We start from the raw sequence: 204,229 nt of genomic DNA, 5'->3' as shown, positions 1-204,229 counted from the left end.
AACTTCTTGTGTATGTTCGTTATTATAAAAATGAAAAAATTAAAGAAGAATTCTTGTGTTGTAAGCCTCTGCAAACTTCAACTACTGCTGCTGATATTTTTGATTTAATTGATGATTTCTTTAATGAACATTCAATTGAATGGAAGAAATTATGCGGAGTTTGTACTGACGGGGCACCTGCAATGCTCGGCTGTAAGTCTGGCTTCCAATCGTTGGTTAAAAAAGTGACTCCAGAAGTAATTGGGACTCACTGCATGATTCATCGACAAGTATTAGCTACCAAGACGTTACCTGAACCATTGAAAGAAGTGCTTAACCGAGTGATTAAAGCAGTAAATGTCGTTAAATCAAGGCCACTTGCAACACGGCTCTTCAAAGTTTTATGTGAGGATTTGGGATCAACGCATGAAGCACTATTGTTTCACACAGAGGTAAGATGGCTCTCGAAAGGAAAGGCGTTGAAGAGATTTTTTGAATTTAGAGGAGAGCTTCAAATATTTCTCGATTCTCAAAATGCAAGCGAATATGAATCATTGTTGACGGATGAATTTACGTTGTGCAAATTGGCATACCTGGTCGACATTTTTGAGATATTTAATAGTGTTAATACAGGATTACAGGGTAAGGAAAGTACGATAATATCTTTGTCTGAAAACATATCGTCTTTCAAAATGAAATTGGAACTCTGGATCACCAAAATTAACCATAAGAAATTATACATGTTCCCAACACTTGTCCAATTTGTTGAAGAAGCGGCAAATGAAATTAACATCGATGACTTATATAGCTTGATACAAGAGCATTTGGAAATTCTTACTGTTCGATTAAGAAGTTATTTTCCTGATGAATGTTGCAAATCTTTCTCCCTTACAATCAACCCATTCAATGCCAATGTATCTAATATCCCTGAAGCAGCAGAAGAAGAGTTCATCGACTTAAAAAACAATTTTGAAGCTAAATCATGGTTTGGTGAATTGCAACTACAAGAATTTTGGGCAAAAAGTTTCCAAAAATTCCCAGTAATATCAGAAATCGCGATAAGGAATTTATTGCCCTTCCCAACAACTTACTTATGTGAAGCAGCATTCTCCCAACTTCTCATCCTTAAAAACAAATACCGAAATAAATTAAATCTGGAAGACGACTTGAGGTGTGCCATATCGACAACGGAGCCCAGGATAGAATTGCTAGCTAAAAAACTGCAATACCAGCCGTCTCATTAAAGTCAGTTCATAAACATATTTTACATAACGGTGGAAATTTGTGTGTTCGAACAATTTTGAATTGATTTGCAATTAATTAATGTTTGTAGGAGCTTTGGAATTTTTTATGAATAAATAATCTATAATTCAATAATCGCAATATATGGCAGTTTGTTGTACAAAAACCGAATGTATATATAAGATATTTTAAGGGTTGGGGTCGCTTCATGATTGCTTGTTCTAAAATGGGTCGCTATATTTGAAAGGTTGGGAACCACTGATTTAAATAGACACTTTTTAAATTAATTGATCCTGTTATTGTATTCAAATGTGAGATGAATTTAGAATTTTGAGAGACTATTTTGGGGAATTTGGGGATATGGGATTGGAAAGTAGCTGAGAACTGCTCAATTGATCACTAAAGCTGGTTGTAATATGTAGTCCCAATGATACATCAGCAAGGCTGATTGCCAAAGTACAATCCAACAATAATGGGAGGTATCTCAGACTAGCACTAATAGAAGGCTGCAGCAACAAATTGTGTTGTCTGATTTGGGAGTGGTGAGTGGGTGGTATTTGTAGGTGCATATTACTAGTCTTGCTGCTTCTGGGCAGAAGAGCAGAGACCCAATTTTTCATGTTGAGTTCAGAGGAGCAATTTAATTTTCTACCAAGCTTTATTGGCCTTGTGACAGACCCTGACTTAGTTACTTAAGACAAATGGGTGGAAATAAAATCTTGAAACTTGACACCTGTTTCAGAGACATACAGCCATTTCAAACTATTTTTAATTTTGCCTTTCTCCTGAGAACAATTTGAAGTGGAAATGAGTAGTTTGAACATTCACAGTGTTCAAAGCATACGAAGGCTTTAACTTGGTCCTGCGAGAGTACCACATTTTCAGAAACATCGTTTTGTGGATCATGACACCAATCCTGCTGCCTTGGGGGGGGGGATCAATGGAATCTTCTGAGAAGCGAGTTCTCCCAATCTTGTCTATTTATTGCTCAAACAACACGTAAATTAGATTTTTAAAATTTCAATGTAGGGTCTGGCACAAATTAGCTTCCATATATTTTGCGGTACAATAACTGCAAGGTTATTGGGCTGATAAGGCACATTGGGCTCCACTGAGGCATGAAGGGATCAGAGTATATCAATGTTCTTTCTAACAATACTGCTAATAGCAAATCCATAATACAAATCTATCTCTGTGGATGCAAGCCAACTTTGACTCCTCACTCTGCGATTCCTCAATTTGACTAAATCTGTCTTCACTTCTACTCTGGTGGCTTATCCAAACGTGCCAACATCACAAGAGGTGGTTAACTTTGCTGGTGCGATCAAACACTGAGTGGCTTTATCTTAGAGGAGTCTTCTGCTAGCAGCATCTAACTCCTCTGGTGTGGGTGCCTTGCCAGATTGATGATGTCCTCTGCCTGACACTGGTCAGCTGCTTTCTCAGCTGTCACTGCCCTGCGAGATGGTCAAACTTTGTAATGTGTGCACTGACCTTGGGTCTGGGTCTATACTGAACACCGCACCTGCCCCATACTGAAATTATTGATTAACAACTGAATGCATTTTGCTTCAAGAGTCTGGGGTACTGATCACTTGATACTGTCTATTCCGTTACTTATCACCACATAATTTGGGTGTTATTGTACACTGAGACCTTGGAGTGCAAGGTTCGTAGCTCCCTGAAAATGGCAACACCAACAGATAGGGTCTTGGAAGGCAGTCAACATGATTGACTTCAAAGATTGAGATGTTCTTCTTTCGTATGTCAACTACAACAATCAAAAGTGGCAATTGGTGAGGTCAGTCTCTAATTGGGGTTTATCAAGAGGGCATAGGTTTATGGTGTAAACATTATGGAGCAATGTAAAGGAGATCTAAGGGACAAATTTTTCTCACACAGTTTGGTAGTTATATGGAACGAGCTGCCTGGGGAACTGTTGGGTGCAGGATCAGTTACAATGTTCAAAAGGTGTTTGGACAGGTACTTGGATAGGAAGGGAGTGGAAAGATGTTGGCCCAATGAAGGCAAAAGGGATTAGTTTAGATAGGTATCATGGTTGGTGTTGATGCGCTGGGAAGAAGGGCCCATTGTTACATCTGTCCCTAAGTTGCAGTCTGATCTTGGAGAAGTGGCATCGCCACCTGGCCACAGGTATCCTATACAAAGATTCCAGTGAAGCTGACACAAATATTGATACCAGCAAGTAATGAAAAGGAAAGCTGCTGATGCCACAGGTGAGAACTATTGTTTGCTGCGCATCCTTAGATTGATCTTGGATCCTGCCTCCAGGATTGGAGTTATTTGAGCATCTTTTCAGTGGAACAGCCATAGTCCTGCTCCTAGTTGACCTGTGAAGTTAGCACTGAAACAACGATGGATGATTAGTTTTTTTTGTTTAGTTTAGAGATACAGCGTAGAAACAGGCCCTTTGGCCCACCAGCAATTCCCACACACTAACACTATCCTACACACACTAGGGACAATTCACAATTTTACCAAAGCCAATTATTCTGCAAACCTGTACGTCTTTGGAGTGTGGGAGGAAACCGGAGAAAACCCACGTAGGTCACGGGGAGAACGTACAAACTCCGTACAGACAGCACCCTTAGTCAGGATCGAACTTGGGTCTCTGGTGTTGTAATGCAGCAACACTCGCTATGCCACCCTGGATTGTTAATGTTGCCCATTTATTAATTTTCAAATTTACCAGAGAGTGATCCCTTGAATTGATAATGTAAGATTTATGCCACTCCCAATAAAATTCATCAAGTTCCTGTGTTGAGACATTAATAGTCCATTAAATTCATCACAGAAAGTTTAAGCTTCAGTTAAAAATAAGAAATATGCTATTAGTGACATTGGCAGTGAAATTGGTAATGGCTGCAAATTGGTCTCTGAGTTATAAAAGTGAGGAATTTAATGTATTGAGCATCATTCATTCTGGTAGGCAATACTTTTCTGATGCTTTTACAATCTTACACGAAGGATGTTATGATCTGGGAGTGACTACAGAGGATTACCAGAATGCTAGCAGGAGGAGGAAAGAAGACTTTATTGCTTCCATCACAGTGAGGAATGTGAAGGAGCCGCTGTGATGGATGTTTATGTTAAAGTTTATGTGGTTGCGTGTTTTGTTGCTTTTTTGGTATGACTATGGCAAATCAAATTCCTTGTATGATTTACATACTTGTTTTGTTTTCATACTTGCCTAATAAACTCAATTACAATTACAAAATCAATTACAATTGCAATGAAGGGACATCATTTAGGTTTGGAGATATTGGGTTGTTTCCTTTACAGTGTAGGATTTCAGGGAGATTTATTTCAAGGTGTTCATAGAAATGACAGGTATCAATGGAGAATGTAATAGGAAACAATTTGCTCTGGTGAGAAGAATAGTTATGTCCATTAGAGATATTGAGGAGAAGAGGGCAAAAGTGGCTATCTAGATTTTGTCACAGATCAGGCTTGGTGTTGCTGAATGGCAGAACAGGCCTAATAGGCTAATTTGCCACAGCTCTTCAAATGTTCTGGTCAAAGACAATATCTTTGCACTCTGGTTCTTGTGCTATTTCAATGAGAGAGACATATTAAGAAGAGGAATGTGTTAACACAAGAGGCAATGGAAGCCAATTTTGTAGTTGAACATTTCTTCCTAGGAATATCTATGGAAACAAATTTGGGCCAAACTATTTTTAAAATAATAGATGGTGGGAAAAGGGGCCATTTGACTGAAATGAGAACTAACCTGGCTGAGATGAATTGGAATTAAAGAATGGCAGGCAAATCTGTGATTTAATAACGGGTAATACCTTCACAAAGGATGTGATTCAGGTAAGATCTAGCTACAATTTCACGAGGAAGAAAGGTAGAGTAATTAAAACCAGACCTTAAATGACCAAGAAGGGGTAGGGGAGATGGGTTTGGGGGGGGGGGGGGGGGGGATTAAGTGGTGGCAGCAGCAATGTGAAAATAAAAATGGAGTAAAAGAAATATGAACAAATGTCAGGTTGATAACACAACTGAGAATTAGGCTGAATATGAAAAGTTCAGATGGGAAGTGAAAATGGAAATGAGGAACAAAGAAAAAAAATGAGGAAAAAAACTGGCAACAAACATGAAAGTCACAAAAAAAACTTGTGTACAAACAGTCAATGGACTGTAAAAGAGGTGCTCCGATAAGGAATCAAAAAGGAGAACATGGCAATTACTGAATGAGTTGACATTCTGAACAGAATCAAATTTAATTTTGTTTTATTAGAATTGTATTTAAAAGAGGCTGGAAGGGCAAGCAGTCCACAAAGTAGAAGGACAACTTAGTCCAGATGTATGACATCCAAGTTGTTGAGCCAAAAGGAGGTAGGAATTGTGGCGATAATGGTCATAATCTTCCAAACATTTGTAAGTTTGACTGGCATTCCGAAAGATTGGAGAACTGCAATTTTTTTTAAAAAATCCTCAAAAAAGACTGCAAGGATAAATGTAGCAAATACCAGCTATTTATTTTAATCTCAATTGCAAGCTCGCTCGTAGAAATGATTACCAGAGACAAAATTAGTACCATGAATGGTTGAAGGCAAATTATATTTAACTAACATGAAAGTTTAAAAAAAATAAGAAAACAAAGTTAATTAAGGAAATAAAGTTGTCGTGTTAGTGTGAATGATGAAAGGCCATTCGCCTCAAATATTAGCTATTTCTTACTGTGCCATTGGAGCATTTTGTGTTCATTTCTCTCCCAGGGAGCTGATAGAATATAAGAGCAGGCGAAGGCCTGTTCCATTAATGACCAATATTGTGGCTGAACTTCTGCATCGGTCCCCAGCTCGGCCCCTTGTCATTCGATTCCCTGTATCACAATGCGTGGGGGTGCCGCCGAGGACAAAGAGGGACTATTGAGACTACATTGAACACTTTGTAACTTTGTCGGCGCCCTGTACATGGCAACTCATTACATAATTTTTGCGTGGTATACAAACAAAAAAATCACTGTGACATGTCACGTGGTGAGAAAGTTTCATTCATTTATATATCATTTCTTGAGTGAATTCAATCCCTGATCCTTCACTGAATTTCGCGGGAGAGTATTCCAAAGGTTCACGATAAACATTCTTATCGTTTTCTGTACCGATCTGCCCTTGATACTGACACTGTAACTGCTTGTTCTGGACTCTCCCACCAGGGTCAAGTCCTCCTTGCATCCAATCTCCCCTAATGTTTCTCAGTTCCAAACAATATCTAGTGGATATCAAGTGCAGTCTCGCCAAGGCCAGAAACACTTGTAGTAAACGTCTTATCTCCAGTATTTAAATCTTCCTGCAAAAACAGCCAACTTGGTGCCCTTCCTAACTGCTTGCTTTCCCTGTGTTGACTTTCAATGGTTCATGTACAGGGGCTTTCAACGATTAGAATTACTCGATTTATTCATTTTAAAGAACACGCGGCTTTATTGTTTTGTGCGCCGACAATGAAAACGTTTGCACATGATATTGCACCTGTCAAAACGAGGAAGTGGTTTGTGAGCAAGCATAGAAAATGCTTAAGAAGGAACTGCAGATGTTGGTTTAAACCGAAGATAGGCACAAAACGCTGGAGAAGGGTCTCGACCCGAAACGCCACCCATTCCTTCTCTCCAGAGATGATGCCTCCTGTCCCGCTGAGTTACTCCAGCTTTTTGTGTCTATCATAGAAAATGCTTGATCGTTTAAATGGAAATGATCAGAGGGTGCAGCTTCCTAAGGCATTCACACGGGATCGGGCTGGTCTCTCAACCTCCTGAATGCTGTCCCTGTGAATTCACTTTATATTTCTCTCTCTCTCGATTTGCAAGGGAAATAGAGGCTCCTTTAAAAGCTTTGCCTGAGAGGCAGCTTTGCTTCTACCCGCTGGAGTTCTGGCTGCAGTGCAAATATAATTCCTACTGGCTCCAGGTACCATTCCCACAAATTACACGTAGAATCTAGGTTGGAATAGGTAGCGGAGTTTTACAAATATCGCCGTTAATTATCAGAGACAGTCTGTGGTACAGTTTCGGCGGTAAACCTGTTCCACTTAGTATCTCCTCTGTCATTTGCTCTTGCCTTTCGCTCTGTCTGCGTGACTTGTTGCAATTGCCGCAGGCACAGAGCGCAAGATCGGCAGCCGCAAGGCAGTCGCCGTTATACGGCAAATGTGGTCACATCTCCCTATCACGTGTCAATGTCGGGTCTCCAAGAGCGCCCCGGCCAGAGCGGCGTGCCTTCATCTGGTGCATGTGCCTTCATCTGGTGCATGTGCCTTCATCTGGTGGTGCATGTGCCTTCATCTGGTGGTGCATGTGCCTTCATCTGGTGCATGTGCCTTCATCTGGTGGTGCATGTGCCTTCATCTGGTGCATGTGCCTTCATCTGCCTCCCCTCCCCTCTTCCCCTCCCCTCCTCCAAACAGGACGCTGTTGTTTTCCGTTGAATAGACTGATTTAGCATCTGCTTGGCTGACTGCCAGGGGCGGTGGCGAGCTGTCTGTCCCACCCCCCGCCCGATCGCCCCATCCCTGGAGGACATAAGCGACAGCTAGAGAGACTTGCCGGCCGCTGGTTCTGGCGTTCGCTGACCAACTCCGTCCGTCGGCGTCGCCCGCCGCCTGAGGTGTGCTCTCTCCCCCTGCTCCCCTGCCTCTTTCTCCCCCTCTCTGTCTGTCTGTCTGCTTCTCCGCGGTCTGTGAGTCTCTCGGGGTGCTGGTTGGGTTGGGTGCGATGAGACAACGCCTTGTGGGCAAGTAGTATCAATATCTGGTCGTAGTAACAACATCTCTGTCTGCTCCACTTCACGCCTTCGCTTTGTTTTCAATCTTAGTCAACGTTTGCTGAAAGAAAGACGCTGGAACCCGCAGAGACCGGGTGTATCTCGGCAGCCTTGGAGTTTGAAATGACACGGCCTGCGTTTGAAAATGAGTCATCGTCTTATAGGGGGAATCCGCCTCTTGTCTCCCTGGTTTGTAATTGCAAAGCAGTGACACATTTCTCTAACGCATTGTTGCAGGCAGTTGTGATTCTGGAAAGCGAATAATCTTATTGTGGCAGTGAGGTTACAAAGAAAACTGCAATTTGGAGAGGCGGTTTTGATTTGCGTGGAGAGATTCAGGAAAGAGCGAGAGTTCAGCTTGATGGTGCAGTGAATCGAGTAACCATTGCAGTTATGGACTGGTTGTTCCAATTACAGTTCCACGTTCTAATTCCCCCATGGGGAAGTGTGTAATGTGCCACCGTCTTGATTTACTGCAATCCTTTTGATGAATATACTTGTAGTGTTGTTCCAGGATTAGACGTGGCAATGAATGGTGACATATTTCCACAAAATCCAGTAGAATGATAAGTGAACTAATGGTCCCCAAAGTAAATGATATGGTGGTGGGGCAACAAACTATTTTGCATAATGTGATCTGCCCAACGCAAGCTACTTGAGAATTTAAGTAACACTTGCCATTCAACTTTACAATAGATTCTCATCAACTAATGTTCACTGTGTAGATAAGAAAATAACTGCAGATGCCGGTACAAATCGAAGGTATTTATTCACAAAATGCTGGAGTAACTCAGCAGGTCAGGCAGCATCTCAGGAGAGAAGGAATGGGTGATGTTTCGGGACTCGACCCGAAACGTCACCCATTCCTTCTCTCCTGAGATGCTGCCTGACCTCCTGAGTTACTCCAGCATTTTGTGAATAAATACCATCACTGTGTAGATAGATCATTCCATATTAGCGATTGTAAAATTTTGTATGGAATAAGATTAATTGAAAGCAAAATTAAAAAGTCACTACAATTTGAGCTCAATTCTGGTTTTATTTCAACACCATGGGTAGTTTTCTGTATATAATTTGTTTAATATTTAACCTATCAAAATTAATATTAATACTTCATAAAAGTAAATATTAAATAGTTTTTTAAACACTTAACAAGTTCAGAACTTGAACTCTAAAATTATGGAGTTATAGAGTGATGATTGCAATGCTATTTTTGGGATCAGCATCTGATCCTATTAACGTGCATGTGTGATTGGGCTTGGTTATAATGCTATCGTCACTTAAATAACCTACAAAAGTTTTATGTAGGAACGAACTGCAGATATTGGTTTAGGCCGAAGATTGACACAAAATGCAGGAGTTACTCAGTGGAACAGGCAGCATCTTTGGATAAAAGGAGTGGGTGACATTCTGGGTCCCAAAACGTCATCCATTCTTTCTATCCAGAGATGCTGCCTGTTTTGCTGAGTTACTCCAGCATTTTTTGTGCCTACAAAAGTTTTATGTCTGAATGACGGCATTGTAGCAAATGGAGCAAAGTGTAATGAGACTATGAGAAATTATGCAATATTAGAAGGTATAGGCCATTTGGAATTTTGAATGTGTTTCGCTAATTCATCAAGGTAATGGGTAAATGCCCATCTCGACACAATTTTCCTGAACAATTCCCATATCTCTGATTTCCCTCAAGGTTCACTTCCTGTAATATAGCAAACAAGAAGTTCCTCAGTTGGGAAGAAAGTGTTTGCGGGTTAATTTTGTACGCAGTTCTTGCTTCTCTGATTCTGAATTGTGCCTTTTATGAAATGTGGTTTGTTAATTCTGTTTATGAAATCGGAAAGTAGTTATTTTGGGATAAGACTGAGGACATTGTTCATTGGTGGGGAAATGGTGCAAATGAATGTGTGCTCATGGTTTATTATGTTTAATGAAATAAATGTCTAAACAATGTGACTGTTTTACCAAGTTTAGAATGAACAACAATTTTGAGACCATATAATGTCCAGGCTCATATCTAGGCATGATCTTACTATATGTATTGTCGATGAATAATTGGAAGAGTATCATATGGTATTCATTATGACAAGTTATGTATATGTGTTCCTCACATATAATTTTACAGTTCTGGTTTTTTTCCTTCATTTTTTGGGGGATCGGAGTGTGACTGGCAAAGTTGGCATTTATTGCCAAACTCTAATTGCTCTTTACGAAATGTCCATGTTGAATAGAACTATTCTTGAATAGCTGTAGTTCTTCTGATCAACGTACTTCCATAGTGGTGTTAGGCAGGGAGTTCCAGGATTGAGACCAAAGAACAATGATATATTTCTAGAACACCAGAGTGTGTGCTTGATGAGGAATGTTCATCTGTTCTCATGTATCTTTTTTTCTTCTTAGTGGTAGAGGGTGCAAGTTTGGGACGTGCTTTTAGAGTAGCCCAGATTAGAGACTTGGATAGAGAGAACATAATGCAGTAATTCTCTGTCAGTTGTGGAAGACATGATTTGTTAGTGTAGCCAACTGGCTACAAATCAAACAGGCTGCTTTCTCCTGGATGTTGTTAAGCTTCTTGCATGTTGAAGCTGCGCTCATCCGAGCGAGTGGCAAGTGTTCTATCACACCTATGATTGCTACTTTGTAAAACCTGGTGAAAAACCTTTAAATGGTCAGGATGTGAGACACGGTTCTAGAATACAAAGATTGACTTGCTTTTGGTGATGATAATGTTACTGATAATCAGAAGTAGGTGGTTCGATTCTGAGGAGATGGTCATTTTATGTCACTTTTCTGCCATGCCTGAATGTGGTCAATGACTTGTTGCATGGACTGCTTTATTTGCAACGGCATGGTGAATGGAATTGAACATTGCACAATTATCAGTGAACATCCCCATTTCTGACCTGACGTTGGAAGGAAGGTCATTCAAGAAATTGTGGAAGATGATTAGGCCTTAAAGCTGCCCTGAGGAACTCCTACAGTGATGTCCTGTGGCTGAGGGGATTGACCTCTGACAAGCAACTACATTTGACACTAGTCACTGGTTACCCTTTGCCCATTGACCAGCCTTTCAAGGGCACTTTGATGCCAGACAGCCTTACACAGCAGACACAATGAACTGCATATGCTGGTTTACAAAAAAGACACAAAGTACTGGAGTAATGCAAGAGGTCAGGGAGCATCCCTGGAGAACACAGATAGGCAATGTTTTGGATCGAGCCCCTTCTTCAGACTACTACTGACTGCTAAGTTACTCCAACACACTGTCTTTTTCAGTCTAATGCTGCCTTGATGTCAAGGACTGTCACTCTCACCTTGCCTCCTGGATTTTGCTGATTTGTCTATGATTAAGCCAAGACTGTGGTGAGGTCTGGAGCAGAGTGATCCTGGCAACCTCCAAACTGAACACAAAGAGCAGGCTATTGGTGAGCTGGTGTACTTGATGACATGCCAAAATCTTCTGTTTCTTTGATGATTGAGAGTAAGTTGGTTGGACGGCAATTAGCTGGACTAGATTCATCATGATTTTTGTGAACAGGTCACACCTGGGTAGTGTTTTTCCATTGTTGGGTACATGCCAGTGGTCTAACTGTACTGGAACATCTTGACCAATGGTGCAACTCATGCAAGAACATAGCTCTAAAGAACTATAGCTGAGATGATATCTGGACCCATAGCCACTGCTACATGCTGTGTTCTCAGTTGCATATGGATATCACATGGAGTGGATCAAATTGGCAGAAGACTGGCTTGTACGATGGTGGGGATGGCGATTACTGATTAGCATTTATGACAACAAATGTTTTCCATCTAAGTGTTTCATTTTAATTATGCTATTATTTTTTTATTTTTCGGTAGCGGTTTGAATGCCAGACAAAAAGTTGGAAATTGTAATACATTTTCTGAGTTTCAGGACAACAAAAGCTGAAGTATTAATTTGTGGCCCCTCAGCACTACTTTGACGATACTAGTTCAGAGGCATACCTTGCTTGTGCAGCATTAGAGATTGGCAACGAATTCTGGCCAAATCTTTGAAATTAAGTAAATAGTTTTTAAAAAAGTTCATATCTGTTTTTTTGCATTTGAACATCTCCTAACACATTGGCATTAATGCTTTAGGATAATGAATCTTTTATTTAATTATTTGTACTCAAAGATGATTAAACATGATTTATAAACATCCTTGTTTGCTATAATATACAGTTACTTTTGTAGGGACTTGTTATTGGAAATACTTATTGAAAACATGAGACACCATTGCCAAGAGAAACTGTCACGTAATTCACTTGAAATAACACAAAATAAATCCATTACTTTGTTTTTTTGCAAAAAACCCCATAATGAATGCAATTAATGTTGCATACAATTTGATCTTGAAGTAGCTATTTTGGATTACTGTGTTTTCTTAACATATAAAAAAATCATAGTGCATGGATGGGCAGGATGTATCCGCATTAATTTATTCAATTGGATAAATAATAAATGTTAATAAATAAATAAATACCAAATAAATAATGATAAAAATAACAGTTGACAGGGTAAAAAGTGATAACTGCAAAAATGTATTTTTGAATACATTGCAGAGTATCTTAAAAGAATTGGTCTATTCTGTAAATGTTTACAACTTAGCAAGGTTTAAATAATAACACCATATTTTATGTCCTCCATCATATAATTTTCTACAGTGGTAAGATATAGCCAAGGATTATTACCCTACCTATTTAAAATGTATAACAGAAAACCCAACTGCAAGCACTATTTTGAACGAGTGAAATAGAACACTGGCTGGATTAGATTTTTCAGACTGTTGCTTGGAACATGATGAAAATCCAGAATGGAACTAAAATGAATTAAAAATTGAAATCCACTCAAAATAAAAAGATATGGTAAATTCTGCATATTACATCCAAGTAAACATGTTTGAAGAAACATATTTCATGCTTTAAAAATAGAAATACCGTGCTCAATAAAGTGTCACAAAATAAGCTTGCCTGTGGAATAAATGAGGCGGTCATAGCAAGGAGAGAAAATTGGCTAACGGGTGAAAAAATAGAATGCAGTTGAGAATGGTTCTTTGTTAGACTGGGTGTGGGCGAAGTGGGACTGAGGGTGGGATTGGAATTGGAGTATTGCTTTGCTGAAAGCATCTTAATGATAGTGTACAAGGCACAATTTGTAAAAATGTTAGACCACAATGCATGGAGGCAGAATGGACTATGAGGAGGACTATAACATTCTTCAAGGAGATGGATTCAGGGTAGACACAAAATGCTGGAGTAACTCAGTGGGTCAGGCAGCATCTCAGGAGAGAAGGAATGAGTGACGTTTTGGGTCGAGACCCTTCTTCCGACTGATGCTTCAGACTGATTCTGTGTGGTGGAATGAATGTTTGGTGGCAAATGAAATTTACTGCTAAAAAGCATGGAATCAGAAAAGAGCACAGTTCTGAAAGGCACACAAGAACAGATCTTTGGGCAGAAATGTGCCAAAATCACAGGAACCGGCAGGACTGGTTGAGAAAGTTGGTTTTATTTATAGAGTGCAAAAAGCTTTAGAGGGCGCAGAAGAGATTTTCAAAAAATGATTCCAGGAATGAAGCATTTTGTGGATAGATTGCAAAATGTAGGGATTACTCTGTAGAACTGAGGAATTTGAAAGATCTGATAAGGTAGATTGATATTGTTCTCACTGGAATCAGATCAAGGGAATTTAGAAAGATAATTGACAAATGAAGCTAAAGTGATGTATGTAGAAACTTTCTTCATCAGTGAGGGGTTAGCATATAGAATGCAATAGGACAAATTAATTTCCAATGTTCAAGAACAAGCTGAATAAGTATACTAAACAAAAAATGGGAGAAGGGGGACTGTGACACATTAGATTACTCTTACACTGCTACTTTGTAATTCACATCATATACCCTATCTTGTGTGTCTCTACTTCCTTCACTTGCATCCTTTCTCTGCATTTTTGAACTAATTAAATCTATTTTTAATAAGTTATGAAAAACTGATTGTTTTGACACAACAATTTTAAAAGATTTTAAAAGTCAATTGGACAGTTACATGGATAAGAAAGATTAGAGGGATATGGGCCAAACGTGGGAAGGTTAGACTAGTATAGATGGGGCATCTTGGTCAGCATGGGCAGGTTGGTTAGCCTGTTTCTGTGCTGTATGACGCCATGACACATTAATCCTCTTTGTCTCTCTGTCTCCACAGATGCTGCCTGACCAGCTGCGTATTTCCAACATTTAATTTAAATAGTATTGTGAACATCTGAACAATGTAAAGCTGTAGAATTTTCAGAGCAACAATTTTCAGTTTATTTTATTGAAAAGGGTACTTTCATATATCGCTATATTAATAAGTGCTTTATTAGCTCTCACATGCACACTGCTACATTGTTATAGAAATTAGCCTAAGAGGCCTAGTTCTATCTGCTGTGGAGAAAAAAGACTGACAATCACAGATCCTTTCTTGTTTCAAACAGAAGCGTATTTATTCAGTCAATCTTCTGCAGGAGGGAGAGAGGTTCCATCATGTAGGCGGTGCCCCAAAACACTCTATTGTGCAAAACGTGTCATGTTTATACACATTTTTGAGATGAGATGCAACAATTTCAGTAATATACACAAATTTAGTATCTCTTAACCAATTCAAAGCAGGAAGGTGCACGATTAGACCCTCTGATCCTCATTTACCTCAAAGACCCCCTACCTCTGGTCATTATCTTAAATCATTCCTCTAATTCAATCAAACAGTCTTTGATTATTATCCTCGTCCCTTACAAAGATTTTTATTTGCAGCCAAATTTTCACTGGTGATCCTAAATGTTTTGGGATCAAGTTTATGGCACTTTTCTTTCTTTTCTACCTGCAGATGTTGCGAAGCCTCCCTGTCTGGAGACAACAGATCCATCGTGTACATGTCTTTTCTATGCATATCTCCATGTATATTGAATCACTGTCTACTAACAGATGTTTATTTCATAGGTTCACGATTAATACTTCAAAATGTTTGCAAAGGCAACCAGCAGCTTTGTAAAGCAGATTGAAAGCAGCGGTGACTTGATTCCTGTCAGCAGCCTGAATGATTCTGATAAGCTGCAGCTTTTGAGCTTGGTCACCAAGAAGAAGAAGGGATGGTTCTGGCAGAAGCCAAAATATCGCCCTTCTTCATTTACCCTCCAAGAGATATTGACTGGTGATGCACCCATCAAACCTGGTATGGAGCTTGGCTTATCTGCAAGTACTGATGACTAAATCTTTGCAAAATATAAAGCATAGATATAATGGGATCTTTCCATGACTGTGGTCTTTGATATGAACAAAAGAGTTTTAGAATGCGTTCTCTTCTTTTTCCCCCCACAATTAGAGGGAATGTTTTTCAAGAATTTAATCTTTTGAATATGTATTTGACATGAAAGGGCTTTTGGTGGGAGACATGCAAAATGCTGATTTTGATCTTCTCGTGCTGCTCCAGTTTTCCAAATGAGGTATGAGCAGAAACCTGAATGATGGCCATGGTTAAACATAGATATTTGAAGCTATTCAGAAGAATTGACTCCCTTAGAACTGACTCTCATAGTTTTCTTTTTCAATATCACCCAATGGCCATTTTTGAGTCATTACCTTTCGCCCATTTAATATATTTTACTTCTTTACAAAGTCATCAACTGTGACAGATGTTAAAATTTGAAAATTAAGATGCTCATAAAAGTTATCGAATACAGATCAATTCCACCTGCTTCTTAATTTCTCCTGCATTTGAGATCCTTTAGTCTACGTAAGGATATTTAGTTTGGACTAAGCCACATGATTGTCAAAACTAGAAAGGAAGAATTAGTGGGTGAAAACAATACTGACTGGAACCCTGAGAGGTATCTGAGACAGAAAATGAGAGTAATCAGTGTTTATAGAGTCACAGAGTCGTACAGCATGTAACCAAGCCCTTTGGCCCAACTTGCCCATGCAGGCCAAGATGCTCCACCTGAGCTGGTCCTATTTATTTGCAAGTGGACCATATCCCTCTAAAACCTTTCAACGGTGTTATGAATAGTTCTTGCTTTCCACCTAGTGACCAGTAAGTAAGATTTGGATTATTGAAATGTCAGGTAAGCGCAAGAGACCATTCAGAATGTTGGTCCTAATAACCCTGCAAGTTATTTTCTCTCATGTGCTTATCTGTATCTCATTTGAAAGCTCTATTTGATTGTGATTTTACCACCGCAACAGGTCACTGAATTGTTCTCTGTGTATAAATAAATGCAATTGTTCTCACAGCTTCTATTGTTCAACATTTTAAATCTATATTCCTTGGTCTGTGAACCATCGCATATTAGGTACATCTTCCCTCTTATCAATTCTGTGGAAATAACTCTGTGGCACTATGCATCTCCACTAAATTTACTCTCAATCTCTTTTGTTCAAAGGAAAACAAAGGAGCTTCAATCTAATCTTGCACCTGAAATTGCTCATCCATGGAATTGTTCCAGATAAACTTTTCTTCACCTTCATTTGGACCTTCACAAGCTCCCTAAATGTAGATCAGCACACCAGTTGTGGCCTCATCATTGTTTATAACAGCATCAAAAAAAGGTCCTGACCTGAAACATCACCTATCCGTGTTCTCTAGAAATGCTGCCTGACCCATTGAGTTACTCCAGTACTTTGTGTCTTTTTTTTAATAAACCCGCATCTATTCCTCTGTCTCTTCACGCTACCTCGGAAGCCCACCAGCATAATCAACAACCAATCTCACCATGGGCACTCTCTCTTCTGCCCTCTCCCATCAGGCAAGAGGTACAAGAGGTACAGGAGGGCGGCACGGTAGCGCGGCGGTAGAGTTGCTGCTTTACAGGGAATGCAGCGCCGGAGACTCGGGTTCGATCCTGACTACGGGTGCTGCACTGTAAGGAGTTTGTACGTTCTCCCCGTGACCTGCGTTGGTTTTCTCCGAGATCTTCGGTTTCCTCCCACACTCCAAAGACGTACGGGTATGTAGGTTAATTGGCTGGGTAAATGTAAAAATTGTCCCTAGTGGGTGTAGGATAGTGTTAATGTACGGGGATCGCTGGGCGGCACGGACTTGGAGGGCCGAAAAGGCCTGTTTCCGGCTGTATATATATGATATGATGATATGATAAAACGCACACCTCCAGATTCAGGGAACATTTCTTCACAGCTGTTATCAGGCAACTGAATTGTCCTCTCATCGGCTAGAGTGTGGCCACTTCACCTCCCATCTACCTCATTGGAGACCTTTGAACTATCTGTGATTGGACTTTTTCGTACTTTATCTTGCACTAAATAATGTAGCTTTCAACCTTTATCTGTGCACTGCGGGTGGCTTGATTGTAATAATAGTCTTTTCTTTGACTGGAGAGCATGCAAAATCTTTTAACTGTACCTCAGTACATGTGACAATAATAAACTAAACTAAACTAAAAATTCGCTGCCTCAATCTTGTGGACCAGTCCCCTCTTCGTGTCCTGAAATAATAAATAAAGTAGATTTTCTGCATTTAAAAATGTTATGCGATTTCTGATCATGTTGTTATAAACTTAAACATTGGAAAGATATATCAGACCTCGGTAGAACAATTGCCTTAAACACTGTTGATTTGTGATGATTTATCAGATGCCAGTAGAACAATTGCCTTTAGTACTGTTGATTTAAAACAAGCTGGGAATTTGGCCCATGTTGGGAATTGTTAAATGTTCTCATTGTGCTTTCAATCATTGTGCTGAAAAAGTTTTTTGTTTTGCAGCTGTCACTGACTCCGTCTTTCTCAAGTATGAAGGAAGATTTGAAGACAAGAATGAGGCGAGTGCAGAAACTCAACTTGCCCATTTAAGCTTCAGCCTGGAAGGTCAAGATACGGTGGAACTGGAATCTTCATTTGGAAACCTGAAGAAACAGGAATTTGATTTGCAGCACCTTTTGAAAGTAACTGAAAAAAGGTAAAGGTAATAATATTACCCTGGGTCTTGTTTGTGTTTGTATGAAATTGACACAGTGGGAAACAGGGGAGTCAAAGAATTGGCTTAACATTTCACCTGAGATCAGTACCTGTGGTGGTACAATACTCCCTCGGCACTGCACTGCAGTTTCCAATTCCGGAACAAGTCTATAAGCTATAGCCTCTAACCTCATCAGGAGTGCTATCCACAGGTCATAGTTGATTTGGGTAGCACAATTGACAGTCTGGTTAAGCAATAAGCAAGCACGTTCTTGATCAAATCTCCGTCAAAGGCTTTCTGGTGCTATTTTGTCAAATCTCTAAAGATATTTGTCATTGAAACATTCATCCTATCTTCTTGTTTATGTTCCCAGGACTATACATTTGAATCATCCCTTTATCCAACAAGTTTGTGAGAAAAAAAAAGAAATTCTGTGTATAGTAAATGAAAAGGTTATCACATCCCAAAAATGCTCTATTTCCGAACACACCCAGATTGAAGAAAAGTGTGGTGGCACAATGGGACTCAAAACAAAAATATTAAAGGTATGTTGATTAAAGTGTGTTTATTTTTGTTACCTGATCAACTCGGGTATATTGGATGGATTGTGCTTCCATTAGCCAGCAGTGCTGTGATACAGCAAAGGTGCTGTAAATCAAATTCCTGTGAGCGTGCAGCGTAGGTTCACTAGGTTAATTCCCGGAATGGCGGGACTGACGTATGTTGAAAGGCTGGAGCAATTAGGCTTGTATACACTGGAATTTAGAAGGATGAGGGGGGATCTTATTGAAACATATAAGATAATTAGGGGATTGGACACATTAGAGGCAGGAAACATGTTCCCAATGTTGGGGGAGTCCAGAACAAGGGGCCACAGTTTAAGAATAAGAGGTAGGCCATTTAGAACGGAGATGAGGAAGAACTTTTTCAGTCAGAAAGTGGTGAAGGTGTGGAATTCTCTGCCTCGGAAGGCAGTGGAGGCCAGTTTGTTGGATGCTTTCAAGAGAGAGCTGGATAGAGCTCTTAAGGATAGCGGAGTGAGGGGGTATGGGGAGAAGGCAGGAACGGGGTACTGATTGAGAGTGATCAGCCATGATCGCATTGAATGGCGGTGCTGGCTCGAAAGGCTGAATGGCCTACTCTTGCACCTATTGTCTATTGTCTATTGTCTATAAAATAGAATTCTATCGGAATTCCACCTTTATAAGGGAAAAACTGCTAACACCACCCTTGATGTAAGAATAAGCCCTACAATTATTTTGAGGATAATGTTGCTATAAGGTGATTACGTATACATATAGAGGGACATCAGTAAATGACCAGGCCAGCTGGGAGGAAATAGCCTGGCAGGGTTTATATCTGCACTACTATTGGGAGTGCTTGACATCCAATTCCTTTCCATTATTCTTCTGTTAATTGACATGGTATTTATGATTCAGTCGCTTCACCATGCAGCCACTCTTCACGCATGGTGATGTATCCACCCCCACATTCTCAATGATCATCGTGAATTTTGATCTTTGTTGCAAGATTGGCAAGGGTAATCATATGGTGTGGATTTTGTCCTCCCCACTTATTTTCCCGCCGAAGGGAAAATTCAAAAGATCAAGAGTGTTTATCTGTCATGTGCACTGTGTGTGAACCAGAACAACGAAAGTCTTTCTCACTGCAGCTTTACAGGCACATTATGTAAGCAACAACAACAACAACAATATATAATAAATTATCAGTTATTCTATGTAAACCAGACCAGGATAATGGAAAAACAATACATAAAGCAACTATAGTAGCGCAAAGTACGTTGTAGTTCAGTGCTGAGGTAGGTTATTGTTAGGGTTGTGAATGTGATTCGAGACCCAGAACATTGGGAAGAAATTGTTCCTGAACCTACAGGTAACAGTTCTCAGGCTCCTGTATCACCCACCCAATAATAGCAGCGAGAAGAGAGCATGACCGGAGTGGGCTTTGATGATATTAGCAGCCTTCTCCAGCCGGTAGATCCTTTTAATGATGGGGAAGTTAGCACCTGTGATAGACTGGGCCCCCACTTTCTGCAGCTTCTTGTTTTTGAGGCAAATTGCTGAACCAGGCTGTGATACAACCAGTCAGGTGTTCTCCACAGAAAACTTGTCGAAGCTCAATAGAGTATTTGGCGACATGCCAAATCGACTCAAACGTCTGAGGAAGTATAGGTGAGCTTTCTTTGTGATTGCATCAGTGCTGGGCCCAGGACGGATCCTTAGAGATGTAGAAGTCCAGGAACTTGAAGATCCTGGCTCTCTCCACCATCATCTTACCAATGAAGACCAGTGCATGGTCTTTTGCCTTTTTCTTCCGGAAGTCAACAATAAGCCTTTTGGTTTTAATAACATTGAGCTCCCTCTTGTACTCTGACTTGTATTACTTCTTATTCAATGGTATCATTAGCTTAGTTAAAGATGGTGTTGGAGCTGTGTCTGTCTAGACAGTCATGGGTGAGGAGAGAGTGGAGCAGGGAACTGAGCGCTCAACCTGCGGTGTTCCTGTGCTGATGGTCAGCGACGAGGAGGAGTTGTTGCCAATTGGTACTAATAGTGGTCTACTGACGAGGAAATTGATGATCCTTTGCTTACGGAGGAGCGGAGACCCAATTCTGTGAGTTTGACAATGAGTTTGGATGATGGTGCTGAGCTGTCGTCGATGATCCACAACAGGTCGACAACAAATGTGATTTCACTGGCTGTCCCACTGTACTTGACAACTTGGACGACAACAACACATGTTAGGCTAACAAGTGTGTTCTTATTGTGCAAGTCATCTAGTGCAGAGTGGAGAACCAGTGGATCACGTCCACTGTCAATCTGGCAAATGGTAGCAGGTCCTGTTCAGTACTGAGGCAGGACATTATTTGCTTTGCAACCAACCTCTCCAAGTACTATGGACATGACTGCCCATGTATTGTAGTTGTTGAGGCATGTTATGTAGGCCCTTCAGCCCTCTGAGTCCGCACCAACCAGCGATCCCTGCACATTAACATTACCCTGCACTTTACATTTATACCAAGCCAATTAATCTATAAACCTGCACATCTTTGAAGTGCGGGAGGAAACTGAAGATCTTGAAGAAAACCCACGTAGGTCACGGGGAGAATGTACAAACTCCGTACAGACAAGCACCCATAGTCGGGATCGAACCCGGGCTGTTGGTGCTGTAAGCGTAGTAGCTCAACCGCTATGCTGCCATGATTATCTAGTCAAGTCATATTGTACACAAGTACAATCAAGTCATAAACAAACACAACACGTCGCACATAGAGAGAAAAATACCAGAGTGCCCCAAGGTTCACCCCCATAAAGATCTTCTGACATCAGCCCCGGAGACAGTATTGTTGGGGGCCGTGGGGCCTGAGAAGGTACATCACTGTTCTCCATATTGAAGTCAGCATAGAAAGCATTGAGCCAGTCTGGGGGTGATGCATCTTTGTCATTTGAGTTACTCGGTTTCATATTGAAGGAAGATATTGCATCATGCCTTGCGCCAATTGCTGAGCATCGATCTGAGGCTCTAATTTAGGTTGGATGTCTCTCTCTGCATTTACAATTGCCTTCAGGAGTTCCTACCTGGACTACTTGTGCCACTCTAGATCACTTAACTTGACCTCACTGATGCCCCAGTCAAAATCTTCAAACTTGGCAAATATCAAGGACTGAATGTGGCTCCTTTAAGCCATGGAGAGACCTCACCCTGGATCTTTTAGTTGGGGGAAGGGCATTGTAGCAAAAGATGTATAATAATACAATTGCTCCAATTAGGGATCTGTGGTTTCCGGTCATCCAGTGAAAAAAGGCAGCCACATACACATTGGAAGATGATCAGTGACAAAATACTAAAATTTTGAAGCAATTTCATGATTAATGTGCATGAGTAGTATGTTGTAATCCATTGAATAATTTACAATTTGGAATTCTTCCAAGGTAAAATATTAGATTTTGTGGATCTATATTTCGCTGATTGTGAAATATAAACAGAAAATACAGGAAACACTCAGGCTGACAGGCAGCATCTGTGGGAAGAGAGACAGTTAATGTTTCTGGCCTGAGACTCTTTGTCAAAACTGGGAAGCCGAGATTTTTTAAAATGTAAATTGAAGTTTCAGAGAATGGTGTGGGTGTCTCCCACAACCTTCATTAACCAAAGTTATGCATTTTAACTCTCATTCACAATTCTGACGAATGGTCTCTGACCTGAAACATTAACTGTTTCTCTTTCCATAAATGCTGCCTGACACCCCAAGTGCTTCCAGTATGTTTTATTTTGGAATTCAGCACCTGCAGCTATTTTTGTTCTTCATTGTGATCACAGCACATTTTACCTTGTTTTGTTTTGTAGGTTTCAGTTGACGACAATGGTTCTGTTACCAAGGATGCTGATGTTGTGTTGGAGATCCCACCTTGCACTGTTATTGCGTACAGCGTTACAGAGCTTTTGATAAACCAGAACGGACACTTTGGTATGTAGTGGCCATTGAGATTTTAGTTTAAAAATAAAATAGAGGACAGAAAATGCCAGAAATATTCAGCAGCTCAGACACCACTTATGGAGAGTACAAAATTAAAATTTCAGGTCAATGACCATTCAACAAAACAGAAAAAGTGAGAACACAAACATATTTAGTTTTATAGAAGTGAGGAAGTAATGAGAAAAAAGAGAATGTCTGTGAAAGGTGCAATGTGGAGAATCCGAGTTGTTGCACCTCAGAGAGGGTGATGCAGTTGATCATGGTTGATCTGGTGGGAGGTGACATTACTATCGTTTTATTCCCTCTCCTCCTCTTGCTTCTCTGCAGCTTACCAAACGTGTAGTCTCACTTTAGTTGCTCTGATAAAGTGTCACATTCCAGAAATGTTAATTTTGTTTCATCACCCCACAAAGTTGTGTTTCTTCACCATTTATTTCAGAATTATAGTATCTGCACTTTTTTTTTGGTTTTAGAAGGAGATTTCAACTGGTGTTTGAGTTAGCAAACAGTTACTTGTGCTTTTCGATTCGCGATATTAAAAGCCCTTGCTCAAGTGAAATAATAATGGAAGAACTGAAGTCAACCATGTAATTAGACAAAGAGTGGTTAGAGTACTGAATTCTCAATTATAAACTGCTAAAGACAGTTAAATTATTTTAAAGTAATGACTAAATCTTAGAGACAGATTCAGAAAAATATGAGATTTCTTTATTCTTATGAATTTCTTTGCTCCTGAGTTGTGGATCTTTTGGAATTCTCTACCACAGATGCCACTGGAGAAAATCTAAGGCCAAAATGAATAAATAACTAATGTGGACAACAATGGCAATCCTTGAATGAGCAGATACGAGGGACTGCCTGGCCCTCAGCTATTGTCGTCCATGAAGCAAAATTCTATAGTTATATAGAAAGTTCACAAGAACAAGAGAGATGATGCAATCAAAATGTATTCCCCTTAAATCGACAGGTTATTGGATGTTGGAATGTACAATAATAATATTGTGGATGAATTGAAATCCAGTTGGAATTGTATTTATCTGTCTGAGTCATAGTCAGTCATACAGTGTGGAAATAGGTCCTTCAGCCCAACTTGCGCACACCGACCAACATGCCCCATCTACACTAGTCCCACCTGCCTGCGTTTGGCCTATATCCCTCTAAACCTATTGTGTCCATGTAACTGTCAAAATGTTTCTTAAACAATGCGATAGTACCTACCTCAACTACCTCCCCCGAGCTCATTCCATACACCCACTAGCATTTGTGTGAAAAGGTTACCTCTCAGGTTGCTATTAAATCTTTTCCCCCTCTCCTTAAACCTATGTCCTCTGGTTCTTGCTTACTTTATTCTGGACAAAAGACTCTGCGCATTCACCCGATCTATTCCTCTCATGATTTGGTACCCCTTCTGTAAGATCACCCCTCATCCTCCTGCACTCCTAGGAATACAGCTCAACCTCTCCTATAGCTCAGTCCCTCGAGTCCTGGCAACATCCAACATTAGGGACGGCACGGTGGCGCATCGGTAGAGTTGCTGCCTTACAGCGAATGCAGCGCCGGAGACTCGGGTTCGATCCTGACTACGGGTGCCGTCTGTACGGAGTTTGTACGTTCTCCCCGTGACCTGCGTGGGTTTTCTCCGAGATCTTCGGTTTCCTCCCACACTCCAAAGACGTACAGGTTTGTAGGTTAATTGGCTTGGTAAATGTAAAAATTGTCCCTAATGGGTGTAGGATAGTGTTAATGTGCGGGGATTGCTGGGCGGCACGGACCCGGTGGGCCGAAGGGCCTGTTTCTGCACTGTTTCTCTAAATAAAAATAAAATCCTAGTAAATTTTCTCTGAACCCTTTCAAGCTTGACAATATCTTTCCTATAACATGGTGACCAAACAAAATTTGCCTGAATTTAAGCACAGAACTAAAAATAGCAATCTGAGTATCATCATACAAACACAATATCTTAGCTGTTTACAGTTAGGTTGTATTGTTTATATATTATTATATAAACTTGAGCTATTATTTAAAATTGGTCTTTGTAAACTTTATCTAGTATTGCAGCTTTCTGTAACCGTTATCATTTTTTTCAAATTTTGTTTTCATTCCAGAGCTCTGCCTGCTTCCAGAGAAATGTGGAGGTTTTGATAAAGTCCTTCTAGAGAAAAATAAAGGAGGTTGTGCCGGCACTGTATGTTCCCCTTTAAGCTGTGTTGATGGAGCCCATAAATGCCAGCAGTCTGCACTTGAGATGGATGTCCCAAGTGAAACTTCACTCATAATTTTAAAACCAGGTAATTGAGCATCTGTGGTTTGAGATAAATGGGTGGTGCAGTGGTGGAGCTTTCAGTGCCACAGACCTCGGTTTGATCCAGACTATGGGTGCTGTCTGTTCAGAGACCTGGGTTTGCTCCTGACTATGGGTGCTGCCTGACTATGGGTGCTGCATGTTTTCCCTGTGACCACATGGGTTTTAGACAATAGACAATAGGTGCAGGAGGAGGCCATTCAGCCCTTCGAGCCAGCACCGCCATTCAATGTGATCATGGCTAATCATTCTCAATCAGTACCCCGCTCCTGCCTTCTCCCCATACCCCCCTGACTCCTCTATCCTTAAGAGCTCTATCCAGCTCTCTCTTGAATGCATTCAGAGAATTGGCCTCCACTGCCTTCTGAAGCAGAGAATTCCACAGATTCACCACTCTCTGACTGAAAATTTTTTCCTCATCTCAGTTCTAAATGGCCTACCCCTTATTCTTAAACTGTGGCCCCTTGTTCTGGACTCCCCCAACATTGGGAACATGTTTCCTGCCTCTAACGTGTCCAACCCCTTAATAATTTTCTCTGGTTGTTCCGGATTCCTCCCACACTCTAAAGACATACAGGTTTGTACGTTAATTGGCTTTGGTAAAATTGGAAATTGTCTCTAGTGTGTAGGATAGTGTTAGTGTACAGGGATCGCTGGTTGACGCAGACCCAGTAGGGCCGAATGACCTGTTTCCTTGCTTTATCTCTAAAGTCTATAAACCATGAATTGTACACAAACCTTTCTGTCAGTGGCAACATTTAGCAAATTCTTCTTGACCTTAAGATATCAGTAAATCTTTTGTCACTGAGGCCATGATAAACTATGGATACATCGGTGCCTTGCCTCTCTTGATTGTCCATATGGTGCTGGTGTTTTGTCATTTTTGGACAAACTTTACTTTTGTTCTATTTATGAATTGTATTCTTTGTTTGTATCTGTGCTCTCATTGCCTGACTGTCACATCATGTTCTAATTCAATGTTATGTTTGTGCTGTTGGTGTTGAACTATGCACAATCTCAAGTGTTCTTTCTCATTGGGCCTGTCTTTTGATGCTTCCTATTTATTATTTTTACCCTATCCCTCTATTTTTCAGACTTGCCAATTCCCGGTTTCCCTTTATGACACATCACATTTTGATCTTGTATGCCTCAAGTTACATTTATTCTCCTTTGTATAACCAAGCCTTGCATTCCTAGCTTCCAATTTATTCTCACTTTTTGTCAATCTATATTTCATGGGATCTCATTATTTCTTGGGCCTTATCACCTGCTCGTATTTTCCATTACTTTTTGTCAGGTCATCTTTTTGTGCAGTTTCGGGTTAGGACCCTTCTTCAGATTAAAGAACTGACGTTTTGCATAGGATCCTTTTTCAGACTGAAGAAGAGTCCTTACCCAAAACTCAGTCCGTTCACAGATGCTGCCTAACCCACTGAGTTCCTCCAGCAGTTAGTTTTTTGCCTTAATGATTTGCTTCACCTAATTACTTGCTAGCCTTTGCTGCTTCATGTGCAATACCTCTATATTTCATTCATTTTCAATCTCTGCCCATTTTGATTCCTCCTATCAGTGCATGACATCACAGTTGCCCATATTAAATTCACCTGCCAATTTTTTGCCCACTCAACTTATCTATATCTTGGTGCAGAGTTCAAATATCCTTTTTCAACATGCCCTCACACCTCTTCTTAAGTAATGCGCAAATGTGGATGCCTTACACTCGGCCAAATCATCACAAAATAGATTGCAAATAATTGGAGGGCAAGGAGTGACCATTGGGGGAATCCTGACTTAAATCTTTCTAGTCTGAGAGAAGACATATATTCTGACTCTTTCTATATGATATCAATAGCAACATATTTACCCTCACCACTCCATCCAAACTATGAACTCTTCACTTGCGCATTAGCCTTTTATTCAACATTTTATAAAATGTCTTCTGGAGTCCAAATACACATCTACAGGTTCCTGTTAATCAACTTTGCTTAGTGTATCCCTAAACATTCGAGCAATTTTTGTCAGACTTGATTTTTTTTTCATAAACCTCATTTGTCGGGGTTTGATTGCATTAAGATTTTCTGAATGATTAGCTACTTTCTTCATTAATTATAGACCAGATTCTTCTCAATAACAGATATTGTTAACTGGCAGTAGTTTCCTACTCTTTGATTTCCACCCTTCTTGAAAAAATGACATCACATTTGTCATTTTTTAATCTGTTGGTACCTTCAGGAAACTTGGTGACTTTTGGAAAAATAACCAATGGTTCTACATTCTCCGATGCCGCTTCCTGTAAAATCCTTGGATACAAGTCCTCGTGACTTTTCAAACTTGTGTTTTTCCAATCTTATGCCCCTCATAATTGGGATGTTTACAAGTTTTACCCATCTAAACTATTTGAATCCAGCCTATCTTTCCAGTGTGCTTTATCATGAGCCATAACCTGACCGAATGGTGGTGCAAGACTCGACTTAGGAAGGTGCCCCTCCATCTCTGAACGTCTTCCTACTGAGGAAGAGCAGGCACCTAGGCTTTGAACCTTGTGAGGCATCCTGAGGCCCCGCCCCTGGAAAGGCCAATGTTTTTTTGACATCTGCATGTACATCAGTGCTCTGCAACTGTTCTCAGGGCAGAGTCCAGCGGAGGAGTGGGCAGTCTTTCGTGCCAGCCTCTGATCAGCATCTCATAACATAACATAACATAACAACACTTTATTGTCACTCGGCACAACACCGAGCGAAATTTCAGCAGTCACACAAAATACAGCAAAAAGAAAAGAACACAGGACACCCGACCCCAACACAAACATCCATCACAGTGACTCCAAACACCCCCTCACTGTGATGGAGGCAACAAAACTTCCCCTCTCTTCCCCCCGCACCCACGGACAGGCAGCTCGACCCCTACCGAGGCAAACGACACGCACAGCCCCCGCAAGGGGATGGAAGGCCCCCCGGCCGAGCCGCCCCGGGCACCGAAACGTCCCGCGGCCACACCGGGCGATGTTAAGTCCAACGGCCGAGCCGCACCGGGCACTGAAACGTCCCGCGGCCGAACAGCGCTGACGATGTTAAGTCCAGCGGCCAAGCCGCGCCGGGCACTGAAACGTCCCGCGGCCACACCGGGCGATGTTAAGTCCAGCGGCCAAGCCGCACCGGGCATTGAAACGTCCCGCGGCCGAGCCGCACCGGGCACTGAAACGTCCCGCGGCCGCACCGGGCGATGTTAAGTCCAGCGGCCGAGCCGCACCGGGCACTGAAACGTCCCGCGGCCGAGCTGCGCCGGCAATGTTAAGGCCCGCAGCCGAGCCGCACCGGGCACTGAAACGTCCCGCAGCCGAGCTGCGCCGGCAATGTTAAGGCCCGCAGCCGAGCCGCGCCCCGGGGAAGAGACCTAATAAAATAAAGGTTTCCCCCCGCCCCACCCCCCCACCCCACCCCACCCCACACCCCCACCCCACCCCACACCCCCACCACACACCCCCACCACACATACACAGCCAAAAACAGAAACAAAAACCATCCCAACACCGACACAAACAAAAAAAAAGAAAAAAAGACAACAGACTGCCAGAGAGCCGCAGCCGTTAGGCGCAGCCAACTCTGACCTCCACATTTCAATGTGCTGGCATGGAGGTTAGAGACATGATGTAGAATTTTATAGCTCTTTATAGAGCTGCTGCCCTCTTAAATTGTAATGTGCACTGTATTCGACAGCATTTGTGAATGAAGTGCATGTTGTTGCTACACGCTGTCACATAGTTAAATCAGCAATTATATTTTCAATACATTACAGCAATTGAAGAGGCGAATCAACAGTTTCAGCCATTCCTTGAACTTGCAGAGGAAAAGTGTCAGCAACTCTTCAGACTTTACTGTGAATTCTTGTATCACGAAGAAGTGATTTCTTTTCTTGATAATGCTGTAAGTAAATTTTGCTCAAAAGTGTTCTTTTTTATGGTTGTTATTTGATGTAATGCTGAGGTTTGGTAGAGGAGAATGTGCTTCTATATGTGCAGGACAATGCGTAACTGGGCGAATAATAATCTCACCAAATGCTTCTCATTGACTGACACCAATGAAGTGACTCGTCCACAGTGTCCCCAACCCATACCCATCTGCTGTTTTGTTTGAAGTAATATGAATGGTTTCTCTCTATCTTATTTGTTTAGTGCTAGATAAACTGAGAACTGCACAGTTGATTACACCCAAGTGGTGAAATGGGATGAAATGCCTGCCCATTTTCATATCTGGAACTGCATATATAATCTAAATAAAGTATATTAGTCACTTGCAGCAAGCATGATTCTTGTCTTTGAATTTCACCACTACCACCATATATCACACTGTGGCAATCTGAATGATCAAATATTGAGAAACTTTAAGTTACTCACTAGATATCATATCGTATCATATATATACAGCCGGAAACAGGCCTTTTTCGGCCCTCCAAGTCCGTGCCGCCCAGTGATCCCCGTACATTAACACTATCCTACACCCACTAGGGACAATTTTTTTACATTTACCCAGCCAATTAACCTACATACCTGTGCGTCTTTGGAGTGTGGGAGGAAACCGAAGATCTCGGAGAAAACCCACGCAGGTCACGGGGAGAACGTACAAACTCCTTACAGTGCAGCACCCGTAGTCAGGATCGAACCTGAGTCTCCGGCGCTGCATTCGCTGTAAAGCAGCAACTCTACCGCTGCGCTACCGTGCCGCCATTATTATATATTATTCAATATCTTGTATTCCTTCCATTAAGTGTCAAAAAAGATGCTAGACTTTAGGAAAGATAGTACAAATGAACTTCCACCAAGGCAAATATTGATTTTTATTGCATACTAGACCAAGTGGACCTGTTGGGCTCAAACCTCTCCTGCATTAGTGCAGCACCCTCTCCTCTCCTCTCCCACTCCCCCCTCCCTCCCCCTGTTTTCAGACCAAATTATTCACTGCTAGCAAATTGAGCAGTGATGAACAAGCTCAAGGATAGCTCCAGCTGACTGCTCCTCAACAGTTACTGAATGTTGACTAGTTTGGGAAGGTCCTATCTGAACGCGATTGGTAGATATTGATCTACAGCAGACACTATTATTGATCAGACACTTTGAACAATAAAATGTCATTGGTCTGCTTGGAACCAGCTTATGGCACTATAATTTGATGTACATTTCATTTTTTTTAACAATATAAACAAAGATTGCCCTTGAAGGAATGATCTTGTCCAATGCTTGGAGTTAAGCCTAAACTTTTCATATTCACTCCTTGCCCTTCATCTCTCTTCCTGTGTTGTATTGACTTAATCTTGTCCATTGTGTTTGCAAGTCTTGGTGAAACATAGTACACATTGGGGGGAGAGAGAGAGGGAGGGGTGGAGAGAGAGATTACAGTAGCAGGAAGTAACTTTGATCTAGCGCGTATGATGGAAGGGAGGGGTGCTGAACGGTTTTGAATTACTTTGTTATATTGGGTACTCCAAATGAAAGATGGAATTTCAGTTAAGGACCCAAAGTGCTGGAGTAACTCAATGGGTCAGGCAGTGTCGTTGAAGAACATGGATAGGTGACATTTCTGGTCAGGACCCTTCAGAAGAAAGGTGTGAAGAGGGGTGCCGACCTGAAATGTCATGTATCCATGGTTTCCAGACAAGCTGCTTGACCCACGGAGTTACATAAGCACCTTGTCTGTTTTGTAAACCAGCTTCTGCAGTTCCTTGTTTCTACACGGAATTTCAGTTGTTTGGAAAGCTTGCGAAAGTGATCTTCCTGAGGACTTGCTAATCTGTCCAAGTTCAGTATAAACTCCGTAGTTCGGGGTTTTTTTTTTGGCCCAGAATTGGCCCTGGAGTACAACCAAGCATGCCATGGCTTCTACATCACACTGTTCAGCTGCAATTACCTGCTTCCCATGCAATTACTGAAGGAGGGATAGAAACAGGCTGTCATCTTGTAGGTACCGTTTTGCCAAAGAACTGTGCGAGTATTAGGCTGACCTGAGCTATTGATGAATTTGATCACTCGAGGAGAGATGATGAATTGTGGTGTGCCATTTTATGCAAGGAGTCCAAATTGTTGACACAGACAGAAAGGTATTTGGGTTAAACCACTTTCAAACAATGACCCACCGAGTTCCCAACATAGTTGTTTTTGTGGTCAACTCAAGTGAAGCTGGATATTACTGCAATCTTAGTTACTGCAAAATCCCTTCTCTGATCTGCCATCTACTTGGCCGATATGAGTTAATTGAGGAGTTCAGGCCAAAGTTAGCAGGAAGTTCACATAGCCCTCGCCCAAGAGTGGGCACCAGTGCAGCTTTGGAACAGATTGTATTTGAACGCAAATAAATGAACACAAATGTCCCTGCATTTTAATAGTAATCAAATGTGCATCCCATTACAACTTAGCTTGGAAAGTGATTTTTTTGTGTGTATATTTTGCAGCTTGATGAGCTTTCTTCAGCAGAACAGCCAAATCTGTTCGGACTACAGGAACTGGATTCAACGCAAGCACAGAGGGCCAAGGAACTGCTGCAGATATTAGGCTGCAGCTGCCCAAATGAAGAGGGCTCTTTGAAAAAGGATATCGCAACACCAGAGATATTAACAGCTGCATTCTACCTTGTCAGTGCTCTAGCAGGTAAGAAGATATAAAGTTTCATGCTTGGAAGGGTTTTGAAATATTGATCAGAGAATAAAATCATTTTCAGAATAAGTGCTTTGTCCAACATATTTTCCTGTGATGTCTCCAGGTATTATCTGCCAAGAAATTACCTGAATCTCCAGTGAAAAAAACAGAAATATCCAGTTCTTTCTGTTCAGGCTGCATAAGGAGAACTCTGCAAAGATTTTAATAGGATTTTAATGCAATAATTAAGATTCTTAGCCCTTCACAATTTAAGCCAAAAATGAAAATGATGGAGATACACATCACATCAGGCAGCAATGTAGAGTTGATGTTTCAGGTGTTTGTTCAATAGAATCTAAAATGAGCTGAAAGGTTATCCTTGTTTCGAACATCATAAATGCCATCAGATTCTCTAACTAAATGTATAAAATCATGAGAGGAATAGATCGGGTAGATGCACAGTCTCTTGCCCAGAGTAGGGGAATCGAGGACTAGAGGACATAGGTTCAAGATGAAGAGGAGAAGATTTAATAGGAATCACAGGGGTGTATATCTCCACCATTTGTTGACTTCTGCAGAGACCACTCCCCTGAAACTCCTTGGTTCACTCCTACCTTCCGACCCAGACCACTGCCTCCCCAGGTACTTTCCTCTGCAACCGCAGAAGAGGAGATACCTGTCCTAGTATCTCCTTCCTCGTCATTCCAGGTGAGATAGATTTTCACACAAAGAGTGGTGGATGTATGGAATGAGCTGCCAGAAGAGATAGTTGAGAATGGGACTACCTCAACGTTTAAGAAGCGGTTAGACAGGTACATGGAGAGGACAGATTTGGAGGGAAATGGACCAAACACAGGCATGTGGGACTAATGTAGCTGGGACAAGTTGGCCGGTGTGGGCAAGTTGGGCCGAAGGGCCTGTTTCCATGCTTTATGGCTCTGGGTTGAGAACTTTGTTTAACTTCAGTTTTTAAATATTTGTAGTATTTTGCTTTTGTCACAATTTTAAAAATGTGCTCTGTCAGAACCAGTGAATCTTTGGCTAGATACTTCATGCTGATAATCATTAGTTTATTTTCAATGTTTAGATCTATCAGACTAGTTTGCAGCCAAATTATTTAGTGTAGGTTAATCACAAGCTTTCGTTTAGGATTTTCTTAAAATAGTCTTTAACATTGCAAGGTAAATTAATTAAAGTTATAGCTCCATTAGTATTTAAATTGCTTAAAGCTGACATACCTTTTCATTTGTTTAGGAATGTCTGAAGAAAGTCTTGCAGTCTTGGGTATTTGCTGTGAAACTCAAATTCTTCCAACTTTGCATTATTTGGTAAGTCTTAAATGATGGTGCGCCTGTCTATTCTTTTCCAGTGCTTTTTATCTTATCATGGACCTACTGAGGGCACTGTTGCCCTCAAATGCCTCCCTAGTACAAATTTCAGTATCGTATAAATGGTGCTAAATGGGTTAGAAGTACCATTTCTTCCCAGTTGTGAATGTGTTATTTTCATAAAGTATTGCTCGCCCTGCCCTGTAGCAATAATTCAACTATATGACTTGGAGAAACAAATTAGAACAATGTTGTTTGAAATATCTAGCACCCAAGATGAGACTTTCCATTCTTGGACATCTGAGATGTCCTCTTTTGTGAATGTTGTTTTTCCCCCTTCTGTCACAGATGGGTCCCTTACGGAACAAAGATAGAGTTCCCCTGGTTCTCTCTTTCACCTCACCGCGTCCAACACATCATAGTCCAACATTTTTGCCACCTGCAAAGTGATCCCACCACTAGTCGTATCTTCCCATCTCCACCATTTGTTGACTTCCGCAGAGACCGCTCCCCTGCAACTCCTTGGTTCACTCCTCCCTTCCCACCCAGACCACCGCCTCCCCAGGTACTTTCCTCTGCAACTACAGAAGAGGCAACACCTTTCCTTGCATCTCCATCCTCATCATTCCAGGTGAGATAGATATTCATGTGCACTTCATCTACTGCATCCAGTGTTCCTGATGTGGTTTCCTATACATCGGCGAGACCAACTGTAGACTCGGTGATTGTTTCGCTGAGCCCTTGCACTCTATCTGCCAAGGGCTATTAGTTCTCCCAGTTGTTAACCATTTCAACTCCTCTTCCCATTCCTATACTGACCTTTCTGTCCCGGGCCGTCTCCCGTCCGCAGGGAGCTATGTAGAAGTTATCGACGTAAACAACTTGCTGCAGTGAGACCACATGCAATATTAGGTAACCTCTAACTACCCCCCCCCCTATTTCTCCCCTCCTAGTTTCCTCTCGATGATTTCACAATCTGCAACTCTTCAAACCTGTCTCACACCTTCTGATCTTATCTCCGGTTTTTGTTCCAACCACTTGCCTATCAAAACCTTCCTTCGCCTATGTCCACCTGCTATGCTTTCCCCGCTTTCTTCTCCACCCACTACGATCAGTCTAAAGAAAGGTCTTGACCCGAAATGTCACCAATCCATTGTCCAGGGATGCTGCATTACCTGCTGAGTTACTCCTGCACTTTGTGCCCTTTTCTGGCATCATCTGAATGCTGAAATACTGCAGAAAAGTGAAAGGCCATATTTTATTATGTTTATTTAGGGTAACTTTTCATTAACTAACCACTTTTGACTGTAAGAAATGCTTTGTCAAGGACTACAATTCATGCTAACTGACATTGTGCAAGGTTCAGTACATTACTTTGATTTTCACCATCCTGCTCTATGTAAGAGTTTGGGTGAAATAAAGCAAGTTGATTCCAGATACCATATCCTCTTTTACAGATTAATAATGTCTCTGATGATGGACTGATTCCTGTTGATAATCCAAACCTGCTGCCCCTGAAAGAAGAGGACAACTTCTACATAGCTCACCGCTTATTTGCATTATCAAATATTTGCCTTGAAGTGAGAGAGACAGTGATCAAAGTTGTAACCGATGATCAACCTGGTATGGCTCCTGTACTTCTCTGCATAGTTCTGCAAGGATTTGCCGTCCTGAGTGGAATCAAAAGGAATACAAGTGATCCAAAGACACAGACTTGAAAAACATTTAAAAGGCGCTTCACCACACGTAATATAGTTGAGGCATTTGAAGGATAACTTGGATATGATTAATATTCAGGGGGTAGATGAAAGGATTACAGTAGTCCTGAATTATAATTGAGATGCACATTATATACTATTGATAATATTTTCATCCTGCAGGAAATCATAGAAGAGTAATGTTGAGTTTGATGTGAAACGATTAGAAATTTGGATGAGTGTTGTAGAATTGTCAGCAAGGAGCGATCAAAATGTCCCTATTAGCAAAAAAGGCAATGCCATTGCTCATTCTATATAAGAAAAGTTTGAGAAATATAATCAGGAAAAGCATCTTGAATGGAAAACTATGTTTTCTGCTTTGATTTATGACAAGAAATTAGTTTAGAATTGTGTGGCATGAAATTCCATGTGCTTTGCTCCATGTTCAAAAATTCAGAGCATTGGCTTTCTCACAGATTTCCAAGAAATCTAAGCTTGGACCAATATGATCTTTAGTTGAAAGTATTAAAGGTTAGTCATCTGAATATTCCATGTTAAGATTCAGCTAAAACAAAACTCAATTCTATTTTTAGACTTAATTTTAATAAAATAAAGTGTAACTAATGTGGATTTCTACGAAATAGCAATTTACTTAAAATATCTTAAACTCAGCATTTCAAAGTCTGGAAAACAAGATATTTAGTAGAATTTACAAGTAAAGGTTCATTTGATATTCTGAATAATGCCTTGTTATACTCTAAAATCTGTGGCAGGTGTTAATTTTATTAATGCACTAACTTTGAAATCTCCAATATTAATTTGTTAATTATGACAATGAAAGCTATAGTTTTGGACGATGTTCTCGACATTTCCTAGGTTTGTGGAAGTACACTTTTGATTATCAAGGGTGAAAACTAATTTTAACTGCAGTTTACATCTTAATTCTGATTGTGAAGGCAGCTTTTACTGTTGGTGCCACCATAACACTTCAGTTATTTGGTAACATGTATGTCTGTAGATAAATGTAAACTAATTCATTAGTTTATTAGATTTAGTTTCTAAGATATTTGTTAATTAATGTGTCAGTTAAATAAACACTTTTGTTTGCTTCTTCTGAGAAATTGTGCCAAAATATCACTATTTAAAATTTTCCTGGAATTACCAATTGAATGTGCTGTCAGGAATGCCAAATTCCAACTTTGTCTGCAAAAGAAATGCTTGTTGAGGTTCCTCCAACCAGTTTGTAACAGTGAGATGAATCTGTGTGCATTTTGACTAATCTAACAAATATTTTTGCTGGGGATATTTTTGGTGTGCTAAAACACAATAGCCCAAGCAGGAGTCTGGTCCATATTCCTAGATGACACTCCTGTTACAATATTTTAACCATAAAAGATAATGAAACTCAGAAGGCCTGGCTACGGGGTACTGATTGAGAGTGATCAGCCATGATCGCATTGAATGGCGGTGCTGGCTCGAAGGGCTGAATGGCCTACTCCTGCACCTATTGTCTATTGTCTATTGTCTATAACCTGAACCCATTACCAGCTAAACATCTAGTCTGATATCAAAAAGTATTATCAGATCTCGAGCTCGGGTTACATTTGGATTTACCGTGATTGTGTTGGGTTTTAACTTGATATTAGACCAAGTGGACCCATTGGGCCCCCCCTACTCCACCCCCCCCCCCCCCCTTCCCCTCATCCTCCCTCCCCTCTCCCTCTCGAGGAGATAGATTTAAACTTTTAAAATATAACACCGATTTCAATGAAACTTCCATTAGCACCAAAGGGACGGCGGTGAGTAAGGTGGGCCTAAAATTGTCGCACTTGTTGTACCGTTGGCTGTAGTTCAGGAACAAACAAACAAACAAGAGTTTTAGTATATAGATATATCTGAAGAAGCCTCTAAGAAACTGATGCTCAGCAGATATATAAAATAATATGTAATCTTCTTGACTTTATGTTTATCAAAAATTACTACAGGCAATTGATTAGCTGGGCAAGTGTTCTGAGGATCGGCTAATGGAATTTAATGCAGATACATGCGCATTTTGGGAAGTCAAACCAGGCAGGACCTTCACAGTGACTGGCAGGTCCCTGGGGAGGTGTTGTAGAGCATAAGGTTTGAGGTGTACAATTACGCAGTTCCCTAAAAATGGCATCACAGTTAGTTAGGGTGGTCAAGAAGCCTCTTAGTACATTGGCCATCATCAGTCAGGATATTGAGTAAAGAAATTGAAATAGTATGTTACAGTTGTACAGGTTGTTGGTGAGGTCACATTTGGGGTATTGTTATAGTTTTGGTCACGTTGCGATAGGATGGATGTCATCAAGATGGAAAGAGTAAATAGAGGATGTATGAGGATGTTGCCAGGACTCAAGGGTCTGAGCTATGTGGTGAGGTTGGGCAGGCTAATACTTTCCTCCTTGGAGTGTAGGAGACTGGGTGATCTTAGAGGTGTATGAATTCACGAGGGTGATAGATAGGGTGAATTCACAGAGTCTTTCATCCAGAGCAGGGAATCAAGAATCAGAGGACATAAATTTAAGGAGAGAGGGCAAAGATTAAATAGTAATGCAATAGGCAACATTTTCACTCAGAGGCTATATGGAACACCCTGGCAAAGATGGTAATTGAGGCAGGTAAAATAACATCATTTAAAAGGCACTTGGACGGGTACATGGATAGGAAAGGTTTAGAGGGATATGGGCCAAACATGGGCAAATGGGACTAGCTTAGAATGGCATTTTAGCTGGCATAGACTAGTTGGGCCAAAGGATTTCCCTGCTGTGTGACACTTTGACTCATTGAAATATGACTATGAATCTTAAACATGATTACTTTAGCCCACATAGTTACATAGCAGGGAACAGTCAAATGGAAGAAATGTCAGTGACATTATTACTATTGTATTTCAGGAGCACATACTTATTTTGCATTGATATTATTTGATTTAATTCAAAAACAAAAATGATAACTACAAAATTTCAGTTACAGAGCAAATACTGATTAAATCCCTTCTAATACAATTACTTTTACCATTTAGTGGTCATTATATAATACTACATTTAAGCTGATTTGACTTTCAATGATAAACTGAACTTGAAAAATGGCCACAAGGTGGTAGAATATTATAATGTTTAGAATAACAAACATTTTCCCTCACTTGTGCAATAAATCAACACGAAAAGCGAGAAGTAGGGAAATTACATAAATTAGTTCATGGTGAACTAAACATTGATCCCTGATAATCTATACCTTAATGGGCATATAACAGAGAGCAAATTAACATTGTGCTGTAAAATTCAGAATAGTTCATTTAAATATTGGTAAAATTTGATGAAAAAGAATACTCGGCTCTTAACAATTAAAGCTCTATGCTACTGGGACTTATTCTTCAGCTGGAGATTGGTTTCCCTTTATCTTCTGCAGAATTTTCCTTTGAAGAGAAGGTAAAGTAAAAAAATAACACTCATCCATATATATATTTTAAATATATAGGAATATATATACACTGATGAGCCAAAACATTATGACCACCTGCCTAATATGTTGTTGATCCTCTGTGTGCCGACCCACCGAGGCATGGACTCTACAAGACCCCTGAAGGTGTCCTGTGGTAGCTGGCACCAAAACATTAGCAACAGATCCAAGTCCTGTAAGTTGCGAGGTGGAGCCGCCGTGGTCAGACTTGTCGATCCAGCACATTCCACAGATAATAGACAATAGACAATAGGTGCAGTATGCCATTCAGCCCTTCGAGCCAGCACCGCCATTCAATGCGATCATGGCTGATCACTCTCAATCAGTACCCCGTTCCTGCCTTCTCCCCATACCCCCTCACTCCGCTATCCTTAAGAGCTCTATCCAGCTCTCTCTTGAAAGCATCCAACGAACTGCCCTCCACTGCCTTCTGAGGCAGAGAATTCCACACCTTCACCACTCTCTGACTGAAAAAGTTCTTCCTCATCTCCGTTCTAAATGGCCTACCCCTTATTCTTAAACTGTGGCCCCTTGTTCTGGACTCCCCCAACATTGGGAACATGTTTCCTGCCTCTAATGTGTCCAATCCCCTAATTATCTTATATGTTTCAATAAGATCCCCCCTCTTCCTTCTAAATTCCAGTGTATACAAGCCTAATCGCTCCAGCCTTTCAACATACGACAGTCCCGCCATTCCGGGAATCAACCTAGTGAACCTACGCTGCACGCCCTCAATAGCAAGAATATCCTTCCTCAAATTTGGAGACAAACTGCACACAGTACTCCAGGTGCGGTCTCACCAGGGCCCGGTACAACTGTAGAAGGACCTCTTTGCTCCTATACTCAACTCCTCTTGTTACGAAGGCCAACATTCCATTGGCTTTCTTCACTGCCTGCTGTACCTGCATGCTTCCTTTCAGTGACTGATGCACTAGGACACCCAGATCTCGTTGAACATCCCCTCTTCCTAACTTGACACCATTCAGATAATAATCTGCCTTTCTATTCTTACTTCCAAAGTGGATAACCTCACACTTATCTACATTAAACTGTATCTGCCATGTATCCGCCCACTCACACAACCTGTCCAAGTCACCCTGCAGCCTTATTGCATCTTCCTCACAATTCACACTACCCCCCAGCTTAGTATCATCTGCAAATTTGCTAATGGTACTTTTAATCCCTTCATCTAAGTCATTAATGTATATTGTAAATAGCTGGGGTCCCAGCACCGAACCTTGCGGTACCCCACTGGTCACTGCCTGCCATTCCGAAAGGGGCCCATTTATCCCCACTCTTTGCTTTCTGTCTGTCAACCAATTTTCTATCCATGTCAGTACCCTTCCCCCAATACCATGTGCTCTAATTTTGCCCACTAATCTATGTGGGACCTTGTCGAAGGCTTTCTGAAAGTCGAGGTACACCACATCAACTGACTCTCCTCTGTCAATTTTCCTAGTTACATCCTCAAAAAATTCCAGTAGATTTGTCAAGCATGATTTCCCCTTCGTAAATCCATGCTGACTCGGAATGATCCTGTTACTGCTATCCAAATGCTCAGCAATTTAGTCTTTTATAATTGACTCCAGCATCTTCCCCACCACTGATGTCAGACTAACTGGTCTATAATTACCCGTTTTCTCTCTCCCTCCTTTCTTAAAAAGTGGGATAACATTTGCTATCCTCCAATCCACAGGAAATGATCCTGAATCTATAGAACATTGAAAAATGATCTCCAATGCTTCAACTATTTCTAGAGCCACCTCCTTAAGTACCCTGGGATGCAGACCATCAGGCCCTGGGGATTTATCAGCCTTCAATCCCATCAGTGTACCCAAAACCATTTCCTGCCTAATGTGGATTTCCTTCAGTTCCTCCATCACCCTAGGTTCTCTGGCCCCTAGAACATTTGGGAGATTGTGTGTATCCTCCTCAGTAAACACAGATCCAAAGTAACGGTTTAACTCGTCTGCCATTTCTTTGTTCCCCATAATAAATTCCCCTCCTTCTGTCTTCAAGGGACCCACATTTGCCTTGACTATTTTTTTCCTCTTCACTTGAGATCTGGAGAATTTGGATGCCAGGGCAACACCGTGAACATTTCATCATGTTCCTCAAACCATTCCTCAACAATGTTTGCAGTGTGGCAGGGTGCATTATCCTGCTGAAAGGGGCCACTGCCATCAGGGAATACCATTGCCATGAATGGATGTACCTGGTCTGCAACGATGTAGTTGACACGTGATAACATGAATGGCCGGACCCAGGGTCGCCGGTTTGTGGTTTGTCCCTTCTCGGACTACTGTCGGCAGGTACTCACCACTGCTGGCCGGGAGCACCCCACACGCCTTGCCGTTTCAGAGATGCTCTGACCCAGTCATCTGGCCATAACAATTTGGCCCTTGTCAAAGTTGCTCAGGTCTTTACTCCTGCCCATTTCTCCTGCATTCAACACATCAACTTCAAGAACTGACTGTTCACTTGCTGCCTAATATATCCCACCCATGGACATGTGCCATTGTAACAAGATAATCGATGTTATTCACTTCACCTGTCAGTGGTCATAATGTTTTGGCTCATCAGTGTATACACACATATACAATATAATATTGTGCCACATTTTCTAATTTCATAGGAAATCACGTTTTCCTTACCAGGCTTCCTTGGAGATTACATGGTGTACTGAGGTTCTTTGAAAGCCATTGAACATGGTCGAGATACAGACGGAGTAAGCTCCTCTGTTTTGAATGAGCAGCCAATCTCCAATCTGCAGCTCAGGTAGCTTCCATTGATCAGTGATGCAATCCTCTGCATCACAGGTGGGTCCCCAAACCTTTGTGTTGAACAGTTGTTGGTCAGGGCAGAGTTTCTGTAGGAGATAAATATTAGGTCAATTTTATTAACTTTAACTTCACTAAACATTACATTCTTGGGCAATTTGCAAACCACCTAATGTTACCACTTTTGTCCTTTCTTACTGTTAACCTGTTTCAGCTCTTATTCCTTTGTTAAAATAGTCTGCTATCCAATAGCTTTCAAAAATAAGTACAGTCAATGGAGATAGTTCAGTCCACATCCAGACGACCATTTCAATCTTCTAGTTTAGTTTATTGTTATTGTCATGTGTACCAAGTTACAGTGAAAGGTTTTTGTTTGCATGCTATCCAGTCAAAAAAAGACTGGACCATACATCTCTGGAAAACTGCTTATGCATTTCAGGCAAATGCCTTGGTGGATACTCTCACCTCTGGAACTAAGCTTTGGACAACTCGGTTGTGGTAAATCTGGAGCCAAATAGCCGGAGAGAAATCCAATCTGGCCTTTATTGCACACATCATTGGAAGGTCATTACTGCTGGAAAACATCAACAATATGGGGACACAAGAGACTGCAGATCTTGAGCAAAAATCAATCTGCTGGTGTAACTCAACAGATTAGACAGCATCGGTAGATGGAATGGATAGACAATGTTTTGGGTCAGGAAGTTTGAAGGAGAATCCATTCATTCCACAGCTGCTGCCTGACATGCTGACTTCCTCCAGCACATAACAGTATGTTCCTTCACTTTGCTAATGATTAGATGGTAATCAGCAAGAATGGAGTGCCTACAAAAATGTCTAACAGCAACATTATTATATATTTTCACTTTGAAAATCCTTACCTTAAATACTATTGGTTTCGATAAATAATATAGCAATTCAGTGCAATAAAAAGACCCATGCACACCTTCGTTTAAATAGTACATTATGGTCTTTACAGTCCTCGCTTCATCATCTAGAAAATAAAATTAAAAGTGCATGATAAGATCCCTGCGCTGAATTTCAAAATGTGTCACTGTAACATTAATGCTGAGAGAAAAATAAAGTAAAGACGATTTGTTTGGCATTTAAAAAAAAAAGACTATCCTACACCATACAATAAGAAAATGTGTTTGGGGAGCAGCAGTGGCACAGCGGTAGAGTTGCTGCTAACAGTGCCATAGACATGGGTTCGATCCTGACTCTGGGTGCTGTCTGTACAGACTTTAATAATGTCCCTGTGACCACGTGAGTTTTCTCCGGGTGCTCGTTTCCTCCCACACTCCAAAGACACAGGTTTGCAGGTTAATTGGCTTCAGTAAAAATTATAAATTGTCCTTGGTGTGTAGGATAGTATTAGTGTATGGGAGGTTATTGCTGGTCAGCGCAGACCCGAAGTGCCCGTCTCCACGCTGTATCTCTAAAGTCTAAAGTGTGCAATAGAACCAACTGCAGGCTTTTTATGAGATTGAATTATAAACATAAAGTATTAGAATTTCTGTTTGTGCTCCTTAGAGGGAAGCTTGTATGTCAGGGAAAACAAGTGACGCTGTTTTCATGGTCACAGGTGTACAATTTCCAGTATGGGCTGGCAGCCAAGAAGACTGCATGGAAGGCCAGTAGAAGAACAATATCAGTCCACTGTTGTTTGGTGAGGCCTGTGGCCTATATCATAGTTTTCATGCCTGCACCAGAAATCCTCACGTGGCATTAGTGTCTGGACAGTGATGAGAGAACCCTGTTTTACTCAAGAAGCTGGGCTGAGATCACCTACAGTGCCCTCGATAATGTTTGGGACAAAGACCCATCATTTATTTATTTGCCTCTGTACTCAACAATTTGAGATTTGTAATAGAAAAAAATCACTTGTGGTTAAAGTGCACATTGTCAGATTTTTATAAAGGTCATTTTTATACATTTTGGTTTCACCATGTAGAAATTACAGCAGTGTTTATACATAGTCCCCCCATTTCAGGGCACCGTAATGTTTGGGACAGCAATGTAATGTAAATGAAAGTAGTCATGTTTAGTATTTTGGTGCATACCCTTTGCATGCAATGACTGCTTGAAGTCTACCATTCATGGACATCACCAGTTGTTGGGTGTCTTCTCTGGTGATGCTCTGCCAGGCCTGTATTACAGCCATCGTTAGCCAATGCTTGTTTTGGGGGCTAGTACCCTTCAGTTTTCTCTTCAGCATATAAAAAGCATGCTCAATTGGGCTCAGAGCAGGTGATTGACTTGGCCACTCAAAAATTGACCGTTTTTTAGCTTTGAAAAACCCCTTTGTTGCTTGAGCAGTATATTAGGGATCATTGTCTTGCTGTAGAATGAACTGCCAGCCAATGAGTTTTGAGGCATTTAGCCAATGAGTTTTGAGGTGTTTGAACGAGCAGCTAGGATGTGTCTATACACTTCAGAATTCATTATGCTACTACCATCAGCAGTTGTATCATCAATAAAGATAAGTGAGCCAGTACCTTCAGCAGCTATACATGCCCAGGCCATAACACCCCCACCACCGTGTTTCACAGATGAGGTGGTATGCTTTGGATCCTGGGCAGTTCCTTCTCTCCTCCATACTTTGCTCTTGCCATCACTCTGATATAAGTTCATCTTCGTCTCATCAGTCCACAAGACCTTTTTCCAGAACTGTGGTTACTCTTTTAAGTACTTCTTGGCAAACTAACCTGGCCATCCTATTTTTGTGGCTAACCAGTGGTTTGCATCTTGTAGTGTAGCCTCTGTATTTCTGTTCATGAAGTCTTCTGCGGACAGTGGTCAATGACAAATCCACACTTTACTCCTGAAGAGTGTTTCTGATCTGTCAGACAGGTGTTTGGGGATTTTTCTTTATTATAGAGAGAATTCTTCTGTTATCCGCTGTGTCGGTCTTCCTTGGCCTGCCAGTCCATTTGCGATTAATAGGCGCACCAGTGCTCTTCTTAATGATATTCCAAAGTTGATTTTGGTAAGCCTAAGGTTTGGCTGATGTCTCTTTTTGTTTCTCAGTTTCATTATGGCTTATTTGACTTTCATTGGCACAACTTTGGTCCTCATGTTGATAAACAGCAATAAAAGTTTCCAAAGGTGATGGAAAGACTGGGAGCTCTCTTATACCTGCATTGAGGAGTCTATTGTCTATAATTAAACACACCTGAGCAATTACAAACACCTGTGAGGCCATGTGTCCCAAACATTATAGTGCCCTGAAATGGGGGGACTGTGTATAAACACAACTAATTTCTACATGGTGAAACCAAAATGTAAAAATATCCTTTAATAAAATCTGACAATGTGTGCTTTAACCACATGTGATTTTTTTCTATTACAAATCTCAAATTGTGGAGTGCAGAGGCAAATAAATAAATGATGGGTCTTCGTCCCAAACATTTTGGAGGGCACTGTAGTTTAACATAGATGAAGTAGTAAACAAAAGTCTCTAGGCTTTAAATGATAAATTCTTTCTTTTTGCCTGAGCAAAACCCAAAGCTTTCCCTGTTATGTCTCCTTTTATGGATGTTAATCACTGGAATAAATCTACACCCATCAGATAATATAAAGTGTCTCAGATCATGACAGCAATGGCTAATTGAATAATTCAATGGGGGCAGAATTTACCACTGGAGCCAGTTGAAGCTTGATGAATAATTTTTCTACCAATGATATTCACAGCCAGTGTGAATGATGTTGTCACGTAATAACGGCCCGGTTCAGCAATTATCTTCACTCCACTTGCTGCAGGAAAGTGAAGGTCCAGTGCAAGATTGATTACGGCTGTAATCTGCAACAGGGAAATTAATTAGACATTAAATTGAAGATGGCCAGCACTTTCAATAGTTATAAATGATTTTGTACAGAAAGCATACATACTGAAGATGACCTCATGTCATTGAATGATTAATAACAAACATGATCTTTAATCATTAATATCATTATCTGAAAAAGAACAATATTATCATGAAGAATAATGATTGATTGATTGATTACATGATACAGCATGGAAGCAGTCCTTTCAGTCCATGACCACCATTGATTACTCATTTTATTTTGCATCTCTTTTCAGCATTGAAACATCTTTTAAGTTCTGATTTTGACAGGAAATAATGAGAATGCCTAGGACAGACAGTCACCTGCATTACAAGGAGCAAGATACAATGTCTTTGATTAGCATCTGGCCAAGTAAATTGAGTAGATTATTGACACAAGCCATCAGCCCAGAAAGTTTGATTATAACACAGTTTAATTGAGAGCATAACAATCCAGAGGAGAAGCATCTCATTATCAAAGGCAAGATGTGATGAGGGAAATTTGAATTTAATTTAATGTTTGATAAAGTGCTACAGGGTCAAGTAGACATCTTGGAGTTGAGGTTGTGTATTGGAAAAGACCAATTATGTTAAGTAAGAAATGTCAGGTGTGCAACACAAGGTCCTTGATCAAAGCAATGCATTCTCCAAAAGCTGGTTGTAAAATTAGATTTCAACTGATATTGTGAGCTAATTAAATGTAAGTTGCTAGTTATGTTTGCTCAGATTTCTCGCATGTTAAGTTGTGAATGTTTTCATTCTCTGGGAAGTGCATTAGAAGCAGAAGACTAAAGTCCTTATCTTCCACATACACTTTATTTCACCAACCCCCCATGGCACTGACACTATTGAAGGTAGAGATGGTAGATGATAAATTTGAAGATTCTAGAGTTTCAGTCCGGAGGAGTTTGTATAGTAAAAGAGTGTCTCAAAAATTGATTACTTTTATTCAATGTTTATAATTAGAGTGGAGAATTTGAGTGAAGCAGAAAAAAAAATCTCCGGCAAAAAAGTTTCTGAACTGGACTAAGTAAATGAGCTCACACACGTTTCATGATTTCTCAATTGGATAATAGCCTTCATGTGTTCTCCAAAGAAATTTCCATCAAACGGTTCTGCTCGTTTAAATAATGCAGGCACAAAGCAAACTTAATGAAAGTTGCTGCCTTGAAAGCATTTACAAATATCAGTCGAATATCATTCACAATGTTCCTGTGGCTGGGAAGAACTAATTCCAGGAACTGCACTCAAACTGTGTTTGTTCATGATGGAAGCAGCATATCCTGATTCTTCATTTTCTCAAGGTAAATGCATTGTTTTCACAAACATAGGTTAGATATTTTTAACCCCAAGGGCAGATAGAAGGGTAAATAATCTTGTAGATTCTAAATTCTAACCACATTCTGGTTGTTCCAGTTTGTAACAGTGGCATTACCAGGGGTGAGTGCGAGTCATTAATTAACTTCCAGGAGATGGGTCTGAACCTCATTGTGATTCAGTTTTACTTTCCAGTGTGTAAAGACCAGCCCTCAGGAATTCCTCCCGTAAAATAAAGTTTAGGTTTACAAAGCATTTTCCCTGTCAGTGATGATATTCCTCAGACAACACTTATTTAGTGATATTGCTACAATGTTTTATCACACAACCTGAATTTGTTAGCTCCATCACACACTTCTTTTCCATATCCCAATTATCCAGCATATTGTGAGCACCAAAGAATTTTGGACCATAGGATCAAGGAAAAAAATTGGCTCCTAGAACTTGATCTGCCTTCAAATAAGATCATGGCTTATCTGTGAAGATCTGCTAAGAATCTTTGAAAATGTCAGCATAAGGAAGTGAAGAAGGGACATGAGTACTCTTCTTCATTAGTCTGGGTACAGAATAGAAGAACTGGGTGGTTATGGTACAAATTTATGGTACAAGGTTATGATTATACAGGTGTCAGGGGGTTATGGGCTGAAGGCAGGAGAATGGGTTTGAGAGGGAAAGATAATAATAATAATATATTGTGGCGGACACGGAGCTGTCCGTCCAAGAATGAGGCAGCACACTGAGTTATCCAACACCACTTTATTCCGTGTGTCGCACCCTCCTTCCCAACTCCCTTATCTCCTGCTCTTGGACTCCTCGTGACCTCCCACGAGCCGAAGGTTATGTACTGTGTGTGGCCCACCACCAGGGGCCGCTACATGACCCCCCCCCCCCCCCCCCCGAACCAGAGGCACAGAAACAGTCGGCAGCCGGAACTTGTACGCACGTTCCCATGCAAAGGAGTCCTGCCCTGTAAGGGCAAATTAGGTTGGGCCCGAGATGGAGGACGCCCCCGACGACGGGGCTGGGCCTCTTGTACTGGCTCGCTCAGGTCCAAATGGGCCGGTTTTAAACGGGCCACCGATACCCGAGGCTGGGCGCTCCAGAAGGTAGGTAGTCTCAGTGAGACAGCGTCCAGTCAGGCCTGCTTGGCGACGGTGGTGGGCTTGTTGCTGTCTACGTATTCGTACATGCTGAACGTCGGTAGGTCACCAGATGTGGCGGACACGGAGCTGCCCGTCCAAGAATGAGGCAGCACAGAGTTATCCAACACCACTTTATTCCGTGTATCGCACCCTCCTTCCCAACTCCCTTATCTCCTGCTCTTGGACTCCTCGTGACCTCTCACGAGCCGAAGGTTATGTACTGTGTGTGGCCCACCACCAGGGGCCGCTACAATACTCCTTTATTTGTCCCACACGGGAAATTTGCAGTGTTACAGCAGCAAAGTGGATAGCAAGAAACATTCATTATAAATAAAAGTAAAGATAAAGATAATTGCCATAATTTACTATGTTTTTTCTTTCCTGTTACTGTTGACTGGTCTGCTGGGAGTAGCAGTCTCACAGCAGTGGGAAGGAAGGACCTCCTATATCTCTCCTTCACACACGGTGTGAAGGAGTCTGTCACTGAAGGAGCTACTCAGTGGGAGTCGTTGTCCAGCAGCAATGTTATCTTTGCCGTCATCCTCCTCTCTCCCACCGCCTGTACTGAGTCAAGGGGGCAACCCAGGACAGAGCTGGCCTTCCTGATCAACTTGTCAAGTCCCTTCCCCTCCGCTGCTGAGATGCTGCTGCTCCAGCAGACCACACCATAGAAAATGGCTGTTGCCACCAGTGTTCTAGAAAGTCCTTCGGAGTGCCCCCTGCACTCCAAAGGACCTGAGTCTCCTCAGCAGGTAAAGTTTGCTCTGGCCCTTTTTGTACAGTGCATTGATATTTTCGGTCCAGTCAAGTTTATTGTTAAGGTAAACACCCAGGTATTTTTAAGAGTCTTATAAAGTATAGGTACCTTATAAAGAGGTATTTATAAGGTACTTATAAATCAGCCATGGTAGAATAGACTTGATAGTCCAAATGGCCTAATTCTGCCCCTAGAACTTATGAACCTCACAAACAGTGGTAGACCACAACTGGAGCACTGTGTGCAGGATGTAACTGAACTGGAGAGGCTGCAGATAATATTCACCATAATGTTACCTGGGATAGAGCATCACAATTATGTGGACAGGCCATATAGGTTGGGTTTTATTTTATATTCATCCCTTTCAGGCACTATATAAAATATTAACCCATTGATGCACATTAGTATCTATATATAGAATTGACAACAAACAACAATAAAAGCTGGCCCTTAAAACAGAATATTGAAGACAATCCAACTAAACTCCTTAAGAATATTGCAGAAGATGGTTTAAAGGGCAAATATAAGGTCATAAGATCATCAGTGATAGGAGTAGAATTAGGCCATTCAGCCATCAAGTCTTCTCCCCCAAAACCTCTGGCACATGTACTAATTAAGAATCTATTTCTGGCTTTAAAATATCCACTGACTTGGCCTCCACAGCCTTCTGTGGCAAAGAATTCCACAGATTCATCACCCACTGAATAAATAAATTTCTCCTCATCTCCTTCCTAAAAGAACGACCTTTAATTCTGAGGCTATGACCTCTAGTCCTAGACTCTCCCACTAGTGGAAACATTCTCTCCACATCCACTCTATTCAAGTCTTTCATTATTCTGTATGTTTCAATGAGGCCCCCCTCCAGCGAGTACAGGCCCAGTACCGACAAACGCTCATCATAGGTTAACCTATTCATTCCTGGGATCATTCTTGTAAACCTCCTCTGGACCCTCTCCATAGTCAGCACATCCTTCTTCAGATATGGTGCCTAAAATTGCTCACAATATTCCAAATGCAGCCTTACCAGTAGCTTTTAGAGCCTTAGCATTTCATCCCTGTTTTTGTATCCAAGCCTTCTTGAAATAAATGATAGCAATGAGCTTGCTTTCTTTTCGACTTGCAGATTAACTTTTTGGGGATCCTGCACCAGCATTCCTAAGTCCCAAGTCCCTTTGCACCTCCAATTTCTGAATTCTCTACCCATTTAGAAAATAGTCTATGCCTTTATTCCTACTACCAAATATGCATAACTCCACACTTAAACACCGAATCCCTTGCAAAATAATCAAAAACCTACCTTTTCCTTTTCAGATTTCCCCAGAACTCCCATCCGTATATTTTTTTTAGATAAGATGCACAGTGTGGGCACACTGTCATGAATGTTAATTGATCCTCAAATGAGATTTTAATACATGACATATACCTTCTCAAATGCTACTTTGTCATCCTCCATGCCAGGGAAACCACCACCAATATCAAGCAGATTCATGTTAAATCCAAGGTTCGTCTATAGAACAGGGGGAAAAAAGGTTCAGTATATACAATCATCAGAAGTATTATCTCATTATCAGCAAGTTCCTTGCATGGAAATCTTAGCAATTTTTTGCTCTGTCACATGCATTAATATAAAAGCTTCTTTAGTTCACTAAAGCCATCAAACAAAATCCTAAGATTTAGGGTTTAGTATGTAAGTATGTAGCATTAATCACATTACAACTGGCCGATATATTTTAGTTGAAACATTATTGAAAGAACTATTTCTTTCCCCAGAAAAAGCCTGGGCATAAATTGCTCAAGGTGGAATAAGAGAAATATATATGTGGAATAAGAGAAATAGGTGGAATATGTCTGATCACAGCAAATATCAACCATGCAGATTAAAACAAAGTATACAATTTTAATAATAAATTTTCATGTGAAATTTGAATGGTCAATATTTTAACAAAAAGAAAAAGTAAACAAACCCCAATTTCAAAGACTCGACGTGAATCTGTAATGGCTTGAGTAAATGCCTGCGAATTCGTACAGCCACTCCCAACATGGAAACTGGTTAAAGAAGAAATATTAAAATATCAATATGCCTCAGAAGTATATTCATCCAGTTCTTTCACTTGCCAGCACAGCACTTTGTTACTAACTCCAAAGTGAACAAATTCAAAACATATAGAATAGTGAAAGACTTGGATAGAGTGGGTATGGAGAGGATGTTTCCACTAGTGGGAGAGTCTAGGACTAGAGGTCATATCCTCAGAATTAAAGGATGTTCTTTTAGGAAGGCGATGAAGAGAAATTTATTCAGTCAGAGGGTGGTGAATCTGTACAATTCTTTGCCACAGAAGGCTGTGGAGGCCGTCAGTGGATATTTTTAAGATAGAGGTAGATAGATTCTCGATTAGTACAGGTGTCAGAGGTTATGGGAGAAGGCAGGAGAATGGGTTTAGGAGGGATAGATCAGCCATGATTGAATGGCAGAATAGACTTGATGGGCCGATTGGCCTAATTCTACTCCTATCACTTATGACTTTTGACCTTGAAACACTGAAGATAGACACAAAATGCTGGAATACCTCAGCGGGGCAGGCAGCATCTCTGGAGAGAAGGTATGGGTGACGTTTCGGATTGAGACCCTTCTTCAGGGGAGAGGGAAACTAGAGATATGGAGCTGGAAAACTGGAGGAATCACAGAGCGTGAACAACGAGAGAGAATGTTCTTGGAGAGAGAAGGAGAACTTCTTCAAAGTAGGCATACATTGAGGAGATTATGCAGGGGAGCAGGCGAAATGTGTAGGAAGGAACAAAACATTGCTCATTATATTTCTAAAGCAGGGAATAATGATGCAACTTGGCACATTGATTCGGGTTTCACCCATCACTGATAATGGATCAGCCAAAAGTGCTCTTCAAAAGTTGTTATTCTTTGCATCAGCTCAAGGTAATAAAGTAACCATACTTTATGTACCAGTCACAGATACCACATGACACTGCCATGATATATTAGCAAATAAGGTAATTTAATAACAGTTACAAACTGGTATTCAGAAGGCAAATGCTTTATACCTGACACCAATGATGTCTACACTTAAGGCTTTTGCACATTCCATCAGTTGTCTGCATTCATTTAAAGTTGCCCCAAACTTCCCACTCAGGGGAAAACAGGACCGAGCATCATTTGTGACAATGCGAAGAACCATCCTGTGAAGGCAGCAATGTTAGTTAGAGAGGTGTCAATATTGCAAGGTAAGAGAGTTGACCCCTTTGGTTTGTGCCAGAGGCAAATATAAATTTTCATGATGAGAATAAAAGTGATAGATTTTATTTCTGACTTCGCCTACAATTATCTTTCTGGAAATAACTATGGACTGATCTTCCACAGTTCTGAAATCACCAGTTCCCTACACAAAGGACTGTGCAGTTTCTACCTTCTTGCACCAAAGTTGCTCCACGGTTTCTTCCTCTGAGAAACCCTCTCCCAGCACCTGGGCTACTCCAAAGGAAAAGTGGCTTGATCCACTGACAGAATGCCTGCAGCAGCCACAAAGACGTGGCTTCCTCCAGGCTCATCGGCCATCTACCATGCTAGGTTGTTATTCACAAACATAAAATACAGACCTGTTCACAATAATGTTAAAAATGAGTTAAGAATGCTTGGAAGAAAACAAATTGAAAGTCATTTGACAAAACACCATGTACACATATATATATATATTTCTAAAACTCTCTGTTTGTTAATTTATTTGTTTGCTCATGCCTGTATTGTAACCTTATTTCTGTGCCCCCATCACACGATCACCACTCATTCATGTAAACACAATAGAGAAAAGGCTCAGACAGCTTAATTTTACCTCGTCTGAGAAACCTGCCATTCCAGGAGTCAATCTTGTGAACCTTGGCAGCCCAGCTCCCACCCTGATTACATCATCCCGAGGTAGGGAAGCAGCTTCCCCAGGTAGCAGACCTGTACAGCAAATTTCAGGTGTGATCACAATCGGGGGGGGGGGGGGGGGTGAGGAAAGGGTGCTGCACCAATGCAGGAGAGGTGTTTGGGTCCAATGGGTCCACTTGGTCTCGTGACATAATAAAAATTAATATTTATAAAAGCGCCTTTGAGTGTTTGAAAAGCGCTATATAAATGTAATGCATTATTATTATTATAATTAGCATTAGATCCTATAAAAGAAGCAGAGTATTTTCTACTCTTCCCAATCCATTAGAATACCCCAATTTACAATTAGTGCATTTCACTTAATGGTGCCACCTGGAAAAAAAATGTATTTGAGATTTATCCATTGTGCTTTTTTGATTTAAAAAATCATACTGGCCATGTTCTTAAGCCAATAACGACGATTCGGGAAATGCCACGATGCAACTGCATAAGCCACATCCTTCAGAAAAAATGGTGTGGGGAACCTTGGGGAGGAAAATACATGATGAAATTCTCAGATACAACAGTATTAAGTATCATTGGATCATTAATAAAACAAATATTGCCACATGATAATGGCGGTGTTTGGAGAAATACTCAGAAAAATGGCAGGAATTATAGAGTTCAAAGAATGTATGCAGAGCAGTAAGGCAGCAAGGAAAGTGGCATAGAAAAGGAATTTTACATAATGGAACTCCAAAGGGTCCTCCCACCAATGCTGGCAGATTGAGAGGGGAGGATATGCAGGAAACAGAGTTGAAGAACCGAGAAATAGTCTGGTGTGGTAAACTTGAAGGCCAAACCTTGGAGGATATGAAAATCAATGAAGATTTTGAATTTAACCCACCACAGACAGAGAAGTTCAGAGGATATTGAAAACAAATGCAAACTGCAAACAATTACTCTGAAATTGTCATTTTCTGTCCAACAGCTGATTTAAGAAAGTAAAGGGATAATTTGCATTTACTTAGCAGTGTGATGGATCCGAGCAACTTTGGAAAGTTCATCCATATTATCGAATGTCATCATCTGGATCCCATGGGCAGCAGCAAATTTAACGTGAGAGATCTCCTTGCAGGTGTTTGCATAAATAATTCTCTCTGGGAGGACCCCAAGATCTTGCACCAATGCAATCTCATTCTGGTTGCGATAGAAAAGAGAGTTATGCTGTGAGACCACGTTTTCTTTATTTTCTCACGTTCATTCTCCACATGCAGTTGAGTCAGGATGCACACTGATTGTGGATGATCAGCCATGATCAAGGTGAATGGCGGTGTTGGCTTGCACCTATTGTTTATTGTCTATTGACCAGACGGGATAGCCTTCGTTGCCCTCGCGCATCAATAGACAATAGGTGCAGGAGGAGGCCATTCGGCCCTTCAAGCCAATACCGCCATTCACCGTGATCATGGCTGATCATCCACAATCAGTACCCCGTTTCTGCCTTCTCCCCATATCCCTTGATTCTGGTATCATTAAGAGCTCTATCTAACTCTCTCTAACTATCTAACTATCTAACCTCTCCTCCGACGCTGGCAACCTCAACATCCTCATCCTACTTGACCTCAGCGCCGCCTTTGACACCATAAATCACTCCATTCTCCTCACCCGACTTGAAACCTCCTTTAACATCACCGGCACAGCCCTATCCTGGTTCAAATCTTACCTCTCTGACAGGCACCAGTTCATCTCCATTAACAACTGTAAATCCACCACCGCTCCCCTCCCCCAAGGTGTCCCCCAAGGCTCAGTCCTTGGCCCCCTCCTCTTCATCCTCTACCTGTTCCCCCTTGGTCAATTAATCCGCCATTATGGTCTCAACTTCCACTGCTTCGCCGATGATATCCAGCTCCTCATCTCCACCAAGTCAATCTCCACCACCACACACTCTACACTGACAAACTGCATCACTGAAATAAAATCTTGGCTTCAATCAAATTTCCTCAAACTCAACTGCAACAAATCTGAAATCATCATCATTGGTCCAAAAACGCTCACCAAATCCACCCAAAACTTCATCCTCAATATTGATGGTCTCCCAGTATCCACCTCCCCTCACATCCGGAATCTTGGAATCATCTTTGATCAAACCCTCTCCTTCGACAAACATATCAAACACATCACAAAGACAGCCTTCTTCCACCTCAAAAACATTGCCCGTCTCCGTCCATGCCTCTCCTCCACAGCTGCAGAAACCCTCATCCATGCCTTCATCACCTCCCGTCTGGACTACTGCAACAGCCTCCTCTATGGCGCACCCTCAAAAATCATCAGTAAACTTCAATACATTCAAAACTCCGCTGCCCGTCTACTCACCCACACCCCGATCCGTGACCATATCACCCCCGTCCTTTACAAACTCCACTGGCTCCCCATCCCCCAGAGAATCCAGTACAAAATCCTCCTCATGACCTACAAAGCCCTCCATAACCTGGCCCCATCCTACCTGACCGACCTCCTCCACAGGCACACTCCCACCTGCACCCTCCGCTCTGCTGCTGCCAATCTCCTATCCCCCCACATCCGGACCAAACTCAGATCCTGGGGGGACAGGGCTTTCTCCATCGCTGCTCCCACCCTATGGAACTCACTACCCCAAACCATCAGAGACTCCTCCACACTCACCACATTCAAAACATCACTGAAGTCTCACCTGTTCAGTACTGCCTTCAACCACTGAAGGTCACCTCACCTTCTGTCTCCTTTCTCTGTTCGTTTACTTATTTATCTATTTATTCACTTCCCTATGTTCTCTAAATCCCTGTAAAGCGTCTTTGAGTATATGAAAAGCGCTATATAAATGTAATGCATTATTATTATTATTATTCAGGGAATCGGTCTCCACTGCCTTCTGAGGCAGAGAATTCCACAGATTCACAACTATCTGAGTGAAAAAGTTTTTCCTCATCTCCATTCTAAATGGCCTCCCCCTTATTCTTAAACTGTGGCCCCTGGTTCATGACTCCGTCAACATCGGGAACATGTTTCCTGCCTCTAGGTGCGGAGAGCAGGAGTTAGACGGGACTGCCACGTCTGAGCACCACGAAGAGTTGACCATGAGGCAGACGCCCCTGCCTCTCTCTCTTTCCCAGATGCCAGCGTACGGTCCATACCATGGATGGAGAAACCTTCAGGCTGGATGGCTGAGTCCTCCACTTTATTTTCCAGTGATTGTATATTGGCCAGTAGGATGGTGGAGAGAGGGGGTGGTAAACCCCAGCGCTTCAGTCTGACTTGTAGTCCTGCCCGCCGGCCACGTATCCAGACACGATGGAGGCCTCCCTAGTGTTTCCAGGTGCAGTACTTACTGGGCCTGCGATCCTCCGCCAGGTCAGGGATTCCCTTATAGTCGGCAGCTCCGTTGCTGCCGGGAGACCGCAATAGCGCTAGTGCGTTTATTCACACAATGCTGGAGTAACTCAGCAGGTCAGGCAGCATCTCAGGAGAGAAGGAATGGGTGACGTTCCGGGTCGAGACCCTTCCATCAGTCTGAAGAAGGGTCTCGACTCGAAACGTCACTCATTCCTTTTCTCCTGAGATGCTGCCTGACCTGCTGAGTTACTCCAGCATTTTGTGAATAAATACCTTCGATTTGTACCAGCATCTGCAGTTATTTTCTTACACTACCTCATGCGTTTAAGTGTAGGTAGCACCTTGTCAGTTGCATCGCTGGTTTCTGCTGCTCCTTTTATCCGGGTAAGTTGAGAACTACTATATTTGATGATTCTCTGCTGGCAACATGTTGCCGCAGATCTTGGTAATTTCTTAAGAAATTTCTGAAGCTTCTTAAGAACAATAGAACTATTGCCCAAGTACCACAAATAATTTTCATAAGTTGCACTGCACAAATAATTTTCATAAGTTGCAAGGCTCCAGAGAGAGGGAAAAAAATAGGTCAAGGTTAAGCCGTATCAAACCTGCTTGGTTAGAGCACATTTAGTCGCCACATCATAACAAGGATATGGAGGAACTGGAACTGCATTTTTTTTTAAATGTTGGAAGCTGTCAGTGGCTGATTGATGATGGCAAGTGTGCCATACACCGTTTTCACCATCCTGTCCACCTGTGTTGGGCAGTTCGAGGATTTGGACCTAATGATGTTGACAGAATCCTGACGGGTACCCGTAAAAGGGACCACATCACCCCGATTCTGGCCTCTCTCCACTGGCTCCCTGTACGGTACAGAATCAACTTCAAGCTCCTCCTATTCACGTATAAAGCCCTAAATGGACACCCCCCCCACATCAAAAATCTTCTAACCCCCCTCTCTAACTCCAGGTCCCTCAGGTCGGCCTACTTGGGGCTACTCACTATCCCGCGGTCTAGGCTTAAGCTCAGGGGTGACCGCGCTTTTGCGGTTGCAGCTCCTAGACTGTGAAACAGCATCCCTCTCCCCATCAGAACTGCCCCCTCCATCAACTCCTTTAAGTCCAGGCTCAAAACCTATTTCTACTCCCTAGTGTTTGAGGCTCATTGAGGAGGCGCTGTGAACTGTTTGCGTGCTACTGTATGTTTCATTTTTTTTCCATTGGAACCTAATCAGATGTACAGCACTTTGGTCAATGTGGGTTGTTTTTAAATGTGCTATACAAATAAAATTGACTTGACTTAACTTGATATCTATCTCCAAGCCAGGACAGTGGGTGGCTTGAAGGATTTAATTTTTGTTCATTTCCTATGTACACCAGCAGCAAACTGCTAAATGCTAAATCATTTCCATTGTCACATATATTATTAACACATTTAAAAAAAATAAAGAGATAGAGCTAACAGATATTTATTTTGGGAGCTATCAGACATGCTTTTATTCCATATCCTACCTTACTGGCACAGTCAAAGCCGGTCCCTAACTGAGCAAGAGTCCAAACTACCGGTTTGCTGTCATTGCACTTCACAGCATAGAAAGGCTTCACTTGAGGCAGCGCCTTCTGCCACCGCAGGTGCTGGTTTATAATTTCACCAAGGTCAGAAACGTAGAAGGCATCTGTGTTCTCCTGCAACAAATGTCATGATGACCATCCACGTTTCTACAATATTCTACATTCTCGATATCCTACAATAATTGCTTTTTGTTAAATGTAATAGAATATTGTGAATGTTGTGCTATTCAGCATCTTCATGATTTTGCTAAAAATATTCCCGATGTTTCTTTGATGGCTCAATATAAATTTGTTTTTGAAGATGAAACTGAGCCATGCACATCAGAAATCTATACAAAGAATGCACCTTATCATTACCTGCTTTATGTTCCAACATTTCCTGCAGACAGAACTGAGCATCTGGGACTTTAAATGCAATACACCACCGCAGCAAAAGAAATACTGAAAGCAATGTCGAGCCTAACATACTTGGGCATGGAAAAATTAATGTTGATGGTTGAATCAATGACTGAACACAAAGGACTGTGCTCAAGACCCCTATGTATGCCAACACCAACAAAACATTGCTCAACTACTGCCCAACTGCATGAAGCTGATAAATATTTCAGAACTATTGCTTGTATATTTTTTTACATGGGTGGAGAGAATACTGTGCTTGGCTGCCACCAAGGCACAAAATAGTCAAAAAGGAAGCTGGAGATAGAGCAGGAAGGAACTGCAGATGGTTTATAGACAATAGACAATAGATGCAGGAGGAGGCCATTCGGCCCTTCGAGCCAGCACCATGATTCAATGTGATCATGGCTGATCATTCTCAATCAGTACCCCGTTCCTGCCTTCTCCCCATACTCCCCATACTTAGTTTAAACTGAAGATAGACACAAAAAGCTGGAATAACTCAGCGGGTCAGACAACATCTCTGGAAAACAGGAATAGGCGATGTTATGGGTCAAGATCCTTCTTCAGACAGAGTGCTGGGATTGAAGATTGTTAGTGGAGGATAAGTATACTGAAATGGCACTCTAAAGAAGTGCTAATCACAGGTACTATAAAACATGCTGCGGAGGTGGTAGCATTGTCAGTCCAGTTTATTACCCATTTCATGGCTGCAAGGGTATAGAGCTCTCTGTGACAAACAGTGTGGAACAATACAATGCTCATAAAAGAATGTGGGTGAAGACATAATCTACAATATGGTTCAGAAATGCGATTACTTTTGATTATCCAAGACATTTATCTTTATATCTTAAGGCGGCACGGCGGTAGAATTGCTGCCTTATAGCGAATGCAGCGCCGGAGACTCAGATTTGATCCTGACTACGGGCGCCGTCTGTACGGAGTTTGTATGTTCTCCCCGTGACCTGCGTGGGTTTTCTCCGAGATCTTCGGTTTTGTCCCACACTCCAACGACGTACAGGTATGTAGGTTAATTGACTGGGTAAATGTAAAAATTGTCCCTAGTGCGTGTAGGATAGTGTTAATGTACGGGGATCGCTGGGCGGCGCAGACTCGGTGGGCTGAAGGGCCTGTTTCCGTGGTATCTCTAAAAAAAAACCTACAATTAAAGGCAAGGGGAGCTGGGATGCAGAGTGTAGTGCATTGACTTAAGATAATAGCACTGCTGAAGGCTGCCAGTGAAGTGAGCATTGAGTTGTTGACAGGGCGGCCTGGTGGCACAGTGGTAAAGTTGCTGCCTTACAGCACCAGAGACCTGGTGCTGTCTGTATGTAGTTTGTACATTCTCCCTATGACCAGGAAAGATGTGCAAGTTTATAGATTTATTGGCTTCTGTAAAAATTGTCCTTGGTGTGTAGGATAAAACTAGTGTACGAGTGATTGCTGGTCAGCATGAACTCTGTGGTCCAAAGGGTCTGTTTCAACACTATATCTCTAAACTAAACTGAATGTTCATTGGTCTTTACTTTGAAAACTAATAACTAGAGTTATGTAGCAAGCACAAGCCAATGTGAATAAATTTGTATGTAAGAAAATCTTACCATTGGATACAATGGCTAGCTTGCAACAGTCTGTTCGAACTCCTTCCATCGGGCAGACGATACAAGGCCTTCTATGCCTGCACCTCCAGACTCAGGAACAGCTTCATCCCCAGGGCCATAGCTGCTATGAACCGGTCCTGCTGAGCCGGATGGCCACAACGCATAGATCAACTTGCACTTTACCCTGTCCAAAACTGTTACAACTGTTCGTTTCGTTGGGTTGCTGCTGTCTAAATTACCTAAATTATTGCATCGTATGGGAGGCGCATTCCCAATCTCGTTGTACCCCTGGGTACAATGACAATAAAGATATATTGTATTGTATTGTATTGTATTGTATATAAATGCTGAATGCTCGCAGGGAAAGGGAAGTATTAGTTTGAAAACAAAATATGTCAAATTGCCGATGATCATGCAGCATCATTTGTAAAATGTTATTGGTATTTTCAGAAACACTTTAGAATCAGTCAACATGGTGGTAACCTCACAAAATGTAATATCTGGCTATTTCAAGGGTTCCCATAAGAAACAAACCTCATGTTGTTGGTATCGTCCAAAGAATTGCATAAAAACTTATCTTAACTGATAGCACAAACAGTTGTAATAGAGTTGTAACAACTGAGATGAATAACCTGAATTGTTACTGGAAAGAGATTGGGCAGCAAGATCAATGGAGCCTGTTGTAATCTCATGCAGATTTCTGTGTTGACAATGACCCCTGCCTGACAATAGAAGCTGCCTGTTTAACATTGCAAAAGGTAACAGAAATAATGATGGAAAGTTTACCATTTTATGTCATTTATAGGATGCCAGTCAGTCCCCAATGGAAGATTCACTTTTTTTCTGGATAATTGCATGTAAAAGAGCAGAGATAGAAACAACCCTGAAGCATGTAAAAATGCTGTGACCAATGTTTTTGGTATGTCCATTCTAGATCCATAGTTGAACACAGGCTGGAGCAATGAATTTTTAATTCTTGTAGACTTATTCCTACATGATAAATGATGTTATGATCAACACATTAATGCATTAAGAGAAGGAATGGGTGACATTTGGGGTTGAGACCCTTCTTCAGACTGATGGCCTAATTTGTTTCCATTAAAGACTAGTCCTTACATTTTTAACCATTCTCCACTCCACTCATTTAAAAAAAAATGATGCCTATTTCTAACTTTATTATGCACAGGCAAGCTCCAGCACTGCACATCAAGGCCCCATCCTTGGAAAGATAGTGGTGGGACAGGCGCAACTTTTGAAAGCTTTTAAAGAACACAGCACCGCCCACACATTATTAATTTGTAGAGAGCAGATTTGATATGCAATTGTCTGTCGGAATTGCATCAGCGCCTTCGCGTTTCATAGCATCATGACCACCATAGAGCCAAGTGACTCCAGACTGTTTCCGTAGGAAGCCTTTGCCAGTTAGATTGAAATTGAGAACAATCAGGTCATGAAACTGTTGACTTCCATTTCAGGTAAGTTCCCATTATAACCATATCCCTAATGTCAAAACAACGAAATAAGTCATATTTTCTATTTTGCACATATATTGATGTCTTGATAAATGAATCACAATAGAAGTAAATCACAGAAATATTTGATATGATTATATTGAATTAATGAGTTGGATTACTTTGACCAACTAGAAGTTCATTTACCTTCATGTTATCAACATTCCTTCATGATTATTATAACTTCAAACATTTAATGATTCATTTTCACATTTTGTGTCAAGATTAATATTATAAGAAGACAGTTATATTTAAAATATTTATCTTTTGACTATGTTTAAGTCATGAATTTACCGCTGGCATCACATCATTATGTTGACACTTACTGTGGGTTTTTTCTCATTGATCTTCTGGGCAATGACATCCTGAGCATTGACACCCTCCTCCAGAATGACAAAGTCAATCTCATTTCGACAGCCTTCCATTTCCACGACCTGCAAAGGGCTTGGTGGCTTTCCAAAATTCAACAAACTTAATTCAAAAGAATGTCCAACAATTTTAGAAATATCACAATAAAGATTATAAAAGGATGAATTTCAAGCCTGGAACTTTGCTTTCTACACAGAGCTTCAGATTAAAAAACAATAAAATATTATAATTACCATCAAGAGGTAGAAATACCTACATCTTATCAGAATACATGGCATGACAACACATTAGCAAAACATTATTCAACAAGAAAAACTTGATATCCTATCAACTATTATGGAACGGACGGCAAAAAAACACATTAACGTCCTTTAACAAAAAACATTGAAGGTTGACATAAGGGAGACAGGGGGAAAAGGGGCCCAGATATGCTTATGATACCAGAAAACCACATTTCATTGAGCCCCACGAAGGAAGGTGTCTTTAACTATTTGTTATGAAGATAGACACAAAATGCTGGAGTAACTCAGTGGGACAGGCAGCATCTCCAGAGAGAAGGAAAGGGTGACGTTTCGGGTTGAGACCCTTCTTTGTTGCTTGGTTTACTTGATGCTAACGTCAGTACTCTTAAAGCCAATTAGTATCTTCTTCCTATTCAGCAAAATACAAAAATCACAAGGAGAGAGTTCTCCTGGTATTCGCCTTTCACCGCATAAGCCTTCACATCCAACACGTCATTCTCCAACATTTCCGCCAGCCAGCCTCAATGTGATTCCACCACCAGTTACATTTTCCCAACTCCACCCCTTTCTGTTTTCCGTGGAGACCACTCCCTCCGCAAGACATTGGTTCACTCACCTCTTCCGTCCCAAACCACCCCCTCCCCAGGTACTTTCCCCACAACTGAAGGAGATGTAATACCTGTCCCTATACCTCCTCACTCACATCCATCTAGTGATCCCAGCAGCTCTTCCAGGTGAGACAGAGGTACACATGCACCTTCTCTAATCTCATCTATTGCATCTAGTGCTCCCCATGTGGCCTCCTTTACATTTGTAAGACCAAGCATAGACTAGGCAACTGTTTCGCTGAACACGTGCTCAGTCCACCTAGGTCTGCTGGATCTCTTGGTTGTTACTTTTTAACATTCCTTCCCATACCGAACTTTCTGTCCTGGGCCTTCTCCATTGCCAGTGAGGCCACAAGCAAACTGGAGGAACAGAACAGTGTTTCTTATTCTACTTGGGTACCCTTCAATGATATGAACCCCCCCCATTCCCTTCTGGTGGCTTCACATCCCACTTCTCTCATCAACCTACAACCTTTTTATCCCTCATTTTTATCGCTTCATCCATCTGCCAATCAGAGCGCCTCTCATCTGTATTTACCTATCAATTGTCAGGCTTTGTTCTGTCCATTTCCTTTCCAGCTTTCTCCCCCCCCCCCCCCACCCCACTACAATCAGTCTGAAGAGGCTCCCAACCAAAAATGTCACCTATCCATATCCATATCCTCCAGAGATGCTGCCTGACCTGCTGAGTTACTCCTGCACTTTGTATTATTCTCCATCTTCCTATTCAATCTGTCCATTTTGTAAAAGGTAAGTAATTAATGCCCTGCTTGTCAGTTTGATCCATTTCTCTACATTACACCTGCGATCAAACAAATTAAGTGAGAAAGATATTGGTTTTCTAAATTTTCAGGTGTTTTGAGTTTAGATATTGCCCTAGATAGACACAAAAAGCTGGAGTAACTCAGCGGGACAGGCAGCATCTCTGGAGAGAAGGAATGGTTGACGTTTCGCAGTGAAGACCCTTCTTCAGACCTTCTTCAGATTATATATTGCCCTCTTGTGGCCAAAAGAGGGCAGAAGAGGCCAAAAGAGAACATAACTGAAATGGGAGTCGACACTATCATGACCTTTCACATTTACCGATCTGACTACCATGTTCAAATGCATCAAATTTTATAAAAGCTAAATTAAAATCAAACCATAGGTTTAGGTAACAAAGGAAAACACAAACTACAGATGCTGAAAATCAGAAATAGAAACAGAAAAAGCAGAAAACTCTCAGCAAGTTAGGCAGCATATGTGGAGAATAAAACTTAACATTTAAGATAAAAACAAAAAATGCTGGAATCATTCAACACAATCTGCTGAATATTTGCAGCCTTTATCTGCAGTTATTTGATTATTATTTGTTGGTAATAGAAATAAAAGTTTTAAGACAGAGTAAAAGGGGAGGGGAGGGGAAGTGAGATAAAGTTTGTATTGAGTAGCGGTGACATTGTGACAGTTAAAGACAAAATTGCATGAAGGGATTAGTGAGTAACAAAGGTCAGATTTAAATGAAATAAAAACAGAATAATGATCTGAAACTACCTGAATTTCATCTCTGCATTTTCTTTCTTCTGCCGATTTAAAATGTTTGCCTATGTCTCCTTAGTTTGCATCAACGTTTAGAATGTTTTTCAAGTACGGATGTACAAGCTGTTAATACTCACTATTTTTAGGCAGCCAGTATTCTGCACTGCCATTCAAACAGGTTTCTTTACTTTTCTTTTCTGTACATTCTAGGTGAACATTCTAAGTACAGGAATAATGTAAACCGAATGTGTTTGAACTGGGCATTGATGCTTATGATTTGGTTCCTTCCAGTTGCTGCTTTGGGTACTAGCAGTATTCTTTGGTGTAATATGCAGCAGTAAAGCTTTTGACACATGGAAGTGAATGCAATTTTTTGAGTGAACACATTTACAACTCTGAGATGCAGGGGCAACAAACCCCTTGCCCCAAGTCTCTAAGTTATAACAAATTTCTCTCAATCACTCTAGCTTTGTGCTGTACAGCCTTTCTCAAGCGTTATTTCCCTATCCGCATGGTTCTATATTATGAACTTAATAATCTTACCTGCATTTCCATATCCTGCTTCAAAGAATGGGCATTGCTGAAGTTTATACAGCTTAATATTATGCAGCTTAATATTATTCTCATACCGATAGGCCACTGACCTGAAACGTTAACTTTGTTCCTCTCTCTGTAGATGTTCGATATTTATCTCAGATGTTTGAGTGCATCAACAAGGTTGTTACTATTGTGCAGCACAGAGGCTTGAAAGAAATAGACCACATTGAGATATGTTATACATCATATGCAAAATATCTAGATATTTGCACAACCACTGTAGTTGGCCAGATCACAGATGGCAATGAGTCATCATGCATCATATTTCCATCATATTGCCAACGGTGTCTGTCTTTTTCGTCTTTTTTGTTATTTTTAGTGTGTTTTAAAAGTATGTGTTAATGTTCTCTGGTTTTATGTGGGGGGTGGGCAGGGGGGGTCGGGGAAACATTTTTCAATCTCTTACCTTGCTGGAGGTGGGATTGTTTTCCGGGTCGTATCTCCGTTCGCTCTGCGGCCTAACATCGTGGAGCTGGAGGCCTTGCTTGAGACTAACTTTGAGCCCCACCGCGGGGCCGTGGACTTACCATCGGAGTGTACGATCCCTTGCCTGGGATCGGCACTCCAACTGCGGCCTGTGAATTTCACCATCGAGGAGCTCGCAGTCTCGGGTAGAGACCGATGTCGGGAAGCTCCAAAGACGCAGAAGGTTCGACTGGCCCCGACCCAGGGTAGATCGCCCGGCACGGGGGAGCTGAGATTCCCCCCTCTCAGCTCCCCCGTGCCGGGCGATCTACCCTGGGTTGGGGCCAGTCGAACCTTCTGCTTGAACGACTCAACATGGAAGGCTTGACCACCGGCTAGAGGAGCAAGATCGTAAGCCTTCAACGGAAGGCTCGAGACCCCCGACTGCTGGAGAACAAAGAAGGGAAGAGAATGTGGAGGAGTCGCTGTGGTGGATGTTTATGTTAAATGTATTTTGTGTGTTTTGTTGCTTTTTATTGGCAAAACAAATTCCTTGTATGTTGCAAAACATACTTGGCTAATAAAGTATGATTATGATTATTATGATTATGATGCAGGAGAGTTTATAACTCCTGGTTGAGGTGTCCCAGAACAACAGCAGAGGTCAGATAGGACCTTTACCCAACAGCTCGTTGGGTGAGCAATAACTTTAAAGTACACAAAATCATGAGATGTACTGTCATTTCCCCAGGGTGGATAAATCCAGAACGCAGAGGACATACACCGATGAGCCAAAACATAATGACCACTGACAGGCGAAGTGAATAACATTGATTATCTTGTTACAATGGCACCTGTCAAGGGGTGGGATATATTAAGCAGCAAGTGAACAGTCAGTTCTTAAAGTTGATGTGTTGGAAACAGGAGAAATGGGCAGGAGTAAAGACCTGAGCGACTTTGACAAAGGCCAAATTGTTATGGCCAGACGACTGGGTCAGAGCATCTCTAAAACGACAAGGCTTGTGGGGTGCTCCCGGTCAGCAGTGGCGAGTACCTACCGACAGTGGTCCGAGGAGGGACAAACCACAAACTGGCGATAGGGTGTTGGGCGCCCAAGGCTCATCGATGCGCGAGGGCAACGAATGCTATCCCGTCTGATCCGGACCGACAGAAGATCTACTGTGGCACGTCACAGAAATTTTTAATGGTGGTCACCGGAGGAATGTATCACAATACACAGTGCATCGCACCCTGCTGCCTATGGGGCTGCACACGGAGGACCAACAGCATATTAGGCAGGCAGTCATAATGTTTTGGCTCATCAGGTCAAATCAGGTTGTAGGTGTAAGATGAGAGGGGGAGATTTAAGAGATCTGTGGGGTAATTTCTTGACACAGAGGATGGTGTGTATATGGAATTAGCTGCCAGAGGAAGCTGAAGAGGCAGGTGCGATGGCAACATTTGAAATACATTTATGGAAATAAACGATTTTGAAAGATTTGAGGCAATGCAAGCAAATTAGACTAGCTCAATTATAAATCCTGGTCATCATGAACAGGTTGAGCCATAAGACCTGTTTCTTTGCTGTATGACTCGTGATACTAAATTACATGTCAATGCTGCACTGTCATACATGGAAATTGAGTGAAGAAAAAAAAAGCCTCGTTAAAAAATGGATGGGAAAAAAACAGCATGAGGCTGTTAGAAGGAGTTCATTGCAACATGCATAACAGCTTTAGGACAAGGAGCTAGTTATCTTTAAATCTAAATCCTGCATCATAATCACTTACTGAATGATGAAGCAAATTAGAGGGACCATATGGCCTACTCCTATTACTACACCTAAAGTTGTTTTTGCACAGATTTGCTGAATGAGACTATTGTTTGCAGTCAGCAAGAAGAAAGCCTGCAGTTTCCTCGGGCTGAACCTGCTGACGTGCTGAGGAGCTTTCCAGGATCCAACAGGAGAATTCACGAATGATACCAGAGCCTTTTCAACATAGTCAACTCTGAAGTATTTGAAACCCATAAAACAATAGGCGCAGGAGGAGGCTATTCGGCCCTTTGAGCCAGCATCACCATTCAATGTGATCATGGTTGATCATTCACAATCGATACCCCCTGACTCCGCTATCCTTAAGAGCTCTATCTAGCTCTCTCTTGAAAGCATCCAGAGAATTGGCCTCCACTGCTTTCTGAGGCACAGAATTCCACAGATTTACAACTCTCTGACTGAAAAGGTTTTTCCTCATCTCCGTTCTAAATGGCCTACCCCTTATTCTTAAACTGTGGCCCCTGGTTCTGGACTCCCCCAACATTGGGAACATGTTTCCTGCCTCTAACGTGTCCAATCCCTTAATAATCTTATATGTTTCAATAAGATCCCCTCTCATCCTTCTAAATTCCAGCGTATACAAGCCTGGTCGCTCCAGTCTTTCAACATACGACAGTCCCGCCATTCCTGGAATTAACCTAGTGAACCTAGGCTGCACGCCCTCAATAGCAAGAATATCCTTCCTCAAATTTGGAGACCAAAACTGCACACAGTACTCCAGGTGCGGTCTCACTAGGGCCCTGTACAACTGCAGAATGACCTCTTTGCTCCTATACTCAACTCCTCTTGTCATAAAGGCCAACATGCCTGCTGTACCTGCATGCTAACTTTAAGTGACTGATGAACAAGGACACCCAGATCTCTTTGTACTTCCCCTTTTCCTAACTTGGCACCATTCAGATAATAATCTGCCTTCCTGATCTTACAAGAGAGCAAGTTAAAATTAAGCAAATTTAGTTTACTGCAAGTCTGCATTAAATAATTAAATCATTACCTTATTCACAAATATTTTTTTTTTAAAACAAATCTCACATCATTATCACCATTCTTTTCCACAGCTAGAAAATCTCCTTTGAAATGAAAGGGCATGAGACACAGGAATGGGGAGCAGAGTCCTCAACCCAAGTGCAATGGAAATTCAGAAAGTTTGCATTCCATCACTGGATCCCGTTCCTCCGCAATCAGGCCCTGGCTGATCTTATATCCCAGCCCCTCTTGGCTGCTTCTTCAACATGGCCCACATTATCATAGTCAACAAAAGTATGGCAAACTTGATTTACAGATTCTCGTGCAAAGCCAGCTGGAGAGTATCAAATACCAACTACCCTTTCTGTGATTTCTATGATTTCTGTGATTTCACTCTTCAATGGACCAATACAATTTTTTACATCAACTATATTTAACTCCGAAAAAGTTAAACAATTTAAATCCAAATTTACCTGAAATTTGTTTTAGATGCAACCAGGATGTGGGTACTTTTTTACACTCCACATGGGCATGTCCTAAGGTAATTCCTTTTTGGAAAGACCTAAAAAACTTTTGGGAACAATTGATGAATAAGACCATGCCATTGGATTCAAGGTTGTTTTTATTGGGAGATACTAAAGGAATATTACTGGGTTTCATGCTTGTCATTACTCAATGGTCTCTTGTTTCACTGTGAATCAGATCTTACCAACTATTGCCTGTGGTCCTGAATGAAAGTTTTGCCATTCGGTGATCCTTCACCTTAAGCTTCCTAGTCAAATATGATTCATTCCGCAACATCATAGAAACATAGAAAAATAGGTGCAGGAGTAGGCCATTCGGCCCTTCGAGCCAGCACCAACATTCAATATTATCATGGCTGATCATCTAAAATCAGTACCCCGTTCCTGCTTTTTCCCCATATCCCTTGATTCCTTTAGCCCCAAGAGCTAAATCTAACTCTCTTGAAAACATCCAGTGAATTGGCCTCCACTGCCTTATGTGGCAGAGAATTCCACAGATTCAAAACTCTCTGGGTGAAGAAGTTTTTCCTTATCTCAGTCTTAAATGGCCTACCCCTTTTTCTTAAAGTGTGACCCCTGGTTCTGGACTCCCCCAACATCAGGAATATTTTTCCTGCAACTGACCTTCCAATCCTTTAAGAATGTTATATGTTTCTATGAGATCCCCTCTCATCCTTCTCATCTCCTCTCAATACAAGCCCAATCGACCCATTCTTTCATCATATGTCAGTTCCACCATCCCAGGAATTAACCTGGTGAACCTATGCTGCACTCCCTCAATAGCAATAATGTCCTTCTTCAAATTAGAAGACCAAAATTGCACACAATACTCTGGGTGCGGTCTCACCAGGGCCCTGTACAACTGCAGTAGGACCTCCTTGCTCCTAAACTCAAACCCTCTTGCAATGAAGGCCAACATGCCATTAGCTTTCTTCACTGCCAGCTGTACCTGCATGTTTACTTTCAGTGACTGATGGACTAGCACACCCAGGTCACTTTGCACCTTGCCTTTTCCTAATCTGTGTCTCCTTGGTACCTCGCAGCTTCCCATCCCCCTAGTCGCAACAGAGACAGAGTCCCCCTAGTCCAAACCTTCCACCCCATCAGCCATAGCATACAACACATGATCCTCTGAAATTTCCGCTACCTCCAACGGGATCCCTCCACTAGCCAGATTTTCCCGTCTCCACCCCTTTCCGCCTTCCAGAGATTGATCCCTCCGCAACTCCCTGGTTAACTCATCCCTTCCCATCCAAACCACCCTCTCCCGGTACCTTCCTCTGCAACCGCAGAAGATGCAACACCTGTCGCTATACCTCCTCCCTCGACTCTGTCCGGGGACCCCAACAGTTCTTTCAGGTTAGGCACAGATTCACCCGTACCTTCTCCAACCTCATCTAATGTATCCGTTGTTCAAAATGTGGACTCTTATACATTGGTGAGACCAAATGCAGATTGGGCGATCGTTTCGCGGAACACCTTCACTCAGCCTGCGTGAATCAACCTGATCTCCCGGTTGCTGGACACTTTAATTCTCCTTCCCATTCCTACACAGATCTTTCTGTCCTCGGTCTCCTCCATTGTCAGAATGAGGTTAAATGCAAATTGGAGGAACAGCATCTCATATTTCACTTGGGCAGCTTACAGCCCAGTGCTATCTATTGATTTCTCTCACTTCAGGTAGCCCCTGCATTCCCTCACTCTCTATCTCTCCCCCACCCAAGTCACACTAGCTTCTCATTTTCACCCTACAAACAGCTTACCTTTATCATTGTTACTTTTTTGCATATCTTTCATTCATTGATCTTTATCTCTCCACATCACAGTCTATATCTCTGGTTTCCTTTATCCCTAACCAGTCTGAAGAAGTGTCTCGACCCGAACTGTCACCCGTTCCTTCTCTCCAGAGATGCTGCCTGCTCTGAGTTACTCCAGCTTTTTCTGTCTATCTTCGGTTTAAACCAGCATCTGCAGTTCCTTCTTACACCATTCAGATAATAATCTACCTTCCTGTTCTTGCCACCAAAGTGGATAACCTCACATTTATCCACATTATACTGCATCTGCCATACATCTGCCCACTCACCCAACCTATCCAATTCACCCTGCAGCCTCATAGCATCCTCATCACAGCTCACGCTGCCACCCAGCTTTGTGTCTTCCGCAAACATGGAGATGTCACATTTAATTCCCTCATCTAAATCTTTAATACATATTGTAAATAACTGGGGTCCCAGCACTGAGCCTTGCACCCCCCACTAGTCACTGCCTGCCATTCTGAAAAGGACCCATTAATTCCTACTCTTTGCTTCCTGTCTGCCAACCAGTTCTCTATCCATGTCAATACCCTATCCCCAATACCATGTGCTCTAATTTTGCACACTCATCTCTTGCGTGGGACCTTGACAAAGGCTTTTTGAAAGTCCAGATACACCACATCCACTGGCTCTCCCTTATCCGTTCTACATCCTCAAAAAATTCCAAAAGATTAGACAAGCATGAATTCCCTTTCATAAATCCATGCTGACTTTGACCGATCCTGTCACTGCTTTCCGAATGCGCTGCGATAACATCTTTAATAATCGACTCAGGCATCTTCCCCACTACCGATGTAAGGCTAACTGCTCTATAATTCCCCACTTTCTCTCTCCCTCCTTTCTTAAAAAGTGGAGCTACATTGGTTACCCTCCAGTCCAAAGGAACTGATCCAGAGTCGAGAGAACATTGGAAAATGCATCCACAATTTCTAGGGCCACCTCCTTGAGTACTCTGGGATGTAGACCATCAGGCCTGGGGATTTATCTGCCTTCAGTCCCAACAGTTTATCTAACACCATTTCCTGACTAATATGGATTCCCTTCAGTTCCTCCCTCCCACTAGATCCACGATCCCCTAGTATATCTGGTAGATTGTTTGGTCTTCCTTAGTGAAGACAGAACCAAAGTATTTGTTTAACTGTTCTGCCATTTCTTTGTTTCCCATTATAAATTCACCTGTCTCTGATTGTAAGGGACCTATATTTGTCTTCACTAATCTTTTCCTTTTTACATATCTAAAGAAGCTTTTAGAGTCAGTTTTTATATTCCCTGCAAGCTTTCTTTCATGCTCTTTCTCCCCCCCCCCCCTCTTCATTAACCCCTTTGCCCTCCTCTGTTGAGTTCTAAATTTCTCTCAGTCCGGTTTGCTGCTTCCTCTGGCCGATTTATATACCTTTCCTATGGATTTAACACTATGCTTGATTTATATACCTTATCCTATGGATTTAACACTATGCTTGATTTATATACCTTATCCTATGGATTTAACACTATGCTTGATTTATATACCTTATCCTATGGATTTAACACTATGCTTGATTTATATACCTTATCCTATGGATTTAACACTATGCTTGATTTCCCTCATTAGCACAGTTGAGGGACCTTCCCCGTTTTATTTTTTCGACAGACAGGGATGAACAATTTTTGGAGTTCATCCATTGAATCCATTTAAATCATTGCCATTGCATCTCCACCGTCAACCCTTTAAGTACAATTTGCCAGTTTATCCTAGCCAATTCCCGTCTCATACCTTCAAAGTCTCTTTTCTTTAAGTTCAGGACCCTAGTCTCTGAATTAACCGTGTCACTCTCCATCCTAATGCAGAATTCCACCATATTATGGTCACTGTTGCCTAAGGGCTTTGCACCACAAGTCCGCTAACTAATCCTTCCTCATTTCACAATACCCAGTTGAGGATGGCCTGTCCTCTAGTCAGTTCTTCTACATGTTGGTTTAAAAAACCATCCCGTATACATTCCAGGAAATCCTCCTCCTCAGCGCTGCTATCAATTTGGTTGGCCCAATCTATATTTAGATTAAAGTCACCCATGATAACGGCTGTACCTTTGCTACACGCATCCCTAATTTCCTGCTTGATGCTCTCCCCAACCTCCCTACTGTTGCTTGGTGGTCTGTATACAACTCCAACAAGCGTTTTCTGCCTGTGGCTATTTCGCAGTTCTACCTATACCCATTCTACAGCATCCAAGCTAATGTCTCTCCTTGCTATTGTATTAATCTCCTCTTTAACCAGCAATGCCACCCCACCACCTCTTCCTTTCTGTCTATCCTTCCTGCATATCGAATACCCCTGCATGTTTAGCTCCCAGCCTTGGTCACCCTGGAGCCACATCTCTGTAATTCCAACTATATCATATTCCTTAACTAACTGCACATTCAATTCATGCACCTTATTACGAATGCTCCTCGCATTAAGACACAAAGCTTTCAGGTTTGCTTTTCTTATCTCCCTTCTACCTTTTGCTTCTGTCCTCCTTTTATGGCCCTCTGTGTCCTTGCATTGGTTCCCATCCCTCTGCCCTGTTAGTTTAAACATGACCTTTCCTACACTCCCTTTCCCGTTAACTGCACGCATACGCTTCCACGTTGTTAACTCCATCCCACCAGTTTAGTTTATACCCACCCATGTAGCACAAGCAAACCTGCCTCCAGAATGTCGGTCCCCCTCCAATTAAGGTGCAACCCGTCCCTTTTGTACAGGTCACCCTTGCCCCAGAAGAGATCCCAGTGATCTAGAAATCTAAATTGCAGCCCCATGCACCAACTCCTCAGCCACACATTCAGATCCCATATTTCCTGTTTCTACCCTCACTAGCACGAGGTACTGGAAGCAACCCAGAGATATCCAGCCTAGAAGTCCTGCTTCTCAACCACCTATCTAGTTCTCTGTACTCATGGTGCAGAACCTCCTTGAACATCAAATCCAGAGTCGCATTTGCCCTAGTCATAGAATCATAGAGTGATACAGTCTGGAAACAGGTCCTTCGGCCCAACTTGCCCACCGTGGGCTCAACCATAAGCTGCTCTAAAAAGCCTTCTTGTAGGCATTCTACAAATTCTCTCTTTTGGGATCCAGTACTATCCGAAGTTTGCACGTTCTCCCTGTGACTGTATGAATTTAATCCGGTTTCCTCCCACAAGCCAGAAATGTGTGGGTTTGTAGATTAATTGACCTCTGTGAAAAAAGAAGCCCCTAATCTGCAGGGAGTGGATGAGAAAGTGAGACAACATAGAACTAGTATGACAGATGATCGATGAACGGCATGGACTTGGAGTGTCCAAGGGCCTGTTTAATCTGAAGGAAGAATGACGTTCAAATGTAGAAATTCAAATCCTTTGCCACAAGCTATGTTGCGGAAACTGAGCTTCAACTTTATTCAAATAAGTATTTGGCAAAGGATTTGAATTTCTACATTTGAACGTCATTCTTCCTTCTAAAATTGGCCAGCATGGAGGGAGGGGATGCAAATCAGCTGGTAAAACAACCCCCACCTCTTCTTATTAGAGGTGAAAAGAAAAACTTAAAACTTTTCTAGCTTCCACCCCCCTTCCCCTTCCAGAGAAAAACAAGCTTTACCTCCTTTTGTTTCCATGGGCAGAATAAACATCACAAAATACATCTTGGTCCATTTGAGCTTGCCTGTCAATATGTGGAAATAGAAATCAATAATAAACATTATTTTCCTCAGTGCATATTAAAGCCTATTTTTCTTCTCTATTTCTTGCAGTGCATCTTTAGCTCACAATTTAGTTTCCAAATTTATGTGCAATGTGTTAAAGAGGAGATTAATGCAATAGCTTTGCAGGTTAGTCTTTGGTTCATGCAGAAATATACCTGCTTATCAAGCACTCGGCATCAAAATAAAAATGTAATTCAGCATTTATCTCAACACTTGCATGTGTAAATGCTTCTCTTAATAAAGACATTGTCATTGTGCACAGCACAACACACTGGGCTAGTTCTCTGAGAGAAGGGCCATCAGACTTAGTTTGTGAATGATTTTGTTCATTGTGGCAAGGAGTACTTTACTAGGTAACTAAGCAATTCTTGTCCGACACCAGCACACCAATTTTAATGGCAAAGATCCAGAATCGAACAAAAAAATTTGGACAATGCTGGGGGTACAAAGATTCATTAAAATAAACCTGCACTGGCATCCTACTTTAGGGTGGTACATGTGTGAGAGCACAGCGCTGCTATGGGGCATGGGGAGGTAGACCCTGAGGGTCATGTGCACTGAATTTGAGGCTGGAGGAAGATTGCACTACTTCTTCCAACTCTCATGGTTTGCTCCATGAAGCACACCCTTCACTTAAATTAGGAGAAAAGTTGAACATGGATAGGGGAATAAATCTGGAGGTAATGCAGCCCTTCCCTCCCTGTTCAATCTGACCAGTATTCAATTTACCTACAACTAAAAGGCAGCATGTGTGAAGGGAATGGGCAACAACATTTCAGGTCAGAGCCCTTCTTCAGGCTGATTGTGGTAGAGGGGATAAAGCAGGGAGAGTTGCGGGGGTGGGGGGGAGAGCTCCTAGTACGTGATAAATGGATACAGGTTTGGAGGTTGTTGGTGACTGGCAGGTGGGTGGAGTAAATGACAAAGACTAGAGATAAAAAGGAGACACATAGGGCATCTCAGGTAAGGAAAGAAGAGAAGGAATCGAATGTAAAGAACGTGATATGGGTGGAAGGGGACAGGAGAGAGCGGAAATAAAAGGGAAATGATCACACAGATGGGAAAGGAACAGTGTGTCAGGAGTGGTGGGAGAAAGGTGTGAGAGGTGGGGAAGGAGAGTAGACGTGTTACTTGAAGTTAGAAAATTCACAATGTTCGTACCTTTGAGTTATAGGCTACCCAAGTGGAACATGAGGTGCTATATCTCCAGTTTGCATGTGGCCTCACTCTGGCAATGGAGGAGGCCCAGGATGGAAAGATCAGCCTGGGAATGGGAATTAATAGCAATCAGGATCAGCAGCAGGCCGTGCCATACAAGTGTTTGGTGAAACAGATAGCCAGCCTACGCTTGGTCACGTTGATGTAAAGGTGAAATTTAGCTCGATTTTATTTGGCAGCAAATTTAGTTTGCCAATTAAGCCCCACTTCCCTTCCAAAATAGATTTTTGTTTTAAATAGAATTTTCTTGAAACATAATCGTTTTTTGATTTTTATTCCTTCTTTCTTGAATCCTTTGAGAAGAAAAACAGGACTCAGATTAACAGTACTAATGCATTGCATGGTATGGGTAATTGTAGAATTCACATCTGGACTTCTCAATTGTAATTATTGACAATTTTTCTCTCTCACTACCATACATTACATTAGTCTTAGTAAAAAAAAAGGCTTACTACTAACACAAATTGCCTGTAGATGCATGCAATTAAATTGCTGTTGCTTGTTTTAAAAATTGTGATCCAAGATTAAAAATTATGCAACTTTTTGCACATTTTATCTGATTTTCATGCTGAGCGCGGCGGGAGTGTCCCGGGGAGCCACCCAGGCCCGATCCACCCGCCGAACAACTGCACCGCCAACAACCAGAACGACGACCGAAGACCTGAATGCGCCCCCATAGGCCCGACTCGTCCCACAGGTCCCCCAGGGGACTACAGTGAAGCCTGGCACAAGGTCTGTCTGGGCCGAAGGAGCCTCAGCAGTGGCGGCAATGGGAGCCTCTTTGGCACCTCGCTGTCGATGAGCGTGGGGCGGGGGGAGACAATGGGGACTCTGCCTGCGGGGGGGGACGACCGCCATGAAGAACAATCGGGACCCGGCTTGGGGGGACTGCCGTGAGGGATGGTGGGGGAACAAAGGGGGACCTGGTGTGGGGGAGCGGGTCTCTAGTTTAGAATCCTCTGCCCATGCGATAAGTCTGTGTTTGTTTGTTCATTTGTTCCGGTGAAGGCGCTGTGCACAAGGCAGCCAGCCAACAGTCGCTTGTCTTTTACTTTTGGTTTTCACGTTTAATTTCAAGTTTTTGTGTACCTTGTGTGTTGTGACTGTCAGCAGACCAATCTCCCTCGGGGGATGAATAAAGTTTTCTCGTATCATATCGCAAGACATCATTTTGAAAGGATATTCAATTTGCTGGATACTGCCATCTATAATAAGAACTTTATAAGGTGACCAAGTGGCATCATCTAGTAGTTTGGCCTCAAGACAATTTTTACTTGATTCATCCCTTTAAAATAATGTGGTTCCAGGCCACTTACAAGACTTTCTTACTTGTAAAACCATTAGTCATCTACCTGAAGTTGTCCTAAAAAGACATTTCAAAAGCTGAAGATAGACACCTTAAGCTGGTGTAACTCAGCGGGACAGGCAGCATCGCTGGAGAGAAGGAATGGGTGATGTTTCGAATCGAGACCCTTCTTCAAAAGCTGATTTCTTCTGACTAAATCACAATTTCAAAACATCAGGAATTAATAATCTTTTACATTACGTGTCCGGCAATGCCTTGTAATAACAAATTTTAAAATTCTTATCTTTGCTTCTGCGGGAAGCTAATATTTTAAGTGGATAACAAAATATTCAAGACATTTTGGATTGATAAAAAATTTTGGTTGGGATGGTGGAGCCACCTCAGAAAATTAGCAATGGAAGCTTTTTGCCTTTATGCCCATTTCACTACTTTAGATTATGGGCGATGTCTATGTGCTGGTGAATGTGCTGCAAGCAAGGTTTTAATTATGCCTGTACATTTTTGTTCTTGTGCCCATAACAATAAATTCAACCCGGATTTGTCCGTTTACCCGTTTAATTCCCACATTTACTGAGTGTTCAAAACATCATCACCCAGTCTTAAACCTACTCAAAGACTGATCAGCCTAGTTTTCACAGATGGTAAATATCAAACATGTACAACTCTCTGCATACCCTTTTTCCATATCACAATCCTAAATAAATGACTACCCTCCACCACCACCCTCAGCTAGTTTTTGTTTCTTCAGGCAGAAGAAAGTTTTCTGGTCCAACCCCGACAATGATTGAAGCCAAATTACACTTAAACCTTAATTGGAAAATCCCCTCTTCTGAAGTAGTGCAATGGGCATGAGAGGGAAAAGCTTCCATTACCGATATTCTGGCATGATGATAATGCCCTAAGCAATGTTTTTATCATCACTTGAATTAATGTAGTGAATTTCAGGTGCACTCCAAGGCAAATGTATCCTTTTGATGTACTGACTAAAACTGTAAACTGTATTAATTCTCAAAGACCAACTAAACTTTTAAACTTTTGTTTTCCAACCCATTTGCAGTGAAGGCCAGCATACCATATGTTGATTGTATGTTCACTTTCTGCACAAGGATACAATGATTTCTGAGAAACCTGTACATTTTGATTTAGTTTTCAAATAAATGATTTCCTTTTCTCCCCTTACCAAATTGCATTTTATAATGTCCCATAGTAAACTCCATCTGCCACCATGCCCATTTGCTTAACCTGTCTGTACTCTTTCAGAACCTTCTTGCATTGTTCTAACAACTCACTTTCCCACACTTTGGATCATCATAACAGATGAATGATTGATAGTGGGGTGCAGAAGGGGAGTTTGGTTGAAAGGATATTGAGAAGAAAATGAAGTGTCTTTTTGAACGCTTAAGCCACACTAGGAGGTTGATTGTCCCGTTATGTCTCTGCCAACTCCTTGGAAGTTATCCAATTAGCCTAATGTTTTTGCTTGTGTACTTCAGTTATCTTTACCTGATCAAGAGAAGAATGGTCAAAAGCTATTTCATATCTCTCTTTAGTCATTAATCAGAGAAAATTGTGACAAATAAATTCTGAATGACAAATAAAGATAATTCACATTGCCGTTCTTAAGTAAAATGAATGTCAAAATAGATAATACGGCATGAAAATAAAGCTCACTTCTTACCAAATGGCTTTGAACTGCTGACAATTGGACATTGTAGCTTTTTGTTAAACTTATCTAAAAGAATACCCTTTAACCCTCTCCACAGTTTTGCACTTGTTTCAACACCCAACTTGAGCTCTTTCATAGTTTGAGATTTTCATTTTTTCTCCAATAGGATGGATGATTCCAAAATACATTTATTAACTTTAAGAAAACAAAGAAATAAAAGTTGGTTTAATTTCTAATAACAATAACAAATTAACAATAAAAAGATAAAAAGCAACAAAAGGCAATAATTGTTTTTATTCTGTGCAATTAGTTCTATTACACTAATGAAGTAGATGGAATAGGTTTAAGCGGATATCTACAATAAGTTTTTCACACGTATTACAATCAAACATTCAAAAAATTTTTTTAAGTACTTTGGTTTGCAAACTCAGTATGTAAGCATTTACTAATCCAAAATCTTACATTTCAGATTTTAAGCAGAATTCTGGATTTTTAACATGTCGTCTACTACTTTTTAATCAAAATTATGTTACGTGTAGCTTATATAAAGTCCATATTATATACAAGTCTTCAAAAATCTTGTGTAAAATGCGGGCGAGGTGTTGGGCAGCCATTTACTGACAAATGTGTCTTTTAGCCCCAACTGTCCGGGCGTGCAGCATAACCAGGTTTGTGAACATTTAGCAAGACAATACATCTACCTTATAACAAACTAGAACTGAAGCTGAAAATGGCCATCAGAACGTGCAAATGTGCAGGTCATGATATTTTTTTCATGAGTTTCTGGACTGCACACACATGAAAGGGAAATTATTTTCTTAACAAATTTGCCCTGCGTATTTCCTATTTTTGGTTATCTATATCCATACAGGCTTGAAGCACAAACACTCTGATTCGAACCTTAATCATTTTGATCCATTTCCAACACATATTAGAAAACTTAGAGGAAGATCATTTAAAGAATATAGTTTACCATAGGAAAATCTGGTCAATGTACTATATCTCAAGTGAATTAGTTTCAAGAAGATCACAAATGAATATAAGCTCCTTACATCTAGTATATCAATATTTTGGCAAACAAATCTAGCTAAACTTTCAAACAAAATCCAGTCTTTACAATTATAAAGAAGCTAAATCAGTGCTCCCTGTCAATGTACTGTAACAATGGTGGAGACTTTGGGAGTTTAAATCCAAAAGTGAAATACAAATATTGCTCCCAGTGATACCCTGATTCTCCTTGGGCTACACTGATGTCTATTTAGGCTGGAGAAGCTCTAAAATTACTGGCATTAACTTCAACTTTTGACACAATGTTCTTGCTGTAATGAAATCTTGATGATTAAGGTGGAGCAAAGCAACAATTACTGCTTGAAAAATGTTTGTTTTGTGGAATGTTAAATTCTCTATTCCAAGATTTAAACATAATTTTTTTTAATTTTTAATCTTTTAACAACTTCCTCCCATCTGTTTGATTATATCTTTGATTTATTTTTTAAGCTGTCTAATTTTAATGATTTAATACCATCCAGTTTTTAAATTTGTGAGAGCTTTACATAACAATTAGTGGTCTGTACGATGACAGTTCCGAGACATCAGGAACTTTTCCGCAGCTAATACCAGATTGAAATCAGTGGAAACGCACATCTCAGAAATCACTAGATATTGTTGGTAAAATTATTTAAGGTCAGAGGCGAGCAAAGCAACTTTACAGCTAACCATCAAGTTTGGAACATCATGTTTTTCATGAACTCAGGTGAGAACAATTATCACATCTGATTTGACTTAACTGTGGATATTATCAGGTGGGGATACTGAATGGAGGAAGGAAGCAACAATCTTTAAATATTCTGCACAGTAGTAGACAAACACAATGGCACAATACCAGGGTTCTCTCAGCAACTGTGCAACTTTTATATTAAGTGGACCCTAATTTTTTATATCAGTATATCATACTCATTAAACCAAAAATCAGCTGAAATACCAAACAACTGTTAGCTGAAGTTGCTTGTGGTCAAAAATGAAAGAGAAAATACAAGGGTTGCATAAAGAGTCAATTTATACAGAAACCATTTGCAATAATGTAATTAATTATGTACCAAAAACTTGGTTCTTGTAAATCAGGTCCATGAACCAAAGAAAAACATTTTTTTGTAGAGCATAAAGGGAATTTTTTTTAGAAATTAGATCTGCATTTAAACAGCACTTTTCATATTTTGAGCTGTCCCAAAGGACTCTGCAGCCAATGAAGTACTTCAGAACTGCAATGGAATAGGAAATGGAGCTGGCAATTTGCAAAGGGCAAACACCACAAACAGTGAAATAACAATGACCAGATGTTATCACAAAATGCTGGAGTAATTCAGCGGGTCAGGCAGCATCTCTGGAGAGAAGGAATGGGTGACGTTTCGGGTCGAGACCCTTCTTCAAGACTGATGTCGGGGGGGGGGGGGGGGGCGGGGGGGCTAGACAAAGAAAGGACCAAATGTTATGTTCTAGTGAGATTATATCAGGTATCAATAAATATTGGCCAGGACAATGAGGATAATTCCCTACCTCGTCTTTGTTATACTGCTAAAGTATTGTTTATGCTGTAAAGACAAATGACGCCTTGAGTTAAAATTTGACGTGGAAGAAGATGCCTACACTCCTTTGGCAGTGCACGAGGAAGGTCGATGATTTTTTTTTCTGTATTCCAACCTCCGAAGTCTGCCTTTGGTAAAAGTGACTTTGCTTGGATAATAACCCTCCCCTCTCCCCTAAAATCCAGACAAAATTATGCCATCTCAGTTGAAATTCCCTGGCATTGCAAGTGGCAAGCACTCTTTCGTATCGTGCCCCTCCATCGTGAAATAGTTATTTGTTTACATCTAGACATTGAAATCCCTCCTTGGCAGTGTCTAATCTCTACTAGCTTAGTGTTTAAGTTTTTAATGTTTCAACTCTGCCTGCCCCCACCCCCAACAACCCCTGCCTCCCACCATACTGTTCAATTTTCCTCTTACCCTCTGGAACTCGGAACCTCCTGTCAAGCCTTCTCTAATTTACTGGGCACCGTTAAAAGGTTGCTTCCTAAAATCCCTTTTCAACTTTGGTCTCAATCTTCTCTGCTAACCCTTTTGCAAAGGCGATACTAGTAAACCCCCATTTTTATGGATCCACTTATAAGTAAGTGGATGGATCCGCCGACCCAACCCCAGCTTGCACCTCCTGCAAGGCCGTTTAGAGCTCCAGCTTCCGACCCCACTCCTGACTCGCAAGGTTCACTAGTGAGCCCTTCACCCACTGCACGGTCCAGTGACACAGCTATTGTTGGGGCTCACATTGAAGTCCCAAAGGACAGCACTTTCTTTGTGCCACCACCACCACCAACAGAACAGGTCACCATGGGGCTATAGTTTCTTGTTGTCGGTGGTGGCTTTATCTGCTCCGCACTCGATCGCCACCGCAAGCTTCTCTGCCCATTCGGCCTCTTCCCCTCCACCCCCCCCCCCCCCCCCCCCCCCCCCCCACTGCCACCGCCTCCTCCTCCTCCCCTGGAGTCCCCAACATACTCCACCTCAGTAGCAACAGCGTGAGAGGGGAGTCCCACAACATGAGCCGCAACAACAGCCATCATTGGACCATGCGGTGGTAGCAGCATGCGTGTCAGGAGTGGGTTGGAAACTGGGGCTCTAAACGGCCGGGGAGACGGTGGGAGCCGGGGACGGGTCGGCATCATTCCATTCACATTTAGTTTACATTTTATATTTGGTTTATTTGTTTCTGACACTCCGTGGTGCTTAAGAGACACTGAAGGGGTGTTTTTAGTGGGCCAGGGGTGTAATTGTCATTTCATTATCACGTGACCTCTGTTGTTCCCGAAAAATAAATAATCCAGAAAGGCTCTGGAACGGAGGGTGTTGAAAAATCAATGCTAAACCTGTACACTGAATGAGGGATATATGCAGCTGGGCCAATATAAAACATCCCATGGAGTAATTTTGCATAAGGGCAGGATGGTAATCCTCGGTATACTATCCAATATTTCACCCTTAATGGACAACACTAAAAATTATGATCATTATTACTGAGTCTGGGAATCTGCAGTATCCAAATTAGCTATAGGCTTTTCCGCATTCCAACATTAATTTTTTTTCTCAAGTTCTTCATTGGCCATTAATATTTAAAGATATCCTGAAATATGTTACATTAATGCAAATCCTTCTTGTTTTTCTTCATTTGGTTTCCTTGTTTGGTTCTTCGAATGCTTAAAAATGTTTTGTAATTACTCATATGTCCGATACACAAGAATCATCGTTAAAACATTTGTCCTCAATACCTCCATTTTACATTTTGTTGAATCGCATTTTGATTACCAAAAAAATGAAATCAAATTGAACAAAGTTAAGACATTGGCATATGGACAAAAATGTTTAAAAGTACTATTAAAATGTTTGCTTAGACCAGATTTCCATTTTTCGTACCTGGAACCATTATATAGCTAACTATGTCCCATGCACAAACAATAGATTTACCCACTCTCATGATATCCTTATTTACGGATGTAGATACATTGCCATTTAAACTTTTTTCGCATACTGTGCTTCATCGAATGACTGCAAAGAACCGATGGAAAACCAACTCAAATCATAAATTAATAGTATCCTTAATGATCAGTAATGGGTTAAATGGTGGTATTCACTTTGAAAAATATCTTCCCACATATAAACCCTAATAGAATTGCCATCCAACTCAAGTCACCTCATGGTAAACAAAGCAGGACAACATTTAAATCAATTAACTTGAAGTTTCCAATTGAAGTTAAACATGTGATGATAGAGTCATCGATTGATACAGTGTGGTAACAGGTCCTTCGGCCCGACTTGTCTACACCGGTCAACATATCCCAGCTGCGCTAGTTCCACCTGCCTGTGTTTGGTCCATATCCTTCTAAACCTATCCTATCCATGTACCTGTCTAACTGTTTCTTAAATAATCTTGTACGTCAGGTTGGTCTGGCCAAGTTCACTCCATTCTCCATAAAAACAAGAACCCAGGTAACAAACAAAAATCGTCTTGCCCATTAAGAAAATGAAAATCCACAAAACATCCACTTTTACAGGTTTTGTTTCTAAAAATGTTTCAGAAAAGAACATATCAAATGTGTTAGATAAAGTATAAAACCATAAGGTGTAGGAGCTAAATGAGTCCATTCGGCCCATCGAGTCTGCTCTGTCATTCAATCATGGTTGATCTAATTTTTCCCCAACCCCATTTTCTTGCCTACTCCCTGTACATGTACACACTTACTAATCAATAATCTGTCAAACTCCACCTTAAAAATACCCAATGATTTGCCTCCACAGCCATCTTTCGCAAGCAATTCCAGATTCACCATCCACTGGCTAAAGAAGTCCATGAAATAAGATATGAACATTGTCAGAATTCCTTCTTTAATTATTTGGCAGCTATGGATAACGTTAGAGCTGCCTCAACGATGATTGACAAAAATGGGCACATGTGAAAAAAGTTTCATGGCAACGTATTAGGCAAGTCTGTACAAAAGTCTATAAGCACTGGAATGTGATAAGTAAATAAACTGATAATGGGAACCATTAAGGAAGAAAGGAATAGCAGGTAGAACTAGATGTTGCAGGGGATACACAAGTAACTTTTCTTGTAACCCTTACCTCACGAGTTCCCCCTTCTCTGTCCAGTTTTCTTCTCTTTTCCACCCCACCTTTCCTCCCTCAACACCCATTTTGTTATCTTCCTCCTCCTCCTCCTGGTTCTATCCACCTATCGGATCATGTGCAGGCAAATGACATTAGTAGAACTTGGGATCATGCTTGGTACAGGCATTGTGGGCCGAGGGGCCTGTCCTGTGATGTTTTTTTCTATGTTCTATTACTATGGGCCAGTGAGCCTTACATCAGCGATAGGAAAACTATTAGAGATAATCTTGAAGGATTCACGTACATTTGGAAAGGCGGTGACTAATTGGGGAAAATCAGATGATGGCAACTTATGGGGGAAATCCTGTTTCACCAACTTGATTCATGAAGGCAGGGTAGTGGATGTTGTCTATTGTGACATGCAAAACATTTGACAAAGTCTCACATGGGAGGCTGGTCTAGAAGGTTAAGACACATGGGTTTCAAAATTGTCATCGTGATCAAAGCAGATGGATGATTTTCTGATTGGAAGTCTGTAATTTATGGTGTACCAGAGGAATCAATGCTAGGGCCTTTGTTTTTGTGATACATACAAATGATTTGGTTGTGAATGTCTAGAGGTTTGCTGAGGACACCAAAATTGGTGTTGTGGTTAGTAACTAAGATTGTCTAACGCTATGGATCTATTGGAAAGTTGGAGAATGCAAACAGATCCCGTCCACAGTGATGCATTTTGGAACATCCAATAGAGGAAGGACATATATAGTAAAATGCTGGGGCTCTAAGGAATGTCAAGAAATCGAGGAATTCAAGCCCACAGTAGCCCAAACGTGGCAAGTCAGGTAGATAGAATGGTGTAGAAGGCATGTGGCCTGCTAAATCAAAGCTAAATCAAAGAATTCCAGAGTATGTATGAAGCTGTCTCAATAAGCAATTAATTCATATTCAAAGCCTTATCCACATTGTAAAAATGCAGAACCTATGAATTATTGTCAGTGACTACAGAATGTTCTAAAAACATTTTTGGTTGTTATTTTGATTAATTAGCTCCAATGAAATAACACGAATTATTCCAAAGAACACATAGCATGGTAGTCATAAAGATTGTGAACTCTGTTTAGGACCATTACTGAAACTATTTATGCACAATTGTAATGCTATTTGCAAAAGAGAATTGAACTAGTTAAATAAAATATATATTTGCTGTTTTCAAATGCTGAGAATGTTTTTTTTTTAATGAACAATTACATAATTTTCATATCTCTTAGTATTTCAGACTTCACCTTGTGTCACAACTTACAGAACAACTGTGAACATGGAAATGAATAGCTGTGTGGTGATAGGATAAGGGCAGTAACTTAGTTTGCCCTCTAAATAATGGACCAGTATTTTGATTATACATGGGGACTTCTTACAGTAAGGAAAAGGGGTTAATTTTGCCGTGCTGCAGCTCAGTAACCTGATTGGGCCAGGAAGATTAGGAAAATTCCAAACAATACATCTGATTAGTTTCTCTAAATATAGCATATGAACATTTTGGGCTGGGATGGATTTAGGTCCAGAACAAGAAGCCAATAACTTGCATACGTGCCTTCACAATTAAACTATGTTTTTTTTAAAGCTTATTTCCCCTGAAAACTCTTGCCCAGATTTGCACTTCCACAAAATCAGAGCTCACCATAGTGACAAATTGCACATAGCAGAGAGTACAATAACATAAATGTAAAAAAATTATACATCGGTGACAATAAGTCACAGAAAATGCTACACACAATAGTAAAGCATAGTTTCCTAATGTCAATACAGCATCCATCCCGTTATTGAAATATACAAACTATAGAAAGTTTAATGATTAAAAAAATGATCACCAACATAAAATGCTTGAAAGCTTCTTATTGCCAAAACGTACTTAATATTCCTGACAGGCCTTTGTAATCACTCCATATAAAATTACAATACTGTTAGCTTAAAGATGTTTTCAGTTGTGCTCTTTCCTTCACGTTACATTCACTTCGTCTTATTCAATGCTGGTAGGTTGAAGATGGTTTTTGTGAGTGGACAGAGCACTACTGCAAATTGAGCTTGCTTTTTTCTTCTTGGATTTGGTAATCCTTAATGACCATAACTTACTTATTCTTCAGGTGTTTCGGAGGGTGTGGTAAAGCTCTCCAGTTGGAAAGCATCAGAGCACAAGGCAAGTTCTCAAATTTCTGAAGGTGTAGTTTTCGCTGCAATGAATGGTGACATTCCCAACAGTGCATAAAATCAAACTCCATTCAAAAGTGTCAAGCAAAAAACCCCAAGTCAGTTATAGTTTGCCGGTGCAGCATTTTCAATGAGCTAAAATCACAACCTTCCATTATGGTATTTTCAAGGAGAGAGAATGTTTGACATTTCAATGGTGAGCAGAACTTGGCAAAATCTCCAGCAGAGTCAATAGGGTCAACGTTAGCTGCATTTTCCAAAGTGAACAGTATCTTAACTTCCAACTCTTTCAGAATCACCCTTTGGTATTAATTCCACTTGGAAATGGTTAACTATTCTTTGAAGCTTACCTATTAGCAGCCTGTTTATAACAATTGTAAACCTTAAATAAAAACACAAATAATTTTTAAGTTAAAGTTTAAAAGGAAATGGAGTGGACTTTCTAAAAAAATAAGTTCATACAACAGCAACCAAGGTTAAAATAACATAATAAAATTTTGTGTTGACATCTAATGCTCATTAAATATGTTCTTCACATTGAATAAGAAAACTTTACAATAATGACATTCCAAATCAGATACTGGAGAAAATTGTACGGTTTGTATTGTAAATTTTAGTTATTTTTTTCTAAAACCCAATGCCTATAGAATAGCAACATCATCTATTGATCTTATTTCGTGTTTTGTTTGAAAAACTGGTAAAAATGCTTCTCCTTTACCCCTTCCAGTTCCCATTTTCTTCTTGAATTGTTCATTATAGTCATGAGGACCATTTCGATCACAAATAACTTGAAATGCAATCTGAATATCACATTTCTATTCTGTAGATGAGGAACTCATGTAATGCCCATAAGCTATTCAGTGACATGATTAAAATATTTCTAACAGAACTAATTATTTCCAAGCATGGTAGGAGATATTATATAATATTAAGTCTTGGCGGACAGGAGATACTTTCATGTTTAGGAAATAACTGCAGAAAAAATGCTGGTTTACACCAAAGATAGACACAAAATGCTGGAATAACTCAGCGGATCAGATAGCATCTCTGGAGAAAAGAAATAGGTGATGTTTCATGTCGAGACCCTTCTTCAGACTAAGAGTTAGGGGAGAGGGATACGTTCATGTTTTTTTTTAACAAAGCAATGAATTTCATCTTCATTAGGAGTTTTGGTTAACATAGCAACTTGAACCTCCATTCTCCACATCAACTAATAGGTTATTGGGCAATTCTTATCAACACAATTAATGTTGTGTTTAACTGTCAAGAACTGCATCATAATTAGTCACAACACCATTGCAAACAGAACCAAAAAATGAGTGTTCTTGATTCACGTTTTCCTACCATCCAAACTGCTTAGTCAAGTCCTTTACAAACTACAAATGAAATGCAAATTCCAACTAGTATGCGGAAGTCCAACCTGTGGTTCAATGCATTTCCCGGATTTGCTTCATATTCACATTTTCATGAATAAACCCATCCCAAACACCACAACCTCGATTATAACTAAGACATACCTGAAAAACTGCCATGATTATAAATACAAGAATGTTAATGTGTCGAAAAGAATGATAATTGGATCCCAGTAGATAAAATAATTTGTCTTTAACATGAATATAGTCTGACAAGAAGCCCTAATAAAAAAACCTCTTGAATAATAATTATTAATACTGGTGGGCTAGATAAGCAAAGGTTATACAAGCGCCCGCAGCAGCGATGCCCAAAACTGTCCTCGAGGAAGGCCATGGAATGTTGAAAATAGGTTGCACATTGTTTCCATAAAGCTCCACAAAGGCATCCTGCAAAAAATGAAATAGAAGAAAATGAGTGAAAAAACTTTTCAACTTTATGATGAAATGTAATGCAGTTGATTAAAACCAGTGCATCTGTTGAACGCCAACACAATTTTTGCATCGGGGATAAAATTGGCACATCCAGAGTTCATTCTAAGTTTTTGTGCCAAAACCTAGCCCACAGAAAATGAAGAAGTGGTTACATCCCGATTATGAAGGTTGCTACATTAATATCAATATCCATCAAAAGACACAAAGTGTTGGAGTACATCAGTGGGTCAAGCAGCATCTCTGGAGAACATGGGATAGGTGACGTTTTGGATTGGGATCCTTCAGACATTCTAAGAGGGGGATTAGAAACCGGGAAGAGATGAGGGGCAGAAAATATTGACAGGCAGATGGTTGGACAAAGGCTAGAGATGAAAAGACAGAAAGTGAAGAGTTGTGAATTGTGAAGCTGGAGGAAGGAATGTGGTCAAAAGGGGAGGGGGAAAATAGATGTGCGAGTCCATGTGGGGCATGGGGGGGAGTAGTGAATGAAAGTGTTGGGGGAGGGGTTTAAAGAGGGTGAGCAGAGGTTTAAGTTACCAACTAGTTCACTAAATCCCAAGCTGAACTGACTTTTATTTGACCACCAACAAAATACGACTGACTAATAGTTATCAATGAGATGGTCTAGTTGCTAGTTTTACAATACCAGAAAAACTAGAAATGGACAATAAGCACAGTTTTCAGCATAACATATCTACAGAGCATTCAAAAAAGATATATTAAAATGTATTAATATTGGCACATATTTTATTTGTCATGAAGATTGATGGTATCAGTCTATTCTAGTGAAGACAAGCAAGGCAAGATCAGAGCTCTGTTCTCATGTGTTGTTCATGGTTTCAAAAGCAAGTTAAACATCAAAATTCATTTGCAGGACACTTTACAACCAGCAGAGGGCATTGGGGATTCATGATAAAGCAACAGACACCAAATTATCAAATCAATATTATTTTATCTCATGATACAAGTTTTACCAAAATGTTTCAACAAGTTTCCTCTCTTCCTTGTTTTTAGTGAATAGGATCTATAAAATATAGGACGGAAAACAAGGATCTTAAAATTATATTATTTATTTTATTAACACATTGATAAAACAAACAAACGCCCATTTAGTGGAAAGGTGAAGGACTAGCACCAGTCTCACCAAGGATGAACACCAACTAGGTTGTACATTTCGATGCCAAGAAGGAAGACTGTGCCAGGCATGAATCCACAGTTCCAAGGGCTTGGAGAAACATACCTATTGCAGAAGACACCAATGAGCAGGATGACTAACTGAAATGTCTGAGCCATTAATGATTAACTGCACTCAATTCATTGGATTATGATGCTATTTAAAAGTCCCGAAGGTGTGCAAAACACCAGGCAATTGCATGTTTAATCTTTTCACCAACTACATCTTTAAAATTAAATCAATAACAACCAAGAGTCTACCATCCAAATATCCAAATTCAGAATCTGTTAGACCCGGGAACCAATTCTTCATCATTGCACTTTAATAAAATAATGATGTGCATGCATCTCTATGGCAATTCCTAATCCCCATGGAAATGTCAAGGTCCTTCACAAACAGGCAGTAAAAAAAAAGTTTTTTTAAAAAAAATTAAATTGTGGAAATGAGGTCCAATTTTCCACATTCACTCCATTGTTAATTAGCTAGTTATGGACTTCAGGAAGCATGGTTTCTGAGCGCTAAGTTCCTTGGTGTAAATATTACCACCAATCAGCATTGAGCCAACTATATTGAAGTGACAGCCAAAGAAAGCACACCAACACCTCTCTTTCTTTAGGAAACTGAGGAAATTCAGCATGTCTCAAATGACTCTTACAAACTTCTACAGATGCACTGTAGAAAGCAAACTGTGGGATTGGATCACAGCTTAGTTTGGGAACAACCTTACCCAAGATCTCAAGGAGTTGTGGATGCAGCTCAGTCCACCACAGAAGGAATGGGTGATGTTTTAGGTCAAGAACCTTGGAAGGGTCTTGAAACGAAACATCACCCATACCTTCTCTGCAGAGATGCTGCCTGTCCCGCTGATACTCCAGTATTTTGTGTCTATCTTCGATTTAAACTAGCATCTGCAGTTCTTTCCTACAGATAATACTATAAATGAATACAATCAAGCCAAACAAAAGTATAAATGGTCAAGTGAAGGGAATGATACCAGAGTGCAGAATATGGTGTCTACCTATCATATTAGCTGATTTGATTCAATAACACATAAACAAAAGCTTTTCACTGTACCTTTTCACTATACCTAAACCGTAGCTAATCACAACAAGAATTAACATGGAGATGCAAATTTTTTGGTTACCAGACAAAATTTGGCTTCAAACCACAAATAGACTAAAGGACCAGTGTCTGGAGGATTAGCCCTTGGAGAAGGCCAGAGAATTCAGATGCAAGAGTGGGAGTGATTAGATGGCTGAAACCAATGGAATCAATGAATGGATGAGGAAACAGGATTTATTCAAGGGTCATAGGACTGGAGGAGGTTATGGAGAAAGGAGGAGGGAAGAGGCTTGTAATGGATTTGTAATCAATCATCTGAATGCTGAAAATGAACACGTATCAGGGACACTGACAGACCATAAACCCGAGGAGATCACCAAGCATAGCTGTGGTTTGTGAATGGTTCTTGGTGTGAGTTAGGATACAGGCAAAGAAGTTTCAGATTTGGAGGCGTCTGCAGTGGAAGGTTTGGTAATACTGGAATAAGCAAATCTGGAGTGGCCAAAAGTAGAACTCAAGGTTTTGTGAGCAGATGGGTTGAGGCAGCATCAGGTCTGAGGGACATTGCTTAAAACTGCGAAAAGAAACGGGGAAACTGAGAAAAGACATCTTGTCTACTCTCCCTATTCCTCTCCACTACAATTAGAAAACAAGCATTCACCAGACAGGATAAAGATGACACTTCAATCTATCTAACATAGAAAATGAAAAGTAGAGAAGCATAATGTCCCCAATTTTATTTTTAAAAAGGCCAGCATTAGGGTGTAGGCTGGTGGGGTGAATGTTGCTGCATATTGGGGGGGGGGGGGGGGGGGGGGAGGGGGGTTTAACGTCACAGAGTCCCTTTCATTCTTAGGTTTCTATGACAATCTGCTCAGTGGAAAAACGACTGTAATCAAAATCAACAGTATAACTGTTAATGAGAAACATATTTCAGGAGATTTAATTCAGTAACTGAACGCCCTGTTGTATTATTAGCACACTATTAGCAATGTAGGCGGGTAAAGTGAAGCAAAAAGGAAGCAAGAGCTTCCTGGTGAATTAAGTGTTGAACAGCTGGTCAGGAAGTGATTTTATTTCCACGGTTATCTCTATTGGTTCAACAGGAAATCCTTTCTGCATTGTGTTGAATGAAGCAGAGCGAGGGTTCCATTTAATGAATGGGAATGCCCCATTGTTTACTTGCTTTGAAAAAAACTCTACCTACAACTGGTAGGGTCATCCCACATGCTTCTAATTCCAAACACTGAGTCCAAACTTTCAGAGAAAGGTTTGCTATAAATTGGATGGAAAGCAATGAGGAAAATAAGAATTGAAACATTTTGTATTTTAATAGCAATTTGTATGAATATCAAGTATGGGAGTTCCAGTCAGTTCAATTAGGTTTAAATTAGTTAATGGTGTATTAGATAGGAGATAAATTTAGTAATTCCATCCTCAGTTTCAAATCAACCAAATTCTAAATCATCAGTGTGAAAGATGCACAAGTCCCTGCATACAAAGTGAACATCAATTCCATCCATCCATCCATCCATCCATCTCTAAAACTCTTGGTTTGTTTGTGTGTATAAGTTTATGTGTTTATGTGTGTACCACGCCCTCTACACAGCCAAAACGGCACATGATAGCGTGACAATTTTAGGCCCACCTTACTCACCATTGCCTTGGGGAGCCTTTAAAACAAGTTTCATTCAAATTGGTGTTATATTTTTAAAGTTAGAGAGATTTTAAAGTTTAAAAATTACCTTTTAAACCGATTTCATTATGATCTTCAGCGTGTGATGTCACAATGGGACCCGCACGAATGCCAGCCAATGATGGAGGGGGGCCAGGGCCAGGGAGTCACGGCCAATAAACTGACTTTAACAAATGCGCCCCCCCCCCTTCCCGGAGGACTGCCGCCTGTCATGGCATGCCTCACGCCTGACCTTCCTCCCGTGGTGCAGCGGGGCGTCAGCGAGAAGACAAAAGAAGATGGCCGCTCGCAATACGGCTGCTCTCCTGCTGCTGGCCACCGTGATGGCCACTCGGGGCCGGGGTAAGTTGCTCCTTCTCCTCTTTCCTCTCCCCCCTCGTCCGCACCCGGCCCCGGGGGAGATTCCAAGCAGGAGGCAGATGGCCGTCGTCTCATCGTTCGCCTGTCTCCTCCAGCATCATCGAGTCCCCGCTCCCGCCCGGGCCCAGTGCCCCGGACCATCACCAGACTACAACCCCCAGCGGGCAGCTTCTTCTCCTGCTCCTGCCTCTCCTCCAGCGCCCGCTTTGACCACCCCAACAAAAATGGTGGCCGCTATCCTTCTCCTCCTCCTCACGCTCCGCCATCTTGTGCGCGCCTCCTGCTGCCGTGTTGCCTACGGGGAGGTGTAGTCCCGGCTCCCCCGTCCCGTCCCAGCGCACCGGACAATCACTGGACTACAACCCCACCGCATACACACACACACACACAGGGTAATAATAATAATATAATAACTATAATACTTAAAATATAATAATGTAAGAATATTAAATGTTATATTGTAAACTGTATAAAAATTAAAAAATTCTGGGTAAATATTTTTAGCATAATATCTAAAGTAACCAGCACACAATTGGACCCAGATCCAAAATTAATTATACTCGGAATATTAGAATTAAATCAAACATTTAGAACAACACAAAGAAACTTTATTGATTATAGTTTAATAACAGGAAAAAAATTAAATTCTAAAATTTTGGAAAGGCACTACGGCCCCCACAATCAAAATGTGGATTATAGAAATGACGGAGACCTTAAACGTGGAAAGAATCAGATTTTCCCTGTTGGACAAACAGGAATTATTCATTGGAACATGGTCTCCTTTTATTGATTACTTAAAGGGTCAGAATAGTTCAGCACAGGAACCTGACTAGCACTCGGACTAAAGAATGGATGAAATGCTATACTTTGAAATGTACGAATATATCTCGAATGAAGTTTTTGTTATTTTAATAAATTTTTCCATTCTTCTTTAACTAACTTTTTCCTTATCTTTTTTTTTTTTTTTTTTTTTTTTTTTTAATTTGTTTTTGTTTTTATTTTTCTTCTCTCTCTTTTCTTTCTTTACTTCATCTATTTCTTTAGTTCTATCTAGTTTCAAAAAAAAAAAAAAAAAGGGCAAAAGGTATTGGAGACAATATAATAATAATTGACAATATTATCAATTTAAAAATGTATGACTGTAAAGATGTAAACAGGTTATGTACCTATCTCCAATAAAAATTTATCTTACAAAAAAAAAAAAAAAAAAAAAAAAATATTGTATATCTTTCAATATATATTCTCTTGCAGGGGAGGGCGATGTGGAAGGGTCTGACTGATGCCCGGGTTGAGGGATGGGAGGGGAGTGGGGGTGGGGGGAGGGTGATGGGGGAGGGGGGGAGTGGGAGGGGGAGGGGGTGTGAGATAGGAGGGATGGAATGTTCGAGTGGGGGGGAGGAGGGGTGATAAGGGGGATTGAGTGGAGGGGGTGAGGGTCCTACACCAATACAGGTGAGGCTTTGGCTCCCTCTGGCTGCAGCACTGGCGCCACGGGGCCGAGGTGAGTGGCACCCTCTTCCCTTCCCTGTCCCCCCTCTACGAGGAATGGGCCCAACGGTCCACTTGGTCTAGTATATTACTAAAACGCTCTGTTTGTTTGTGCATTTTACTAATTGTATATGGTTTGGGGCTTGACACAGCCAAAACGGTACATGATAGGGCGACAATTGTAGGCCCACCTTACTCACCATTGTCCTGGGCTTTCAATAAATGTTGGGGGTTTTTTAATCACGTTTTAATCTTTCAAAATCTCTTTTTAAAGTTTAAAAATTCACTTTTCCACTTACCTTGCCGTGTTCAGCATCGACGTCACAATGGCACCCCGCCAGTGACGGCCAATGAGGGAAGGAGGGCTCACAATGACTGCCGCGGGTGGGACCTGCCAGAGCGACAGAAGTTGCGGCCAATGGGGGGGGAGGGGAAATCACTTGAACAAATGCGCTCCCCCCCCCCCCGGAGGACTGCCACCCATCCCAGCATGCATTGCACCCGACCTCCTCCCCATGGTACAGATGGCCGCTCGCCGCCGATCAGCGCTACACGCACGGGGACAGGTAAGTGGCTTTCGCCGCCAATGGTTCCATAGATCGGTAGGCCCGTTTATGTTGAGAGGGGATGGGGTGGGTTGGGGTGAGGAGGGGGAGGTTGGAATGGGATGGGGGGGCGGTGGAGGGGGAGGGTGGAATGGGAGGGATGGGATGGGTGAGGGGATGGGAGGAGGTTAGGGTGGGGGGGAAGGGAGAAGGGAATGGGGGTGGGGGGTATGGAGGCAGTGGGTGTGGGGGTGAGGGGGAGGGAAGGGGAGGGGGTGAGTGGGGGGGAGGAGGGGGGATAAGGGGGATTGAGTGGGTGAGTGGGGGGGGGGGTGTGAGGGTGCTAGACCAATATAGGAGAGGTTTTGGATCCATGGCTCGCTCTGGCTGCAGCGCTGGCGCCAGGGGGCCGAGATTAGTGGCACCCTCTCCCCTTCCCTATCTGCCCTCTACGAGGAATGAGCCCAACGGGTCCACTTACCTTACAATTTAGCTCATAGCTAACCTCTACAGGGCAAATACAATGTGTTACGGCCAACAGGATGGTCAGAATATATATTTTATTAAATATTATAATACTTGCAATAAAATGATTGGGTGGTCTATATAAACAGAACCAAGATTTTATTTCTCCCTCACGCATAAAATTAAACGATCCTGGATGCCAATGTGCAGGTGAGAAGGGAGTCATTGGATCCAGTCACAATAGTAGTAAACAGTGGAGCGTAGTGGATGGAGGCGGTGATAACCTCAGACACTGAGATGTAAACGATAGCTGTTGCTGCGGTTTCTGCATTATTGTATCATTGACGGAGATACTGGATCATCCTGGATAATCACCAGACAACCGTCCAACCATTATTAACCCCAAGACAATTAAAGGTTTTTCAAGGAGCAGGAGGTACATTTGTTGTGTTACCAACACAGCAGCAAGATAACCAGACCTAATCACCCCCTAATGAATGTGCAGGATGGAACCGCAGATGCTGGTTTACACAAAGATAGATGCAAAATGCTGGAGTCACGCAGAGGGTTAGGCAGCATCTCTGGAGAAAAGGAAAAGGTGACACTCAGTCTGAAGAAGGCCCCCGACTCGAAATGTCAAGTTAACATGTAAATATTGACATATTCCCTATCCCTCTGTGAATTACATTCTGGAGCATTTCACATCCATCCAGGCAAATGGTATCATAATTTATCTTGACAAGACATATTCCTTTTATAAGGCTTTTTTGTTCTGTTAGTATCAAGCTTTGTTTTCCAAAACGTTGAAAACTTCCTGGTATACAAAATGGATCTTTCCTCAATCTCTATACCTTTTTAAACCAAATGTTCCAACTGTCAGACTAAATTGTGAATTCACATTGAGTTTTCACCCTGAGTTTAGGCTTCTGCATAAACCATCCAATAATGTTATCACTGCTTCACCATATCCAGAATAATGGAGCCATTAGCCTCCAATTTACATTGAAACATCCAAAGAGATGTCAAAGGACGATAGACTGGCAAAATTGTTATAACTGTTAGTTTTTCCATGCTTTACCATTTCTTTGTTTGCCTTTCAGGAAGATGGGAGATCAGGCAATATTTAACAATGTTTCTTATCGTGAAATGGTTCACAATCTGCTGGATTTCATTCTAACAGTTTCATTTTTACAGGGAAACAAATTGTGCATTGCTGAATGAGTAGGATTATTATATTCTACTGTCTTAAATTGAATGCTACAATAAAATTGAAAATAGTATCTTTGAGAATACAGTACAACCAGTTTAAACTTACTCTGCATCAGCTGACAACGGCAGGTTACAGAATCAGCCGATTTAAGAAATTATTTTTGAAACAAATTATCAGATTATGCATTCATGGACCTCTTCTCTAGATGTATACAAGACAATCACACCCGCAAATCTCCAGATTGCATTGTTTTCCATATGCTACATGTACTAGCAATAAAATTGATGTGCTGGTGATTCTATAATCATGAATAAGTTTACTCATGAGAAACCTTCAAAAGTTTAAATTGTGTATCATTAGATCCAATTTAAAGCGGATAAAGCACTTAAAGCAGATGACTGTGATGAAATACACTAAAGGTAGAGAGGAGTATGTAATGGCTGAAGAGCAGTGATATTGATAGGAAATGGCTTTAATGCTAAGAAACATGAAATAGAATCACAAAAAGGTTACAGCACTCAAGCAAGTCAGTTGGTTTGACAACTCCATGTTAGATGCAGGCGAGATTAATTCAGCCGGTCTTAATCCCCTGCGGTCTCCTCTCAAACACTTGTCCAACTGTCTTTTGAACTCTGCTCTTCTGCCGTTGAATCTGCTTTCACACTACCAACCAGTATATTGCAGACCCTGTAAACGTATCACTTATGCTAACCAACTCTTCATTCTGTGTTTCCAGCTTTTGAACCTTCTGTCAATGTGAACTATTTCTCCACACGCCATCTTTGTCTTCGGCAATACTTTTGCATCAAGCGTGACTTGCTTCCCACTCTGGTTCTGTAGTAGCTAATGAGGCTAATGTGGGAATTACAGATTATTCCACGGATTGGTCATGTGGTAGCGGGCAAGTAGTTCAGGAGTGATTTACTTCTTATACAAAGTGTTTGTGTGCTCCAGAAGCATGGCCTTGATGTTCTCAATATTGTCCCAAATGCTCCTTTTCCACGTTGAGTGGTCATAATCAGCGTTCCCAAGAAACAGTGGGGATACCACAGTTCAAGGAGGCTTTGAGACCACATCCTTGAATTCTTTCTTCAGTCCAACTGCTAATCTTCGCATTCATTTTAGGAGTGTGGCGTCAGGCGTGCAAACAATGTGGCCTGTCAACATACTTGAGGAAGTATCATTAAGACATCAGTACTGGAGGAAGGCACAAAAAGCTAGAGTAAATCAGCAGGACAGGCAGCATCTCCAGAGAGAAGGAATGGGTGACCTTTCGGGTCCAGATCCTTCTTCAGTCTGAAAAAGGGTCTCCCATTCCTTCTCTCTGGAGATGCTGCCTGTCCCGCTGACTTACTCTAGCTTTTTGTGTCAATCTTCGGTTTAAACCAGCATTTGCAATTACGCAGTTTGGGAGCGCTCAGCTCATGCAAGGAAGATTGATCCTGTGCTAAACACAAGCTGTCGCTGCATCAGTGGATGCATGAAACCTACCAAGACTGACAACATCTACCTACTCTCTGGCATTGCACCTCCTGGAATTAGAAGAGCTGTAGCCAGTCAAAAAGAATGCCTCAGACAATCAGAGGATGAAAGACACCCCCTGCATGACCACCCTTGCTAACTCAGCGTTTGAAATCACACAGAGGTTTCCTCTCTTCTGTCCATCCCCTGGACTGCAGTGCATCATCCAGAAGGCTCCAACTCTGGGAAGAGAGACTAGAGAAATCTCCGGAAGACATTCACATGGCAATCGATCCCTCTGAGAAACTTCTCTCCTGAGATGTTGCCTGACCTGCTGAGTTACTCCTGCATTTTGTGAAATAAATACCTCTGAGAAACGTCCACCAGGTTCCGACCAACCGTGGATAATCTGGCGCAGAGTGCGGACAGGCATTGTGAGGACCAAATCGAACATGCTGAAGTGGGGATATACTGAAGATGCGGCAGACTGCGAATGCGGATGGGTCCTCCAGACTATGGAACATCTCCTGAACTGTGACACGCTGCATGACACATGCACTGTAAAGGATCTTGCAGAGGCCAACGACGTGGCACTAAAATTTGCTCGCTATTGGCAAACAGTTGTGCGATGACACGAATAAATAAATAACTTCCTACACAGTACTGGAGATGTAAGCCTTAGGAAGGATGCTGACATTGGTTGCTTGTCCTTCCTGTGAATTTTGAGTGTTTTGTGGAGATTGTATTGCCAGTATGTTTGCACTGATTTGAGGTGCCTACAGTTGGAATGCATAAGAACATACAAAATTGGAGGAGGAAGAGGCCAGCTGGCCCTTGAAACTTGCTTTTCTTTCAATATGATTTATGTTTAGGTTTATTATTGTTATGTGACCAAGCTACAGCAAAAAGATTTGTTTTACATGCTATCCAATCAGATCGGATATACCATATATAAATACAATCAAGTCAAAATCAAGTACAATAGCAAAGGGGAAGATATAAAGTGCAGAATATAGTTTTCAGCATTGTAGAACTATAGTTCTCAGCATCTCAGCACCAGCTCCATAGACACATGGCTGACCTGCCCCAGGCTTCAACGCCTTATAGTGCCAGTTTCACAGCCCTTTCGATTAGCAGATCTTCCATAAATTTGTCTCCTCTTTAATATTGCCAAGATCTACTTCACGGTTACAGTTGACCAAAATCTAGGTTTTCTGTCATTTGTACATCTGTGCCCTGTGTATATAAGTGGAAATCATTAACAGATGGTTTAAACATATTTTAAACCTGCAAATGCTGGAAATCCCAAACTAAAAACAGAAAATACTGGAAATCCCTCATCTGCTGAGTAGTTCCAGCATTTTCAGATTTTGTCCTGGTCCTTAACCCTGGAGAACACCATTCCAAATCTATTCACTGTCACTTGCCATTTTCTTATGAACTGCTACAGCTCATATTATTCATTTGTTCCACAGACATCAGGGAGAGACTACACCTGCAGAAATTGTGTCCAGGTGCAGCTCCTGAATCAACGTGTTGGGGAACTGGAGCAGCAGCTGGAAAACCTCAGAAGTGTTCAGGAGAGTTTTCTTAAGCAGTATGTGGAGGCCCCCACACATGAGAGGGCAACACTGGATCTAATATTGAGAAATTGGGAAGGGCAAGTTAATGAAGTGTATATGGAGGAGCCTTTTGGGACCAGTGACCACAGTTCAATTAGGTTTAAGATCGTTATGGATAGGGACGGAGAGGGTCCATGTGTTAAAATGCTCAACTGGGGTAAGACCAACTTTGAGGATATGACAGATGGTCTCGTGCAAGTTGACTGGAGCAGGTTATTTGAGGGGAAAGGAACATCGGCCAAGAGGGATGTTTTTAAAAGTGTACTGAACAAAGCTCAGGATGTTCATGTCCCCGTTGGAGTGAAGGGCAAAGCAGGCAAATGTAAGGAAGCTTGGCTGATGAGGGAAATTGAGACATTTCCCACGATGGTGTGCAGCGTAGGTTTACTAGGTTAATTCCCGGAATGGCGGGACTGTCATATGTTGAAAGACTGGAGCGACTAGGCTTGTATACACTGGAATTTAGAAGGATGAGAGGGGATCTTATCGAAACGTATAAGATTATTAAGGGGTTGGACAAGTTAGAGGCAGGAAACATGTTCCCAATGTTAAGGGAGTCCAGAACCAGGGGCCACAGTTTAAGAATAAGGGGTAGGCCATTTAGAACGGAGATGAGGAAAAACTTTTTCAGTCAGAGAGTTGTGAATCTGTGGAATTCTCTGCCTCAGAAGGCAGTGGAGGCCAATTGTCTGAATGCATTCAAGAGAGAGCTAGATAGAGCTCTTAAGGATAGTGGAGTCAGGGGGTATGGGGAGAAGGCAGGAACGGGGTACTGATTGAGAATGATCAGCCATGATCACATTGAATGACGGTGCTGGCTCGAAGGGCCGAATGGCCTACTCCTGCACCTATTGTCTATTGTCATTAGTCAAAAACAAGAAGGATGCATGGGACAGGTATAGGCAGCTGGGATCAGGTGCATCCCTGCAGGCGTTTCGGGAACGAAGGAGTAAACTACAAAAGGAAATCAGCAAAAAAGGGGCCAGGAGATAGCTCTGGCGGGTAACATTAAGGACAATCCCAAGAGATTTCATGAGACAATCTCAAAAGATTTTATAAATACGTAAGGGGGAAAAGTGTAACTAGAGAGAATGGGAGCTCTCAGGAATCAAAGCGGTCACCTCTGTGTGGAGCCACAGGAGATGGGCAAGGTCCTAAACGAGTATTTCTCCTCTTTATTTACCGAGGCGAAAGACAGTCGGACGAAGGAAATTGGAGCAGTCACAGGAAGTGTCTTGAGAGCAGTCATGGCTACCGAAGAAGTACTGAAGGTACTGTTGTGTTTGAAGGTAGACAAATCTCGAGGGCCTGATAAGATATATCCGAAAACATTGCGGGGAAACTAGGGAGGAAATTGCGGAAGCCCTGGTTGAAATTTACGAGTTGTCCTTAAATACAGGAGAGGTGCCGGAAGACTGGAGGGTGGCAAATGTTGTGCCTCTTTTCAAGAAGGGCCTCCTCTGCTCCAAGGAAAAAAAAGTCTCTCCCCATAACCAAAATCCTCCAGTCCGTGCAAATCCTGGCGAATCTCCTCTGCATCCTCTCCTGCATAGTTGCATCCTTCTGAGGATATGGCAACCATAGCTGCACACAGGCAGCTAATATTTCATAAAGTTGCAGCATAACATCCCAATTATTTTATTCTATTCCCTATCTATGAAAGCAAGCAGGCCACATGCCTTCTACACCATTCTATCTACCTGACTTGCCACGTTTGGGCTACTATGGGCTTGAATTCCTCGATTTCTTGACATTCCTTAGAGCCCTAACATTTTACTATATATGTCCTTCCTCTATTGGATGTTCCAAAATGCATCACTGTGGACTCAGGATTAAATTCCACCTGTTTGCAGTCTCCCCAATTTTCCAAAAGATCCGTAGCATTAGACAATCTTAGTTACTAACCACAACACCAATTTCGGTGTCCTCAGCAAACCTCTAGACATTCACAGCCAAATCATTTGTATGTATCACAAAAACAAAGGCCCTAGCATTGATTCCTCTGGTACACCATAAATTACAGACTTCCAATCAGAAAATCATCCATCTGTCTTTGACAATTTTGAAACCCATGTGTCTTAACCTTCTAGACCAGCCTCCCATGTGAGACTTTCCCCAATTAGTCCTCGACTTTCCAAATGAACGTGAATTCTGTCCTTCAAGATTATCTCTAATAGTTTTCCTATCGCTGATGTATGGCTCACTGGCCCATAGTAATAGAACATAGAAAAATACATCACGGGACAGGCCACTCAGCCCACAATGCCTGTACCAAACATGATCCCAAGTTCTACTAATGTCATTTGCCTGCACATGATCCATGATAGGTGGATGGAACCAGGAGGAGGAGGAAGATAACAAAATGGGTGTTGAGGGAGGAAAGGTGGGGTGGAAAAGAGAAGAAAAGTGGTCAGAGAAAGGGGAACTCGTGAGGTAAGGGTTACAAGAAAAGTTACTAGTGTATCCCCTCCAACATCTGGTTCTACCTCCTATTCCTTTCTTCCTTAATGGTTCCCATTATCAGTTTATTTACTTATCACATTCCAGTGCTTATAGACTTTTGTACAGACTTGCCTAATACGTTGCCATAAAACTTTTTTTCACATTTGCCCATTTTTGTCAATCATCGTTGTGGCGGCTCTAACATTATCCATAGGTGCCAAATAATTAAATTCTGACAAAGTTCATGTCTTCTTTCATGGACTTCTTTAGCCAGTGCATGGTGAATCTGGAATTCCTTGCGAAAGATGGCTGTGGAGGCAAATCATTGGGTATTTTTATGGTGGAGGTTGACACACTTACTAATCAAGAATCTGTCAAAGTAAAGGGAGAAGGCAAGAAAATGGGGTTGAAAGGGAAAAATAGATCAACCATGATTGAATGGCAGAGCAGACTTGATGGGCCAAATGGACACATTCAGCTCCTATACCTTATGGTCTTATACTTTAACTAACACATTTAACACATTTAATATGTTCTTTTCTGATCCACTTTTACAGGTTTTGATTCCAAAAGTGTATGTTTCATGGATTTTCATTTTCTTGAAGGGCAAGAAGATATTTGTTTGTTACCTGGGTTCTTGTTTTTATGGAGAATGTAGTGAACTTGGCCAGATCAACCTGACATACAAAATTATTTAAGAAATAGACAGGTACAATGGATAGGACAGGTTTAGAAGGATATGGACCAAACACAGGCAAGTGGGACTAGGGCAGCTGGGACATTGTTGGCCGGTGTGGGCGAGTTGAGCCGAAGGGCCTGTTTCCACACTGTATCACACTATGACTCTAAATATTATTTGGAAGTCAGAATATGGAACAACCCTTTCTGTTACATTATCAAAAGACACCATTGAATTAGTTAGAGTGTGACATCCTTTTCCTTAATATAACTCATGCTGACGTTCTCCATCCTGTACACACTTGACCAGGTGACAACTAATTCTGTTCATTCCTTCTATAACTTTGTCCACCATCAATATGAAACTGATTGTTCAAAAATAGGTGCTACAGATCAAAGGTGTAACATTTTTAATTTTCCAGTCCTGAGACACCATCCTGGGTCTTCAGATGTTAGAATTACAACCTCGGCATCTGCAAATCCCTACCTTATTCCCTTGCCTCCTACCTGGAGCACGTCATCTATCAGGTGCATCTACTTTTTAAGTGTCTCTCCTCCATCAAGTTTTAGCCATACAGATTCTCAAATCCATCCAGCATTGTTTTCAAAATAGTTTTCCTGCATAGTTTTAATGGGAACAAACTAGGGATTGCAAATACTGGAATGTGGAGCAACTAACAATGTGGAGGAAGTCAGATAGTTGAGCAGCATTAGTGGGTGGAAAGGAACGAAAGGTTGCAATCTGAAATACTGGCCATTTGTTGCTCAAGCTGTAATGGGAGACTGGGTAATCCAGGGTAAAGGTCAGTGGGAATGTCTTTTTAAAAAACTTAAATATTCAAATTTTCAAACACTGTGTTTGGTCAGGCAGAAACTGAGGAACATTAGCTGCATGCAAATTTAATTTAGAATTCCAGGCAGCATTTATTACGTCAACTGTGCACATGTTATTGTATGGTAGGGTTGAAAGGAATGTTAAACCTTTCCCAATCCTGTGCAGATATTAGATACAGGACGATCTGTCAGCTGATAGGGAACTCCTCACCCTTAGCTCTCGCGAATCCATGGCTAACCTCTCCTGGTCAAAGGCTCCCTTTTCTCTTTTTTTAATGTGATGACCCCCCTTCTGCTCAGTTTATTATTCTTATTTTGTCCCTTGAAATAACTACATAGGATCTCCCATTATGACCTCCATACAATGTTGCTAGATAAAAAATACAGCCAAAGTTGCAAACAAGGCCTCAAAAATCAGATCCACATCAACTGGAATCATCTCATCTGCATTAACTAACGTCACCTCACTGAACTCCAAATACAAACCCAGACTATGAACCATAGGAACATGGAAATACAGAACCTACCCCTATTTACATTTTACACAGTACCTAAAGGACCATCACAGAAGCAATAGTCAAACAGAATTGAAGACTCCGCCGCAAAGAGATTTTAGGAAATGTGATCAAACCCAACTGAATTCATCCCAAGGAAGAGAGATAAAGGGGCCATGTGGTTTTGGCGACACAATTCTGTTTTTTTTTAAAAAACACACAAAGTGCTGGAGTAAGTCAGCGGGTTAGGCAACATCTTTGGAGAATGTATATGTGACGTTTCGAGTCAGAACCATTCTACAGTCTGGAGAAGGGTCCTGACCCGAAACATCACCTACACATGGTTTTGGCGGCAGTTTAGTTTAGTGTCACGTGCAGTGAAAAGCTTTTGTTGCGCGCTAACCAGACGGCGAAAAGACATTACATGATTACAATCGAGTCATCCACAGTGTACAGATACACGATAAAGGGAATAACGAGAATCACGTTTAGTGCAAGATAAAGCCAGTAAAGTGTGATCAGACTTAGTCCAAGAGTCTCCAATGACTCTAGTTGTTGGTAGGATGGTTCAGTTGCCTGATAATAGCTGGGAAGAAACTCTGCAGCAAGACCTGGGTATCTAAAGACGAGATCGAGGAAAGTGGAGCTCTGAAATTTAGGCATGTGGCTCAAATGGAGGAGCTCAGAGACACTGGAGAGTGGTAGGTTTGTGAATGATAAAAGAATTGGGAAGGAAAAGTCATGCAGGAGGTTAACAGTATAATAGTACATACAAGCAACAAAAAAAACAAACAGGAACATTTTTTCATTGTATACTCTTAACAAATCATACATCGGGGTCACCGATTTGTCCTAAGAATGCATCCTAACCAGCACTATAATTATTACAGTTATACTATTGTTTAAAAACAAACAGTTTCAATTATGCAAACAAAACAGAGCAAAAATTCAGGTTCACTTCAGAGATAAAAGGTAACCTTGTACTAATTGATGCCCTACAATCTTAAACAACAGTGTCACCAGAAACACGTTATTATTTTTAGACAACGCAGATTACATGCATTTGCTCACAAACTAGCCAAAGGAGTGAACAGGTCCTTATTTTAAAGGTATGTGTTTGCACAGTGAAGTTTGGAATCAAGTAGAATTTTTGTGATTTGCAAACGTATGGTGCAGGTACAAAGAAATGAAAATCATGCTTGCAGCAGCATGGACAATACACAAAAACATAAATTATACGTAAATTACACATAAATTATGCAAGATAGTGAAAAGGAAAAGATTGCAAAAAACAAGAGATTAGTACAAAACACAATTAGTGAACAAGTCCTTGGTGGTGCAAGAGGTGCATAGTGTTCCACTTCTGTGGTAGGATTAGGGTTGTGCGTGTTGCTTCAAGAAACTGAATTTTGCAGGTTATTAGTACAAAATTGAAAAAACGTTGTAATTTCAGGCTGATTTTTAAAAGAAACTAGACCAAGTGGCCCATTCCTCGTAGAGGGGGGACAGGGAAAGGGAGAGGGTGTGATTGAGTGAGCCCTGAACCCAAAGCCTCTTCTGTATTGTTGCACCCTCAACCCCCCCCACTCAATCCCCCTTATCCACCTCTCCTCCCCCCACTGACCCACTCCATCCCCCCTACCCACCCCCACTTGCCCCTCCTCTGCCCCCACCCCCACTTGCCCCTCCCCTACCCCCATTCCCCCAGCCCTGCCTCCACCCCCATTTCCCCCTCCCCACCCTTATTCCCCCTCCCCCCCACTCGCCCCAACCTCCCTCCCCTCCCCTCCCCTACCCCCACTCTCCCTGCCCGCACCCCACCCCAATCTTCCCTCCTTCCCACCCCCACTCTCCCCCATTCTTCCCTTCTCCCCACCCCCACCCTGCCCTCCTCCCCACCCCCACTCTCCCTGCCCGCACCCCACTCTCCCCCAACCTTCCCTCCTCCCCACCCCCCACTCTTCCCTTCTACTCACTCCCACCCTGCCCTCCTCCCCACCCCCACTCTCCCCCCACCCCCACTCTCTCCCCACCCCCACTCTCTTTGAATGCGACTTTCCATCGAACATTAATTTCTAGTCCAGTATTCCAAGTTTTTCACTCTACAATTAGTGAAAACAGCTCTGCTGTGTCCATCCAATCAATCTCTTTTTGAAACTTATTTGTTTTAGTCTCGTTCTTCTATACTCTATCGGGTCTAGGCCTATTCTCTGTGTATTGGCTAAAGAAATCCACTGGTGTACCTCTGTTGCCCCATCCATGCACATTCTTGCCAGGATATGGTTCTTTTTACTTCTTCAGCTGTGTTCTTTTCTTTTTGCTGTATTTTGTGTGACTGCTGAAATTTCGCTCGGTGTTGTGCCGAGTGACAATAAAGTGTTGTTATGTTATGTTATGTTATGTTATGTTAATACTCCACAAAATCTATCTTTGATTACAATTTAGATGGCACTTCATGATATCTGCACTCCCTTGGATTCTAGTTATCCCTTTGTGAAGTTCCCTTGTTATCTTTTTGGTGTTATAATCCAAAACCTTTGATGTTAAAGAATAGTGGGCAAGCTTATTGGTATTCTCGTGCATGTTGCCAAAAAGTCCGTTATTTGCACCTTTTTCAAGTTCCCGCATAATCATTGCATGTAGAAAATCATTGATACATTTCACTGGCGACCTTCCTACTCAAAAACACCCGACATGACTGTGCATCGGTTAGGTTCACACAGTTGCTGATGTTCCAAAGTTGCCAAAAATCAGCTAAACAAATACAACAACAAAAATTGAGGTGGAGACCAATTAATGCTCCGGGAAAAAAGTGGGTAAAGGGCGGCAGAGAATCCTACAAGGATATCCTTATTACTGCCCACTTAGCAATGCTTAATAAGGTCCTCTATGCTGATAGGGGCTGAAAGGAAGCTTCAGAACAAAACAGACCTCAATCACATGGATCTCATTTATAGGCAACTATTTTTGCTTCTTCTAACAGATAAAGAAGCAATCTTATCCATGAAATGTTGCATGGAAAACTTTGGCATTAGATATGAAAATACGTTTTGCCTTCCTCTGTTGAAAAGCATAAGTGGGGCATGTGGACTTTAAGAACACCATGATCACTTCCCTTTAATAACTTCCTGGCATCATTTGACTACTGAATACTATGGATACTATCAACATTGCAAGCATAGAAAGGAATGTTGCAACTAACAATGCTAGAACCAATAACCAAAACATGGCAAAGTGACAAAGTGGAGCTCCAGGAAGATGTCCAAAAAAGGAAGTGCTCTATCCATGCATGATGTAATTAAATAACAAACTCCTCTTCATCAATCTAGTCTTTGAAAAAGTACTAATAAAACAGACTTCAGCATTGCTACATAATCAAACAACTTTAAAATATGGAGCAAACATCTCTTATAATCTGGATGAAAGGTTAGTCTGTTTGAAATGGAGAGAAAGTGGAATGGAAGGTCATAAAATTATCCAGGAAAGCTTAAAATCCAGTCACTACATGAATTCAACCTGTTTCAAATCATGGTTTTCTTTCAGTCTTTATCTATCTTTAAGCTACTTGAGTAAAGGGAAAATCAAAGGCAAAAACATTATCAGCAACTGATAAATTATCATGTTGTTAGCAGAACAGGACATCTTTTCCACTTGATGGACCTAAAGTAGCTTCCCAGTTGAAAAGATACTAACAATGCACGTTTCATTAATTGAAAAGGCTTTCATTTATATTTCATTTGGCAGTATTAAAAGTACTGCTGAGAATGTGTTCATGCCTTATCTTGAAAGGATAGGAGTTCCTTTCTTAAACTAAACTTTGATGCTCCAAGATCTCCTCCAAGTGAATGTCACGGAAGATTAAAAATTAGCTGGGCTACATTCTAAATCACCTTACATAAGTCGTTATCTTTCGAGTTCAATGGTGAATCTTAATAATTGTGTGTGCCATGACACAAACAACATGACTTTGTCTTCATTCGTCATCCACACGATAGATTTCAACATCAGCACACAAAATAGGAGCAGGAGTAAGCTGTCTGGTCTCTCAAGCCTGCTCCACCAATCAATACAATCATGTCGGTTTTGACCAAGGTATTGGATACGCTTCTGTGACAGTTCCTCATACCCTGAAATTCAGCAATTAAAAAAAACATTATCCACCTCCTCTTTATATCTCCAATGAACCAGCCTCTGCAAACGCCAGGGGGTAGAATTCCAAGGATTCACCATACTCGGTGAGAACAAATTTCTATGCACCTCAGTTTTAAATGGCCACCCTTTATTTGAAATTCTCTGATTATTGGTACCATCTTGACATCTATGCTCTCTAACCCTCTGGGAGTCTCATCGGTTTCAATAAAGATCATCTCCAATTCTTCTAATCTTAAAATAATATATATTTTTAGGTTACAGGGCAACAGGCAAATTACTCTAGCTTTTGTAACAACTGTAGCTGAAATCACATTGTGATATTAAGGGCTCAAATCCAAAGGTATGCTCGACAGACAAGCAATCTGGAAGATCAAGAAGCAAACACCGTTTAATTTTAATTTAAGCTAAACCATAATGTAAAACATAATCTACAAACGTCTTTCCAAATAAATCTGACGAGAAATTCACAGAATATATTTCATGAAAACTGGTCAAAGTAAACATAACCTACATGTGAAATAATTACAGATCCTACAATTTAGTTTAGTTTAGAGATGCAGCTTGGAAACAGGCCCTACGGCCGAATGAGTCTGCTCTGGCCATCGACCCCCATACATTATCGCTATCCTACACATTAGGGACAACTTACAATTTTACCGAAGCCAATCAATCTACAAACCTGTAGGTCCATGGAGTGTGGGAGGAAGCTGGAGCACCTGGAGAAAACCCACGCAGTCACGGGGAGAACATACAATCTCCATATAGACAGCACCCGTAGTCAGGATCGAACCCGGGTCTCTGGCGCTGCAAGGCAGCAACTTGACAAAACTATATTCAATAGAATAATTCAATTGGGGGGGGGGGGGGTTAGGAGTGGGGGTGGGGTGGGGGGGGGGGGGACGGCGACTCAGGGTACAGAGCACAGATAGATACACCCTACTAGAAACAAAATGAAGTTCTAAAAGCTGCAGTCCCAAGTGGGTTGAAAAATAAAAAGGATGGCAGAAAAAAGAGGGAACCATGAGCTTAATGCTGAATAACACCTACATTATAGAAAGCACACGGCTTAAATTAGAAAGGAAATTGGGAAGACAGAATGGATAAAATTTGAGGAAAAATCAAAGATGCTTTATAATACAAAAAAAAAAAACTATTTAAGGAGAACGTACCAAAGAATGTGTGTGAAAGGTACAAATCTTCCCCTTTACAATATCCCCTTTTCTTTCATGTGATTGACTGGAGCAGAATTAGGCCATTAGGCTCATTAAGTCTACTCTGCCATTCAATCATGGCTGATTATTTTCCTCTTTTAACCCCATTCTCCTGCCTTCTCCCTATAACCTCTGACACCCGTTCTAATCAAGAATCTATCTATCGCTGCCTTAAAAATATCCATTGATATCCATCTATGGGAGTCTGTGTGCAGGCGAGGGAGCAGAATAGACACACATAATAGGCAAGGGTAAGCAACTAGCAGGGGGGGAGGGAGGGGGTATTTAATTTGTTAAATGGCGGATTCAGCTAGTTCCAGAAGAAGGGTCGTCTTTATATTTTCATATAATCATTTCAGTGCACATTTTAGAAAGAACATTTCAGAATGTTATAGTTTGCCAGAAATAATTTTATCAGCTTCTCAGATTTAGATCTCTAACAGAATCTGAATTTTGAGGATTAAAACATCACCCCAGCAAGCTACCCACGCTTTAGATATGTTGTTTTAAAAAAAAAAAGAGGTATAATAGAAATGTTTGTGAAGAGTTAGATGATTTTTAAAAAACATACACATAATACAGCAACAATTTATGACGGTCAAAAAGCAGACTCGAATTGAAAGCAAGGAGTGGATATTATGAGTCATACACTGTTCACTCCTATTTGCATTCGGTGAAATCCCTGCACTGAGCCCAAATTAGCAATGAGTGCACAACCTTGAACTCCCATGGAAACAATACTGGTCTAAATTTAGATGCATTGTGATTTTTTTTAAATAAATTCAAGCATGAGAATTATGGGTGAAGATGGTATCACTACCCATATTACTAAATTGTGGATTATTCACAACAGAGAAAACACAATGATTGCCAGTGTTAAATTTAAAATACTGAAGGCTATCATTGTCTCTGGAGCTCAAGCTGTGGAATACCGTTTTGTACGCATAATCTCTTCCTTCCGCATTGTGATTTTATTTCTGGAATTCATTGGCGTAATAAATCATTGCCAATCTAGACAATCCTCACTTTTGCTAAAGGTACTACGTTTTATAAAACAACCATGCAAATAAATAGGGCAGCTGTACTGAAAATACATTTTCTATCAGCAGTAACTCTCTGCTAAAACAGTCAATGCTGAAACTTGAATGGAATTATTATTTATTAATTGATTGACTGCTATTCCAATAATGACTGGCTCAAATTCATTGTTCCAAGTCTGCAAGCTGTAGAAGATCTCTGATACTGCTACCCCCATTATTCTATTCATGCGTCATTGTATTCTTGCATTAATGGATCTAATGAAGGCTAGAGTGTTGATCTTCCTCAGACACTGGACAGAGTACAGGGACCTGTGCAGAGGGACTTAAAGAATCGTAACAAAGGAAGCAATAAGGATACCTCCTTATTGATTTTGTTCTCTGACTAAATTCATATCAGAACAAAACTACAGCTGAATAAAGACACGCAGGATATAGTCGTCATTTGCCTAGAAATTCCAGTGTCCCAGAACAATGCTTTGTGGTGGCATAGCTGCAGTGGGATAACAACTATTTTTATTGCTATCTCGCCACATCAATTTTCAGCTGGAATTGAGCCTGTGGGTTGTAATTGTGAAGCTGGAATGTTATGGTTATGGGTGTGGGAAAAGAGATCAGGTCAGAAGATGGTATGAGGATGATAGGATGAGGAAACAGGGGGAGGATTCAATAGGGGAAGGGGTGGGCTGACAGCAAGGGAGAATGGGTGGATTAGGACCATAGTACAGATGAGGGGATAGGCTAAGACTTTAAATAAGTATTTTACTATCCTAAGGACCTTCCCATTGTCAGCACTATTTGGAAAGTGATGGCATTCTGCACATCAAATTTAGAAATGATATCAGTGTTGCTAGGACAACTGGTAATGGAAAGCACTCAATCAAGTGTTTGATTTGACGGTTTAATTATGTTGCATTGAGGGAAAAAAATCCAACTTCTGGGCATTTCCGATGTTGATGAGCAACAATGCTTACGATATATTGTTAATCGGTTATTCAACAAAAAAAATGGCATATGGCATCATCAAATTCATGTGCTGATTTCTCTCAGAGACAATCTAAATAAACATGAGACTTGTAACACGAGACCATTCACAAACCTCAAAACTGGAGTTACATTCAAAGTCATGTTTTAAAATTGAGTAGATGTATCTTTGCAGCTCCCGGAAATGTTTAAGTCTCTTTTCTTTTAACATTTTGACATTAATTGAAGATGGACTACCCATCCATGGTGACCAGGTAAAAGTCAAGAGTGAAACAACACAGTTTTTTGCAGGCGAGGGGTTCTTTTCATTCACTCAATGGAATCTCATGAAAGGAGATTTGGTATTCTCACCAGGCCAGTGAAGATAAATCACTCTTGTTTTCCACTTGTCAATTCCAATTACTGCCAGAATGTCTTCATTGACATTTTCATCATAGTCAAGTTGCCCTTCACCTTGTCATGGATTACTAGAAAGTGATGCCTTTGGTTTATTCCTTATTTCAAATATAACCCGTGTCACATTGTAAGATCCAACAAATATCTGAAGATAAACACAAAATGCTGGAATAACTCAGCGGGAGAGCCAGTATCTCTGAAGAGAAGGTATGGTTGACGTTTTGGATAGAGACCCACCTTCAGACTGAAAAAGGAGACTTGACCTGAAATGTCACTCATTCCTTCTCTCCAGAGATGCTGCCTGTCCTGCTGAGTTACTCCAGCATTTTGTGTCTATCTTCAGTGTAAGCCAGCATCTGCAGTTCCTTCCTAACAGATATCTGATTCTCCATTGGATAAGCTGATGGAGTGAAAGAACATAGGATCGCCTGATATTTGTTATGACAACAGTGTACCAAAAAGTCCCATGAACAGGCTAGCTGATTGCACAAAAGAGGCAGTGTAAAAATATAAAATCAAAAATTCAGATGGGTATTGCAAAGAACTAGGAGCAGGGTAAGGGCGTGGTTGGGGAAGAGGAAGGAAATTCTTCTGTGCAGTTAAACAGAACAGAAAGCAAGACAAAACAGAGCCAGCTCGCCCTTTTCTCCACCTGCACCCACTCCCACCCAAACTCAGTTGTGGCAGAACCAAACTGTTGATTTTACTTCCTTCATCGACCAAAGTCAATCAACAACACATGAAGGCTAGAAAAAAAAAGTATTCCAGTGCATCTGGCTGACCCAGAGAGTATGAGACAATATGATTTATTGGTGACATTCTAGTTTTCAATAGCTCATTTTGATTCAACACCATGCGTCCACTATGTTGCTGTATTATTAAGATGGAACAAATGTGGTCGTTATGGAGCCAACAAATGCCATGCAAGTACTAGGTGATCGAATAAACGGTGTTCGGCTTCAAGGCCCAGAGAGCGCAAGTAGAAATTAGGAACCAGCTTTTATTGATCATTTACAACTTTTGTTTTATGGACTTTCATTGTTCAAACTGTTGTTATGTGAAATGGGAAAATCCATTTCTAACTTCTGATTTCAAATAAACGACTGAAGCAAACTATATTACTGGGCTGTGCAAGTCGAACTGAATTTTTGTGTTTTCCATTTTCTCGTAAATTGTTACATCTATACTGTATTCATGCACACAATTTCAAAACACATCAAATAGTACAAATATCTCCACCTTCATTAAATCAATTAAGAATAACACATTTTAAAACAGGTCTGCCAGTTTTCAACAATACATAAGAACAGAATAGGAGCAATTGGAGCATTTGGATTTTTCATCCTGCTTTGCCATTCTTCAAGATGGCGGCTGATCTGTCTCAAAGCCATTTCTTCACAATCCCTCCATATCACACAAATCCTTTAATACCAGAAACCTCTCAATCTATGCTTTGAATGAACGCAATAAACGTGAATGAATGAGCATTGACATCTATCGAGAGGTAGAACATTCCACATATTTCATTGACATGAAAAGAAAATTTGCATTATCTCAATCCTAAATAGCCAATGCCTTATTTTGAGATTGTGACCCTTACTTTAGGATTTTACCTATGGAAACATCCATCCATAAATATACAATCCTTCTGCATATGCATGGCAATCCACACAATGCCACGAAATCCTGAAGATCTTCCAATTCTTCCTTGAGCAGAGGCTTCCTTCCACTATACCTCAATGGACTGGCTAAACTTGTTCTTGCAATTAACAACCTTTCCTTATATTCTACTATATGTCTGCTTCTTAGAAACCTTCTTAGAAGGTTCTTTAGTAACTTGTCAGATTCTTTGTTGAACTAAATAGGTGCAGGAGGAGGCCATTCGGCCCTTTGAGCCAGCACCGCCATTTATTGTGATCATGACTGATCATCCACAATCAGTAACCTGTGCCCAACTTCTCCCCATATCCCTTGGTTCCACTAGCTCCCAATAGATAGAGACATGCAACAGTCTTGGATTTTGTAAGGAATTAAGTTAAAAGACAACTGTTGCATCACCTGCAGTTGCTTTCCAATTAGATTGGAAAGCACCATTAGTTGGTGGTGAAGAGTGAACCAGCAAGTTGTGAAGAAATTGGAGACAACGGGTAGCAAAATTTCATTGAAGCTGGTGCAAATTGTGGAGAACAATCTGTTGAAGGCAGAACCTGTACCTCTTCCACTCTTATTTTTTTAGTAGATTGATGATGGGCACCAAATGTAATGACATCTTTGAGTTCTGTACAGCAGCAGCACTAATACGATTTCCACTCTACCCTTACTTCCACATGGCCCATCTCTAAATCTCCTCTTCTGGATTAATGTTTCCTTTTCAGGCGATAGGCTGGTGACAAACACACTCAGTTTTCTTGTTGGTACCTCCTCTCAAAATGCTTACACAAAGCACAAATATTTTGTTTCCTGGTTTATCTGTCCCTATTGTATCTGATCAGGTAACAAGCCTTTCCACACTGATGCCTTTGAAGGTCTTCTTTCTTCCATGAAAGAATGGGTCGACTGGGCATGTATGATGAAAGAATGGGTCAACTGGGCTCGTATTCACTGGAATTTAGGAGAGGGGATCTTATAGAAACATATAAAATTCTTAACCAGGGGTCACAGTTTAAGAATAATGAGTAGACCATTTATGACTGAGTTGACAAAAACCTTTTCACCCAGAGAGTTGTGAATCTGTGGAATTCTCTGCCACAGAAGGCAGTGGAGGCTAATTCACTGGATGTTTTCAAGAGAGAGTTAGATTTAGCTCTTATGGATAAAGGAATCAAGGGATTTATTCACAAAATGCTGGAGTAACTCAGCAGGTCAGGCAGCATCTTGGGAGAGAAGGAATGGGTGACGTTTCGGGTCGAGACCCTTCTTCAAGGGATATGGGGCAAAAGCAGGAACGGGGTACTAATTTTAGATGATCAGCCATGATCATATTGAATGGTGGTGCTGGCTCGAAGGGCCGAATGGCCCATTCCTGCACCTATTTTCTATGTTTCTTAAACTTAGTTGCCCCTTGACTGCATCTCATCTATTAACCACACCAGTTATCATCCCATCTCCTCCTGGTCAGGGCTAGGATAGAGCTCCTCTGGTACTCACTTTCCACTCCAGCAACCTATGTATTCAATGGATCATTCTTCACAATTTGATCCACCTTCAAAGAAATTCCACAACCTGACGCAACTTCCATCAACTTCTTTGCAACTCACTATTTCCATTTTCCATCAACCTTTCCCCTGCTCATTGCACACATTACACAGGAATGCCTGCTTGACATGATGAATAAACATCTTTCATATCTACCAGCTTCAGTGTCTCCAGAGACTCAGTTCACAGTCACAACAATTTCCATCTTTAATTTTTTTTTCATAGCAGTATCTTTTTTAAATATTTTTGAAATACAAAGGTGTCATAATTTTGCCACTTGTTTTACAAGGAAAGAAAAACTACTTTGGTCTGCTAATGATAAAAATTCATGGATCTTAGAAACTTTCAATAATTGGAGAAAGCAAAAAACCCCAGTGTATAAAACTGCATACTCTGCCAATGAATTCCTTATGGAATACTGCATTGAACTAAAAGAATACCCTAAAACCTGCTTCGCTTCTGAATGCAATACCTCCTGGCCCATATAGTATGGGAGCAGGGTGACTGAAATAACCAACCAATGGCTAGACACTTTCAATATCTTGTGGTTCTTTAAAAGTGATTTAATTTCTGATACTTATTGCCTTAATGTTTTCTTGACCACGCCGTCAGCTGTTAATCCAACAAGTTTGTTTTTCCTTGTTCAACGCATCTCCATGGAAATGTGGGTTGTGGGTGTTATAGAGGATTGTTCCAGAAGGTGATTGAATAGATTTTGCCAAGAACTACCAGACCATGAAATGCAATTTGCAGAATTCGGAAATGTGGAATAAATGGTTAAAATAGAATGAACCACATGTTTCCCCATGTCTATTTCTAATAATACTTGCACTTTCATCAGGACCCTGGATCGTAATTAATAAATTGGATCTTTCCAGGCAACGAGATATCTAGGTTAAACAAGTCCATTATTTTTCTGCCTGAGGAGAGGTCTATCAGAAGGAATGAACAAAGTGCCTCAAGCATTCTACATGTGAAGGTAAATCCAAAAATGTAATTAAAACATTAATGTTTATAAACTAACAAAATATTTTCTGCACAAGTACATTTCCCCTGCCTACTCAAAAGTGCGATTCAGAAACTAGGAAACTCTTGTTATGAACTTCAGGGAATTTCTCCCCATTTAGAAAATACTGAAAATTGTGGGTGGAAGTGTTAATGTAGGTGTTTTTTTTATTTAAATCGCCTCCCACTCAACTTGAAAGGACAGCCCCTGATCACCTCTTTCACCGTGTAACAGTATAATGGAATTTCCATTTACAGACAGGCTAGTAGGAATGAAGCACAACAGAAGTGAAACTTAAAATACTCAATACAGCAGCGAGTACTGAAAAAACAGTTCAGCATGGGACTGCACATGCTACAGAAGAGGAAGACTTGCTGATTCTCGCTTTTAGTCTTGGTGACGCGATCCAAGATGGCGCTGTCTTAATTAATTAGAGTGACCTGTGCTTGGAACATCACTTCATATCCCACACATAGCTCTTTTGTACAAAGGCAGAGGCTAAAACAAACAACACATTGTGACAAGTTGGAAGAAATACATTTATTAAAATACAAATACTATGCTGTTCAACATACATTTATGCAACAATTTCAAACAAGGATCAGCAAAAATGACATGTACCTAATTTCCAGGAATTTCCTGACAAGTTGATAAGATTAGAGTTCCTGCCCATTCCTTTCAAGAGAAAATAATGGTTCGGCAAAAAGCTTCCGCAGGGATTCCCTTGTCATGCTCTGAGACTAGTCCAGTTCTTTTTTTTAAGATGAGAAGTGGTGGTGGTCGAGCCAGCATGTATTGCCCATCTCAAAGTGCCCCAGTGAAGGTGGTGGACATCCACCTTGAACTCTTGGCGAAAGTGCTCCCCAAATGTTCCTTGCCAAAAGGCCGAATGGAGAGCACCGGGATTTAGACCCAGTGACAATGAAGAAATGGCAAACTATTTCCAAGTCAGGATGGTGTGAAATTTGGAGGTCAACTTGCAAGTGATGATGTTACCATGCATCTACTCTCCTCTATCTTCTTGCGAATGTTGTCGTGAGATGGAGTATTATATCATTCTCCAAACATAACTTGAGGTTGGGGTGTCAAATAGCAAATCATTGTCTGCAGAATTCCCAATCTCTGACCTACTCTCAAGTCAAGTCAAATCAAATTGAGTTTATTGTCATATGCATGCATGCTGTGAGGTAAATCACAATGAAAATCTTGCCTGCAGCCGCTGTGTTTATGTGGCCGATCCAGTTGTGTTCGCAGTGTCACAACTGGATCAGCCACTTACACATATTGTTGTGATCCTCATGATATAAACATAGCACAAAAAGTAAGGAAATTTGTGTTTGGTAGATTATTTCTTTGTTGTAACAATGCTTCTTGGCAATAAATCTTATATCGTTGGAAAGCCTGTTTATTTCCCTTTTAAATGGTGCCACATTTGTAAGGAACGTGCATTTGTGGGATGAGCAGCAGAGCTGAGTATGTGGGTTGCGCCAATGCCAAACAGCTTATTCTGCCATTGACTCTTGTTCGGTGTTGTTTGGTGGATTGGATGATTGAAGTCTGAAGAAACAAGACATATTGGCAATTTAACAATTTATTCATTTAATAAACAGGAGCCTCAGTAGCGTGTGGAAGAACCATACACAGCCACAACAGCCTGGCACCTCCTCCTCATGCTGGTCACCAGCCTGGTCACACACTGTTGTGGGATGGCATTCCATTCTTCAACCAGCATTTGTCGCAAGTCAGCCAACGTGGTTGTGTTGGTCACTCTGGCACGAACAGCACGCCCAAGCTGATCCCACAAGTGTTCAATGGGGTTGAGGTCAGGACTGCTGGCAGGCCATTCCATCCTCTCCACTCCCAAATTCTGGAGGTAGTCTCTGAGAAACCCTGCTCTGTGGGGGCGAGCATTATCATCTTGGAGGATAGAGTTCGGTCCCAGACTGTGAGATATGGGATTGCCACTGGTTGCAGAATCTCATCTCGATATCTCTCTGCATTGAGATTGCCTCCAATGATGACAAGCCTCATTTTTCCAGTGAGGGAGATGCCGCCCCACACCATCACACTGCCTCCACCAAAAGATGTTACTCTATCGGTGCAGCAATCAGTATAGTGTTCTCCGCGTCTTCTCCACACTTTGACCCTATGATCCAACTGCCGTAGGCAGAATCTGGACTCATCGCTGAACATAACGTTCCTCCACATGTTCAGGTTCCAGTGCACGTGTTGCCGACACCAGCGCAAACGGGCCTGACGGTGAAGGGCAGTCATGGCAGGCCTCCTGGCAGCCCTATGAGACCGGAGATCGGCTGCGTGCAGTCTGTTCCGAATTGTCTGGGCAGAGAGCCGTCGGCCATATCGTCCTGCAAACCTTGACTGCAAATCTGTAGAAGACAGCCTACGGTTCCTAAGTGCTGACAGGGTGAGGAAACGGTCTTCTTCGGGTGTCGTCTTCTTGGGACGCCCACTTCGCGGCCTGTCTCTGACATCCCCCGTTATATGGAACTTGGCGTTCACTTTGAAGATGGTACTAGGGCTCACTCCAAATAATGCTGCAACTTGGTTTTGCGGAACACCAGCTTGAAGTTGCCCTATCGCACGGGCCCTATCCAGATCAGTCAAACGTGGCATGCCGATTCTTGGAGCAGACACCTACTGACCACTGTAGCAGGGCCCATGCTCACAGATGCTGCCAATCAGGTGCCAATCAGGCACCTGATTGTCAGCACCTGGGGGTACCAGAAGCTCAAAATAAGAGTCAATAGCAACAACAGAATAAGCTGTTTGGCATTGGCAGAGAAGATTTGGCAAATTTTTCATGGGCGCAACCCATATACTCAGCTCTGCTGCTCATCCCACAAATGCATGTTCTTTACAAATGTGGCACCATTTAAAAGGGAAATAAACAGGCTTTCCAACGGTATAAGATTTATTGCCAAGAAGCATTGTTACAACAAAGAAATAATCTACCAAACACAAATTTCCTTACTTTTTGTGCTATGTTTAGATAGCAGGAATCTTGATAAGGCAATAACACAAAGTCAAGACAGCCATTGGGTGGGGGGTGGAGAAAGAGGAAATTGGTCATTGGTTGACACTTTGATGGTGTGAATGTTACTTGGAATTCATCAGTTCATGGCTGAATGTTAACTTGTTCTAGCTGGACACAAGTGTGGATTGCTTCACTTGTTGAAGAGAAGCAACAGCATTGAACATATCATAATCAGCAATGAACTTCCATACTTCTGACCTTGAGTCATTGCTGAAGCCTGTAGGCCTGATGAACTTGTGTAGTGCTGATTTGGGGCTGAGATTATTGGTATTCATCAGCCACACCATACATCGATCAGCCAAAACATTATGATCACCGACAGGCGAGTGAACAGCAAGTGAACAGTCAGTTCTTGAAGTTATGTGCTGGATGTAGGAGAAATGGGCAGGAGTAAAGACCTGAGCTACTTTGACAAGGGCCAAATTGTTATGGCCAGACAACTGGGTCAGAGCATCTCTAAAACGGCAAGGCTTGTGGGATGCTCCCGGTCAACAGTGACGAGTACTTACCAACAGTGGTCCAAGGAGGGACAAACCACAAACCGGCGACAGGGTGTTGGGCGCCCAAGGCTCATCGATGCGCGAGGGCAATGAAGGCTATCCCGTCTGGTCCAAACCGACTGTGGGAAGACGGTAGAGGGATGCGCTGGGCAATGTTCTGCTGGGAAACCCTGGGTCCGGCCATTCACGTGGATGTCAATTTGACACATGTCACCTACCTAAACATCGTTGCAGACCAAGTACACCTTCATGGCAATGGTATTCCCTGATGGCAGTGGCCTCCTTCAGCAGGATAATGCACCCTGCCACACTGCACACATTGTTCGGGAATGGTTTGAGGAACATGATGAAGTGTTCATGGTGTTGCCATGGCCTCCAAATTCTCCACATCTCACTCCGATTGAGCATCTGTGGGGTGTGGTGGAAATGTAGGAAAAAAACTGCAGATGCTGGTTTAAATTGAAGGTAGACACAAAATGCTGGAGTAACTCAGCTGGTCAGGCAGCATCTTGGGAGAGAGGGAATGGGTGACGTTTCGGGTCGAGACCCAACTTCAGACTGATGTCAGGGGAGGGGGCGGGACAAAGATAGGAGGTTGTAGGAGACAGGAAGACTAGTGGGAGAACTGGGAAGGGGGAGGGGAAAGAGGGACAGAGGAACTATCTGAAGTTAGAGAAGTCAATGTTCATACCGCTGGGGTGTAAACTGCCCAAGCGAAATATGAGATGCTGTTCCTCCAATTTGTGCTGGGCCTCACTATGACAATGGAGGAGGCCCAAGACAGAAAGGTCAGATTGGGAATGGGAGGGGTAGTTGAATTGTTGAGCCACCGGGAGATCAGGTCGGTTAAGGCGGACTAAGCGAAGGTGTTGAGCGAAACGATCGACAAGCCTGCGCTTGGTCTCGCCAATGTAGAGAAGTTGACATCTGGAACAGCGGATACAATAGATGAGGTTGGAGGAGGTGCAGGTGAACCTCTGCCTCACCTGGAAAGACGGTTTGGGTCCTTGGAAGGAGTCGAGGGGGGAGGTAAAGGGACAGGTGTTGCATATCTTGCGGTTGCAGGGCAAAGTACCTGGGGAGGGGGTGGTTTGGGTGGGAAGGGACGAGTGGACCAGGGAGTTACGGAGGGAACGGTCTCCGCGGAAAGCAGAATGGGGTGGAGATGGGAAAATGTGGCCAGTAGTGGGATCCCGTTGGAGATGGCGGAAATGTTGGAGGATAATTTGTTGTATACGACGGCTGATGGGGTGGAAGGTGAGGACAAGGGGGACTCTATCCTTGTTATGAATGGGGGGAGGGGGACCAAGAGCGGAGCTGCGGGATATAGAGGAGACTCTAGTGAGAGCCTCATCTATAATGGAAGAGGGGAACCCCGTTTCCTAAAGAATGAGGACATCTCTGATGCCCTAGTGTGAAACACTTCATCCTGGGCGCAGATGTGGCGTAGACAGAGGAATTGGGATTAGGGGAGAGAGTTTTTGCAGGAAACAGGGTGTGAAGAAGTGTAGTCAAGATAGGCATGGACGATAGACAAGACCGATCCACGGCAGCTCCACCTCGCAACTTACAGGACTTGAAGGATCTGCTGCTAATGGTTTGGTGCCAGATACCATAGGACACCTTAAGGGGTCTTGTAGAGTCCATGCCTCGGCTGGTCAGCGCTGTTTTGGCGGCAGACGGAGGACCAACAGCATATTAGGCAGGTGGTCATAATGTTTTGGCTGATCGGTGTATTTCTTTGCACAAGAAACTACTCCAATCAATAGAGTATTTTCCTCTTGATACCACTGATTTCAGGTTTACAATTGTTCCCTCACATCAAAAGGCAATCACTCTCACTTCACCTCTGAATTTGGTTCTTCCGTCTGCGTTTCTACCATGGCTTTAATGTGGTCTGGCAAAACCCACAATGGTTATCTGTAACAAGTTACAGGCAGCAGGAATAAAGTCTTAACCTGTCTAACCTTTCCCTGTACCTCAGGCCCTAGAGTCCTGACAACATCCTCACAAATCTTCTTTGCACTCTTTCAGCTTTATAGCATTCCTTCCTTTAGCAGGGTGACCAAAACCGAACACAGTACTCCAAATGCAGCCTCACGAAAATCTTGTACAACTGCAACACAACCGCATCAAGCATTATTGTTATTCTTCTAACTTTCTTTTGGAAGTTCCTCCTCTTTCCATTTGACCACTTCAGGCTTATTTGTCTCATTCAAGTTGGATACTCACTGCGGCTCACAATGTGGACAATGCTGTCTAATGAACCACAAATTGGATCAACAAGTCAGACTGAGAATTCTACACAAGCTAGCTTCATAGACAAGAGCAACAATTATGGCAAGCTCATCTCAAGAGACAGATCCAACAAGAGACCGTTTCCTCCATGATCGTGATTCAAGTTCGGATGTTATGTTACAGTTGTACAGGACATTGGTGAAGCCACATTTGGAGTATTGTGTTCAGTTGTGGTTTCCTTGTTGTAGACTAAAACGTTATTCCTTGGAGTGCAGGAGGGGTGCTCTTATAAGATATGTTTAAGATCATGAGAGGGATAGGGTAAACGTACAGGGTCTTTTTCCTCAGAGAAGCTGAATCAAGAACCAGAAGATATGGGTTTAAGATGAGAGGGAAAAGCTTTAATAGGAATCTGAGGGGCAACTTTTTTGCACAAAAGGTGGGGGAATATAGAACACAAGCTGCCAGAGGAAATAGTTGAAGCAGGTACTATCACAACATTTAAAATGCATTTGGAGAGGTACATGGATAGGAAAGGTTTAGAAGGATATGGGCCAAATGCAGGCAGGTGAGTCTAGTGGAGAGGAGGCACCTTGGTCGGCATGGACAAGTTGGGTCAGTTTCCATGCTGTATGATTCTATGACTCCAATAAATCTGTCAGATAACACTTTTTAATTGCCAAAGAAGTAACCAAATTACTAACATATTGCCCAAATATTCTGCCACTGGATTTTAATTCGGTGCTCAAATAACGTTTGTATATTAAGATATTAACCATGCACAATCTGATTTTTGGCTCATTTAAACAGTTATGGGGAAGACAGTCCAATTAACATCATTAATAATTTGCTGTTTCTGAAACATTTTTGACCCTTTCTTTTAAATGTAGCTCAGTATTCTTTGAATGGATAGAAGACTTAGGCAGTGTTTACATCGAAGTGGGTTCACGCGCAAAGCAAATGGAGAACTGAATTTAACCAATAAAACACAAGTGAAGAGTCTTGAAAAGAAAGGTCTCATTAAAAATGACATAATGCTCTTTTAATTCAAACTGAGCAATAATCTTATTTAGCCACATGCTCATCAGATAACCACATTGCAAACCAATGTTCTAGAAAATTCACTAGTTTTAGACACAACAGGAAACACTGTCAAGTATTTTAAGCTTGAGCCAAAAACGCATGACCATTAATACACGCATTCAGTAGTTTGTGGGTAGCCGACTACGAGTATTCAATTACACCACATATGTACAACACACAATAGAATTCTCTCATTAGCTGATGTCAACAAAGATGATGGTTCTTCCGAGCTGGACTCCCAAACTTGACATCCTCCATCATCCCCTTCACCCAAACATGAGTCAACTGTTTCATAAACCAAAATAAATCAATGCCAGCTGCTATGGACTAGAGGAGCACCTTAGCAGCAGGGGGACACCTCGATGCTGTATGCTTAGCCCCCTACTCTCCTCACTCTACACTCACCACCCATGTAGCCAGACACAGTCCCAACTCCATCACCATTGTTTGAAGATTTGGAGATGACGATGAGTCACAGTATAGGATGGAGATCGATTCACTGACTGACCAAATGTTGTCAGAAAAACAACCTTGCTCTCAATATCAATACTACCAAGGAACTGATTGTTGACTTTAGAAGAGAATGGACAAGGAACTACAAACCTGTCTTCATTGACAGGACAGTGGTGGAGAGAGTTAAAAACTTCAAACTCCTAGGTGTGCATATCTCTGAAGATCTGTCCTGGACCCAGCACATTGATGCAATCATTAAGAAAGCCCACCAACGCCTCTACTTCATTAGAAGATAGAGGAGTTTCAGAATGTCAACGGAAACTCTCTTGAACTTCTACAGGTGTGCAGTAGAGAGCATATTGAGTGGTTGCATCACAGCCTGGTTTGGCAATTCATATGCCCAGGAACGAAGAACTTTGCAAAAAGTGGTAAACACTGCACAGTCCATCATGGGTACAGACCTCCCCATCATTGAAGGGATCTACAAGAGTCACTGCCTCAAAAAGGCAGCCAGAATCATTAGAGACCCACACCGCCCACCATGGCCACACTCTCATTTCACTCCTGCCATAAGGAAGGTGGTATAGGAGCCTGCAAACTGTAATGTCCAGGTTCAGGAGCAGCTTTTCCCCCCACAGCCATCAGGCTATGAAACACTTCAACCTCCAAATAAGCTCCAAACTACATAGAGTTGGGGCCATTATTTTTTGGCTTTGCACTTTTATTGTTTGCTTGTTTGTTCCGTTTTGGACCATGTGACAATAAGACAATAAGAGTGGTGAAGGTGTGGAATTCTCTGCCTAAGAAGGCAGTGGAGGCCAGTTCGTTGGATGCTTTCAAGAGAGAGCTGGATAGAGCTCTTAAGGATAACGGAGTGAGGGGGTATGGGGAGAAGGCAGGAACGGGGTACTAATTGAGAGTGATCAGCCATGATCGCATTGAATGGTGGTGCTGGCTCGAAGGGCTGAATGGCCTACTCCTGCACCTATTGTCTATTGACCCTCAACTCTTGTTAAAACCTTAACATTAATTGAAATGTTACATCCATGCTTACTGTGTTTATTATATTTTAACTAAATATTAAATTTGTTTGAGAACTTGACATTTTCAATAAGAGAAAATATACAGCCAAAAAATGCCAAAGGCCTTGTGTATGTGCCAATTCTGAATTTTGTTTAAGTATTCACTTCATTGGACCTTGGACTGGTGTCTGGATGCACAGAGAAGAAATACAGGGTTCATTCTTGAGCAGCTGGTGGCAGTGGAGGAGGCAGGAAAGAAGTTGCTAAAATGTAAATGCACAAAACTGAAATAAAATCAATCCTGTGTTGGCCGAGCCTGGAGCGGTATCAACAGCTGTTCTTCCTGCTCAAGCATTGTGGAATAGAGACAGAGGATCTACAAAACAATACAATACAATACATCTTTATTGTCATTGTACAGGGGTACAACGAGATTGGGAATGCGCCTCCCATACGATGCAATAAATTAATTAGCTAGTCAGTATTAATTTAAACAAACCAATGAAACAAATTAGAACAGTTTTAAAACAGAATAAAATGCAAGTAGATCTGTGCCGGTTCACTGTGCGATGTGACCATCCAGCTCAGCAGGACCGGTTCATAGCAGCTATGGCCCTGGGGATGAAGCTGTTCCTGAGTCTGGAGGTGCGGCAATAGAAGGCCTTGTATCATCTGCCCGATGGTAGAAGTTCGAACAGACTGTCGCAGGGGTGTGAAAAAGTCTTTGTGGATGCTGGTGGCTTTTCTGAGGCATTGTGTGTTGTAGATGCCCTCCAAGGCTGGTAGCTGTGTTCCGATGGTCCTCTGAGCTCTATGGACTACCTGCTGAAGAGCTTTCCTCTCTGCCTCTGTGCAGCTGAGATACCACACAGGGATGCCATGTGTTAGGATGCTCTCTATGGTGCAGCGGTTGAAGGTCGTCACCAGCTGTTGGGGTAGACCAGACTTTTTCAGTGTTCTTAGGTAGAACAGTCGTTGCTGTGCCTTCTTGACCAGCGCAGCAGTGCTATTGGACCATGTTAGGGCCTCCGAAATGTGAGTGCCCAGTAACTTGAAGCTGGACACTCTCTCCACACTGTCCCCGTGGATAAAGATCGGGGCGTATTCCCCGTTGTGTGACCTATGGAAGGTGACCTATAGGGGAGGGAGGGAGAGTGGGTGGTGGTAATGAGTTCAAATGGTTAATAAACAATATCGTATGCATCCAATCTTTGAAAGCATTAAGTGACTTAATACTGACCATAATATCAATGTTTTGCAAAAAAAGAGTTTTGTGTCGATACAAAATGCCTTATTACATACCAATGATTTGGACCGAGGCTTGTGGAATTTCTGTTAGAAAGCGATAATCTAGCTTGTATTGCAGCCTTGATTATATTATAGGCAGTTAAGCAGGCAAGAACATTGTTTAAAGTATTAAGTACATGTCATATCCTTTCTTTCTGAAGTGGTACTGGTGAACAAGTTGAATTCATTAAACATTAGTACTTTGGCTTCATCTACCATGTTTCAGTTAATAGCAAAACCTCTGCACTTCTACTGGTTCAGATGAGACACTGAATGAAAATCTCTCAGGGCAGAGAAGAGAAGCATAGGATTCTTCCAATGCAAACATTTTTCATCATTTACCCAAAACAACTAAGTTGTCACAGTGAACCTGTCACTTGATCATTGCTGCATGTCTCAGCACTCTACTTGCAAAGTCCACTTGCAGGACAACTCAAGCATCTTTGTCAGGGGGCAATTGAGATTTGCAAATGTGATTTAATCAAAAAATTGTGAGACCTACCAACACATCACTTCTTGTTAACGCCACAAACTCTGAAACAAGGTATCAAACATTACTGAAGCCAACAGTGATCAAATGAAAAACTGCAGATGCCAAAAAATCACAAACAAAAGCTGAAAATGCATAAAGTGCTCAGTAATTTAGCTGGCATCTGTGGGGAGGGAGAACCGGTCAATACTTTGGATCAAGGACTCTTCATCAGAACCAGAAATGTGAAAAAGCAAATGTGTGTTGAGTTGCAGAGATAGGAGGGGTGTAGAGAGCAAAGGGAATGCCCATGATATGGTGCAGAAGAAAACTGTCAAGATATCAGCAGTTAGCGACAAAATAAGAACTGAAACAGAAAATGCAGCCACATCTGAGGAGAGATAAAATGGTGCTTTCTTAGGTTCAATATTATCCTGAGAGGAGAAATGTTTCCTGAAAGGATGAGGTTGAGTTCCTCGAGTTTACTATGGAACAATGCAGGAGTCCAAAAATATAGAGGTTACATGGAGGCCGATTTTGCTCAAAGTTAGCAGAGCAAACTGACAGATGTCACAATCTGTCTACTCCAGGGAACAATGCAGTCACATGCCAAGGAACTGTTACTATGATGTACAGCTCACAGCAAATATGTACTTGCATATTTGACATTAAATTGGAAACAACGTAGCATCCGTTGCTACATTCGAATTTCATGCCATAAAATTTAAGCCACTGAGGTCAACGAACAGCATGAAGCAAGCTGTTGCTCATGTGCCATATGAATGCCCATGAATGGTTCAATGGTGCTTTGTTACGTGTACTCAGGTACAGTGAATTCATCTTTGTACACAGTTCAGTACAAGTATCACGACACATAAGCACTTAGATACATCACAGATAAGCATCTCAGCACACTCTTCCACTTGTCCTAAAGTCATGGTTTGATTTATTTCTTGTCACACGTACAGAGATATAGTGCAATGCTTGCTCTGCATGCTACTCAGTCAAATCACACATTACAGGAGTACAATAGATCCTTTTCTGGACAAGCGAGCAGAGAGTAGCCATGTCCCAGTGGCGTCTTGTAACTTTGTCTCTGAAAAGTAATGGGTGCCAATCTGTAGCAGCTGGAACATTGACTGTGGTAGGATGGCTTTGGCAGAACTGTGTACAACAGTGCAGCATATCTAATAGATTTTATTTTCCCTCCTTTCCCCTTAAACGCAACTTCATTATTTGACTCAACTATTCCATGTGTCGGACGGATGATGACAGTGATGTGACATTTGAAACATAGATGATGGATACGAAAGAAGAAGAAGTAACCAGCACACATGAACCACATTCCAGGCTATTTCCCCTGAATGATGGAATTTACATAATTGGAAACATTTGCTCTGGAGTTGGGGTTCTATGTTTTTCAATTGTATGAAGTTCTACCATAGTTTTAAAAGAGTTATGTCAGGTTATCACTCAATAATTTTCTTATCGATACAGAAGAACTCCAGCCTGGGTGGACTTTCTGGGGATGAAACCATTTCTTTCAGTTTCAACCTATTTATACTGTTTATTTATACTGACCATTTATCACAAGGAATAATGGTGGGAATTTTCAACTTTGGTGATGACATTACAACAAACTATATTAATTTGGCTTCCTAATGAAGTTAAAAATTCTGAGAAACTTTCCTTTGGTGGTAAATCAAATTATAGATTTTCTTTTGTGGAGTGCAATGTGCTCTAGCTCACAGTACATTTGTGGCAACATAATCACAGCAATTTACTGATTAATCTGTCAAGTACGCAAAAGCTATTTGAAAGGGACTATTCCAGGAATCGTTGAAAAAGTAGAACAAAGAAAAAAAAACAAAGGATTTTTAGGACAGTGGCACAGTGCTTGACAGTGACCTTTAACAAAGCTGCCCACAAAGATCTTGAAGCTGAAAATTTCCCCTTTGTTTTAACACTGTGTGCAGCATCTGGTTGGGACGGTGTGCACAGAGCAAGAAACTTTAACGGGGCAAGGGTAATGGTGCAATGCTTAACTAAATGATATAAACAAAATTAATTCAGACAGACATAGCAAGTGAAGTGACCTGCCTCGGCTGTAATATGTAGGAGCTTTTGGAAACTATTCTAATTTGTAGTAAGTGTCATTAGCTCAGTGTAAGTGTCTTTAGCTGAAGTGCCATTCCAAGATTTAGCCACCACAAGGTTGACAAAGTGACTGGGAACTAGAAGTTCAAATCTCTTGGCACCGTACAATTAATCAGTCAAAGGTAACAAGAGGGTGTGATTATGAGGAAGATATAGGGATCAGAAGGTAGAGTTGGAGGAGTCCAAAGCCCTGAACTTGCTGAACATAGAAACATAGAAACATAGAAAATAGGTGCAGGAGTAGGCCATTCGGCCCTTCGAGCCTGCACCGCCATTCAATATGATCATGGCTGATCATTCAGCTCAGTAGCCTGTACCTGCCTTCTATCCATACCCCCTGATCCCTTTAGCAAAAAGGGCCACATCTAACTCCCTCTTAAATATAGCCAATGAACTGGCCTCAACTACCTTCTGTGGCAGAGAATTCCACAGACTCACCACTCTCTGTGTGAAGAAATGTTTTCTCATCTCGGTCCTAAAAGACTTCCCCCTTATCCTTAAGCTGTGACCCCTGGTTCTGGACTCCCCCAACATCGGGAACAATTTTCCCGCATCTAGCCTCTCCAACCCCTTAAGAATTTTATATGTTTCTATAAGATCCCCCCTCTGTCTTCTAAATTCCAGCGAGTACAAGCCCAGTCTATCTAGTCTTTCCTCATATGTAAGTCCCGCCATCCCAGGGATCAATCTGGTGAACCTTCTCTGTACTCCCTCTAAGGCAAGAACGTCTTTCCTCAGGTTAGGAGACCAAAACTGCACACAATACTCCAGGTGCGGTCTCACCTAGGCCCTGTACAACTGCAGCAGAACCTCCCTGCTCCTAAACTCAAATCCTCTTGCTATGAATGCCAACATACCATTCGCTTTCTTCACTGCCTGCTGCACCTGCACGCTTGCTTTCAATGACTGGTGCACCATGACACCCAGGTCACGTTGCGTCTCCCCTTCTCCCAATCGGTCACCATTCAGGTAATACTCTGCTTTCCTGTTCTTGCCGCCAAAGTGGATAACCTCACATTTATCCACATTATATTGCATCTGCCATGCATTTGCCCACTCGCCTAATCTATCCAAGTCACTCTGCAGCCTCCTAGCATCCTCCTCGCAGCTAACACTGCCACCCAGCTTCGTGTCATCCGCAAACTTAGAGATGTTGCATTCAATTCCCTCGTCCAAATCATTAATATACACTGTAAATAACTGGGGTCCCAGCACTGAGCCTTGCGGTACCCCACTAGTCACTGCCTGCCATTCCGAAAAGGACCCGTTTATTCCTACTCTTTGCTTCCTGTCCGCCAACCAATTTTCTATCCACCTCAACACTGAACCCTCAATACCGTGTGCTTTAAGTTTGTACACCAATCTCCTATGTGGGACCTTGTCGAAGGCCTTCTGAAAGTCCAGATATAACACATCGACTGGTTCTCCCTTATCCACTCTACTAGTTACATCCTCGAAAAATTCTATAAGATTCGTCAGACATGATTTGCCTTTGGTAAATCCATGCTGACTTTGTCCGATGATTTCTCCACTTTCCAAATGTAATGCTATCACATCTTTAATAACTGACTCTAGCATTTTCCCCACTACCGATGTTAGGCTGACTGGTCTATAATTCCCCGTTTTCTCTCTCCCTCCCTTTTTAAAAAGTGGGATTACATTAGCTACCCTCCAGTCCTCAGGAACTACTCCAGAATCTAAAGAGTTTTGAAAAATTATCACTAATGCATCCACTATTTCTGAGGCTACTTCCTTAAGCACTCTGGGATGCAGCCTATCTGGCCCTGGGGATTTATCTGCCTTTAATCCATTTAATTTACCTAACACCACTTCCCGACTAACCTGGATTTCCCTCAGTTCCTCCATCTCTTTAGACCCCCGGTCCCCCGCTATTTCCGGCAGACGGTTTATGTCTTCCTTAGTGAAGACAGAACCAAAGTATTTGTTCAATTGGTCTGCCATCTCCTTGTTCCCTATGATCAATTCACCTGTTTCCGACTGCAAGGGACCTACATTTGCCTTAACTAATCTTGTTCTCTTGACATATTTATAAAAGCTTTTGCAGTCTGTTTTTATGTTCCTTGCCAGTTTTCCCTCATAATCTATTTTCCCTTTCCTAATTAAGCCCTTTGTCCTCCTCTGCAGGACTCTGAATTTCTCCCAGTCCTCTGGTATGCTACTTTTGGCTAATCTGGAGGTTCTTACAACTTACAACTTACCCAAAGACCACAGAGTGGGCAACTAATCTACAGCACTATTGTAAAGGATTCTATTCAACTTGGGGGTGGAAAGGAACGTTTGGTTTTAGGAGGCAGAATAGTTAGTGGGATAATTTCTGTTCTCCGAACATTGAGTCCAAGTCCCAAAGGCTGTGTTGCCCACCAGATGCCAGGATCAACCACATCTGTTTTAGATTGGAGGAGTACGCCAGTTGTTGTGTTCAACTGGGGAACTCATCACATAGGTTACAGAAGAAACTCTGCTCAAGAAATAACAGTAGCTCAGGACCAAAATAAGCAGAATTTGGTCTGGTGTGGGCAAAATTCACAGGACAATGTCACCAGTCGCATTGGGACTGGCTTCACTTGGATCATGCCACGACCAGTGAATCAAATAAGTAAGGCTTTGGGCAAGGCTTTAAGCTAAACAAGGAGGAAATAAGTTGGATTGAGAGTAAAGTTAGAAAGTTACAGAGAACAGGCAAAGTAATTATATCTCAGCCACCGGGAGATCAGGTTGGTTAAGGCGGACTGAGCGAAGGTGTTGAGCGAAACGATCGCCGAGCCTGCATTTGGTCTCGCCGATGTAGAGAAGTTCACATCTGGAACAGCGGATACAATAGATGAGGTTGGAGGAGGTGCAGGTGAACATCTGCCTCTCCTGGAAAGACTGTTTGGGTCCTTGGATGGAGCCGAGGGGGGAGGTTAAGGGACAGGTTTCAGAGTACACGCCATGTGGAAAAATAACATTTTTTTCCTTCACTTTGTCCTATTCAGTTTCCATACAAACGGTAAATGGGCTTCCCAAAATGGTCCAAATTGGCATTTGGGAAAGTAAAGCCATCCGACTGAACCAGTAAGCTTTCTGAAAATTAATTGAAGAGATGTTCCTCACCACTAGCCCCCAAGAGCAATTTATTATAGTAACAATAAAAGTATTCTGATAGTTGACAAAAAGTGTTTGTAAAATAAGATAAAATACCCCAAATGCCAGAATAAAGCAGAAAAATTCTGACAACTAGTTCATCACCTGAAGAAACAGCTTATCTTAATTTTCCCCAGTTCTAACATTTTCTTATTTATTCCTGTTCTAATTAACCAGGTGAGCTGCCATCTTTTTGCTTATCTGCAGAAGCAGCTCAACGTATCATGTCCTTTTCTTCAGTGCAATACCAGGATTACTTCAGGTCATCTACAAGCTCCACAGAAGTCCCTGTAGTATACTTTACCTGGTATGAATAGCTTCAGCCACTTCCCTACATCAGCAGAGACTAGAGTGTGGTGAATTAGATTAACCACCGCACAAGATGGCCAAAGAAAATAAACAAACAGTCAACCACAGTGACTTCTGACTGCTGTTCATTTCCATCCGTTAGGGTTATTATCACTCTGAAGACTACTCATCATGAGCAACTCAAAAATCAGGGTGTGGACCTATATTTAAATATTTCCAGTGGTGGGTCTTCACTGATCTTCAGCGCAGCACAATAAATTTGCCCTCTCCACCTATACTAAACTCAATGTTATCCATTTTTTTCACCCCATTAAAAAAAACAGAAACCCTTTTGGAATATATTAATCGCACAATTTAATTAATGTCCATTTACCTTGAAAATTGGAGAAATAAAAATATCTTGAACAATAACAAGGGGGAAATGCTCATTTACTATGACCATCTAATATGCTCTCACAAATGAGTTACTCTCAATTGATTATGCACAATGTTATTTTTCTGTAGGAACAGATTACCATGAATCAGTCAAAAAGGGTTGATTTTCAAAATGGTGATATGTTTAAGCCATAACATTAGAGGGACGTTGACCCTTCAGAATTTAACATTCAAGTAGAAGCAGAACCACACCAACAAAGGCCTTGAAGTCACACAGCTATCACAATGCTAGCTCAGGTGGCAGGTGGCAGGGCTCCATTCCTGGCCCACATTGTTCCATTGGTCTTGAAACCAAATTTGTTTCTCGTCCAAATACCGGAGTTAATTTCAATTAATATTCTTTGATTAATCTTCTCAAGCAATAGAGTGCTAGTCAGTATTTTAGAAGTAAAAGAAAACACAACACCAGAGCACAAATGCAGAACATTTCCCATGCAGGTAACCTGCATGGATAGACAGCTCCACTGAACAGGTGAGGTGCAACTTACGAACAAAAAACAAGGAGAGAGGTCACACTGCAAAAAAATATTGTTTAGAAAGTGCTTCAAATAATTGTGCATGAAACTGAACAAGAAATCAAGCACTTATTATTTGACAAAGCAATATGACCAAATAAATGCAGCTGAAGGGGTATAACTTTTTTGGAAATGTTTGTATTCCATTTTGGAAAGTACACAGTTAAGCCCGAAGGATCACATTCATTATTGAACATCAATGAAGCAATGTTGAATTCTGATCAATGAATGAGTAAAGTTTAGAATTGCTTGACAAACTGGGAGGATATTCATAGCAAATTATTCACTTAACAATGAAGTTTCTAACAAACTTAAACAGCATCTCCCGTCTTGTGTTGTTTACAACCCAGATTAGAACACTTAAAGTGCAACAGATACACATGAGCTCTACAGAAAGTTCCAAGATGTGATCATTGATTGTATAGCATCAAAATCACCCAATTTCTTAGAATGAAGATAGCTACCACTACCGGTGTTCTTAGAGTTCAAGTAATGCAACTTAACTTTTCATCTAATTATAGCCAATGAAAACCTAAAGTTCAAGCTCACCTAGTCTACAACTATTTGTAGAGCCTGGATTTAAATGGTGAAATAGCAGAATTCACAGTTTAACATAAAAATCTCAGCTGCAGCAAAAGAGGATGACCCTTGCCTCCAATTACAACTTCTGTGGGACTAGTCAGCCAATAGAAGAGTTTTAAAATCAGCTTTTGTAAAAAGTCCCTTGCCTTTAAATAATTCTTCCTACCCCAGTTACAGTTTCAGATTGATTTTAAACTGAGACAACTTGATGCATGTCAAAAACAAACTTTCATAGTGAGAATCTACAAATAGATTCAAAGTATAAGCCCCAGCTCATGCATTCATGTCTAGTTTGCGCATAACATTGTAGTTGTAGTGTTAATCAGCAATTGTATCGTTGATTGAAAATATTGTTCTAGAAACACTGCTTTTGGTTCATATTAGACCATTCATTTACCATAATCTAGTCTTAGGATACAGACAAAAGTGGTTGGAGAAAGAACTGAAAACAAATTCAAAAAGCAAATGCAAAAAATAATCATTCAAAAGATATAATGTTTTTTGAATTATACAAACATTGTCATCATCGTGTATAAAAGTTCCTTTGAAAATGTACTCACTAAATGAAAGATCCTGTGTTGTCCAGAGACAACTTCAGAGCTTATTTCAAATAATGCCAGGCTGCAGCTAATTCCCACATGATAGGATAATAGCCAACATGAGACCAGAAATAGCTTCAACTCTTTACCTATTTCAGTTCCAGTTTGGGGCCAGCATATTTAAATTACATTTCCAGAGGCTCATTATCTCTTCGCAAGAAAATAATGATTGCTAGCATTTGAATTCTTTTTTTCCCTGGAAAGCTAACATTGACCCGTTTCCTTTATCATCCTTACTTTTTTGCATATTTTCCATTCATTTGTTCTTTATCTCTCAACATATCTCTCGAAGGTAGACACAAAATGCTGGAGTAACTCAGAAGGTCAGGGAGCATCTCGGGAGAGAAGGAATGGGTGACGTTTCGGGTCGAGACCCTTCTTCAGACTGATGTCGGGGAGGGGGTGGGACAAAGATAGGATGTAGTTGGAAACAGGAAGACTAGTGCGAGAACTGGGAAGGGGGAGGGGATAGAGAGGGAAAGCAGGGACTATCTGAAGTTAGAAGTCAATGTTCATACCACAGGGGTGTAAACTACCCAAGTGAAACGGCACCTCATATTTCGCTTGGGTAGTTTACACCCCAGCGGTATGAACATTGACTTCTCTAACCAGATAGTCCATGCTTTCCCTCTCTATCCCCTCCCCCTTCCCAGTTCTCCCACTAGTCTTCCTGTCTCCGACTACATCCTATCTTTGTCCCGCCCCTTCCCCTGATATCTGTCAGAAGAATCGTCTTGGCCCGAAACGTCACCCATTCCTTCTCTCCCGAGGTGCTGCCTGGCCTGCTGAGTTACTCCAGCATTTTGTGACTACCTTCGATTTAAACCAGCATCTGCAGTTTTTTTTCCTCCTCAATATCTCTCGTTTCCCTTTCCCCTGACTCTCAGTCTGAAGAAGGGTCCTGACCGAAAACGTCACCTATTCCTTTTCTCCAGAGACGCTGGTTGGCCCTTTGCGTTACTCCAGCTTTTTGTGTCTATCTTCTGCCAAAGGACATACTTGGTCTCTGTCCTATTTCATGCATTGCCATCATTAGCCACACCCCATTCCTGCTAAAACCATGCCCATTAAGGTCTCTTCAGATCTGGAAAAGTGAGAAAATGAAAATGTTTAAAAACATGTATAAAATATTAACTCTGTTTTTATCTCCATTGATATGCCTGACTTGCTGAGTGTTTCTGGCATCTTCTGTTTTTAATACAGAATGAGTTGCTCAGACCAGCAACTGAACATCCATCTTTATATCCTCCTCTTCCCTTACTTTAATTGGATCTATCCACTATAGAACTATTCAACTATTCCTAGTGTGCTTATGTAATGTCCTTTAAGTGAATCAATTCACTTGAAATATTTAGTTATCTCTTATCTGTTGACCTATTCTCTCTTCACACCTGGACTTCAGAAGATTTAATTATTTAAAACTACACTGAAGGAAATAAAGGCGTTCACTGTGGGTTCTTAATGACAATTAATTATTAATTTGGAAGATGCTTAGATCAAATCACTTACTGATACATAGATGTTGGAGACAATTGGTACTGCTGATGCTGGCTTACAAAATAAAACATACAACTCATTCTGTATTATTGGTATGGATACAGTGCATCTCTATATCTCTGGCGGCGCTGCCATAGCAGCTGCGGCTTACCTGCGGTCCATTTGTCTTTGTGTTTTGTTGTGTCTTAATTGTCGATGTGATGTTTGTGTACTATGTGTGGGTGTGTGGGGGAGGGGGGAACTGTAAAATTGTAAATATGTGTCCCTTCCGAACGGAGACCCGACCTTTGTTTTCTGGGTGTTGTCTCCGTTCCTGCTGCGGCCTACCATCGGCCCAACTCCTGGAGCTGGCGGCCTCCAGGGCTCTGGTTCGCAGAGCCCGCGGATCGGACTTACCATCAGCGGAGCCGGCCGTCTTCGGAGGCTGCGGGAGCGGCTGCGACTCGCCTTAGGCTCGGGCCGCGTGGATGCCGACATCGGGAGCTCCGGCAGCGGCAGCGTGTTCGCCCATCCCGGATCGCGGGGCTTGGGTCGCGGACATTTCACCTGCTGGGCGGGGGCTTCAATGTCGGGAGCCACGACCGCCCCGACGTGCAGCAACAGCGGCAGCGTGTTCGCCCGCCCCGGATCGCGGGGCTTGGGTCGGCCCGCTGCGGACCGTCCGGCGCAGCCTGGAACCACAACAGCCTGACCGCGGGAGAAGACGGCAGGGGAAGGGAAAAGACATTGTGGCCTTCCATCACAGTGAGGAGAGGACTGGAGGAGACTCACTGTGATGGATGTTTCTTTTTTTGTGTGTTTTTGGGGTTGTGTAATTTGCCTATTTTAATGCTTTATTGTGTAATCTGCCTATTTTAGTGCTTTTATTGTTGGACTGTGGGTGACTGAATTTCGTCAAAAAAACTTTTTTGGATGACAAATAAAGCTATCTTAAATCTTGAATCTTGAATCTTGGTGTAAACCAGCATCTACAGCTCCTTCCAACACAGGGAGTCATGTTTCTGTCTTCCCAATCTACAATTGGTGAAAAACTCTGTTCAGTACTCATGAATGACAGAAAAACAGATAATTTTATGATAAAGGCGGCGTGGTTGTGCAGAAGGGAGGCAGTGCTGATATAAAGCTTTCCAGCTCAAATGGTGGTAATAAGGGAGAGGAGCTGACAGATGGCAAATGTTAGAGATAAGATCGTTATTGCTGACATCCTGAAACACATTTGCAGCAGCCTGAGCTAACACAGAGGAAGCATCCAACTACAATTTATTTTGCTTAACTATAGTGTCAGTGTGCACTTATACTTTATTTCTCCTTGATCATTGCACTAAGGCTATAATCACAGCAGGTGATTAGCAAGAAAATTATATATACATGCAAATGGGAGTAAGGAAATCAAATGGCAATTCCATAGGACCTTGGTGAGACTGCACCGAGCCTTGGTTTTGCCATCTCCATCTACAACGTCAAAGAGCATCGAAACAGGCCCCTTGGCCCAGCTTCCCCACACCAACTAACGTCGCATCTACACAAGTCCCCCCTGCCTGTGTTTGGCCCATATCCCTTCAAACCTGTCCTAGCCATGTACCTGACTAATTGTTTCTTAAATGTTACAATAGTTCCTGCCTTAACTACCTCCTTTGGCAGCTCGTTCCATATACCCTCCACCCTCTGTGTGAAAATGTTACCCCTCAGATTCCTATTAAATCTTTCACCCTTCACCTTAAACTTACAGTGCCCTCCATAATGTTTGGGACAAAGACCCATCATTTATTTATTTGCCTCTGTACTCCACAATATGAGATTTGTAAAAGAAAAAAATCACATGTGGTGAAAGTGCACATTTTTATTAAAGGCCATTTTTATACATTTTGGTTTCACCATGTAGAAATTACAGCTGTGTTTATACATAGTCTCCCCCCCCCCGCGCCCCCATTTCAGGGAACCATAATGTTTGGGACACATGGCTTCACTGGCGTTTGTAATTGCTCAGGTGTGTTTAATTGCCTCCTGAATGCAGGTGTAACAGATCTCTCAGTACGTAGTCTTTCCATCATCTTTGGACAATTTTATTGCTGTTTATCAACACGAGGACCAAAGTTGTGACAAGGAAAGTCAAAGAAGCCTTTATGAGACTGAGAAACAAGAATAAAACTGTTAGAGACATCAGCCAAATCTTAGGCATACCAAATGTTTCTCAAATGTTTGGAACATCATTAAGAAGAAACAGAACACTGGTGAGCTTACTAATCGCAAAAGGACTGGCAGGCCAAGGAAGACCTCCACAGTTGATGACAGAAGAATTCTCTCTATAATAAAGAAAAATCCCCAAACATCTGTCCGACAGATCAGAAATACACTTCAGGAGTCAGGTGTGGATTTGTCAATGACCATTGTCCACAGAAGACTTTGTAAACAGAAATACAGAGGCTACACTGCAAGATGCAAACCACTGGTTAGCCGCAAAAATAGGATGGCCAGGTTACAGTTTGCCAAGAACCACAGTTCCGGAGAAAGGTCTTGTGGACAGATGAGATGAAGATTAACGTATCAGAGTGATGGCAAGAGCAAAGTATGGAGGAGAGAAGGAACTGCCCAAGATCCAAAGCATACCACCTCATCTGTGAAACACGGTGGTTGGGGTGTTATGGCCTGGGCATGTATGGCTGCTGAAGGTACTGGCTCACTTGTCTTCCTTGATGATGTAACTGCTGATGGTAGTAGCATAATGAATTCTGAAGTGTATGGACACATCCTATCTGCTCAAGTTCAAACCAATTCCCACAAAACTCATTGGCCGGCGATTCATTCTACAGTAAGACAATGATCCCAAACATACTGCTAAAGCAACAAAGGAGTTTTTCAAAGCTAAAAAATGTTCAATTATCATATCATATCATATCATATATATACAGCCGGAAACAGGCCTTTTCGGCCCTCCAAGTCCATGCCGCCCAGCGATCCCCGTACATTAACACAATCCTACACCCACTAGGGACAATTTTTTTTTTTTACATTTACCCAGCCAATTAACCTACATACTACCTGTACGTCTTTGGAGTGTGGGAGGAAACCGAAGATCTCGGAGAAAACCCACGCAGGTCACGGGGAGAACGTACAAACTCCTTACAGTGCAGCACCCGTAGTCAGGATCGAACCTGAGTCTCCGGCGCTGCATTCACTGTAAAGCAGCAACTCTACCGCTGCGTGATCTGAACCCAATTGAGCATGCCTTTTATATGCTGAAGAGAAAACTGAAGGGGACTAGCCCCTAAAACAAGCATAAGCTAAAGATGGGTGCAATACAGGCCTGGCAGAGCATCACCAGAGAAGACACCCAGCAACTGGTGATGTCCATGAATCGCAGACTTCAAGCAGTCATTGCATACAAAGGATATGCAACAAAATAGTAGACATGTCTACTTTCATTTACATGACATTGCTGTGTCCCAAACATTATGGTGCTCTGAAATGGGGACTATGTATAAACACTGCTGTAATTTCTACATTGTAAAACCAAAATGTATGAAAATGACCTTTATTAAAATCTGACAATGTGTACTTTAACCATATGTGATTTTTTTCTATCACAAATCTCAAATTGAGGAGTACAGAGGCTATTAAATAAATGATGGGTCTTTGTCCCAAACATTATAGAGGGCACTGTATGTCCTCTGATTCCCAATTCCCCTACTCTGAGCAAGAGACTCTGTGCGTCTACCAAACAATTCCTCTCATGATTTTATACACTGCTATAAGATCACCCCTCATCCTCCTGCGTTCTAAGGAATAGAAGCCAGGCCTACTCAACCTCTCCCTGTAACTCCCACCCCCTAGTCCTGGCAACATCCTCGTAAATCCTCTCTGAACCCTTTCAAGCCTGACAATATCTTTCCTGCAACATGTTGTCCAGCACTGAACAAAATACTCTAATTGCAGTCTCACCAAAGTCTTATACAACTGCAACATGACCTCCCAACTTCCATGCTCATTACTCTGCCCGATGAAGGCCAATGTGCCAAAAGCCTTTTTGACCACCCTATCTATCTGTGATGCCATCTTGAAGGATCCATGTACCTGCTGGCTCCTCTTTTCTGAAGTATTAATGTTATGCCCGTGACCTTCCTCAGCATCTCCTCTCCATAAAAAATGCTGAGGAAAGTCACAGGCATAACATTAATACTTCATACCCTTCACAAAGTTATCCATCTAATGCCTAAACCATTTCTTAGTTCCTATTACAATTTCTCATAGATATGTAATTTTTTGTTGCTTTCATACATTTTACAGTTATAGATCTTACAATCCTCCTTGTTATATTTCTTGCTTAATCTTATAATTTATCTTTTCCTTTAGCAATTTTTGCTTCCTCAAAATCTGCCAATCCTCACTTACTGCTGCTATCAACAACCTTAAATTCGTCTTTTAATCTAATATTATGTGCTTATTTCAGCACAGAACACAATTCCAGTGGAGTTTTTATTTCTCAACTGCCTTTGCAAATAAAATATTTTGTTAAATGCTTGCTATAATCTACTGAAACCTTTCAAATCTAATTTTGCACTCTATCTGTACAGAAATTGGCTTTATTTTTCCAATACTTGGGTTTCAAACTGATGTTTCAATCTGCAAATGCCAAAGGCTACTCTATAATAAAATTAACGATTATTCTATTTCATGACAGAAGGTTAAAGATATTTTGTTGCAGAAAACTTTCCTGATTGCATTCAATGAATGCATCTCCCAATCTCTTTTTGGGAATCTGGCCTGCCCAGTCCATTTGATAATTGAAGTTCCCCCATTGATCTTTGTATTATATTTGCCACTGCTTAACTTATTAATTAATTCTCTCTAATTATGATGCTGGTAAACCACTCCAACTTGCCTTTTTATTCCCCACCATCTTTTTTTTAAATCTGTTTTTCTGGGTCTAGATCATTCCCCACTGATGTCATCTTTTATCAGATATACTTCACCTGCTTTTCTGTACTGACTTACCTTTGTGTGGAATATTTAATTGTTAACCATGGTAACCATACAACCAAGTCTCTGTAAGAGCTTTTGGGTTAAATCTATTTATCTCTGAATGTTCAGCTTGTTTAGGATGCTTGGTGGGTTCAGATACCATCGCCAATTTTAAATTGTTCTATCACAGATGTACTATTACTATTAAACTTTACCAATTCATGTTTCATTCTATGTAGTATCTGCTATTTTCTTCTATGCCCTTGTTTTTGATTTGATCACTCAAAATAAATAGTGTTATTCTTGCCATCACTATTAGATGAATATACGAAAGTAACTAATTCAACACAAATTTTACAAATATTCACAAAATGTTACTGTTCAATTTAACGTATTTAAAAAATGACAAATTATAAATCAAACTTCAGCAGTTAAACTAAAACTCAACACAACCTCATCGGCGAATATCTCGTCAACATTTCAAATGTTGCAGTTAATAGTCTCCCACTCTCTGTTCCCCCACTAAGGTTTTGGTCATTTGTAAGTTTCGATGGATAGGCATAAGAATAACCTGTTCTTTCACTCATCCCACAGACCCACTGTATATTTACAAAGTATTCAGGTTTTGTTTCCTATGTTGACAATGATTGTTTTGTAATGCTAGAGAAAATAAAAGGGCACAGAGGCACTTAGCATTTACCAGATACAGTACGTGATGGAATCAAAAGTTGATAACCCTGCAAATATTTTAAACACAATAAATATCTTATTCAAAACATTTCCCAATCTTCTGAAATAATTTGGTGAAAACGGAACAAATTGTCATTCCATTATGCAAGAATAGTACAAAGGTGCACAAATTTAAGTTCATTATTACAATACCGAGAGACGGTTAATTGAGATTTGAGCTGACTTTTAGAGAACTATCTTTGGCGTTTTACAAAAATGGTTATTTAGTAGCCCACAGTGGCAACCCTTAAATATGGCAACTCGGAGTTAAATACTTATTTTAGGATCCCTGTGTTAGTTATGAAAAAAATGGCAATAGCGGCATAAAAATTAAGCTCGATTCTTTTGGATTTAAAGGACCCAACCATAACTAAGGAATGGAAAAAGCCAAATGAGGATGGAGGTTCACAATGTTTTCCACTGAACCACACCAATGCACTCGTACAATTTGCAATGGGTTTTCAGGTAATATTTCATCATATAATATGTGTAAGATGTAAGATTTGAGAAGTTTTCCCTCATTCTGCAAAACAACAAAACCAAAGAGCTACAGTTTGGACATTTTATACGGGACTGGGGCTGATAGCGGAGAAAGGCTGCAGTCAGTTTTTAACAAGGGATGTCACAATCCGTGGGTCCCAAGATGGCCGCGGGACCTCGTGACCAGCCACAAAAGCAAAAACCCCACAGCCCAGTCTCCAGGTTTCTGCAAAGCCACGGCCAGAACAATGGATGGATATTGGCCATGCAGAAACCTGCGAAACCAGGTTGAAGTCCAGACACTGGGGCGGTGACATCAGCATACTCACAATGCCCCAAGCCGACCTACACAGTTAATCTCGTTAAGGAGGCACAATAGCCCATAGAAACCTACCTGGCAGGTGATGGGAAACCAGTTAAAGCCATCACCTCTCAACGAGAAACAGTTTAACAGACCGTCTAGCCATCACCGGTACCCCCGGACATAACGCAGAACAGAGAGAAAACTCAAATACCCATCTTTGAAACGAAGAGATCCCGAGATCTGGCGGGAGATAGGACGGGTCAGAATTAGTATAACTGACCACGACTTTTGGGTTTTAAACTCATGCAAGTCAAACTCATGCAAGACAGAAGTCAGAGGAGGCAACAAACGGCACGGAGAACGGAGACTCACCGAGAAGAACGGAAGGAAGAAACTCACGGAACAAGCACAACCCTCACGGAGAACAGCGGAGAAGCAGCACGAACAGCCAGTAACCCCAGTAATAGCCCCATGGTGAGCATGTACCCCGATCCTGCACATCCTGGACATAGTTGTAGTGTAGAGGGGAGGGTGGCTTAATTAACGTGGGTGTATAAGTAAATATGTGTTGGCCAATTTTGCGATGTGTCGTACGTTCCCCATCTTACAGTCGTGTATATGTCTTGTAGAACTGTACGTTTTATGTTTCATAGTCAAAAGTATTCATGTATATGTCTTGTAGAACTGTACGTTTTATGATTCATAGTCAAAAGTATTCATGTAATTCGGTATGTGTCTTATAGATATGTCTTATAGAACTGTGAAGAGCATTCATGTACAATAGTCCCAAGCGCTCAATAAAAGCCTTTTCCATTTAAACCCTGGTCTTCAAATCTGGTCTGGTTGAGTTTTTCTGCACTATCAACGCTCCTGCATCTAAGTCCAGTGTCTAGAACCGTAGGGGGTGAGTGGGTCGAACCACTCACGGGGAACCAGTGTGCGCGGCCTGGTCAAGGGATCAGAGCAAGGCACGGGGACCTTAGGTCGGGCGAAAGCTCGGCGCAGAAACCCCTTACAAAGAGATGGAGAAGACTATTTCAATCAATGCATCACTGATTTCCATCAATAGCAACTTAAGCACAATTTATCACTCATGTTGTCCTCAAACTGCACTTTGAATTTTAAATATGAAACTAAAAATGTGGGCAAAGTAATTTCTTTGCCTAGAAATTATTTTGAGAGTCAAGGTACAAGGAAACACACGCTGCAGCCAAAAGGACTGTCAATTGTGCTAGAGGAGAAGCCATGGTTCAGGAAGGCCTCCCACAGGCAAAAGTTTGGATCGTCTTCTCATCAGAGCAGATGCAATGGAAATGGAAGCACTGAGAGGATGGAATAGATCACTTAAAGGAGACAGGGTAGAGGAAGTTTCAGTCAAAGTAACTGTAGAGGCTGTGGTTTTGAAATGTATGTTTGTTACTCTCCATTCCCCAGACATGGAGATCGAAAGATTCAGAATTGGAAGGGAAAAGTCAATGATGGACCAGGGAAATTGGCACCAAAAGTAATCAAATATTTGAGCTCTGTATGTTTGTAAGAAGTAACACCACAGTTGTTGATGTACTGAACAAAAAGTCGAGCTGGAGCCACATGTTGGACCGAAACAAATACTGTTCCATGTATCACAAACAGCCAGGCACGGATTAGACCAATCTCAGCTCCCAAACTACAATCTGATTTGAAGAAAGTAAATGGAAGTTTTTCATGAAATGAGTTTAGTGTGCTAATGAAGGGGCACTGCTGGGCTTCTATTCCACATGGTTCTCAGACTTTCCTAGTGTGGGTTGTAGGTGTATAGAATGTATGTCCTCAAATTGAGGTCCAACTAGCTGTTCATCTCAAACCTTTCTTCACCTTGTCAAAGCTATTCCTTTCATCATAATCAGCTCTACCTCAACTTGCAACCCATTATCTCTCGATCAACAAAGGATACACAGTGCTGGAGTAACTCAGCGGGTCAGGCAGCATCTCTGGAGAACATGGATGGGTGCCGTTTCGGGTCGAGATTCTTCACAATTCTGATGAATTCTTAATTTTGTTTCTCTTTTCAGAGATGATACCTGGCCAGCAATTTCTGTTTTTACTTTGGACTTTTAGCATCGTCAGTTTTAAGATTTTGATTGAGATTCAGCAACAGTTGATCTATAGTTCCCGAGATATCACCCCTCAATGCGGAGCATTTGGATAGTAGTAACAGGATTGTTCTGAGTCAGCATGTATTTACAAAGGGGAATCATGCTTGACTAATCTTCTGGAATTCTTTGAGGATGTAACTAGGAAAATTGACAGGGGAGAGCCGGTGGATGTGGTGTACCTTGACTTTCAGAAAGCCTGACAAGGTTCCACATAGATTAGTGGGCAAAATTAGAGCACATGGTATTGGAGGTAGGGTACTGACATGGATGGAAAATTAGTTGACAGACAGAAAGCAAAGAGTGGGGATAAATGGGTCCCTTTCAGAATGGCAGGCAGTAACTAGTGGGGTACCGCAAGGCTCGGTGCTGGGACCGCAGCTATTTACAATATACATTAATGACTTGGATGAAGGGATTAAAAGTACCATTAGCAAATTTGAAGATGATACAAAGCTGGGTGGTAGTGGGAACTGTGAGGAAGATGCTATGAGGTTGCAGGGTGACTTGGACAGGTTGTGTGAATGGGCGGATGCATGGTACATGCAGTTTAATATGGATAAGTGTAAGGTTATCCACTTTGGTGGTAAGAATAGGAAGGCAGAGTATTATCTGAATGGTGTCAAGTTAGGAAAAGGGGACATACAACGAGATCTGGGTGTCCTCGTGCATCAATAACTGAAAGGAAGCATGCAGGTACAGCAGGCAGTGAAGAAAGCCAATGGAATGTTGGCCTTCATAACAAGAGGAGTTGAGTATAGGAGCAAAGAGGTCCTTCTGCAGTTGTGCAGGGCCCTAGTGAGACTGCACCTGGAGTACTTTGTGCAGTTTTGGTCTCCAAATTTGAGGAAGGATATTCTTGCTATTGAGGGCGTACAGCATTGGTTTACTAGGTTAATTCCCGGAATGGCAGGACTGTCGTATGTTGAAAGACTGGAGCAACTAGGCTTGTATACACTGGAATTTAGAAGGATGAGAGGAGATCTTATCGAAACATATAAGATTATTAAGGGGTTGGACACGTTAGAGGCAGGAAACATATTCCCAATGTTGGGGGAGTCCAGAACAAGGGGCCACAGTTTAAGAATAAGGGGTAGGCCATTTAGAACTGAGATGAGGAATTTTTTTTTCAGTCAGAGAGTTGTGAATCTGTGGAATTCTCTGCCTCAGAAGGCAATGGAGGCCAATTTTCTGAATGCATTCAAGAGAGAGCTAGATAGAGCTCTTAAGGATAGCGGAGTGAGGGGGTATGGGGAGAAGGCAGGAACGGGGTACTGATTGAGAGTGATCAGCCATGATCGCATTGAATGGCGGTGCTGGCTCGAAGGGCCGAATGGCCTCCTCCTGCATCTATTGTCTATTGTCTATTTTGTGCATTTAAAAAGCATTTTAGATTTTTTTAAACTAGCGTCTCTGTTTTCTCCTTAGCTTCCTCAAGTGTGCATAGATGCAGCACACTTATGACGTTAACAGCCCTTCTCCCATATTCAGCCAAATCTACACGAGGAGTGTAAAAGATAGGTAGGAAAATAAAAGTGACATGACACAGGCAAGAACAAAAACATTCAACTTAAGTCATTGTTAAATCCTTGTCAATGTGCCGCCTTGTCCCCTTGCATCATTTTTTAGAGCATCTCACCAGCATGGTTCTCAGCCTACTTTGTAGAAGCCCAAGCTTATCTACTCAGGGTCCCCATGGAGTGTAATAGTTCAGCAGAGTGGGCATCAGAAACTGCAGCAGTACAGCGATTAGCAGTTCAGGATGTCAGCCAAGACTTCTAGTACCACTGAAAGAATGAATTTAATTATGGTGTTTGCCTTTGGAGTTGGCAGTACCTCCAACAGCAGAATAAAATATTGTATTAAACTGTAAATTCCCCTTTCCAAATTAATTAATTGGCAGTCTGGCGAAAGCACAAGATGTATAGCTCTCTCGTATGGTTTCCACATATTATTCAAACCTGAATGCAATATATGACTGCTGGATTGATGTTGTCATTATTTCCAGCCAGTCGTTCTTTAGTTGCAGTACTGTCATTTCTGATGTTTGACTCATACCCTGAAGCCCTTGCAGAACATCATTGTAGCCAAAAGTCACCTCCATGACTGCAAAACAGCTTATTACATTGATGCATCACAATGGGCAGGGTTTTTTCCCCAGATATTTTCAGATTCAGTATCACTGGTTCAGTCCACAAAAGAGGTATGTGTTAATTAGCCTTCATGTTCTGTTCATAAAACATGACACAATGATCATAAGAAATGCTGCACGTGTGCTACTAGAAATTGAGAAAAGGGTGGAGTGTGGGGAATAAATGTACAGCAGAGGTAAGGAACAGGAAAGGAGAGGGTAAGCAAGGAAGTTGTAGGTATCGGGATGTGGGGATTGTGCAGGAAAATGGCTCCATACTAAAATAATCGATGTAATCTCATTAAATGGCAAATCAGACACAAGCGGCTGAATGGCATACTCTCTTATTTATTCTATTTATGTTCTTCAATACTTAATTATGTTACTGTTGCTGCATACAATGGGAAGACCCGTCAACCTCGCTACATGAAGTCAGAACCACTGAGATCCCTTCGCTCAGTCGAAGACTTGACTGTTTACAGAACTAGCTAAATATGCCATCTTCCTTTTTATAACCACAAAGCAGACAACAACTAACAGTTAAACAGTATAGCAAATAGTTTCACAGAATTTAGCCCAAATAATAATTTGTACCTCCTGAACAAGAGCATTAGTATTAGAAAATCACTATGTGAACAAGCTATTGCAAACTTTGCATATATTACTGCAATAACAGTAAAATCAATGAATCATGAGGCAGTTAACTAGTGCAGAACTGTAGAACTATAGAACAAAACCCCATGCCCAATTCCTCAACAGTAAATACAATCACAAGACAAGCAACACCATTGTGAGGCTGTCAAATCTCAAGTGACTGATGAGACTTTTCCCTGCTGATCGTAGCTTAATCATTTTCCATTGGAAGTTGAGCCAATGAGAAATTATTACATTCCAATCCTCAACTTCAATATTTCAGTCATTAATAATAAACTAGAAAAACAAATTTGCTTCACTTGCTTTTCTTTATAAAACATTCTTGAAAAGGCACCTCACGAATATATATATTCCTCACTATTATTGGCCTGTGTTTGACAGTTATATCAAGTAAATCACTTTCTCATTGGTAGTACGACGACTATAAAATGGGTCACAACTCTGAAGAAACCATTTGGTTAAACTCAACAGTCTGAATTTGCAACTTGATGAACTGATAGTGATAAAGGTGCCGGGCTTTAAATTACTAGGAAATGGGTATTCTTAGAAAAGAAAGCATACGCTTCGCAGCAAATTCCTGATAAAACCAACGACACAAAAAACCCACAATTAACCACTACACCCAATATATATACATATTTAAAGAGACCTAACATACCACATAACCTGGCCTACATCTTTCAAAAGTTCAAACCCATTTTAAAAAGTTTGCATCTCACCTAAATTTCAGTAAACCTAAGAGCAGCTCAACAATTATCAAAGCTAAAGCTTGATGTGATCTAAGATAGGCACAAATATTTTTGCTTCAATATGTATGTTATTGGATGATAACTAACAGTGTTGAAGTCAGTGTGAGTGCGCATGTAATAATGAGCTCAATTAAATGTGCCAGTTCTTTAAGCAACATAAATATTATTATAGCTTTCACTTTTGTTATCACACACAATCGAAGAGTATTGTTTTGAAATTAAGTGATAATTCCCATGAATATTAAGCCTAACCCCAAGATCTATTATTGGCAGCAAATTGGTTAATATTCACATGTTACACATAAGTAAATAAGTACCATACCATTTAATTTGTAAGAAACTAATGTGGTATATTACTTAGAAAACGGAGGCAACACAGCAGACGCCCAGTTTAAAACGTCATTTTGCTATTTTCCCTTTTTCAAACCCCCTCCCCCAGCCCCCATCATTTGCCATAGGAATATGAAAAGCACACTCCATTAACTTCATTCTCAAACTATCTAAAGTTATGCATGAGATTAGGGTGTGAACGTTCCTCCATTTCAATAGGAGACAATTCCAAACTGAGAGATCAACTGTGTAGTCTCTCCAACTTGCCCATTTCTTCTACTTTGTGAGTCAGCTCAAATAAAGAACTTAGTACATGTGACAATAATGTATCAATACCAGAGGTACAGTGAAAAGCTTTTGCTTGCTATCCAATGAAATCAGATCTTGCTATCCACAAATACACACAAGACTTGCACAAGCAAAACAATTAGTGCAAAGAGAAAAAGACCAGAGTGCAGAATATACTTTACAGCATTGAAGTATTACAGTGCCAGAGAATAAGTACAATGTCTGCAATGAGGTAGATTAGAAGATTGGGACTATGTCCCAGTTTATAGGAAGACTGTTTAGCAGTTTCCTAACAGAAGGGAAGCAGCTCTTCCTAATTCTGGTAGTACATGCTTTCCACCATTTATCTCTTCTGCCCAACAGGAGAAGGGAGGTGAGGGAATGATTGGGGTGAAAAAGAACTTCATAGCTTAGTTTCTCATCTCTCCATTTGCATATTATCACACTCCACACCACCAGCTGACACCCCACTCCCTCCATGCCAACACGTTCTTGAGTAAAAACCACATTGAAGTTCATGGAGAGAAAAATAACAAAGGAGTACATAACCAGTAGCTAAAACAACACTGCCCATTCTACACAGTTTAACAGACGTGCAATCCAACATTGCCCATTTTGTACAATCGTATAAAAGGCAGCCAATCCATTATCACACATGTGTAGGAAGGAACTGCAGATGCTGGTTTAAACCGAAGGTAGACACAAAATGCTGGAGTAACTCAGCGGGCAGGCAGCATCTCTGGAGAGAAGGAATAGGTGACGTTTCGGGTCGAGACCCTTCTACACCCATTCCTTCTCTCCAGAGATGCTGCCTGTCCTGCTGAGTTACTCCAGCATTTTGTGTCTATCTTCCATTATCACACATTCTGCACTGGTAGCTAACAGGCAGCTAGTTCAATATTACCCATTCTACCCAACTATATAATCAGCAGCTAATCCAATATTGCCCATTCTACACAACTGATCACAAATTGAAAGCATTCCAACATCATTTTTTTGTGGAAAGCATTAATTAGGTTGCCGTTTGACAATTCTCTAATTTTTACTGCCGAAATATTCTTTGCATTGAGAAGTTACCGACATATAAAATATTCTACTCGGAACATCAATATTTAAAGCCACATTCAGTAATGTAATTAATGCATTTACTTACATATTATTTGTTTACTATTAACTACATGTAGTATGTGCATCCCCTTTCAGATCAAAACAACATACTTGAGAATATAAATAGTGATTTCAAGATAAAGAAAACTGTGGGGGAAGTCTACTTCCCCAAAGCAACTTTTTTTTAGGCCACATTGACCCGACTAAAAAGATGACAGGATGTTGTCTCACAATATGGTTGACAGTTTTGAAAAGGAAACAAATAAAAAATACATTATTATAACACAGAAGGAAACTGGTGTTTACAACTATTTTAGATGAAGAAAAACGGCAACCTTTTTTTTTCTTTACTATTTTTAAGCACATAAAGATGCATTCACTATTACTTTGAGATTGTCAGATGTTGCCTTCTGAAAGCACCATGAAATTTAGTCCATTTTCTGGTGTGATATTCAGGCAGTTTACTGTGTGAAAGGTAGAGTTGGAAAAGTAGTCTAAGCTGGCGTTAAAGATCATAAAGAACTAATTGTAGACTTTCAAAGAGATTCCCCATCCCTCACTCACCATCAACAACACCATAGTCACATCTGTGGAGTCATTTAAGTTCCTTGGAACCATCATCTCCAGGGACCTTAAATGGGGGGCCACCATCGACTCCACAGTCAAAAAGGCCCAACAGAAGATGTATTTCCTGCGGCAACATAATCTGAGGCAATGATGGTCCAATTCTACACTGTTATCATTGAGTCCCTCCTCACCTTCTCCATCATGGTCTGGCTCAGCCACCAAGCACAACATCCAGAGGCTGCAACAGATCGTTCGCACAGCTGAGAAGGTTGTTGGCTGCAACCTTCCCCCCAATGACGAACTGTACACTGCAAGGGCCAGGAAGCGAGCGGGCAAGATCATCTCTGACCCCTCTCACCCTGGCCACAAACTCTTCGAAGCACTTCCCTCTGGAAGACGACTCCGGACTGTCAAAGCAGCCACAGCCAGACATAAAAACAGCTTTTTTTCCCACGAGTGATAGTTCTACTCAATAACCAAAGTCTGTAGTCTCTTTTTTGCTCTAGTTTATTTTCACCCACATGTTTAGACCGTAATGGTGTATCCTTATTGTTTTGATGTGTTTATGCTTTATTCTTAATTGTTAACTGTATGTTTGTATTGTCATTTGTGAGTGGAGCACCAAGACACATTCCTTGTATATGCATACTTGGCCAATAAACTTATTCATTCTTTCATTCATTCATTCAGTAATCTTGAAAGTAGGGCTTCAAAATGTCACACAAAATCCTCCTGCCATATAGAGCCTTGATGTTACTCGTGGAATTGCCATGTGGAATAGAGAGTATATTTACAAACATGTCAACATGTTGGGGGGAGGGGGTGGGGGCGAGAGGATGTTGTTAGCTCTGCTCCATAAAATAATTACACATCATTATTCCCCATGTCAATCAATGAGTCAACCATATGTCCAAACAAAATAATTCCAGACTAATCTCCATCCTAATTTGAAGTCCTAATATCTCCTCTGCTAAAAAGCTTAGAAAGAATGCCTCATCCTGATTGTTATTGTTATTGTGGTAACAATTTACTGTGGCCCAGTAAATTCTATGAAACAATTTTGAAAGGCATAGCAGAATAAAGTTTTGATCAAAACTAGATAAATAAAGTGAGAGTTCTTCTATTCCCCAACAGAACATTCTTGCCCTTTCCTAAATTTAATAACATAAATTTTGAAGAAATGAAGACTGGTTCTTTACTGCCTTGCTAACAATTTGCCAAAATGGATTTATTTCAATCCAGTCCATCAGATTACCACCCAACCTTGTTGTGATGGAGAACGGCCTTATTGAAAACAGTGGATAGATAAACAAGTAAAAAAGGCACTAGATGATTAAAATGTTAAACGATTTATCTTCCAGGCTGGTCCCAGGAAACTAAAAGACAAGAAAACCCTTAATGTTCCCAAGCAAATGGTAAACAAAGTAAATTGGTCAGGAATTATTTTGTTACTGACATACAATTGGGTTCATTGATTGATCTAAGAAAGCATAACTATTTGAGGAAGGTTACTGATTAAAAATGTGATTTCACAAACATTGTCCTGTATATTCATCTTTTTTGAAGTAAAATATCAGATATTTGCCTCTGACTATATCTGACCTAGTGTATTCTCAGACTACTATAAAAAAGATTGAAAACATAGGTTTAAAAACTAAATATCCAGCTCAGATCACAACTGCCTACTAACGCTGTACATTAGTGATGCAACATTGGGTCATGCCAAAATGCAAGGTTTTCACACCTCTGGTGCATGAACCTTAAACATGCAGCCATGAACTATACTCACTTGGTAGCACACTCACCTAAACCGGAAAGTCATGGGTTCAAGGTCAATGAGCAAAAATCTAGACTGACACGACACGGCTGTGATAAAGGTTTTCTGGATTTCCTTAATAACAGGTGTAATTATCTACAAGTTTAGGGTGTCATAATAATGTCCATGGAGAATTAATATATTCTTTCCTGAATCAACTCACTAGAGCCGAGTCTAATCTAGAATGCCAGCTTGTCCATTTGCTTCATGGAATCTTTGAACAAGGAGGCACAACATAGGAGAGAGCCAGTCCACACCGATCTTAATACTCCACTTAAGGGCCTGTCCCACTTAGGCGATTTTAAGGCGGCTGCCGGTGACTAGGCTGTCGCCGACAGTTCGTTGGGGTGTCGCGGGCATGATCGTGAGGAGCCTTCCAAGAATCGTAGTGGATCTCAGCGCGTCGCTGAGAAATCTTCCGGAGTGAAATTTCTCGGCGACAGCTGGCTTGTCGCCAGGTATCGTTGCTTATTGCGGGCTCTGTCGCATGCTGTCCCCAAGTTTGCTAGTTTCTCTTAGATGCATTTAGGAGCACATAATATTAAAATAAGTAAAGTCATTTCAAGATACCATAAAATACTTGTGTTTAACCAATTTATTTACCGTCAGGACATTTGACAGGTAGATTGGAGGCGACAGTTTGACGGTCAGGTAAGTGTGGGAATTTTTGCGATGTGTATGGCCATCAGCGATCACATTTAAAGTAGGCTCCCAACCCAGATATGTAACCCAGAAACCAGATATGCATCTCCTGTACATTTTCAAAGAATGCCCACACACTTTTCACAAAAATCCATTTAACCACTTTTAAAATTAAATTTCTTAATACTGCCATTAGTAAACTGGAAGTTAATCCAGTTTATGCCTTGTTACCGTGAAGCTTGGTTTTTAAGTAACCCATACAAGATGTTATAGTTCAAAACTCTCAAGTACTTACAGACTTGTCAGTGATTTCAGCGAAAATTAGGATGCCGGAGAAGTATTGACAGCGTAGGAATTTCGCGATGTTTCTGACGACGGTGTAATCTCGACCTGACTCGGCATTGTTGTGGTCATTGTCGTCGGGTAAAAGAAATTTTTGCCGATCTGCTACAACTTTGACAGTCGCCGGCAGTTGCCTAAAAAATCGCCTAAGTGGGACAGGCCGTTTAAGCTTCCTCCAGTCTTTCTTCAACAACATTGCTTTTTCAACAACAAAGCTTCCAAAACTTGGCTTTATTCCATCAAAACTAATAACTAATTTATGGTTTCTTGTGAACAAATTGGCTGTGACATTTATTTGCATAACAGAGAATCCACAAAGGTCACTAAACTATGTGACTGGAGAGGATGAGACTGACTGTATTTTAAAAAATAACTTTAGAATTGCAGGGTTTCAATCTTCAAGAAAATTGATGCTATAGGTTTTACTTTTATTTATTTTCAATCTTTATTTTTTCCTCTCCTTCCTTTAACATCAGTATGCATTCCCAACCTTTATTTGACCCATTCTATATAATCAGAACTGTGTGCAATTCAGGTCGCCCAGCTATATGAAAGATGTCATTAGGTTGCATGGGTGCTGAAGGGATTCACCAGAATGTCATCAGGGCATGAGGATGGATAGGCTGAGACTTCTATCATTAGGAAGCTGACAAATGACCTTATTGAGGTGTACAAGATCACGTGGGATATGGATAAAGTGAACACTCACAATCTTTTTCCCAGGGTTGAGGTTTAGAGAGTATAGGATTAAGGTGACACAGGAGGGATTTAAGAGATACCTCCGGGGCATTGGAATATAGTCCGCATCTGGAATGAGCTGTCAAAGTAAGCTATAGAAACAGATTCAATTATGACTTTTAAAATATATTTGGACAGATATATGAATTGGAAGGCTTTACAGGGCTGCGAATCAAATGCTGCCAACTTGGTTGGCATGGGCCATGTGGGCTGAATCGCTGCAGAGCTCTGACTTTATGAATTGAATCCATTTTGAATTCCTTCTTCAATTTTTCCAGATTCAGGTTATGTGGATCAATTTTAACTTGTGCAAGATTACAAACTTGGGGGGACGGTCCGAGGTTAAGCACAGAGAAAATGTAATTTATCACAAACCCATCAATCAAATTTCAACTTTGACATTTAACCCACGTAAACAAGTGAGTAAGCAATCCCTCACTTGTACTTCCATGGGATGTGGGCATTGCTGGCAAGGTACATTTTTCAGAGTGTTAATGAATAAAAAGGAACTGCTGTGAAGGCAAGATGTTGGGAACTATTAAAGAATTGAAAGACAAATCTTTTACTAAATACGGCAACCTCAGAGCAGGTCGTTAAAAAGATCTGTAAGAACTCAAGAACGTCTTGTGTGGTAACAGCTTATGACATTGACTTGCCATCTGGAGCTTTGACCTGTCACCTTATTATGGAAACCAATTCTAATATCTTGCTTGGAGATCCAGCTGAAGGCAAAGTTGACCAGCAGCAGTTGGAGCATCAAAAGGAGGAGGAGGAGCTGCAGGAACAGCAACAACCTTCTCCACACTGAGCTTCAGCTTCACTGGGAGCGAGGGAAGCAATACAGAGAGGCAGTTTGCAGGAAGGCCTGCCTGCTGCTTAAGTGTGTCGGCTGATGAAAAAGTCCCTCAAGATCCTGAGACACTGGTGTTTGACTTTGCACTTACAGGCTGTTGGGACTGCACCTACTGCTCAGTGGACATGGAAGCAGCACTTCAGTAATGGCTACAAAAGTCATAGTTGTCCTCAATTTGTTTGCCGCAGGATATTTCCAAAGAATCTGCAAGAAGCATTGTTGAGCCTTTCCATCATCAAACGCATAACGAGTGGTTGAAGCATCTTTTGCTCAGGCAGAGCATGCAATCATATCATCATCTTCCTTCTTCTTCTTGCGTTTGAAGCTGCTTCTGCTTCTGCTGTCTCTGTTTGTTGTCGTTCGCCTGATTGAGGTCAGTTGACAGGGCTCACCACGGGGAGGTCGACAAGCATCATCCAAGACCACACTACAGAGAATCAATAGACAATGATGGGGTAGTGGCTCTGACAAACTTGTCATAGGTTGATTGTCAACTGTACATGACAATTAAGGCATCCCCAGGTCATTCCACGGTCTTCATCAGCCTCGAGGATTCCACTTCATCAATACCTAACTGGTGCAAAACAGCTGGAAGTTTTCATTTAGCTGCATGCAACATTCCCCTCCCTCGAAAGATCGAGTTTCCAGTTGAAGGAAGCCCAAGCACCTGTTTCATCACTAAAAGTGCAAGCTATCAATTCTGAATAAATGTAATTACAGTCATCCCCAGGAAATGGGTCATAGGGCAGTGATGGAAATGTCCTCACATTCTGTTTAATGTGTTTTGTGACACATTTTGTGTCTATCTTCGATTTAAACCAGCATCTGCAGTTCCTTCCCTCACATTCTGTTTAATATGCTGACTGAGTAATTCAGTATCATGCCAGGTTTAACTCTGGGAAAGTATCCTTAAGCTCATGGCGAACAGCAGGAAGAGAAACAACCCAAATCCTTGCACACCAGCAACACTTGACCTTATCCTGGCAACCACAGTCTTCCTTTATAGATTGTAGAACAAATGAAGTTTCCAGATACACAATTCTCACAACCTTGCTGCCAGAGTGCACAATATTAATAGGGCACATAAAATGTGAAAAGTAATAATTCAAATCAGTGACGCACCGTCCTTTGTAGAAAAGGTGAAGTTTAAAAAGATGCTATGGCAGCAAGCATAATAAATTGTCCTGAATATTGTAGTCAGCAACAAAGAGATGGCACTTGCCATGCATTATACTCACGATTTATGAGCAACTGCTGGTTGTACCCCAACCTCATGATCATTATACCATCTGACATTGGTCACATATAAACGAGCAGCTAAGGTGCATAGTCCTGACTTCCAGATTTCTTTGTCCCCATGTGCAAACTCTGGAAACCGCTGTACTATTTCAACCTCAATAAATGTTGAGTATTGATAACTTACCATTAGCCTTACAGCAAAGTATGTAATATTAAGTATCCTTGATGATACATGATACTGAGTCCTAAAGTTCAAACCACAGCTTTTGAATATATAGTTTAACAGGAAAACTGAAGATGCTATATCATAGAAACATAGAAACATAGAAAATAGGTGCAGGAGTAGGCCATTCGGCCCTTCGAGCCTGCACCGCCATTCAATATGATCATGGCTGATCATCCAGCTCAGTAGCCTGTACCTGCCTTCTCTCCATACCCCCTGATCCCTTTAGCAAAAAGGGCCACATCTAACTCCCTCTTAAATATAGCCAATGAACTGGCCTCAACTACCTTCTGTGGCAGAGAATTCCACAGACTCACCACTCTCTGTGTGAAGAAATGTTTTCTCATCTCAGTCCTAAAAGACTTCCCCCTTATCCTTAAGCTGTGACCCCTGGTTCTGGACTCCCCCAACATCGGGAACAATCTTCCCGCATCTAGCCTCTCCAACCCCTTAAGAATTTTATATGTTTCTATAAGATCCCCCCTCAGTCTTCTAAATTCCAGCTAGTACAAGCCCAGTCTATCCAGTCTTTCCTCATATGAAAGTCCCGCCATCCCAGGGATCAATTTGGTGAACCTTCTCTGTACTCCCTCTAAGGCAAGAACGTCTTTCCTCAGGTTAGGAGACCAAAACTGCACACAATACTCCAGGTGCGGTCTCACCAAGGCCCTGTACAACTGCAGCAGAACCTCCCTGCTCCTAAACTCAAATCCTCTTGCTATGAATGCCAACATACCATTCGCTTTCTTCACTGCCTGCTGCACCTGCATGCTTGCTTTCAATGACTGGTGCACCATGACACCCAGGTCACGTTGCATCTCCCCTTCTCCCAATCGGTCACCATTCAGGTAATACTCTGCTTTCCTGTTCCTGCCGCCAAAGTGGATAACCTCACATTTATCCACATTATATTGCATCTGCCATGCATTTGCCCACTCGCCTAATCTATCCAAGTCACTCTGCAGCCTCCTAGCATCCTCCTCGCAGCTAACACTGCCACCCAGCTTCGTGTCATCCGCAAACTTAGAGATGTTGCATTCAATTCCCTCGTCCAAATCATTAATATACACTGTAAATAACTGGGGTCCCAGCACTGAGCTTTGCGGTACCCCACTAGTCACTGCCTGCCATTCCGAAAAAGACCCGTTTATTCCTACTCTTTGCTTCCTGTCCGCCAACCAATTTTCTATCCACCTCAACATTGAACCCTCAATACCGTGTGCTTTAAGTTTGTACACCAATCTCCTATGTGGGACCTTGTCGAAGGCCTTCTGAAAGTCCAGATATAACACATCGATTGGTTCTCCCTTATCCACTCCACTAGTTACATCCTCGAAAAATTCTATAAGATTCGTCAGACATGATTTGCCTTTGGTAAATCCATGCTGACTTTGTCCGATGATTTCACCACTTTCCAAATGTGATGCTATCACATCTTTAATAACTGACTCTAGCATTTTCCCCCACTACTGATGTTAGGCTAACTGGTCTATAATTCCCCGTTTTCTCTCTCCCTCCCTTTTTAAAAACTGGATGATGGGCTATGAAATAAAGATTTTTGTCCTGCTGGACCCGTGTTTGCCTTGCATTACATTTGCATTAGGAATCTTGTGCGGCCACTTCATAATCTGGCTTCTGCCTCATCCCTACTTCTTGGTTCAGCCACTATCCTTGGACATTTTCTTTGTTCATCCGTATCCATCTCAGGCTTTTTAATTTTGTGCGATCAGAACTACACACAGTACTGTAATTACAGTCATCGCCGCTTCTCCGTCTGGGCAAATCTTTTGTTTGTTTGTTTGTTTTATGTCTTGTTTGCTCTGTAAAGCGTCTTTGAGTATCCTGAAAAGCGCTATATAAATTAAATGTATTATTATCATTATTATTATTACTCCAAGTGTGGTCTCACCAATGATTTGTATTGCTGCATCATAATGTCTCAGCTTTGTACTCAATATTCTTCCCAAAGGAGGCAAGCATGCCCTACCTCTTCATTGCCACACTATCCATCTGACTCACTACCTTTAGGGAATCATATACCTGTACTCCCAGATCTCTATTCTGCAACACTCTCCAGGGCTTTACCATTTACTGTGCATGTCCTGCCCTGGTTTGACATACCCAAGTGCAGCAACACCTCACGCGTGTCAGAGTCAAATTTCCATTTGCCATCTTTGGCCCGCCTTCCCAACTGATCTAGACCCTGTTGTAAACTTCAATATCCTTCCACACAAGCCACTATACCATGAAGTTTAGTATCATCTGTAAGCTTATTAATAATGTTAACTACATCGTCATCCAAATCGTTAATGTAGATGACAACCAGCAGTGGACCCAGCATTGGTGAAATAGATAAACAGCCATCTACAATTACCCAATGACTCATTCCTCTAAGCCAATTTTGAATCCAACGAGCTATCTCATCGTGGATTCCATGTATACTGCCTAACCTTCCAGACCAGCCTGCTATGCGGGACTTTGACAAAGGCCATACTCCTCTAACTCACATGGAGGTACAAAATCTATGAAAATAAACATGCACTTCTCTCTGCTTACTCCTCTCCCCCAATGAAAATTGCAGAAATGTGAAAGGCAAAGAAAGTTGCTGTGCAGGTGTTATTTGCTCCGAGATTGCAGAGCAATTGTTCTGGGTAATCCCCATATTCAAGTTAGTCCTCTTTTATAATTAAAGATCACTGATAAGCACCAAACTGAATATGTAAAGCGAATGAGTAAAACTGTTAAAGTGCAGATCAAGGCACGTAAAAGGGTATTTTTACTTTCAGTGATTCATGTAATGAACTGGAAAATGCTTCATCAAACAAAAACTGTAGCAATTTGCTTGCATGTGCTTACAGTAAAGCAGAGGGGATTGTGAACAGAATATTTCCGCTGAGATCACATGCTGGGAGGAGCCAGCGCTGCCGTCGCAGCTGCGGCTTGCCTGCAGTCCGTCTGTCTTTTGTGTTTTTTGTTGTTTTTGTCTGAATTGTAGTTTAATATGATGTAGTGTTGTATGTTATGTTTTGGGGGGGGTGGGAGGGAACGGGAACTGTAACATTCTCTCTCCAGAACGGAGACGTGACCTTTGTTCTGTGTCGTGTCTCCGTTCCCGTTGCGGCCTACCACCGGCCATTCACCTGGGAACACCTGGGGCTCTGGTTCGCAGAGCCCGCGGCGCGGACTCACCACCTGCGGCGCTGGCTGCCTGCGGATGCTGCGGGCGCGGCTGCGACTCGTCTCCGGAGGCTCCGGCGCGGGCCGCGTGGACGTCGGAAGCCCGCAGACCCCTGGGTGGGGGCCGACATCGGGAGCTCCGGCAACGGCAGAGGCAGCGTGTTCGCCCGCCCCGAATCGCGGGGCTTGGGTCGGCCCGTCGCGGACCTTTCACCGTCCGGCGCGGCCTGGAATAGGCCGTTGACCTTTCACCGCCCAGCGGCGGCTTCAATATCGGGAGCCCCGACCGCCCCGACGTGGCAACTCCAACAGCCTGGCCGCGGGACAAGACGGCAGGGAAGAGAAAAAGACATTTTGGCCTTCCATCACAGTGAGGAGGGACTGGAGGAGACTCACTGTGATGGATGTTTCTTTTTGTTTGGTGTTAGTTGTGATTGTATGTGTTATTGCATTTTTATTGATTAATCTTATTGGTCTTATTGTTCAACTGCGGGTAATGTTTCATTTTACTACACATTTATGTGTATGTAACAAATAAACGACTATTGATATTGGTACAAACGAGCAATCCAGAAATATCAGTGACAAAAGTCAAACTTCGCAAACGTCTTTCTATATTATTGAACAATGCAAATTGATGTCATCCTTGGCATAGAGGAGTTCTTTTAGCCATACAAATTTCAAAACTTTTGATGATGCCATAATGAAAATTTTTCAGGAAAGAAAAGGTTGTGGGATTAAAATCAGCCGATACTGCTTCAAATCACTGCAGGACAGAAAATTTTGGTATTATCATATTTAAAGTGAAAGAAGATTATTTGAACCATCGTTCATAACCAGAAGAACACATCATAAACAATCAAGTGTCCTTAAGAATCATCATTGTTACAATACAAGAAATACAGAAGACATTTTGAAATTTGCACACAGCAAGGTCTCACTGACAACAATAATCAGATTTATTTTTTTAGCATTGTTGGTTGACAGCTAAATAATTGCCACAATCCAGGGAGAATTCTTCAACGTTGTTGGAAGAGCATCAAGGGGTTTTCACATACCTCCGAGAGAAACAATGGGACCTTGGTTAATGTTTCATGCTATGGGTGTGGCTCTGACAATGCTGCACTCCCTCGCAAGTGCACTTGATTATCCAGCAAGTTTTATGACAAATCCCTGAAATAGGACTTGAAACATTCATCATTTGTCTCAGAGGTGAGAGGCCACCAATGAACAATGGGTGGCTTAGAAACTATGAAAATAAGTTCAGGAGTAGGCTATTTGGCCCTTCGAGCCAGCAGCGCCATTCTGTATGAACATAGCTGATCATCCAAAATCAGTACACCGTTGCGGCTTTTCTTCCATATCGATTCCCTTAGCCCTAAGAGCTAAATCTAACTCTCTCTTGAAAACATCTAGTGAATTGGCCACCACTGCCTTCTGTGGTAGAGAATTCCAGAGATTCACAATCATATCATATCATATCATCATATCATATATATACAGCCGGAAACAGGCCTTTTCGGCCCTCCAAGTCCGTGCCGCCCAGCGATCCCCGTACATTAACACTATCCTACACCCACTAGGGACAATTTTTACATTTACCCAGCCAATTACCCTACATACCTGTACGTCTTTGGACAACACTCTGGATTTTTCCTCATAAAGGGCACTCAATGCGACGCCGACATTCAGTGTTTAGTGCAGGAGATCCAAAATAAAATCAGGAAATACTGGAAGATACATTGTAGGTCCAGCAGCATCAAAGGCAGTTACAATGGAACTGAGCCAATATTATATCAAAACTCTGAATATTAAAAAAATCAAACATGCATTAAGTTGGCAAGGAGGGGAGGGTGGAGAAAATAATGAGAATCTCTATGATGGAATGGAGACCATGAGAGGCTGATGACACAAGGGAAGGTAGGGCTGGTTGAAAGAGGATGGTGAAAGCTTGCTAACTTAAATGATCTTCCTGGAGGTTTACATAGAAATCAATCAATGAAAACAGAAGGAGAGGCACAAAGAAAAGAGAAAAATAAAAGCACTTGATGCTTAAGATTTATACAAGAGAAGCAAAATGTGAAATAGAAGTACAGACTGCTGAGAATATTCAGATGAGTAGTCAACAGTTTGGGGAGAAACTGACAGAACTGATATTACAGGTTAGAGACTTTTCAGCTGAAATGTAACCTTCAGAACGTGAATGAAAGGAAATCCACAAGTTAAAAAGTTACAACAGTTGAACAAAAGTGTTCTGCTAATCAAATACATCTCTTGCATCAGTTGGAGTAACAGCAAAAATGGCAGAAATACACAGCAGGCGAAGCAGCATCCATAGAGAGAGACTCCAAGCTCTGAGTAAAGGTCATCAACCCATTATATCAACTCCTTTGCTCCCTTCAGTGACACCCACTGGTCTGATGAATATTTCCAACACTCTGCTTTTGTACAACAATGTGGAGCCATCTTATTTCACACAATGGCGCAGCATAATGTTGCTTTCCACCATGAGAGTGGTTATGGCATACATTAAATCCAGCCTACCAAGCAGCGTTGATCCACTGCAGTACGCCTACCGCCACATCAGGTCCACAGCTGATGCCATTTCCCTGGCACTACACTGATCCCTGGAAAACCCGAAGGACACTTATGTCAGATTCCTATTCATCGACTATAGGTCTGCTTTCAATACCATTATCCCAAACAAACTCATCTTCAAACTCATGGAACTTAGAGTCAGCACTCCACTCTTCAACTGGATCCTTGACTTCCTGATCAAAAGATCACAATCAATGAGGAAGGGGGACAAATCATCCTGTACGATAATTCTCAACACTGGTACCCCACAAGGATATGCTTTCAGCCCCTTTCTACACTCATGACTATGCAGCCAAATACCAATCCAACTCAATTTACTAGTTCACAGCCAACACCAACATAGTGGGCTGGATATCAAATAATGAGAAGATGGTGTACAGAAAGGAGATTGAAAACCTTGTAACTTGGTGCCAAGATACAACCTTTCTCTCAATGTCATCAAGACAAAGGAAATTGTGATTGATTTCAGGAAGTAAAGCAGTACACACCCCAGTATACATAGTTGGTACCGAAGTAGAGATGGTTGAAAGCTTCAAGTTCATAGGAATAAATATCACCAGCAATTTGTCCTGGACTAGCCACATGAGAGTTATGGCCAGGAAAGCACACCAATGTCTCTAATTCCTTAGAAGGCTTAGGAAATTTGGCAAGTCCCCAACAACCCTCACCAACTTCTACAGATGCACCATAGAAAGCATTTTGTCGGGATGCATCACCACCTAATTTGGGAACAGCTCCATCCAAGAAATTGTAGAGTTGTGGATGTAGCCCAGACCATCACACAAACGATCCTCCCTTCCATGGACTCAAAGTATACTTTATGTTGCCTCGGCATGGCCCCCAGCATAATCAAGGACCAGTCTCACTCCGCACTCCCTCTTCTCCCATCTCACATCAGGTAGGAGGTACAGAAGTTGAAGTTGAGGAACAGATTCAGGAATAGTTTCTTCCCTGCTGTTATCAGGCAATTGTACAGACCTCTCATCGGCTAGAGTGAAGTCCTGACATCCCATCTACCTCATTGGAGATCAGACTATCTATAACCAGACGTTGTATTGCACTAAATGTTGTATCCTTTATCTGTGCAGTGGATGGCTTGGTTGTAATCATGTAGAGTCCTTTCTTTGGATAGCAAGCAAACAAAACCTTTTCACTCCACATAGCAATTATCAACTAAACAATCCTTTCCCAGGCCAATATCCCAAGCACCATGGCTCTACTTACATTCAGAAGCTATGGTGAGCATGTCACGTCATCATGTCTGTGAACAGGCTACGTAAACAGTACAAGCAAATACATAAGATTAGCAGGGATGTGCTGGATAGAAGTGTCTGTTTCTGTGCTGTATGACTGTGACTATCTATTCAAAGCTCGGTTGGAGATAGAGATTACCATTTGGATGGGGAAGAAAGATTCCAAGATATTTTCAAATCCCCCTTGAAAAATGTTCACATCTCCACCGACTCTTGGAATTCTAGGCCCATCACTGGTCAAAATGGAGGAGCATTCAAGATGGCAACAAGAAACTTGAGTCTATGAGGTGAGGTGAGGTGCACAGAAGCCCAGTACAAATGGCAGAAGAGTACCTCATAAATCACCCAGGTTCAAGCTTCTCCTGAACCCCTGTGGCAAAATCAGCAGGTCCCAAACTGCCCTCATCAGTTACCACAGAACTGAAGTGAAAGCAAAGCATCCTTGATCTTGAGGAACCACCCAAAACCACCTTGGCAGGTTTGAATCACAAGTTGAATCTCACCAATCTCAAGATTAATATCGGGTTTGAATCACAAATTTGTTGAATCGCTAGTTTCCCCACTTAGAAAAACAAACAAAAGAGGGGAGGAGGGAGAGGAGGGGCAGGGGGAGAGGGGCAGGGGGAGGGGGAGAGGGGCAGGGGGAGAGGGGCAGGGGGAGAGGGGCAGGGGGAGAGGGGCAGGGGGAGAGGGGCAGGGGGAGAGGGGCAGGGGGAGAGGGGCAGGGGGAGTGGGGCAGGGGGAGTGGGGCAGGGGGAGTGGGGCAGGGGGAGTGGGGCAGGGGGAGAGGGGCAGGGGGAGAGGGGCAGGGGGAGAGGGGCAGGGGGAGAGGGGCAGGGGGAGAGGGGCGGGGGAGAGGGGCGGGGGAGAGGGGCGGGGGAGAGGGGCGGGGGAGAGGGGAGGGGGAGAGGGGAGGAGAGGGTGCAGCACCAATGCAGGAGAGGTTTGGGCCCAACGGGTCCACTTAGTCTAGTAGAATTTAAATGATCATTTCTTCCGCATTTGACTGGTAAAATGTGACATTGTGGTGCGTCGAAAGAGGCCCGAAATAAAGGCGAGGAGCCGGGTATTTCGGGACGTTCGGTTTTATTTCACAGTTATCAGACCGGTCAAGTCTGCTGGAATGACTTCGCGCCCAAAACCTCGTCCTTATATCCATAGCAAAGGACCGCCCCCCTGGACTAGTCCATTCCCATGCCGGTGCGGGTTGCCCAGCCTCGCCCACGAGGTCGCCCCCCTTTGCAAGTCCCACCACCTGTCTTGCCACCTGTCCCTCCAACTGTGCCTCCGCCGGCCCCTCTGTCGACCAATTTTCGTACGCGGTCCGGTCGGGTTGTGCGACCACCAGTGCGTTTCGTGCCTCCGGTTCTGGGGGGGGTCCTGTGGCGGCTCCCAAGGGTCGGGCCATACCACTACCGACCCCTCGGCACGGGAATGAACCAGTCCAGGGGGGCGGTCCTTTGCTACGAATATAAGGACGAGGTTTTGGGCGCGAAGTCATTCCAGCAGACTTGACCGGTCTGATAACTGTGAAATAAAACCGAACGTCCCGAAATACCCGGCTCCTCGCCTTTATTATTCCACATTTGACTTTAAAAAACCAATGCAAGCATAGCATTTGAAAATAAAACCATTCAGTAAATCGCCATTTCACCAGGCAGGTGAACACATGCAAATATTTTTGGATGTATGCTAAATTTATCAGAATTATTGTTTAATATATTTAGCATTTCAAAACGGCTTTCATTACAGATGGAACATGGTCCGTTGCAGCTGAAGAAAAATACACTATTAAATCTCCAATTGGAAATGGACAGTTAATCCAGCCCACGAGGAACTGAAAAGTAGCTACAAAGAATTCAGATGATGGTTCACACAAAAAGACAAAGCGCTGGAGTAACTCAGCAAGTCAGGCAGTATCTCTGGAGAACATGGATAGGTGATGTTACAGGTTGGGGCTCTTCTTCAGACTGAGGTTTTGGGTCAGGACCAACTCATAATTGAAAAGTAGTATATTGGTTTATTGACTGGAAAGATTAAACATCAAACACCCATACAGCTTGAAAACAGGCTAAGAGGCTATGTCAATCATGAAACACCCATTTATACTAATCCTACATTAAATCTCATTTTTGGTTATTCTCCATTCATGTTTATCAATTCCTCCAAATTGCCATACTCTTCCCTGCATCCTGAGCACTTTGCAGCAGGCAATTCACCTACCAAACAGTTCAAGGCATATCAATAACAATTCAGTTTGTTGTAAATCCAAGGTGTCAAGTATTCTACCATAAGATCAAGATTTATTTGACAGGGAATGAGGCAACCATGACAGGCATGTGAAAAGGTATTGAAGCCTTCTTGAATTGTAACAATCATTTTGAAGAGAATAAAGTCTTCATGATGGGCACTATCCTTTTAATGAATTTCTCACTCAAGACTGCTGGAGCAAATAAAAAAAATTCATACACCAAATAACTGTACCAGAATATCCCAACAATAGAGTTAATAAAGGCTGCAAGAAAACAAGCTGTGGAAAATTGACAGAAAGCTCTCACACATTCACAGACACACACGCCTGGAGTTGGAAACTGCTGGCTGAACTCAAAGATAGTTACGGTTGAATGGGATTAACAGGAAAGCTTGTGCTACTGTCATCCAGGAGACAGCTTCTATGCATTATATTCTGGGAGTGACTGCATTTCCACAACTACCTGGATAAATCACCCAAATGCTCTAAGTAGCTCGCATCAGTCCTCACAACTTCAGAATCTGTTCAGATGAACATCACTCAGGCAGAAACACGACTCAAAGGGAAAGCGACAATTAATTTGGATCAAAAAATCCACCAATAACATATTAAATTTGAAGTGTGTACAAATTTCTGACCAAATTAAATATTAAACTGGATGACCCCCTTACTTAGAAAGAGCAATGTACATAGAGTGTAACATAATGGAATCCTTGACCTCTCCTATTCCTCATGTGTTGCACAAATCAGGGGCTTGCTCAGGGAATTAAATAGGATTCCTTAGAAAAGGCATGCTAAACACACACAACAAAGTCATGGAATCCTACAGCGTGGAGACAGGCCCACTTGCCCATACCAACACCAGTCCCACCTGCCCGCAAATGGCCCTTAACCCTCTAAAAACTATCCTATCCACGTACCTGTCCAAATGTCTCTTAAATGTTATGATAGTACCTGCCTCAACTATCTCCTCTGGCAGCTTGTTCCATATACTAATACCCTTTGTTTAAAAAATACACCCCTCGGGTTCCTATTAAATCTTTCTCTCCTTCACTTGAAACCTATGTCCTCTGGTTCTTGATTCCTTATTCTGGTCAAAAGACTGTGCATTTACTCGATCTATTCCTCTCATGATCTAGTACACCTTTAAAAGATCACCCCTCTGCACTCCAAGGAATAAAGTCCCAGCCTGCCCAACCTCTCCCGAAGCTCAGGCCCTTGAGTCCTGGCAGCATCCTTGTAAATCTTCTCTGCATCCTCTCCAGCTTGACAATATCACTCCTATAACATGATGACCAAAACCAAATACAATACTCTCAATGTGGCCTCATCACATATGTATATAAACTCATGTATAAAATCATGAGAGGAATAGATCGGGTAAATGCACAGAGTCTCTTGCCCAGAGTAGGTGAATCAAGGACTAGAGGACATAGGTTTAAGGTGAAGGGGAAAAGATTTAATAGAAATCTGAGGGGTAACTTTTTCACACAAAGGGTGGAGGGTGTACGGAACAAGCTGCCAACGGAGGTAGTTGAGGCAGGGATATCCCAACATTTAAGAAACAGTTAGGTACATGGACAGGACAGGTTTGGAGGGATATGGACCAAACAAAGGCAGGTGGGACTAGTGTAGCTGGGACATGTTGGCCAGTGTAGATAAGTTTTTCCACAATGTATCCCTCTTTGACCAATGCCTTATATAACTGTAACATGACCTCCCAACTACTGTGCTCAATACTCTGACTGTTGAAGGCCACCGTGCTGAAAGAATTCCTGACCACCCTTTCTACTTGCAATGCCACTTTAAAGGAACTATCTACTTGCAATCCGAGATCGTACTTGCACTCCAAACCTGACTACTTAATAATTGTTGGAGGGATGAATGATCCTATTAGCCTCCCAACCCTAACATACACATAGCCTTGGTTTTGCCAATGTCATCTAATGGCATGAAAACATCAAAATATACTATCTCAACAAACACAGGAACCCTTCATTAGACAGGTTCACCTTGAACTCTCATTTATAAAAATCTTCATCTGACAAGTGAAGATCATGTTATACTTACCACGACACTCAAATTCTTTACAGGTACAACAACAACGCACATAAAAACGGCACAAACAGTTCCGATCTGAAATGTTGACTGTTTCTCTTCCTTCAGATGCAGTCTGACTTGCTGATTATTTCCAGCAATTTCAGTTTTTGCTTAACAAATCACCACATGCCCAAACATACAAGACTGCAGATACTGGAATCTTGAACAAATACTTCAGGAACCTGACCAGAAACATTACCTGTCTATTTCCCACCACAGTGTGGTCTAGCCTGCCAAGTTCCTTCAGCACTTTGCTTCTTGGTGAAGGCTCAGCTTTCTCAGTTGTCAGGTAATTATAACTTACCACATTGATAAAAAATGGATTTGCATATCTAAGTTAACACATCCACAGAACACTACAACATTCAGTTGAATAAAATTGATCCTAGTAATACCTTTTAAACAAATAGTCAGCTACCCATTAAATCATACAAGAACACCCTTTGCTCCTTAAACTGTATTCTAATTTAGTTCTGTATTTGACCCTCTATAATTTTAAACAATCTTAATTTATGGTTCATTGTTCTTAAAGACAATGCGTTTGATGTAATACAATTTTCACATAATTCACACACCCAGCTCCGTGGTTATTTACAAGCTGAGCATTTGAAAAGCATTTGCCAGATCCAGTTGGTCATAATTGTCCTTAAAAACAGCTGTGCTAAAAATATGAAATTATATTTCAAGGCATATCATGCTAAGAAGATGATATAATGATCTCAAGAATGGAGCAAGTTGCAGGAGTACAAGAAAGTATTAAACAACTTAAGATAACTCCCAAACTAAGGAACTCACTTTCAGAGATTTTACACTCACTGAATCCCTAAATCCCAAAACATCTTAAGTGGACTGATGATTTATCAAAATACTCATTTCTAAACATTTTCTAACATGAACATGAAGAAACATTGTGAAGGATTGCAGCAGGATCTTGATCGATTGGCCAGGTGGGGTGAGGAATGGTTGATAGAATTTAATATGGAGAAATGTGAGGTGTTGCATTTTGGGATGTCTAACAAGGGCAGGACCTACACACTGAATGGTAGGCTTCTGGTGAGTATGGTAGAGCAGAGGGATCTAGGAAAGCAGGTGCATGGTTCCTCGAAGATCAAGTCACAGGTAGATAAGATGGTCAAAAAGGCTTTTGGCACATTGGCCTTCATCAGTCAGAGTATTGAGTGTAGAAGTTGGGAGGTCATGTTGCAGTTGTATAAGACATTGGTGAGACCACATTTAGAGAATTGCGTTCAGTTCTGGGCACCATGTCATAGGAAAGATATTGTCAAGCTTGAAAGTATTCAGAGAAGATTTACGAGGATATTGCCAGGACTAGAGGGTCTGAGCTATAGGGAGGTTGAGTAAGCTGGGTCTCTTTTCCTTGGAGCGCAGGAAGATGAGGGGTGATCGTATAGAGGTGTATAAAATCATGAGAGGAATAGATCGTGTAGATGCACAGAATCTCTTGCCCAGAGTAGGGGAATGGAGAACCAGAGGACATAGGTTCAAGATGAAGAGCAGGGAGGAGGAAGAATGACCATGCTGGTACAAGAATGATCCCTGTCCAGAACTTCACCTATTCATGTTCTCCGGGGATGCTGCCTGACTGACTGAGTTACTCCAGTATTTCTTGTCCTTGTTGGAAAATTAGCATCTGCAGTTCCTTGTTTTTACAGGTCTTCGATTGTGTTGGCCGCTTTTGGAGACAGCCAAACGTGTAGATGGAGTCATATTTCACAATGTATATTGCGACACTCATTTGTGAACCATGTTGCATGATTAGTTCTTTTGATTACGTCTTTTGTGTGAATGGTCAGAAATTACAAAAAAAGGTTTGACAAAAGAAAATAGCAAAGCTCTTGCTGATTTAACTCCAAGAACCTTTCAATTCTTCGTGTTAGAGATACAATAATACAGTGATTAATGATTTACCACTCTCGCATTGGACCCCTCTCCCTAGCAACATACATTGACCTAGTTGATCACATCCTATTTCACTTGTCAAGGTGCTGTGCACCCTTCATTTTTGTCCATCTTGGAAAAATAGTAATAATCAAGATCAAAACACAAAATATAAATTCCATTATGACAGTTGGAAATTTGACTGCAGTAGGAACTGTGCAATATTGTCAATGCAAATCTGGTTGAGAAACCTGCTGCTGTTCTCTTCCCTATCTGTAGGTGACCACATCCCTCACCAAGTTGATTCATTCAACTGCTCTTTCATCAAAAATAAATTAATAGAAAATAAATAGGTAGTACCAGCAAGCAAGTTGGTTAACAATAGTTTATTTCATGATCTTCCATAGGGTTATTTGCCTCCTATATTAAACTGTCACAATGAAAAGCAGCAAACACATCAAAAGTTTATAACTGGACACATCACGTTCCAGGTGGGTAACATATGGTAGTAAATAAAATTTCAACAAGTGACAAAAATATATCTGCTGTAATGTAACAAGGCCAGTATACAAAACAATTCCGCCTGCAAGATCAAGAGTCAGGAAGGGCTACACCCATGGCTTTCTCAAAAACGGGATGATCACACAGAGACATCAAATAATTAAGATTAAGTAAGACTAAAGACTACAGGGCGTGGATGTGTAAAACAAAGGTCAGCCTTGGAAATGCCTACCGTGGTGATGTGTAGCTCAGAAAGCTTTTGCGTACTTTCCACTTTTCACAAGAATCAGTGGGAAAAATTCCCTGGTGTCAATTACACCCATTTACTGCCTGGCAGCATCTTTCCACTAACTCAGACATGATGCAAATCCACATGCAGTCATTTACAGTGCTTGCATGCAAGCACTCACAACTTTTTTTTGTAAGAGACTGCAACTCTAAAGTCCAACCCTGCGTTTCTCAACCGGGGCTCCCCGGAACCCTAGGGTTCTGCAAGAGGTCGCTCGGGGTTTCGAGAGAAATAGTGATAAATAGGCTAATCATATGTAAATGCATTTTTGAGTCATTTTTGTGTTTAATTTCATATTCGTAATTTTATTATACACGTACAGCATATTCTTGGAAAATTCTTGGGTATTATAATAAAGTCTTCAACCTGTCATCTATTTTCCCTCACCATCAGCTGCATTCGACGTCACAATGGAACCCGTCCGAGTGACGGGCGTGGCGGCCAATGAGGGGGGGCACAATGGTCGCCGGGGCAGGACCAGCCAGAGTGATGGGAGTAGTGGCCAATGGGGGGAGGGGCGGGGCGGGCGGCTGCTGAGCCGTCCAGCTGCCAAGCGGTCGAGCATAAACTTTAATAAATGCGCTCCCCTCCCCACCCCCGCCGGGAGGACTGGTGCCCATCCCGACGTGCCCCGTGCCTGACCTTCCTCCCATGGTGCAGAGCGGCAGCAGAGGGTCAAACAAGATGACCGTGCCGGCCAAGCTGCCGCTGCACGAGAGGTTTCCACCCAACAGGTCCTCAGCTCGATCTGGCCGATGCGATGGCCACCCGGGGCCGAGGTGAGTGGCTCCCTCTCCTGTTTCCTGTCCCCCCTCGCCCGCCCATGGCCCTGGGGGACACTCCCCGGCTGCCAACGGGTCCACGGATCGTCAGTTGGGGGAGGGTTGCCGGGCCCGCAGGAGAGGTTTGCACGGAGGGTTCAGTTCTATTTGTTTAAGTGTTATTTATCAAGTTAATAAAGATATATAATAATTTTATGAAGCGGTTCCCTGAGACATGAAAATTATTTCAAGGGTTCCGCTCAAAATTAGCTTCCACGCCCCTGATAAGCTCAGTTTTAGTGTTGGACTCTACTCAAGTCCCAGCTAAACTCACAATATTTGGACAATAATTACAGACCTAAAAGCAAATCATATTGGAAAACGGAATTTAGAATTGGAAAATTGCATAAGTTCCTATGATCGAGTTAATTGAGCTATATGTCAAGAGGATAAATACGTTTTTCTGCACCCATCAAGCTGACTTGTTGCACAGCTAACATGAGTCATTTGACTGGAGACTGCATTTTCTCCATTAGAGAATGGTAAATTGTCTCAATACTCACACAAGCATAGCATTTTTGCAAATTGCGGAAAGCACTATTACAAGTTACAACCAAATCGGATATTGGAAAATATCTGTTGGCCTATCAGTTTACTCAGATAAAAGGGGAAAATGTAGAAGAGCAGCAGTTGAACTAAATGCACTAAACTTGCACTTAAGTCTCTCGGGGTTCCGAGAGAAAAGATCTCGATACTAAGGTTGCATGGTCACAACAATGGGGGATGCAGTTCAATCCTTCCAAATGTGAAACCATGCATGTCACCAGGAGGAGGAAACCAGGCGAAACATCATACAATATGCTTGGTGCCACCATTGAAGAATTCAAACAGACCAAATATCTTGGCATCAAATTACAGAACGATCTACGTTGGATTGGTCAGACTCATCATGCAACGGTGAAAGCAACAGGTGTCCTAAATTTTCTGAGACGCAACTTTTATCATTGTTCAACTTCTATCAAGGAGAAGTTATACTTCACCCTTGTTCGACTACATTTGGACTTCGCAGTTGCAGCATAGGATCCATACACAAATAAAAACATTTCTTCCATCGAACGAGTCCAAAGACAGGCAGCTTGTTTTGTTACAAATACCTAAGAGAGAAGCGAGTTTTACTGAACTTCTAAATTCATTGGGGTGGAACACTCTCCAAGACAGACGTAAAGCTCACCGTTTGACCTGTTTTTACAAAATGTTAAATGGTCAGCTCGACATAGATTACCACATCTACACCAAACCCAAACCTATCAGGAGGAGACGAGGGCATTCGATTCAATTTGAGATACCTGCTATCAAGACAGATGTGTATAGCAATTCATTCTTCCCTCGCACAATTAAAGCATGGAATAGTCTTCACCCTACTATAGTTACTCAACCAGACGCAACTAAATTTAAGGCAGCTCTTGTTCTCCAAGAAGCCCTTCTTGCTTAAGTCCATACTCCACCACCTCCAGTTTAAATTCCATTTGGAATATTTTGAAGGACCAAGAACCAAGAAGTCAGTTGGATGAATAGAAAAATACCCAAAAGAAATTTAAACCAGAACCATTTCAGATGAACAATAGGTGGCAAAAGGGAATTCATAACAAATGCAACAATCGGAGATACATAGGTTTCAATACCTATCCACAGATCCCTATAGATAAGAGGGAGGTAGGGAATTAGTTCGGTGGCACATTGGATACTTTCTATCCAGACACACCATTTGTTATTCACTATGCTGCACTCTTTCAGGCAGGATATTGTCCTGCAACTTTACAAACTTGTTTCACTTCTTAGTCCTGAGGTCAGTAACCAGCTCCCCTTGGACTGATTTCTCCCACATTCGAAAGATGAACAGGTTTATAGATTAATTGGCTTGGTGAAATTGTAAATTGTCCCGATTGTGTATGCGCATGCAAAAGTGCACGCATACACATTTGTCTGCATACACATTGACCCGGGTACAATCCTGACTATGGGTGTTGTCTGTACGGAGTTTGTATGTTCCCCCAGGTTTTCCCTCGGAGCACCCTTTAGAGTGTTTCCTTCCACACTCCAAACATCAACAGGTTTATAGGTTAATTGGCTTGGTAAAATTGTAAATTGTCACTCCTATATGTAGAATAATGTTAATGTGCATGGATTGCTAGTCGGCACTGGGTGGGTTAATCAGGCCCGAATCGTGTAAAGTAATGCAATTTCCAAATTGAATCATGTAAAATCGTGTTCATCCGCAAATAAAACTAATGACTACCAATTCAGTTCTTATGCACAAAATGCTGGAGTAACTCAGCAGGTCAGGCAGCATCTCAGGAGAGAAGGAATGGGTGACGTTTCGGGTCGAGACCCTTCTTCAGACTGATGTCAGGGGGGCGGGACAAAGAAAAGATATAGGTGGAGACAGGAAGATAGAGGGAGATCTGGGAAGGGGGAGGGGAAGAGAGGGACAGAGGAACTATCTAAAGTTGGAGAAGTCAATGTTCATACCACTGGGCTGCAAGCTGCCCAGGCGAAATATGAGGTGCTGTTCCTCCAATTTCCGGTGGGCCTCACTATGGCACTGGAGGAGGCCCATGACAGAAAGGTTAGACTGGGAACAGTTCTGCTCAGATTGTTGGTCAGATTGTTTTCTTCAGGTTGAGGATGGGAGGATTATAGTTAGGGGAAGAGATTGTTCTTAATGGAATGAATAAGATTCCAGTGAGATTTAATTAAGATATTTTAGTATGCATGAGGCCTACACATTTTTAACAGTAAGGTCTAATTTTCTTTAGCAATGAAAAGAATAACTTGGGATCACAGATTTACTTGCAGTGATAGATGTAAAGATTAAATGGTAATTGAGGATATGGAAAAAAATCACTAAGGGATTTTGAGCTGGACTCAATGCCGAAAGAATGCTGGGAGCAATATATATATAACTGTTCCAAGCCAGACATTTTAGACATGGGATCCTCAATTTTCACCAAATATTAGAATCTAAGAAACCTGCAAAACAAAATTAGGGAATTCAACCCAATGTGCTAATTTGGCTGAAAAGAATGCACGTGAACACTTGTGCGCGTGTACATAAAATCTATGTATATGTTTGGGTATATATATATATATATATATATGTGTGTGTGTATATGTATATATACATTCCATATTTATATATATATTCCATATATATATATATATTCAGCCAAATGAACACGTTGGATATATATACACACCCAACGTGTTCATTTGGCTGAAGAGACTGATTTGGACATATATACATACATATATATATATATATTTATTTATTTATATTATATATATGCAATATATACAAGTCCAAATCAGTCTCTTCAGCCAAATGAACACATTGGGTTGAATTGCCTCATTTTTTTCTTGCAGGTTTCTTAGATTCTAATATTTGGTGAAAATTGAGGATCCCATGCCTAAATGTCTGGCTCGGAACAGTTAAGAGGCTATAAACACTCATGAGACTAACCCATGATTACACTATTGACACAAATGACTAATTGGACTGATTTTCCCTTTTAATAGTTATTTTAATTGTCATGTGAATTTCAAAGTTCAGTCAACTGAATCAATAACACCATGATGTTGACATTGGCCTGCAATTCATACTGAAAAAATAAAATCAGAAGGTATGAAAAACAGAAGTTAGCCACATGATATTTGCCTAAGGCATCATGAGATGAAGCCATTGAGTAAAACTGCAGTGCAATTACCACTAAATTGAATTGGAACTATAAATCGGGATTCTAACAAAACGATATGAAGTGGGAGAGAGCAGATCAATTATCTGATCTTCAAACCAACACAGAAACAGAGCATAGATCAGTACAAAGCAGGAACATGACCTTCAGCACACAATATCTGTGCTGACTGCAAGGCTGATTTAAACTCATGTCATTTGCCAGCACATGGTATATATCCATTCATCTCCTGCCTGTACATGTGCCTATCTAAATGTGCTATCATGTCCGCTTTCACCACCTACTCTGATGGTGTACTTTAGGCACCTACCGTGTAAAAACTGGACTCACCTTTAAACATTTCCCCCTCACCTTAAATTTATACCCAAATTATTTGACATTTCCACTCTGACTATCTATTCTATCCATGTCTCTCATAATTTTCCCACCAGGCTGCGCGGCAGAAGGCTTCCCGCCGGGCCACGGAATGGGAACCGTGGCCAGAGGCCTTTATCGAGGCGCCGTGATCTTGATGCCTCAGGGATAGCCACAGAGAAACCCAGGTCGGAGCACGGCCAGGGCCTTGCGGGTCGGAGGAGCCTTGCCTCTCGGGTCGGAGTCCAGATCAGCTGACGGTCCCCGCGGTTGGTGCCCCGGTCAGCACCGTGGAGGCCTCAGGAGAGGACCTGGCAGCGTTGTGGAGAGGTTGATTCAGTGGTCGATTATGGCACCGACCGACGGACGAGACGGACATGTGAAGCAAGTATGTTGTTGCCGAGAGAAGGAACGAAGGAGGACCCGGCCTGGGGGGACCATTGTGAGAAGGGGGAAGAACAATGGGGGATTTATAACTTTGCACGTGCCCTTCATGGGTGACTATTGCATACCTTGGTAAGGTACGCAAGCAAAGAATTTCACTGTGACTTGTCACATGTGATGATAATGTTTTTCATTCATTTACATACTTCTGTCAGGTCACCCAACAGCCTTTGACACTCCAGGAAAAGCAATCCAAGTTTGTGCAACCTCTCCTTCTTGCTTGAGTCGTGTGTATAATTGTCAAATGTACCTGCAATCCGAACTTGTTGCAGCTCTACCGACACCCCAATGGAATACCACACAAATATACAATAATCAGTAATACAATAAATTAATAATTAGCAATTGGTGGTAACCAGACCATGGTGATGCAAACCTGTAGTGCAACCAACACAAGGTCAATTGTAGATCACCCTAACTACTGTAAACCTTCCCATTCAATTTGATCACCCAAAATTCAACACACTTTTGCTGGGGTAGAGCTGTGGTTAGCCTTGTGCAATGTTCAAGAGCTAAGGAAGAAGCTGTTTTTGAACCTGGAACTCATTGTTCTCAGGCTCTTGTACCTTCTTCCTGATGGTAGGAGTGAGATGTGAGCAAGGCTAGGGTGCGGTGGGTCTTGATATTAGCTGTGTAGGAAGAAACTGCAGATGCTGGTTTAAACCAAAGATAGACAAAAAAAGCTGGAGTAACTCAGCTGGACAGGCAGCAGCTCAGGAGAGAAGGAATGGGTGACATTTTGCCTCCTATTGTGGAGAGGTCAGTACTTGCGATAAACCACTTTCTGCAGCCTTCTTCAAACCTGGGTGTTCAAGTTGTTGAACCAGGTCTTGATGCAACCAGTCAGCATGGTCTTTACCGTATATTTGCTGAGGTTCAATGGAATATATTCAGCAGCGTACTGAGTCTCTTCAATCTTCTATGGAAATAAAGGCTATTACTCTCTAATCCAGGCAACATCTTGGCAAATCTTTGCTCCTTTAACGTAGCAATCGGAACGGCAGCGGCTGACTAGCAGTCTGTCCGTCTTTTTTTTTGTTGAGTGTCGGTGTTGGGATGATTTTTATATATTTTTTTTTGGTTGTGTATGTGTGGGAGGGGGTGGTGGTGTGTGGGGGGTGGGGGGGGGGGGTGTGGGTGTGGGGAACCTTTCTCTTCCTCACGGCGCGGGGTGCGGCTCGGCTGCGGGGCCTAACATCCCCCGGTGCGGCTCGGCCACTGGACTTTACATCCCGGTGCGGCTTGGCCGCTGGACTTTACATCCCGGTGCGGCTTGGCCGCTGGACTTACATCGCCCGGTGCAGCTCGGCTGCGGGGCTTAACACCGCCCGGTGCAACTCGGCTGCGGGACTTTACATCGCCCGGTGCAGCTCGGCTGCGGGGCTTAACACCGCCCGGTGCAGCTCGGCTGCGGGGCTTAACACCGCCCGGTGGTGCAGCTCGGCTGCAGGGCTTAACACCGCCCAGTGCAACTCGGCTGCGGGACTTAACACCGCCCGGTACGGCTCGGCTGCGGGGCTTAACACCGCCCGGTGCAACTCGGCTGCGGGACTTTTCACCGCTGGTGCGGCTCGGCTGCGGGACTTAGCTGCGCAAGGCTTGGTCGCGGGCCTTTCATCGCCCGGTTCGGCCGCGAGACGTTTCAGCGCCCGGTGCGGGGACTGTGCGGGTCGGTCGGGGACGAGCTGTCTGTCCGTGGGCGTGGGGAAGAGAGGGGAAGTTTTGTTGCCTCCATCACAGTGAGGGGGTGTTTGGAGTCACTGTGATGGACGTTTGTGTTGGGGTTATGTGTCTTGTGTTCTTTTTTTTTTCTATGACTGCTATGTAGTTTCGTTCGGTACTTCGGTACCGAACGACAGATAAAGCTCTGTTATACCTGTTATACCTGTTATATTCCAACTGCAACATGACTGCCAACTTACATACTCAATGGATGCTGCAACCGTCGATGCTTGCAGTATGCAGTATTTACACTCTAATTACTGCATACTTTCCTATTACATTTGATCTCTCAAAATTCAACACATACTTTTGCAAAAACTTTTCCAGATTAAACTCCATCTTTATTTCTAATTTATCTTTATCCTGCTATATCCTTTGAAAACATCACTATCTACACCAACACACACAAAATACATGTATAAAATGCCTTTGTGCAAAAAGTTTAGAAATTAGAAACTAGAACACTCTTGAAACAAAAGAAATACACAATATGTCTCCAATCTTTTCTGACTGATGATCTGTTTCTTAATAAGAACCAAGGTATCTGGTCAATAAGTAAAAAGACAGAGTGGAAGAAGAGAAATTCAGCCCAACCAATATTCTTCAATCTTTACTTTTCTATGGAATAGAAATAGCATTATGAGGTTTCATTGAAAAGAGCAAAGATTTGAAGAATATTTTGTACACGTTCCATGAATATATGTTTCAGGTAATTAAGCACCAATTATCTAAGGTTTGGTCAAATGTGTGGTTACTGTTCTTAAGGCTTCTCCTCATTTCCTTTTCCCCTTTTACCTCTCGAGAAGGTGGTGGTCCACTGAGTGGCAATGGGAGAACAAAGGGAGTGAGGGAATGGGAGGAATGGAAGAAATGACGGCAGACACACAGAAGCACATGGAGTTAAGAGGCCAAGAACATCGAGCGTCAGAGAAAGAAAGAGATGCCATAAGTTTCCAGGGGGAAAAATGGTCAGTAGTTACCAGTGGATTGGGTTGGGTTGACAAAAGAAAGGTTTCAATCCATCCCACGTCAGCCTTTCCAATCAGTTGTCATGGGTATTGAAAATCAACACAAATTTAAATCCACCATTCCGAAAATGTGATCCAGTGAGAATGTGTTTATAAATTTCAACTATCTAAAATTTCTTCAATATACAAGGAATTAAGAAACCTAGACATTGGCACCATTGAGTTGGTCATGAGTCACTTGGATCCTTGTATGTGAGCCTTGAGGATCAGGAAGCATTTAGGGGCTTCCTCTTGACCGCACCACCCTCCACTTCAGGTTCTCCTCCCTTCCTTTTAGCCAACTCTTGGATTTTCTGGGCAGGGAGAGAGACAAAGCTCCAGCCTCCTTGTTCTTCCCTAGAAGCCACCACCTGTAGGCTTGGGGTTTCTTCAAGCCAGGATGTGCTATTTGGATCAAAGGGTATCCGAGATGCCCCACTCAATCACATTGCTGCCAAAAATACTCCCGACCCTTATCTTATTCACAATTCACCCCCTTTAGCACTCATCACAACCCACTACCCATCTCCTTCTCCCTCCCCAGTTTGCTTCACTTCTCACCTATCATCCACTCACTCACCCAATTCCAGAACAATCGCACTTACACAAGCCAACCAACCCACAAACCATCAACAAACCCTCATCCCTCTAAACCCCCACCCCTTCATGCAATTTGGGGTGTTCAGAAATGCTTATTCACAAATGGAGGAAATAGTCATAAGGTCATAAGGAATAGGAGTAGAATTAGGTCATTCGGCCCATCAAATGTACTTGGTCATTCAATCATTGCTGATCTATCTCTCCCTCCTAACCCCATTCTCCTGCCTTCTCTGCATAACCCCTGACACCTGCACTAATCAATAATCATTTGAAGTCTCAATTACTATCTTTTCCAATGTGCTATAAATCCCATTGACGTGGAACAAAAGTTTATAAATATGCTTGAAATATTATATTGTTCAAGCAGTAAAATAGGTGAGTAAAATATTCTACAAAATTTGTAAGTTACGTTTTATAATGTACATAGAGAGATGAAGTGCTCCAATGGAATTTTTATTTTCACTCACTGGAATTATTTTTTTAATTGTGATGAAGAATCTTAAGCACAAAAGAGAAAAGCACAATCGCTATACAAAAACTTTCCATAGGAAAGAAAGTTACTTTCATACAATAAAGCTAGATATTGCAATTGAACATGACATTGTGTATTTCTGAAAAGAACATTCTGAATCAAAGGATATAAACGATTTTTTAAAAATCAGAAAATAGTTTCTTGGCTCATGAGAATGTTCCGTTGTGCCAAACAGCACAAAAAAAACATTTCTTAGTATAAAAAGGTCCTTCCCATCTAATAATATACCATTGTATGGTTTCATGGCTCTTGCGAGTTGAATAAGTAATCTCAAACAATATTTCAAGGTTTTCTATTTGGAGACAGCTTCCTATTTTAGTTGCAAACCCAATTTAACAATTAATTAAAACATAAAGCCAGGCCATAGAACAGTCAGATAGTCGTCATGCCAATTAGTACCACAGCAGATGGCTGCAGAACTGCCAACGTGAATCATAGATAATAATCCATGCACTGTTCCAGACCAAAATGTAGTTTTGAGACCCAAGGGACAAACTTTAACCCAAATATATATTTTCCAACTTGATTAACATTTCCAACAGCACACACATTAAAATAACATACAACTAGATTTATTGTCAAATCAAAAATGTTGAAAAGTCAACTTGTGCATCACAATGTAAAGATAAGAGTATAACTAAATATTTCCCCAATGTAGATGTGCATTAAGGGAATTACAACATTATTGAAACAGCTCCCAAAATTCTTGCCATACTGATATGTAGTTATGTGACTAATTTCAAAGCTGGCAAAATATTATTAACTATCTGATTTGTTAAAATAGTCCACGTGAACTGCAGCCACCAAGTAAGGGATCGTGTTGTCGGAAATGTTAAGGGGTCTAGCAGTACATGGAGCCAAGTTCACAACAGCTGGTTTAACGAGAACTGTATGATGTGCATCACAATGGGCAGCTATGAAGAGCAAACTCTGTTAAAGGCATTTTACACAAGCTCATGTTCAGCCACTACCTACAGTGCATTCAGAAAGTATTCAGACCCCTTCACTTTTTCCACATTTTGTTACGTTACAGCCTTATTTTAAAATGGATTAAATTCATTTTTTTTATCATCAATCTACACACAATACCCCAGAATGAAGAAGCGAAAACAGGTGTTTAGAAATTTTTGCAAATTAAAAAGAAATAACTGAAATATCACATTTACATAAGTATTCAGACTCTTTGCTATGACACTCAAAATTGATCTTCTGTTCATCCTGCTTCCATTGATTATCCTTGAGATGTTTCTACAACTTGATTGGAGTCCACCAGTGGTAAATTAAATTGATTGGACATGATTTGGAAAGGCACACACCTGTCTATATAAGGTCCCACAGTTGACAGTGCATGTCAGAGCAAAAACCAAGCCAAGAAGACGAAGGAATTGTTCGTAGACCTCTGAGACAGGATTATGTCGAGACACAGATCTGGGGAAGGGTATAAAACAATTTCTGCAGCATTGCAGGTCCCGAAGAGCACAGTGGCCTCCGTCATTCTTAAATGGAAGAACTTTGGAAACACCAGGACTCTTCATAGAGCTGGCCACCCAGCAAACTGAGCAATCTGGGAGAAGGGCCTTGGTCAGGGAGGTGACCAAGAACCCGATGGTCACTCTGACAGAGCTCCAGAGCTCCTCTGTGAAGATGGGAGAACCTTCCAGAAGGGCAACTATATCTGCAGCACTCCACCAATCAGGCCTTTATGGTAGAGTGGCCAGACGCAAGCCACTACTCAGTAAAAGCCACATGACAGCCCGCTTGGAGTTTGCCAAAAGGCACCTAAAGGACTCTCAAACCATGAGAAACAAGATTCTCTGGTCTGATGAAACCAAGATTGAACTCTTTGGCCTGAATGCCAAGCGGCACCGCTCTTCACCTGGCCAATACCATATCTACAGTGAAGCATGGTGGTGGCAGCATCATGCTGTGGGGATGTTTTTCAGTGGCAGGAACTGGGAGACGAGTCAGGATCGAGGGAAAGATGAATGGAGCAGAGCAACCTGACAGAGCTTGAGAGGATCTGCAGAGAAAAGTGGGAGAAATTTACCTAAATACAGGTGTGCCAAGCTTGTAGCATCATACCCAAGAAGACTTGAGGCAAAAGGTGCCTCAACAAAGTGCTGAGTATAGGGTCTGAATACTTATGTAAAGGTGATATTTCAGTTAGTTCTTTTTAGTTATTTTGCAAATATTTCTAGACACCTGTTTTGCTTTTTTATTATGGGGTATTGTGTGTAGATTGATGATAAAAAAAAGAATTTAATCCATTTTAAAATAAGGCTATGACATAACAAAATGTAGAAAAATGAAGGTCTGAATACTTTCTGAATGAACTGTATTTTGAGAATCTACTTTGATGAAAAATGACGCAATGAAAAATATTTAGTAAAAAGAGACAACAGCCTAAATCGTAGCCGATGTTGATTAAATGGAACACCTAAAGAACAATAAATTGAAATAATAATCTCCAAAATACATCTAGATCTATAAAATTTGTGTGTGCCAGCTTACTACTGTTAAAATGGCATGAATAACCCACTAATAGTGCACTGAAAAACTCCAGAAAGATTGCAATATTTGTCAACATCTATTTGAAAACATCACTACCTGCAATACCACTCTGTTTTACAGCAGCAAGCATTTACTAGCACGTATCTTCAGCAGTCAGCCCTAAAAGAGGGACCTCAAAATACAAACTGTAGCTCCTGGGGACCAGAGAGATAAGGAAAGAGTTCATATTCTAATGATTGTCGGATGGGCAAGGCACAGTGAGTAAGAGAAATCTGCACAGGCAACCAAAGAACAGTTATGCACAGGGGGCAAAATCCTTGTGCAATGTCGCCAAGACGTTTGCATGCAATGCAATAACTTTGGGGAACCCTGCAACACAACCAAATGCACTGACAGCACTAAATACTTCCAACACAAACACATCCAGGGTTCCTCAGCATGGAAGCCGGCAATGTCTGTAATGTGACATTACAACAATGAAACAAAGCAAGAGCAAAATGAAAATTGGCATATCTCAGCAGTCAGCTTGATGTTTCTCTGAGGGGAGCCTTAACTATGACTTTGAGCACAGTGCAATCACTCATGCGATTGTGTACGAAGTATTTTGAAGTCAGATCCATGGTGCAATTGGTGGAATCTATTACGAAAGAAAGGAAGGGACGCATGGCTTCACGGGTGTTTGGCATTGCTCAGGTGTGTTTAATTGCCTCCATAATGGAGGTATAGGAGAGCTCTCAGCTCCTAGTCTTTCCTCCAGTCTTTCCATCACCTTTGGAAACTTTTATTGCTGTTTATCAACATGAGGACCAAAGTTGTGCCAATGAAAGTCAAAGAAGCCATTATGAGACTGAGAAACAAGAATAAAACTGTTAGAGACATCAGCCAAACCTTAGGCGTACCAAAATCAACTGTTTGGAACATCATTAAGAAGAAAGAGAGCACTGGTGAGCTTACTAATCGCAAAGGGACTGGTAGGCCAAGGAAGACCTTCACAGCTGATGACAGAAGAATTCTCTCTATAATAAAGAAAATTCCCCAAACACCTGTCCGACAGATCAGAAACACTCTTCAGGAGTCAGGTGTGGATTTGTCAATGACCACTGTCTGCAGAAGACTTCATGAACAGAAATACAGAGGCTAAACTGCAAGATGCAAACCACTGGTTAACTGCAAAAATAGAATGGCCAGGTTACAGTTTGCCAAGAAGTACTTAAAAGAGTAGCCACAGTTCTGGAAAAAGGTCTTGTGGACAGATGAGACAAAAATTAACTTATATCAGAGTGATGGCAAGAGCAAAGTATGGAGGAGAGAAGGAACTGCCCAAGATCCAAAGCATACCACCTCATCTGTGAAACACGGTGGTGGGGGTGTTATGGCCTGGGCATGTATGGATGCTGAAGGTACTGGCTCACTTATCTTCATTGATGTTACAACTGCTGATGGTAGTAGCATAATGATTTCTGAAGTGTATAGACACATCCTATCTGCTCAAGTTCAAACAAATGCCTCAAAACCCATTGACTGGTGGTTCATTCTACTGCAAGACAAAATATACTGCTAAAGCAACAAAGGAGATTTTCAAAGCTAAAAAATGGTCAATTCTTGAATGGCCAATTCAATCACCCGTTCTGAACCCAATTGAGCATGCCTTATGTGCTGAAGAGAAAACTGAAGGGGACTAGCCCCTAAAAACACACATACTAGCCCCTAAAACAAGCATGCTAAACATGGCTGCAATACAGGCTTGGCAGAGCATCATCAGAGAAGACACCCAGCAACTGGTGATGTCCATGAATCGCAGACTTCAAGCAGTCATTGCAAGCAAAGGATATGCACCAAAATACTAAACATGACTACTTTCATTGACATTGCTGTGTCCGAAACACTATGGTGCCCTGAAATGGGGGGACTATGTATAAACACTACTGTAAATGCTACATGGTGAAACCAAAATGTATAAAAATGGCCTTTATTAAAATCTGACAATGTGCACTTTAACCAGATTTTTACTATTACAAATCTCAAATTGTGGAGTACAGAGGCAAATAAATAAATGATGGGTTTTTTGTCCCAAACATTATGTAGGCCATTGTATCACCAGCAATTTGTCCTGGACCAGCCACATCAAAGTAATAGCCAAGAAAGCACACCAACACCTCGACTTCCTTGCAATGCTTAGGAAATTCAACATGTCCCCAACAACCCTCATCAACGTCTACAGATGTGCCGTAGGAAGACTTTTATCAGGATGCATCACTGGATGTTTTAGGAACAGCTCCATCCAAGACCGCAAGAAATTGCAGGAGTTGTGGACATCATAAGCCCAGACCATCAGACAAACCAACCTTCCTTTCATCAACTACATCTACACTTCACACTGCCTCGGCAAGGCCACCAGCATAATCAAGGGCAAGTCTCACCCCGGTCACTCCCTCTGCTGCCCTCTCCCATTAGGCAAGAGGTACAGAAGCTTGAAAATGCATACCAGTTATTATCAGGCAAATAAACTGTCCTCTTACAAACTAGACCTGACCTCCCATCTACCTCTTTGGAGACCGTTCAGCTATTTTTAATTAGACTTCACTGGACTTAATCTTGCATTAAACGTTATATCATTTTTCGGATATCTGTTCCGAGGTACAGTGAAAATAATAAACTAAAAATACTAAACTAAAAACAAAACAAAAATTAAAATACTTGTGATAAACTAGTTGTAAAATACTTTGGACATTTCCAAAGTTATAAAAGCTCTTTTAGTATCTCTCCCTTTGTCTTTCTCTCTCTCCCAACATATTGAAATACTATTGACAATTCAAAATAACAACATGGGCATTTAAAGAAATTACAATGTCAGCATGATTCATGTGATTTGAATAACAATCATCCCACGCAATTGAAGCTGCCATTATCTAAATGATTATTAAATAGTCTTATCAATGAACCAATATTTAACAAATTTCCTATAATACTAAAATCACATACTCAACAAATATGCATGGCTCACTGGAAACTGGAGCTAGTATATTAGATAGAATATTGGTTGGCAGACAGAAAGCAAAGAGTGGGGATAAATGGGTCCCTTTCAGAATGGCAGGCAGTGACTAGTGGGGTACCGCAAGGCTCGGTGTTGAATTTACAATATATATTAATGACTTGGATGAAGGGATTAAAAGTAACAACAGCAAATGTGCAGATGACACAAAGCTGATGACACAGTGTGAACTGTGAGGAAGATGCTATGAGGTTGCAGGGTGACTTGGACAGGTTGTGTGAGTGGGCGGATGCATGGCAGATGCAATTTAATGTGGATAAGTGTGAGGTTATCCACTTTGGTGGTAAGAATAGGAAGGCAGATTATTATCTGAATTGTGTCAAATTAGGAAAAGGGGACGTACAACAAGATCTGGGTGTCCTAGTGCATCAGTCACTGAAAGGAAGCATGCAGGTACAGCAGGCAGTGAAGAAAGCCAATGGAATGTTGGCCTTCATAACAAGAGCAGTTGAGTAAAGGAGCAAAGAGGTCCTTCTGCAGTTGTACAGGGCTTTAGTGAGACCGCACCTGGAGTACTGTGTGCAGTTTTGGTCTCCAAATTTGAGGAAGGATATTCTTGCTATTGTGGGCGTGCAGCGTAGGTTCACTGGGTTAATTCCCGGAATGGCGGGAATGTCAGATGTTGAAAGACTGGAGCGACTAGGCTTGTATACACTGGAATTTAGAAGGATGATAGGGGATTTTATTGAAACATAAAAGATTATTAAGGGGTTGAACACGTTAGAGGCAGGAAACATGTTCCCAATGTTGGGGGAGTCCAGAACCAGGGGCCACAGTTTAAGAATAAGGGGTAGGCCATTTAGAACGGAGATGAGGAAAAACCTTTTCAGTCAGAGAGTTGTAAATCTGTGGAATTCTCTGCCTCAGAAGGCAGTGGAGGCCAATTCTCTGAATGCATTCAAGAGAGAGCTAGATAGAGCTCTTAAAGATAGCGAAGTCAGAGGGTATGGGGAGAAGGCAGGAACGGGGTACTGATTGAGAATGATCAGCCATGATCACATTGAATGGTGGCTCGAAGTGCCGAATGGCCTACTCCTATTGTCTATTGTCTATTAACATATTCTCCATAAAAATAAAACATTTTCTCAAACAAAAACCAGAACATGGAAAATTGCATTTAAATTGCACATAAAATACACACGTGGATACTTAAAAAATACATGGGTTTCTTCATAATTTGCCATTAAAAATGAAAAAAGATATAGAAACTGACAATATAATCTTCAAAGAGTAGTAGTGATGTCACTCCAAGGGCAATCTTTTCCTTTATCAAAATCAAGACAACCATTTCACTACTTTGAAGGTAATTAAGTAACATTCTGTTAGATTATCTGCTCGTTACCTTTGTAGGAGATATTCTTTGTAGCAGTTTACAAGCTGGGAAACATTTCCAAAACAAGATAAAGTATTTCATTGGCTGCAAAGTACTCTAGGATGACCCAAGGCAATGACAGATACTGTGCAGGCCTTTCTGTCCTTCCTCTTTGGTGTAGGTATCAACTCCAGTAACTAGGATAGTTTACTGGGGAAGGTGGTCCTCATCTTTCCTCCCACCAGCCTCCGCATCCAACACTTTCGTCACTTCCTAAGGGATCCCACCACTAATCACATCTTCCCATTTCCATTTTTTTTCCACCCTCTCCACAACTCCTTGGTTCACTCATCCTTTCCCACCCAAACCATCGCCTTCCCAAATGCTTTCCCCTGCAATCGCAGGAGATGCAACACCTGTCCTTATACCTCCTCCCTCGACTCCATCCAGGGACCCCGATAGTCCTTTCCTGTCAGAGATTCGCATGTACCTCCTCATTTACTGCATCAAGAGTTCCCGATGTGGGTTCTGTGATGAATAAGTGCGAGACCAAACGTAGACTCAGTGACCGTTTTGCTGAACACTTACGCTTGGTCTGCCATTGCCAGAGTGAGGCCACACGCAAATTTGAGGAACAGTACCACATATTTTGCTTGGGTAGCTTACAACCCAGTGGGACGAAAGTTGAATTCTCTAATGTTAAGTAACTTCTACTTACACTCACCTTGCCCTCTTCCTCCATCCTAGTCGTTTCACCAGTTCCATAGTTCTCCACATTGTTTCCCTCTTGAGATCACACCTTCCTTTTCCAACAATGGACTGGCCATGCACCGCCCTGCCAGAGGTCATTTGTGGCTGGCCCTGATTGGTCCTAGTCTTTTCTCACCTCCAGATTTGCACCCCCCCCCGGTCTCACTACTTTCTGAAGAAGAGTCCCGACCCAAAACATCACCCATCCTTTTTCTCCAGAGATGCTGCCTGACCTGCCGAGTTCTTCTTGCACTTTGTATCTATCGTTGGTATAAACCAGCATCTGCAGTTCTTTGCTTCTACATTCTGCCCTTTTCAGAAGATATTTACTGATGCCTCCTGATAAGTAAAAATCAGTGATGCATATGTGCTGCCCTAAATGATGAAGGAAGTAAGTGCTGTGTAACAAGATCCTGCTATTTCCATTGATCGTTCTGCACAGTTGAAAATACAACTTAAACTCTGCTTGACATTCGATTATCCCAATGCTTCACCTCCACCTATGGAACAATGCAAGGTTCGTGAACAATTTGAATTGGAAGGTTTTTCTACATAACTGGAGCAAATTGTTTTTGTTTTTAAATGTGCTTTCATCCCCCCTGCACCCTTCCTCCTCTCTATTCACTCATGCAACATGGGCAGTACTAACTGGGCTAGCTTTTATTACACTTACCCAATTACTTCAAGTTAACAAGATATTTTTTGAACCACATAGTGGAAGTACCCTTATTGTGTAGCCACATGGGGAATGCCATGAATTTGACCCAGTTAATATTTTTATGAGTCAGAGGTATGTGACTAGGTGGAGGGGTTGTAAATGGTGGTGTTCCTATATGCCCGTAGCTCTTGTCCTACACAGTAAACATGGACACAAGTTTGAGAGATTGAGGAACAGTTAGTGAGCTTCTCTTTTGCATCTGGTATTAAAAAAATTCTGAAGTACAGTATTAATCATCATTTAAAACAATAGTGGGTGGTAAGCAGTAAATAAAACTGGCTTAGTGACAAACAGCCAATGGACAAGAGATGTTTTCATGACTAGACATTTCTGGAAGAGTTCAGCATGGTTCAGTACCACGAATCTTGAATTTTTGATGGTCCAGTTTAAATGTGGGGGACATGATTAAGGTGTTTATGAATGTACATTTGGAGGAACAAAACAAGAATTCGTGAAGGCATCAAAGGCAGTAAAGTGCCAAAAGATATTCAGTCTAAATTATGAGATGGAGCTCTTTGGATGTACCAATAAAGCCATAAACCTGTGGAGAAATGGAGGGATGGTGGTGTACAGAACGCAAAAGGATCTAGGTAGACAGACGAAGGAGCAGCAGTTGAGGTACTTGCCTTTATTGACCAAGGCAAAGAAACAATTATAGACTTGGGCTAATGCCTTTGAAACAGAAGAGGTCAGAAAAATAGATCCAAATTAAATGCATGAAGTGCTGAGGTACAAATGAAGATACGAATTAGCAAAAAGAGTAGGTTTCTCATACCTTTAAGCCTGTTCTAACATTTAACAAGATCATGGCTGATCTGATTGCAACTTGAACTAGGCTTTTCATTTTACTCATAGTAATCTTTCATCGCCTTGCCTTTTGAGAATCTATCCACCTCTGTCTGAAAAATATTCAAGGATTGTGGAGAAAAACACCAAGGTGAAAAAGAAATGCCTCCTGTCTGCCTCCTCTCCCCCCTCTATGTAGTTTAAACCCACCCATGTAGCAGTGGCAAACCTGCCTGCCAGAATGCTGGTCCCCGCCGGTTGAGGTGCAACCCGTCCCTTTTGTACAATTCACCCTAACCCCAAAACAGATCCCAGTGGTCTAAGAATCTAAATCCCTGCCCCCTGCACCAGCTCCTCAGCCACACATTCAGATCCCCCTATCTCCCTGTTCCTGCCCTCACCAGCACGAGGAACTAGAAGCAAACCGGAGATAACCACCCTGGAGGTCCTGCTTTTCATCCTTTTACTGAGCTCTCTAAAGTCACGCCGCAGAATCTCTTTTCTCTTCTTCCTGACGTCATTTATGCTGACATGTCAGTGGATATGTTTATGGCATAGTTAGATTCTTGATTAGTTAGGTGTCAGAGGTTATGGGGAGAAGGCATGAGAATGGGGTTCGGAGGAAGATAGATCACCCATGATTGAATGGCAGAGTAGACTTAATGGGCCGAATGTCCTAATTCTACTCCTATCACTTAAGACCTTATGAGCTAGTTTCTACAAATGCATTTAAATTTGTGTGTGTCAATTGATGGGCTTGAAATCTGGAACTAATGCATTGTAAAACCACATCCTGTTGGTCAGGGATGAAGAGAAACAATAAAAGGAAAGTTGTGTAATTGATTTGGTAAGCACTCTGACTATGTGTAGTTGGTACGTTTTCTCTGTGACTGCGTGGGTTTTCTTCAGGTGCTCCCAGTTTTCTCCCACATTCCAAAGACGTGCAGGTTTGTAGGTTAATTGGCTTCTGTAGATTGTCCCTAGTATTTAGGATAGAGCTCGTCTACGGGCGATTGCTGGTCGGCGCGGACTCTGTGGGTTGAAGGGCCCATTTCCACGCTGTATCTCTAAACTAAGCATTTAAATGTCAAATCAGGTGCAAATTTAGAAAAGGGAGGGGGGGGGGGGGGATGGAACAGAACTGAGAAAGGAAATAGAAACAGATTATTTCTTTAAACATTTCTTGGAAATTTCTTTAAAATTCCCACAAATGAAGTGCAGCCTGAAGAAATGATGGTAATTGATCGAAGAGTGAACAAGGAATTGTTGACCATTCACATCAATCACACAGCTTAAAATGTACCCATGGTTTTCACTGTCAGACAACACTGTGAAAATGAAATGTGCAAAAAGCACAATTTATGAAAATTATAGCAGCTTTATTGCCATGTTCTGGTAGACATCGGTAGAGCAAAGCCACCACACCAATAACATGGCCATGTGACACGCCAGGAATCTCTTCCTTTATACTACTTGCTGGCCAATAGACATAGTAAACAACAGCCCACACTGGGCAGACGTTTTCTTCAGCAAAATCTGAGGACACAAGTTTAGGCTTATGACCATAATTGTCTGCAATGTACAAAATTATGTGAAATTATAAATGCAATAAAAATGGTCAATACTCTTGTTTTTTTCATCTATTCACATTTTGATGAATTTTCCATTTTAATATAGTCTGAATAATTTTACAAAGAGAAAAGATTGCTCCAACCACTCCAATTAAAATTCTCAATGTAGTTGTTATAAATATGATTTAAGACTGTGTCTCACAAGGAAAATCTTAAAGCATGTCATGATGAATTAATCTGTTAATATTTAATGAAGTTAAAACATAAAAGATGTGAAATTATGAAAATATAGACATCTTTTCAAAATGTATAAATTATGCTGCATAGCCAAATTTCAATTTAGGCCGGCTCCCAAACTCATGCACAAGAATGGAAAATTATAAAGCCACATAAACTAAAGAAGGATTTATGGTGCACAGAGCCACAAGTAACCATGGTGTTGCCTGTGCTTCAAACAAGTCAAGACGTAAATCATTTGCGTGAGCCAACTGGTTTATCAGTTCAGGGGGTTGTTCAGCAATCATCGAGTTCCTTGGACACTTTCAACCGAAAGTCAATCATTTTCATTAAGTCTGAAGTCATTGTTCACAATTTTCTTCTTCCACTTGACTGTTCATCTCCCCTAAAATTGGGCACATCAAAATAGTCCACAAAGGAGCAAAAAGTAACCTGTTCGGCCAAGACAAATCAGGAGTCAAAGTTCCATAATGATGATGGAAATTCATTTAGGAAAGTTTCATTTCAGAAACTATATTCAAAGCATTTTACGGTAACTCTGCTGCTGTGAACTCTTCTGGATAACATCCAGATTTTTTTTGTAAATGCTTCCTTTGAATTTTTCCAGCTAAATCTTAAACATATCAGCATTTCTTCAGCAAAATTATTTGCATACATTAATTTCTGCCTCAATCCTTAGAAACAGCCTTATTCAAAGAAGTAATCAGTAGTAGAATGTAAACAAAAACACTTTAGTCATTGCTTTCGCATGGCACAGTGCCCTGTACCACATCCAAAAGCATGACCTCACTGAGCAAGAAAACAAAATCAAATGGAGGTGTTTTATGGGTTGTTGAACCAAGGAGAACTGCAGCAACAACTGCATGATCTAAGATATTTTCAGTGGCTGCTTTAAAACTCCTAATATTGAACATTAAATTTATTTTGGTTCTCCCTCACGGCTATCAATACCCTCTGCACCACACCCACACATGCAACCCCGAAACAGCTCAATTTATATCATCCTCCACACCCCACTCCACCTTTCCACAAAACCACTGCTATGTTTTTTTTAAAAGGGACATTTCCACCCAATAACAAGGTTATCTGTTCAACTACATGTCAAGTTGTTTACTTTTCAGTAACTATGAACAGGCCAAGACAGAATGTGATGCTTGTTGGAAACTAAATAAAGTTAGCTCATTGAATTGACGGACTTCTTCATATTATGTGGAAATTACAACTATGATAATTTATTTCCACATACAAATGAACATTGAAAACCGACATAGTAAAAAGTGTTCAATCTTAACACCACAATGGTAAGCAACATCACAATTTATCATACAACTAATTTATTTTTTATGGGTACAAAAAAACCACTGAAATGCTGCAGTTTGAAGACAAATGGCCAAACAATGGGTTTTCAATCAAAATATACTCAAACATTTTGTTCTCTCCACATATGCTGCTTGAACTTTGGAACATTTCCAGCATTTTATTTCAGATTTCTTGCATTTCTAGTTTATAGAATTTTAACACTTTATCAGAAATTATGCAAATTCATACAAACATTTAATAAAGTATCCTCCAAAGAATGTTATCAAACATTTGACACTTAGAAGCAAACTTAGTAACACATTCCTCGGAGATCTCGATACAGATAAATGGACTGATCTATTAATGCTCCAGGGAAACAAGAATCCCAGTTAGTTTTGTTTTTAAAGTGACCACAGTGAACACAACAACATCCAGGTCTGTACTTCAGACCACTGCCTGCTGAAGGTGGTTGAAGAGCCCCAGTTCCATCAAAATGTCTGGAGATTCCTCAAAAAAAAAATTTTTTGACTGGCATCACTTGTCACCAGATTATCTATTTTCAGCAGGTGCAAGGCATATTATAGCACTAGGTTTTAATCACTGGCATCAATCCAAAATGTCCATATCACAATTTATCATATAAATCATTTATTTTTTAGGAAAAAAAATTAATGAGCTATTAAATTGGCAACACATATTTAAATATTAAATATACTTTCCCCCCGGCTTTCAAACAGTGGGATTATTCAACTGCATAACACGCATTGAGTTCTTCTCCAACACTAGCTTTTCGATTTAATCAAACATAAAACCTATCAAGTTTAGAAGGTGGAAATAATAAAAGTGCAGGAAACACTCAGCAGGTCAGGCTGCATCTCTGGGAAGAAAAACAATTAAATGCTTCAGTTTCAAGACAAAGGGTCAACAATGGGTTTTCAATCAAAATATAGTCAAACATTTTGTTCTTTCCACATATGTTGCTTGAACTTTAGAACATTTCCAGCATTTTATTTTAAATTTCAAGAATCTACCAGTTTACACCTTTACAGATCAAAAGTCACACAGTACAAGTGGAAAAGGAAAAGAAAATGCTGACAATTACAAAAGTACTGGAGAAACCCAATGGGTCAGGCAGTATCTGTGGAGGGAATTAACAGATTATATTTGGGTCAGGACCCTTCTTCAGACTGATTGGAAATCAGGGAAGAAATCTGGAAAAGAGAGATGGGGCAGGACAAAGCCTGCAAGTGATTGGTAGATATAGGCGAGGGTGGTGATTAGCAAGCAAGTGGAGATAGTGACAAAGGCGAGAGGTGACAAGGAGTCAAAAGGGTATCAGGTAAGGAAAGAGAAATGCAAAGATGGAGGGAGGGATATTAGTGGGAGATGAATACATGGAGAAGTAGTAATGTAATTAGAGGAGGGGGTGAGGAAAATGTATGTGCACACAAGGGTGGTAGGGGGTATTACTTGAAATATTTATTTTTTTGGGGAAAAAATTAATGAGCTATTAAATTAGCAACACATATTTAAATATTAAATATACTTCCCCCCGGCTTTCAAACAGTGGGATTATTCAACTGCATAGTTACATCCCTTCCCCTCATTTTTCCCCTCAACCCCAAACTCCCCGCCCAGTGCACACATTTCGCCCACCATTACCCCGCTGGTTTCCCCTCCTCCATACACTCATCTCTATTTTACAACCTTCTCCCCCTTACTTCATCAGTCTGAATAAGGGTCCCAACCCAAAACAATGTCTCCCCATTCCCTCCCCAGATACTGCCTGGCCTGCTGTACTCCAGCACTTTGTTTTTGCTTAAGATTCCAGCATCTGTAGTCTCTTGTGCCTCTATTTGATTGATAACAAACTTGAGAAGTCAAACTGCTTTGATCTCGAGTGCTAGAAGCCCGCGTGAACTTAGCAATTGAACAGATGTGCACAATGCTACAGCAGGTGGAGTTCCATGGAGACATGTCCTCCAAAGACAGTCAAAAGGTTCATAAAAGAACAAAGGATCTCAAACCTGTTATTTCAAATCATTTAAAAAGATAGAATGTGATCATTGAAGTTGGGTCAAACAAAGTACAGCAATGTCTAATGGTTAATTGCTTCAGTTTCTCAGGAAAAAAATCATTTGCAGCCCATCACTCTCATTCAAGGCACACAGCCTGTTTCCGGCTGTATATATATGATATATGATATGATATGATAAATACTCAAGATCATAGAGGCAGCAATCTGCGCTGGAATCCTCATTTTGCTGTGCAATGTACGAGCACAACCTGTATCTGCACTATTCATATCTGCACTTACTCCTCCTACATTTTAGCAGTGGTGATATGTTTTCCAAGTTTAATTCCAAATGAAGTTAATGGTGAGGAACATAACCCACCAAGAAAATTAAAAAAGATAAATTTCTTCATGGTAATTCTTCTAAAACTTTTTTCATCCACAAATTCATAAAATGTACTCCACTGCACCAAAATCATTAATTCTACGTGCTTTGCAGACAACAAATGGAACAGAAATATTTTGTTTAATGAAAAATGTAGTGACATAATATTTATCACTACTGTTTACCTTTTCAGTGATCACCCGACCATTAGGTATTACTAAGTAATCATAGAACATTGTCTTGGTTACACATTCTCACAAGTGCATTCAGCTGACTGCTCTGTAAAGTAAACAACTACAACATACTTTATGTAGGTATTTATTCACAAAATGCTGGAGTAACTCAGCAGGTCAGGCAGCATCTCAGGAGAGAAGGAATGGGTGACGTTTCGGGTCGAGACCCTTCTTCAGACTGAAGTCTGAAGAAAGGTCTCGACCCAAAACGTCACCCATTCCTTCTCTCCTGAGATGCTGCCTGACCTGCTGAATTACTCCAGCATTTTGTGAATAAATACCTTCGATTTGTACCAGCATCTGCAGCTATTTTTTTACACATACTTTATGTACATTATTTCAACATTGAAATTCCAGCTGAATACTAAAATTGTTCTGTGTACAGTTCTGACACCAATTGCATCAAGAAAAGGAAACAAAAGAGCAACCAACACAAGGCGTTGGAATGATCCTGGCCACCAGGTGAATGGAAGTATCTGGTAGCACCAGAAAAATTGCCGGGGATTGCCTGGAAATGACGATTTTAGTTACAAGAAGAGTTTGGATAAACTGGGATTGTTCTCACCAAGGTTAGAGATTTATAAAATTCATGAGCATAAATGTGGGCAGGTTTTTTCCAAGAGCAGGAGAATCAAAATCTGGAGGACATGGGTTTAAGGTGAGTGGGAAAATGTTTAAAGGAGGGGGCAGGTTTTTTCACGGAGTTTGATGGGTAAATGGAGCAAGCTGCCAGATGTGAGAGAGACAGGTGAAATCACAGCATTTATAAGCTTTGAAAAGGTACATGGAAGGGAAAGGAATACAGACAGACCAAATGAAGAAAAATGGGAACAACATCAGCATGTTATTTGACTCTGTAACTCAAACATTATGCTACTAATTATTTTGTTCCTGCTTCTGAAGAAGAGCATGAAGGTAATATATTCAGTGTCTCCAATAATTTCAATGCTCCTTTAATGGTGGTCCTCAAGTGTTCTAGTGTTTATTGTCACACTACAAATAATGCTTTTTCTACACTTTATACACAGTTCCCACCAATAATACAAACCACCACAACTAAGTTGAAGTAAACATTCTCAACTAAACGCCACAACTAAAGTAAAAAAGATCAGGATTCAAACTTTTTTTTGTATTTCATTTTTACACAAATTAGTGTTCTTTGATCAATATTACAAGAAGATTAGCCAATAAATATTACTATACACATTGTGAAGTTTGCACTTGTAAATAACCACCCTCTGGGCAGAATATTCAGCTCCACAGCTATCACATTGAATGCAAATCATATGCAGCCTAGGCATTCTTGTATTTGTCCACATATTTCTATGGAACAAGTCGTTAATATCAAAACAAAAGGCTGCAACAAGGCATGATTTGAAGAACGTTATGGTTAACTACAGACCTCTTTGCTGGATTGTACCTAAAAAGGTTTAAATATGGACACAATTTCTTTCAAGTGGGAAATAACTTCAGAGAAAGTAGTTTTCTTTTTACTTAAGCCTAGATTTTTTTTTCAAAAGTGTTTATTTAAGAAAATAAGTTAATCAGATTGGAAATAATGTTGATCAAGGAAGAATCACATTTTAATTCCCTCTAAAATAAAAGCAACTTTCTCCCTTGCACATGAAAAATGGTCAAATTACAAGACAATATGGGCAATTGAAAAAAAATGGTAAATGTTTTGAAGTTAATACAAGTAGGGAAGGCTTTTATTAACTGATTTTTAAGAGCCAATCCAAATAAAACCCGAGAGCTGTGGAAGAATAATCATATCTACACAGCTCAATTCAAAATATAATTGAAATTAATGGACGGAAACCACATGGGCCTGAACTGTTTTTAACTGGCAGGGGTTGGTGGGAAGAAAATAACTGGATTGATTAGTAGGACTGGATGTTACAATCCCTAAGGTTTGCACTACAATTGACTGGTGTTGTTCTTGGGGGTGACCACTAGGTGATGGTGCTACCATTCAGACACATCTTCAGTTGTATACCTCAATGTCACTGGGTGTTTCGGCCTTTTATCACAGGACACCCTCAGTCAAGGCAGGCCCACCGCAGGGTGATCAGACCCGGGTGTGTGTCTTATGGTTAGCCTCTAGATAGTCATGTGGCAGCCCAGACAGCATCTCTTCTTTTCAGCCACAGCCAGTGACTGCTCCGTTGGGCGGCATTGGCAAGTTCTTTGATTGCCCTCCTTCAGGCCTGCCCTCTGACTACTTCCCTCAGGAGCCTTGCGGTGGAACTGGCTACAAAGCCCCTGCACCCCAACTCCACTGGACGCACCCTTACACTCCTCTTCCTTTACTGCAAGGCTGGAATATCTCAGCCTTTTCCTTTCATATGCCTCGTCCACAGCCTCCTCTCAGGGGACCGTCAGCTCAATGATAAAAACATGCCGACAGGAGTTGGACCAGAGGACGAGGTCTGGTCGCAGGTTGATAGCTGCGATTTCAACTGGGAAGGAAAGCCTCTGGCCTAGGTCAACACGCATTTCCCAGTCCCTGGCAGCGTTCAGTGGGCAAGAGTTGAGAGGACTCAACTAGTCCTCCGCTCAGTTGAGGACTAAACGGAGTTAGTCCGTTTTTCTCCTTCCCGGATGAAGGATGATATTTGCGGGAATGTTATCTGGGCATTGATAGGCATGGTGTTGGTGGTAACTCTCTTGCACTCGAGTTCAGCTGCCAAACACCCCAGCACCTGGTTGTGTCGCCAGGTGTATCTGCCTTGTGTTAGGCTGGTCTTACGACCGACCAGGATGTGCTTGAGGTTTGCTGGAACTGCACACAGGGGGCATAGCTGTGGAAGAATAATCATATCTACACAGCTCAATTCAAAATATAATTGAAATTAATGGATGGAAACCACATTAGCCTGAACTGTTTTTAACTGGCAGGGGTTGGTGGGAAGAAACTAAATGGAGAGATTTAAAGGGAAAAATTTGATAGCATATCCTTTCTAATTTGAATATAATTAGCTGCTCTGTCAGCGTGGTACCTGTTCCAGTTTGGTGAACCAGCATCTGCATCTTCTTACTACAAAGTGCCAATTGTTTCTCGTAAGATCTTTATTATTTGAAAGGAAAAACCTTAAGTGTCAATGTAAATTTTAACACCTTATTGTAGGCACAAATGAGCAAAGAATGTCTGCAATTAAATAAAAGTAATTTTGCAAACCCGTGTCCTATATTTATAAGCTTCCTGTTCTGTACATTAAAACTTTTCGTACAATCTGTTCTATATAAATACTAATACTTGATTTAGTATTAACAGCTGTAGGTATGGAATGAACATACTGAGCAGCAAGCTTAATTTAATTTGCAAACTGTTCCTCAATTATAGCACTGATGAATGATGTTAAACTCAGGAATAGATTGTAGTTTACAAGACAAATATCTGTCAGCGCACAACTCAGACTGTATTTTCCTAACTAAACATTTAGCCAATGGAAGTATTCTAATACCTCATTAGAGACTGTGAACTGACTTTATTTTTGCACTAAATGTTGTACCCTTTATCCTATATCTGTACATTGTGGACAGCTTGATTGTAATTAGAACCATAGAGTCTTACAGCTTGTAAACAGACCCTTCGGCCCAACTTGCCCACATCAGCCAACATGTCCCATCTACACTAGTCACACCTACATGAGTTTGGCCCATATCCCTCTAAACCTGTCCTATCCATGTACCTGTCTAACTGTTTCTTAAACGTTGCAAGAGTACCTGCCTCAACTACGTCCTCTGGCAGCTCATTCCACCATTTGTGTGAAAAAGTTACCCCTCAGATTCCTATTAAATCATTCCTCCCTCAGCACAAACCCATGTCCTCTAGTTCTCAATTCCCCGACTCTGGGCAAGAGACTCTGTGCATCTACCCGATCTATTCCTCTCATGATTTTATACACCTTTAAAAGATCACCCCTCATCCTCCTTTGCTCCAATGAACAGAATCCTAGCCTGCCCAACCTCTCCCTATAGCTCAGGACCTCGAGTCCTGGTAATATCCTTGTAAACCATCTCAGCTTGACAACATCTTTCCTATAACATGGTGCCTAATAATCAACACAAAATGCAGCCTCACCAACGTTTTATATAACTGCAACATGACCTCGCAACTTCTATACTCAATGCTCTGACTGATGAAGGCCAATGTGCCAAAAGTCTTTTTGATTACCCTTTCTACCTGTGATGCCACTTTCAACAAGCTATGCAGGTGTACTCCTAGATCTCTCTGCTCAACAACACTCCCCAGAGCCCCAGTGTTCACAATGTTGGTTCTGCCCATGTTAGTGCACCTAAAATGCAACACATCACATTTCTCTGTATTAAATTCCATCAACCATTATGTACTGTATTGTCTTTGACTAGATAGCACACAAACAAAAGCTTTTCACTGTACCTCGTTACACATGACAATAATAAACTAAAACTAGATAACTTAGTATTCAATGTAAGCATCTCCCAAATCAACACAGAACGAAAAGATCTTTAGAGTCAATTAATTTGTTCAATTAAAAACTACTAGACATAATTATCTACCCACACTTAGAAGGTGAGCTGGAATTGGATAAAGTCTCAAGAGATTCCATGCCAAATACTAAATTCTATTGTTCTGATCAGATTTTTCACTTTTTGATCCCGGATCTTTAAATATAATGTTTTTAGAATTCTGTACAAGGGATAAAAATCATTTAGAAATCATGCAAATTAAATTAAACTTAGTTAAATTCAATCTAGTTTATTTCGCAAATGGAGTAGGCAACCAATTTTTCAATAGTATGAGAGTTACATGGTCAACTTTTCTCATCTTAAAAGAGTTTTAAAGCAGCTCAAAGCAATGTTGCTCTGTAATTGAATCAGAACTAAGCATGATGTTTAATACCAAAACCTTGAAACTAATCAACGGTTGGTTCTGAAACTGAAATTACACATGCAAAAACTCCAATGTCCTGATATATGTCATAACATGGACAGCATTGATTCATCGGGGGTTTACTTTGAATTCAAAGGCAAAACACTTTAATACAGGATAACAAGTAAACAAGATCTTACACAAAAGATCTATTGCAGACAGATGTCTTGATGTGGGAAGGAGTGGACCAAAGGGTCACACAAGGGATGGTGATGCTAAGATGGGTGGTGGCTGTAAAGAGGAAAATACTAATCCCCAAAAGCACAGATGTTGTTGATCAAAACAATGCCGTGAACAGACATAATGCTGGCTTAACAATTACATGCAATTGAAATTAAGTGAGAAATATTATTTTTAATTAATAAACTTTTAAAGCATATTTCTATTAGAGAAAGACCAATTAAAAGATAATTTCATCACAGTAATATTGTTAAAAATACACTTGACCATGAGAGCATACCACTGCCAAAAAGATTGAGCCACTTGCTGCTATTGTTTCAAAATTACCATCCAGCCTTTTCCGCAGATACCATGTATAGGTCAGACAAAATCCTGGAAAGATTATTGTAATGTAAACAGGTGTCAATTTCTGTTATATCACATCTTGTTGATCACATTTTTATGAAATCTGATCTTTATATCACATCTTGCTGACCACATACACCAGAATAAACTCTTCTTACTCTACCTCATTCAGCTATTCCATTAGTGTTTATAATAATCCTTTGCAATATCTAGATTTTGCACTAGATTCTTGCACCATTATGCTGTATTACACTCATTCTTGTATTTATGCAGTACAGTAATTACATACTGTATGTAGACTGTTAACTCTGGGAGCTTCGCGAAAACAAAGAACATATTTGCACTCGGATGTATATGACAATAAATGAGATTATGACTTTAACTGTTTGTGCAGTAAAGAATGATACAAGCTAATGCTGCTGTTGTTTATCCGAGACATATAAACCCAAACTCTAATAAGAACATATTTCATACTTTCAATGCATTTTCATAAAAACGAAAAACTAGCCAAGAATAAAAGTAGTCGGTGTGATCACAAAGTAGAATAAAACAAAGTAACCTAAAGACCCAGAAGCAAGATCTACAAGGCTGGCAGCACAATAACGTGCAACAATAATTTGTATTGACGTAATGTTCAAAGATAAATAAAAACAGATATGTGATTTATAAGATCCCTTCCCCTCCGGCACAGGCATTTTATATGGGTGGAAAAGGGGGAGACGTGGCGAGGCAAACGTAAAGTAGATAAATGAATGAGCAGCGCACGTGTGTGGAAGGTATACGTGGACAGGGCAGGAAACGAATGAAACACATGTTACCGCGCAGGTGGATGATGGAAATAGGATGGTAAGTGGCCAGCACATACACCCGGAGAGAAGGAAGGCATGGCGGACAGGTGGGTGTCCGGGTGCGGAGGCAGAGACAACCCCAAAGTCCCCACAAGCCATTGCTTAAGGCGAGAAAGGAAAGATTTAATATGAGCCTGAAAGGCAACTTTGTTCCCCCTCACATTGGTTGGTAGGTATATGGAACTAGCTGCCAGAGGAGGTACGATAACAATATGTCATATACATTTGGAGAGGTACATGGGTATGAAAGGTTTAGAGGAATATGGGCCAAACGTGGGTAGGTGGGACGAGTGTGGATGGGGCATGTTGGTCGGCGTGGGCAAGCTAGACCAGGTGGGCTGTTTCCATGATGTGTGACTGCCTTGTCTCTCTCTCCCACCTACCCAGTCTCCATTGGCGCGGATCCAGTCGGTGAGGCTGCTGTCAAGGTAAGCGGTCATCCATGCGGCAATGCTGTCGACCAGCGCTGCCATGTCCCTCCTCTTGCTGCTCTCCACACACAAGGTGCCACCGAACACGAAGAAAGCCACCACTCGGCCCCAGTTGACCCCGTCGCGGAACAGCTCCTCTGCCACCGCATGGAAGCGGCGTCGGGCGGTGTCGGGCTCGAAGCGCATTTGCAGCGCGATGTCGGCGAACTCCTGCTGGTACTGGCGCTCGAAGCTGTCGCCCACCTCCCGCAGGACGCGGTGCGCCTTGTCGGTGGCTGCAGCTGCAGCAGCAGCAGGGGGGGCAGGGGCAGCCGGGGCAGGGTTGCCCAGGGTCGGGGTACTGTCCGCTGTGTCCAGGTGTTCCTCCCATACGTAGCCGTGTCGGGACAGCCGGTAGTACAGGTAATGGCAAACCAGGTCTCGGCTGCTGTACATCTTCAGTCTGGGGTCAGGGGACTGGGGACGGTGCTGCTGGCTGCGTCCGGCGCCAATCACAACCCCGATCTGCACAGTTTACAAACAGCTGCTGCACATCCTCGGAAAACACCTTCCAAACCCACACCTGCAGCAGGGAGGGGAGGGGAGGTGCAGCTCGCCTCCTCACGGGTGTCAACTTGGCAGCTCCTTCCCGCCCGCCCGCCTCCTCAAACCTTGCTGCAGTGTATTTCAATTCCCCCTAGCATGCTGGCCTTCTGCCTGGAGTGGACAGGGCTTCTCCAATAGTTCTGCAAATAAACTCCGTCCTTGAAACAACTGTCTGAGCTGCAAGTGTTGGTTCCAACCCGACCTCCCTTTGCCGCCAGGGGGGAAAGTTCCGTCCTCGGCTCCCCCCCTGCAAATGGCTCCTCGTTCAAAAAATAATAAAAACGCACACACTTTCCCAAAGTGTGTGGGATTGGGCGAGCCCCAGTCCACAGGACAGCCACACACAGGCGCAGGACAGCCACACACAGGCACAGGACAGCCACACACAGGGGCACAGAGGCAGGCTGAAGTTGTCCGGCCGGGCAGACGTGACTGGTGCGGACAGTTGCAACTCCGTCCGTCCAAAGGAAAGGGGGAGTTTGTTCTCACTCACTCTTTCTTTCGTTGGTCTGGCCGGGCTTTTCCTGGCGGGTTTGCAGCGCGCCGCTCCCTGCCCTGGGGATTGAGCGGAGCCCCCCGGGGAGGGGAGGGAGGGGAGGTGCTCGGGTCAGTGGCGGGAGTTCGGGACCAGTCCGGGCTGCAGTTTGCAAAATGCCGCCAATCCAGGCGGGGATCTCGGGCTCTCCCCTCCCCCTCGGCTCGGCACACACTCTGATTTCCCAGCCGCCGTGCAGAGCGCGGAGCCGCCGCCGCTGCTGCTGTTACCGCTGTTGCTGTTGCTGCCGCTCCCGGGCCGCTGCTGCTGCTGCTGCTGCTACCACTGGAGCTGGGCTGGGCTGGGCTGGAGAGAAGGGAATGGTGCAGATTGCAGTCACTCCCGGAGCGCTCCTGCTGGATCGTGCACCCTTCCCGCCGTCGCTTCACCCCCCTCTCTCGGCACCGATCGCTAATTTCTCATTTTCCTAACCCTACATCTCCAGAAGGCACGCAATTTCCTGCGCGTCAGCGCGCTGTTGCAGCCTGTTCATTCAGTAAAATCTCAGCCAGAGACTAGTGTGGGAGGCGCCAGTGTGTGACCACGACTCTCACTCACTCACACCCCTCGCCTCCCCTCGCCACCTCGGGGCGACCGACAATTGCTTCAGCAGCAGTTGGGACATATGGCGCTTGTCTGCGAGGGTCCGGTGCAGTAAGGAAGAGGATTAGAGTATAAATTACGAATTCATCAATTATTTTGGCGGGCGTGCGGAAGGGGATGAGGAAGTTTGCGGTCAAGTAGATCACAAGTTGTGATTACCAGCCAAACCTATGTTTCGGGAATAATTAAATGTTAAGCCGTGTTCCTAAACTACAAGACGAAAGGAAACCTCCGTCGATCGTGGAATTTGCCAGTAAATTTCCAGATTGAACTTTGGGGTTTTCTTGCTGGCATTTTTTCTGGATACGGTTGAACATAAAACAAAGTGGAGTGCGGTCTTATCATAATCTTTATACCTAAACATTTATCTCCCTCTCTCAAAGCTGCTGCTGACTGCTTAAAGTCAATAGTATTTTGTTGTCCTATGTCCCTAAGCGGAACAACAGCATGGACACAAAGCTGGAGTAACTCAGCGGGTCAGGCAGCACCTCTGGAGAAAAGGAATAGGTGTCGTTTCGGATCGAGATCCTTCTTCAGTGAACTGAGACACGTCACCTGTTCCTTCTCTCCAGAGATGCTTTCTGACTAGCTGAGTAACTCCAGATTTTTGTGTCTATCTCTGATGTAAACCAGCATCTGCAGTTCCTTCTTACACAGATGTGCAAGCATAGTACTCTGAAAACAAAAACAATGCCCCCAAGTCTATGTAGTTTGGAACTTATTTGGACATTGTGGTTTTTAATAGCCTGATGGTTGTAGGGAAGAAGGTCTTGAATCAGAACGTTACAGTTTCCAACTCAAACGAATACTTTGGTTCTGTCTTCACTAAGGAAGACACAAACAATCCCCTAGAAATACTAGGGAACCGAGGATCTAGTGGGAGGGAGGAGCTGAAGGGAATCCACATTAGTCAGGAAATGGTGTTAGATAAACTGTTGGGACTGAAGGCAGATAAATCCCCAGGGCCTGATGGTCTACATCCCAGAGTACTCAAGGAGGTGGCCCTAGAAATTGTGGATGCATTGGTGATCATTTTCCAATGTTCTCTCGACTCGGGATCAGTTCCTGTGGGCTGGAGGGTAACCAATGTTACCCCACTTTTTAAGAAAGGAGGAAGAGTGAAAATGAGGAATTATAGACCAGTTAGCCTTACATCGGTAGAGGGGAAGATACTTGTGTCAATTATTAAAGATGTAATAGCAGCGCATGTGGAAAGCAGTGACAGGATTGGTCAAAGTTAGCATGGATTTATGAATAGGAAATCATGCTTGACTAATCTGGATTTTTTTGAGGATGTAACAAGTAGAATGGATAAGGGAGAGCCAGTGGATGTGGTGTATCTGGACTTTCAAAAAGCCTTTGACAAGGTCCCACACAAGAGATTAGTGTGCAAAATGAGAGCACATGGTATTGGGGGTAGGGTATTGACATGGATAGCGAACTGGTTGGCAGATAGGAAGCAAAGATCCTTCAGTATGGCAGGCAGTGACTAGTGGGGTGCCGCAAGGCTCGGTGCTGGAATCCCAGTTATTTACAATATATATTAATGATTTAGACGAGGGAATTAAATGTAACATCTCCAAGTTCGTGGATGACACAAAGCTGGGCGACAGAGTGAGCTGCGAGGAGGATGCTATGAGGCTGCAGGTTGACTTGGATAGGTTGGGTGAGTGGGCAGATGCATGGCAGATGCAGTGTAATGTGGATAAATGTGAGGTTATCCACTTTGGTGGCAAGAACAGGTAGGCAGATTATTATCTGAAAGGTGTCAGATTAAGAAAAGGGGAGGTTCAACGACACCTGGGTGTCCTTGTACATCAGTCATTGAAAGTAAGCATGCAGGTAGAGCAAGCAGTGAAAAAAGCTAGGTCCTACTGAAGTTGTATAGAGCCCTGGTGAGACCACATCTGGAGTATTATGTGCAGTTTTAGTCTCCTAATTTGAAGAAGGACATTCTTGTAGGGAGTGCAGCGTAGGTTCATCAGGTTAATTCCCGGGATGGTGGGACTGACACATGAGGAAAGAATGGGTCAACTGGGCTTGTATTCACTGGAATTTAGAAGGATGAGAGGGGATCTTATAGAAATATATAAAATTATAAAAAGGACTGGACAAGCTAGATGCAGGAAAAATGTTCCCAGTGTTGGGGGAGTTCAGAATCAGGGGCCACAGTTTAAGAATAAGGTATAGGGCATTCAGGACTGAGATGAGGAAAAACCTTTTCACCCAGAGAGTTGTGAATCTGTGGAAATCTCTGCCACAGAAGGCAGTGGAGGCCAATTCACTGGAGGTTTTCAGGAGAGAGCCAAGGGATATGGGGAAAAAGCAGGAACGGGGTACTGATTTTGGACGATCAACCATGATCAATCGAGATGAGAAAACATTTCTTCACACAGAGTGGTGAGTCTGTGGAAATCTCTGCAACAGAAGGTAGTTGAGGCCAGTTCATTGGCTATATTTAAGAGGGAGTTAGATGTGGCCCTTGTGGCTAAAGGGATCAGGGGGTATGGAGAGAAGGCAGGTACAGGTTACTGAGCTGGATGATCAGCCATGATCATATTGAATGGCGGTGCAGGCTCGAAGGGCCGAATGGCCTACTCCTGCACCTATTTTCTATGTTTCTGTTTCTATCATATTGAATGGCGGTGCTGGCTCAAAGGGCCGAAGGCCTACTCCTGCACCTGTTTTCTATGTTTCTATTAATTCTTCCTGATAGCAGGAGTGAAATGAGAGTATGGCCAGGGTGGTGTGGGCCTCTGATGATGCTGACTGCCCTTTTGAGGCAACGGCTCCAGTAGATCCCTGAGATGGTGGGGAGGTCAGCACCCGTGATGCTCTGGGCAGTGTTCACCACTTTTTGCAATCTTCATTCCTGGGCATTTGAGTTGCCAAATCAGGCCGTGATGCAACCAGTCAACAGCTCTCTACTGTACACCTGTAGAAATTCAAGAGAGTATTCACTGACATACCAAATCACCTCAATCTTCTGAGGAAGTTGTGGCATTGATGGGCTTTCTTTATGATTGTATCATTGTACTGGGTCCAGGATAGACCTTCATAGATTTGCACGCCCATGAATTTGATGTTTTTGACTGACTATTGGTGCAAGTAGAATGAGGTTTTAAAATTAATCGATTTAGATAGTATAAGCCAATTGAGTAGTTCTTGACCATCATCTGAACCCAAAGACGTAATTATCCAGATCAGTACATGAATGCTATGTCCAAATAAAGCCTGGCAGCAGCTGAGAAAGAAAATATTTGGGCAAGAGATACCAGAACTATTTACATCCCATTGAAGGTTCACTTTTCAACATGAGATAGAAATGGTGCCATCAAGTCAACCCATGACCAACATATTGGCTACAGTTTACTAGTAGATAGTTGGAGGTACAAACAACACTCGAGAAACATTATTAAGCCTTATGGGCACAAAGTATTTTCATTGTAGTTGACATTTTTATTTCACATCTGTTTTTAAACAAACACGTCATGCTATCGACAAAACCTTTAATTTTCTTGTCCAAATATTTTGTCATTTGCTACATTAAATGCTTAACTGCATTTTGTCAGAAAACTGACTTGGTATAAGGTGTAATTGAGTAGATCCATTCAATGGTGGGCAATCAAAACCCATGATGGACCAGGGATGTTTACGACGTTCTGCAGCCTCCTTCGTTCATGGGGCATTTGATTATGATCTACCTTGCACCTTTTGAAGATTGATAAGAGTATTTGGTGACATACCAAATCTCCTCAATCTTCTAAGGAAGAGGTGTAGATGAGCTTTCTTTGTGATTGCGTCAAAGGGCTGGGCCCAGGACTGATCGAAAGAGCTGCCAGGAACGTGAAGCTGTGACTCCCTCCACCACCATTTGATCAATGAAGGCAAGTTTATGGATCTTTGGCTCGCCCCTTTTTAAGTTAGCTCCTTGGTCTTGTTAACATCGAGAGCACAATTGTTGTTCTGGGACCATTCAATCAGATTGTTAATCCCCTGCCGTACTCTGACTCATTGCAATCCATTA

General features: G+C 41.7%; 3 protein-coding genes across 8 annotated transcripts; 1 reads left to right on the top strand and 2 right to left on the bottom strand.

Moving 5' to 3' along the window:
• Window positions 1–7,598: 7,598 nt before the first annotated feature.
• gsdmeb (gasdermin Eb) lies at window positions 7,599–35,539 on the top strand. Of its 4 annotated transcripts, none has more exons than XM_078420311.1 (10): window positions 7,599–7,850; window positions 14,998–15,229; window positions 17,774–17,966; window positions 18,340–18,511; window positions 22,335–22,455; window positions 24,570–24,752; window positions 28,562–28,689; window positions 31,208–31,403; window positions 32,646–32,719; window positions 34,177–35,539. In XM_078420311.1, exons 2-10 carry the CDS (start codon window positions 15,019–15,021, stop codon window positions 34,435–34,437), a joined length of 1,539 nt encoding a protein of 512 aa, XP_078276437.1. In that variant the 5' UTR covers window positions 7,599–7,850; window positions 14,998–15,018; the 3' UTR covers window positions 34,438–35,539. The 4 variants fall into 4 exon arrangements, with proteins under 4 accessions (XP_078276437.1, XP_078276445.1, XP_078276447.1 ...); XM_078420319.1 differs by lacking the exon at window positions 7,599–7,850 and adding an exon at window positions 7,956–7,976; XM_078420321.1 differs by lacking the exon at window positions 7,599–7,850 and adding an exon at window positions 8,044–8,195.
• Window positions 35,540–37,703: 2,164 nt separating this feature from the next.
• LOC144609821 (antizyme inhibitor 2-like) lies at window positions 37,704–60,460 on the bottom strand. Its single transcript, XM_078428260.1, has 10 exons — window positions 60,362–60,460; window positions 56,468–56,641; window positions 52,615–52,787; window positions 50,783–50,917; window positions 49,690–49,771; window positions 49,149–49,232; window positions 44,322–44,484; window positions 41,564–41,676; window positions 40,557–40,771; window positions 37,704–37,858 (listed from the first exon to the last, which is right to left on the bottom strand). The coding sequence occupies exons 1-10, from the start codon at window positions 60,458–60,460 to the stop codon at window positions 37,810–37,812; spliced, it is 1,287 nt and encodes a 428-aa protein (XP_078284386.1). The 3' UTR covers window positions 37,704–37,809.
• A 14,773-nt stretch (window positions 60,461–75,233) lies between these two features.
• On the bottom strand, window positions 75,234–200,016 carry bcl2b (BCL2 apoptosis regulator b). Of its 3 annotated transcripts, none has more exons than XM_078420301.1 (2): window positions 198,432–200,016; window positions 75,234–75,335 (listed from the first exon to the last, which is right to left on the bottom strand). In XM_078420301.1, the coding sequence occupies exons 1-2, from the start codon at window positions 198,912–198,914 to the stop codon at window positions 75,315–75,317; spliced, it is 504 nt and encodes a 167-aa protein (XP_078276427.1). In that variant the 5' UTR covers window positions 198,915–200,016; the 3' UTR covers window positions 75,234–75,314. The 3 variants fall into 3 exon arrangements, with proteins under 3 accessions (XP_078276427.1, XP_078276411.1, XP_078276420.1); XM_078420285.1 differs by lacking the exon at window positions 75,234–75,335 and adding an exon at window positions 80,321–86,467; XM_078420294.1 differs by lacking the exon at window positions 75,234–75,335 and adding an exon at window positions 135,394–135,498.
• Window positions 200,017–204,229: the final 4,213 nt, after the last annotated feature.

The sequence above is a fragment of the Rhinoraja longicauda genome, chromosome 2 (genome assembly GCF_053455715.1).
Source record: "Rhinoraja longicauda isolate Sanriku21f chromosome 2, sRhiLon1.1, whole genome shotgun sequence".
NCBI lineage: Eukaryota > Metazoa > Chordata > Chondrichthyes > Rajiformes > Arhynchobatidae > Rhinoraja > Rhinoraja longicauda.
Note: the sequence above shows the minus strand (reverse complement) of the source record. Positions and strands in the feature narration are given on the sequence as shown.

Excerpts from the sequence above, each read along its gene's own strand:
- gsdmeb (XM_078420311.1), top strand. The coding sequence starts at position 15,019 with ATGTTTGCAAAGGCAACCAGCAGCTTTGTAAAGCAGATTGAAAGCAGC. Across the intron at positions 18,512-22,334 it reads TCAAAACAAAAATATTAAAG|GTTTCAGTTGACGACAATGG; the intron begins GTATGTTGATTA and ends TTTGTTTTGTAG. Across the intron at positions 31,404-32,645 it reads CCTTGTCAGTGCTCTAGCAG|GAATGTCTGAAGAAAGTCTT; the intron begins GTAAGAAGATAT and ends TCATTTGTTTAG.
- LOC144609821 (XM_078428260.1), bottom strand. The coding sequence starts at position 60,460 with ATGGAAGGCTGTCGAAATGAGATTGACTTTGTCATTCTGGAGGAGGGT. Across the intron at positions 49,233-49,689 it reads GTCGAGTCTTTGAAATTGGG|ACGAACCTTGGATTTAACAT; the intron begins GTTTGTTTACTT and ends CCTGTTCTATAG. Across the intron at positions 41,677-44,321 it reads AGCTTCAACTGGCTCCAGTG|ATGATGAAGCGAGGACTGTA; the intron begins GTAAATTCTGCC and ends TTTATTTTCTAG.
- bcl2b (XM_078420285.1), bottom strand. The coding sequence starts at position 198,914 with ATGTACAGCAGCCGAGACCTGGTTTGCCATTACCTGTACTACCGGCTG. Across the intron at positions 86,468-198,431 it reads TCCGCGCCAATGGAGACTGG|GATGCCTTTGTGGAGCTTTA; the intron begins GTAGGTGGGAGA and ends CATTTTTTGCAG.